At 46.6% G+C, this 243,793-nt stretch overlaps 1 protein-coding gene across 2 annotated transcripts; it reads left to right on the top strand.

Moving 5' to 3' along the window:
- Positions 1–3,004: 3,004 nt before the first annotated feature.
- CRACDL (CRACD like) lies at positions 3,005–224,709 on the top strand. 2 transcript variants are annotated; one of them, XM_075334243.1, is made up of 11 exons: positions 3,005–3,189; positions 123,349–123,411; positions 155,332–155,500; positions 162,878–163,013; positions 169,666–169,815; positions 171,871–171,942; positions 174,603–174,827; positions 175,544–176,885; positions 206,744–206,898; positions 209,904–210,051; positions 223,951–224,709. In XM_075334243.1, the coding sequence occupies exons 2-11, from the start codon at positions 123,363–123,365 to the stop codon at positions 224,094–224,096; spliced, it is 2,592 nt and encodes an 863-aa protein (XP_075190358.1). In that variant the 5' UTR covers positions 3,005–3,189; positions 123,349–123,362; the 3' UTR covers positions 224,097–224,709. The 2 variants fall into 2 exon arrangements, with proteins under 2 accessions (XP_075190358.1, XP_075190359.1); XM_075334244.1 differs by lacking the exon at positions 3,005–3,189 and adding an exon at positions 63,865–63,930.
- Positions 224,710–243,793: the final 19,084 nt, after the last annotated feature.

Here is a 243,793-nt window from a genome sequence, read left to right as displayed (position 1 = left end):
TACATAACATGGATAAGCGACAGAACTTCTGTCAGGGACTGTATATATGTTGTAGAGCACCAATCCAGAATTTTTTGTATTTCACCACTGGAGTGGTGTTTCTAATCTAAGTCCCCTTCCCCCGATCTTATATTGACCTTCCGGAGTCTTTATCTGCTTCCAACATCGCTTCTGTCAGTCTCAGGCAATTTGTGACTTGCCTGCTGCTCCAGTGTTTGATGGAGCATGCCGGAGAACACTTTTCAATGCAACTCTATGAGACCCTCGTTCTGGCCTCGTTCTGGCACTCATAGATTTGTATTGAGCGCTTGTGATGTAACTTCTGACTTCCAGCCAGTCAGAAGTTACAGTCACAAGATGTCATTGCGTGACCAGAATGACGGCAAAACAAGGTGAAGATGCCGGAGGGTGAGTATATTACTAGGGCAGGGACCTAAGATTTAATACATCACTCCAGTGATAGAAAAAAAATCCCTGGAATGGTACTTTAATGTATGAAAACAGATCTCACATAGATGTCACTTGGAGGAAAATTTGATGAAAATAAGTAAAAAATCTTCCAAGATTTCTGGATGAAACACGGACAATTTTTCATACTCTCATCTGCAGCGACTCTGATGCCAGGGTCCAATTTTTATACAGAAGTGTGGAATAAAAGTCATGCGTGTGCAGTCTGTAGGAAATCTGTTTTTTCCTTTACAGCAGCAGCTTCTAATACTGTACTGTACTGTATCTGATCTGATGCCATACTGTAGCATCCCACTTTTTCTCGCACAAGTAGACTTGAATGGGTGAATTTTATCTGATTTCAAGAGGAAGATTATGCATTCTTCAATTTTTTCCACACAGATTCCATCAGTGAAAAAATAGGTCATCTGCACCGCCCCATTGAATAACATTGGTCCCAGGGCTGTCCTTTGTTTTGACAGATAGAGCACTGGGACTGAAAGTATGATCGTATGTACGAGCCCAGTAAGGCTGGTTTCACACTACGTCTTTTTAACATCCGTCCTTAACGTTATTTTAGCGGAAGTACGGATCCAGTGCAAATGCGTTTTCATTTCAATGCATTTGCAATGGACTCGCGTTAACATCCGTTCACCTGCGTTTGCGTGCGTTATAGTGAGGATCCAGTGACTTGCAGTTTTTTAACATGTTTCAAAAACGCTACTTGTAGCGTTTTTGAGCTCCGTCCAAATACTGCAAATTGCTGGATACTGACTATAACGCACGCAAACGCAGGTGAACGCTGGCGTGCTGATAGACAGGATCCTGCTTTTGTACTGAGCATGCCCAGAAAGTACTGAGCATGCCCAGAACCAGTCTCGCGTGATCTGTCTATCTCTCTACTCCCTCCCTCACCCTCTCTCTCTATCTCTGTCTTTCCCCCTTCCTCTCTCTCCCACCTGAGAGCTGCGGACACTCGTAACCAAGGTAAATATCGCGTAACCACTTCTCTTAGTTACCCGATGTTTACGTTGGTTACGCGTGCAGGCAGCCCTGCTCCTAGCAGCTGCAGACACTCGTAACCAAGATAAATATCGGGTATCCAAGGCCGATGTTTACCTTGGTTACCAGCGTCTGCAGCTGTCAGAAGCCTCCTCCCAGTCTAGTTCCCCTCACTCCCGATCACATGACTCCAATGCCCGCCCCTAAATATCCAGTGCAGGATCCTGCAAAATAACAGATGCGTTTGCATACGTTATTATTTGCTGTAAAAGCAGGATCCGTACTTCCGCTAAAAAAACGTTTTCAGCGGATGTTAAAAAGACGTAGTGTGAAACTAGCCTAACAAATCTATTACGTCATTATGGGATCACCACATCCAGGGCTTTGGTCACCAGCGTTATTTGACGGAGTTTCCAACTTTTTACACACAACGATATCGCTAGTGATCTCGTTAGCGATGTGACATGCCCAGATCGTTGTTACGATTTGCCGAGATCGCTCATAGGTCGTTTTGTATCGGTCACACGTACACATCTCACAAACGACGCTACATCGTTCAGCAATATATTGTTTGACCAAGGCGGTCGTGTGGATGTTGTTCGTCGTTGGCAGGGTGTCAAACGTAGCAATATGTCTGCTGAGTTCCAAACGCCGAACAATATTTTGAAACTGAACGACGTGTCAACGATCTTCACCCTAATTGCGATCGTTCAGAGTCGCACGTAGGTGTCACACGCAATGACATCGCTAACGATGACGGAAATGAGTCACGAAAACCGTGACCCCGACGACATATCGTCAGATAAATCGTAGCGTGTAAAGGGGCCTTTAGGCCTTATTCACACATCAGTATTTTTCATCAATGTTTGTATGCCAAAGTCAGATGTGGGACTTACAGAGGAAAACCATCATTGAAAGATTGGCACCTGTCCTGTTTTTGTATAAGCAAGGATAGTTGACCTTAGGGAGATCAACATCCAACACCGCCGAGACACCATCACGTGTTTCTCAACGCAGTGATTCTAGAGCAATGCCCCCTGGGAAATATTCAAAACAATAAACAGCTGTCTGTGGATGCATACCATGTTGGCATAGGTGGTCTCCTTGACTGGAGACTGCCCTTCCCGTGGTTGTTCTTTCCCGGTGAAAGACCTGGCTAGTTTCCTGCCAGCGTTGAGAAACATGTGATGGTGTCTCCGCAGGCTTTCTTGTTATGAATTTTGTAACACTCCTGGTTTTGGCAAATACTGATGAAATACTGATCAAAAATACTGATGTGATTGGGCTTCTGTCATGGAGATCCTCATTTTACCAGACCTAAAATCTAACTATGCTTGGCTTGTTTGTCACATTTTTGGCCAGATCCGTGATGGTGATTGTACCCTAGGCTTACACTTGGGAAGCGGTGAATATAAACGATCTACAGTATATATACACTATAATGGGACGCTGGCAGGTGCTTGCAGTTCCGCTGTTTCCCCAGCAGGGGTCACTTTCCATACTTTCCATGTATGTGTCATAAGGAGAAGCTGGCCCCGCCTGCGGCCGGACTCTGAGCTCTGTGGATCCTGCTGCGCTGCACTCAGATCCTGCTGGACAGGGACCGTCTCCAGTGGGCACAGTGCCCACTCCCCTAGTACCTGCCATCCTCGGTGTGATCGTCCTGCACTGTGAGCCTGGACTTATCTCCCCCAGTATTTCACAGCTTGTGCCCCAGAACTGACACCTGTAGCAGATAAGGTAAGGAGCATATTACCTGTGTAGGCAAAGCTATCTAATGCATATATGAAGGCTATATGGAGGTAGTTGTTATATTGGATGATTATAAGAAGGCTGGATACAAACCTAACCTGGAAGATATTAATCAGCTTATACTTTGTGCCCCATGTGTGCCAGCTCTGCCCAGCTACCTTACACTAGATCTCACCTGCTGCAGGTAGGGTGTAATGCCAGTCTGGAAGGTAACCATCAGCTTATACTTTGTGCCCCTTGTGTGCCAGCTCTGCCCAGCTACCTGTACACTAGATCTCACCTGCTGCAGGTAGAATACAATGCCAGTCTGGAAGTTAATCATCAGCTTTTACTTTGTGCCTCTTGTGTGCCAACTCTGCACAGCTAAATGTACACTAGATCTCACCTGCTGCAGGTAGGGTGTAATGCCAGTCTGGAAGGTAACCATCAGCTTATACTTTGTGCCCCTTGTGTGCCAGCTCTGCCCAGCTACCTGTACACTAGATCTCACCTGGTGCAGGGAGGGTGCAATACCAGTCTGGAAGGTAATCATCAGCTTTTACTGTTTGCCCTTTGTGTACCCACTCTGCCCAGCTACCTGTACATTAGAGCTCACCTGGTGCAGGGAGGGTGCAATACCAGTCTGGAAGGTAATCATCAGCTTTTACTGTTTGCCCTTTGTGTACCCACTCTGCCCAGCTACCTGTACATTAGAGCTCACCTGGGTTCAGGTAGAATACAATGCCAGCCTGGAAGGTAATCATCAGATTTTACTTTGTGCATCTTATGTGCCAGCTCTGCCCAGCTACCTGTACAGTAGATCTCACCTGATGCAGGTAGAATACAATGCCAGCCTGGAAGGTAACCATCAGCTTTTACTCTGTGCCCTTTCTCTGCCAGCTCTGCCCAGCTACCTGTACACTAGGTCTCACCTGGTGCAGGATGGGTGTAATGCCAGCCTGGAAAGTAATCATCAGATGTTACTTGGTGCCCCTTGTGTGCCAGTGCCACCCAGCTACCTGTACACTAGAGCTCACCTGTGTACAGGAAGGATACAATGCAATCATCAGCTTGTACTTTGTGCCCTTTATGTCTCTATTCAGCTACCTATTCACTAGATCTCACCTGGGTGCAGGAAATCAATGCCAGCTCTTACTCTAGGGATCTTGTGTGCTGTTCAGCTACCTGTACACTAGACCTCATCCCAGCGTCACTATGCCCAGTACATGTATCTATGCCCAGTACATGTATCTATGCCCAGTACATGTATCTATGCCCAGTACCTGTCCTTCCTGCCTCCACAGAACATCTGCTCCTCTGCTACAGTATGTAAATCCTGTCACTGATACACTGATCTGTTCCACCTGTCTGCACAGCAGCATATGATGTACCATGTTAACACTGTTCAGATAACATCCGACATATTGGAAATAGTTTCCTAAGATAGTTCATGGTAGCATATATACACTGATGATATATATATATATATATATATATATATATATATATATATATATATATAAAAATATATATATATATACTGTATATATAATATATATATATATACATATATATATATATATATATATATATATCATATATATATATAAAAATATATATATATATATACTGTATATATAATATATATATATATATATATATATATATATATATATATATATATATATATATATATATATAAAATTCACAGTGGTGAACATGTGGAAGAAAAGTACATGGGCCCTTCTGAAATTCAAATGGTCATCATGAGCACAGTCCCACCTACTTTGGAGGTACTGGTGGCCCCTTCCTCCTGGTCCCCTGTGCGGCTGCGCAGGTTGCACCAATGATGTGGCCGCCCGCCCCTGAGTATTCAGCAAAATCATCATGTATTCTTCAGAGAATTTGCACTGTGAAAGGAGTGAAACCGAGTCAGTAAACAAAAATAAGATTGTCAAACTTTTGTTTTCAAGTGAAGATCTCCGAGAAACCGATGATGCAACTCAATGGTTTATTTTTATATAATAATAATTATTACGATTCCTTCATTCTTATAATTGTATATGATATATTATGGCAATCCTTTGACAGGGAGACATAGCTGTAGAGAGCTCTAATGCTGGAGGACACAAGGCCTAGATTCATCCTAAAGAATTGGGTAGATTATGCTAATGATACTCGGATCAAACTCTGAGTGATCTGAGTGTCTTGGATGACAGAATCAGGCAAACTGTGAGGAGAAGGTGGAGAACAAAGGTTCACCATATTTTGCCGTTCTATGATTTCATCCGAGTGCAGTTCGATCGTATCCATGCACTCATAGGCTTAAATAGGTGCACCGCCAAATTTGCTTGAGAAAATCTGCTGATCAGCACTACCCATAAAATTGGCACTAGTGAACACAGACAGAAGAGGGCCCCTGTTCAGGAACAATATACAGTTAGGTCCAGAAATATTTGGACAGTGACACAATTTTCGCGAGTTGGGCTCTGCATGCCACCACATTGGATTTGAAATGAAACCTCTACAACAGAATTCAAGTGCAGATTGTAACGTTTAATTTGAAGGTTTGAACAAAAATATCTGATAGAAATTGTAGGAATTGTACACATTTCTTTACAAACACTCCACATTTTAGGAGGTCAAAAGTAATTGGACAAATAAACCAAACCCAAACAAAATATTTTTATTTTCAATATTTTGTTGCGAATCCTTTGGAGGCAATCACTGCCTTAAGTCTGGAACCCATGGATATCACCAAACGCTGGGTTTCCTCCTTCTTAATGCTTTGCCAGGCCTTTACAGCCGCAGCCTTCAGGTCTTGCTTGTTTGTGGGTCTTTCCGTCTTAAGTCTGGATTTGAGCAAGTGAAATGCATGCTCAATTGGGTTAAGATCTGGTGATTGACTTGGCCATTGCAGAATGTTCCACTTTTTTGCACTCATGAACTCCTGGGTAGCTTTGGCTGTATGCTTGGGGTCATTGTCCATCTGTACTATGAAGCGCCGTCCGATCAACTTTGCTGCATTTGGCTGAATCTGGGCTGAAAGTATATCCCTGTACACTTCAGAATTCATCCGGCTACTCTTGTCTGCTGTTATGTCATCAATAAACACAAGTGACCCAGTGCCATTGAAAGCCATGCATGCCCATGCCATCACGTTGCCTCCACCATGTTTTATAGAGGATGTGGTGTGCCTTGGATCATGTGCCATTCCCTTTCTTCTCCAAACTTTTTTCTTCCCATCATTCTGGTACAGGTTGATCTTTGTCTCATCTGTCCATAGAATACTTTTCCAGAACTGAGCTGGCTTCATGAGGTGTTTTTCAGCAAATTTAACTCTGGCCTGTCTATTTTTGGAATTGATGAATGGTTTGCATCTAGATGTGAACCCTTTGTATTTACTTTCATGGAGTCTTCTCTTTACTGTTGACTTAGAGACAGATACACCTACTTCACTGAGAGTGTTCTGGACTTCAGTTGATGTTGTGAACGGGTTCTTCTTCACCAAAGAAAGTATGCGGCGATCATCCACCACTGTTGTCATCCGTGGACGCCCAGGCCTTTTTGAGTTCCCAAGCTCACCAGTCAATTCCTTTTTTCTCAGAATGTACCCGACTGTTGATTTTGCTACTCCAAGCATGTCTGCTATCTCTCTGATGGATTTTTTCTTTTTTTTCAGCCTCAGGATGTTCTGCTTCACCTCAATTGAGAGTTCCTTAGACCGCATGTTGTCTGGTCACAGAAACAGCTTCCAAATGCAAAACCACACACCTGTAATCAACCCCAGCCCTTTTAACTACTTCATTGATTACAGGTTAACGAGGGAGACGCCTTCAGAGTTAATTGCAGCCCTTAGAGTCCCTTGTCCAATTACTTTTGGTCCCTTTAAAAAGAGGAGGCTATGCATTACAGAGCTATGATTCCTAAACCCTTTCTCCGATTTGGATGTGAAAACTCTCATATTGCAGCTGGGAGTGTGCACTTTTAGCCCATATTATATATATAATTGTATTTCTGAACATGTTTTTGTAAACAGCTAAAATAACAAAACTTGTGTCACTGTCCAAATATTTCTGGCCCTGACTGTATGGGCCCAATGCAACCCAAACGTTCATCATAATACACAATTCCTCCTGCTTTGGAGGTAGTAATGGGACCCCTTATCTCTTGGGCTCCTGGGCGGCTGCACAGGTTGCACCAATGAACATTGGGCCAAGTGCCACCTTACAAAACCCCGGATAAAACTCGCCCGAGTTATATTCTCATATGACCGCACGCTAACACTAAATTCTCTGACGAGCTTTTCTGGGCAGAAGTCTGAACTGATTCTATCTCCAGCACCAAGAGGTTACGTGCACATAGAGAGAATTTGCCCCATGGCAAATCCAACATGGATCTCACCAGAAAATGGTGACTAATCCTTGGCAAACTATGCTTGTGTTATTTCTGAATTTATTTTGTATTCTGAATTTGCAGCAGTTTTCACTCTTAGCAATGATTCTCAGGGAAATAATGACATGCTGCAGATTCCAAAACCTGCATTTCTTTTGTCTTCACCTGCGTTTTTTCCATGTGCACATCAATGAGGAAAATCTGCAGCAAATATGCTACATGTGTATTTATCTGAAAGGTATGTTCACGTCACAGCAGATTTTCCATCCGATCCTGCGAAATCCATAAGCTGCACAGAAAACCTGTGGCATATATTGATTGGCGCTGCTTGTCAATTTATGCTGCAGATTTTCACAGCGGATTTCACACTTTGCATTTAAAGCCAAGGACACACGACAAGTAAAACGGAGGAATGCGTTAAAAAAAAATCACATTCCAAAAAATCACATTCCATTCGGACCAGTGTAAAGGGTGCTTTACACGCTGCAACATCGCTAACGATATATCGTCAGGGTCACGTTGTTAGTGACGCACATCCGGCGTCATTTGCGACATCGCAGCATGTGACACCAAGGAGCGACGATCAATGATCGCAAAAACATCAAAAATCGTTGATCGTTGACACGTCGCTCCTTTTCATAATATTGTTGGTGGTGCATGCCGCTGGTTGTTCGTAGTTCCTGCGGCATCACACATCGCTATGTGTGACACTGCAGGAGAGACGAACATCTCCTTACCTGCGTCCACCGGCAATGAGGAAGGAAGGAGGTGGGCGGCATGTTCCCGCCGCTCATCTCCGCCCCTCCTCTGCTATTGGGCGGCCGCTTAGTGGCGCTGCTGTGACGCCGAACTAACCGCCCCCCTTAGAAAGGAGGCGGTTCGCCGGTCACAGCAACGTCGCTAGGCAGGTAAGTACGTGTGACGGGGGTTATCGATGTTGTGCGCCACGGGCAGCGATTTGCCCGTGACGCACAACCGACGGAGGCGGGTACGCTCGCTAGCGATATCAATAGCAATATTGCAGCGTGTAAAGTGCCCTTTACTCTATGGGGCCAAACAATCGCAGCATGCTGCGGGTGGAATCTGATTCGTTTTCTCTCGCACCCATAAGGGTGCGAGATAAACATCGCACTGCAATCACATGACACCGAAGTGCAGTGCGATAATCGCATCAGCTGATAATAGAGGAGATGGGGAGATTAGTCCCTCCCTCTCCTTCGCAGCTGTGATCCGAGCGCAGGATCGCATCACAGTATAATGACACTCGGCTTACACTTGCACCAGACCGGAAGCCGGGGGTCATTAGCATAACGCATCCGATACCCTCATATCGGATGCTAAATGCCCGTGTGTCCTTAGCCTGAAGGGTGAAGTCTTCAGTAAATCAGCTGCATTTATACAGTTAAATCCATAGTGAAACACACTATTGTACATCGTGGACATACACTAATAACAAATTGGTGCAAACAATGCTGTATCTAATAGGGTTCCAGCACAGACTGATCTGCCATTGTAGGCCCCAACATACTAATTTCAATTTTCATTGCTGAACACCTTTGTTGAACCTGAAATCAAAGTGTCACTCAAATTGACGAAACCTGCCATTTCTAGTCAACAGTATATAGTATAGTATATTCATTATATTACTATGAACTTCATCATGGTGCATCATTTCTCCATAGTTGTCTATGCTCACGAGGTGCAATTACACTAAAGGTCCAGTCACACTAAACAACTTACCAGCGATCCCAACAACGATAGGGATCGCTGGTAAGTTGCTAGGAGGTTGCTGGTGAGATGTCACACTGCGACGCTCCAGCGATCCCACCAGCAACCTGACCTGGCAGGGATCGCTGGAGCGTCGCTACACGAGTTGCTGAGCTCACCAGCAACCAGTGACCAGCCCCCAGCGCCGTGTGGAAGATGCTGCGCTTGGTAGCTAAGGTAAATATCGGGTAACCAACCCGATATTTACCTTGGTTACCAGCGCACGCAGCTACACGTGCAGAGAGCAGGGAGCAGCGCACACTGAGCGCTGGCTCCCTGCTCTCCTAGTTACAGGACACATCGGGTTAATTACCGATGTGTGCTGCAGCTAAATGTGCACAGAGCAGGGAGCAGCGCACACCGGGTGCAGCTGCACAGGGTACATATATAGGGTATAGAGTACAGGGTGCAGCTGCACAGAGCAGGGAGCAGCGCACACCACTTAGCGCTGGATCCTTGCTCTCCTAGTTACAGCACACATTGGGTTAATTACCCGATGTGTACTGCAGCTAAATGTGCACAGAGCAGGGAGCAGCGCACACTGCTTAGCGCTGGCTCCCTGCTCTCCTAGCTACAGCACACATCGGGTTAATTAACCCGATGTGTCCTGCAGCTACATGTGCACAGAGGAGGAGCCGGCACTGACAGTGAGAGCGGCGGAGGCTGGTAACAAAGGTAAATATCGGGTAACCAAGGACAGGGCTTCTTGGTTACCCGATGTTTACCGTGGTTACCAGCCTCTGCAGAAGCTGGCTCCTGCTGCCTGCACATTTAGTTGTTGCTGTCTCGCTGTCACACACAGCGATCTGTGCTTCACAGCGGGAGAGCAACAACTAAAAAATGGCCTAGGACATTCAGCAACAACCAACGACCTCACAGCAGGGGCCAGGTTGTTGCTGGATGTCACACACAGCGACATCACTAGCAACATCGCTGCTACGTCACAAAAGTTGTTCGTTAGCAGCGATGTTGCTAGCGATGTTGCTTAGTGTGACGGGCCTTAAAGCTACATGTCGTTCTTCAGACGTTTTTCTTCTTGTAGACAGGTTTATTATCATTATTGATTTAAGGTTAAGCTATTCCAGCTACTAAAATAATGTATTATGGGATGAGGGACTTGGGCCAAGCAGTAAACAATAACCATTTGACGTTCTCCCATAGTGTCTGGGTTCCACTGGAGACTTTGGCCTTTGTTTGTAAATCTTTAGATCTTGACGCAAGCCTTGCATTTCCAAGTAAGCTAAGGTTACACAATGATGCAGGTTTATGGTAATGGTAATGACTAGAGTAGTTAAGGCCGGCACCTGTAAACCAGGTATACTGATTGTGGGATTGCCTGGAGCAATATTCAACCTCTAGTTGTGTAAAGTTTTAGATTACTCTCCGCCTGTCTAGCCTGATTGACAGCTGCTGTGCCTCTCCTCCCTGCCGCTGCACCTGACTCTAACTGGTCAGTACAAGTTGCAGCTGTCAGTCAGAATACACTGTATAGGTGAACTTATAACATGTTCATCTTAAAGGGAATCTGTCAGTAGGATCAACTCTCCTCTGCTGTCTATGTGTGCATATAGGACATAGAAAGTTGAATAAAATGATACCTTGATATCTGCAATCCAATGTCTTAAGGCCCCGTTACACGCAACGACATCACTAATGAGATGTCATTGGGGTCACGGAATTTGTGACGCACATCCGGCCTAGTTAGCGACCTCGTTGCGTGTGACACATACGAGCGATCGCTAACGATTAAAAATACTCACCTAATCGTTGATTGTTGACACGTCATTCAAATCCCAAATATCAAACAACAACAACACCGTACCTGCGTCCTCCAGCAACGAGGTGGGTGTGACTTTCCTGCTGCTGCTCTCCGCCCCTCTGCGTTAATTGGACGCCTGCCGTGTGACATCGCTGTGACACCGCACGAACCGCCCCCTTAGAAAGGAGGCTGTTTGCCGTCCACAGCGACGTCGCTAGGAAGGTAAGTATAGTGTGACGGGTACTAGCGATATTGTGCGCCACGGGCAGCGATTTGCCCGTGACGCACAAACGTCGGGGGCGGGTGCTTTCACGAGCGGCATCGCTAGCGATGTCGCTGCGTGTAAAGCCCCCTTAAGTCCAGAGAAATCCATGTTTTTCTCAATATATAAATAAATGGATGATTTACCATTGTGAGACATGTAGCTTAGAAGAACACACTGTCAGTCATTATATGTCTCATATTGGAAATGCCTCCTCTCATTTACATATTTAGAAAACATGGATTTATTCCTACGATCTTCATCATACCCATATACAACCGCTGGCAAAAAATATGGACTCACCTAGCTCTGAGGATGTTCATTCAGTTGTTTACCGTTGTTTAAAAAAAAGCAGATCACACACACGGCACAAAACTAAAGTCATTTCAAATGGCAACTTTCTGACTTTAAGAAACACTAAAAAAAAAAATCATGAAAACATAATGTGCTAGCGGGTAACGGTTACTTTTCAAGAGTGGGTTCATAATTTTTGCCAGGGGTTGTATATGGGTATGATGAAGATCATAGGAATAAATCCATGTTTTCTAAATATGTAAATGAGATGAAGCACCTTAGGGAGGCCGATTCTACTGCCAGATTTCCTTTAATATAAGGATTATAAAGCCATTCATACATTTTGAGAGTAAATAAATCAAGCGCATCAAGTCTAAAACATCTCTTTAATAATCTATATAGTTTGTATTGTTAAACAAGAGATAATGACAGCTCTACTTTTAAGGGAACCTGTCAGGTGCAATATGCACCCAGAGCCACGAGCAGTTCTGGGTGCATATTTCTAATCCCTGCCTAACTGTCCCTGTATCTAGTAGAATACATAAAGAGATCTTTAGAAAAAGTATTTCTAAATATCCTTTATGATATGCTAATGAGGACAGCGACTAGTCGCAAGGGTGAGGCCCTCATTCTGCCCTCTTAGCATGTTAGTGACTCGCCCACCCCAGGGCTGTGGGACACCTGGTGCCGGGCCGGACTAGTCCGGTGGTAGTCAGTGGTGGCTGGGCCCGGCTCCGTGGCCCTGGTGGGTGTCAGTAGACTATGTGGCTTGGTGAATAAAGTTGTGTTCGTGACGCCACCTGTGGTATGCGGCTATTAGGCCGCCGCTGCTGTGTGAGGCCTCCGGGATGATGTTATGGCAGCAATGGTGGTACTGCTCCCCACAGGTGGAGCAATGCCCGGGGCACAGTTGGTGCTTGTGAATGTCTATGCAGCTGAAATAACAGAGACCACTTCAAGGGTGCAGTTCAAGTTCTTTACTCACACTTCTTGTCACAGCGCTGTAGGGACCCTTGGACTGCTGGGACCACTGTCAGGGACCTCCGCCGTTTCTGGGTGATTCTGAGAGTGAAAGCCGGTACCCTTCTCTTAGTGTCTCTTTCTTCTGCTGTCTTCCTTAGCCTTGCCTTTGATAGGATAAACCTGGCTTGGCCTCCACTACAGCCTCCAGGCTGGGGGGTCACCTGTCGGCTGATTACCCCTTTTCTGGAAGTTCTGCTATGGGTTCTGGCCCTGGGAGTCTACAACGTTCCCTGGGCCTCGGTTTTTACTGTTTGGAGATGATCTTTGCACTCCTCCAGTCTCTAGGGACCGTCCCCTGTCGCAGCTTGATCCCTACACCGATGTTATTGTGGAACAGGCCACCGTAGCTCTAAACTGCCCCAACAGCTATACAGACTACCCGTGGCCCTGCGACTCCTTCTGTCTCCTACGTGGTGTCACCTGGACCTCTGGGTCCCAGGATCTTCACCAGGAAGCGTCTCCTTCTGTTTCTCTGCTCCTGTCTGACTTGGAGCTTTCTTTCCTTCTTTCTTTCTTTCTTTCTTTCTTTCTTTCCTCCTCCTTGCCTGCCTCCAGCAGGCCTCCTCCTCCCTCCTTTCTCTCGTTCTTCTTCCCCAACTACATGCTGGCTCCTCACACTCTCCCTCCCTGAGGTAGACTAGCTAAACTTGACCTTCCTTTCTGTGTCTGCTCTCGGATGGCTCCTCCCACCTCCCCAGTTGCTAAGCTGTACCCTATAGGAGCAGGGATGGGTCTTACGGCCCCTCCCAGCATGCAGCATGGGGGGGTAACTGCCACTTTCCCTGGTCCCAGTATGTACCTAACAATGGGTGTAGTGTGGATTTACCAGGGGACCGGAGTTCACTCTCTTCCTCTCCCAGAATGGGGCATCACACCGCTGGATGGGGTGCAATGACCTGTGGCGATGGAAGCCTCAGGGGCGCCACACTCCCCCACAGCAAATCCCAGCACGTCCTCAGGCTGAAAAGACAACAAAACATGTGGGAGAAACTGCAGAAACATTTTTGTTATGCATAACATAAAACAATAAAACATTTCTTCCCTTTATGGGAGGCATAGGTACTTAAACGTTGCAAACTTTTTATAAAGAAACTATGTGTGCACTTCCAGTTCATTGCACGGTTTGGGCACATCCCCCATAATTCTGGTAGGGGGCACAACGGGTGCAACTATATACATTTCTGGCTACAACAAGTCCAGTAGCCTGGCAGTTCGTTTCTTTTCAATCAACAAAGTGGAAAACAAAACCAGCCACTAAGTCCAGTGGCCTGGTTACACAGGACACTTTACACATCACATTTACCAGGGACCACATTCCAGTCTAGTGGCCCGGTACACAAACATGGGGGTGACATCTTCGAAAAGCATGAGGGGCAGTACAGCAGGAAAGGGTGTCATCTTCGAAAAGAACATTGGGGCAGAACACAAGGGACTTCTTCAAAAAGAATGAGGGGCAGACAGGGGCTATATACAGTTCAGCATCTCTTCATCCTTACTCACGAGGGTAGATGCGGGGGTCCCACTCCGGCATTGCTTCTGGCAGCAGGTACGCCGACGATATCATCGTCTGGGTCCCCTGGGCGCTGGTCCCTGACCTTCTGCGCTGTTCTGCAGCCTGGATTGGAGTGGGGCTGCTTGCAGGTGCTATACGGCGTTTCTGCAGAGGGCTGCTCGTCTGCAGGGGGCTGTTACTGTGGTCTTTGGGGCCCTGTTTTGGCCGGGCTCCCTGCATCACACACGCTATGGAGATTCGGGTCTGTGTTTCTTGCGTGGCTGTCGCAGGACCTCTGCTCAGTTCTGTGGCCTGGGTCTGCCTTGAGGTAGTGCTGCTGCTAGGGGAGATGCTGCGCGCTTGCATTGTGCGGCGCCACTCTGGTTCTTCTGGGGCCGCTTCTTCCCTTAGGATACGCACATGCAGCGCATACCAGCCACGGTTCCCCATCAGCCGTGTGTACTCCACCACATCACCCAGCTTCGCATCTCTCCCTGGGTGGCCTCTGGGCAGGTGCTCCTCGATGTCTTGTCGGGCCACAAACACGTCCTTGCCCAGACCGGGCTCCCTGATGAAGCCCCAGCCGCCAGCTTGTCGGAAGTCGACCACTAGGCCCCGTCTCACTGGGCCCTCGGATCCCTTCAGGGCCTTCCTGACCTCTTCTTTGGAGGCCAGATTAGCGGCTTCTCTGGCCCTCCGCTTCTCCTCCCGGAGTTCCCGCTCCCTCTGGTACTCTACCACCAGCCTCCGGCACGTTAGCTCGTTGGCCAGGGGAGTTTCCTTGGGGAGCAGCGGCCGCTGCAGTCCCCCGCTTTCAATGGGCGCTGCGTCCCAGTTCACTCCCGGGGATGCCATTCCCAGGAGGCTCACAGGGGGACTCGGCAGGGGGCCCGCTAGCTGTTCGGGGTCCACCCCTCCCCAAGCTCCGTCTGTGGGGGTCTCATGCAGGCCTCCGGTGCCCCACCGGGCGTCAGCGGGGCTGGCGGGGAAGGCCAGGGGGTCGGTGAAGGGGCTAGTCGGTGGCGCGTGGCGGGGCCATGGGTCCGGACGGGTCGGGGGTTCATGTTGCTCACCCTGCTGCTGCTCCGCGGCATCCATCCACTGACCCAGGCCCTCCGGTACCAGCGGTGTTTCTCTCTGCCGGTCCGCTTCCACTTCCACGCTGCTCAGCCTCCGGGCCAGGACTCGCATCTCCTCCCGGAGCAAGTTCAGCTCAGGATCCATTCTTCCGGTCCCTGGTGCACCTTGCTGCAGCTCCTCCGCCATGCTGCCGACCTGGGGAATGCTGACTGGAACACTGCTCGGGTGCTCGACCACGCCACTCGGCTGCTCCCTTTCCCTTCTCGGAGGCGGGGCCGGAGGCTGCACTAGCATCTGGCGCCAGACTGGCGCCCAGCCCATCACGACCGGCATCACTCCGTTTGCGATAAGGTACATTTTCTTTATCTGCTGGTCTGGCATTTAGACTCTTTCTGCCAGCCGGCCAGCTTTTCTAGTCGCCATTTCTTCTTCCTCCGCCTTCCATGGCGGGCACTGCTTTGCGCTCTTTTCTTGGAGAAGGGGGCGGGGCTTCTCTTCGCGCCCTTTCTTCTTTCACGCCCCCCTTCTTCCCGCGCTCAGTGTCTTCAATGGCGGCAGTTTCTCACAGTAAACACAGGCTATTTCACGATTCTTCAGGCGCACAGTACCCGGTGAAACCGGGCACGAAATCCTGTTCGTGACGCCAAAGTTGACTCGCCCACCCCAGGGCTGTGGGACACCCGGTGCCGGGCCGGACTAGTCCGGTGGTAGTCAGTGGTGGCTGGGCCCGGCTCCGTGGCCCTGGTGCGTGTCAGTAGACTATGTAGCTTGGTGAATAAAGTTGTGTTCGTGACGCCACCTGTGGTATGCGGCTATTAGGCCGCCGCTGCTGTGTGAGGCCTCCGGGATGATGTTATGGCAGCAATGGTGGTACTGCTCCCCACAGGTGGAGCAATGCCCGGGGCACAGTTGGTGCTTGTGAATGTCTATGCAGCTGAAATAACAGAGACCACTTCAAGGGTGCAGTTCAAGTTCTTTACTCACACTTCTTGTCACAGCGCTGTAGGGACCCTTGGACTGCTGGGACCACTGTCAGGGACCTCCGTCGTTTCTGGGTGATTCTGAGAGTGAAAGCCGGTACCCTTCTCTTAGTGTCTCTTTCTTCTGCTGTCTTCCTTAGCCTTGCCTTTGATAGGATAAACCTGGCTTGGCCTCCACTACAGCCTCCAGGCTGGGGGGTCACCTGTCGGCTGATTACCCCTTTTCTGGAAGTTCTGCTATGGGTTCTGGCCCTGGGAGTCTACAACGTTCCCTGGGCCTCGGTTTTTACTGTTTGGAGATGATCTTTGCACTCCTCCAGTCTCTAGGGACCGTCCCCTGTCGCAGCTTGATCCCTACACCGATGTTATTGTGGAACAGGCCACCGTAGCTCTAAACTGCCCCGACAGCTATACAGACTACCCGTGGCCCTGCGACTCCTTCTGTCTCCTACGTGGTGTCACCTGGACCTCTGGGTCCCAGGATCTTCACCAGGAAGCGTCTCCTTCTGTTTCTCTGCTCCTGTCTGACTTGGAGCTTTATTTCCTTCTTTCTTTCTTTCTTTCTTTCTTTCTTTCTTTCCTCCTCCTTGCCTGCCTCCAGCAGGCCTCCTCCTCCCTCCTTTCTCTCGTTCTTCTTCCCCAACTACATGCTGGCTCCTCACACTCTCCCTCCCTGAGGTAGACTAGCTAAACTTGACCTTCCTTTCTGTGTCTGCTCTCGGATGGCTCCTCCCACCTCCCCAGTTGCTAAGCTGTACCCTATAGGAGCAGGGATGGGTCTTACGGCCCCTCCCAGCATGTAGCATGGGGGGGTAACTGCCACTTTCCCTGGTCCCAGTATGTACCTAACAATGGGTGTAGTGTGGATTTACCAGGGGACCGGAGTTCACTCTCTTCCTCTCCCAGAATGGGGCATCACACCGCTGGATGGGGTGCAATGACCTGTGGCGACGGAAGCCTCAGGGGCGCCACATTAGCATGCCCACAGGGGCGTGCTGACCTGCTATTCAATGCCCATTGCCCAGCGTCTTCACCGGTGTTTCTTGTACCTGTGTCTGTTGTCACCGCTTCAGAACGTCAGGCTTAGGGTCAGTTCGAATGATCAGAATGCCCCACACTTCCGGTCATGCGCACTATGACGCCAGGTGTACACGTTCCGGCTTCAGAGAGGTCTAGTGCCAGGCATTCTAATCATGCACACTGACCCTGAAGCAGTGACAACGGACACAGGTATGTGGGTCACCGCTGAAGACACTGGGCAATGGGCATTGAATAACAGGTTATCACGCCCCTCTGGACGTGCTAACATGCTAAGAGGACGGAATGAGCGCAGTAACTAACACCCTCGCGACTAGTCCCTGCGCTCATTAGCATATCATAAAGGATACTTAGAAATACCTTTTCTAAAGATCTCTTTATGTATGTTACTAGATACAGGGACAGTTAGGCAGGGATTAGCAATATGCACCCAGAACTGCTCGTGGGTCTGGGTGCATATTGCACCTGACAGATTCCCTTTAAAGTGAACATCCACCCTGGCCCTGAATATTGACTCTACATTTTTTTTGTATAGTCATCATACCTGGTCACTTGTCTCCTGCTGCTTCCTCCACACAAAACAATGTTTGGCTCATCCTGTGTAAAACCTGCCTGGATCCACAGACTCAGATGGGCTGTAATGGACAGGCTAGAGGGAAGCGACTCACCAAGCAGGACCCCCAGAACCCTGAAACCCTTTAACCCCTATACAGGGATTTGGAATTACACAGGGCCCTGGAGATCACTACCTGTGGAAGGCTGCAATCTGAGAGAGAATTCGTCAGGCTAGGTCAAAGCAGGAAATGCGGAATAGGGACAGAATCGGCAGGCAAGGACATAATCAGAAACAAGCAGAGGTCAAAACTGGATCGGACACCGAGGTACAAAAACAGCAGGCAGGAGATGTAGTCAGGAAACAAGCGGTAATCAGCACACGAAATCACAGAACAGGACGAAACAGGAGCCAGAATTTTCAGAACTATCTCTGGCAGAGGTCAGCAGACAGGAGGGGCATTTAAAAGGGTGTGATGTCTTCCCATAGGCTGTAGTTGAATGATGGTACTTCAGCTGGGAGACACCCGCCACCTACAGTCAGCCAGTGGCACTGCAGATCCCCAGGAAACCCAGACCAGTGGATGAGCAGAGCCTGCGCCCACCGGCGCCGCTGGCATCGACTGCTCTCGCATCACCAGCACTATCCACGGCAGGAACACGGCGTCGCCTGGCGATCGGAGTAGAAGTTGATGGAGCGGACTCCGGTGGTGACGTAACATCCTGTTTCCAAGATGGCCACTGCAGTGACATAGGTAGTGCAGTGGTAAGACTGAACCTTGCACCTCTCCTGCCTTTCCTATGCTGTTGGATAGGAAACATATGTGAGGGCCGTGGTCTAGACTTACCACTGTACTCCTCATTCCACTTTGGCAGCCATCTTGGCTAACTGCAATGTAAGTATCACATAATTTAAAGAGGTTACCAAGGAATTTTTTTTTTACTATATGACTAAAAACTAAGGTCACGTGCACGTGTTGAGTATTCTGTATTTTTTCCCTCTCTTGGTTTTGTTGAACAAAAACAAATGGAAAAACTCACTGAAGTGGTGGATTTTTTTTCATTTTTCTAGCCACTCCTGCTTTTGGCTTACAAATACTGAGGTAAAAACTCATCAAATACTCAACGTGTGCACGTGGCCTTACAGGCAGGTAGTTGCTAACAGAAACAACTATTGTACCCAGAGTTGTCACAGAGTGGTCACTGACCGCTCCTGCTGGCGAATTAGCTGCCTCATGACAATAGAGCAGCTCGTCTTTTAGGCTGCTCTGTCGAAGGAGCGAGACTTCGGGCATCATGCTAATTGACACCTGTCTTCTCACAGTCAGACAGCGGGGAGCTGGCTGACAATCAGAATGATTGTCATGACAGACTGTGACCACTCTGAGCCGGCAGAAATTGACGCTGTCACGCAACAAGCATGGCAAGCATGTTCAGACCAACTGAGATTTGGCGCACAACAAAAAGCACACCTAAAACATCACAGACAAGGGGGGGACAACGGGGGCCACAATAACAACGGTGGGCCATGGGACTAGTGAGAGGATAGATGGGCACCTCCTAACCTCACCTGTAGCTGTCTCTACTCTCCTAGCCAGTCCCTATACAGTCTCCACAACTATTGACAAGCAGCACCGAGTCCTTGCGAAAACCCTATAGAGGCCCTGACTAGTGAGAGGCGGGTGAGGTACACTAGACCCACACTGCACTAAAGAGACAAGAGGGTAGGAGAAACAAACAGGGGACAAGTAACCAAAATGGATAGGATATGACTCCAGGAGAATCCTTCCACCAAGGCGGCTTTCAAACAAATGGCTTTGTATAGACAGCAAAGGTTGCTGAGAGACTTAGCTATTTCAACCCAATGGGGTGTGTCTACTAAACAGGTGCACCTGACCTTAACTGCTGGAGAGCTGCTGGCAGAAAAACTGACATTAACTACTTCAGTGCCAAAGGAAAAGAAACCACATTTAAATGCAGAGTCCCAAATAGAGATAAGGGGCTCCAGTCCTCAAGCTGCCACTAGTCTCTAAAAACAGGGAGACGACTGTGACAGACACTAACTGATCGTGGCTAACCACCTGCCTATTAGTGCTTCAGCACATTGTAAAAATAAAAAAGAAGTCCGGGATAACACTTTAAATTGAAATCTCTAATGTCAAAGTCACCTGTGCTTTGTGACCTGATTCCAAATACCATTTATATTTGGATTATTGGCGACAGACATGTTTTGCATGTTGTAATGCAGCCTCATCAAGAACTATTAGATGAGATGTCGCAATGTGATCTCCATGTTTGACTAAAGTCGCCACACAGTCTTTGCCTAGTTGGTTCAGAAATTATGATTCAGGCCAGTGTTTACCGGTATATACTAAAGCGTTCTATCTGCCAGCGGTGGCGCACCACAGCCGTGTAATCATCGCAGTGCCAGAACTCATCTCCAATATGAAGTGGCTCTGTTACTACAAAATATCAGAGGAAGCATTTTACACTTTATTAACATTAAATGATTCAGGGAAAGAACAACCAATATGAAGAAAACATGGCAGCACAATACACCTTCCATCATGGTTATCAACCCATTCCTTGTCCCTTGGTAATGGGCTGGTGCTTTCTGAGTGCGGCCAATTGCGCTCACAGACATGTTCATCTGGACAAGCCCTTAGGGGTACTTTGCACACTACGACATCGCAAGCCGATGCTGCGATGCCGAGTGCGATAGTCCCCGCCCCTGTCGCAGCTACGATATGTGGTGATAGCTAGCGTAGCGAAAATTATCGCTACGCCAGCTTCACATGCACTCACCTTGCCCTGCGACGTCGCTCTGGCCGCCGACCGCCTCCTTATTAAGGGGGAGGGCCGTGCGGCGTCATAGCGACGTCACACGGCAGGCGGCCAATAGAGGAGGAGGGGCGGAGATGAACGGAACGTAAACATCCCACCCACCTCCTTCCTTCCGCATAGCTGGCGTGAGCCACAGGACGCAGGTAGGAGATGTTCCTCACTCCTGCGACTTCACACACAGCGACGTGTGCTGCCGCAGGAACGAGGAACAACATCGGACCGTCACAGCAAGGTAATTATGGTTTTCGCCGACGCTACACCGATTATACGATTATGACGCTTTTGCGCTCGTTAATCGTATCATCTAAGCTTTACACACTACGATGTCGAGAGCGACGCCGGAAGTGCGTCACTTTCGACATGACCCCACCGACATCGCACCTGCGATGTCGTAGTGTGCAAAGTACCCCTAAGGGTAAGTTTAGATACAGACGATAATTTCTAGCTATGGCAGATATGCAACATAATAGGCATATTGTAGGTTTTAAAATGTCCTAATGGACTAATCTGCAGTTATGTAAATGTTTCAAAAATTCATTTCCATACATTGCCCTATATTCATACATTATATTGTTATTTTTGCAGCAGGATCTTCATAGCACATCCACAACTTGTTGAAACTTTTTTTGCAATAAATAATGGAGCGTCACTCTGTAAAGAGGATTTTTCCCCTGAATTATTTCTCACAAAACTCAGAGCTATAGCATAATAGTGAAGTGTAGTACTGCAGAGCCATTTTACTGTATCAGTAATCGGAGACAGGGACTGATTGATAGGATTAAAGTGAGAAAAAAATTCCAGCATGCTGCGATTGGCTGCATATATTATACAGCGCATACATTCAAATCAATGGGTACATGCAAAATACCGAACTGCACTTGGGCGACATCCGAGTGTAGTCCAATATACGCTGTGACAGGCAATGGAGAAGTGAAGTTTTCCATCTTCTCCGCACCTGTGCTCCAAGAGAATAAGATCACTGAATGACACTCGGTAACGCTCGCAGTTGAGTGTCAGCCGAGTGTCATTAGCATGTCACATCAGATTCTATTGCATGAGAGAGTCATCACATGCTATAGACCACTGTGAGCGAACGCTTACACTCACTCTAGTTGCACTGACACTGTGTACCAGCCATATATCCCCAGCAACCAGACTGATTGACATGACATGGCTGATTGATACAGTGTTGACTGCAAAAAATGTGAAATGCTGCTAGTCAGCAGTCACACCTTTACATTACTAATCAGATTGTTCTAAAATTACAGAATTTCCACAAATTGTCACAGCAGTTCATGGTGTTCAGAAATTCTATTATGGACGTTAATAGTTACTGTTTACTTCTCTAAAATCGAATCATTCTACATTCCTATCTAAAGTATAATCAGTATTAACCTGATATCTTATTTCCGAGTAATCCACTTTTTTCTTAATATATAAATTTGCTGTTAAGCGCTGTGAGCTGGACCTAGACCTCCCTGAGAATTTGCCTCTAGGGCTTATCTGAAATGAAAGGGGACATTACCATTGTGAGACATGTAATGACTGACAGTCTGCTCTCCTGGTCTAAACGTCTCACACTGGAAACCCACACTTTCATTTACAATATGCTCTCGAGGCAAATTCTTCAGGAGAGCTGTGTCCAATCTATAGATCTTAAATCCTCATGTACATATTAATAGAAAAGTGGATTCCTCTGAAATAAGACATCATATCGCAGATATCAAGGCATCAGTTTATTCAACGTTTTTTGATCTTCATGTCCATATAGATGGCTTAGGAGAGTTGACCTAATCATAGATTACTTTTAAAATGTTGGCATATCAATAGAATATTCCTTCGTTTTATAATCTGACTGGCTCCAACTAAGGCGGGCTTTACACGTTGCGACATCGCTACCGATATATCGTCGGGGTCACGTCCTTAGTGATGCACATTCGGCGCCAGTAGCGACATCGCAACGTGTAAATCCTAAGTGCGACGATGAACGAGCACAGAAGCGTAAAATATCGCTGATCTGTGTAACGTCGTTCATTTCCATAATGTCGGTTCAACCGCAGGTACGATGTTGTTTGTCGTTCCTGCAGCTCTACACATCGCTGTGTGTAAACCTGCAGGAGCGACAAACATCTCCTTACCTGTGTCCCGACGGCAATGCGGAAGTGAGAAGGTGGGTGGGATGTTATGTCCCGCTCATCTCCCCCCCTCCGCTTCTATTGGCCGGCCGATTGGTGACGTCGCGGTGACGTCGCTGTGACGCCGAACGCACCTCCCCCTTGAAGGAGGGATTGTTCGGCAGTCACAGCGACATCGCCGAGCAGGTATGTGCGTGTGAAGCTGCCGTAGCGATAATGTTCGCTACGGCAGCAATCACCACATAACGCATGTGCGACGGGGGCGGGTGCTATAGCGCTGGACATCGTTAGCAATTGCTAGCATTGTCGCAACGTGTAAAGCCCGCCTAAGAATCCGTAGACTAATAGGTCAGGTAGCACTGTCTCCCATGTTTTCTCTAAGCTGTTGCTCTCCATGCTGAGGAAGTAACTTTTGCTATTCAGTTTATGAACTTTGCTGTGGATAAACTAGTTCTGCAACCCCTTCATTTTTACGATTGATGGAGGACATACCCAAATTATTATTATTATTATTATTATTATTATTATTAATAATAATTCATGGCATACTGTAGCAATATATCATTCTTATTTCAATATAGGAATAGCCTTTGGCCCCCAAAGTCCACCTTTACATGATATGCCGGTTACTTTATATTGTTTACATTCATATACAGGATCACTTCCAGTACCTGCTGAACATGTGACTTTTTATTATCAAGAAAGCAAATTGGCAGAGTTACATAGAAAGACTATAATGACAATATTTTATTTAGCCAAATAAAAGATGTTCTCAGAAATATTCATAATAATAAACTTAGACTGAACTTGGAACTGTGCTTCAAAGTTCAGGAACTTAATAACCCTCTGTTTCCTCACTTTCCACAAGACTCCACAAGGGTGCAGTCTCTGTAGAACGCTGCCACTACCATGCCATTCATAAAACAGTTATTTTTACTCTGTATGTAGCAGGTTGCAATTGGGTATGACCATACATACATACCAGTCATTGGGCGATCAAAATGTTGTCACTATACATTCAAAACTGCAGCATCATGTGGTTTTCAAACTAAAAGGATTGTCAATGACTTTAATACTGATGGCCTATCCTTAGAATAGATCATCAATGTCTGATTGGTGGGCGTGCGATACCCGGAACGCCGGCCGTTTAGCTGTTTCCGGTGTCTGCAGTGGAAGCTGCACCGGTCCGTCAACGGATATTACACATCTGCCCTCTATTGATTTGAGTGGCAAATATACCATATCTAACCACGGCAACTATACAATTGACGGAGTTGTGTTGTGCAGTTCTGTAATTAAGCAGTTGATACCGGTAATAGCTATTCGGCAGGGGTGGCTGGTGTTTCACTTCCACCGATCAGACATTGATGACCTATAAGGATAGACCATCAATGTTAAAGTTCCATACAACCCCTTTTATGGATTTTTACTTTAAAGGACGCTTTACATACTGAGACATCGCTAGCGATCGCACCCGCCCCCGTCGTTTGTGCGTCACGGGCAAATCACTACACGTGTCGAACAATATCGGAGGTACACGTCACACATACTTACCTTCCTAGCAACGTCATTGTGGGCGGCGAACAACCTCTTTATTAAGGGGGCGGTTCGTGTGGCGTCACAGTGACGTCACACAGCGGCCCGCCAATAGAAGCGGAGGGGCGGAGACCAGCCGCATTATTGACACGCCCACCTTGTTGCTGGAGAACGCAGGAACGCTGTTGTTCTTCATTCCTGGGATGTCACACATAGCGATGTGTGCTGCCTCAGGAACAACGAACAACCTGCGTCCAGCACCAGCAACGATATTTTGGAAATGAACGACATGTCATCGATGAACGATTAGGTGAGTATTTTTTGATCGTTAGCGGATGCTCGTAGGTGTCACACGCAAAGACGTCGCTAACGAGGCTGGATGTGCGTCACGAATTCCGTGACCCCAACGATATCTTGTTAGCGATGTCGTTGCATGTGAAGCGGCCTTTAGGCTTAGTTCCCATGATGAGATTTTGGTGTGTCTTTGACGCTCAGTATTTTCATCAATCAAAAACGCAGTCTATGCATTTGCATCAAAGTGAATGGGAGTTATATAAATCTAATGCCCCCTGTGATTTTTTTACATAGCATAAAATGACCTATGGCGGGTTTCTGAAATTCACAGCACGTCAGGTTTTTTTTGCAATAAATGTGTGTTTCATTTGCGGTTTTTCAGCATAGACTTGAAAGAGTTTTAGAAAATCTGCAGGTAGCAAACACATGTTATTCGGAAATGAGTTTAGCAAAAAAGTTATAATAAAGCTAAGTAACAGGAAGTCTCCAAAACTAAAAAGCTTTATTTAAAACATAACATACCAAAAGAAGGCAAAAACACCAGCTGAAAAAGTGATACTAGCACAGGTAAAAAAACGCACTGAAAATATCAATGAAGAACACAAGTAACCTAAATGAGCTAATTGGTGCAGAAACACTATCGAAAATCTGCAATATGTGCAACCCTCGCGGCCACATGAAACGGGCACCAGGAAGTTTGAGGGACCGAAGATGACGCATGCGCACCACCGATTCACAGCGAATGTGGAAAAGCAGTAGGAATAAAGAGATGGAGGACATAAGGTCTCAGTACTAGGAACATAACAACAAATGATTATTAGAAAGGGGAGTACATTTTGTATTGTATATGATTATAAGAAGAATGGAAAGACATACTGCAACATATTGATAATAAAAAACAAAAGGTAATAGGTGTTGAATGTCATAATAAAATATAGCACAATTGAAATGAAAAAAAAACCCCAAAAAAGTGAAAATAATAATTTAGGAATACCTTACTAATTAGTGTAAAGGCCCTGTCACACACACAGATAAATCTGCGGCAGATCTGTGGTTGCAGTGAAATCATGGACATATTGTTCCATTTGTACACAGCCACAAACCTGGCACTGATTGTCCACAATTTCACTGCAACCACAGATCTGCCGCAGATTTATCTCTGTGTGTGACAGGGCCTTTACAGTGAAGTGAAACATAAAAAACAACATAAAACGAAATACGGCAAATAGTGATGAATAAAAAAAAATTAATTGATGGATTGAAAAATAATGCAAAATCAAATTAAAGAAATATAATGAGATGTGTTAGTGAAAAGAAGTAATATCAAATTGAAAATAATACAAAAGTGAATGAAAAATGGATATATACACTACAGTTCAAAAGTTTGGGGTCATCCAGACAATTTTGTCTTTTCCATGAAAAATCATACTTTATTTATCAAATGAGTTGCATAATGAATAGAAAATATAGTCTAGACATTGACGAGGTTAGAAATTATGATTTTTACTTGAAATAATAATTTTCTCCTTCACACTTTCCTTTCATCAGAGAATGCTCCCTTTGCAGCAATTCCAGCTTTGCAGACCTTTGGCATTCTAGCTGTTAATTTGCGGAGGTAATCTGGAGATATTTCACCCCATGCTTCCAGAAGCCCCTCCCACAAGTTGGATTGGCTTGATTGGCATTTTTTTGTCTACCATACGGTCAAGCTGCTCCCACAACAGCTCAATAGGGTTGATCTGATGACTGGGCTGGCCACTCCATCACAGATAGAATACCAGCTGCCTGCTTCTTCTCTAAATAGTTCATGCATAATTTGGAGGTATGCTTTGGGTCATTGTCCTGTTGTAGGATGAAATTGGCTCCAATCAAGCGGTGTCCTCAGGGTATGGCGTTGCAAAAAGGAGTGATAGCCTTCCTTATTCAAAATCCCTTTTATTTTGTACAAATGTCCCACTTTACCAGCACGAAAGCAACCACAGACCATCACATTACCTCCACCATGCTTGACAGATGGTGTCAGGCACTCTTCCAGCATCTTTTCAGTAGTTCTGCATCTCACAAATGTTCTTCTGTCTGATCCAAACACCTCAAACTTTGATTTGTCTATCCATAACACTTTTTTCCAATCTTCCTCTGGCCAATGTCTGTTTTCTTTTGCCCATATTAATCTTTTCTTTTTATTAGCCAGTCTCAGATATGGCTTTATCTGACTCTAATGTACTTGTCTTGTTGCTCAGTTGTGCAGCGGGGCCTCCCACTTCTCTTTCTACTCTGGTTAGAGCCTGTTTGTGCTCTCTTCTGAAGGGAGTAGTACACACCGTTGTAGAAAATCTTCAGTTTCTTGGCAATTTCTCGCATGGAATATCCTTCATTTCTAAGAACAAGAGTAGACTGTCGAGTTTCACAAGAAAGTTCTCTTTTTTCTGGCTATTTTGAGAGTTTAATGGAACCAACAAATGTAATGCTCCAGATTTTCAACTAGCTCAAAGAGAGGTCAGTTGTATAGCTTCTGTAATCAGCAAAACTGTTTTCAGCTGTGCTGACATAGTTACACAGGGGTTTTCAAGGGATTTCTAAACATCCGTTAGCCGTCTAACACAGTTAGCAAAACACAATGTACCATTAGAACACTGGAGTGGTGGTTGTTGGAAATGGGCCTCTATACATCTATGTAGATATTGCACTAAAACCAGACGTTTGAGGCTAGAATAGTCATTTACCACATTAACAATATATAGAGTGTATTTCTGTTTAATTTAATGTTAGCTTCAATGAAAAAAAATGTGCTTTTATTTAAAAAATAAGGAAATATCTAAGTGACCCTAACCTTTTGAACTGTAGTGTATATGTTGTGAAAAGTGTGTAATACATGTGTGAGGTGTGTAAACTAGGAAAGAATGTGATACAAAGGAGAGTGTATAGGGAAACATCTCATGTTAATTAAAAAAGTGAACTGTCTCAAGACCTTTGCATTCTTATTGTTGTGAAACATACTGATGACATTGGTTACAAAAGAATTTCTAAACCTCTGACGGTTCAAGTGAGCACTGTTGGGGCCATAATCTGGAAGTAGATAGAACATCATTTCACCATAAACCAGCCACGACCAGGTGCGCCCCACAAGATTTTAGACAGAGGCAGGGCTGCCACTAGGAATTTCAGAGCCCCATATTGGCAACATTTTCGCGCCCCTCTCCATAATACACCTTCTACACCGCCCCTCTCCATAATATGCACTCAACACAAAACACCCTCTACACCGCCCCTCTCCATAATATCTCTCCCACACTGCCCCTATGTATAATATCCCAACACACTACAACTCTGTATAATATTTCTGACATTCACTGCCCCTCTGTACAATTTCTCTCCCACACACTGCCCCTCTGTACAATATCTCTGCCACACACACTGCCTCTTTGTATAATATCCCATAATATATATATATATATATGTCCCATCCTGGGTCACTCCTGGTATATATATCCATCTCCTTGACACATTCTGGTATATATGTCCTTTTTCTGATATATATGTTCTCCTCCTGGTACATGTGGGCTCTCTGAAGCGTATCCAGCTGAAGCAAGGCAGGACCCCAACACCCCCTGCTATCTCCTGCTCCTACCGTCTTTAGCTCACGGAGCGCTTACCTGTCCTCACCGGCTCCCATGTCCTCGCTACTTCCATGGCTCTGTTACCTGCAGCAGTGTGATGAGGTTACAGAATGATTACCTCATCACGCTGCTGTATGCTGGGCCGTGGGATGATGCGCCGGCACTCTGCTCTGTCCCACTGATTCTCCTGCTTCCAGCATATGGCTAATTTGAATTGCATGCAAATTGCCATGTATAGTGGCGTAAGTTACACTGCCGGGTCCCTCTGCTGCAGCTGTGAATAGGGCCCGGTGAAGAGAGAGGCCTGGCTCAGGCCCGGGGCGTACTAAAGCTAAGTAATTACCCTGGGCCCTGGCCGGGCCTCCCTCTTCACCGTGCTCCATAAACCAGTCATGGTTGTCATACCCTGATGGCCCTGGACAGAGGAATGAAAATAATTATCATAAGAATTGTCCAAGAGCCAAAGGCCATCCGTGGAGATCTACAGAAAGACCTAGAATGAGCAAGTACCATTGTTTCAAAGAAAACAATAAGTAATTCACTCAACCTCCATGAACAATAAGCATGTTGAAGCGTGTTTAAAGTTTTATTCCATCCTGGTGGGGGATGTAAGTATATAAAGATTCCACATCTGTGGTTTCTATGATTCAATGATAGTTTCTGCTGATATAGAACCTATTGCTAATAGTATATTCAGTAAGTCAGTTTTGTATTGAATATACGGTAGTTGGGTGTATCCATTACCAAGAACTTAAAAACACCTTTCACGAATCCAGAAATTGGTTCAGTAAACGTGCCCACTCATGAACTGAGTAAAGTATATTTAGACTAAGGGGTGCTTCACACACAGCGAGATCGCTACTGAGATCGCTGATGACTCACAGTTTTTGTGACCTCATTAGCGATCTCGCTGTGTGTGACACTGAGCAGCGATCTGGCCCCTGCTGTGAGATCGCTGCTCGTTACACACAGCCCTGGTTCATTTTTTTATTGTTGCTCTCCCGCTGATAAGCACACATCGCTGTGTGTGACAGCGAGAGAGCAACAATCCTGAATGTGCAGGGAGCAGGAGCCGGCGTCTGACAGCCTGCGGTAAGCTGTAACCAAGGTAAACATCGGGTAACCAAGGTGGTTACCCGATATTTACCTTCGTTACCAGCCTCCGCAGCTCTCACGCTGCCAGTGCCGGCTCCCGCTCCCTGCACACACTAAGCTAAGCGGTGTGCGCTGGTAACTAATGTAAACATCGGGTAACCATACCCGATGTTTACCTTAGTTACCAGTGTCCGCAGCTTCGAGACGCCGGCTCCGTGCAAGCGCAGCGTCGCTTGCACGTCGCTGCTGGCTGGGGGATGGTCACTGGTCGCTGGTGAGATCTGCCTGTTTGACAGCTCACCAGCGACCATGTAGCGATGCAGCAGCGATCCTGACCAGGTCAGATCGCTGGTCGGATTGCTGCTGCATCGCTAAAGTGTGAAGGTACCCTTAGAGGGGGCATCACAACCATGGTCCAGATCTCAATCAGTGGAAAATAAAACTTTTATACTGCTTATCTATACTGCTTCAATATTTACTGTTACCACTATTTGCTTCTGTACCCTAAAAGGCCAGTCACACACAACGACTTACCAGTGATCCCAAAAATGATGCTACCTGATAGGGATCGCTGGTAAGTTGCTGGGAGGTCACAGGTGAGATGTCACACAGTCAGATCTTACCAGAGATGCAGGAACAATACAGGTCGCAGTAGCAACCTGTATAACAATCTCAGCAGTCACTGTGACCCTGTCACACAGTGTCAAACACAGCGATGTGTCCTGCCCAGCAGGACATCGCCTTTGAAGAAAATGGCCTGGACCATTCTGCAACGACTAGAGATCTCACAGCAGGGGCCTGATCGCTGGTAGGTGTCACACATAACAAGATCGTTAACGGGATCGCAACTGCGTCACAGAAACCGTGACTCAGCTGCGATCTCGCTAGCGATCTCGTTATGTGTGACGGTACCTTAACTGGTACACCTGCTTCAGCTCAGTTGTCTTATTTACTCCACCATACCTATGTTCTTATGCGTATAAATATACGTGACTCTTCAGATGTTGTGTTCATCCATGCCTTATCAAGAGACATGAAGTTAGATCCAAAAATATTTAGGCAGTGACATAAGTTTTGGCATTTTAGCTGTTTTTTCCCTTGTCATATCTTTAAACTTGTCAAAGAGTTGGATATTGACTAAAAGGGCCACTTAATATGGTGGTTATGGTGGTTTCCTAAAAAGAGCCACTCCTTGGCTAGGTCCTTCCCGGAGGGATATCTGGCTAGTTTCTGTGTCGAGACTCCTAACAGAGGCTCCACGGACTTTTTTGATTTGCATGCCTTATCAAGAGACATAAAATTAGATCCAAAAATATTTGGACAGTGACATAAGTTTTGGCATTTTAGCTGTTTACCAAAACATATTTAAGATACAGTTATGGAATCAATATGGGTTTAAAGTGCAGATTGTTAGCTTTAATTCAAGGGTATTCACATTCCAAATGGATTGGAATAGTATCATACTATGATTTAGAACAAGTCCACTGTTCGAAATGCTTAATATGGAGGATGCAATCTTTCCTGTGTACTGTCTTCATCCATGCTTTTAATAAGAATGAAATAAATGCACTTATAATTCAATATTTCCATGGACGTGTTGTTGGATCCTCCTTCTCTGTTCCAAGTCTGCCTCGCACCTTGTCCGTGCACCGTCTTGGAATAGCTTATCTCCATTGAATAACGGTGAGCTGAAATAATTCTCTTTATCAGCTGTATTCCTTACCAGTCTACTGGCATCAACATAAGGTTGGGCCATCATATGACCACTGAAGGCAATCAGCAGCCCATACATTCTGTACGAGTCACCTTCTTGTGATGTTCCCTGCTCAATATTGATGCCTGAGGACCGGTGGACACACAAAAGAGTGAGGAGAAGTGGAGTTTGTCTGAGAGGTAAGTATAATTTTTTTTTGCCCTACTACCCTGAGCCCTTACCAATAATTTTTATATATGTGGACAACCCCTTTAAAATATGTTTTGGCATTATCTTTAAATAAAATGGCAGTGGTAGACAGCTGGGGAAAAAAACCTTTACATTTGCATGGACATATATTTGCATGAAAAAATCTATCCTAATGCAAGGATATCTTTAAAGTTTTTTAATAAAAAAACACAAAACATGCAATCTTTTTATAATATGAAAAGGTGTAGTAGAATTAGAATTGAAAACTATGCAAATTTACTTACTATGCTGCGTGTTCAACTTTACATCACTTTGATCTATGTACAAACACATCTGAAAATATGAGACATTGACAATAAAGTCTTGGTACCACTGATCAATCCCAGACAACCTAATCTTTCCACAATTGCCCAATCATTCATTGCAGATGCTGTCTGCTGATTCACTCCATGGACTTGAAATGACTCTGCATCCTCATAAGGAGGATATTGTTAGCTATCATGGAAAAGTGACAGAATCTAATATTAAATATTCATCCATCTCCATTGTGTCCGTATCATCTGAAACCATGGTTTGCTGTATCTTTTTCTCTTGGTCTAAGAACAAATTCGTACAGAGTTTTTGTGGCAAGTGCAGGGTTGTACAGAAGTAAACTCTCTAATGTCTGTGTATATCTGTATTTCCACCGAAAACTATAAAACTGGAAATATTCTAAGAAATCAGAGATTTGAGCCATGGCTAGAGTTAACTGTTTTCTTTACTTACAAAAATACTGGTATTTTTATATAAAGTTACTACAGTTAATAAGTTGCCATTTTTACTGTCACTTTTAAATGTTATCAGCCAATATGGTATTTGTTCCAATATTTTATAGTCAGAATTAACACCTTTATTTTACATGTGTATAGTTTAGCTATTTTGTTACAGTTTAGTTATCGTAGTTTAGTTGTGTGGTCAGCAAATAAAGGTGTCGTTCGATCATGTATTGTTGGCTGACTTTTACCTTTTGATAAGCCATTGTCTATAAACTGACAAGTAATGTCTTCTATACACAAGAATAGTTTAAGCATTAATTCTAACTGTGGTTCATGGTGATATTCCATCATAGTGACAGTGTGTCTGAATTTTACTGTCTTTATATGAGTAGATGGCCGGGTTCCTACCCCTGATGCCACAAACATAACTGTATGCATAGAGTAATGTAAGAATGTAAACTATTGTCACGATGACTTTGGGATAGCGGGAAACCGGGGCTCTTAAGCTGTTCCTCAAGCTAAGGGACCCTATGCTATCCTGAGTTTCCTTTTTGGCTTTGCTCCTGACCAGTCCTAATCTAATTCCCGCCCGCCCCCACTACCCCAGGGAGGGACAGGACAGGAGTGTGTTTTAACCACAGGAAAAGACAGACAAGGGAAAAACCAAACACAGCACGCACACACACAGGATGAGAAAATAAGAGATACAGGAGAAAAAAAAGATCAGAAAAAAGTACAAAACAAAAGGGGTACACTACACAACCACACCAAGCAAAAAGCACCACTAAACACAACTTTCACACAAGAGAGTCTGGGACACCACACCTCAAAGACCAACACAGAATAAACTATAGCTGGCATGGGTAGAAGGATTCCAACAGTATAAATCGGAGGGGAGCAGATGTGATAGGTCTCCCTACAGCATGTGATTAAAGGAGCAAGCAGACTAGCAGAGATTAACACACAGCAGGGTGACACTTGAGTCTGCCTATGTCGATCCCAGGCACCAGAGTAACTATCAGGTGGAGTGTCAGAATCTGTATTCTGAACAGTGTCCAATGCCTCCATGACAGTCGGAGAAGTTTGTGCAAAGCTCTGTGTGACAATTATATTATAAAAGGAATGATGTTCCGATCTAGTTGCCAGTTTAGATAGGGTTTGTAGAAACAGATGGCAGACGGGTAGGAAAGGGTGAAGTTATATGAGTAGCCCACAGGGAAGGAGTTAGTTCCTGTGTGTAGAGGCGAGACTCCATCTTAGAGTTAGTTAGACCTAGGAACAGAGAGCCAAGTTTGGCCAGGTGAGCCCAGTGCCAATCAGGCAGGGATCCCAAACTCCCAGGCGTAAGGACTTCTGAACGTCTGGCGCATAAGGCTCAGGGCTGATTTTAAGGAGACACCTGCAAGCCCCCTTCCGTATAGTGGTAGGAGACAAGGAGTTGCTAACAGAAAGCGTTAGGGAGCCCAAGACTGAGAGTTTGAAGGCTGAGTAATGCCAGTTGAGGACACTACGTTCCATGCCAGACAGAGTTGGCCCAGTTCTCTAGCGCAGAAACTCCTGTCACGTTTGGGACAAGAGGTTCGAGTAGGATGTCTAGTGAGGTACCTGAAGTCACTCCCAGTGGAGTACAGGACGTGGAGCTGCGGGTGTATGTGAGAAGGGACTCTGAAGGTGGTGTGAAGCCAGTGAGGGAAATGGAACAGCCTTGAAATGTATTGTGGAAAATGGAACCATTGATGTGCATTGTAACGGGATCGGAAGCATTGAAATGTATAGTAACGGAAACTAAACGATTGAAGTGTATTGTAATGGGAAACGTAACCAGTGAAGTGTATGTACCCATTGTGACGTGTTTCCAGAGAACAATATCATTATTGCCAAGTATAGGTTCTTTTATATAAAGCAAAAGCAAGTGTCGCCTGATTTGTGTGTGGTGGGCAATCTCAGACAGAGAAAACAGAATGCAGTAGTGAACAAGTAGGTGTGCCGCACCCCACACAGTTAACCAGGAACACGTATTTTCTGTAGCGTGCCAGGGTATGGTACTGCAGTGAAAGCTCGCTCACGACTACCACTCTCAGCCACGTTACATTATATGTATTGTCATTGTATAAATGTGCTTATTTGATATCTAAGAAATAACTGAGTGGTGTTCAGTGGTGCAGATATCTATATATTTTTGAAAGAATGGCATCATATCCAAAAGTAATTTATTTAGTGTGGTGCACGCAAACATACTTTAATCCTGCTTTGTGTAAATACTTAAAAATATCCAAAATATAAATTTAGTATACTTTGCTCACTCAAAATTGAAGGGCCTGACGAAGTGTTCATTGATGCAAAACATCCATTGTCCTATGTGTGTATGCATTACTCTCCCCATTTATGATGTAATGCACTAGACTAAATTTATAACCAAGTACCACTAGTTTTCTTTCTCTTTTTTATTGGCTATTCTTGAAGATAAAGTTTAAGTCTAGAAGTTTCTCTTATCTCAAAATCTTACATAAATGATTCGCCCCTGTAGAAAACCAAGCTGTTGTCTTGGGATGCTTACTTCTGACCATGTCTACTTCACATTAGTATGGATCCCCCAAAAATCATTACTCTTAAAGGTAGGGTGTTGCGTTTTTTATTTTTGTACTAATAATAGTGATTATGAAATCAAGTTTTTAACACAAAATTAAACTCACTGTTTATTTAGTTTTTATTTAATTCTAGTTTTACTGAATCACTGGGGGCTGCCATCTTGGATTTACTATATGTAAAGACAGTTACTCACCTCCTTTATGGCAGCCCCCAGTGCATTCACTCTGATAGTTGGGCTCCGACCCCTATACTTATTACAGGAGCGTTCCCTGCTGTGACATGGACGCGCCTCCTGGGCTGTCCAGATCACAGCAGAGGGAGGAGAGCAGCACCATGTTTGTGCAGCTCACAGCAGTCATGCTGTGTGCTGCACTTTTCCCCCTCTCCCCCCCTGGCTTGTCACCTGTCGGCCTGTGTGAGTAGTGTACCGGTGCCCCTCCCCCGCCGTCGATGTTACCATCTCCAATGACACCCCCACGCTCTCCCCCCCCTGGCCTGTCACCTGTCCGCCTGTGTGAGTAGTGTACCGGCGCCCCTCCACCTGCCGCCAATGCTACCATCTCCAATGACACCCCCACGCTCCCCCCCACACCGCCGCTTCTCCCCCCCTCCTTGTCGCAGCGGGGATGCATGCAGAGCATTGTGTGCGTGTGTGTGGCAGAGCATTGTGTGTGCGTGTGGCAGAGCATTGTGTGTTGTGAGTGCGTGCGTGTGGCAGAGCATTGTGTGTGCGTGTGGCAGAGCATTGTGTGTTGTGTGTCCATGTGGCAGAGCATTGTGTGTGCGTTTGGCATTGTGTGTGCGTGCATGGCAGAGCATTGTGTGTGCGTGCGTGGCAGAGCATTTTGTGTGTGTGTGGATGAACATTGCGGGCGTGTGTGCATGCAGAGCATTGCGTGCATGCTGAGCATTGTGTACGTGCATGCAGAGCATTTGACCCCTCATAATGCTTGGTCACACACACAGTATATACACAGTGTACACACGGTATATAGTATATACACACAGTATATAGTATATACACACAGTACACGGTATATAGTATATACACACGCTGGCTTCGCCTCCCTCATACTGCTCGGTCACACACACAGTATATACAGTCATGGCCAAAAGTTTTGAGAATGACACCAAAATTATATTTTCACATGATCTGTTGCCCTCTGGTTTTTAATTGTGTTTGTCTGATGTTTACATCACATACAGAAATATAATTGCAATCATATTATAAGTACCAAAAGGTTATATTGACAGTTAGAATGAGTTAATGCAGCAAGTCAATATTTGCAGTGTTGACCCTTCTTCTTCAGGACCTCTGCAATTCTCCCTGGCATGCTCTCAATCAACTTCTGGATCAAATCCTGACTGATAGCTGTCCATTCTTGCATAAGCAATGCTTGCATTTTGCCAGAATTTGTTGGTTTTTGTTTGTCCACTCGTCTCTTGATGATTGCCCACAAGTTCTCAATGGGATTAAGATCTGGAGAGTTTCCAGGCCATGGACCCAAAATCTCTATGTTTTGTTCCATGAGCCATTTAGTGATCACCTTTGCTTTATGGCAAGGTGCTCCATCATGCCGGAAAAGGCATTGTTGGGCGCCAAACTGCTCTTGGACAGTTGGGAGAAGTTGCTCTTGGAGGACATTCTGGTACCATTCTTTATTCATGGCTGTGTTTTTAGGCAAGACTGTGAGTGAGCCGATTCCCTTGGCTGAGAAGCAACCCCACACATGAATCGTTTCAGGATGCTTAACAGTTGGCATGAGACAAGACTGGTGGTAGCGCTCACCTCTTCTTCTCCTAATAAGCTGTTTTCCAGATGTCCCAAACAATCGAAAAGGGGATTCATCTGAGAAAATGACTTTACCCCAGTCCTCAGCAGTCCACTCCCTGTACCTTTTGCAGAATATCAGTCAGTCCCTGATGCTTTTTCTGGAGAGAAGTGGCTTCTTTGCTGCCCTCATTGAAACCAGGCCTTGCTCAAGTAGTCTCCGCCTTACAGTGCGTGCAGAAGAACTCACACCAGCCTGCTTCCATTGCTGAGCTAGCTCGGCACTGCTGGTAGTCCGATCCCGCAGCTGAAACAGTTTTAAGATACGGTCCTGGTGTTTGCTGGTCCTTCTTGTGTGCCCAGGAGCCTTTTTGGCAAAAATGGAAGCACTCTCCTTGAAGTTCTTGATGATGCGATAGATTGTTGACTGAGGTGCAATCTTTGTAGCTGCGATACTCTTCCCTGTTAGGCCATTTTTGTGCAGAGCAATGATGGCTGCACGTGTTTCTTTAGAGATAACCATGGTTAACTGAAGAGAAACATTGATACCAAGCACCAGCCTCCTTTTAAAGTGTCCAGTGGTGTCATTCTTACTTAATCATGACTGATTGATCGCCAGCCCTGTCCTCATCAACACCCACACCTGTGTTAATGGAACAATCACTAAAACAATGTTAGCTGCTCCTTTTAAGGCAGGAATGCAATGATGTTGAAATGTGTTTTGGGGGTTAAAGTTCATTTTCTTAGCCAATATTGACTTTGCAAGTAATTGCTGTTAAGCTGATAACTCTTTATGACATTCTGGAGTATATGCAAATTGCCATTAGAAAAACTTAAGCAGTAGACTATGTAAAAATTAATATTTGTAGCATTCTCAAAACTTTTGGCCATGACTGTACACAGTGTACACACGGTATATAGTATATACACACAGTATACAGTATATACACACAGTACATGGTATATAGTATATACACACGCTGGCTCCGCGCTCCCTCATGCTGCTCGGTCACACACACAGTATATACATAGTGTACACACAGTATATACACAATGTACACACAGTATATAGTATATACACACAGTATATATACACAGAATATAGTATATACACACCCTGGCTCCGCCGCCCTCATGCTGGGTGCTCGGTCACACACACACAGTATATACACAGTGTACACATGGTATAGTATATACACACAGTATATAGTATATACACACAGTACATGGTATATAGTATATACACACCCTGGCTCCGCCGCCCTCATGCTGGGTGCTCGGTCACACACACAGTATATACACAGTGTACACACGGTATATAGTATATGTGAAGCACACTATGAAGAAAAAGACATGGACATTTTTTTTTCTTCATAGTGTGTAGTATATATGAAGCCCCGCAGGTGTTATGTTGGTGCATTACCTTCAGGGACTCCACGTGGAGGAACAGTCTGGTCACAGGTAGGGAACCTTTTTTAGGATTTTCGTGATGCCACTCTCGGTATTGCGGTCAGGGTGACAGCCACTGCAGATTAAGGGGTGCCTGGGGCTGATGCTGGGTGCAGTCAGTTGTAGTGGCCTCCCGAGAGTGAGGCAAGCCCCAGGGCCCTGTGCAAGTGTGTGGAACCACAAGGCGCAGAGTGACTCAAACACAGTCCAGGCAGTCTTTCAGGGTTTTTACTCACAGTAGATGGCAGGGTGAGTAACCTGGGCGTAGCTGGGATGAACCAGGCTGGAACCAGGAATCCTTCCATCTGGCTGATGAGGGTGACTACCAACTCGCCTTCCGTAGCCCTTTGTGTTTTTTGTGGTGACCCCGACTTGAAGTCCCTATGGGGGTCACCCAGGGAAGTTGCTGCTGCTTGTTCTCCCCTCGTTTCGGCCCGTTTGCTTGTAGCCTGGACCAGGTCACTCCGGCTGCTTGCCTCCTTTGAACTATGGGCCCTCTCTTTGCTACACCAGGTCAGGGGTCAATAGTTATCACCAGCACGTCCTCGGGCTGCAAGACAACATTTTAAAATGCATAAAACAGTAAAAGATATAAAACATTTTAAAACCACCAGATACCATACATCACCACCCTCCACCCACAAGTCCGTTAACCCACCCAAAAACCCTCTCAGGAGGCAGGTCACCGGTCCTTTTAGCAACCAGGTCTGGGCCATCTGCTTCCCTAGACCTTTCCTCCAATCTTCCTCTCCCGTCGGCCGCGCCTTCAGCCACTTCTGGCAGGATGTAGAGGCGGCTTTCGTGGTCTGGTGGTTCCAGGGTATACCTGGCCTGGTGGAGCCGCGCCTTCAGCCTCTTCTGGCAGGATGTAGAGGCGGCCTCCACAGTTGGTGCTGACCAGGTACCCTCTTTGTGGTGGAGAGACAGGCCCAATAAACAGGCGTGCTCCCTGGTCACAGGCGAGCCAGGCCCCTAAACAGGCTGGCTCTGGTGGTGGTACCATTCAAGGTAACTATACACACTGCGAGAGTTTGTGGCTATAGCCAGTTCATAGCCTATGGTCCATGTTTCAAAGTGCAAAAAGGGTTTCTCACATAAGTTCATGTGGGCACATGCTTGAACTTGAACATTGCAGAACTTTACTTTAACTTGCTGTACTTTACTTTATTTCTTCACTTTACATGGACTTCTTGGTGACTGCAGGCTCCCAGACTACGTACATGCTTGGGGCCAGTACTGTCAGCTCTTCATCAGCAGAGGGTGTTGGGCTCTCTTCCCAGCGAGAATACGGCAGCATTTCTGGCTCTGGGCCTCTCCTCCCCCTTAATGCTCTTGAGCACTCCTCCCGTTGAAGCGCCGGAGATGGGTCCTCATCAGCAGGCCAGTGCGGTGGACGTTTATCGTGGATGTTACTGGAGTCTTCTTGTGGGAATGCGGAGGGAGCAGATACCGGTCCACCATCTCCTTTGGGAAATGAGCCTCCAGATCAACCTTGAGCCTCAGGTATTCGGGGTCCTCTCCCAGTGGGGACGGGAGGTCCAAATCCTTGGGCTGGGGAGCGGTGTCTGCTCTGGCCTTACAGGCTGGGGTAGATAACTGTACGGTCGGAGTCGCTGCTGCGACCGGTTCTTGGCGGGCCGGGCCTAGCATGGCGGCGGCCTGGGTCAGCGTCACTCCTGCGGTGTGGATTAGCGTCGCTGCTGCGGTGGGATCTTGTCTGGCCGAGCAGGGCATCACTGCGGTGGCCTGAGCTGGACGGGCCGGGCTGGGCGTCGCTGCTGCGGTGTGGATGGGCGTCGCTGCTGCGGCGGGATCATGGCGGGCTGGGCCTGGCGTGGCGGCGGCCTGGTTCAGCGTCGCTCCTGCGGTGGGGATGGGCGTCGCGGCTGCGGCGGGATCTTGGCGTGCCGGGCCTGGCGTGGCTGCGGCCTAGTCTTGGCGGGCCGCACCTGGCGTGGCTGCGTCCTGGGTCGGCTTCGCCACGTCGGGCGTCTCTCCAGGGACCGCGGGCATGGCAGCGGGGGTTGGGGCACTCGCGCCGGCAGGGGCATTAGATGACTCACCCCTCAGCAGCATCTCCGGTGTTCGGGCGGTCGCTGCTCCGCGCGTCGCTTGCCTCGCCGTCCACTTCTCATGGGCCCAGGCGACTCCAGCCATCTTACTGAGCTCTGCACGTGCTTCCCGGATCTGCTGCATCACCTTCGCCTCCAGCCTCTCACACCACTGGTCCAGCTCCCAGTTCCACCAGGCAGCGGAGCCCAGCTCTGGATCGCTGCGTGTAAACGCCATTTTCTCTGCGTCGTCGCTGCTCTCCAGATCTTCTTTCTGCAGCAGGCTTGTGACTTCTTCTTGCAGCTTAAATGTCAGTTTCTTCACTTCTCCAGAGCATTCCCAGCGTTCAGCATCAGAACCTTCCTCCTTCCCTCTCACAAGGTCAGGACGCTGCAGGGGATCTCTTTCTGTAACTAGCCACACCTCTTCGTGGTCGGTAACTTTGGTTTTCGCGCGCTGCTGTTGTTTCTTGGCGCTCTTTTCATGGTGGCAATATGGCGGCTCTTCCAATTTTTCAAGCGGACCGCCCAGGCACATGGTCACCTGTCTGTACAGGTCTAGTCCTTATCCTGTTCGTGACGCCAGATGTGAAGCCCCGCAGGTGTTATGTCGGTGCATTACCTTCAGGGACTCCACGTGGATAAACAGTCTGGTCACAGGTAGGGAACCTTTTTTTAGGATTTTGAAGTCACTACGGGGGTCACCCAGGGAAGTTGCTGCTGCTTGTTCTCCCCTCGTTTCAGCCCGTTTGCTTGTAGCCTGGACCAGGTCACTCCGGCTGCTTGCCTCCTGTGAAATATGGGCCCTCTCTTTGCTACGTGGCTGCGGACTCTGACGTGTTGTCTTGGGGGTTTGAAGTGCCCCCTCAGGCAAGTTTGGCAGAAGAAAGATGAATCTATCTCTGCAATGGGACCTGTTACCCTTGCGGGCCTAGTACCTCCCTGGCAGTCCCCTTACTCTGCCACCTCTTTGCTCTCTCTAGCCTTAGGTGGATTTTGGGCGCCACTACCAGGTGACCGATCTCCCCCGTCGGTAGTCACTACGCGGACGCTGTTCAAGTGCTCCAACTCCAGGGTCTGCTGCCTGCGACTCCTCTCCCTGGGCTGCACACTCTAAACTGGCTCACTAGTGGGTTCTGCACGTCTGCTCCTTCTGAGCTCCACTTCCAGACTCCTCACTCCTCTCTCCTTCCTCTCTCCACTGTGCCTGCCTACGCCACCTAGCAACCAGGCTCTCTACCACACCCCTTGAGTGGACATGGAGGCTACGCCCCCTCCTGGAATCTCTCAGGAGTCCTCCCAAAGGTAGATGTGTGAGACCTGATTACTATGCGCCTGTGTAGTCACACCTCGGTCAGCCTTCTGGATTACCTGTATTGTACTGCCCCCAGCATGGGTGCAGTACTCAGTGGTGCCTGACCAGGTTAGGGACGCTACATATATACACACAGTATAGAGTATATACACACAGTACATGGTATATAGCAGAGGTTCCCAACTCCAGTCCTCAAGGCACACCAACAGTGCATGTTTTCAGGATTTCCTCAGTATTGGACAGGTGATAATTTAACCACCTGCAAAGGTGCTGAATCCAACACCCATGCAATGCTAAAGAAATCCTGAAAACATGCACTGTTGGTGTGCCTTGAGGACTGGAGTTAGGAACCTCTGGTATATAGTATACACACGCTAGCTCCGCCGCCCTCATGCTGGGTGCTCGGTCACACACACAGTATATACACAGTGTACACACACACACACACACTGTGTACGTCCTTGTGGCAGAGCATTGCGGGCGTGCGTGTGGCAGAACATTGCGAGTGGGCATGCATGCAGCAGAGCATTGCTGGATCGGGGCGTGCAGAGCATTATGTGGGGAGCACTATGCAGCTGTTCTTGGTGACACTTTAGACATTTGTGGTCACCAACAAAATGGCTCCGCATTGTGTCCCTAAACTTCATTCTTTCTTATCCTTTTTTAAACAACCAGATTGGGAGGGGGAGCTGTGACATCACACACAGGAGAGCAGATTCTGCCCACTTTTACTGCAGCTGTAATGTGAGATATTTCTACAGTAGGATTTCAGTAGGATTTCAGCAGCTGCTCCCCCTAGTGTTTAAGAATGGAAAATATGAAACTTTTTAATTTCTTTTATATATTTTGCTCAATTAAAAACAAATAATATTTAAACAAAACATTAAAACATTAATACTTTACATTTTTTCTCAGTTATTGAATTTTTTTTTTGGGCACAACACCTTCCCTTTACGGTTTCATATGACAGGATGTAGGATTCTATCCCTGGCTTCATCTACACTTTCATAGGGGTGGCTATGTTATGGACCACTATAACTGTGTCAGGTATTGATGGCATTGTGGATGGATGATGACCAGGGTGTGTGGCCAATTATTTTTTTTGTTGGCACTTTTGCATGGATGTATATTTAGTGATAGTGATGGGATTACATCCTTTTTGTGAGATCAAAAGATTTGTAGTTTTCGGATAGTCTTTTTACATTAGTTTGTGACAAGCAAAGCTTTAACAGACATCATGTAATGGTATACAGTACAGACCAAAAGTTTGGACACACCTTCTCATTCAAAGAGTTTTCTTTATTTTCAGGACTCTGAAAATTGTAGATTCACATTGAAGGCATCAAAACTGTGAATTAAAACATGTGGAATGAAATACTTAAAAAAAGTGTGAAACAACTGAAAATATGTCTTATATTCTAGGTTCTTCAAAGTAGCCACCTTTTGCTTTCATTGCTACTTTGCACACACTTGACATTCTCTTGATGAGCTTCAAGAGGTAGTCACCGGAAATGGTTTTCCAACAGTCTTGAAGGAGTTCCCAGAGATGCTTAGCATTTGTTGGCCCTTTTGCCTTCACTCTGCGGTCCAGCTCACCCCAAACCATCTTGATTGGGTTCAGGTCTGGTGACTTTGGAGGCCAGATCATCTGGCGTAGCACCCCATCACTCTCCTTCTTAGTCATATAGCCCTTACACAGCCTGGAGGTGTGTTTTGGGTCATTGTCCTGTTGAAAAATAAATTATGGTCCAACTAAACACAAACCGGATGGAATAGCATGCTGCTGCAAGATGCTGTGGTAACCATGCTGGTTCAGTATGCCTTCAATTTTGAATAAATCCCCAACAGTGTCACCAGCAAAGCACCCCCACACTATCACACCTCCTCCTCCATGCTTCACGGTGGGAACCAGCCATGTAGAGTCCATCCGTTCACCTTTTCTACAAAGACACGGTGGTTGGATCCAAAGTTCTGAAATTTGGACTCATCAGACCAAAGCACAGATTTCCACTGGTCTAATGTCCATTCCTTGTGTTCTTTAGCCCAAAAATGTCTCTTCTGCTTGTTGCCCGTACTTAGCAGTGGTTTCCTAACAGCTATTTTACCATGAAGGCCTGCTACACAAAGTCTCCCCTTAACAGTTGTTCCAGAGATGAGGTGTGTCCAAACTTTTGGTCTGTACTGTAGGTGAGGGATAAAGCTTAACATACAAAGGTTGAAGGGTGCTTTACACGCTGCGACATCGCTAACGATATATCGTCGGGGTCACGGTGTTTGTGACGCACATCCGGCGTCGTTAGCAACATCGCAGCATGTAACACCTCTGAGCGACCTAAAACGATCACAAAAGAGGTAAAAATCGTTGGTATTGGAGCGGTCGCTCCAACACCAAAAATCGTTGACAGGTGAGTAGTGAGGTTGTTTGTCGTTCCTGCGGCAGCACACATTGCTGTGTGTGACACCGCAGGAACGAGGAAACTCATCGTGCCGCTGCCAATGAGGAAGGAAGGAGGTGGGCGGGATGTTTGCCTGCTCATCTCCGCCCCTCCTCTGCTATTGGGCGGCCACTTAGTGACGTCGCTATGACGCCGAACGAACCGCCCCCTTAGAAAGGAGACGGTTCGCCGGTCACAGCGACGTCGCTAGGCAGGTAAGTAGTGTGATGAGTGTAAGCGATGTTGTGCACCACGGGCAGCGATTTGACCGTGACGCACAACCGATGGAGGCGGGTACGCACGCTAGTGATCTTGCTAGCGAGATCGCAGCGTGTAAAGCAGCCATAATGGTCATGCTACTTGCATGATCAAGAAAAGTTATAATCCCGTAAATGCTGAGATTGCAAGTGCCCTGTAGGTTATCCTTTCATATGCAGTGTCTTAGACTTTGTGCACTTAAAGGGAACCTGTCACCAGATTTGGCAACTATAAGCTGCAGCCATCACCAGTGGGCTCTTATATACAGCACTCTAACATGCTTTATATAAGAGCCCAGGCCACTGTGTAGAATGTAAAAATCCTACGTCATGCTCACAGGCCAGCATTGAGGTCCAGCGCAAAGCACTTTGATCTGCCCTGAGTAGGGCAGATCAAAGTATTGTAGTGTGCCTGCGTGGGACCTCAATGCTAGCGCGTGTGTATGACGTAGGACCCGTCATGCACCCAGGCTTCAGAGGAAGGAGGACAAAGATGGCCGAAAGAAGAGGCGCTGGTACCAGAGAACGGAGACACCCATCCGACCAGTCTGCACCGCACTGCCCCTTAGGTGAGTATTATAAAGTGTTTTTACATTCTACACAGCAGCCTGGGCTCTTATATACAGTATTCTGGAATGCTGTATATAAGAGCCCACAGTTGGTGGCCGCAGCTTATAGTCACCAAATCTGATGACAAGTTAACTTTAAGCTTTCCCCTCTCCTATTTAAGAACTGCTGATACACATCCTTTAAATCTATGCCATAATTTGTTATTGAAATCACAACTTAGACTGTCTAACAAAGGCCACTTGGCAATAGCTATGTAAACATGGATGCAAATCATTCCCAGTACATCATCAGTCATCCACATAAGGCTTCACATAGAAATCAAATGTAGCACATCGGGTTCTCACATTGTTTTCTATGCATTTTGAAAATTAGTTCACGTTGCGTGTTCCTTAGGGTTCTCATTACTAATTGTCCCTCGTAGTGTGTTTAGTGTAATGTAAGCAAATTACACTGTGTCAGATTATCCTCTGGAAATTGAATCTGTTGTCAATTTGTGACAGATGTGTTTCTGTTAAGTTAAAGCATCTAGTATCACATCAGCCAATAAGAAGCCTCAGCCATGAACGTAATATGTTTCCTATGAGGTAAGAATGACTTGGCATATTTAAGAAAATTGTCTTGGCTTTTAAATAATATTATTTAGTTTCTCATATGCTACTAAGAAATTCTGAGTTTCCCTTCCTTGGTATTCTTATCACTTAGTGCATAGGTTACAAAAATATATATTTCAGTCAGAAGCACTAGTCCTGTTCTGCCTTATATGAACAATACATTGATTTACGCTTGAAGGGAATGTCAGCTTGAAACCAACTGTATACATTGTGATTACAATTAGGCAAGTGAGTATTTTGACCATGGGCTTTTTAGTTAGCTCTCTGCCTCCAATTACTGCACGTTGTAGCTTTAGCTATGTGGTGCTTGCCTTGGGTTCCTGTGCTCAGTCACAGATCTATTCTTACCTGACCTTTGACCTTGCTTCTCATGATCCCATTGCATAGCCCCTTTGTCTTGATCCGCTACCTTCCTGGAATTTTGACCTCAGATCTTGACGTGACTACTCTTTTGTCTTATCCCTTTGTTTATGATGAGCCCTTTTGGTATCTGACTCTGGACTTCTTGACTACCCTGCCTCACGGCTAGCCCGTGAGTAGTGACTAGTGTCACAATAACAATTTTTATACAGATTTTCCATCTCCATGCTGTATAATCTTGAATAGTTATTGGATGAAGCAGATCAGGTGATATGTATTTGTGTAATGAGGGAGGGTGCGGCCTAAGAATATCCAGACCCTTTCTTAATGTGTACAGAATTATTAGGCAGCTTATTTTCCTCAAGCAAAATGGGCCAAAAAAGAATTTGACTCTGAAAAGTCAAAAAATTATTATAAGTCTCACACAGAGATGCAACACTATTAACATTGCTAAGATATTGGGGTGTAATCATAGAACCATCAAAAAGTCTTATTGCAACTAATCGACAGGGTCCAGAAAAACGTATTGAGAAAAATAAGCACCAGTTACTGCAAAAAAAATTGAAAAGATTCAAATGTAAAGAGACCAGGAAACCATTATCCTCCAGTGCTATCATATTCCAGAACAACCTCTCTGGGGTGCCTAGCATTACTACAGCGACGTCACACGGCAGCCGTCCAATAGAAGCGGAGGGGCGAAGAAGAGCGGGCGAAAGATCCCGCCCACCTCCTTCCTTCCGCCTTGCTGGTGGCCGCAGGTAAGGAGATGTTCGTCATTCCTGCGGTGTCACATACAGCGATGTGTGATGCCGCAGGAACGACGAACAACATTGTACCTGCAGCAGCAACGATATTAAGGAAAGGAGCGACGTGTCACCGATCAACGATTTTTGGCGTTTTTGCGATCGGTGATCGTCGCTCCTTGGTATCACACGCTGCAATGTCGCTAACGGCGCCGGATGTGCGTCACTAACGACGTGACCCCGACGATATATATCGTTAGCGATGTCGCAGCGTGTAAAGAACCCTATATCCTCCTAAGAAAGACCAATCTTCACTTTTACTTTCTCAAATATTCAGCCTGTGTATCCTTCATGTATGTACACCAGTTACACCGTCTCCAAGGTTAGAGAGACTGCTGTATATACAGTTAGATCCATAAATATTTGGACAGTGACCGACTCTTTGTGATTTGGGCTCTATATGCTGCTATTTTTTATTTAAAATAAAACAATTGAGATGTAATTGAAGTGAAGGCTTTCAGGTTTAATTAAACAAAAATATCCTGTTTTAGGAATTGCAAACATTTTTCTACAAAGCCTCCTCATTTCAGGGGCACAAAAGTAATTGGACAAATTTACTTTACCATAAATAAATTGTTCATTTTTAATACTTTATAGGGACAATGACTCCCTGAAGTTGGTAAGTCATGGAAATCACCAAACGCTGGGTTTCAGCCTTTGTGATGCTTTGCCAGGCCTTTACTGCAACTGACTTCAGTTGTTGTTTGTGAGCCTTTCTACCTTAAGTTTTATTTTCAGCATGTGAAACGCATGTGGCTGGTCCAAATATGTGTCTTCTATGTGGTGTATATACACCATCCACAGTGTCTCATTTGTACTGTATGTATACCAGCCTCAGTGTCTCCTATGTGATGTATATCCACCATCCACAGTGTCTCATTTGTACTGTATGTATACTAGCCTCAGTGTCTCCTGTTACGAGGGGGACCCGGGGAAGCGTGCCAAGATGGGAAATGGACTGCTTCCGCCGGTCAAGGTCCACTGTGCGGTGTAAGGGACCGCCGCTATGGTGGGTGAAGAGTGAGCGGGTTGCTGCTAGCGATCGTCTGGAATGTCACAGACGATCTATGTACACCGATCTGCCCTAACCCCTGAGGGTTGTATGGCACAGATCTCACGGCTCGGTGTACCTGTTGCACGGGGAAGCACAGAGGTGCCCACGCACGTGTGCCAGTGGAAGTCACGAGAATATGGCACGAGGGTAGCACAGAGGTGCCCACGCACGTGTGCTTTCAATAACCAGGTGAGTCCAATGGAGACTTGAGGAGCTCACCTGGGACAGGAACACGGCCTGTTGACGGGGGTACTGCCGGAGCAGCAAGGCAGGAACACGGCCTGCAAACGAGGTACTGCCGGAGCAGCAAGGGCCAAGCCCACAAGAGACAGTAATGCCTGAGCAGTGGCGTGGCAGCACGCTGCCAGACATCCAAACATAGAAGGACGGTCGCGCGCCGCCATGATGGCAGGGGGAGCTTTTAAGGAGGTGCAGCTCCACCCGAGGGCGGGCGCGAGGCGAAGATGACGGACTTGACCCAATCAGGGTCCACGACGTCCCAGCCTGGCCAGTCAGGATTCACCACGTCACCAGCCTTGTCATCAAACCGTGTGACGTCAGTGAGCGAATCAGGACCCACCACGCATTGCACATGCTCACCCTCCTGCCTCTGGGAAATAGAGGCGGGATCCTCGGTCTCACAATGTGCAGAGATAACGGGAATCTCACTGCTTCCCTGAGCAGTAAACCTCTGCACATTGCGCAGCCTCGCAGACCTTCGGGGCCGCTGAGCAGGAGAGTCTGCGGCAGGCCAGGAATGGGAGACCGCTTCACTCCTTGCAACAGGAGAACCACCAGGTGTCACCCTTCTGCTGCCTCTCCGAGAAGGCATCTCCTGCACACTGCGCAGTCTGGCAGACCTTCGGCGCTGCTGAGCAGGAGTGCTCGTGGCAGGCAAGGAATGGGAGACTGCCTCAGTCCTTGCCTCAGGAGAGCCACGAGATGTAACATTACCCCCCCGTCTAGGCCCCCCCCCTGTCCGTGCTCGAAGGCCGCTATCAAACCCGGGGCGCGGATATGATCCTCCAACTCCCAGGATCTATGCTCCGGACCACGGCCGGCCCACTCCACGAGGTAATACCTCTTGCCCTGTATGACTTTTGTCTCCACAAGTTTTGCCACCTCAGGGTCGTCGGACGGGGAGTCGGTTTGAGCCGGCAGGGACCCCGAGAATTTATTAAGTTGTACGGGTTTCAGGAGGGACACGTGAAAGGTGTTGGCTATAGCCCAGCGTGGAGGGAGCTGGAGTCGATATGCCACTGGGTTTACCTGCTGTAGTACTTTAAACGGACCCAGATACCTAGGGGCGAATTTGGCTGCCTGTACCCGTAGGTTAACATTCTTAGAGGACAGCCATACTAGGTCACCAGGGGCGAAGGATGGTGCAGGGCGGCGGCGAACATCAGCCGTTGTCACCATCCGGTCTTTGGCCCTTTTAAGAGCCTCTTGGGTGTCATCCCAGATCTCCCGGGCCTTGGTCGCCCAATCCTCCACTCTAGTATCGGGTGACGTAATGGGCATCGGAACCGGGATTCTGGGATGTTGTCCGTTATTGAGTAGGAACGGAGTCTGGCCAGAGGAGTCATGGACTGAATTGTTAATGGCAAATTCGGCCCAAGGAAGGAGGTTAGCCCAGTTGTCGTGGTGCGCGGATATAAAATGGCGGAGGTAAGTTACCAAGGTCTGATTAGTCCTCTCCACTAGTCCATTGGTCTCGGGATGGTATGCGGAGGAGATGTTCAGGTCTATCTGCAGGAGCTTACAGAGCTCCCTCCAGAAGCGAGACGCGAACTGGGGACCCCGGTCGCTCACCACCTTGTCAGGCATGCCATGCAACCTAAATACATGCCGAATGAACAAGGTGGCGAGAGCACGTGACGTCGGGAGTCGTGGGAGAGGCACCAAGTGGACCATTTTAGAGAAGTGGTCCGTGATGACCCATACGACCCTGTGCCCTGCTGACTTGGGCAGATCTCCCAGGAAGTCCATCCCTACCACTTCCCAGGGACGATCCGGCACTGGCAGTGGGTGAAGAAGACCTGCCGGTCTCTGCCGGGACGGCTTATTCCGAGCACACGACATACAGGCTCCCACATATTCCTGTATGTCCTGGGGTAGTCTCGGCCACCAATAATGCCTGGTCACCAGGTCTCTGGTCCTTTTGACCCCGAAGTGACCCCCGACCTTGGAGGCATGGGCCCACGATAGCACCTCGTTCCGTAGTTCAGGGGGAACGAGGGTTTTGCCAGGTGGCACCTGGTCCAAAGAAGTGGGAGTGACCATCCTCAAGCTGTCCGGGGGTAGTATAAGACGAGGCTCCTCCTCGTCCTCCTCCAACACAACCATACAACGTGACAAGGCATCGGCCCGTACGTTCTTCTCACCGGCCAGGTGGCGGATAATAAAGCGGAACCGGGAGAAGAATAAAGACCAACGGGCCTGCCTTGGGTTCAGGCGTTGTGCTGTCTGGAGGTATGTGAGGTTTTTGTGGTCAGAAAAAACCTCAAATGGATGCTTCGCACCCTCCAGGAGATGCCGCCATTCCTGGAATGCTAGTTTCATCGCCAGTAACTCCCTATCCCCTATGGAGTAGTTCCTCTCGGCCGGAGAAAAGGTCTTGGAGAAAAAGAAACACGGATGTTTCCTTCCTCGTTCGTTTTTCTGGTACAGGACTGCACCTGCACCGACCGAAGAGGCGTCTACCTCCAGTAGGAAGGGTTTGGAGATGTCGGGACGATGAAGGATGGGAGCTCTGGAGAAGTGAGTTTTGAGAGTGTGAAATGCCTCTACCGTTTCCCGTGTCCATGCTTTGGGATTAGCGCCCTTGCGGGTAAGGGCAATGATGGGTGCTGCCACCGTCGAGAAGTTGGGAATGAACTGGCGATAATAATTGATAAACCCCAAGAATCGCTGGATCGCCTTCAGCAAGCGGGGCTCAGGCCAGTTCATCACTGTCTTTAACTTCCCCGGATCCATTGCTAACCCCTGACTGGACACTATGTACCCCAGGAACGGCAAGGATTCCTGTTCAAAAACGCACTTTTCCAGCTTAGCATATAACGAATGGGTGCGGAGCCTCTTAAGTACTCGGATGACATCCCTCCGATGGGTGGTAAGATCGGGGGAGAAGATAAGAATGTCATCCAGGTATGCAACCACGGAAAGATACAAATCCCGGAAAATGTCATTCACAAAGTCTTGAAATACGGCGGGGGCATTGCAGAGTCCGAAGGTCATTACTAGATACTCGTAGTGACCGTCCCTGGTGTTAAAGGCGGTCTTCCACTCATCGCCCTTTCGGACTCGCACTAGATTATACGCCCCGCGTAGATCCAGCTTTGTGAAGACCTTTGCCCCGCGGAATCGATCAAATAGCTCAGTAATGAGGGGCAAAGGGTATTTGTTCTTGATTGTGATTGCATTTAATCCCCTGTAATCGATACAGGGGCGCAGATCCCCTTCCTTCTTCTGCACAAAAAAGAACCCTGCACCAGCCGGTGAAATAGACTTGCGAATGAACCCCTTCGCCAGGCTGTCCTGAATATATTTGGACATAGCCTCCGTCTCTGGAGCAGAGAGTGGATACACTCTGCCCCTAGGGGGCTCGGAGCCTGGCTTCAGGTCTATTCGGCAATCATATGGCCGGTGGGGAGGAAGAGTATCTGCGGCCCTTTTGGAAAAGACATCCCTGTAGGCCTCATAAGGTGTCGGTAAACCCGGCCCCTCAGTATTCCCTGAGGACCCAACCGACCTAATGGTAGCAGGTGGTTCGGTAGTCACGAGGTGCTCTCTACAGGATCCTGCCCAGGATGAGATCTCCCCTGTTGCCCAGTTGAGTATAGGAGCATGCTGTCTCAACCAGGGAAGACCCAGTAGGATCTCATCCGTCCCCCCTGGAAGCACCAGGAAGGACACCTGCTCATGGTGTCCCGGTGGTACATCCATCCTGAGAGGGATGGTGATCTGGGTGATAGGATCGAGTAGTATGGACCCGTCGACTACCCGGACCCTGAGTGGCTTGGGCAACAGAACCAGGGGAACTGAGTATCGGGTTGCCAGGGAGGTCGAGATGAAATTGCCTTCAGCGCCTGAGTCCAAGCAAGCCAGGGCAGAGAAGAGAGTAGTGCCGAACTGCAACTGGGCGCTGATAGTCAACCTAGAGGGAGAAGTAGCGTCTAGAGTCCCCCCTCTGATAGAAACTAGACGCTGTCTTTTCCCGACGGTTTGGGACATAGGGTAGCTATGTGTCCCCTCTGCCCACAGGAAAAGCAGATGACACAAGACCGAGAACCTGCGGCAGAGGAGACCACCTTGGACACTTCCATTGACTCCACGGAGTCGCCTACAGGACTGGCTGGGGGACCTGTCTGATGGAAGACGGGAGTCAGACGCTTTTTAGGCCGAGAAGACGTGGGTGCTGAAGAGACCTCGAGCCTTCGCTCCGCCTGGCGGATGTCTATGCGAGAGGCAACCTGAATCAAGGACTCTAAAGTGGCAGGCACCTCACGTGTGGCCAGTGCGTCTTTGACAAACCCTGCCAGGCCCTCCCAAAACACAGGGACAAGGACCTTATCCGGCCAGTCCAGCTCTGCGGCCAGTGTCCTAAAGTGTACAGCAAAGTCCCCGACTGAAGCAGACCCTTGCCGAAGTCGTAGGAGGCGCAGCGCGGAATCGTGGGTGACTTGAGGCCCGAGGAACACCATTCTCATGGCCCCAAGATAAGCTGCTAAGTTATTCACCACACGATCTCTGCGCTCCCACAACGGCGTGGACCACTTCAGCGCTCTCCCTGTGAGCAGGGACTGGACGAAGGCTACCTTCGCCTTCTCGGTAGCGTAAAGAGTCGCGGACAGCTCTAAGTAGGTGGTAACCTGGTTTATAAACCCACGGCACTCAGAGCTGTTGCCGCTAAAGCGCTCTGGAAGCGCAAGGCGAGGAGACCTTCCGCCCAATAGCACAGCCTGGGTAGCCGCCTGGGTGGCGACTGTCGTCAGAGTAGTCTTATCGGAGGAAGACTGCTCCACTGCTGCCAATCGTGACTCCAACTGCTGCACATAACGCAGCAACTGCTGCTGCTCTTCAGCCATAGCCAGACCTTTGGCGCGACCGTAATGTTACGAGGGGGACCCGGGGAAGCGTGCCAAGATGGGAAATGGACTGCTTCCGCCGGTCAAGGTCCACTGTGCGGTGTAAGGGACCGCCGCTATGGTGGGTGAAGAGTGAGCGGGTTGCTGCTAGCGATCGTCTGGAATGTCACAGACGATCTATGTACACCGATCTGCCCTAACCCCTGAGGGTTGTATGGCACAGATCTCACGGCTCGGTGTACCTGTTGCACGGGGAAGCACAGAGGTGCCCACGCACGTGTGCCAGTGGAAGTCACGAGAATATGGCACGAGGGTAGCACAGAGGTGCCCACGCACGTGTGCTTTCAATAACCAGGTGAGTCCAATGGAGACTTGAGGAGCTCACCTGGGACAGGAACACGGCCTGTTGACGGGGGTACTGCCGGAGCAGCAAGGCAGGAACACGGCCTGCAAACGAGGTACTGCCGGAGCAGCAAGGGCCAAGCCCACAAGAGACAGTAATGCCTGAGCAGTGGCGTGGCAGCACGCTGCCAGACATCCAAACATAGAAGGACGGTCGCGCGCCGCCATGATGGCAGGGGGAGCTTTTAAGGAGGTGCAGCTCCACCCGAGGGCGGGCGCGAGGCGGAGATGACGGACTTGACCCAATCAGGGTCCACGACGTCCCAGCCTGGCCAGTCAGGATTCACCACGTCACCAGCCTTGTCATCAAGCCGTGTGACGTCAGTGAGCGAATCAGGACCCACCACGCATTGCACATGCTCACCCTCCTGCCTCTGGGAAATAGAGGCGGGATCCTCGGTCTCACAATGTGCAGAGATAACGGGAATCTCACTGCTTCCCTGAGCAGTAAACCTCTGCACATTGCGCAGCCTCGCAGACCTTCGGGGCCGCTGAGCAGGAGAGTCTGCGGCAGGCCAGGAATGGGAGACCGCTTCACTCCTTGCAACAGGAGAACCACCAGGTGTCACCCTTCTGCTGCCTCTCCGAGAAGGCATCTCCTGCACACTGCGCAGTCTGTCAGACCTTCGGCGCTGCTGAGCAGGAGTGCTCGTGGCAGGCAAGGAATGGGAGACTGCCTCAGTCCTTGCCTCAGGAGAGCCACGAGATGTAACAGTCTCCTATGTGATGTATATCCACCATCCACAGTGTCTCATTTGTACTGTATGTATACTAGCCTCAGTGTCTCCTATGTGATGTATATCCACCATCCACAGTGTCTCATTTGTACTGTATGTATACTAGCCTCAGTGTCTCCTATGTGATGTATATCCACCATCCACAGTGTCTCATTTGTACTGTATGTATACTAGCCTCAGTGTCTCCTATGTGATGTATATACACAATCAACAGTGTCTCATTTGTACTGTATGTATACTAGCCTCAGTGTCTCCTATGTGATGTATATACACCATCCACAGTGTCTCATTTGTACTGTATGTATACCAGCCTCAGTGTCTCCTATGTGATGAATATCCACCATCTACAATGTCTCATTTGTACTGCATGTATACTAGCATCAGTCTCTCCTATGTGATGTATACACAACTGTTACATCAGCAGTTAAGAATTTCCCACTGTGAGAAGACTTTCAGTGTAAATACATCTATATTTGCAACAACTTACTGTTGCGATTGGTTCTTTACAAAATGTATAATCCCAAAGAGTTGACTGCGCTCCAGACCAACGCAAACCTGAAAAAGCAGTTGCGAATAGCAACATCATTATTACCACCTAACACCACACATCTTACCAAAGAGAAGCAGTTCCAGCTATCATATTAGGGGTGAGTTATTAAATCTTTGACCAAATATAGCAGGATATCTTTTAGGTTTATAATTTTGCATGGAGCACAAATAATAATATAAATATCCCAATGGCCCTTGACACAAAAACTGTTCCATAACCCTGTTTTAAACTCTTCAGGCTTTAAAAAATGTCTGGTTGGAGGAAAAAAAAGTGGATGTGTAACTTTTTTGAAAGTGCTATACATATGTCACTTTCCAATTAAAAGCCTGTAAAATAGACTCCAGGAAAAAACATGCTTGAAAAACTCTTTGAATCAGTTTAAAAACATCTGAAAAAATGTAGAGTGAAAATACACTACCATGTGCACATGTTGATTATTTGGTGAGTTTTTTTACCTCCAGCATTTGTAACCCAAAACCAGGAGTGGACCAATCAGAGTTAACATAAAATAGTAACACAAGCACCACTTCTCTATTTATCACCCACTCGTGGTTTTGGCTACAAATACTGAGATAAAAACTCACCAAATACTCAACGTGTGCACATGCCCTTATGGACTAATTTATCAAGCAATTTTTGACAATATTCTGGTATCAAATTGCTTGAAATGTCACAAAATGTTTGCATAACTGAAAACTGATTTTGCAGTTCTAGACAACTTATTGAAATGTGGGTGAAGCTTGAATGGGAAAGGGTGCGAGTACATTTTTTTGTAGTAGTGCATGGCAGAAGATATGCCAAATTCATTAAAAGGCGCACACCACTTAATGAATTTGGCGCATCTTACTCCAGTGCAGACCTAAAGGCCACTTCACACATAACGAGATCGCTAATGAAATCGTTGCTACATCACAGTTTCTGTGACAAAACAACGACTTCACCAGCGATCTTGTTATGTTTGACACGTACTAACGATCCGCCCCTGCTGTGATATCGTTGGTCATTACTGAATGTCCTGGGCCATTTTTGGTTCGTTGGAGTCCTGCTGGGCAGGATGGATCTGTATGTTTGACACCTGCCAACGATCTCGTTAACGACCTAGATCAGAACTTAAAATTGTGACACGTAGGCGTGTAGTTGCGTCACCTTTTCCGCGCCCCCTCTGCACCGATTGGTTGGCGCTGAGAACAGTACTGCGTTCTGATTGGGTATCGCTTCATGCTTTGTTCCTTTTTGATATGCTAAAATTGCAATATGCTATGATATAAAAGTGCAGATGCAGTTCGATCCGAAAAGCAAGCAAGCAACCGGGAACAAAGTACGAATGAATCCGGGTGGAGCCGCAGGTTCTATCCTCAAAGCAAGGCTCAAAAAGGGACAAAGGATGAAGCGATACAAAGTTGCCTTCTAGGCCGCCCGCCTAATCAGAATGCAGTATTGGCCACTAATCGGAGCGGAGGGGTGTGGAAAAGGCAACGCATATGAACGCCTACGTGGCTAACAGCGTCAAACACTACGCCCCTATTCGAGGTCGGAATCGTTACATAGCTGCTGTGTGACAGGGTCCCAACGACCAACGAGATCGTTATACAGGTCGCTGCATCGTTACTAAATTTGTTGGGAAAATGACTGTGTTACATCTCACCAATGATCTCACCAACGATTTAACAATGATCCAGAAACTGTGATGTAGTAACGATCTCGTTAACGATATCGGTATGTGTGACTGGACCATAATCAAAACTGGTGTACAAAATCCTAGTCTTGTTGAATCGTGCCTTTAACTATTTTAATTCTGTGTTCTTAAGGTGGCTTTACACGCTACAATATCGTTAATGTTTTATTGTCGGGGTCACGTTGTTAGTGACGCATATCCGGCATCATTAATGATATCGCAGCGTGTGACACTTTTGAGCGACCTAAAACGATCGCAAAAGTGGCCAAAATCGTTTGCCGCGGAGAGGTCGTCCTAAAACAAAAAAACATTTACCTCTCATTAGCGATGTTGTTCATCGTTCCTGCGGCAGCACACATCGCTGTGTGTGACACCACAGGAGCGAGGAACATCTCCTTACCTGCCTCCACCGGCTATGCGGAAGGAAGGAGGTGGGCGGGATGTCCCACTCATCTCCGCCCATCCGCGTCTATTGGACGTCTGCCGTGTGACGTCGCTGGGACGCCGCACGACCCGCCCCCTTAGAAAGGAGGCGGATCGCCGGCAAGAGCGACGTCACAGGGCAGGTAAGTCCGTGTGACAGGGGTGTGCGATTTTGTGTGCGACGGGCAGCGATATGCCCGTGTCGCACAAATGATGGGGGCGGGTACGCACACTAGTGATATCGGCACTGAAATCGTAGAGTGTAAAGCACTCTTTAGTTTTGGTTCAAAACATGCTCTGAGAAAGCTCCCTACATAGCCTATGACAATCACATATGATTATATATTTTTTAATATATACAGCTCGGTGTAGTTTTTCACTGAATACCACTTTATTGAATAGCTCAATCTGCTGTATCGTTCCATTTAGCTAAAAGGATGAAAAATGTCTGAATATACTACCTAAATGGATTCGACATTTCTTTACATTGTCCCCTAAAGTTATTTTTAGTAATTTCCTCGTATATTCCCTCCTATAGAAGGTACGCCATATCACGAAGCCATAACAAAACTTATTGACAGATGAAGTCTGACTATATTGATTTTTTGTAAATCCAGTACAACCAAGTCCAGTTTCACACATCTGACTTTCAACTATAATGTCCAGACTAGCTACAGGTTTCCGGACCTGAAGTCAATAACCTCTTCTATGCTTGTGAGTCTGTCGAGTTCAGGTGAGGCGACTAGCAGGCATTCTGGACCTTGTAGTCTGTACTCAAACCACGGAAGTCAAGATGTATGACACTGGCCTTAGGGATTCTATGACTGGTAAAACACAGTGCACCTTTGTGTTCCCGTCTTTGGTTGATTTTTAGGCTGGCTTCACGTACAGCCACTTTATATGCCTTTCTTGTGAAACCACTTTTTATGCCTTTCATGTGATACTTTTGTGTATTTTTTAGCCAAAAACACAGCAGCAGATGTCACTTTAAACTCAGGCTGGATGGGGTGGGGTGGTAACAGTTTAGTGCTAGAGAGGGCTTTACTTTATATGGAGAAAGCGATATTATAAATGACATATATTTGTATTTCCCAGTTAGGCGAAATTCATACATCTGTATATCATGGTCAGAGTTGTGGACCAGAACTTCAAGTCTCTTGACCCAAGTGGAACAACCATATATGCCATGGGGACTGACTGTTGATTTTAGATCAGGAAATCTACTGTCAGTACAGAATTTACGGTCCATAGTCTGACCTTAATTCATGTACATCTGAATTCGGCCTTAGAATGGACTGCAGTGCATCGACTGCCCGTGGGTGTCAGACCCAAACTCAACAACCACATAGTCTACGGTAACCTGCAGCCGGTCAATGAATCCTAGTCCAAGCATGGACTGCAAAACAAGGATATTTGAATCCTACCTTAAAGAGACACTTTGGCACCACTAACTGTCTCCATGACTGGCAGGTAATGTGCATCGGTCGTTTTCATTCACATGCATGATGCCTGCTGGCTCACATCGGTAGTGCTGATCACCTTCTTATGTAGAAGCAAGTAGCACTGGAGCCACTCTTTTATTTGCTTTGGGTCCAATAACTAAAAGTGTTGTCTGTTGAAAGGGTATGATAAAATATATATTGCACTTACATTGCATTTTGGTGATGGTTTTTTTGCTCAGTCGCTTTAGTTTCCAAAGTGCAACCTGCTCTGTGGATGGCATATTTTTCCCTAGGGGTTTTAACATAAAAAAAGATGTAATGTTACCAAAAACACATGGAAACAATGCTGAAAATTCATGATGTTTTATACTGATGTTCAAAAACAATGTGCAGAGATCATATGGTATGGCCTATGGCACCTACAGCAGGTGAAATAAGTATTGAATATTGAAGGTCACCAATTTTCTAAGTAAACATATTTCTAAAGGTGCTATTGACATGAATTTCTCACCAGATGTCGGTAGCAACCCATCCAATCCACACAGGCAAATAAATCAAACCATAGATGTCCATAAATTATATTATGTGCAATAATGAGAAATTACAGTGACAAATATTGAATACAAGAAGAAAGAAAGATGCAAAATACCATGGAACATCATGACACCAGATGAAAGCTATCAGTAATTAGAAAGCAATCCTTACACTTAGTGAAAAATATCAGCTGGTTCACTTGATGGCCAATAAAAAAGTGTATCATTATCAAGGTGCCACTCAAGAAAAATTTCATAATGTGTAAAACCAGTGAGCTGTCTCAAAGCCTTCACAACCTTATTGTTGCAAAATATAATGATGGCATTGGTTACGGAAGAATTTCTGAACTACTGAAGTGAGCACTGTTGGGGCCATAATCCAGAAGTAGAAGGAACATCATTTCACCATAAACCGGCCATGACCAGGTGCTCCATGCAAGATCTCAGACAGAGGAATGAAAATAATCATAGGACGAGTTCAATACCAATTACACCTGCTGTACAGTGCCTTGTGAAAGTATTCGGCCCCCTTGATTTTTTTTTCATCCTTTTCCCACATTTCAGGATTCAAACATAAAGATAAAAATTTAAATTTTATGGTGAAGAATCAACAAGTGGGACACAATTGTGAAGTTGAACGAAATTTATTGCTTATTTCAATCTTTTTTAAAAAATAAAAGACTGAAAATTGGGGCATGCAATATTATTCATCCCTTTTACTTTCAGTGCAGGAAACTCACTCCAGAAGTTCATTGAGGATCTCTGAATGATCCAATGTTATCCTAAATGACTGATGATGATAAATATAAGCCACCTGTGTGTAATCAAGTCTCTGTATATATGCACCTGCTCTGTTATAGTCTCAGTGTTCTGTTTAAAGCGCAGATAGCATCATGAAGACCAAGGAACACAACAGGCAGGTCCGTGATACTGTTGTGGAGAAGTTTAAAGCTGGTTTGGTTGCAAAAAGATTTCCAAAACTTTAAAACATCCCAAAAAGCACTGTGTGAATGATCAGATTGAAATGGAAGGAGTATCATACCACTGCAAATCTACAAAGACACAGCCGTCCATCCAAGCTTTTATCTCAAACAAGGAGAAGATTGATCAGAGATGCAGCCAAGAAGCCCATGATCACTCTGGATGAACTGCAGAGATCTACAGCTGAGGTGGGAGAGTCTGTCCATAGGACAACAATCAGTCGTACACTGCACAAATCTGGCCTTTATGGAAGAGTGGCAAGAAGAAAGACATTTTTCAAAGATATCCATAAAAAGTGTTGTTTAAAGTTTGCCACAAGCCACCTGGGAGACACACCAAACATGTTGAAAAGGGTGCTTTGGTCAGATAAAACCAAAATCGAACTTTTTGGGCACAATGCCAAACGATATGTTTGGCATAAAAGCAACACAGCTCATCACCCTGAACACACTATCCCCACTGTCAAACATGGTGGTAGTAGCATCATGGTTTGGGCCTGCTTTTCTTCAGCAAGGACAGGAAAGATGGTTAAAATTGGTGGGAAGATGGATGGAACCAAATACAGGACCATTCTTGAAGAAAACCTGTTGGAGTCCGCAAAAGACCTGAGACTGGGACGGAGATTTGTCTTCCAACAAGACAATGATCCAAAACATAAAGCAAAATCTACAATGGAATGGTTCACAAATAAATGTATCCAGGTGTTAGAATGGCCAAGTCAAAGTCCAGACCTGAATCCAATCGAGAATCTGTGGAAAGAGCTGAAAACTGTGTCAAGGTCAAAATGACGATGATGATGAGACTCAAAGGATCTCTCGATATCCGGCTGCTGTTTCTAATTAAAAATGTCATGTGTGCACACGAGAATAAATAACTGCACAGCAAGTCAGTTATATCTATCTCCATGACTGGCTCTTGACCAAGTGTGTTTTTTATTGTTTGAAAGAAACTCTAGACCAAGCAGTAAGGGGTGTAAACAAAAGTTTTAGTCCAATCAAGTATCGCAGGGCAGGGCTTCATGACGTAGAGAGATCTACACATCCTCCTTAGATTGGTCAGTCCAGACTCCAGGAATGTCTTTTGTCCATCTGTCTTGGGTGTAGAACAGGAAATAGCAGCCATCTTTACAATTACATGTGCTGGTATATACTGTGTCTAAGGAAAATACACTGAATATGCAATATACATATATACATGTTAGTAAGAAACAAAAGCATTCACAAATATGTGTGTTAGTTCACATCTACTGAACTATATAACTGAGTCTATGAAATGGCTGAATTAAGTATTTTTGGATACTCAATTCTTTATCCTCAACAACTGCTGTTCACAAACGCTCTCCATCCAACCTCACTCAGCTCCAGCTGTTTGCAAAGGAAGAATTGGCAAGAATTTGAGTCTCTCGATGTGCAAAACTGATAGAGACATACCCCAAGCGACTTGCAGCTGTAATCGCAGCAAAAGGTGGCACTGCAAAGTATTAACTTAAAGGGGACAAATAATATTGCATGCCTCACTTTTCAGTTTTTTATTTTTTAAAAAAGCCTAAGATAAGCAATACATTTTGTTTAACTTCACAATTGTGTCCCACTTGTTGATTCTTCACCATAAAATTAAAATTTTTATCTTTATGTTTGAAGCAAGAAATGTGTGAAAAGGTTGAAAAAAATCAAGGGGGCCGTATACTTTCGCAAGGCACTGGAAATTATTGTGACTGAGGGGGCCCAAACCAAAATAGTTTTAAGCCTTAACTTACATTGAGTGGTAAAATCCCACTCAAGTTGCTGGCAAAGCTTGAATGCATTAGGTGGCATAAACTGTCACGTTGCATAATGTAATATCTCACTTAATTCCCTTTATTTCCCTTGATTCAATAAAGGATTGGTAAGAGCAGGTTACAGATTTATAGCATACAAGTGTTGAGGCCATATTACGCTTGGTTTTGTGTGCTTTAATTACATATTGGGTGTGGATCTTGTTGCCTCTGTGTCATGTTTCCTCTGTCCTGTTAACACGTCATTACCATTGAATAAGAAAGCTACAAAACCTGCATTTTTAACAATGCAATTACTATGAGGGATTCAACACTATTATCAAATTGAGGAACACTTGAACAGATATTTCATTGCAGTGTTTTTTGTGTTGGGTAAAAATACCACGAATTTCATGTGTTTCGGAAACATTTTGTTACATTTTTTTCACTTTTGTTTAAAGTACAATTGGAAAACACATGAAAAAATAGCATATGTTGCATTTGGAAATATATGCCACAAAAATGCAGTATTTTATCTAAAAACACTGTGCATATTTATCATGCTCCAAAAAACTTTCATTCATGACTTTTACCATATTTATGATGTGTTTTAGGTACTTTTTTTGTCCCCCTAATTCTCTAGGGGGATATTTCCTCACTGAATAGGGGCATAACTTAACAATGTGCCAAAATGTGCACCAAAATAATTGTGGCTCACAATTCTGCCACAAAGGAAGCCAGGTAATGATAATATAAACTTAGACTAGTCTTAAAGTATACAGACTTATCAAACATCATGTACCACTAAGATAAATTTGGCAAGTCTAATAAGTAGGATATGTTCACACATTAAGTATTTGCTACACACATTTCTGTTTCAAATACTAAATTGTTGGCAGGGAAAACGGAGCATAAAATACGTTTTTTTTGTTGCAATTTTGATGCATTTTTTTTCCATTCATTGGAAGCCTAGAATTTCCGTAAGAATTGACATGTTACCTCTCTGAAACAGCATCAAATCTGCAAGGAAAAAAATAAGCAAAATGTGCAGGAGACTTCAGGAATCCTATTGATTTTGCTGGTAACTAGGAAATCCTAAGAGCTGACCCTACACTGCCACGAAGGTTGGCACCCTTAAAATCACATATGGCGCCCCCACTCAACATAGACTCACCCTCAGAGACCCTGTATGAATCCCTAAGATAAGGTCTGCTGGTACCAAATTATCCACAACCTCTAGTTTGACCGCAAATGGTTAAATAACCAAACTATGAGCAATAATGGTCAAATGTATCTGTGCCTGCCCAGCAGCGGATCGAACCGCTCGGATGCGGGGGTGGTGTCCGTTCGTGGCTCGAGGGTCTCCGGACCCGGGGGCTTAGGGGCCACACTCTAAAGTGAAAGGGGATATTTACTGGGGAGTTATAGTTCGTGACACCACCCGTGGTGTGCGGTAACTGGGAGTACCGCTGCTGCCGTTGGGAGTACCCGGGGTGATGAAATGGGGCAGCAAGGTGTCATTGCCCTCCGCTGGTAGGGGCAGTCCTCGGGACTCTGGGTGATGCTACAGAGTGCCATGCAAAGGGGGGGGTCACTCAGGTACTCACTCAGCAAATAAGCAGATGCTGAAAACCGGGTAAACCAAGTCTCTGGGTGCCGCTGCCTCTCAAAGGGGAGCTCGTCTGGGTCCCGTCCCCTGCAGTACTGCCTGGTGATCCGTGACCTGCCTCCTGGCACAAAGTTTAGATTCTCTGTAGTGGCCCGGTAGCTTGAAACTTGCCGGGCCCCGCTCCCCACTGTGGCTAAGTGAGGGAGCCTGCTCTCAGGGCTCACGATTGGGATTTCAGTGGGCTGCTTGTTTGGAAAGCCCTATCCTCCTCATTGCACTAGTATCCCGATTCTGGAGCTAGTGGGAACAGTCCATAAAGGCTCCGTTCTCCTCAGGTTAATTGCCGGGTTGCCCGAAGCTTCTCCCCGACCTAGGGTCCGTGTACCCTGCTGTGCCTTCGGTCCTGGACCGGTGATAGGACCTGGCTGCTGACCGTCCTCTTTGACAGGTCCCAGGCACCTAGCCTAAATCCCCTGCGACCGGGGGTCCGACTCCTCTAGGTCCAGACCACCATCTGTAACCTAGTCAGCTTGCCCTGGGAGCCACTACTCCCAGCTTTCTCTGAGCTCCTCTCAGCTCGAGGGCTGCCACGATTCTCCTTCCACACTTCTCTTCTACACTTCTCACCTCCCCTACCTGACCCCTAGATGGGCGACCCTATTCTGCTTAATTTGTCCACTGGTGTGCCTGGTGAGTGTGGTGCAGGGTGTATCTAGGATTTGATTTGCTGTTGGAGGCAGCACTGCAAGATGGGGACCCAGAACCATGAGGGATTTGAATACTGCACGGGAAGGGCAGTTTGTGTAGTACCCTGTGACGACCTGAATAGTCCAGGGGCGTCACATATCCACTAGCACATACCATACTGAGTCATAGTGCTCCAATATGTAAGGTCCATTCAAATAGCTAGGACTACCGGTGTGCACCACAGCACCCAGCAAAGGGATGATAAATGGAGTCCCTAGTATAGAGTCAAAAAAACATAAACAGCAGGTCAAACATGTGAAGAAAAAAAAAAGAGGAAGAAAAACGTATATCAGGCTTCCCTTGGAGATGTTGTTATCAAGAAGACGACAAAAAAAACCAGCACAAACAAACAGCAAATGCAGTGTTGATAAATATGCCCCACTGTGTGATGCCACCCTTCATTCTCAGATTTGATTTCTGAACTGGAGTGGGAATATATTTTATGTTTGAGCCCAACGTATATCATATGCTGTTCTTGCAAAGGCATGCAACCCTTCTCAGAACCCGGTAGCCATGAGTGGTGAAGAACACAGTTTTTTGCTTCTGGATGTTTGTTTCCTGATCCAGCCTCCAGTGTGACAAGGAAAACAATACAATCAGACATTCCATTCTGCTTCACAGAATCTGGAGATCAAATCCCACAGACTTTAGACCCAGCAGCTGAGCTGGCTTCAGTCTATCGTCACTTCGCCTCGGCTGAACCAAACAGGTTTATACCAAGTCAGGTAATATACGCTAACATTTATAATAACTTTTACGGCAGTGTCAAGTTCAGCTTACCGGAAGGTGTTTCTTTGTCTCTTTTGAGAGTATAGTTGTCAGAAACGCCAGGTGATTCCACCATATTAATTTTTAGGATGCATATACAGTAGATGCACCAAGAACCAGAACAATAATCTGCACTGATTAATCTTAATATAAAAAACACCTGTCTAATATTCTCTAGGTCTCCTTGTGCCACCAAACAGCTCTAACCTGTTCTAAGGCATAAACTTCCCCAAACGTCTGAAGATATCCTATGATATCTAACACCAAGAAAGTCTGTTGCAGTATTAGGTCTCCATAGACTATCTTAACTTTCTAGCACATCGCACAGATGCTCGATTGGGGAAAAAGTAGGCCAAGTCAACACCTTGAACTTTTTATCATGTCCAGCAAGTCATTAATGAATAAATTAACAAAATCTGCGGCATAGCACAGTGCATTGTACTTATTAGGCCAGCGTCACACTTGTGTTTGAAAAATCGGTCCCATTCTCATACCTGAGAGTAGGATGAGCTCTGTCCGAGGGTTGATCCGTGTGCAATGCAATTGCAATGCGAGTCTGTGATTTTTCTCATGATAGTAGTCCGTGAGCAATCCGTATTCAATCCGTATGTGATCCATTTTTTTCTCAGCAGCTATTACTCATTACAGTCATGTACAGGAGCATTTACAGTGTTCTCTGCTACATGATAGAATTGTATTTAGAAAAACGGATGTCACTAGGATGGTCCGTGTGACATCCGTTTTTTTCTCGCACCCATAGACTTGCATTAGAAAGACTCGCATGACAAACTCTAGAAATCGCAGCATGGTAAGATTTTTTCTTCAGTCCGATTTAGACTGAGAAAAAAAAAACAGATCGGAGCTGCCTCATTGATTAACATTGGTTCGAGTGCAATGCGAGATTTTCTCACATTGCACTCGTGCGAGTCAATAGCAAGTGTGATGCTGGCCTTAGAAAGGACCCCACAATAGCAGGTTAATAGCTTTTTTTCACATGTCAGGTTCCCATTAACTGTTTCAGAAATTTGTGTTATTGTTGTTCCTGTTTGGGATTTGACCAGAGAACCAGCCTTTCCTCCCCATGTATAGCAATACGCAGGGGTGGACGTATCATCGGTGGCAAAGAGATAAGGGTTCCCATTTCTACCTACAAGCCAGGTGTAATTGTGCGTTTTGATGAGCCATTGGATTGTAAAGGGCCCATATATTTTTACACAGGTGCCATTTTCTGCCTGTGTCCGCGAGTGTCAATACAACTAAAGCAGCCTTTACACGCAGCGACATCGCTAGTGATGTCGCTAGCGATCGCACCTGCCCCTGTCGTTTGTTCGTCACGGACAAATCGCTGCCCGTGGCGCACAATATCGCTAACACCCGTCACACGTACTTACCTTCCTAACGACTTCTTCGTTAAGGGGGAGGTTCGTGCGCCATCACAGTGACGTCACACAGCGGCCGACCAATAGAAGCGGAGGGGCGGTGACCAGCCGCATTAACGACACGCCCACCTCATTGCCGGAGGACGCAGATAAGCTGTTGTTCGTCGTTCCCGGGGTGTCACACGTTGCAATGTATGCTGCCTTAGGAACGACGAACAACCTACATCCACAACAACCAATGAGATTTTGAAAATGAACGACGTGTCAACGATTAGGTATGTTTGATCGTTAACACTCGCTCGGAGCTGTTACATGCAACGACGCCGGATGTGCGTCACAAATTCCGTGACCCGACGACATATCGTTAGATATGTCGTTGCGTGTAAAACCCCCTTTAGATCCTTACGTATGCCTACCTTTCCTGCATCCAATACATACAGTTAGGTCCAGAAATATTTGGACAGTGACACAATTTTCGCGAGTTGGGCTCTGCATGCCACCACATTGGATTTGAAATGAAACCTCTACAACAGAATTCAAGTGCAGATTGTAACGTTTAATTTGAAGGTTTGAACAAAAATATCTGATAGAAATTGTAGGAATTGTACACATTTCTTTACAAACACTCCACATTTTAGGAGGTCAAAAGTAATTGGACAAATAAACCAAACCCAAACAAAATATTTTTATTTTCAATATTTTGTTGCGAATCCTTTGGAGGCAATCACTGCCTTAAGTCTGGAACCTATGGACATCACCAAACGCTGGGTTTCCTCCTTCTTAATGCTTTGCCAGGCCTTTACAGCTGCAGCCTTCAGGTCTTGCTTGTTTGTGGGTCTTTCCGTCTTAAGTCTGGATTTGAGCAAGTGAAATGCATGCTCAATTGGGTTAAGATCTGGTGATTGACTTGGCCATTGCAGAATGTTCCACTTTTTTGCACTCATAAACTCCTGGGTAGCTTTGGCTGTATGCTTGGGGTCATTGTCCATCTGTACTATGAAGCGCCGTCCGATCAACTTTGCGGCATTTGGCTGAATCTGGGCTGAAAGTCTATCCCGGTACACTTCAGAATTCATCCGGCTACTCTTGTCTGCTGTTATGTAATCAATAAACACAAGTGACCCAGTGCCATTGAAAGCCATGCATGCCCATGCCATCACGTTGCCTCCACCATGTTTTACAGAGGATGTGGTGTGCCTTGGATCATGTGCCGTTCCCATTCTTCTCCAAACTTTTTTCTTCCCATCATTCTGGTACAGGTTGATCTTTGTCTCATCTGTCCATAGAATACTTTTCCAGAACTGAGCTGGCTTCATGAGGTGTTTTTCAGCAAATTTAACTCTGGCCTGTCTATTTTTGGAATTGATGAATGGTTTGCATCTAGATGTGAACCCTTTGTATTTACTTTCATGGAGTCTTCTATTTACTGTTGACTTAGAGACAGATACACCTACTTCACTGAGAGTGTTCTGGACTTCAGTTGATGTTGTGAACGGGTTCTTCTTCACCAAAGAAAGTATGCAGCGATCATTCACCACTGTTGTCATCCGTGGATGCCCAGGCCTTTTTGAGTTCCCAAGCTCACCAGTCAATTCCTTTTTTCTCAGAATGTACCCGACTGTTGATTTTGCTACTCCAAGCATGTCTGCTATCTCTCTGATGGATTTTTTCTTTTTTTTCAGCCTCAGGATGTTCTGCTTCACCTCAATTGAGAGTTCCTTAGACCGCATGTTGTCTGGTCACAGCAACAGCTTCCAAATGCAAAACCACACACCTGTAATCAACCCCAGACCTTTTAACTACTTCATTGATTACAGGTTAACGAGGGAGATGCCTTCAGAGTTAATTGCAGCCCTTAGAGTCCCTTGTCCAATTACTTTTGGTCCCTTGAAAAAGAGGAGGCTATGCATTACAGAGATATGATTCCTAAACCCTTTCTCCGATTTGGATGTGAAAACTCTCATATTGCAGCTGGGAGTGTGCACTTTCAGCCCATATTATATATATAATTGTATTTCTGAACATGTTTTTGTAAACAGCTAAAATAACAAAACTTGTGTCACTGTCCAAATATTTCTGGCCCTGACTGTACATCACATAGGAGACACTGAGGCTGGTATACATACAGTACAAATGAGACACTGTGGATGGTGTATATACACCACATAGAAGACACATATTTGGACCAGCCACATGCGTTTCACATGCTGAAAATAAAACTGACTGTAGACTACAATTGAACTATATTATATAAGAATCAACTGTTCACTTGCTGCCTGACGTATCCCAAACCTTGGCAGGTGCCGTTATGACAGGATAATCAATGTTATCTACTTCATGTCAGTGGCTTTAATGTAATGGCTGATCAGTGTATATCTCTTTCATCATCAATAACATGGAAGACTGGTGATAAACATGATATAAAGCTTACATTGTTTCAGACATCCCCTTTCTAAGTGCTATTGTGGAAATACAGAGGTAATAGAACATCTAAAAGGCTACAGCGTAAATATCAGTTGGAAAGACATTATTTCTGTATATTAAACAGATGCCCACACTTTAAAGGGGTTCTCCAAAAATGTGATAAAATGGTTCCATCATATAATTATAGCCCATCATACATGTAAGGACACCTTGCAGACTGAAGAAACACAGCTCCCAAGACCTGTGTTTCAACTGACAGAACAGCTTTATTGTCAGCACATACTGTATACTGGTGAAGTGCAGGAAAAGGTCTGTGACTTGTGAAGATATAAATCTTCTTGGCTTACAGCACATTGAGTATTGAGGCTGGAGAAAAAAAGAAATCATTTGTGCTCAGTCAGCTGAAAAATTGTATTTCTTCACAGCCCTTTTCCTTGGCTCACGGAGGTATGTGTGCTTACGATACTGCTCTTCTATTAGTTGAGACACAAGTTTCAGGAGCTGTGTTTCTTCAGACTACATCCCTTCTAGACATTTGACTATGACAGGCTATTGTTTGGATTACGTGATGAGGCAATTTTTCTACATTCTTAGAGAACCCTTGGGGCTACATAGCAACTCAACTTTGGCCTTGACACATATTGCGTGGCCAAAGATAGCTATGTTTAGCTGCCATATTGCAGCACAGTTCAAGGGAATTGCGATTCCTGGGGTACCGTGACAACCAAGTCTTAAAAAATTCAACCATGACTTGTCTCACTCATGATACTCTAGGAGTCGCAATGCAACCCCATTTGCTTGTATTGTGCTATTGTGCTGCGAATTAGCAGTTATACATAGTGATCATTGGCCATATGACCTGTATCGTGGTTTAACCTTTGTCAGGCTGCATAATTTTGCCAAAATTTCTCGACCCCTTATCTTGGAAGATAGGAGATAGGAGATATTTTATTGAAATTTGGCCAATATATTCTGGACCAAAACTGCTGAGATGTCCCGAAATTTCAGCCCTCTACGGCTTTTCGAAAAAAAAAAATTATTGCAATTTAAAAAGGGAATAGTTACAATTGTACCTATTCAGCCGAACAAAGGTTAAGTCGCTCTGTAGTCCCAGTCGAAATGTTATTAAAATGAACTTTATGAGTATTTATGTGGTTTTTTTTATAGTAATGAAAAATGTCCATAATCACTATATAGTGTTTGGTGTTGGGTGAATATGGTTTGCCTCAGTTTAATATAATTAATAAGCCCTATTGTAATAAAAAAAAACCCTCTATCATTTGTCTCCTATTGAATTATAGATTTTAATTTTGTTGTTATCCAATCTTTTTGGGCAGTAAATTGAGCCAAACATTGGACTACAGGTATTACCGTACTTTTTGTTTCATAAGACATACCGGATTATAAGACACACCCCAAATTTACAGAAAAAAGGGAAAAAAATATGGGGTCCATCTTATAATCCGGTATTGTCTTAACAGAGGGGGGCAGCAGTGGTGGAGCAGGGTTACAGGAGCCAGGGGCAGTGGTGGAGTAAGGCGATGCTGCGTGCGGTGCAGTGGGTGTCCCAGATGCTTTCTGTGGGCACTGTGAGGCAGGAGGAGTATCCAGAAGCTGTCGGCAGTGTGTGCTTCAAAGAAATAGCACCTAGAGGCAGCACATGCGCAGAAGCAGCTCTCGGCTCAATGACAGACATCTCATCTGCGCACGCACCACCTCTGGGCGCCATTTTCCTTAAGTCTGCTGCAGGGAATTAATGGGCCGCAGGCGGCGCATGCACAGATGAGTTCTTGAGCTGAGAGCTCCATCTGCGCATGTGCCAACTCCAGGCGCCATTTCTTGAAGCTTGCACCGCCGACAGTGGCCCCTGCCTCACCTCCCACAGCACAGCGCCCAGCACCAAGCCTGCACCCCAGCCCGCCGCCCGCAGTAAGCCGCAGCACAGCCCGCCGCCCGCAGAAAGCCACAGCACAGAACACCGCCTGCATAAAGTCGCAGCACAGCCTGCTGCCCGCAGTAAGCCACAGCACAGCCCACCGCCTGCAGAAAGCCCACAGCACAGAACACCGCCTGCATAAAGTCGCAGCACAGCCTGCTGCCCGCAGTAAGCCACAGCACAGCCCACCATCTGCAGTAAGCCCACAGCATCTCCCCTGAATCCTGTGAACCCTCTCCACAACCTCTGGTAAGCTACATTCGGATTATAAGGCGCACACCTCATTTTACTCCCGAATTTTTGGGAGTAAAAGTGTGTCATATAATAAAAAAATACGGTACTTAAAGAAATATTTAGTGTATGCTCTGAACATTAATATGCCAGGTGCATAGAATATAATTGTATGGGCTTACATCAGTGGGAAAAAATACATGCATCAGAAGAATCTATATGATGGTTCAGATATTTAATGTTCTTACAAATTTTGATCAACCAGATCTTGACAATCACATGTGCAGTCTATATATATAGCTTAATTCTCTCATTTTCCATTTCTTACATGTTCAATCTAGTGATACCAAGGAATATTGCAGATGTGCTATATCACAACATGGTTAGCGAGCATTGTCACCAAGTTAATGAGGTAAAAGACTCGTAAAGTAAAAAAGCAGTATCATTATAAGGCTAGCCTGACTACATAGCAGTGTCTTACTGCATCTTTGTCTTCATGTGACATTTCCATGAGGTCTTGTCACATTACAAATTAGGAAATAAAAAATGGTTTACAAGTAATAAAACTGCCATTACTAATATTTAACTATAGATGTAGGTACCAATTGCCCTCATTCTCCAAGGACAGTCCTAGGCTTAGTACCTAAGGCCTAAAACACACTTCCGCAAAAAAAACGTCCGTGTGACACGGTCCGTTTTTCGGGTCCGTGCTCCGTTTTTTTGGGGCATTTCTCCGGTACGTATGGCATCCGTGTGATGGCGTATGCGAGCCGTGTGTACGTGTAAAATGTCCGTGTTTGTGTCTAAAATGTCCGTGTATGTGTACGTGGAATGTCCGTGTGGAATGTCCGTTTGTGTGTTGCACAATGTCATTGATACATGTCGGCTGACAGGAGACAGAGTTGCCCGATGAGAATGAACTCGGGTGAACTTCACCCGACTTCATTGTCATGCCGCGGCTCTGTCTGTGTGCCGCGTACTGATTAGCGGTCACCTGTGAAGGATTCACCAGTGACCGCTAATCCCCCGAGTGACTGAAGTGAGCAGCCCTCTCTCATACTTACCGCTCCCCGATCACCAGTGCGGCGAGGAACAGCTGTGCAGAGAATACGCGGCAACAATTACTTTGAATATGTCGGCCGCTCATTAATCAATCTCGTATTCCCTGCTTCCCCCACCCACAGACGCCTGTGATTGGTTGCAGTCAGACACGCCCCCCACGCTGAGTGACAGCTGTCTCACTGCACCCAATCACAGCAGCCGGTGGGCGTGTCTATACTGTGCAGTAAAATAAATAAATAAATAATTAAAAAAAACGGCGTGCGGTCCCCCCTAATTTTAATACCAGCCAGATAAAGCCATACGGCTGAAGGCTGGTATTCTCAGGATGGGGAGCCCCACGTTATGGGGAGCCCCCCAGCCTAACAATATCAGTCAGCAGCCGCCCAGAATTGCCGCATACATTATATGCGACAGTTCTGGGACTGTACCCGGCTCTTCCCGATTTGCCCTGGTGCGTTGGCAAATCGGGGTAATAAGGAGTTATTGGAAGCCCATAGCTGCCAATAAGTCCTAGATTAATCATGTCAGGCATCTCCCCGAAATACCTTCCATGATTAATCTGTAAATTACAGTAAATAAACTCACACACCCGAACAATCCTTTATTAGAAAAAAACCCCACAAACATATACCCTGGTTCACCACTTTAATAAGCCCGAAAAAGCCCTCCATGTCCGGCGTACTCCAGGATGGTCCAGCGTCGCTTCCAGCTCTGCTGCATGAAGGTGACCGGAACTGCAGAAGACACAGCCGGTCCTGTCACCTCCACGCAGCTAATGAAGGGAATAGCGCGATTGTATTTAGAAAAACGGATGTCACTAGGATGGTCCGTGTGACATCTGTTTTTTTTCTCGCACCCATAGACTTGCATTGGAGAGTCTCACACGACAAACTCTAGATATCGCAGCATGCTACGATTATTTTCTCAGTCCGATGTGAGCTGAGTAAAAAAAAGCAGATCGTAGCTGCCTCATTGATTAACATTGGTTCGAATGAAAGATTTTCTCACATTGCACTCGTGCGAGTCAATCGCAAGTGTGACGCCGGCCTTACACCCACAAACTTGAATGTATCTTATTGACATTTTATGTGATATACAAACACTAAGTAGCAAGTACAGTATTTGTGAAGTGTAAAGGAAATGATACATGGTTTTCTAAAAAAAAATTAAAAATTTATTCGAAAATTTTGAAGTGCATTTGTATTCAGTCCCCCTGAATCAATGTTTTGTAGGACTACCTTCTTTCACATGCAAGCTGTGTCCCCCATAGCTTTTTGCAAGCAGCACTTCTTATGGCTTGCTTTCTAAGGCCTCTTTCACACACCGTTAAAAACCACGCACGTTTTTCACGGACGTGTAAAAGGTGCGTTTTTCCCTCCGTGACCCGTGTTTATGGGCTACGTGTGTTCTCCGTTTGTTATCCGTGATAACACATGGAGAACGGGAACTTTCTGCTCACCTGTCCCTGGCTTCACTGTCCGTGGTGCTGATCTTCGGTCTCCAGCCCTGCCGACTCCCCGCTGCTGCTGCTTCCGGCCGCAGTGAAGTGAATATTCAATGAGCATAATGAGCATGGCGGCGGAAGCAAGTGACAGCTGCGGCAGAGACAGGAGGGCAGGAGAAGGTGAGTAATGTTTTGTTTTTTTTTACTCACAGACATATGTCTTCCCTCCGGTGCGTGTCACACGGAACACATCCGTGTGGTCCGTGTGTGTTACGTGTGACACGTTTGCGTTCCGTGTGGCACCCATGATACCGAAGAGAAAACGGACATGTCGACGTGTGGAGCGCACGGACACACGTAAGTACGGAACGGACACACGTTCCGTGCCAAAATACTTACGTGTGTCCAAATCCATAGGAATCCATATGTCTACGTGTGTGCGTGTCTACGGTACGTGAGAAAACTGCCAAACGTACCGGAGGCACGTATGTGGGAAAGAGGCCTAAAATGGTTTTCTTCTTGCCACTCTTCCATAAAGGCCAGATTTGTGAAGTATGTGACTAATAGCTGTGGATTTCCATGGGCCCCTTGGCTGCAGCTCTAAGTAGTGTTCTCCTTGGTTGGGATGTCAGTTTAGGTGGACGGCCATGTCTTGGTAAGTTTGCAGTTGTGCCATTCTCCTTCCATTTCTGGATGATGGATTAAACAGTGCTCCTTGAGATATTCAGAGCTTAAGCTACTTTTTTATAACCTAACTCTGCTTTTCTCTTCTCCACTTTATCCCTGACTTGTCGGGTATGTTCCTTGGTTGTCAAGGTGCTGTTAGATCCCTAATTTTCTCTAACAAACGTGAGAGCCCTTCACAGAACAGATGTAGTTATACTGAGAATAAATTCTACACAGATGGACTCAATTTACTATTTAGGTGACTTCACTCAGGAATTTATTTAGCCGTATCAGACTATAAGGGGTTGAAGGCAAATGCACATCATAATTTTCAGACTTATATTTTGAAATATTTTTATTTCTTTTACATTTCACAAATATTTGGTACTTAGTGTTGGTACACTAATAAGCAAAGGCTAACAATGTTTAGAGCTTTTTACTTTCAAGCTCCATATCGCACCATCCACTACAGCTTTGAACGTGAGACTACCTCCATTTTATAGACAATCATCTTGGCCATCTCATACATAAATTTGACTTGCAGCTATTTTGCATATGATCAGTTATGCAGTACTGGATGGGGAACGGGGATGCTTCGCAGCACCACCTGTGGTATGCAGACCAGGAATTAGCCGCCGCTGCACAGTCTCTCTCTGGGGCAGGTGTGATGCAGCCGGGATGGTATCGCTCCCCACAGGTGGAGCGGGGGGCCCTGGGAGGTTGGTGAGAATGGGGGCGGCAGTCCACGGGAACACCAGATTGCAGGGCGGCGGCAGTTACTCACAGAGTCATCAGGTGCGGGTTCCAGTTACTTTATTTACTGGCTCAGGTGGTATCGCACCCAGGGTGCTGGTCCTCGCCGTCAGAGACTCCGGTCGATCCTGGGCAGGTCAGAGGCTGGATCTGGTTTGGTAATCTGTGGCCTTTCTCCTCCATGCACAACTCTGTACTCTCCCCCAGTCCTGGCCTGTACAGGCCAGCAGCCTGGGCCTCTCGTGGGTCGGACCTCTGTCCCATCTCCCAGGCTCCCTCTCTGCTGCCGCGCTGTGGCCACCCGAACTGGGGCTCTGCACCTCTCTTGTGCTCAGTCCCATGCTCTGGCAACTATTCTCTTCTTAGTCCACGATTACAGGTGGCAGGTCCACGAATACAAAACGGCACAGAAAATCCCAAGTGTGAGCCTTGAGAGCATGCTCCCACACTTAGCCACAATGGGGAGCGGGGCCCGGCAAGTTCCATACTACTAGGCCACCACGTTGAAGTTAAACTTAGTGCCAGGAGGCAGGTCTTGGATGACCAGGCAACACCATAGGGGACGGGACCCGGACGAGCTCCCCTCAGCGTCAGCGGTACTCAGAGAATTGGTTTACCCGGTTGTCAGCGTCTGCTTATGAACTGAGTGAGTACGAGAGTGACCCCTGCATCCCACGGCCTTATCCCCCACACCGAGTCCCGGGGCATCCCCCCTACCCGTGGAGGGCTACAACACCTTGCTGCTTCACTTCATCACCCCAGGTACTCCGAACGGCAGCGGCGGTACTCCCAAATTACCGTACACCACGAATTATACATCAACTGCCCTGTAAATACCCCCTTTCATTTGAGTGGCCGCACGACCCCAGGACCGGAGACCCTCGAGCCACAGCAAACCCGATCCGTGCAGCTCGGCTGCTTCCACGGGGTCGACACAAAAGTATTGAGTGAAAAGTGCCAGAAGAATGTATGTTGCTTCTTTTAACTGCTTGACGTCTTTGAGCTAGAAATGTTTAAAATCTGTTCAAAAGCCTAAAAACATGAACAAGTTATTTTACCACAGAAATGAAAAAGACAATTCTGCGGAACCAAGCTAAAAAATGACATAGTGTTTATGAGTCCCTAGGCACATAGATGTATATATAATACTATCCAATTAATTCCACCATAGTGCAGACATTTATTTGCAATGGACTCAGCTACACTTTATAGAGATTACTCGTCAGTAATATATTTGGCCTCTTTCACACTATGGTTTCATTGTTCGTAAACACTTATAATGGACTAGAAGGTGGCCCGATTCTAACGCATCGGGTATTCTAGAATTTATTGTGTAGTTAATGTGTGTTTTTTGTTATATATATATATATATATATATATAGATGTTGTTGTGTGTAGTTACCAAGTGTTTGTGTAGGGCGCTGTACATGTTCTGGGTGTTGTCTGGGTGTGATGGGGGGTGAGAGCGGTGTTGTTTGTGTGTTGCGTTGTTTGTGGAGCGCTGTGTGTCTGTAGCGTTGTGTGTGTGTTGCGCGGTTTGTGTGTCTGTGGTGTGTTTTGGGGGGAGGTATGTTTTGTCCAATGTGTGTGTTGTGCGGTATGTGCGTATATTTGTGTGTGCAGCGTTGTCTGTGTGTGGGTGTCTGTGTAGGGCAGTTGTTTGTGGTTCCCAGTGTGTGTGTGTGGTGTGTTGTGCAGTGCGCGCGTGTGTGTGTGTTGGGGGGAGGTGTGCACTTCCCATCGTGCTCCATCCCCCATGCAGCGCACTCCCCATCGTGCTCCATCCCCTATGCTGCGCACCCCCCATCGTGCTCCATCTCCCATCCTGCGCACTCCGAAACGTGCTCCATCCGCCATGCAGCGCACTCCCCATTGTGCTCCATCCCCTATGCTGCGCACCCCCCATCATGCTCCATCTCCCATGCTGCGCACTCCCAAACGTGCTCCATCCGCCATGCTGCGCCAGCATCAGCCTCTCTACCCGCAGCATCAGCCTCTCTGCCCGCAGCATCAGCCTCTCTCCCCGCAGCATCAGCCTCTCTGTCCCCAGCATCAGCCTCTCTGTCCCCAGCATCAGCCTCTCTGTCCCCAGCATCAGCCTCTCTGTCCCAAGCATCAGCCTCTCTGTCCCCAGCATCAGCCTCTCTGTCCCCAGCATCAGCCTCTCTCCCCGCAGCATCAGCCTCTCTGTCCCCAGCATCAGCCTCTCTGTCCCCAGCATCAGCCTCTCTGTCCCCAGCATCAGCCTCTCTGTCCCCAGCATCAGCCTCTCTGTCCCCAGCATCAGCCTCTCTGTCCCCAGCATCAGCCTCTGTCCCCAGCATCAGCCTCTCTGTCCCCAGCATCAGCCTCTCTCATCCCAGCATCAGCCTCTCTGTCCCCAGCATCAGCCTCCCCATCCCAGCCTTCCCCAGGATCAGCCTCTCTCCTCCCAGCCTCCTCCAGCACGCCATGCTCCTCTGCCGACACTCACAGATCCGATCGCATACACTCACACACACCGACACACACATCCGATCGCATACACTCACACACACCCGATCGCATACACTCACGTACACACACATTGACGATATTGCACATACGCGCTCATACTCGCAACATCCGGAGATACCACATGCTTCTGGCCATGTGATCCTCCGGCAGGTCCTGGAAGGTCACAACAGCACAGTATCGAGGCCGAGAAGCAAGCGATATCGCCGGATGCTGAGATTGTGTGGATGCGATGTGTGTGTGAGGTGTGTGTGAGGTGTTTGTGAGAGTGAGTGTGATCTGATGTGTGTGTATGTGTGTGTGTGTGCTGTTATGTGTGTGCGTGTGGATCTTCCGCCGCTGCAGGACCTTGATGTGCTGGTAACTATGCTAGCATGGTTACCAGCTGGTAACTATGCTAGCATGGTTACCAACGTATCCCGTCCCCCGCTCGCACGGGAGCCCACACCAGCATACGGCGGCAAGGCCAGCAATGCGAGGGTAAGTGTCGGCTGGGTTGGCGGCGTACGCTGATGTGGGCTCCCGTTGGGGGGGGGGAGTACAGTACTCACCGTGTCAGTTCGGGGAATGCGCGGGGGGGGGCGGGGCCAGAGCTAGCGTGCATTGCGTGAGGGGGGCGGGGCGGGGCGTGGCCGAGTAGCCAATGCCTGCAGGGTGCCGGGGCGAGAGGCCAATCTGTGGGGGGGCGGAGCCTGGGCGAGCGGCTGGCCAATCCGTGTGGGGGCGCAGCCTGGGCGAGCAGCCAATCCGTGTGGGGGGGCGGGGCCATGGCGAGCACAGCGGCCAATCAGCTTTGTGTCACCGTAAGGACACAATGTCACCGTAAGGACACAATTTTGGAGCATGACAGACAGACAGACAGACAGACAGAATAAGGCAATTATATATATAGATACTGTAAATTTCAAGCATTTTATAGCATGTTTACAAGCATGGTTTATGGAGCTTTTATTTTTTAAAAATGTAAACACATGTTTCTGGCATTATTTTAGTTTTATGGAAAAGCCTATGGGAAAGTGCCAGAGGAATGCCATACCGTAGCATTCTGCAATTTGAAAGGAATGCTGACACAAGACATACCACAAATCAAAATGTGGTGCAGCCAGTCCCTGACTTACAAACTTCTGACTTATGTACGACTCAGTTATGAATGTAAAACAACAACAAAAATAACAATAATAAGCTAATCATACATAATCCCTCATTTTGCCAGCCACCTGTGTCATGAGTGTTTTACACTCGAGGTCACAGCGCATGGCAGGTTTACTACTTAAGCACCCTTGCCTGCATGGCTGCTGACTGTAGCTTCCAATCTCAGGTGCGGCTCTTTGGGATCACTCCCCATCACTATTTAAGCCATGTGATTTGATCACATGATGCCTGTGATAGAAACTGAATCCTTCATTTCTATTTGGTGCACTTTGGAAGGAGCCTTCCCTGGAATAAGTCTGTTGTGTGGTGTGCAGCAGTGGTGTCAGCTGCACTGGAGCTGCCTGCAGTATTTGTCCTTTTCATGTCTATTTCCCCTGTCTGTTTTCCAACCCTTGTGTTTCCGTATTGTAGTGGCGAGACTAGTGATCTCATCGGCCTGCTCACTAGCCAGGGTGTTTGTAGGGCTAGCTAAGGGCCTAAGATATCCGGCTCGATGACAGGGTGAAAGAACCTGTATAGGGGTGCCAGGGAGCTCAGGCATCAGCTTGAAGTGAGTTCAGGAGGTGTTCCCTCACCCCTCTCCCATAATACAAGGGTCTTCCATTGTATTATGACCTCTGTGCTACCTAGGTGTTTTTACAATATTTGATACCAGGCAAATCCTGTGTGTCAGCCTGGTCTTCTAATTTACTAATTTGCGTTTCTGGCCTCTTCAAGATTTCAGCTACCTAATTTCATTTTCCACAGAGTCACCACTATGCCACTCTCATAAAACTTAGTACCAGCAGAGACAAGCCACTGTTTTACACTTGTGATGATAGCATCATTTGTCTGAAAAATGTTGCTTACGTAGTCCATCGATCATTGGCCCAAAGAGATAAAAGCCTGAAGGTGACTATACGGTAGATGCTGTAGGACAGTCCAGCCAAATTTTGCGATGTGTTTGTGTTACGGATGTGTCTGGACCTTCAGGTGCTGCTGCTGGGACCAGGTGCAGAAGAGCCCAGCGATCGTGCTGACGTTAATGTACGCTGTCCCTTTAAGGGCTTGATTTAGGGGTTTTTTTCTGTTTCCTTGCCAGATTGGAGGAGCCTTTCCTCCAGCTGGTAATAAAGGGCCTTTAAAACGTGCGGCTTCTCACTACTCCAGTGCAGGTTATACTCACTTCAGGTTATATTCACTTGGAGAAGTTGGTTGCTCAGGAGTATATGTGGCTTCAGACTACTGTTGCTGTATATTCTGATGATTCCCTCTCAAGATAAGTTGTTGTTTTTCCTTTTTTTCCCCTTTTGCTGTTTATTTTTGTGTTTGTTTTTCCCTCCGTGGTTTGGTGGGATTTAGAACTAGGGTCTGGCTAGGAGACAGGGGCACGTTGGCGGGCCACGCCTCCTAAAGCTTATAGGTACCTGTGGTTTGAGGGCAACCGCAGGGCCCCCTAGTGTCAGGGGCAGTGCAGGAGCCCCTGGTTTCCCCCTCCTCTTTGTGTTTGAGCCTCCCTTATTCCCAGGAATCCACTTGCTGGGTGTCTCTCCCCACACCCAGCGTGACAGTTTGGTGGTCTTGACCCTGATATGGAGCTTGGTGTTATAATGTTACAGGTGAAAAGTTGGCTTCTTCTCTGTCCTTACTCTGGAAATTTGAGCCTTCAGCTTAGTCAATATCTTCATGTAGCGTCATAATAATTACCAGTTCTGCAAGACTCCAGGAAATTATCTTGCAGATGCCGCTGTGTTAAGTTTCTTTATGCCTGGGATGTAATTTTATGTAATTTTAAACACTGTTGAAACACACCATCCACCACCTCACTGTACAAACACCTACTGTGTTGTCTCTGTAAACCTTCAATAAGCGTCGATGGATGCCAATGGGTGCAATTTTTTCAGCATCTAAGAATTAAATGACACACTTCTGTTTCATAATGCACATCTCTGTCATACACCAATTTGATAGATTGCCCTTGACATATTACGGTAGGGTTCAGCCTTTACGAAAACACAAGTAATATCCAATACTTTTGTAGCCTTTTTTGGATGATTTTGACAGATTGATATTATTGCTGAACAAGGAAATGTCTCTTCATCTGCAACTTTTTCAAGCTTAAGAAAAACGCCAGTGAAAACCCCATGAACAACTTGATGTCCAAAACGCAACGTTTTAAGCCTTTCCCATTATAGCAACAACAAACTCTATATACACTTGCACATAAATATAAAGTCTGATAGTTTTCCCTGGACACTCTACACCAGGCTGTTTGGATTTATGCGTCAGCTGAGATTTTGCTTTTCTAAGCCTCTTTTGTAATGTTTTGGGAAAACTGGCCCAGGATTAGGGATGAATTGGGTCCCGGCTCATTTTAAATCTTTGAATGTCTAGATTTTGGCTGACATCCCAAAACCTACTGTACATTGCAATTTTTTTTTAGCCAACTGAGTTACTACAATATCCTAGAAAGTTGTGAGGGGTGTCAAATTATACTGTATATACAGATCAAAATGGAAATTGCAATTCTTGAAGGCATATCTAATATACTGGATAAGGCTGCATTTCAGAAATGTTGATTAAAATGTAACTGTACCCCATTTAAAACAGTTGTCTTTTAAAAATAGGGTTTCAGAGGTCAATAACAAAATGCTACTCAAGTCACCCATCACAGGTCAAGGTCTTGTCTTCATCATTTCTCTGATATTTGTTAATTGTCTGTAGCGTTGAAGTCACAATTGCTCAAAACCGCTGACACCAATCACAGTACTTAGGGGCTCTGCCAATGTAGATGCTACAAGCAGGTAAAACCGAAATGGGAGCAGATGTGCAGTTCTCAGCAGTGGAGCTAATAACAGCTGATCGGTGTGAATGCCGGGTGTTAGAACCTGACTGATCTGATAGTGATGGTGTATCCTAAGAATAGGCCAGCAACATTAGAAACCCAGAGAACCTCTTTAACATCAAGGCACTTTTCAGATGGATGCCTATTAGTAAGTTTCTGTACTGGGGTTTTGTCAGTGATCTCCTAGCAACTCTAAAAATGGCTGCAACGAAAATGCTAGCCACTCCATTTACCAGATCCCTTGAGTTGTCTTGGCCATCACCCTTTAGACCTCAAAGAGCAGAGCCACTTGGTTGGGACCTGGGATTCAACGGCAGTGCAAGCTATCAAGAGTGGTCAGGTCGCCGGTCAGAAAAAGGATGGCAGACTGAAGACAGGACAATAGTCAGTAAATGGGCCAAGGTCAAAATAAAAAAACAAGGAGGGCAGACAAGTTACAAAATCAGAATACAGAAGGATAGTCAATAAATTGGCTGAAGTAAGAAGACAAAACTTATAGACAAAACAAAATCTTAGAAGCAGCACCAAACCAAATGAAGAACTAACTATATCTGGCAGCTTCCAGCATTAGGCAAGGGTCAGGCGACTGTATCTTTTTTCATCTGAGAAAATTGAATCAATTTTGCTAATCACGCTCTGATCAGACTCTGTTCAGCGTGGTCTAATTTTCTCAGATGTGGAGAAGATAGAAAAAAAAAATTCTATCTGCTTCATTTTGTAATCCAAGTTGGGACAGACGAATTAACGTGCATGCTGGAGTTCGATCTGATAATCGGATACAACTGAGACATGCTGCAATTTTTCTGACTTGTGCACTTCCACATAGAATAACGATAGTCAGAGTGCATTTTCTGCTAGATGCAAATTTGGTGATGATATGTCTGGACCAGATTTCTGCACCATATTTGCATCTCCTGGCAGAAATCCTCACCATAACGGCATCAAACCGTATTTGTGCGGGGTTTTTTTGCCAAGAGATGCAGATTTGGTGCTGAACTTTATACACCAAATTCCTGTCATGATCACTGCCAGGCTCAGGCACTGCTGAGCCATTGCATGTATCTCTCCCCTGGATTACAGGTCATGGGAGGGGCTTATTCCAATCTGCCTCATCTCGGTGGTCAGGCCGCTATATCTGTGTGTTGCTGTTACTGGAACGCCACCAGTAATAGTTCCTGCTCTGCAGCGTGAGTATCTGGCTCCCATGAGTGTTTCCTGATCTGTCCTACATTCCAGCTACCATCATCACCTGAGCCCTCCCCGTACTGTCTGTCTGCCCAGCACCTCCTGACTTCTCGGTCCCGTCCCGTGTCTCTCCTGTTTCTCAATCTCCCTGTACCGTCTGTTTGCTCAGATCCTATTGACTTTGACTCTCTTGTCCTTGTTTGCAGCTGTGATTTCCTGTATCTGACCCTGCTTTATTGTACCTGACTTTGGCTCTGCTTCTCTCTTCTGACATTGGCGTTACTTCCTCTGGTGGGTAGTCAGCTAACTGCATCTAGAAACAGCTTCTCCAGTGTTTCTCAGTGCCCCCACTAGTTCATCGTGACAATTCCTGCACCAAATCTGCATCTCCAGGCAAAAAAAAAATGCATCAAAACGCGATCCGGTTTTGATATGTAGCGCCCCTGAACCCCTCAGAGCACTACTAGGTACTACATCCTGTCATAGATGCAGGGCCTACCCCCAGGGACCTGGAAGCCCAGTGCCAGTACCATCAAAACACATAACATCCCCAGTTTCCCTCTCCCAAACGTGGGTGACTAACTAGTCTGGGACCCAATGGATGGCCACCCAGGGGTGGAGCCAATCCAGTCAGCTAGCCAACAACCCGGGGGAATGAGAGAGACAGTAAGTCAATCTGTAGTGACAGTTGTAAGAGATGGACGTGTCTCCAGACTGGGTCGTGTAGCAGTGACCTAGTGGTGAAAGAGTGGTTGCCAGGCTGGGTAGGACAAGGTACCCCTGGAACCATAGCACCGACGGGGCACAGAGCCCTAGGTCAGGCGAAAGCTTCAGGCTACCTGACAAATACTTGCACAGTGAGGGACCATCCAGGACCTCACTGACCCAAAAATCCGGGGGCACCAGCAGTAACGAGAGAGCGAGGGACCGGAACAGAACACCGACCCTACATGGTTCACACTGCCGGCCGTATGATCAGAGACTGACGACAAATAGTAGGGGACCCCCAGACAATCCAAGCCATGGGGTTCCACCAAACGAATGAGAGGTGCAGGGGAAAGAAGCCACCAGGTTACCACACCGGCACTGGGACAAAAGGGACCAGGGGTCGAAATCAGCCATCTTCAGTGAATCAGCATTACCACCGCTATGAGTAAACACCAGTTGCACTGCATTCCCACCGTGTGGTCTCCGTTCTTTCCACGCTGCACTCCATCATCAACCCCCTGGGGCTCAGCCCTACTTGCGGAGGGCCTAACATCCAAGCTGCCATCACCACCAGCCCCAGTGGCCATAGACTGTGCAGCGGCAGCTCCTCCTACCTGGCCGCAACCTGCAAGTGGCGTCACGATATAAACTCTTTCATATCCCGTGTATATAACCCTTTTCAAGGGTCACGGAATCGGCATCGTCCATCATACACCCGTGACACAGTATCCCTGTACATATACGGCCTGGGACAGAGTACCCCATAGCTCTGGGGCGGCTCAGATAAAAAAATTTTACCAGGAGATGCAGATTTGGTGCTGTAATTTACACACCAAATTCCTTCACCAAATTTGTATCTTCTGAATAAAATTGCATATATTAATATTGCATCAAAACCGCATCGCATTTAGATACATTTTTTGGCCAAACGATGCAGATTTAGTGCACAAATTTGGTTTATAAATTTCAGCACCAAACCTGTATATCCTGGCAAAATATTGCATCAAAGCTGCATTGCGTTTTGATACTTTTTTGCCTGGAGATGCAGTATTAGTGCAGGAACTTGGTGTATAAATTTCAGTACCATATCTGAATCTCTTGGCAAAAAACCCCACGGTTTTCTGCCAGGAGATGCAGTTCTCATTGAACTGAGTGAGTTTACCTGAGGTGGGATCACTGAGTTCAATGAGGCAATGAGGTCACCTGAGGTCAGTTTAACTGCAGTCACACTTGGGTTAGCATTGGAACCACCAGCTGTGACCACAGATAAATTGAGTGATGTCAGTGCTCATAGCTGTGGTTCAATCAGTTTCTGCTTTAAGACACAGCAAGCGGTCATGTTTTCTAATGTGCCTGCGCGCTGTGACTTCAGTATTGCCATGCTTAACTAGTGGGGGCACTGAAACTGGCAGGAGAAACTGCTCCAAGATGCAGTGAGCAGACAAACCCACTAGAGGGCGCAAAAGCAATAGAGTAGTCAGCAGGCAAAGTCAGTACCAGGATGTCTCGTAAATACCAAGGGAGAAGCAAATCGTGGTCAGGTGCAAGCCAGAGGTCGGGAACCAGGAAGTAACACCAATGTCAAAAGGGAGATGCGGAGCTGAAGTCAGGTACAATAAAGCAAGTTCAGAAGCCAGGAGGTCAAAAACTACATGCAGTGGCAGGAGAGTCACAGGGCGGGACCGAGGAGTCGGGAAGCAAGACAGACAAGCGGTAAGGGGAAAACACAGGTCAGGATAAGGTAGCTGGGAGGTAGTACGAATGAGAGAACACTCACGGGAGCCACATGTACGCTGCAGAGCAGGAACTATTACTGGCACCGTTCCAGAGGTAGCAGCACAAAGATCTAGCAGCCTAACCTCTGGAAAGATTCAAAACAGAATAAGCCCCTCCCATGACCTGTAACCCTGGAAAGAGGATACATGCAATGGCTCAGCGGTGCCTGAGCCAGGCATAGATCACGACAAGTATGTAGAAGAACTGGGATCATCATGGGACCTCGTGTGGATTACTTTGGAACTGGGTATTTGGGGTTAATAAATTGGAGAAAGAGGGTGCTTTTTGGATTTTATTTCAAATAAAGAATTTTTTTCAGTGTTTGAGTTTATTTATTTTCACTTATAGTATCAGTAATGAGGGGGTCTCATAGACATCTTCCATTACTAATCTAAGGCTTTGTGGCAGCTGTGAGCTGTCATTAACCCCTTATATTTCCCTGATTGCCACCGTACTAAGGCAATCGGGACGAGACGAGTAAATTGCCAAAATTGTCACATCTAATGGATGCGACAATTCTGGGCAGCTGCAGACTGCTATTTTTAGGCTGGGAGGGGGACAATAACCATGGGCCTCCCCAGCCTGAGGATACCAGTCTCCAGTTGTCAGCTTGATCATGGCTGGGTATCAAAATTGAGGAGGGCTCATGCCATTTTTTAAAAATTATTTATTTAAATAATTTAAAAAAAAAGCCGCATGAGATCCCTCTTATTTTGATACACAGCCAAGATAAGCACAATGCTAGGGGACTGCAGCCTGTAGTTGTATGCTTTATCTACTCTGGGTATCACAATATGTGGGAACCCTATGCCAATTTATTTATTTATTTTTACACCACTATAGGGACGCAGACTGTGTGTGATTCCAAACAATCACAGACGCTGTCACACAGGGTGGGGTTGCTGTCTGACTGCAACCAATCAGAGACACTGGGACTACCAGTAGGTGGGTGAAGCAGCGAATATGACGGTTAATGAGTGTATCCGGAAGTAGTCTTACAGCCATTGCGGAGACTTGCTAAGTATGACTGTCCTGCTCTAATGCGGGCGTCACACGGTACGATCTATTGTGCGATTGCACGAGCGATCGTACCCGCCCCCGTCGTTTGTGCGTCACGGGCAATTAGTTGCCCATGGAGCACAAAGTTGTTAAACCCCCGTCACACGTACTTACCTCCCGGACAACCTCGCTGTGGGCGGCGAACGTCCACTTCCTGAAGGGGGAGGGACGTTTGGCGTCACAGCAACGTCACACAGCGGCCGGCCAATAGAAGCGGAGGGGCGGAGATGAGCGGGACGTAAACATCCCGCCCACCTCCTTCCTTCCGCATTGCTGCCGGGACGCAGGCAAGCTGTGTTCATCGTTCCCGGGGTGTCAACCGCAGCGATGTGTGCTACCCCGGGTACGATGAACAACCAGTGCAAAGTAGAATAAACGATTTTTTAAAATGAGCGACTTGTAAACGATTCACAATTTGTAACCAATTTGTGATCGTTTACAGACGCTCGTAGGTGTCACACAGGACGACGTCGCAAACGATGCCGGATGTGCGTCACGAAAACCGTGACCCCCTACGACATATCGCACGACAGATTGTCCCGTGTGACGCCCGCATAATTCCCTATCTCTTTATTCCGCCATTTTACAGCACAATGTTCTGGTCGTTATAGATTTACATTATATGGGATTCGGTATCCGGGCACATGTTCGGCTTCAAGTCCAGTCCCGAACCGGATTTTCTTTTTAAATCTGGCTGGACCGCAGAACCCAAATATGTGCGGGTTTGCCAAACTCTAATCCTTAACAAGCAGAAGGCACATGATTGATTCCACACTCTACCCTCATTCTTTTGGATCATGTAAGGCAAAGAACTGTCAAACAATTTTACAGCTTGAAAGCTTTGGGGAGAGAAGACACATGGCAGAATAGTTGCTGTTATGCATCAATAGGCAACTTAGAATTTGTTTTGAGGGACAATGCCTGGAATATTCTGGATGCCTTCATTTATTAATGCAAGAGTTCTTTACAAATCTACATGCTTGAAAAAAGTAGTGGCTATGGTCACAAAACGTCAGCACATTTCAATAGGTTTTAATTGGAGAAGCATGCCTTCTTGATTTTGATGCTGTATATGTTGCAGTGTTTGTACAAACAACATAAAGCGGTGATTGGCTAGATCATGCAGTAGTCAAATTGGAGTTTTAGTTAATTTGAGATCTGAACTTGCACCTAATGAGAGATGTGTGTCAGCTATGTAACGCCACTATTTATCCTGGGAAAAAACAGAGGAAGAACACCAATTTGTTGGTGATCCTCAAGGTCCATGTTACATGCTACAGGATTTGGAGGAGGATGAGAAAGAGGAGAAGCAACAGGTGGAAGTGAAGGACCACATAGACTTGACGAAGGCAGGAGACAGGGCAGACTATCAGAATGATGATGACTGATGATGACCTTGATTCTGGCCATGATAACGAACCATTGCAGTGGAATTATAATGAACCAAGGGGGACATTGGTTGTGCTGGTGAGGATGGCAAACTGTATGCTGGAATGCTTTTGGGAAGACAGGTGTAATGCTAAAATGAACCAAAGTAAGGATTATTAAATAGCCATGCGTCTAGTCTGTCACTATAAAGGCAAAATGGCAGGTTTTTTTTTTTAGTTTCCAAAAGGGAGTTGGCTTACTTACAGGATAAGCTTTGTTACCTGCTCTTTCAAGCTTTCGCGAAGCAAATGCCTGCTACCCTCAACCATCCAGAAACTCCACGACAGTCCTTAAAGTATGCCTCTTTTTGCCTTGTCGGTAAAAGAAAATTTGATGGCGTCTGTGATTTTTTTTTTTAATGCTGAAGAAACTTATACAGATTATTATGATAGTAATTATTATCATTTTACAGTTTACAGTGAATGCAGCTGAGGTCTTCACATATCACAACTATGGACTGTAGACATGGATCACTTATAATGATTTCTTATGGATTTCCAATCTGTTCATAAAAATGATTGTCCATACTTGATTTTATGATAAGCTGTCCAGAAAAATTTAAAAATAAAGCTGCCAACCATGCCCTCTGCTTTCCACACAGACACAACATTCCCTCGCCTGTGCCAGCGTTCGGGCTACAACAAGTACCCAAGCCAGCAGCAGTAACGCCTATAATATATATCACATGATAGACCAGATATTTTTTCTGCCATTGCGTACAAGCTGGCATACTTTAGCAAACACAGAAGCACTGTCTGAAATTCTCAGTTCAGTTGTACTAAGACTGCTTCCTTTCTCAGATCTGAGCCCCAATCTCATGGCTTTCTCAGCCAACAAATTTGACCGGTAGCGAGAACTGTCCCAGTTTCCTATGAGAGCTCTGTCATGTCCAACCTCCAGTGTCATGTCAGAGAAAGTAATCAGAAAGAATGGTGAATTAGTCACACCAAAGCTAACTAGATTATCTGCCACAGCCATAGAAAACCTAACAAAAGAAATAATTTTTAGACTGTTTATACAATTTAGGCAGGTGTAAAACTCTGATACTACAGTGTGTTGTTAAATATTCTGTCAGTTACCTCTGGTAACCATCAATTTTACCCAAGCCAGATATATTTAAGCAATATGGATATTAAACTGTGGCTGTGTTTGCATTACAGGGCTCAAAATATGTTTAAAGTGAAATATAAACCCAGAACCACGAGCAGTTCTGGGTATGTTTTATGATCGTGACGCCACCTATGGTCCACGGCCAGGGATGGGCCGCCGCTGTGGGTGCTGCTCTCCGGGGCTGATGGTGAGGGTCGCAGCCGGGATGGTGTTGCTCCCCACAGGCAGAGCGGGATTACCCCGGGGAGGATGATGGAGGACGACGGGGATAGTGGGAGTCCCCGTTGGCACCGCAAAGGTGGGCGAGGGTGCTGGTAAAGGAGAGACAGAGACAGGGGCTGCAGTTCCAGGTCTTTTACTCACAGGTAGTCCAGGCACTGATTCAGAGTACCGATCTACGCCACGATGGGCTCCAGACTAGCCCGAATCCGTGGAAAGTCAGATCCGGTGTGTCTCAGCCTATGGGCCCTTCCTCCTTTGATGCGCTAAGTTTCGGATCCCTGTGGCATGAAGCACTTGGGGATCCCAGTGTCAGGAAAGTGTCCTGTTCTGTATGCTGATAGTGCAGTTCCGATGTGGGGCTGGTCGTGGACCTCAGCTCTGGATCCTATATGCTATTTGGCTGCAGACTCAGTGAGACAGGTCCGGTGACATTTCTAGCCATTCCTGCGACCCTTGCAGAGTTGGTAGACAATGTAAAGTATTCTTGCCCTAGAATTCTGTACCCCGACAGCGCTGGTCCTGTGGAAGCAGCCGCATGCTTCTCCCCAGCGACCGTGTTGAACGCCTTGGCCCACAGAGCTGCTCGCGGCACGTCCGCTCTACCCTGTGTCTGAAGCTGTTCTCCTCCTTTTGTTGTAGTTGTGTTGTGTGTTCCAAGCTGTTGGAAAAATGGGTCAGAAGAGAGATTTGATGGGCTCTGAAAAGTCCAAAATTGTGAGATGTCTTGCAGAGTGATGCAGCAGTCTTGAAATTGCAAAACTTTTGAAGCGTGATCACCGAACAATTAAGCGCTTCATGGCAAATAGCCAACAGAGTCACAAGAAGCGTGTTGGGCAAAAAATGCGCAAAATAACTGCCCATGAAAATCAAGTGTGAAGCTGCCAAGATGCCATATGCCACAAGTTTGGCCATATTTTAGAGCTGCAACATTACTGGAGTATCAAAAAGCACAAGGTGTGCCATACTCAGGGACATGGCCAAGGTAAGGAAGGCTGAAAAACGACCACCTTTGAACAAGAAACCTAAGATAAAACGTCAATGCTGGGCCAAGAAATATCTTAAGATTGATTTTTCAAAGGTTTTATAGACTGATGAAATGAGAGTGACTCTTAATGGGCCAGATGGATGGGCCAGAGGCTGGATCAGTAAAGGGCAGAGAACTCCCCTCCGACTCAGACACCAGCAAGTTAGAGGTGGGGTACTGGTATGGGCTGGTATCATCAAAGATGAACTTGTGGGACCTTTTCGGGTTGAGGAGGGAGTAAAGCTCAACTCCCAGACCTACTGCCAGTTTCTGGAAGACAACTTCTTCAAGCAGTAGTACAGGAAGAAGTCAGTATCGTTCAAGAAAAACATGATTTTCATGCAGGACAATGCTCCATCACATGCATCCAACTACTCCACAGCGTGGCTGGCCAGTAAAGGTCTAAAAGATGAAAAAATAATGAAATGGCCCCATTTGTTCACCTGATCTGAACCCCATAGAGAACCTGTGGTCCTTTATAAAATATGAGCTCTACAGGGAGGGAAAACAGTACACTTCTCGGAACAGTGTCTGGGAGGCTGTGGTAGCTGCTGAATGCAATGTTGATCGTAAACAGATCAAACAACTGACAGAATCTATGGATGGTAGGCTGTTGAGTGTCATCATAAAGAAAGGTGGCTATATTAGTCACTCCTTTTTTGGGGTTTTGTTTTTGCATGTCAGAAATGTTTATTTCTAAATTTTGTGCAGTTATATTGGTTTACCTGGTGAAAATAAACAAGTGAGATGGGAATATATTTGGTTTTTATTAAGTTGCCTAATAATTCTGCACAGTAATAGTTACCTGCACAAACAGATATCCTCCTAAGATAGCTAAAAATAAAAAAAACCACTACAACTTCCAAAAATATTACGCTTTGATATTTGAGTCTTTTGGGTTGGTTGAGAACATGGTTGTTGATCAATAATAAAAAAATCCTCTAAAATACAACTTGCCTAATAATTCTGCAGAGGGTGTATGTTTGCTACCAAATACAGAGACAGTTAAGGCTGCTTTACACACAGCGATATCGATAGCGATGTCACTGCTTATCGCACCCGCCCCTGTCGTTTGTGCGTCACGGGCAAATCGCTGCCTGTGGCGCACAATATCGTTAGTCCCCGTCACACATACTTACCTGCCTAGTGAAGTCGCTGTGGCCGGCGAACTGCCTCTTTTCTCAGGGGGGCGGTTTGTGCGGCATCACAGCGACGTCACACAGCAGGCGGCCAATAGAAGTGGAGAGGCGGAGAGCAGCCGAAGGAAAGACTCGCCCACCTCGTGGCCGGAGGACGCAGGAACGGTGTTGTTCGTTGTTCCTGGGGTGTCACACGTAGCGATGTGTGCTGCCTCAGGAACGACGGACAACCTGCGTCCACAACGAGCAACGATATTATGAAAATGAACGACGTGTCAACGATCAATGATAAGGTGAGTATTTTTGATCGTTAACACTCGCTCAGAGCTGTTACACGCAACGACATCGCTAACGACGCTGGATGTGCGTCACGAATTCCGTGATCTTGACGACACATCATTAGCGATATCGTTGTGTGTAAATGGGCCTTTAGGCAGGGATTAGCAATATGCACCCAGAACTGCTCGTGGTTCTGGGTGCATATTGCACCTGACAGGTTCCCTTTGGCTCTAAGAGGAACTCACATTGTTCTACGTATACTTATTTTCCAGGCAATTAATGGCATTTAAATTACACAAAATTGTGCAAATTTATTCACCACAAATTTAATTTTTTGAGAAAATTCAGCGAATTTGAATTTCAAAGATCAATTCATCTCTGTATGTCACTTATTTGAAGTGTCTCCTGAAGGAAAACACTACAAACTCACCGCTGTCCAAAAAAACTGTAAAAAAAGTCAGACAATCTTTAATACTAATAAAAAAACCATCACCCCAAGAAGGAGTTTCCACTAGAAAACGTGTCTTTTTTGAATGTCGTAAAAAAAAATATTTTAGTACAAACCTTCCCAAAGGTGGTTTCACTTTTTGCAGTAATATTAAACGCTGAGTTTTGACATAATTTCATAAAACTGTAATATTTACACACTGTGCAATTGTATCCCAAGTTATGTAATATGTATGTGTCATGATATGGTTTAGGTGACCATATGGCAGCTAATGGCAATAAAACAGTACAACATAATCTCCAAACTGGAAATTGTGCTCTGAGACTAGTCCTTTGTTCCATAGTGTTTGTCTTTTTTATCTTTCTTCTTTTCTCCTCTGTCAGGCTGGCAGGGCATATCTATTACCTTCCCATGGCTTATGTTCCTTGGCAGTATTCTTCATGTTTACCTGTGTGTTTCAGGGTGTGGATATGGTACTGGATTCGTTGGTTTTACTTATAGTATTTCTCTAGAAATTAATGTTAACTTGTTGACCTTTGATGACAATTCACGGGCTTGTGCTTGATATTCTAAAGTATTATCGTGTACACACCCATAGAGGTTGTAGTTATTGTCAAGTATAGCTTAACCCGTTAGCGACCGAGCAAATTTCGACCTTAATGACCCATGTTTTAAATCTGACCGATGTCACTTTTTGTGATAATAATGATTTTAAGAATGGTTTTTGACACATTATACTTTATGTTAGTAGTAACTTTAGGTTGACATATTTTACATTTATTTGTGAAAATAACAGAATTTTGGCAAAAATTTTGAAGACTTGGCAATTTTAATTTTTTCATTCTTCAAACCAACTAGTCATGCTGTACAAAATAAGTAATAAATAACATTTCCCTTAGATCTAATTTACATCTACATCATTTTTCCAACATTTTATGTGACAATTTATGTTTAAAATTTAGGAGCAATTTCTCATTCTTTTTAAGAAACTTACAACATCTGTTTACCCTGTAATAGAGAATTACAACACATTTTAATATGATGAAAAAGAATATCAATATATTTTTTTTATATGTGGCAGTTAGGCCATCTGGGCCTGGGGCTTTTCCTTTCTTGAGGTGTTTTACTATAAAAGTTATCTCCTCAGTTATTCCATATCGGAGTTGCTGGGCTAAGGAGTTAGAAATTTGATTCAAATGTAGATTCTGAAAAAAGGATTGCATTAAGGTGACGAAGCAGGCTTGGAGGTATGGAGTAGAGTGAATGAAAAGTGTTGTATGCTTTCTAAAGGGGGCTTTACACGCTGCGACATCGCTAACAATATATCGTCGGGGTCACGTCATTAATGACGCACATCCGTTAGCGACATTGCAGCGTGTGACACCAATGAGCGACGATCAACGAGCGCAAAACGCCTTAGAAAGGAGGCAGATCGCCGGCCAGAGCGACGTCGCAGGGAAGGTAAGTCCGTGTCACGGGTGATAGCGATGTTGTGCGCCGATTTGCCCATGTCGCATAACCGACGGGGGCGGGTACGCTCACTAGCAATATTGGTACTGATATCGCAGCGTGTAAAATACCCTTTAGAGTAGCAAGTTATGATACCAACTGGATCTTTAATTGCAAAAAACTGTATTTAAAGACTCCCGTCGTCTTAATTTTCTAGCTAACATTTTGATGGGTTTGTTGCTTGTGTCTAAAGTGGCTTGTGACCATTTTTGAGCGTTCTCTGTTGTCAGTATAGTGACACGCCCTGCCCCAGGGACGGGGGTACTCGGAACCGGTGGCGGGGTCCAACTCCGTGACCCTGGCGGTATCTTTTCAATAATAAAGGGGATGATGATGGGAGTTGTATTTTAAAGTTCATGACGCCACCTGTGGTTTTGCGGCTATGTGGGCCGCCGCTGCACTGCGTGTTCCCCGGGGCGACCGTTGGAAATATGAAAATTCTATGAGGGCAGGCTGTGATGCAGGAGGAATGGAGACGACACACGTGGTTTTGCAATAACAGTCTTTTACTCACTGTACTGGTTCTCAGTTAACAGCCAGATTAGTCCACACTGGTATGCTGGGATCCTCAGTTATGGGCATCCGCCGATCCCGAGTAAGTCTGAGGCCAGTACCGGTTCTCCTTTGTTTGCCTTTCCTGGTTGTCTCTTCTGCGCTGACTCTCTCCCACCAGTCCTGCACCTCCACACACAGTGCCCTGGGGTGTGGACCCTCGAAGGAAATTTTGCCTGCTTGGCTCCCTGATCCTCTGTGACCCACTTCCAGCGGATTCGTGTGCTGCTTGTGGCCCAAAGGTGCATATAGCCACCCTGGCCTCCGATGTTACTAGAAAGTCCTGAAGTCTCTTCCTAGCCTTGGGATCAGGACCCCGTTTGCGACCAAATCCCTCCACCGGGAGATGTTGCTTGTGGAACAAGATTTTTGGGAGTCTGACACTCCTCCCCTCATTCTCCAGGATTCTCTCTTCAACGTCACCAGGGTTGAGGGAGTCCCCCAGAGTCCGGACCTCTAGTCGGTCTCCTCCTGGCTCCTGACTGACTCTGTCAACGGTCAACTGTCAACTTTTTAAACTTGGCTCCACCCATTTTACCTCAGACAGCTCACCCACCAAGCTCCACCCCAGTGCAGACCAGGACGCTCGGATCCGGGGTGGTCGTGGCTCGAGGGGGTCTGGACCCGCGCTCGGCTAACAATCCGATCCTTGAAAGGGGATATTTACAGGGGAGAAGATTGTGGCGCCACCTGCGGATTGCGGTAATGGGAGTACCGCCGCTGCTGGAGGGAGTACCTGGGCAGATGGTGTGGGGGCAGCAAGGTGTCAATCACTCCGCAGGTAGAGAAGGCCCCGGACTCTGGGGATTTTTGGTGTTTAGTTGGGAGGACAGGGTGCAGGGATCAGGGTACTGTGGACGCACACACTGTGGTAAACCAAAATCTCTGTGTACCGCTGCCACTGCGGGGAGCCCGTCCAGGTGTCCGCTCCCACCGGTGTCACTTGCCAATCCAGACCCTGACTCCGTGCACAATTTTAGTTGTCTATTGTGGCCCCTTGGCTTGAAGCTGTTGGGGCCCAGCTACCTATGTGTAGTGTAGCTGTGCTCTTGATGGCTGGCACTTGGGATTTCAGTGGGTTGCTTGATATGGAGAACCCTATCCCCCGCATTGTGCTGATGCCTTCAATCTCTGAGTTCTTAGGGAAGTTCGTGAAGATACTCTCCCTGCCAGGTTAATTATCAGAACGTTGAATTGGTTCCTGACCTAGGGTTCTGTACCCCGTTGTGCTCGGTACCGGTCCTCTTATTGGGCATGCTGATGCCAACAGTCCTCCAAGACTATGTCCGTCACACCCTTTTTCAATGTCACTATCGGTACCCAACTCCTGTAGTCCCCGACCACCGTCTGCAACCCAACCTTGGTCTCGCTCCCCGGAAGCTACTACTCCCAGCTCCTCACTCTTTGAGGGCTCTCACTAAACTCCTTTTCCTCCCTCCCACCAGTCTGCCTGACCCCTAGGTGGGTGGCCCTACTCCAGCTTGACCATCCCACTGGTGTGTCTGACAGGTTTGATGTGAGGTGTGGTTGTGATTTGTGGTGCTGATGGAGGTGACACCGGTTATTGGGAACCTGGAACCATGGGGGTTGGGTCCTGCACCCTGGGGGACAGGATGTAGTTCCCTGTAGCCCCTTGATATAGGCAGGGGCGCTTCACCTTAACCATATTTCTGGTCGCTAAGCATTAATGGGACCTGCCCTGGCCCTAATCTAATGTGTGAACTAACAATTGGGTGTCTGCAGGTTTTTGGTACGTGAACTGGCAGATGGCATCTTTCTTACCACACCTTTGGCTGAGGTGCAGTATTCCTGTGGCGACGTTAGCCTCAGGGGTGCCACAATAGCATCTAGTTGCAACTTAACCTCCTATATACGTTTTTTTAAGTATCTGGAAGGAGATTGTTGGTTGGCCATCTCAAGCTTAGAAAGTTTCATTTCCAGACTAGTTTGTAATTCCGATCTTTCTTTTTTTTCTCTGCTTACATAATTAAAGTACAGTTATGCATTTTTTTGTGCCAACAACACTGTCCCTGAGGACACATCGTCAGTATTATTAGCCAGAAAATAGTTTTGGAGAGACTCTTTAATTTGGCAGTTGAGAACAGGGTCTACTAAAAGTGTTTAATTCAATCTCCCTTTATAAAGTCGAGATGAAGTAACGTTACATTGGAATACTGTAAGGACAGACTCATGATCAGACCAGGATGATGGTATATGGCGCGAGTATAAAACTGACGTACGAGAGCTAGATTTCATTAGTGTAGATCTATTCTATTCTTTTGCATTGGTGAGAAATAGGTATAGCACTGTTCTCATTGGCGCTCCCGTGACCTGATCGCGGGACGCTGATGAGTTGTCATGGCAGCCAAGGGTCAGCTGATGACACCAGTGTTTGTCATCACAGTACTCCTATAAAATCTAGCCCGTGACCGGTGTTCATAGGAGACGGTGCTGTATATACACTGTGTGCAGAATTATTAGGCAAGTTGTATTTTAGAGGATTTTTTTTATTATTGATCAATAACTATGTTCTCCATCAACCCAAAAGACTCATAAATATCAAAGGTTAATATTTTTGGAAGTTGGTGTGTTTTTTTTTTTACATTTGGCTACCTTAGGAGGATATCTGTTCAGGTAACTATTAGTGTGCAGAATTATTAGGCAACTTAATAAAAAACAAATATATTCCCATCTTACTTGTTTATTTTCACCAGGTAAACCAATATAACTGCATAAAATTTAGAAATAAACATTTCTGACATGCAAAAACAAAACCCCAAAAAACTTAGTGACCAATATAGCCACCTTTCTTTATGATGGAACTCAACAGCCTACCATCCATAGATTCTGTCAGTTGCTTCATCTGTTTATGATCAACTAGAAGGTGGCCCGATTCTACGCATCGGGTATTCTAGAATTTACGTATTGTGTAGTTCATGTATGATTTTTGTTATATATATATATATATAGAGAGAGATGTTGTTGTCTGTAGTTACCAAGTGTTTGTGTAGGGGCTGTACATGTTCTGGGTGTTGTCTGGGTGTGACGGGGGGTGAGAGCGGTGTTGTATGTGTGTTGCGTGTGTTGCGTTGTTTGTGGAGCGCTGTGTGTCTGTAGCGTTGTGTGTGTGTTGCGCGGTTTGTGTGTGTGTGGTGTGTTTTGGGGGGAGGTATGTTTTGTGCAATGTGTGTGTTGTGCGGTATGTGCGTATATTTGTGTGTGCAGCGTTGTCTGTGTGTGTGGGTGTCTGTGTAGGGCAGTTGTTTGTGGTTCCCAGTGTGTGTGTGTGTGTGTGTGTGGTGTGTTGTGCAGTGCGCGCGCGTGTGTGTGTGTGCATCAGCCTCTCTTCTCTCAGCCTACCTCTCCCAGCCTCCCTCCTCCCAGCCTCCCTCAGCATCAGCCTCCCTCTCCCAGCCTCCCCAGCATCAGCCTCCGCCAGCATCAGCCTCTCTCCTTCCAGCCTCCTCCAGCATCAGCCTCCCTCTCCCAGCCTTCCCCAGGATCAGCCTCTCTCCTCCCAGCCTCCGTCCTCCCAGCCTTCCCCAGCATCAGCTTTCCCCTCCCAGCCTCCCTCAGCATCAGCCTTCCCCAGCATCAGCCTCTCTCCTTCCAGCTTCCCTCAGCATCAGCCTCCCCTTCCCAGCCTTCCCCAGGATCAGCCTCTCTCCTCCCAGCCTCCTTCCTCCCAGCCTCCTTCCTCCCAGCCTCCCTCAGCATCAGCCTTCTGCTCCCAGTCTCCCCCAGCATCAGCCTCCCCATGCATCAGCCTCCACCAGCATCAGCCTCTCTCCTTCCAGCCTCTCTCCTTCCAGCCTCCCCCAGCATCAGCCTCCCCTTCCCAGCCTTCCCCAGGATCAGCCTCTCTCCTCCCAGCCTCCTTCCTCCCAGCCTCCCTCTCCCAGCCTCCCTCAGCATCAGCCTTCCGCTCCCAGTCTCCCCCAGCATCAGCCTCCCCAAGCATCAGCCTCCACCAGCATCAGCCTCTCTCCTTCCAGCCTCCCCCAGCATCAGCCTCTCTCCTTCCAGCCTCCCTCAGCATCAGCCTCCCGTTCCCAGCCTTCCCCAGGATCAGCCTCTCTCCTCCCAGCCTCCTTCCTCCCAGCCTCCCTCAGCATCAGCCTTCCCCTCCCAGTCTCCCCCAGCATCAGCCTCCCCAAGCATCAGCCTCCACCAGCATTAGCCTCTCTCCTTCCAGCCTCCCCCAGCATCAGCCTCCCCAAGCATCAGCCTCCACCAGCATCAGCCTCCCTCGTCCCAGCCTCCCCCTCCCAGCCTCCCCCAGCATCAGCCTCTCTCCTCCCAGCCTTCCCCATGATCAGCCTCTCTGCTCCCAGCCTCCTCCAGCACGCCGTGCTCCTCTGCCGACACTCACACACCCGATCGCATCCACTCACACACACCCGATCGCATCCACTCACACACACCCGATCGCATCCACTCACACACACCCGATCGCATCCACTCACACACACCCGATCGCATCCACTCACACACACCCGATTGCATCCACTCACACACACCCGATCGCATCCACTCACACACACCCGATCGCATCCACTCACACACACCCGATCGCATCCACTCACACACACCCGATCGCATCCACTCACACACACAGACACTGACGATATCGCACATACGCGCTTATACTCACAACATCCGGGGATATCACATGCTTCTGGCCATGTGATCCTCCGGCAGGTCCTGGAAGATCACAACAGCACAGTACCGCCGCCGAGAAGCAAGCGATATCCCAGGATGTTGTGAGTATGTGGATGCGATCTGATGTGTGTGTGAGTGAGTGTGATCTGATTTGTGTGTATGTGTGTGCTGTTATGTGTGTGCTGTTATGTGTGTGCTGTTATATGTGTGCTGTTATGTGTCTGTATTTTCCGCCGCTGCAGGACCTTGATGTGTGGATGCGATGTGATGTGTGTGTGATGTGTGTGTGAGTGTGAGCCGGTGTACACTGGTAACTATGATACATATCGGGTAACCAAGGGACCTTAGTTACCCGATGTTTATAATGGTTACCAGCTTTCACGGCCTCCGTGAAGATCCCAGCATCGCAAGGTTATGTCTGGCGCTGCCGGGATCCTGACGGAGCCGGTGTAGAAGCAAGCGATATCCCAGCATGTTGTGATGTGTGAGGTGTGATGTGTGAGAGTGAGTGTGAGAGTGAGTGTGATCTGATGTGTGTGTGTGTACTCACCTGGGAATCGGAGCTACGTGTCAGTTGGGCCAGAGCGAGCGTGCATTGCGTGAGGGGGCGGGGCCTGCAGAGAGCCGGGGCGAGAGGCCAATCCGTGTGGGGGGGCGGGGCCATGGCGAGCCCAGCGGCCAATCAGCTTTGTGTCACCGTAAGGACACAATTTCGGAGCATGACAGACAGACAGATAGACAGACAGATAGACAGACAGATAGACAGACAGACAGACAGACAGAATAAGGCAATTATATATATAGATATTGCATGCAGCAGCCACCACAGCCTCCCAGACACTGTTCCGAGAGGTGTACTGTATTCCCTCCCTGTAGATATTACATTTTATGAGGGACCACAGGTTCTCTATGGGGTTCAGATCAGGTGAACCAGGGGGCCATGTCATTATTTTTTCATCTTTTAGACCTTTACTGGCCAGCCATGCTGTGGAGTAGTTGGATGCATGTGATGGAACATTGTCCTGCATGAAAATCAGGTTTTTCTTGAACGATACCGACGTCTTCCTGTACCACTGATGAAGAAGTTGTCTTCCAGAAACTGGCAGTAGGTCTGGGAGCTGAGCTTCACTCCATCCTAAACCCAAAAAGGTCCCACAAGTTCATCTTTGATGATAGCAGTCCATACCAGTAGCCCACCTCCACCTTGCTGGCGTCTGAGTCGGAGTGGAGCTCTCTGCCGTTTACTGAACCAGCCTCTAGCCCCTCCATCTGGCCCATCAAGAGTCACTCTCATTTCATCAGTCCATTAAACCTTTGAAAAATCAGTCTTATTAAGATATTTCTTGGCCCAGTCTTGTCGTTTTATCTTATGTTTCTTGTTCAAAGACTTCCTTACCTTGGCCATGTCCCTGAGTATGGCACACCTTGTGCTTTTTGATACTCTAGTAATGTTGCAGCTCTGAAATATGGCCAAACTGATGGCAAATGGCATCTTGGCAGCTTCACGCTTGATTTTCCTCAATTCATGGGCAGTTATTTTGCGCCTTTTTGGCACAACACGCTTCTTGCGACCCTGTTGGCTATTTGCCATGAAACGCTTGATTGTTCGATGATCACACTTCAAAAGTTTGGCAATTTCAAGATTGCTGCATCCCTCTGCAAGTCATCTCACAATTTTGGACTTTTCAGAGCCCGTCTTCTGACCCATTTTTCCAAAGGAAAGGAAGTTGCCTAATAATTAAGCACACCTTATATAGGGTGTTGATGTCATTACAGAGATGAACATCACCTGATTTACTTAATTGGTAGTTGGCTCTCAAGCCTATACAGCTTGCAGTAGGACACCATGTATAAAAATTATCATGTGATCAAAATACTCATTTGCCTAATAATTCTGCACACAGTGTAGAAAAAGTGACCAGACTATTGCAGGTTCAAGTCCCTTTAGGGGACTATTTAATACAGTACAAAGTAGAAAAAAAAAATGTTTTAAAAAATATATCAGTTTAAATCACCCCTGGGACATAATGTCCTTTGTCTAAAGAGAGTAGCTGAAGAAATATCTGTATATAGATGGACAGTAGATCGTAGTCCCGGAAGTGTCAAATTTTCCCATGCCACAGATAAGATTAAGCTCTTGAGTCTTCGTGATGAAGCTTTAGCACTACGTCTTTAGGGAGTTCCTCAGAAGGAGGTCTCCCTACTGCCCTGTGGATCCTTGTTATACGTAAAAGTAAAGGATCTGTTTGAGGGAGAAGTGCTATAGATAAAGACCGCTGTATCTTTCAGAGTGCTAATATCCTTAGGGAGACCTTTTATACAAATATTCCCCCTGCGTGAACTGTTTTCAATATCCTCATATTTAAGCTCAAGGGATTTAATACATTCAGAGTGCTGCACAAGCAGCTAATGCATCTGCTCTGTCATCCATTTTCTTTCCTAAATTACATTTGTTTTGAGCGATATCTTGGAGCTGAATTGTAAAAGACTCCATAATTGAGGCTTGCTCAGACCTAAAAGTCTCTTGTACATTTTTAAGTAAAATTGTTGCTATAGCTGAGTCTGACTGACCTTGCTCCAGAAAAGAGACGCTACTGTTGTCGGCATGTGGCTCTCGAGGTGGGGTGTAAGCTGCTGCCGCCATTACTGAAGTCCCGTTCATGTGTGGTGCCATGAGGAGATCTGGTATAGGACGGCTTGTAGTCATCTTTGGTTCTCCCCGTTTCAGCATTATAACCTCTGTAAAATGTCCTCGTAGATGGCAGAGACAGAAATAAGTTAGGCATAGATAGGAGCTTAGAAAATCTGTTTTAGCCATCCAGCGTGCAGAGCTCAGCTAGACATGTCTTCTGCCACTCGTGTGCCCGGGTACTGAGCATTTTTAACCTTCAGATGATTCACAAAACTATAACATTTGGATGTGAAAACAAAAAATGTAATTGTTTGCGCTAAAATACTGTTTTTGCACCATTTATCATTTACAGAAGGGATAATAGAAAATGGATCCCATAATTTGTCAAGCAATTTTTTCCAAACACATTTACCCAATACAGTATGTGGTCAAAAACTAATGTTTGGTCACATGGCCAGACTTAGAAAGCGAAGAGCACTATTTAGTTTTTGGAAAAACAAATTTGAACACTGTGTTACATTTGCAGAGCCCCTGAGGTGCCAAAATAGCAGGAACACGTACAAGTGACCCCCATTGGGCAAACTAAGCCCCATAATGAATTCATCTATGGGTGTGGTGAGCATTTTTAACCCACAAACTAAATCACAGAATACCATAAAATTGGGCCTTGAAATCGAAAACTTCAGGTTTTTCCAATAAAATTTTACTCTAGCCTCAAAATTTTAATACACACCAAGGGTAATAGGAGAAAATGGACAGGACAATTTGTTATGCACTTTTTACTGAACGTGGCAGTAATCAATATGGGGCTGTACACTATTATTTGAGCACACGGTGGGGATCACGAGAAGGAGCACGACTTGGTATTTAGAATGCAGACTCCGCTTTGAATACATTGTAGCCTCTATTAGCCAAACCCTTGAGGTGCTAGATCAGCCGAAACCCCACAAGTGACGACATAGTGGACACTTCACAGCTTAAGGGAATAATCCAAGGTTGTAGTGAGTATTTTGAACCTCCAGGTGCCTCCACAGAATTTTATAACATTCGAATGTGGAAATATAATATTTTAGAGGTAAAAAATTTTTTTTTTTTTAATTAGCTGCAAGTTTGTTAGTTACACAAAGGTTACAAGGCAAGACTGGATCCCACAATTTATTGCGCAATGTCTCCCGAACAAGGTTGCCAGAAACTGCTATTTGGCCATGTGGCGCCCTGGACAAGCCAGGTCGTCACAGAACAACACCAACACACCCCACACTCCCGGTCAGGGACACCTAAGTCAGACAAAACCCCTTGTTGCCTTCCTCCAGGGGCTGATGTCCACACCAGGGGGTGGGCCAGGCGGTTGGTCCCGCCCACCGAGGAGTTCACAGTCCTGTAGGCGGGAAAAGCAGGCAGATAGAGTTTAGAAGTGAAAGTGAGTTGGAGTTTGGAAGTAGCAGTTGAGCAGATAGAAAGTGGTCCGGGTGTGTGGCCCGGACGGAACAGCAAGGTTGGCAGACGGTGGTGACCGTCTGCAGGAGAGGCCTATTGGAGCTAGCCGTAAGGACCGTGGACGAGCGGTGGCCCGGCGGTACCGGACCGGTACGCAAGGAGAAGCCAGCACCATCCGGCAGGGGCTTACGGACCCCGACAAGGCTAGGAGTCGCCGTGAATTTGTCAAATCCGTTAGCGAAGGGAACCTCCTGGGTTTCCCAGCAGCCAAGTCCCGACAGAAGGCAACAGTCCAACCGAGAGAGGGAAACACAGTCACCGCCAAGGCTAAAGTTCCCAGGGCCAGAGCCTGCGGGCAAAAGGGGCTCCTTCAGTAACCTTCAAGCTGGAGGAGCGTCAGAGCTGAGCAAGAAGGAGCGCTGTTTGGTTTTTGGAGCAAAAATTTTGCTAGAATAGTTTTCAGGCTATAGTTACAAAGCCCTTAAGGTGCCAGAATAGCAGAAAAACCTCAAACGTGACCTAATTGTAAAAATTACACCTCTCAATGATTTCTTCTATGGCTATAGTGACTATCTTGTTACATCCTTGCCATGTTTTTTTTTTTCTGGAAAATTGCAAACATGCTTGTTTAGTGTCCATACATTGTGACCAACTTGTGCTTCTGGTGACAATTGTTAATTAGGCTCTCCCCTCTACAGTTATGTAAAAAATGTGGCTGCTTACTGTTGTTCAGGAACAGTGGGGCTCGCAAGAAGGGGAGCATTTGGAATTGAGAGTGCAGATTTCACTGGATATTACTTGGGGGGGGTCTTTCCAGAGTCTTTGTTTTATCAGTAATGTGGGAACCATATTCTGAGAGCTATAACTTTTTGGAGAACAGGGCTATATGGGACCGATCATTTTTTGATCAGAAATTCACTTCTTGTGTTTTTTTTATATTTTTCTCGCGTGGCTCACCATGCAGTATAAGTGATAAGATAAGCCAATTTATTTTTTGAGTAAGTATGATTATTTCAATACCAGATTTATATCTTTTTGTATGTTTTGATATTTTTGCACACTATAAGCAATATTTTGCAGAAATTAATTTGTTTTTGCATCACCATATTCTAAGAGCTTTAACTTTTTATTTTTGCCAAATCACCCATATTAGGACTTGTTTTTTGCAGGACAGTTTGGCATTTTTATAATTTTTTTTTACATATGACTTTTTGATCGCTTTTTTAAAAAAAAAATGTGTGTGTGAGTATGTGAAAAATTGCCATTTTTGGCGTATTTTATAATACTTTTTTTTAGCGTTAGCCATATGGAATAAATAACATGACCGTGTTATAGATTGGGTCATTATAGACACAACAATACCAATTATTTTTTTATTTTTTTTTTGTTTTAATACAGGATTATTAGTGGTGAAACAGGATTTCATGATTTGTGTGCTCTTTTTGTTTATTTTTTATTTTTACTTTTTTATCTCCTGCAATGCCATTTTGTGACAGTAACATCTGATAGTTTTATAGATTGGGTCATTTCAGACATGCCGATACCAATTATTTTTTATTTTTGTTTTAATACAGGGTTTTTTGTGTTTGTTTGTTTTCGTTTTTTACTTTTTTATCTCCCACGGTGCTATCTTGTAACAGTAACTTCTGACTGGAAGGAAGTTAGAAGTTACGTCACAATGCATCTGTATGAGAGCCAGAACGAGGCTCACATAGAGAAGCATTGAAGAGTGCACTCCATAAAACACTGTCAGAAATATCTGCTGCAAATGCTGAATGAGTGTATATACCTTAATAAAGGCTAGGATCATATGTTCATAAGATGTTTTTGCTCCAATTTTTGAGTCAAAAACTGTTGTAAAGTAATAAAAAAAAGTTAACCTGTTTCTTGTCCTCTCTTTTGTGTCTACTCATTTGTTTATTAAGTTCCCACTATGAGTAGTCCATCAGTTCATCACTCCAGTCTTGTAGCGCCATCTTGTGACCACAACTTCTGACCGATTGGAAGTCAGAAGTTATGTCAGAAGTAGAGATGAGCGAACCGGTCCCGGTTCGGCTCGAGGCGGTTCGCCGAACGGGGGGTCTGGCTCGAGTTCGGCTCGTCGAACGTTCGACGAACCGAACTCGAGCCCATAGGAAACAATGGCAGGCAATCACAAACACAGTAAAACACCTAGAAAACACCCTGAAAGGTGTCCAAAAGGTGACAAACAACTCACAACATAACACAAACACATGGGAAAGTGACAAGGACATATACTCATGTGAAAACAAAACAGCTGGACAAGGAAAAAGAGGGAGACACACAGATATATGAGTATATGCAAAGAAACATCGATTCCATTATTGTGCAACTTGAGCCCTGCTCATTTTAGGCTTCCAATCTGGATAAATTGCCTGAGCTCGCCACGTACGCCTTGAGGATCTTGTCGTGTCCTGCAGCCAGCGTTCTCTCGGAACCTGTCTTCAGTGCTGCTGGGGGTCTGCTGGCAGATAAGCACACGTGTCTGTCCACTGACAATGTGGACCTGGCTCTCAGAGGACTTTTCTTCCCCTGGGTCAGCCAGGGGAGGCGAAAGGCACGCGTATTTTTGAGAGTGCTTCATGCAAAGCATCTTTTTCTTTGTCAAAAGGGGGGCTCAACCGATGCCAGTCAAGTGGGGTGTGTGTGGCCCAGTTAGTGGCAACGAGGGAGACTGTGGTTGGAGTCCCCTCGCTGTGTCTCTAAAAGAACCAAGATGAACAAGTCATGGCTCTCAGAGGACTTTTCTTCCCCTGGGTCAGCCAGGGGACGGGAAAGGCACGCGTATTTTTGAGAGTGCTTCATGCAAAGCATCTTTTTCTTTTTCAAAAGGGGGCTCAACCGATGCCAGTCAAGTGGGGTGTGTGTGGCCCAGTTAGTGGCAACGAGGGAGACTGTGGTTGGAGTCCCCTCGCTGTGTCTCTAAAAGAACCAAGATGAACAAGTCATGGCTCTCAGAGGACTTTTCTTCCCCTGGGTCAGCCAGGGGACGGGAAAGGCACGCGTATTTTTGAGAGTGCTTCATGCAAAGCATCTTTTTCTTTTTCAAAAGGGGGCTCAACCGATGCCAGTCAAGTGGGGTGTGTGTGGCCCAGTTAGTGGCAACGAGGGAGACTGTGGTTGGAGTCCCCTCGCTGTGTCTCTAAAAGAACCAAGATGAACAAGTCATGGCTCTCAGAGGACTTTTCTTCCCCTGGGTCAGCCAGGGGACGGGAAAGGCACGCGTATTTTTGAGAGTGCTTCATGCAAAGCATCTTTTTCTTTTTCAAAAGGGGGCTCAACCGATGCCAGTCAAGTGGGGTGTGTGTGGCCCAGTTAGTGGCAACGAGGGAGACTGTGGTTGGAGTCCCCTCGCTGTGTCTCTAAAAGAACCAAGATGAACAAGTCATGGCTCTCAGAGGACTTTTCTTCCCCTGGGTCAGCCAGGGGACGGGAAAGGCACGCGTATTTTTGAGAGTGCTTCATGAAAAGCATCTTTTTCTTTGTCAAAAGGGGGGGTCAACCGATGCCAGTCAAGTGGGGTGTGTGTGGCCCAGTTAGTGGCAACGAGGGAGACTGTGGTTGGAGTCCCCTCGCTGTGTCTCTAAAAGAACCAAGATGAACAAGTCATGGCTCTCAGAGGACTTTTCTTCCCCTGGGTCAGCCAGGGGACGGGAAAGGCACGCGTATTTTTGAGAGTGCTTCATGCAAAGCATCTTTTTCTTTGTCAAAAGGGGGGGTCAACCGATGCCAGTCAAGTGGGGTGTGTGTGGCCCAGTTAGTGGCAACGAGGGAGACTGTGGTTGGAGTCCCCTCGCTGTGTCTCTAAAAGAACCAAGATGAACAAGTCATGGCTCTCAGAGGACTTTTCTTCCCCTGGGTCAGCCAGGGGACGGGAAAGGCACGCGTATTTTTGAGAGTGCTTCATGCAAAGCATCTTTTTCTTTTTCAAAAGGGGGCTCAACCGATGCCAGTCAAGTGGGGTGTGTGTGGCCCAGTTAGTGGCAACGAGGGAGACTGTGGTTGGAGTCCCCTCGCTGTGTCTCTAAAAGAACCAAGATGAACAAGTCATGGCTCTCAGAGGACTTTTCTTCCCCTGGGTCAGCCAGGGGACGGGAAAGGCACGCGTATTTTTGAGAGTGCTTCATGAAAAGCATCTTTTTCTTTGTCAAAAGGGGGGGTCAACCGATGCCAGTCAAGTGGGGTGTGTGTGGCCCAGTTAGTGGCAACGAGGGAGACTGTGGTTGGAGTCCCCTCGCTGTGTCTCTAAAAGAACCAAGATGAACAAGTCATGGCTCTCAGAGGACTTTTCTTCCCCTGGGTCAGCCAGGGGACGGGAAAGGCACGCGTATTTTTGAGAGTGCTTCATGCAAAGCATCTTTTTCTTTGTCAAAAGGGGGGGTCAACCGATGCCAGTCAAGTGGGGTGTGTGTGGCCCAGTTAGTGGCAACGAGGGAGACTGTGGTTGGAGTCCCCTCGCTGTGTCTCTAAAAGAACCAAGATGAACAAGTCATGGCTCTCAGAGGACTTTTCTTCCCCTGGGTCAGCCAGGGGACGGGAAAGGCACGCGTATTTTTGAGAGTGCTTCATGCAAAGCATCTTTTTCTTTTTCAAAAGGGGGCTCAACCGATGCCAGTCAAGTGGGGTGTGTGTGGCCCAGTTAGTGGCAACGAGGGAGACTGTGGTTGGAGTCCCCTCGCTGTGTCTCTAAAAGAACCAAGATGAACAAGTCATGGCTCTCAGAGGACTTTTCTTCCCCTGGGTCAGCCAGGGGACGGGAAAGGCACGCGTATTTTTGAGAGTGCTTCATGCAAAGCATCTTTTTCTTTTTCAAAAGGGGGCTCAACCGATGCCAGTCAAGTGGGGTGTGTGTGGCCCAGTTAGTGGCAACGAGGGAGACTGTGGTTGGAGTCCCCTCGCTGTGTCTCTAAAAGAACCAAGATGAACAAGTCATGGCTCTCAGAGGACTTTTCTTCCCCTGGGTCAGCCAGGGGACGGGAAAGGCACGCGTATTTTTGAGAGTGCTTCATGAAAAGCATCTTTTTCTTTGTCAAAAGGGGGGGTCAACCGATGCCAGTCAAGTGGGGTGTGTGTGGCCCAGTTAGTGGCAACGAGGGAGACTGTGGTTGGAGTCCCCTCGCTGTGTCTCTAAAAGAACCAAGATGAACAAGTCATGGCTCTCAGAGGACTTTTCTTCCCCTGGGTCAGCCAGGGGACGGGAAAGGCACGCGTATTTTTGAGAGTGCTTCATGCAAAGCATCTTTTTCTTTGTCAAAAGGGGGGGTCAACCGATGCCAGTCAAGTGGGGTGTGTGTGGCCCAGTTAGTGGCAACGAGGGAGACTGTGGTTGGAGTCCCCTCGCTGTGTCTCTAAAAGAACCAAGATGAACAAGTCATGGCTCTCAGAGGACTTTTCTTCCCCTGGGTCAGCCAGGGGACGGGAAAGGCACGCGTATTTTTGAGAGTGCTTCATGCAAAGCATCTTTTTCTTTTTCAAAAGGGGGCTCAACCGATGCCAGTCAAGTGGGGTGTGTGTGGCCCAGTTAGTGGCAACGAGGGAGACTGTGGTTGGAGTCCCCTCGCTGTGTTTTACATGCTTTTAGAAGGGCATGAAATGGCTTGGAGGTTGACTTTCATCATATGCAAACTGTTGGCTACCAAAATGCTGCCTTTCCAACAACTGTGGTTATAGGCAATGAGGAACATACTGATGAAGATGAGACGCAGATACCCGATTGGGATGACAACTTAAATATTCGGTCAGGGCAAGAAGAAACTCGGTCTGAGGGGTAGGGGAGTGCAAACACAACAATTGATGATTAAGTTCTAGATCACACCTACTGTCAACCCACAGTCAGACACTCGAGGAGGTCAACAGAGGCGGTGGAGGAGGATGCAACCGACGTCGAAGTAACCTGGCGCCTTCCTGGACACAGTCGGAGCACTGGTAGCACGTCTACAACTGCATCCTCAGCCACCACTCTGCCTCTGAGCATTATTCGGGGTGGATCAACAGGTCGCATGGCCTCTAAGCCTTGCCTAGCCAGGTCCTTTTTTGACATAGAAAAAGATCGCCCAAATTATGTGATCTGTAAAATTTGTCATGGTTCTCTTAGTAGAGGTCAAAACCTCAGCAGTTTGACAACTTCTTCCATGAATCGTCACATGAATAAATATCATATGGCCCGATGGGAAGCTCACCGTGCTGCAATGCGGCCTAGCGGAGCGAACCATCCACCGCCTGCCCCTTCCAGTGCATCCGCGCGCTCGTCATCTTCTAGGACTGTGGGGACAGCTGTCACACCTGTTTTTCCACCCACAACTTCCACCACTGTAACCGCAACAGGCAGTTTGCTTGGTAGGTCGTCAGTTGGTTTGGAAGGGGAAACAAGTGAGTGTGTACAGCTCTCTCAGACATCGATAGCACCAACTTTGGATGAAGGCAACATCATGTCTCCGCCTGCACTTTCCTCACAAAGCTGCATTTTTCCAGGGACACCCGACTCAACACCGTCTACACACAGCAGCCAGATCTCTGTCCCTCAGATGTGGTCAAATAAAAGGCCACTTCCTGCGACCCATGACAAAGCGAAGAGGTTGACTCTATCCCTCTGTAAGCTGTTGACTACAGAAATGCTGCCTTTCCGCCTAGTGGACACACAGGATTTTAGAGACCTTATGTCTGTCGCTGTGCCCCAGTACCAGATGCCTAGTCGCCACTACTTCTCTAAGAAAGGTGTGCCCGCGCTACACCAGCATGTCGCACACAACATCACCGCTTCCTTGAGAAACTCTGTGTGTGAACGGGTGCATTTCACCACCGATACTTGGACCAGTAAGCATGGACAGGGACGTTACATGTCGCTGACTGGCCACTGGGTAACTATGGTGATAGATGGTGAAGGGTCTGCTGCACAAGTCTTGCCGTCCCCACGACTTGTGTGTCAATCCTCTGTCTGTCCAAGTTCCGCCACTGCTTCTGCATCCTCCACCTCATCTGGGTCCTCCACCTCCGCCCCAAGCCTGCCTGGTCAGGCCACCAGCGTTCTCACTGCGCAGAAGGAATCACGCACCCCTCATTACTATGCTGGTAGCAGAGCGCAACGGCATCAGGCGGTCTTTAGCTTGACATGTCTTTGAAATAGGAGTCACACAGCGACTGAGTTGTGGGCAGCTCTGGAGACTGATTTTGATAAATGGTTGTCTCCACTCAACCTGCAGCCTGGTAAGGCCGTGTGCGACAATGCTGCAAACCTGGGTGCGGCCCTTCGCCTGGGCAAGGTGACACACGTGCCTTGTATGGCTCACGTGTTTAACCTTGTTGTCCAGCAATTTTTAACACACTATCCCGGCCTAGATGGCCTTCTGACCAGGGCACGGAAACTGTCTGCAGTGCTCACTTCCGCCGTTCAACCGCCGCACCTGAGCGACTTGCATCGCTCCAGAAGTCTTTCGGCCTGCCGGTTCATCGCCTGAAATGCGATGTGGCGACACGCTGGAATTCAACTCTCCACATGTTACAGCGACTGTGGCAGCACCGGCGAGCCCTGGTGCAATACGTCATGATGTATAGCCTGGGCCAACGAGATGCAGAAGTGGGGCAGATCACCCTGATGGAGTGATCTCAGATCAAGGACCTATGCACCCTTCTGCACAGTTTCGACATGGCGACGAATATGTTTAGCGCTGACAATGCCATTATCAGCATGACGATTACAGTCATTTACATGCTGGAGCACACGCTAAACACTATTCGTAGTCAGGGGGTGGGACAACAGGAAGGGGAGGAACTACAGGAGGATTCATATGCGCAAGACACAACAACATCACCAAGGTCCAGACGTTCATCATCACCAACGCGGCAGGCATGGGACCATGGGGGACAGGGATCAACAAGGGCGCATGGTAGCAGGTGAGATGTTGAGGAAGGTGCAGGAGGACATGAAGATATGGAGGACGAACTGTCCATGGACATGGAAGACTCAGCAGATGAGGGGGACCTTGGTCAAATTTCAGTTGAAAGAGGTTGGGGGGAGATGACAGAGGAAGAAAGAACGGTTAGCACCTCTATGCCACAAACACAGCGTGGACTTGGTGCGCATGGCTGCGCAAGACACATGAGTGCCTTCTTGTTGCACTACCTCCAACATGACCCTCGTATTGTCAAAATTAGAAGTGATGATGACTACTGGCTTGCCACACTATTAGATCCCCGGGACAAGTCCAAATTTTGTGACATAATTCCACCCATAGAAAGGGACGCACGTATGCAGGAGTATCAGCAGAAGCTGTTACTCGATCTTAGCTCGGCTTTTCCACCAAACAACCGTGCAGGTGAAGGGAGTGATTCTCCCAGTTGTAACTTGACAAACATGGGACGGCCTCGTCATCTTCAACAGTCTACCCGTACCAGTAGGACCGTATCTGGTGCTGGTAACAGCAATTTTATGGAATCTTTTCATAATTTTTTTAGACCCTCCTTTGCAAGGCCACCAGAGACAACAAGTCTGACACATAGTCAACGGATGGAGAGGATGATACAGGAGTATCTCCAAATGAACATCGATGCAATGACTTTGCAAATGGAGCCTTGCTCCTTTTGTGCTTCAAATCTAGAAAAATGTCAAGAGCTCTCCAGTTACGCCTCGAAGATTTTGTCGTGTCCAGCTGCCAGCGTTGTCTCTGAACGTGTCTTCTTCAGTGCTGCTGGGTGTGTGCTGACAGATAAGCGCACGCGTCTGTCCAGTGACAATGTGGACACACTGACGTTCATCAAAATGAACAAGTCATGGATCCAGAAGGAATTTACTACCCCTGTGTCATCCTGGGGAGAGTAAATGCTTGTGGATTTGGAATGTGCTTGATGCAAATCAAAACATCCTGTTTGCAACTAGGGCACAAGTGCTGCCACTGATAAGGTGTCTGTGTGGGGCCCAATTTTTGGAAAAAAAGGGAGACTCCGCTTGGAGTAACCCTTGCTTGCTGTGTTTTTTAAAAATGATACAAGATGAACAGATCTGAAGGCAAGATGAAGCCAACATCATGTCTCCGCCTGCACTTTTCTCACAAACCTGCATTTTTCCAGGGACACCCTACTCAACACCGTCTACAGACAGCAGCCAGATCTCTGTCCCTCAGATGTGGTCAAATAAAAGGCCACTTACTGCGACCCATGACAAAGCTAAGTGGTTGACTCTATCCCTCTGTAAGCTGTTGGCTACCGAAATGCTGCCTTTACGCGTAGTGGACACACAGGATTTTACAGACCTTATGTCTGTCGCTGTGCCCCAGTACCAGATGCCCAATCACCACTGCTTCTCCAAGAAAAGCATGCCCGCGCTACACCGGCATGTCGCACACAACATCACCACTTCCTTGAGAAAATCTGTGTGCGACAGGGTGCATTTCAACACAGATACTTGGACCAGTAAGCATAGACAGGGTCATTACATGTCACTGACTGGGCACTGGCAAACTATGGTGAGAGATGGAGAAGGGTCTGCTGTACAAGTCTTGCCGTCCCCACGAGTTGTTTCAATCCTTGTTCTGTATGTAGAAGTTAATACACTGCTTCTGCCTCTTCAACCTCGTGTGGGTCCTCTACCTTTGCGCAAACCCTGTGTGGTCAGGCCACCCTTCCTTGCAACTGCGCACAAGGACTACCACACACCTCCTTACTATGCTGGCAGCAGAGCTCAATGCCATCAGGCGGTCAAAGTTTTACTTTGAAATGTATGGGAAATGTGAGTCACACCGCTATTACAGAGAATAGTAGTCAGGCAGGGTCAAAACATTAATTGAGGAACAGGAACAGAATGGGACGGCCAGGACTTAATCAGAAAACAAGCAGAGGTGAAATGCGTATCGGCCAACAAGGTACATAAACAGCAAGCAGGAAAAGTAGTCAGGTAACAAGCACACAAAATCATAAAACTGAACTGGGGGTAAAATTAACCAGAGGTTCATAGCTATGTCTGGCAGTGGTCTGCAGACAGGATGGGCATAAAAAAGGGTGTGGTGTCTTCCCATTGGTTGTAGCTGAATGATGGTATTTCATCTGTGAGATACCCACCAGCTACATTCAGCCAGAGATTCTGCATCTGTCAAGGTAATGCAGCCCAGTGGGTGAGCATAACCTGCGTCCACCTGCGCCGCTGGCATCGACTACTCTCCCATCATCAGCACTATTCATGAAAGGAACACGTTGTCACCTGGCGACCGGAGTACAAATTGACGGAGCGGACTCCGTTGGTGACTTAACAGCCGTGTGCGGCAATGATGCAAACCTGGCTGCGGGCCATCCTCAGGGCAATGTGACACACGTGCCTTTTATGGCTCACGTGTTGATCCGAATTCTCCAGCAATTTTTAAAACACCATCACGGCCTACATGGCCTTGTGCAGCGGGCACGCTCGCTATGTGCTCACTTCCATCGTGCGCACACAGCAGCTCAACAACTTTCATCACTCCGGAAGTCTTAGGGTCTGGCAGTTAAACGCCGGAAATGCGATGTTCCGACACGCAGGAATTGGAATCTGCACATGTTGCAGCGTGTGTGGCAGCACCGCAGAGCCCTGCTGAAATACGGTAAGACATATAGCCTGGGATAAGTTGATCCAGAGGTGGTGCAGATCACGCTGCTGGAGTGGTGTCAGATCAAGGACCTATGCACCCTGCTACACAGTTTTGAAATGTCGACGAAGATGTTTAGCACTGGCAATGTCATTCTCAGCGTGACAATTCTGGTCATCTACATGATGGAGCACACTGTAATTATTATTCGGAGTCAGGTGTTGGGACAAGAGGAAGGGGAGGAAGTACAGGAGGAGTCATATGCGGAAGGGATAACAAGATCTACGAGGTCCAGATGGTCAGCGGCACCTATGCGGCAGTCATGGTGAGGGAGAGGGATTAACAAGGGCGCATAGTATCAGCAAAAAGTGTTGATGAAAGTGCAGGAGCCCATGAAGAAATGGAGGACGAACTGGCGATGGGCATGGAAGACTCAGCAGATGAGTGAGAGCTTGCTCACATTTCGGTTGTGCGAGGTTGTGGGTAGAGGGCAGAGGAAGGATGCACGATTCTCACCTCTCTGCCACCAACACACCAAGGACTTGGTCCTCCTGGATGCACAAGACACATGAGCGCCTTCTTGCTGCACTACCTACATGACCCTCGGATTGTATGAATTTGAAGTAATCCTGAATACTGGGTTGCCACACTGTTAGATCCCCGGTACAAGACAAAATTTGGCGAACTAATTCCTGCCATAGAAATAGACGCACGTATACAGGAGTATCTGCAGAATGTGGTACGCAATCTTAGATCTACTTTTCCACTAAACACCAGTGCTGCACAGAGTGAATCTCAACACTTTGTCATGGATAGGAGGAAATGGTCTTTTACTTGTCCACATCGGAGGGACCGAGGGATGGCTGCTGTGCTGAGATGGCGTTGAGTACGGTGTCCCTGCACAGTTGCACTTTTGGTCATATCCCAAAATGAGTTGAAAAAGGACAGATGCTGTTGGAAAGGGGAACAGGTGTGTTGGAAAGGGGAAAAAAATTTTGGTCCGTGGATTTGGTGGTTAAACAACTGTAACATTTGCTGAAGAAACAACATCTGTTACAGTGGGACTGGCAGATTTGGATAAAGTGGTATATAATCTGTGACCGCTATATAACAAAAATTAATAAGAAAAGAAAGAGAAAGGTATATATCACCTTCAGCAGTCAGTGTCCACCGTGCTCCCAGTTGGAAAAGGAGAGGTTGGCAACTTGAAGGTTTGGTGGAGGATACAGAGCTGTGTGGCTATGAAACTAATAGTAGCCTGAACCGAGTTAGACGCCATTCGGATCTGGAGACTGTGAGCCCTGTTAGCGTCACAGGGTCCACATGCCCACCCAGCCCAGGAACTCCCTGTTAACAACACAGGGGCCATTGAGTACGCTGACCGTGTGCGTAGGGGCCACACCTGTGGACAGCAGGCGCATCAGCAGCAGCAGGCCTGTTAATGCCACTGGGCTGCACAAGCAGGACTGTTAGGACAGGAGCTGGTCTTAACCGTTCTGCGTTACCAACTGTGGTGGTGGCCTGCATCCACCACCCTATCCCTGCCTACCTCTGGCCTAAAGCCGCAATGGGTTCAACACATGGAGGTGTGCTCTTTCGGAGCATAATAGAAGACTGCGCACCTCCTTGTTGGCTCCAGCCCCTTTTATAACCTGGGTCCGCCCCAAACCAGGGTGAACCACAATGCACCTCCTGGAGACAAAAGCAGAGTGACACGTCATGAGTGGCATAACTAGCGTCCTATTTGGAAACGCAACTTCAATGATGACCTCATGGCTGCCATGACCCAAACACCTCACCAGTCATCGTCTGACCATCAATAATGCGGTGACAAGTCATAGGTGTGGGCCTCTGCAAGCCATTTGGGAGGACACCTGATGCCCTGTGGTCTATATGGGACCCCCACATCAGGGCCAGGGCCAAAGAGTTCATTACCGGACCTAGTCTCTGATGCAGGAAGTGCCTGAGCATGCTCAGTAGCATGAAATACAGTCTCTGAAAAAAGACTATCAGCTTTAGCATGGTGTCTAGGCACAAAACAGGACTTAGACCCGGCACAGAATGCAAGCACCTGTGCAAAGAGGCTTTTCACACTTAGTGTGGGAGCATGCGCTGTATCCCGAAATGAAGACTTAGCGTCAGGAATGGCACAGTCAGGCTGAGCATACTCACTAGGCGAAACACTGTAATTATGCTGCAGCTGGGGTACATCGGCACACGCATGCGCACTAGCTGCCTCTCCACACTTAGACGTGGAGGGGAAATTTGTCTTGGAGATGCTGTCTATGAACAGAAGGAAAAGCTAAAGGAAGCCTGACTTTCTATCCCTCCGAATTATGAAATGCAGCAATGAATTCCATGAGTTTGCTATAACATTAGCGTAGCTAAATGTGCATGAGGGTGTGATGTAGAGGTGCTAGAAATAGCTTGTCACCAGTGGGGCACTAATGGAATACAACAGCCAGTTCTATGATGCCACAAAATGGCAGTATTTTGTGCTATCATTATAGCTTATTAAAAACAGAGCACGAGGTTGTCATGCAGAGGTGCTGCACATAGATTTGCAGTAGTGTGAATAGACAAAAGTACAATAGCCACGTTTAGGATACAACTAGGTACAGTGAGTGTTTGCTAGTATAATGGCTGAGTTTAAAAAAGTTTGAGTGTGCAATGCAGGCAGATGTCCTGCAAATATCGTTCCAATACTGTGAATTGACAAAAGTACAATAGCCACGTTTAGGATACAACTAGGTACAGTGAGTGTTTGCTAGTATAATGGCTGAGTTTAAAAAAGTTTGAGTGTGCAATGCAGGCAGACGTGCTGCAAATAACGTTCCAATACTGTGAATAGACAAAAGTACAATAGCCACGTTTAGGATACAACTAGGTACACTGAGTGTTTGCTACTATAAATGGCTGAGTTTAAAAAAGTTTGAGTGTGCAATGCAGGCAGACGTGCTGCAAATAACGTTCCAATACTGTGAATTGACAAAAGTACAATAGCCACGTTTAGGATACAACTAGGTACAGTGAGTGTTTGCTAGTATAATGGCTGAGTTTAAAAAAGTTTGAGTGTGCAATGCAGGCAGACGTGCTGCAAATAACGTTCCAATACTGTGAATTGACAAAAGTACAATAGCCACGTTTAGGATACAACTAGGTACAGTGAGTGTTTGCTAGTATAATGGCTGAGTTTAAAAAAGTTTGAGTGTGCAATGCAGGCAGACGTGCTGCAAATAACGTTCCAATACTGTGAATTGACAAAAGTACAATAGCCACGTTTAGGATACAACTAGGTACAGTGAGTGTTTGCTAGTATAATGGCTGAGTTTAAAAAAGTTTGAGTGTGCAATGCAGGCAGACGTGCTGCAAATAACGTTCCAATACTGTGAATTGACAAAAGTACAATAGCCACGTTTAGGATACAACTAGGTACAGTGAGTGTTTGCTAGTATAATGGCTGAGTTTAAAAAAGTTAGAGTGTGCAATGCAGGCAGACGTGCTGCAAATAACGTTCCAATACTGTGAATAGACAAAAGTACAATAGCCACGTTTAGGATACAACTAGGTACACTGAGTGTTTGCTACTATAAATGGCTGAGTTTAAAAAAGTTTGAGTGTGCAATGCAGGCAGACGTGCTGCAAATAACGTTCCAATACTGTGAATTGACAAAAGTACAATAGCCACGTTTAGGATACAACTAGGTACACTGAGTGTTTGCTACTATAAATGGCTGAGTTTAAAAAAGTTTGAGTGTGCAATGCAGGCAGACGTGCTGCAAATAACGTTCCAATACTGTGAATTGACAAAAGTACAATAGCCACGTTTAGGATACAACTAGGTACACTGAGTGTTTGCTAGTATAATGGCTGAGTTTAAAAAAGTTAGAGTGTGCAATGCAGGCAGACGTGCTGCAAATATCGTTCCAATACTGTGAATAGACAAAAGTACAATAGCCACGTTTAGGATACAACTAGGTACACTGAGTGTTTGCTACTATAAATGGCTGAGTTTAAAAAAGTTTGAGTGTGCAATGCAGGCAGACGTGCTGCAAATAACGTTCCAATACTGTGAATTGACAAAAGTACAATAGCCACGTTTAGGATACAACTAGGTACACTGAGTGTTTGCTACTATAAATGGCTGAGTTTAAAAAAGTTAGAGTGTGCAATGCAGGCAGACGTGCTGCAAATATCGTTCCAATACTGTGAATAGACAAAAGTACAATAGCCACGTTTAGGATACAACTAGGTACACTGAGTGTTTGCTAGTATAATGGCTTAGTAACAATGAGTTGTAGTGTGCAATGCAGGCAGACGTGCTCTGCAAATGTCTTTGCACTAGTGGGACTATAGCAAAGTCCAATAGCCACGTTTAGGATGCCACTAGGTACACTGAGTGTTTGCTAGTAAAATTGCTTAGTTTAAAAAAGTTGGAGTGTGCAATGCAGGCAGATGTGCTCTGCTAATATCTTTGCACTAGTGGGACTATAGCAAAGTCCAATAGCCACGTATAGGATGCCACTAGGTACACTGAGTGTTTGCTAGTATAATGGCTTAGTTAAAATGAGTTTGAGTGTGCAATGCAGGCAGACGCGCTATGCAAATGTCTTTGCACTAGTGGGACTATAGCAAAGTCCAATAGCCACGTATAGGATGCCACTAGGTACACTGAGTGTTTGCTAGTATAATGGCTTGGTTTTAATGAGTTGGAGTGTGCAATGCAGGCAGACGCGCTCTGCAAATGTCTTTGCACTAGTGGGACTATAGCAAAGTCCAATAGCCACGTATAGGATGCCACTAGGTACACTGAGTGTTTGCTAGTATAATGGCTTGGTTAGAATGAGTTGTAGTGTGCAATGCAGGCAGATGTGCTCTGCTAATGTCTTTGCACTAGTGGGACTATAGCAAAGTCCAATAGCCACGTATAGGATGCCACTAGGTACACTGAGTGTTTGCTAGTATAATGGCTTAGTTAAAATGAGTTTGAGTGTGCAATGCAGGCAGACGCGCTATGCAAATGTCTTTGCACTAGTGGGACTATAGCAAAGTCCAATAGCCACGTATAGGATGCCACTAGGTACACTGAGTGTTTGCTAGTATAATGGCTTGGTTAGAATGAGTTGTAGTGTGCAATGCAGGCAGATGTGCTCTGCTAATGTCTTTGCACTAGTGGGACTATAGCAAAGTCCAATAGCCACGTATAGGATGCCACTAGGTACACTGAGTGTTTGCTAGTATAATGGCTTAGTTAAAATGAGTTTGAGTGTGCAATGCCGGCAGACGCGCTATGCAAATGTCTTTGCACTAGTGGGACTATAGCAAAGTCCAATAGCCACGTATAGGATGCCACTAGGTACACTGAGTGTTTGCTAGTATAATGGCTTGGTTTTAATGAGTTGGAGTGTGCAATGCAGGCAGACGCGCTCTGCAAATGTCTTTGCACTAGTGGGACTATAGCAAAGTCCAATAGCCACGTATAGGATGCCACTAGGTACACTGAGTGTTTGCTAGTATAATGGCTTGGTTAGAATGAGTTGTAGTGTGCAATGCAGGCAGACGCGCTCTGCAAATGTCTTTGCACTAGTGGGACTATAGCAAAGTCCAATAGCCACGTATAGGATGCCACTAGGTACACTGAGTGTTTGCTAGTATAATGGCTTGGTTAGAATGAGTTGTAGTGTGCAATGCAGGCAGACGCGCTCTGCAAATGTCTTTGCACTAGTGGGACTATAGCAAAGTCCAATAGCCACGTATAGGATGCCACTAGGTACACTGAGTGTTTGCTAGTATAATGGCTTAGTTATCAGTTGGAGTGTGCAGAGGACAAGAGGGTACAGTGGCAGGATTGTGGTGCTCTGGGTAGAGGAATGGAAGCCTGCCTTTCTATTCCCTCCTAATGGTGAAATGCAGGTAGGAAATCCCTGACCTGGGCTACACAGACGCTGTTGCTGTTTGCAGGACCTGTCACCTATGGCTCTCTGACCCTGCCGGTTGGAGCCCTTAAAAGGACTGCTATAAAGTGCTCTCCCTAAGCTGTCTAACGCTGTGTATGCAGCGCATACAGCTGTATCGGCTATAGGACTCAGGAAGACGGAGCTGCGACAGTGATGTCTGACACCAAAGACGCAGAAGGCAGATAATGGCGTCCGTGAAGAAAATGTCCGGTTTTATAATGCAGGGACATGTGACATGCAGATCCTATCACACATGCCGTTGCTTCTCTGGCTCAAAGTCCACTTAGCTGTGTGTGTGTCTGGGATTGGCTGACATGCTGGCCCGCCCCACAAGACGCGCGCGCTTAGGGAAGGAAGACAAGAAAAAAAAAAAAAAAAAATGGCGATCGCCATTATAGAAACAGCAGTGATCTGAAGGCGCTGTTCACGCACACTATACACTGAAATGTGATAATAGTTTGATTCACAGAGTGACTTACACTATTACAGCAGAAACCAAGCTATGATTTAGCTGTTTTTTGGCTGCTAGAACCGTTCTCGAACGTTTCTAGAACTACCGAGCTTTTGCAAAAAGCTCGAGTTCTAGTTCGATCTAGAACATGCCCCAAAATCACTCGAGCCGCGAACTGGAGAACCACGAACCACGAACCGCGCTCAACTCTAGTCAGAAGCTCTCAATGCAAGTGATATCACGCTGGTTTCTCAACACTGGGGATTCTGTCAATGAGCATCATTAGTACGCTCTGCTTGGTGTTGCCGGCTCATTACTACTAACCTGAGGCGGCAACAAAGAGTGTGCTGTCATTGTGCGCATCGCAGAATGACAGTACGCAGTGGCAGAGTAAGGATGAAGCCAACCTATGAAACGAGAGTGACTCATGACTAGTAATGAGGGAATAGTTCAGGATATTCGTACCGAATACCTAGTACTAGTAATTGGACCAGATTGCTGGATATCTACCCTATTCTAGTACAATTCCAGTATTCGTCACGAATAATGAACCTAAATGGGAAATGTTCAAGAACAATCCTCGGGGTCCCCATTGACATGCATTATATTTGTTATTCGTGATGAATAATAGAATAGTACTAGGTATTTGGTACGAATATCCCGAACCCGAATAATTTAGTATTCACTCTTGACGCTTTATTTCAGGGAGGGGGCAGAGGCTGCAGAGCATGCACTGGGATTCTCAAACAAATCGTTATGAGACAGGAAGTAGGGGGGAAATAACAACAGTTAGGTAGTGTAGTTAGAGAAGGATAGGGAATTTTTCAGCCATATTACAAATCAGTTTAGATTACGGAAATAATTTGGATTTGGAAAATTTCTTCAGCCTTCTGACCATCCCTTTAACACTAGAAGTCCCAGAAATGTCGAGCTCCATAGGGTTTCAATGGTAGAAATGTTAAATGACCCCTCTCTGGGACTTCTAGTGTTAAGACTATGTGTACATGGAATCTTTTTGCTGAGTTTTCGAAACAGTAACAGAGTAGAAAGCTTTTGATTGGTTTTGAAATTTAAAGAGTTTTCATTCAGTTTCTGCTCCAAAAACTATTTTCAAAAAATATTGTGTTAGAATATCCTTACTCTGTATATTATGCCTCTTATTGATATGTTTTTTATGCTTAAGGTAATTAAAACTTGTCTTTTGCCTGTTTACGTCAGTGACCTGTGGAAAATAGGCAAAGGTCTGATGAAGGATTGCTGCAATGACGTACATTATCACTCCCGCCTCGACTACTGCAACCTCCTGCTCTCTGGCCTCCCTTCCAACACTCTTGCACCCCTCCAATCTATCCTAAACTCTGCAGCCCGCTTAATCCACCTCTCCCCTCGCTACTCCCCAGCCTCGCCACTCTGCCAATCCCTTCACTGGCTTCCCATCGCCCAACGACTCCAGTTCAAAACATTAACCATGACATACAAAGCCATGCACAACCTGTCTCCTCCCTACATCTGTGACCTAGTCTCCCAGTACCTACCTGCACGCAACCTTAGATCCTCACAAGATCTCCTTCTCTGCTCCTCTCTTATTTCCTCTTCCCACAATCGTGTACAAGATTTCTCCCGTGCATCCCCCATACTCTGGAACGCTCTACCTCAGCACATCAGACTCTCCACTACCGTGGAAAGCTTCAAGAGGAACCTCAAGACCCACCTCTTCCAACAAGCCTACAACCTACAATAGCCCTCAGCCCAGTAGACCACTGCGCAACCAGCTCTGTCCTCACCTATTGTACCATCACCCATTCCCTGTAGACTGTGAGCCCTCGCGGGCAGGGTCCTCTCTCCTCCTATACCAGTCTGTCTTGTACTGTTAATGATTGTTGTACGTATACCCTCTTTCACTTGTAAAGCGCCATGGAATAAATGGCGCTATAATAATAAATAATAATAATAATAATAATTAAATAATTGCTGGCACTGTTATGGATATAAGGGCATTTTGTGTGTGTTCAAAATACACAGCGCATCTTTCACCTCGGTTACCCAGCACTTGGGTTTATCCTGGTTGTAGTCATGGCTGCCAGTCACAAGGATATTATAATCCCTGTGGATCTGATCCAGGTGTTACTTGGCAGCAGTCCCCTACCTATCTATAAATAACCTGAGAGGCTCCTCGTAGAATACATGTCATGGCACTACTTGTGTTGCAGGTGCAGGGCTGGCACAAAGCAATAATTGAAAGCTAAATCCGTAAAAAATGATGCAACATCCTTAGAAAAGATTTCATAAGAACTAGGATATACAGTTAGGCCCAGAAATATTTGGTCAGTGACCAAATCTTCGCGATTTGCAATCCACTACTTTTTATTTAAATTGAAACAAATGAGATGCAACTAAAATGTAAAATTTTAGATTTAATTAAAGGATTTGAACAAATATATACTGTGAAATGTTTAAGAATGTCAACCATTTTTCTAACAAGCAGAATATTCTTCTTCTTTGCCTCCAGGGTTACTTTTGCAGTATATTTTGGGTCATCTGTACTGTGAAGCACCGTCCATTAACCTTGCTGCATTTGGTTGAATCTGAGCAAAAAATACTGTATAGCCCTGTACACTTCAGAATTCATCAGCTTGTGTCTCCAGTCACATCATCAATAAACACTAGTGACCCAGTGCAATTGGAAGCCATGCATGTACATGCCATGCACTGCCTCCACCATGTTTTAGTGGGTCATGATCTTGAGTTGTGATGGGCTGACCTGGACTGTAAAAGTTATTCTTACACCACTATACAGCGTGTGTGATTACAACCAATCACAGACACTGCCACAATGGGTGGGGGTGAGGTCTGACTACACCCAGTCACAGACACCAGAACTGACGGTGGGCGGGGAAGCAGTGAGTATGTATAAGAGTTCATGAGCAGACCCAAAAACAATATGGCAGCCACACGGGAGACTCTGTAAGTATTCTCCTGCTTTGCAGCCCCCTAGCCATTTCTACCAACATTTCACAGCACAATGTTAGGGTCCCCATTGACTTATAACTTATAACTAACTCTTACTCATAAAGCGCTACACAGTTCTTCACCACTCTACATCTCCTCCCTCATCTCTTTCTACCACCTTACTCCTAGTCTCTGTTCTGCTATTGATCTAAGATCCTTCAAAATGCTAATGATCCTCCAAAATCTCTCGTGATGCACCAGTTCTCTGAAATGCACTACGATGGACAATCAGGTTAATTGTCAGTGTGCCCCCCCCACGTCAGTAGCAGCCGGGCTGCTCGGATCCGGATCCGCAGTGGATCGAGGGGTCTCCGGATCCGGGGGTCGCGTGGACACTGAAATAAAAAGGGCATATATGTACGGGGATTGCTGTGGATACTTCGTGATGCCACCCACAGTGTGTGGTAAGATGTAGTACCACCACTGCTGTTGGAGAGCACCCGGGGGCGATGGGATGGCAGCTGGATGTTAACCCCTTCGTGGGTAGGGGTGGATGCCCCGAGGCTCAGTGTCCAGAACACGGGGGAATGATGTAGGCCGGAGGTGGCCCGCCAGGCCAGATCGGGAAATGTTGGTGTACTCACTGTTGAATAATTGCACACGAGTCTGTTGATAAACCAAGGTGTCAGTGGCCGGCTGCTGCATCGGGGTTTACTCGGGTCCAACACCCGGCTGGTGTACCGATGTCCCTTCCTCCAGCACTCTGTAACTTTCTCAATTCTGGACAACCCTGTATAGAACGGGGAAGTCCGCTCCCGGTATGTTCTGGTTGGGAGAGGTGCCCGCGAAAGCTGACCCTTGGGATCTCAGTGGGTGTTTGCGGATACCCTATCCCCCGTGGTGGGCTGCCGTTTCGCTCTATCTGGGCTAACACTTTGGAACAACGTCTGGAACTTTTCTCCTCGCCTGGTCAATTAGAGAAGGGGCTTGCAACCATCTTCTAACTAGGGTCCAGGTACCCCGCCTGTGCACGGTTTCTGGACCGGTCCTCCGCTGTCGGTACCGGTGGGCTCCAACCCTGTCCCGGTCCACTCTGGATTTCCCGCGACCGGACTCCCGTCGCCTTTGGGCACGGTCCACTGCTTGCCACCTAGCCAGCAGACCAGTGCCAATACCCTGGCTACCCTCCAGTAGGCACAGCCTTGACCTCCAACTTTGAACTCCAACTATAAACTGACTGGTTCCCTCCCCCGGATCCTCAAGACCCCTAGGTGGGCGCTCCCAATCCGCCTAGTCCTGCCCACTGGTGTGTCCTTCCTACCCTGAGGGGGGTGGCTAGGATTTTGTGACAGATGGTACCTGATGTGGGATGGTGTTGTGGGGTGAATTGTTCCTCTGTGACCACCTGGCAGCGCCAGGGCGTCACATCAGTGACACTCCTACCCCACACAATTGATGCACTCAATAGCACTTTGTATCTGTACATATACAGATACTAACTGCTAATGATCTTGTTTGTACAAGTATCCACTGATTTTTAGGACTCGAGCATATAAATCAGACGTGTGCTAACTGATTTTAATCGAATAACACACTGACCCATCTTGTTCAATAGAAGTGTTCAGATGATTTTTTTTCTATTACTTGTACAGTAATTATTATCATCATCATTATAGAAAGTAGCAGAGTTATTTATTTTTCAATGATACTTCTTTATTTACATAAAACATAAAAAAAATGTTCAGTCATGGGCCGTTTGTCAGTTTTGTAGGGGTTTTCTAATATGTAACACATGACGGATCTATTTGGAAATTTTTTGCATTGTGTTTTATTTTGTGTTTTACCCTATGCTAGTCAAAATTCTCCCTGAAGAAAAAAGAAATGTAGTTTTTCACTTTTTTTCTCATTTCTAGATCACCTATTTGGGATGGAGCCAAAAGTGAGAGAAGCAGAGGGCTTTGTAGATGATAATTCAGGTACGTTGAGCCAGTGTAATACATTGTAAATTATTAAAGTTCTTTAAGGGTAAGTTCGAATATTACATACTTGGTGGGGATTTTTCTGCAGTGTATCCTTGCTGTATTTTTTGCCGCTGATTTGCCTTTGATTTCACTCTTTCCATTGCAAAATGTGATATCCGTTCTGGATTTCATGCAGGCAACATCAGGTCAATTTCTGCTCACAACTTTGCAGCAAAATGTCGATGAGATTTGTTGCCATTTATTTAGCTGGTACTGTCATTCATACATTGATCCACACTAAATACGCATGTGGTTCTGTGCTCAACCTCATACAAAGCTGAATAAAGTATTACCCTTATATGAACACCAGGTGGCAGTATGCCACTACATCATGGATCATGGGATGCCGCCAGCTGATAAGTGCTTGGATGTTAGAAAGTTATTAAATATTTAAATAAATTACACTATTTTTCAGGATCATTGTTTTTTTTGTTTTTTTTAATGAAAAAATACAGATCATAGGAATTTCTAGTATCAGACATCCTCTACTTTGTCTACTTTTCCTATCTACAGCTACTTTTCACACATCCGGTTTTCGCATGTGAGTAGTATCTGTGGTTTTCATGGATAGCAGTCGTACCTGAGATAGTCTATGGGGTAATTCACATATTTTGTTTTTTTTTCTTTCTTTCTTTCTTTCAGGGACCGGTCTTTTTTTTTGAGTATTACAATGACAGGGGCCAATACAAGTCTTTGGGTCTATGAAAAACATGTACAGCACACGGACGGCATCAGTGTACAGTCTGCGTGCTGTACGTGTTTAACATTGTAAAGCATAGGAGAAGCTTTGCCATTTTACTTATCCATCTGTGAATATCATTGATGGGAAATACAAATACACAGACCCATGCGGACGGCAGAGACGTCTAATTTTATCCAAGTGTTGTATCAAAATGGGCAATGCAAGAATATGGGTCAGTGAGAAAAAATCAGACCTCACTGACCTAGGGTTAGGGTTAGGTTAGGGTTAGTGTTAAGTTAATGTTACGGCTCTGTTCCACTTGCGTTTTGCACAGACGAATGCAATCCGATAAAACATCAGATTGCTTTCACTCTAGTGCAAAACTATGGAGCAGTGTCCATCTGTGATTGATTTCTCATTCCATAGCGGCATGAGAAATTAATCCCAGCATGCTGTGTTTTGCAGCGAGTCTCGGCTCACACACTCCCATACAAGTCTATGGATGCGTGTGAAACATCGCACTGCACTCGCATGTCATCCGACTGCAATGCAATATATATACGTAGATGCAGGCAGCAGAGGAGATGGGGAGAAAGTGTTCCCTTCTTCTTCTCTGCAGCTGTGATCCGATCGCAAGATTGCATCACAGTCACATGACCCTCGGCTGACGCTCGCAGCAGAAGGTCCCTAGCATATCGCTTCCAATGCTATCGCATCGGAAGCTATACACAAGTGGAACCGTACCCTTATGCCGGCGTCACACGGTACGATATATCATGCGATATGTCGTCGGGGTCACGTTGCTAGTGACGCACATCCGGCATCGTTAGACATATCGTACCGTGTGACACCTAGGAACGACTGTGAACGAGCAAAAATACTCACCTTATCGTTGCTCGTTGACACGTCGTTCATTTTCAAAAAGTCGGTCCTTCTTCTGTGCTCCGGTTGTTCATCGTTCCCGTGGCAGCACACATCACTCCGTGTGACACCACGAGAACGATGAACACAGCTTACCTGCGTCCCGCCGGCAATGCGGAAGGAAGGAGGTGGGTGGGATGTTACGTCCCGCTCATCTCCGCCCCTCCGCTTTTATTGGGTGGCCGCTGTGTGACGTCGCTGTGACGCCGAACGTCCCTTCCCCTTCAGGAAGAGGATGTTCGCCGCCCACAGCGCCGTCATCTGGGAGGTAAGTACGTGTGACGGGGGGTAAACTACTTTGTGCGCCACGGGCAACGAATTGCCCGTGACACACAAACGACGGGGGCGGGTACAATCGCTCGTGCGATCGCACGATAGATCGTACCCTGTGACGCCGGAATTAGGGTTAGGATTGGACTGCCATAATGGAGAAGGTGGAGAAGCTTTGTTTTTTATTGTTCCAAGTACGAGAAACACTCGGACAACACTCAGATCAAAGATTGATAAAATCTGATCGGAATAATCAGTCCATTTTTCTTGTATTGTAGCGCCCCTGAGACACTCAGGGCACTACAGGGAACTGCATCCTCATGGGGATGCAGGACCTACCCCCAGGAACCTAAAACACCAGTGCCAGCAACACCAACACACACCAAAATCCTAGTTACCACTCCACACCAGGGGTAATTGGTTAGTCAGATACAAGGGGTTAGGCCGGTTTCACACATCCGGCTTTTCGCCGGTTTACCGGATCCGGCGCTCTCCCGTACAGACAATACAGTACAGTGACAGCGCTGTAACTTCCAGGTCACATGCGCCGGTCACATGACAGCATGTGACCGGCGCTTGTTGCGCTGTCACTGTACTGTAGTCACTGTATGGGAGAGCGCCGGATCCGGTAAACCGGCGAAAAGCCGGATGTGTGAAACCGGCCTTAGCCACCTAGAGGGCAGAGCCAGACCAGAGGGACTAGACAACCTGGTGAGAGGGGACAGCAGACAGTCTAGAGAAGTAGTGAAAGTGGAAAGACGTGCCTAGAGCTGGGTCGTGTAATGGTGGACTGGGGGCGCAGGAGAGTGGTCGCCAGGGCAGGTACACCCGAGTACCGCTGGGACCAGAGCACGCACGGGGCACAGGGCCCTAGGTCAGGTGACAGTTTCAGACGGCCTGGAAAATACCTGCACAGTGAGGGGACCTTCACGGACCTCACTGACCCACAAATCCGGGGGCACCAGCAGTAAAGCAAGGATCAGGGTTCGGGACACAGACCAGCCCTACAGGGTCCATACTGCCCACTGTACGGCGAAGGAGACTGCCACCGCAAAGGGACAGTCAGGCCCCAAACGCACCATGCTACGGGGACCCAACCATACTGAGAGTCGCGTTGACAGAGCAACCGAGTCATCAACTGGCACTGGAAATACAGGGACCTGAACAAGCCGTCCAAGGGTCCAGAGCGAGTAGAGACTGTTAACTACAACCCACGGTGAGGTCTCCCTTATTACTCGATCATAAATCTCCCAAGCTCAGGACTACCTGCGGAGGGCCTACCACCACAGCTGCCATTACCACCAGCCCTGGGGATAATCAACTCAGCAGCTGCGGTTCCACAATCTTAACCGCAACCTGCAGATGGCGTCACACAAATGACTTTGACCCTGTAAATACTCCCCATTAAAAAGCACTCAGGGCACGGGACCGGGCAACGGCCACCAAAGTGACATTCCCCAGTTATACACTGCCCGGGACCGAGTACCCTCTTCCCTGGGTGACACATATGCAGAAAAAAAGGACGTCTGAAGTAGGCCTAACGTTGGGAATTTCATTATACCGTAGTCCTCTACTATTTTATTGTTAGAAACATTCCCTTTATATTATATTTGGATGAGTTATAACATTACTGCACACTTTGTTATTTAGTTGCTGAATAATTAGCTCCTTATTATTTCTTTTAGAGATATTAAAATTTTTATTCTCTACTGAAAAGTACTAGTGCCATAAAAAAAGAAAAATATGTGTCTGGATTTCGATCCTTTGTTTTATTGAGCTAAAACTGAGCGTGTTTCAAAATCCACAACATGGTCATTTCTCTTCCGGGTACACTGGGTTTTCTGTGCATATTTTCCCAAAAAATGTAGGTAATAAATGCATATGTGTGTTAAGTGCATTTGCGTTTCTGCACATTGTTAAAGTGATCCTGTCAGGTGCAATATGCACCCAGAACCACGAGCAGTTCTAGGTGCATATTAGTGATTCCTGCCTGTCCCTGTATCTAGTAGCATAGCTAAAGAGAGCTTTAGAAAAAGTATTTCTAAAGATCTGTTATCGTATGTTAATGAGCGAGGGGACTAGTCCCCTGGGCATCAGTTCCCCAGCCAGTCGCCCCCATTAGCATTTTAGTACACCCCTGAGAGTGTGCTATCATGCTAATGAATACGCAGTGTCAGAGGATGATCTCACTCACCTCTCCGCCACCATCGCGTCCGACGGGATTTCGGCTCAGTGCACATGACCCCGGAGTTTGGGTCATGTGCACTACTTCAGTTTGAAGCCAGGACGCGTACTGAACCAAAATCCCCCATCGGACACGATGGTGGCGGAGAGGTGAGTCAGATCATCCAGTGACGTTGCATATTCATTAGCATGTTAGCACACTCACAGGGGCGTACTATCATGCTAATGGGGTGGACTGGCCGGGGAACAAACGCCCAGGGGTCTCGTCCCCTCGCTCATTAGCATACGATAAAAGATCTTTAGAAATACTTTTTCTAAAGATCCCTTTATCTATGCTAGTGTATACAGGGACGGTTAGGCAGTGATTAGCAATATGTACCCAGAACTGCTCGTTAACTGGTGCATATTGGACCTGACAGTGTTAAAAACAAAGCAGCTTTATGTAAAAAAAGCCAACAAATGTGATGTCACAAAAAACGATAAAAATACATGTAAAAAAACAAACTAAAAAATGCAATGCAAAACACAACTAACCTGACTAGGCGCACATATTACATTTTTTAAGCATTTTTTATGCAAAGTATAAGCTGCTTTTACAGTACCAGCAAAAGCTATGACATTTCAGAAATCTCTGATTTAATTGGAAAACTGCAGCATTGTTTTTTTGTTTTTTTTTTTTAAATCTGCATTATGTCAATAGTTTTAGCGTTTTTGCAGTGTGTTTGCACCAATTGAAAGCAATAAAAAAGTGAAAAAATGCTAAAAAAAATACCTAACGGTCTTTTCCTGCATTATGCCATGTTTTTGCTGCAATTTTGGTAAATTAAACTAACTTTGTTAAACATATTATAGATAAAGAAGTCGTGTAATCTGCACCCAAAAAACGCTGTAAAAACACCGCAAAAAAATGCAACAAAAACACAGAAAAATTGGTGTTTTCAATACAGCGTTTCTACTGCCAAGAAGCAGGTTTTGGCTGCAGAACAAAAAGCAGGAAAATGCTGTTTAATAGGTGCAGAAAATCTGCAACATCAGAATGTCACCAAATACTCAGCGTGGGAACATAGTATGAAATGTAATACTAAGGCAGATTTTTTTAAAAAAAAAGTTCATTTTTTTTTTTCTCAATGTACACTCTAAGACCCGCAACACACATCCGTTTAATTTGTACGTGTGCGGTACGTATTTGCACGTACCGGAGACACGTACACACGGAGACCCATGTTATTCAATGGTAGATGGCACACACACGTAAAATCACACGGAACGTGTGACCGTGTGGTAAGTACGTGTGTGCGCTTTTCTACATGGACGACATGTCCGTTTTTGGCCGGCAGCACGCAGGCACGGACCCGCTTTAGTCTATGGGTCCAGGCCTGCACGTACCGCACACGGAGTATGTCTGTGTTCAGCACGTTTCGTGCGTGTGCGTTTTTACACTAGCGATCTTTTCTTTTGTTTTTTTTTAAATTAAATTCAGTATACTTACCTTTTTTTCTGCTGTTCTCAGTCATACTTACATTGGCGCTCGTTTTTTTTCTTCCCCCGGCTCATACCGCTCCCCGATCACCAGCGCGGCGAGGAACAGCTGTGCAGAGAATACGCGGCAACAATTACTTTGAATATGCCGGCCGCTCATTAATCAATCTCGTATTCCCTGCTTTCCCCACCCACAGACGCCTGTGATTGGTTGCAGTCAGACACGCCCCCCACGTTGAGTGACAGGTGTCTCACTGCACCCAATCACAGCAGCCGGTGGGCGTGTCTATACTGTGCAGTAAAATAAATAAATAAATAATTAAAAAAAATGGTGTGCAGTCCCCCCCAATTTTAATACCAGCCAGATAAAGCCATACGGCTGAAGGCTGGTATTCTCAAGATGGGGAGCCCCACGTTATGGGGAGCCCCCCAGCCTAACAATATCAGTAAGCAGCCGCCCAGAATTGCCGCATACATTATATGCGATAGTTCTGGGACTGTACCCGGCTCTTCCCGATTTGCCCTGGTTCGTTGGCAAATCGGGATAATAAGGAGTTTTTGGCAGCCCATAGCTGCCAATAAGTCCTAGATTAATCATGTCAGGCGTCTCCCCGAGATACCTTCCATGATTAATCTGTAAATTACAGTAAATAAACACACACACCCGAACAATCCTTTATTAGAAAAAAAAAACACTAACAAATTGCCTTGTTCACCAATTTAATAAGCCCGAAAAAGCCCTCCATGTCCGGCGTACTCCAGGATGGTCCAGCGTCGCATCCACCTCTGCTGCATGAAGGTGACACCACTGCTCCTGTCAGCTCCACGCAGCTAATGAAGGGAATAGCGCGATCAACTGTATTCAGCGTTGGCCGCGAGTAACCTCAGTGACAGCTCAGCTGATCGCGCTACTCACCTCAGTTGCTGCGTGGAGCTGACAGGAGCGGCGGTGTCTTCTGCAGCTCCGGTCACCTTCATGCAGCAGAGCTGGATGCGACGCTGGACCAGGGCAAATCGGGAAGAGCCGGGTACAGTCCCAGAACTGTCGCATATAATGTATGCGGCAATTATGGGCGGCTGCTGACTGATATTGTTAGGCTGGGGGGCTCCCCATAACGTGGGGCTCCCTATCCTGAGAATACCAGCCTTCAGCCGTATGGCTTTATCTGGCTTGTATTAAATTTGGGGGGGACCGCACGCCGGTTTTTTTAATTATTTATTTATTTATTTTACTGCACAGTATAGACACGCCCACCAGCTGCTGTGATTGGGTGCAGTGAGACACCTGTCACTCAGCGTTGGGGGCGTGTCTGACTGCAACCAATCACAGGCGTCTGTGGGTGGGGAAAGCAGGGAATACGAGATTGATTAATGAGCGGCCGGCATATTCAAAGTAATTGTTGCCGTGCATTCTCTGCACAGCTGTTCCTCGCCACGCTGGTGATCGGGGAGCGGTAAGTATGAGAGAGGGCTGCTCACTTCAGTCACTCGGGGGATTAGCGGTCACCGGTGAATCCTTCACAGGTGACTGCTAATCAGTACGCGGCACACAGACAGAGCCGCGGCGTGACAATGAAGTCGGGTGAAGTTCACCCAGTTCATTCTCATCGCGCAACTCTGTCTGCTGTCAGCCGACATGTATCAACAACATTGTGCAACACACAAACGGACATTCCACACGGACATTCCACGTACACATACACGGGCATTTTACACACAAACACGGACATTTTACACGTACACACGGCTCGCATACGCCATCACACGGATGCCATACGTACCGGAGAAACGCCCCAAAAAAACGGAACATGGACCCGAAAACGGACCGTGTCACACGGACCCGAAAACGGACCGTGTCACACGGACGTTTTTTTGCGGAAGTGTGTTTTAGGCTTGAACCCCATCTTGAGACGAAAAAAACCCCAGAAATGTAGAATTTTTTTTCAAATTTGTTAAACAAGAAAAACTGAAATATCACAAGGTATAAGTATTCAGACCCTTTGCTCAGTATTGAGTAGAAGCTCCTTTTGACCTAGTACTGCCATGAGTCTTCATGGTCATGATGCAACAAGTTTTTTACACCTGGATTTGGGGATCCTCTGTCATTTTTCCTAGCACATTCTCTCCAGTTCCATCAGGTTGGATGTGGACCTAGGTGGTGTGAGGTAGCGCGGTCGGCTGCGCAGCAGAAGACACGGGATCCAGGCATATAGGTTCACAGCACACGGTGTTTAATGTCCAAACAAAAATCCACAGCAATATACATGTCTCTCCAGCAGAGACTCAGGGAGTTGTGATCACTCCCTCACACCCGGCACACCTGCCCCTCGTTCCAGTTTCCATTTAACCCTTCCTTCAGCCTGTAGGGAAACAGCATTAACCCTAGAGTGGATTTACTTTCTATCATGGAGTGAGCACAACCGGGGCGAGACATACCGGCCGTCATAGATAACCCCGGTCACAGTCTCACAGTGGACAGACATTTTCAGGTCTCTCCAGAGATGCTCAATTGGGTTTAGGTCAGGGCTCTGGCTGGGCCAGTCAAGAATGGTCACAGAGTTGTTCTGAAGCCACTCCTTTGTTATTTTAGCCGTGTGCTTATGGTCATTGTCTTGTTGGAAGGTGAACCTTCGGCCAAGTCTGAGGTCCAGAGCACTCTGGAAGAGGTTTTCTTCCAGGATCTTTCTGTACTTGACCGCATTCATCTTTCTTTCAATTGTACGCAGTTGTCCTGTCCCTGCAGCTGAAAAATACCTCCATAGCATGATGCTGCCACCACCATGTTTCACTGTTGGGATTGTATTGGGCAGGTGATGAGCAGTACCTGGTTTTCTCCACACATACCGCTTAGAATTATCACCAAAAGGTTCTATCTTCATCTCATCAGACCAGAGAATCTTATTTCTCATAGTCGGGGAGTCCTTCATGTGTTTTTTTTGCAAACTCTATGCGGGCTTTCATATGTCTTGCACTGAGGAGAGGCTTCCGTCGGGCCACTCTGCCATAAAGGCCCAACTGGTGGAGTGCTGCAGTGATTCTCCCATAAAACTACTGCATCTCTGGAGCTCAGCCACAGTGATCTTGGGGTTCTTCTTGACCTCTCTCACCAAGGCTCTTCTCCCACGATTTCTCAGTTTGGCTGTACGGCCAGGTCTAGGAAAAGTTCTGGTGGTCCTAAACTTCTTCAATTTAAGGATTATGGAGGCCACGGTGCTCTTAGAAACCTTGAGTACTGCAGAAATTCTTTTGTAACCTTGGCCAGATCTGTGACTTGCTGCAATTCTGTCTCTGAGCTCCTTGGGCAATTCCTTTGACCTCATGATTCTCATTTGGTCTGACATACACTGTGAGCTGTGAGGTCTTATATAGACAGGTGTGTGCCTTTCCAAATCAAGTCATATCAGTTTAATTAAACAAAGCTAGACTCCAATGAAGGAGTAGAACCATCTCAAGGAGGATCACAAGGAAATGGACAGCATGTGACTTAAATATGAGTGTTTGAGCAAATTGTCTGAATACTTATGACTATGTGATATTTCAGTTTTTCTTGTTTAATAAATTTTGCAAACATTTCTACAGTTCTGTTTTTTTTTCTGTCAAGATGAGGTGCAGAATGTACATTAACCCTAGAACGCACACCTGGGGCCTCGGAGGCCTGCTAGGTTACTTGTTTTCTATGGTAGATTTCTATGGTTGCGTGTTCCTCGGGTTAATGAGAAAAAAATGAACTTTTTTGAATTTACCAAATGGCTGCAATGAAACAGAGTGAAAAATTTAAAGGGGTCTGAATACTTTCCGGACCCACTGTATAACATATGTTACCAATATAGAAAAATAGAGAAATCCTGCACTGCAGAAAAGGAGAGAATAGGACAATTGTATCTGAAAGTGTAGTAGTTGGGATTTTCTTTTAAAAAAATATCATCCAGTTGTTTATATACCAGTATACTATAAATATGATCTCTGTTTTATAGCATAATTACTGTAGATATTATATTCTGTGTGAAATCCTCAAACATTTCTCTAATCTGAGAAGTGGATACAAGTGAATTCAATCTTGTTGTCCTGAGCGTGCTACTATTGTGTATACTGTTACCTTCATATATTGCTATTATTAAAATGGTGATGTTTCCCCACGTTGCAATTTATACAGTGTGTCCACCCATATCCTGTCCACCACCATTAACTTGAGAACGGCAGCAGCTATAGGCATAGAAATGGTGTCTAGGTATAGTAAAGTAGCCATTCATTACTCAATGAAACCACCTATAGCGCCACCTGGTGGAAAACAATGGAGTTAGCTTTTCTTATCTAGAAAACGGAACGAGATAGAGAAAAAATTTGAATTACAAAGTTGTAGGGCATCATCAATTCAATATGAATCGACACCTTGCATACAGAAATGCTATGATATGAAACCCATGAACCCCCCCCCCAAAAACATTGAATGTTGGTCACGCATATGGCGCTCATTTAACTTTGATGCTGAAATTGGCCACCGTCAGCTGCAATGCACATCTGGACTCTGCACAGTATACTGTATCTTGCTGCACATTGTGCAATATGGTAGATGACACGTTTGCACAAGCATCTGTGATACGTCATCGTAGGTCCTGCAATGTTGGTGGAGGGGGTCGCATACACCTACTGTTTGATCTGACCTCACAGAAAGAAGTCCAATGGGGTCAGGTCAGGTGAGCGTGGAGGCCACTCCGCAGCCACCATACCCAATGACTTGTAGGAAGGTCTCCATGAGGTATCGCTTCACGTCCGCAGACTTGTGAGTTTTACACGTTCTAATCATAGCATTTCTGTATGCAAGGTATCGATTCGTATTGAATTGATGATGCCCTACAACTGTGTATTTCCCTTTTTTTCTTTATCTTGTTCCGTTTTCGAAATAAAAATGCTAATTCCGTTGTTTTCCACCAGGTGGCACTATAGGTGGTTTCATTGCGTAGCGCATGGCTACTTTGCTATACCTAGACACCACTTCTATGCCTATAGCTACCACCGTTCTCAAGTTAATGGTGGAGGACAGGATATGGGTGGACACTGTTTAAATTTCTATGCACTTATGCAACTATAAGGCTATGTGTGCACGTTGAGTATTTGGTTGCAGAAATTTCTGCATGAAATCTTCATCTCTAAGCAGAAGAAAATGTGCGGTTTTGCCACGTTTTTTGCATGGTTTTTTTTTTTCATGCGTTTTCTCTGCATTCTGGGGTGGAAAAATGCTGCAAAAAGGCTTAAAGAATTAACAACCTCCACCAAGTCTGTAAGGCTTCTGCCACACTCACGTGAAATTCACGCACGTGCCGAGAGACACGTATTTTCCCTGCGTGTTGCGTGCAGGTAAGTACGTGTCTCTGGTACGTGCGTGACACGTGTGTTCTACGTGTGCTATCCGCGATAGCACACGTAGAACCGGTAATTAACATACTCACCTGGTCCTTCCTGATGTCCGCGCTGCTGTCCGTGGTGCTGATCCTCGGTCTCCAGCCCTCCCGTCTCCCCGCTGCTGCTGCTGCCAGGCAGTGAAGTGAATATTCAATGAGAATAATGAGCGGCGGTCGGCAGCAAGAGGCAGCAGCGGCAGAGACAGGAGGGCTGGAGAAGGTGAGTTAATGTTTTTTTTTTTTTTCACTGACATGTGTGTTTTCTCCGGCGCGTGTCACACGGGACCGCATCCACACTACACCCGTGTGGTACGGGTGCGGGCCGTGTGACACCCGTGCTGCGGGAGAAATCACTGACATGTCAGCGCTTTGAAAAACGCACACACGTACAAACGCACACGGACACACGTTCCGTGTGGTTTTACGTGTGTGTGCCTGCTACAATAGGGTAGCATTGGTTAACGTGCCGCCGGTACGTGTAAAAAATGACAAACACGTGCCGGCAGCACGGATGTGTGTCGCAAGCCTAAGGGAAAAACAAGCAACATGTGTACAAAGCTTCAGGATTCTCATTGACTTTGCTGGTATAAGGATTTGCATGCAGTTTTGTGACAAAACTGCACTAAAAAAAAGTGATAAAGATGCCTTAGGCTGCTTTCACACATCCGGTTTGTGCTGAATGGCACAATCCGGCTCAAAAACCTATGCAACGGATGTGGCGAAAAAAACGGATCCATTGCATACGTTTTTCCATGCGGTCCGTCCATTTTTTGACGGATGCGGCTTGATACTGAGCATGCTCAGTACAGAAAACCGCATCCGGCGGCCGGACGCGGTTTTTGCCGCAGGACGCCGCATCCGGCGTCCATAGGCTTGCATTGTGAATCGCACCGCATTGCGCTGGATCCGGCACGATGCATTTTTTTTGCCGCACAAAAAAACGTGCCAGGCAACGTTCCATCCGGCCGCCGCATGGGCTAAATATGCAGCATCCGGTAAAAAACGGACGCAACGCAAGGCCATGCGGCACAATATGGCGCTAATGCAAGTCTATGTGGGAAAAAACGCAACCGGCGGCAAAAAAAAACGGTTGCGTTTTTTCTGCAGAGCGCCGTATTGTGCCGCACGGCAAAAACCGGATTTGTGAAAGCAGCCTTAGGCTACGTTCACTCGTTGCGATTTTGCTGTATGTTTTTTAATGCAAATTAAAAGCTTTTAAAGTATCAGAAAAAGTTTTCAGATTCCAGAAATCTCATGTACACGATTGTTTTTTTTTTTACTGACTGAATTGGAAAACTGCTGCTTTTTTTCTAAATCTGCAGCATGTCAATTCTCTCAAGGTTTTTGCAACATTTTTTCATCATAAGTCTATGTTCGCACGTTGCGTTTTTTTCTGCGTTTCTGCAGCGTTTTTTATCAGCAGCGTTTCTGCGCTAAAACGCATGCGTTTTTGATTGCCAGCAAAGTCTATGGGAAAAGCAGAAATCCTGTCTGCACTTTGCTTTTTTTTCTGCAGCGTTTAATTTGCATATTTGTGGTCAAAAACCATGCTGAAAAAGAAGCAGCATGTCAGTTGTTTTTGCCATTTCTGCAGCGTTTCCTTAACATTGGAGTCAATGAGAAATGGCAAAACGCAACTAAAATCACAATTCCTGCGTTTTTCATGCTTTTTACCTGCTTTTCCACTGCGTTTTTGGCTCCAAAAACGCATGCTTTTCTGGACAAAATTTAATGGGTTCTAATGTTCCTTTACACACACACAATAACCGAAAATTTAAATGTTAAAAAATTAGAAACTTCACCTATTATTCTGATAAAATGTGCATAACCACTATTTTCTCATTAAAAATGATAATTTCCCATATAGTTTTATTAAAAGTTAATTTTATACTTTTTTTCATTCTTTTTGACTAATTCAACTTTATTTCTCAGTGTCTTGATCTCAAAAACGCATCTGCAGAAACGCAGGTGAAAACGCAGGTAAAAAGCGCTAAAAACGCACTAAAAACGCGGTAAAAACGCATGCGTTTTTAGCGCTAAAAAATGGTCAAAAGCCATTTGGTCAAAAACCAAGGGAAGGAAAACGTGCAGAATAAACTGCAGGTACTCCGACGCAACGTGCGCACATAGCCTAAAAAGCAATGGTAGTGCAAAAACGCAACCATGTATTTTTGGTGCATTTTTGCTGTGTTTTTTTTTTTTGGTGAATAAAAGTAATTGTATTAAAGAGAATCTGTCTGCAGGTTTTTGTTCCCTCATCTGAGACAGAGACCCTGATTCCAGTGATGTGTCACTTACTGAGCTGTTTGCTGTCATTTTGATAAAATCAATGTTTTCTCTGCTGCAGATCTAGCAGTTATACAGGGCTAATAAAAGTGGTGAACGAGGGTATATGTTTGTGTTTTTCATTTCTAATAAAGGATTTTTTCGGGTGTGTGTGTTTATTTACTGTATCTTACAGATTAATCATGGAAGGTATCTCGGGGAGACGCCTGACATGATTAATCTAGGAGTTATTGGCAGCTATGGGCTGCCATCAACTCCTTATTACCCCGATTGCCAACGCACCAGGGCAAATCGGGAAGAGCCGGGTACAGTTCCAGAACTGTTGCATCTAATGTATGCGGCAATTCTGGGTGGCTGCTGACTGATATTGTTAGGCTGGGGGACTCCCCATAACGTGGAGCTCCCCATCCTGAGAATACCAGCCTTCAGCCGTATGGCTTTATCTGGCTGGTATTAAAATTGGGGGGGACCGCACGCCGTTTTTTAAATTATTTAATTATTTATTTCACTGCACAGTATAGACACGCCCACCGGCTGCTGTGATTGGGTGCAGTGAGACACCTGTCACTCAGCGTGGGGGCGTGTCTCACTGCAACCAATCATAGGCACCGGTGGGCGGGGAAAGCAGGGAATACGAGATTGTTTAATGAGCGGCCGGCTTTTTCAAATCGGTGAGTATATGAGAGAGGGCTGCTCAATTCAGTTACTCAGGAGTTTAGCGGTCAACGGTGAGTCCTTCACTGGTGACCGCTAATCAGGACGCGACACAGACAGAGCCGCGGCATGACAATGAAGTTGGGTGAAGTTAACCCGAGTTCATTCTGATCGTTCGGCTCTTTCTGTGTCTGCTGTCATCTGCCATTCATCTCTGCTACATGGCTGTCTGTGTCTGCTGTCAGCGGCCATGTAGCAGAGCTGAATGGCAGATGACATAGTAAAAACGCATCCCTACACATTACACACGCTTGGCAAGTCAATAAATAAAAAAAAAAAGGTGCCCAATGCATATGTCACAGAACACATGATCTAAAGGATCGCACACAAAATTGATCAATTTAACATAGACTACTAACGCACGTGTGACAGCAAATGAACGAGCTACGTGCAATCTCATTAGATCACATATGCGATCTGGACGTGTCACATCGCAAACGTGATTGCACAACAAATTGCAACGTGTAAAGCTGGCTTTAGAATGTGAAATTATACTTTACAGCTCTAGGTTGTGCTATAGGCTAAGCTGAGATATTGCTAGAGAGAAAAACATTCTTTTTCTGGCCTTTTAGATGAATATATAGGATTTTTGCTTGTTTTTTTAGTATACCACATTTTTTGTAGTCTAGATTTATTGCATTATCTCTTTTAAAAGAATGGTAAATCTAGAAATGAATGTATAAATTAACCAACTATAACTGTCCTCACTGTTAGGCAAGGTTCACATGACCATATAAAAAATGATCCGCGTTTCATCTAGGGAACTCGGACAATTTTTTTTCACTTATCATCCGTTTGCAATCCATGTGCACACCTTTTTTTTACAGTAGCAGCTATTAATCATTTACAAGAGCATGTACAGTCTATTATGTTAAAGAATTGCAATATACCCATAAAAATCGGATGCCATACGTATGGAGCTCAGTTATTTTGCGCACTAATAAACTTGAATGGGGGACTCTCATCCGATGTACAGAAAAAATAGTCCATGCTGAGATTTTTTTCAGACACATTGAGTCTGTGAAATAAATCACTCGTCTGCACTGCAGTCACAAATGTGTCACAGCCTGTCACAGAGGTGTCACAGCCAGCTGACAATCCAGTGGCAGCGAGTGCTAGAAGATCACAGAGATTGGCAGCACGTGTTGTTATATGACAGTTCCCTGTTTCTGCAGCCTGAACACTCTATGTCCCTGGGGAACTGTTAGTTTTTCCTCTCAGTTGCTATCCTCTGACTTCCTTTATTAACCTCACATTGGGGTGTTTTTTGTGCAGTTTATAGTTGCTCCTTACTGTGGTCTGCAGTGATTGTCTCCTGTTGCTTCAGAGCTTTCTGTAGTTGCTGCTCCTCAGATAAGTGTTTGTCTTTTGCAGTCTACCTGGGCTCAGGTGATAGCATTCAGGTTTGCCCTGTATTGTTTCCTTGTGTCTTCCTTTAGCGTTAGTGGTGTTGACTAGCGCTCTTACCTGCCATTCTTACTTAGGGCCCTTTTGCCAGGGTAAGACAGGGCCCCAGGTATCCAGCTCAGAGACAGGTGCGGAATCTGTATAGGGTCAATGAGGGCTGTGAAGGTGAGCTGTAGGTTGTTGTCAGGGGTCACCACTTCCGCCTTTCCCTATCAATAACACATTCCATCCCCCTTCCTTTGTGTTGTACTATACGGCTGGTATATCCCCTGTCCTATGCCGTGACAACTGCCCCATTGATTAAATTGGTCCGTGTGTGGTCCCTTTTTTTACTGACAGCACTTGGACAGAAAATATGGTCATATGAACGAGCCCACTGTTCTCAGCCTTTTCTGCACGATCGTCAGTCTTGTAGGAATTCCGTAGACATAATGGGTGTTCCTGCTGATCTATTCCATTTTAGCTAGATGGCCAACTGAAAGTCGCTTTTACTTATTAAGAGGGAGAATGGGTTAACAATCAGTTTGAAACGTAATATGAAACAGGATAGAAATAGGAGAACTAAGAAAGGAATTAATTTGATATTTTTATTTTATATTTTTTATGCATTTTCTGTGTTCCTTTAAAAACATCCTTAGGTAAAATCTTGTAAGGTTTAACTCTTCTTGCAGTACGGAGAGACTCTCGGGTTAGCTCAGGTTTACTAATCTCTCTGCAGCAAACAATCCTTCGCTTTTGCTAATAGAACACATAATAAGAACTTGTAATCTACTTCTGCATTTTTCTGCTACAGTAACGGGAACATTGGTCTATTGGGTCTGATTATTTCCAAGGATCTCGTTTTTATAGTTTTCTAATTGCCGATTAAAATATCATATTATTTTATTAAAATATAGGTTTTACTTGGTTCATAGTTCTACGGCAGAATTTACTGATGTATCAGTCTTTAATATAATATATTCAATACTTTTCTAGTCCTATGTAACTTCTGTCATACATTATAGTAACGATCTGGTCATATTTATGTTGGGGGGCTTTTTAGCAAATGTTCCACAGAGGTTTCCGTTATTGTTTGTTTCACACATTCGTAAAACACAGATCAAAAAGAATCACAAATTAGCAGAAAAAGCTATTTCATATATTCCCATAAACCAGTTAGCTCAGGATGGCAGACCCAAGGGTTGGAGTGGGTCTTCTGATCGAAGCATCATCATCTGTGTTTTACGAATATGTGATATTGGCATAATCTTTTTCTTGCTATTTAATGAAAACTTCCAAGGAAATCCCAAAGGGACTTAAGGGCACTTTACACGCTGCGATATCACTAGCGAGCGTACCTGCCCCCGTCAGTTGTGCATCACGGGCAAATCGCGTGGCGCACAACATCGCTACACATACTTACCTGCCTAGCGAAGTCGCTGTGGCTTACGAACCGCCTCCTTTCTAAGGGGGTGGTTCGTTCGGCGTCACAGCGATGTCACTAAGCGGCTGCCCAATAGAAGCGGAGGAGCGGAGATGAGCGGGACAAACGTCCCGCCCAACTCCTTCCTTCCTCATTGTGGGCGGCCGCAGGTATGAGGTTGTTCCTCATCCTGCGCTGTCACACGTAGCGATGTGTGCTGCCGCAGGAATGACGAACAACCTGCAGCAACAATATTTGGGAATGGAACGACGCGTCAACGATAAGGTAAGTAATTTTGATAGTTAACGGTGGTTCGTGCGTTTCACACGCAACGACGTCACTAACAAGGCCGGATGTGCGTCACAAATTCCGTGACCCCAACGAAATCTCGTTAGCGATGTCGTTGCGTGTAAAGCGGCCTTTACAGTTGGGTCCAGAAATATTTGGACAGTGACCAACTGTTTGTGATTTCAGCTCTGCATGACACTATATTTTATTTAAAATGAAACAAGCAGAATGCAGGACAGTCAGGGTGAGCAGAGCACAGCAGAAAGGACCTGTGACCTGTTCTGTAATATTACAAAATCAGCATTACTTACCTATTGCTACCCTAGTGCATGGAAAACATATGCAGAATATGAGTGATAACAGCATTTGTGCCGCCCCTGCAGTGGTCGAACCACTTGGATCCGGGGGATGATTACTCGTGGCTCGAGGGCATCCGGATCCGGGTGCTAGGGGCCATACTCGAATAAAGATGGGGCTATTTACCGGGGAGATATAGTTCGTGATGCCATCCGTTGTGTACCGCCGCTGCCATTGGGAGTACCCGGGATGATGGATTGGGGCAGCTAGATGTCGTTGCCCTCCATGGGTAGGGGAAGGCCCCGGGACTCGGTGGGATGCCGTGGGATGCAGGGGTCACTTAGGTACTCGCTCAGTCAATAAGCAGACCCTGACAACCGGGTAAACTAAATCTCCGGGTACGCTGCCGCTTGAAGGGAGCCCGTACGGGTCCCATCCACTATGGTGTTGTCTGGTGATCTGTGACCTGCCTCCTGGCACTTATTTTAACTTCAACGTGGTGGTCCAGTAGTCTGAAACTTGCCAGGCCCCACTCCCCACTGTGGCTAAGTGTGGGAGCCTGCTCTCAGGGCTCACACTTGGGATTTTCTGGACCATTTGGTTGTAAGGCGCTATCCCTCTCATTGTGCTAATGCCCCGATTCTGGAGCAGGTGGGAACAGATCATAAAGGCTCCGTTCTTTTCAGGTGAATTGCCGGGTTGCCTGAAGCTTCTCCCCGACCTAGGGTCCATGTACCCCGCCGTGCCTTCAGTCCCGGACTCGTGACAGTGTCAGGCTGGTGATTGTCCTCCTTGACAGGTCCAGGCACCTAGCCGCAATCCCCTGTGACCGAGGGTCCGACTCCTCTAGGTCCAGACCACCATCTGCAATCTAGACAGCTTCTCTTGGGAGCCACCACTCCCTCCTCTGAGCTCCTCACAGCTCGAGGGCTACTAACTGACTCTCTACACTCCTCACCTCCCCTTCCTGACCCCCCCAGGTGGTCGACTCTTTTCGACTCAAGCCGTCCACTGGTGTGCCTGGTGGGTGTGGTGCAGTGTGTATCTAAGATTTGATTTGCTGTTGTAGGCAACACCAATAAGATGGGGACCCAGAACCATGAGGGACTTGGAACACTGCACGGAAGGGCAGTTTGTGCAGTACACTGTGATGACCTGATAGTCCAGGGGCGTCACACATTATTCCAAACAATATTTAATAATTGCAGTTACTACCTTAGTAAGGTTCTGTCACGCCAGGATGTGATTGGATGGGGGAATGACTGGACGGGGCCCTGCTCTTTACCTTCAAGCTAAGGAGGTGCCCTAGGCTGACCCTCAACCCAGAATTACAGTTAAGGGTAGTGACGTCTGTGCCTCTCCCTATCTCCTGTACTGGCCCTGATGGTAATGTCCCCTCCACACCCATCATCCAAGGGGACAGACCAGGATGGAGATCCTCAAAACCCCCACCAACAAAAAAGAACAGACGGGGGGCCAACAAAGACACCCTCAAACAAGCAGCAGGGGAACACATACGGAGGTGAACAGGAACCAACAACAGAAGAGGGAAAGTAACTACATCAGGGAACTTTTACACAACTCATCACCAGACACCAGCAGCTGAAGTAGCAGCAAAAGGAATACATCCAGCCAAGCACCAGAATGATCTGAATAACCAGCACCTCCTGCTGGAGGCAGAGGGTATTTATCCAGGCCAAAAGTGGCCATCAGCAGGAACGGCTGAGCTGCAATGAAAAGTCTGCTGCCGCAACAGAGACTGACATTAACCCCTAGAGAACTAAAGAAAGAAACACATTTAAATAAAATAGTAACAGAAGGCAAACAGACAACGGGCCTAAGCCAGTCACAAGTCATAATGCACATAGTGACTAACAGTTTCTTTCTTAATTGACAATTATTTGGCTAACGTATTATACTCTGCCAGTAAAGTCAGTTTTGTCATTGACAGAAAGTAAATGCACACTATTTATACAAAGGAAGAACTAATGTATGGCTCCTTTTTCCATTAATGTAATTTGTATCTTCAGGGGCTAGAGCACCGATTTTCACTACCAGCCTAGAATGTCGGCTTTTACAGTCTGTTTAGCAAGATCACTTGACGAAGATATGCTTAGCAAAACAATGAGTACTGTATATCAGGAAAAATAAAGCCTGCTTAGATTTGCCACATTTAGATCACTGTTTCCTATAAACAGCACAAACCCACAAATCCAGCATTTTCACATATTCTAGCATATCTGTAGAAGATTTATTGGACCTATCTACTACCACAATAAAATGTGCAATGTCTACTAACATAGTCAGGATGTTTACAGCTATTGATTCATTGCTTCTGCTCTTATTACCATCAACATTACATTATCATCACTGGATGGCACCTTTTCGTTTGTTTTTTTTACTTTGTATGGCCTTACTAAATATTTTGACGTTTCAGGTTAAATGGGATATCTAGGTCTTTTGTGTTTTATTCTCTATGGAGCTGAGAACTTACCAGCCGGTAGTTGCTAACTGCCTGGCTGTGCTGGACTGCGACAATCTATTTCAGCTTAGAGCAGTTATGAACCACTCCTCCACAATTCTCCTGCACCCTGTGACGTAACATCAACAGTTCCTTCTCTTCTGCTCTGTTCCATCAAACGGCTATCACTGCTGACATCATGTTGGTTGACAGCTGGATACCCACCTTCTATTGTGAGGAGCTGGCTGATATCAGGGAAAATATAAATATACTACGAAATGTGTGTCTATTATTCACATTTTTGTTTTTATTTTTTTTTTTTATACCACTAAAGTTTTTAAAATGTGTTGCCCCAACTACATGGTGTTGCCTACATCAGCTAATCAAATCCTAGGTACACTCTGCATGACACCCACTAGACACACCAGTGGCCGGCCTGAGTGGAATAGGGTCGCCCACCTGGGGGGTTGGTTAGGGGAGGTCAGGAGTGTCAGGAGTAGAGAGAAGTGTGTTGGAAGTGAAGGAGAGAAGAGGTCAGGAGCAGGGCTCTTAGGAAGCTGTCTAGGTGGCAGACGGTGGTCTAGGCCTAGAGGAGCCGGACCCCCGTTCGCAGGGGATCGTGGCAAGGGGCACGGAACTGTCGAGGAGGACAGCCGACGGCCTTGCACCATCACCGGGCTGGGACCAGGGCACGACGGGGTACGTGGACCCTAGGTCAGGGAGTAGCTTCAGGCAACCTGACAATTTACCCGACGATAACGGAGCCTTCAAGATCCGCTCTCCAACCGCTCCAAAATCGGGGTACTAGTGCAACGAGGGGGATAGGACTTTCCACTCAAACGACCCAGGAAATCCCAAGCGTGAACCCTGAGAGTAAACTCCCACACTTAGCCATAGTGGGGAGCGGGACCCAGCAAGTTCCATACTACCGGGACCAACAGAGAAGTAAACTTAGTGCCAGGAAGAAGGTCACGGATCACCAGGCAGCACCATTGGGGATGGGACCCGAACTAGCTCCCCTCAGCGGCAGCAGTATCCAGAACTTTGGTTTATCCAGTTGTCGGTGTCAGCTTAATGGACTGAGTGTGCGAGTGACCCCTTTGCTCCCCACGGCACTCCCCAAGCACCAATACTGAGTCCCGGGGCATTCTTCCCTACCCGTGGAGGGTTCTAACAACTGGCTGCCCCATTCCATCAACCCCGGGTACTCCTGACTGCAGCAGTGGTGCTCCAATTACCACATACCACGGGTGGCGTCACGAACTCTAACACAATCCCCTGTAAATACCCCCTTCATTTGAGTGGCCGCACGACCCCCGGGTCCGGAGACCCCTCAAGCCACCGCGGATCCGGATCCAAGCAGCCCAGCTGCTGACACGGGGGCGGAACACCTCCACCCAAACTGCCCGGGGGGATGGGGGGGTGCCAAACTGAATTCTTGCACCGGGTGCTGGAAAGCCTAGATACACCTCTGTCCAAAGTAAAAATAATTCTACTGCAGTATAAGACTCTGTAGTTCCATTCAAAATGTACTTTGTATTTGTGAGAATGTAGATATGTTCAAGAGATGTCACACAGCAGATGTGCCTTTGTCATGCCTAATGCATGTGTACAAACTATTGACATGAAGCACGAGAAGTAGATTGTTTGTCAGGACAGAATCTAATGTTTTAATTGTATTAAGAAAGTCTGATGTATCAAATATAAAAGCTCTACTGTTCTTAATCATAAGTAGAGCTGCTCGGACTCGCAAAAAAACGGGACCGGCAGGTCGCTGCTCAATTTTAAAAAAAAAAACCAATCCGCTCCGGAATCCGGTACCCATATAAGTCTATGGGAACCAGAATCCGGAGATTAAAAATGTTGGTGGAAGGGATAGGGGGGTAGGAGCTCGCGCGGTATACTCACCTAGGCTGTGTCATGGCGTCATACTCTTTCCGGGTTACTCTTTCCCTTACGGAGGCGACAATTGACTATTCACTGTTTTGCCCACCCACCAGCGCGTGTAATTGGTTGCGGTTAGAAGCGCCCCCACCCTGAGTGGCAGCATGTCAGGTGACTGCAACCAGTCAGAGGTGCCAGAACGGTCGGTGGGCGGGGAAAGAAGTGCACATGTCTGCAGGTCAGTATGGTGGTATAAAAAATAAATAAATAAAACAACCGTGCACGGTCCCCATATTCTGATGCCAGCAGAGATAAAGCTCGAGGCTGCAGCCCCTAGCTGTCGGGCTTTATCTGTGCTGTGTATCCAAAGACCAGAGTCACACGTGCGAGGGACTCGCATCACATCACCCGGCAGGCGCACACTCTCCTGACAGGAGCGTGCAGGTATATAGAAATACATGCTGTCGACCCGCTCTTGTCAGAAGAGTGTGCGGCTGTGCCGGGTGATGCGACGCGAGACTCGCACGAGCCCCTTGCAAGTGTGATTCCGGCCTAAGAGAAACCGCATGCTGCTTTTTTGTTATTATTATTATTATCATTTCAATAAATAATTTTTAAAAAAACGACGTGTGGTCCCCCTAATTTTGATACCCAGCCAAGATATAGCCAGCTGGGGGCTGGTATTCTCACAAATTAGATGTGACAATCCCGGTGCTTTACCGGCTCTGCCCGTTGCCCTGGAGTGGTGGCAATCGGGGTAAGAGCAGGGGTTAATAACAGCACAGGGCTGCTACTAAGTCCTAGGTTGTGATGCCTCAGGCGTCTACCAGATACCTGCATCACTAACCTGTAAATAAACACAAACACAGAGAAAATATCCTTTATTTGGAATAAAATACAAAAACACACCCCCTTTCACCACTATATCAACCCCAAACACACCCCTCCAGGTCTGGCATAATCCACACGAGATCCCACGCCGCTTTCAGCTCTGCTACATCTCACAGCCAGCGGCCATAGAACATGACCACCAGCTGTAAGTGTAGACTATAACTGAGCTGCGCTGAGCGATGACTGCAGGCAGACGCTGTCACAGACTGGGGGCGTGTTTGACTGCAACCAATCACAGATGACAGGACGGCCGGTGGACGGGGAAAGCTGCGTGTATGCGATGAGCCTAATGTGCAGTACAGGAAGCGAATGTGCGATCCGGAAGCAGTTTGCCGCCATGACACCCAGTCACCGTAAGTATGAAACTCTCGCTTTATTCTTGTTTTTTTTTATTTTCCCTTTAATTTCCCCAGTGCCGGATCGTGCAGCCAGAATCCTGGGCCCGAGTCTGGCACCCGGGCATCTTTGAAACCACGCGGATCCAGACATTTACAGTCCGGATCCGCTCAGCCTTAATCATAAGAGTTAGATCTATGTAGATCTAGTTAGGATAATTGGAAATCAGTGGAGTCCATGATTGACTTCCACAGTGGTCTGCTGAAGTCTTTATACCTCTTTGGCAAGTACAATATGGTATGTTGTGATCTTGTTTGTGCAAACAGACGTCTTGTTTTCAGTAATATTTAGGTTGTAATAATGTTACATTATTTTATTGGTTTTAGTAGTAACGGCTATAATTAGGACTTAAAGATACAAACATGTAATTATCAGTATCAGATAATTAAGATTATTTCAGACCCCTAATAGATTTTGAAGAAAAAACAAAAAGCCAGCACCAAATGTGCACTTCAGCACTAAACATTCCAAACTGTACTTATAAAAATTTTGAGATTTTTGGCAAAAAATTGCAATTTCTTGAGCTGCCTCGCCACGTCACGGCAAATCTCATTTGAGGCAGTCCTACACTAAAATATTTTTATAAAATGTGCCATACGGCCTCACATATGAATAGTAGAACTGCTCTTAGCAGCACTCACCTGGTCTATTTCAATCCCGTACCCATGACTGAGTCATGGCTGTGGGCGGGACAGGTCCAAGCAAATGCTCCATTAAGTAAATAGCCTGTGGACAAAGCCTGATGACTTAATGTGAACAGTCACCAACCGCCAAAACCTAGACAGATGGAATACATCCCAAATTGGGGTGCATAGCAAAGTGGAGGTCAACCACCGACCAATTCAATGAAGAAAAAACAAAAAGCCAGCACTAAATGTGCACTTCAGCACTAAACATTCCAAACTGTACTTATAAAAATTTTGAGATTTTTGGCAAAAAATTGCAATTTCTTGAGCTGCCTCGCCACGTCACGGCAAATCTCATTTGAGGCAGTCCTACACTAAAATATTTTTATAAAATGTGCCTAATAGATTTTGTATTTTAATACAATAATGCCACCTTTATCAGTTAGCTTAATTATTAATGACTCATCTGACCTTAAGGTCTTTTAGAGCTATTGTGTACTCATTGCTCATGCGGCGGAGGGGTTGGGAACGCCGCTCTCCTGGGGGTTCGCTGGCGCTCGGGTCTGGTGCTGCTGCTCCTCGGTGGCTCGAGCACAGGGCCGGACCCCGGGGCTCGAGCAGCGCCCCCTCACCCACGAGTGAAAAGGGGAGGTTTGTGGTGGGTTGTCGGTCGTGACGCCACCCACGGGGTTGTGATGGTTGGGCACCACCGCTGCTGGTGACTTGGGTTCCCGGGAGCGATGGCGGAGAGCAGCTGAGGTGTTAGCCCCTCCGTGGGTAGGAGTTGTTGGTCCCGTGCCCAAGGGAAGGTATAGGTGCAGGTGCAGGGGCCGGATGCGGGGAGGCAGCGTGGGCGCGGGTGCAACGTTGCAGTGCAGCGCGGTGCCGGATGGCACTGTTGTACTCACTCAGACACAGAAAGACAGAGTCTCTGGTAAACCAAACGGCTGGATGGACGGGGCCCGCAGCCGGCTGCGGTGTTCTCACTCTCCCCGGACGGGTTAATGATGGCTGTCGTTTCCTGCACCTGTATGTGTGTTTGACTCCTATGGCTTCCCACGGGTAGTCCTCTCCCCGGCGTGTACGTGTCGGGAGAGCCCATTTTGCCCGCAGGCGCTGGCCCTTGGATCTCTGGCCCTTGGCGGTGGCTCTTATCTGGACGGGTTGGGCTGTTGCCTTCTCACGGGACTTGGTTGGGAATGAACCCCTGAGGTCCAGACCGCAATCAGAGAATTTGACCTTTACGGCGGCTCCTAGCCTAGTCGGGGTCTGAGTACCCTGCCTTGGTGCTTGGCTTCAATCTGCTCCCCGGTTCGGTACCGGCGAGCCACCGCCCGACTCCAGTCCTACGGTTCCGCTGACCTCCACCAACTCCTGCAGACGGCCACCACCATCTGCCGACCTTGCTGATCGTGCCTGGGCTCCAACCTAGACACGTACAGTCTTTGCTCCTCTCACTTCCACCTCTCAACTTCAACTCTCCCCTCAACCAACTCCTCAACTAACTGACTTTTTCCCGCCTCCAGGCCTGTGTACTCCTCGGTGTGTGGGGCCAACCGCCTGGCTCCGCCCACCTGGTGTGGACATCAGACCCTGGAGGGAGGCAACAAGGATTTTGTTTGACTGGTGTACCTGGCCGGGGGAGGGGGGGGTGTATGTTGTTAGTGTACTGTGACCCCTGGGGTCCAGGGCATCACACTCATATTACAGTAAAACTAAAAATAAAGTAAAATGGAAATGTCCCAAGTTCAGAAACTTAAATGGAATCAGTCACAGGTTTTTGCTACCTCATGTGAGAGCAATATAATGTTGGAAAAGAGACCTTGATTCCAATAATGTGTCACTTGGTTTACAGCAGTTGTGGCACAATCAGAATTTTTATATATAGATGTAGCAGAACTCAGAAAATTAACCAGCCCACAACCCTGGTCAGCAGCTTACAGTGAACATACAATTTACAGATCAAGCTGCCTATCAGTCCTGGTGGCAGGATTGGACCAGGATGCCATGGGGACCAAGTCTAGCAGTGTTCATTTCCTACTGAGGAAACACTCATTGTATTGAAACAACAGCACGCAGCCTAATAATTGACACATGCCTGAAATCAGTGTCTTAGCCCCTACCTCATGCTGCCCTCAGATTACATAGATAAAACCTGCTGACAGTTTTTATGGGGTCTTGACCTCTAATCCAGAGGGAGAAAAACTAGATTGGGTCAGACACAGATTCCTGGTGAGTAGATGGTATTTGAGACAGAGAATAAACTATGATAAAAGTGTTTCAATTCTCCCTCTAAAAGTGAGGCAGTGAGTTACCCTCTTGAGCAAAATGATAAACCCTTCTGGAGGAGTATATATTCAAGCTGATTAGTATTTTAAAGAAATGTTCATTATAACGTTAGTGTCCCTAACTTGGAATGTGTCAGTGTCACCTGTATTAGTGGATCTGCAGTGTCTGGCCTATTGGAATGTGTGTTTAGTTGCAGTAGATCACGTTGTCTGATCTACAGTATCATTTAAAAATTCCAATTGTACTTATTATAAATATGAGATTTTTGGCAAAAAATTGCAATTTCTTGAGCCACCCCGCCACTCCACGGCAAATCTCTGTTGGGGCAGTCCTAACACTAAAATTTTTTATAAAATGTGCCAAACGGCCTCACATATGAATAGTAGAACTGCTCTTAGCAGCACTCACCTGGTCTATTTCAATCCCGTACCCATGACTGAATCATGACTGTGGGCGGGACAGGTCCAAGCAAATGCTGCATGAAGTAAATAGCCTGTGGACAGGGCCTGATGACTGAATGTGAACAGTCACCAATCGCCAAAATCAAGACAGGTGGAATACATCCCAAATTGGGGTGCAAAGCAAGGTGGGGGTCAACCACCGACCAATTCAATGAAGAAAAAACAAAAAAGCTAGCACTAAATGTGCATTACAGCACTAAAAATTCCAACTGTACTTATTATAAATATGAGATTTTTGGCAAAAAATTGCAATTTCTTGAGCCACCCCGCCACTTCACGGCAAATCTCTGTTGGGACAGTAACAACACTAAAATATTTTTATAAAATGTGCCAAACGGCCTCACATATAAATAGTAGAACTGCTCTTAGCAGCACTCACCTGGTCTATTTCAATCCCGTACCCATGACTGAGTCATGGCTGTGGGCGGGACAGGTCCAAGCAAATGCTGCATGAAGTAAATAGCCTGTGGACAGGGCCTGATGACTGAATGTGAACAGTCACCAATCGCCAAAATCTAGACAGGTGGAATACATCCCAAATTGGGGTGCATAGCAAGGTGGGGGTCAACCACCGACCAATTCAATGAAGAAAACAACAAAAAAGCCAGCACTAAATGTGCACTACAGCACTAAAAATTCCAACTGTACTTATTATAGATTTTGGCAATTGGTGACTGGTGACTGGCTCAAGAAATTGCAATTTTTTGCCAAAAATCTCATATTTATAAGTACAGTTGGAATTTTTAGTGCTGTAGTGCACATTTAGTGCTAGCTTTTTTGTTTTTTCTTCATTCTCAGTTGAGCCTACTTTTTCTCTCATCACCGGATGGAGAAATTTGATATTAAACAGAATGAGATAAAATTAGGGTTTTGTGATAATACTTTCAACATTTCTGCAAAACTCCTTGTTTTATGAGAAAATGGTAGGTGATAAATTCATTCGGAAGACCCATTGTGTCCTTCGTAATTTCTGATAATCACCAAGAGTGGAATATTGTAATTCATATGAAATAAGTAATCTATGCTCAGGTTCTCAGTCCTGAGATTTCAATTATCTTTTGAAATATGGTGGAAATTTGTGGCGTTAGCTTGCGACAGTATAGAGCTAGTTATTATATCATCATATGAGAAGGTAGATGTAGACATCTGGTCAGGTGCTCACAACCCAACATTTAAATCAGTAAAGGCTGCTTTACACGTTGCAATTTCTCGTGCGATCGCATTTACGATCGCACCTGCCCCTATCGTTTGTGCGGCAAGGGCAATTTCTTGCCCGTGTCGCACAATGCTGTAACCCCCCGTCACACGTACTTACCTTCCAAACGACCTCGCTGTGGGTGGCGAACATCCACTTGCTGAAGGGAGAGGTACGTTCGGCGTCACAGCGATGTCACATAGCGGCCGGCCAATAGAACCGGAGGGGCGGAGATGAGCGGGACGTAACATCCCACCCACCTCCTTCCTTCAGCATTGGCGGCGGGATGCAGGTAAGCTGCAGGTCATCGTTCCCAGGGTGTCACACGGAGCGATGTGTGCTGCCCCGGGTACGATGAACAACAGGACGTGCGATTTTTAGAAAATGAGCGACGTGTTAGCGATGAACGAGAAGGTGAGTATTTCTGCTCGTTCATAGCTGTCACACGCTACGATATCACTAACGAGGCCGGATATGCGTCACTTACGACGTGACCCCGCCGACATCTCGTTAGATATATCGTAGCGTGTAAATCCCGCTTTAGATAATATGGGAAGGCTTATGGTGGGTGATCCAGTGGTAGAGTTGGTTGTCCCAATCAGTCTCAAGGAAAGTCTTTCTGACATGGCTTTTCAAAGTAAGTACATCTTGGTCTGAGAATTTCAAATGGAACCTCTCTTGAATCTGTCTTTGTGCTGCCCATTCCAAACCCATTTCTCACCCTAAACTATTTCTATGCACATGTAGCTCTTTCAAAGGCAAGGCCAGCAATACCTTTCCATGACAAGTCTGTTCCTCTGTTCTTGAGAAATCAGCGTTTGAATTGATATGCAAAAGAGGCTGAAATGCTATTGCACATATGAAGCCTCTGTCACTTCAGCTCTATTACCCACTCAGCAGCACTTCCACCTGCTAGACTGATGGCTTCTTTACTGTGTGTTTTCAGGGATAGGAGCAATTAAACAGGATGAGGCAGCACTGGAAATAGAGCTGGAGTGACAGAGATCTACAACCTCATTTGCATTCAAACACTTATTTCTCAGTAATGGAGGAGTGAACTTGACATGTAAAGATTTTGTTGGTTTATTTGAAAGAGATGCATAGGCATCCTTACATAAATAATTTGGGGTGTGAAATCCTCCTGATAGATTCCCTCAAAGAATGTATACAGTTTGTGTTGTGAAACCTTATGACAACTCTGCTTTAGGCTGTGTGCACACGTTGCGTTTTTTACCGCGGAAACGCTGCGTTTAGAACCGCAGCATTTCAGTGGCAAATTGCATGCGTTCAGCTTTCCCAGCAAAGTGTATGAGAAAGCCGAAAAATCAGTGCACACGCTGCATTTCTAAACGCAGTGTTTTGGATGCCAAAAATCGGTGCGGAAAGAAAAGCAGCATGTCACTTTTGTGTGGTGTGGCTGCATTCTCTCCCTCATTGAATCAATGATGTGGGTCAGAACGCAGCTACACCGCAGTGAGCTGCTTTTTTGTTGCGGTCCGCGGGCTTTGTCGGCATGCCAGAACGCAGGCATTTACCTGGAAGTGAGGTCAAGAGGTTTCCTGTTGACCTCACTTCCTGGCAAAGTCCTGGAAAGCCCCCGGTGTCGCCAAAGTGCCCGCCCCGACCCCCGACCACCCTCCCGAAAATCCAACATGGCTGCGCGCACAGCAGCGCACCGGCCGCAACCTACTCCTATGATTTCTGTCGCATGTGCCTTGAGACATGCGACAGAAAAATGCCCCCCAGGCCCTGCCAGGTCACCCCCTATTCCCCCCGGTATTCCCCCTTACCTGTCCGGTCGCAGCGCTGATCCCCCGCGGCCCCCTCCTCCTTCACAGCAGACGCCGGTCAGTGCGGTCACATGAGCAGAGCAGCTGACAGCCAGCACTGTGTTCAGAGACGCTGGCTGCTGCTCGGCACTCTGCAGACCCGGGGAGAGTGGGTGCAGATTTTTGGCACCCACTCTCCTCAAATGGAGGGTCTGCCCTCCTAGAAAATGGGGGATATGTTCCCTGAACGTGCCCCCATATTCTAGAAGGTCCAGAGCCGACGTGGGACGTCCAAATGGATTTCTGCGGACCCATTTTTTTTTCAAATTTTTTTATTAAATTGGTGAACGAGGGAATGATTTGGGGAGTGTTTTTTCTAATAAAAATTTTTTTGTCATTTTTTTTTGCTTTTGTTTACTGTCAATTAGTTATGTCTGGTATCTGATAGACGCCGTGACATCACTAATTGCTGGGCTTGATGCCAGGTGACATTACACATCTGGTATCAACCCCATTTATTACCCCGTTTGCCAACGCACCAGGGCGCGGGATGAGTTGGGGCGAAGCGCCAGGATTGGCGCATCTACTGGATGCGCCACTTCTGGGGCGGCTGTGGCCTGCTATGTTTATGCTGGGAAGAGTCCAATAACCATGGCTCTTCCCACCCTGAGAATACCAGACCCCAGCTGTTAGCTTCACCTTGGTTGGTGATCTAATTTGGGGGGACCCCACGTTATTTTTTTTTTTAATTCTTTATTTATAAATTAAAAAAAAGCCTGGGGAGCCCTCCAAATTGATCACCAGACAAGATGAAGCTGCCAGCTGTGGTTTGCAGGCTACAACTGTCTGCTTTACCCTGACTGGCTATCAAAAATAGGGGGGACCCCACGCCATTTTTTTTTTGGGATAAGTACTAAGCTAGGCACCCTTTAGTGCCACATGAAAGGTACTAAAGGTGCCAGCTTAGAATATGCAGGCGGGGGTGGGACGTTATATATATTTGACATCCATTCATCCATTGACGCTTTTTTGGCTGTGTGCCCACAATCAGGTTTTGCAGTGGTTTGGACGCTGAGTGTTTTCCCTGCGTCCATAACGCTGCGTTGTGCAGTAGAAGCACAGTGGAAGGATTTTTGGAGATCCCATGCCCACTGTGCTTCTTTTCTCCGCAGCATAAACTGACCGGTGGCGCAGCTTCCCGAGCCTCAGCATGTCAATTTATGCTGCGGAGACAAGAGTGTTCTCTGCAGGTAGAATAGAGCTAAAGTCCACAGCAGCCTGAACCCAAATCGTGGGCATGGGCAGCTGCGTTCTCCCGTGGACAACACTCACATCTCTGCAGGAAGGCTGACACTGTGTACTAGACGCCGTGTCGCTGGATCACGGCCACATAGCCTAAAAGTGAGAATATTGTTGCTACAGCAACATTTTGGGTGAAGTAGCTGTGGATTCAAAATGCTTAATATACTCCTGAATATAATCCTTGAGGGGTGCAGATTCCAAAATGGGGTCACTTGTGGGGGTTTTCTGACGTATAGGTACCCAAGGGGCCCTGCTAATGTGACATGGTGCGCGAAGTTTATTTCAACTTTTCCAAAATTCAAATGGTGCTCCTTCCATTCCAAGCCCTCCCATTTATCCAAACAGAATGTGGAGAAGGAAATTACATCACAGGTTTTTTTTTTCCAAAGGTCTGTGTTCAACCAACTTTATTAACACTGACAAGTCTTAAAAAACGCACCTAAAAAAACGCATGAAAAACGCATGAAAAACGCATGCGTTTTCGATGCGTTTTTCTCAAAAAGCATTGTTTACAATTCTCCCCTCTGCCAGAGGGTGCGTTTTTTTCCGTGCTGAAAAAAAAGCAACGTGTGCACATAGCCTTAAAGCTGTTATTAAATACCTACATGTATTCAATAAAGCGCCCCCTGAGGAAAACAAAGCTTGAAACGCGCGTCGAGGTACAGCGGTATTCAGGACTTGTGACCATCCTAAGGTATTGAACCCCTGTAATGATTTATATAATTTGGGCTTATTCATATATTTTTGGCACTTGTTAAGTTTGGGGACGACCTTTAATCACATCTATATCTAGGATATATATAAACCTTTACCATCTGGTCACTGCACTCGGCACTTTAAAAAACCTTTTAATCTGCGGCTAATAATTGGGAATTTGATCCGGTCCAGTACTTATGTTTTTTATTATTTTTTCTGCACTCGATATTTTTAATGTTAAAAATAAATAAAAACTTATATTTTATATCATTAATCTGTCACTATCCCTTTCATTTGAATCTCTGGAGGTTCTTATTGGTTTTTTTTTGACTTGCATGTTATTACTCATGGTGACATCTACGGAATATTTTGATTATTTGTTTTTACGTATTCAATAAAGACTGGCTCTAGGGAAAGTGCAAGATAGAACACAATCTATTATTTAATAATTGTGCTAGTCCCTTAATATACAAAGATGGCATATAATTTTGTTTTTAGTATGTGACCTTGCGCATTAAAAAAAAAATTTGATTTACCTAAGGAGATTCAGAATTTATATTTGTATTTTTCTTTTAGCTAAAAAGAAATTTAAATTCAAATCTTTCAAGAAATTATTTGGAAAAAAGAAAAGGAAAGAACCTTTACCATCAATAAGCTCAAGTGGTCTCAAGCAGAGTCAGTCAGCCAGCGATGTCACAGTCCCAGACCCTTTACGTGCCGATTATGACTCTGAGGAAGAGTTGGAGTAAGTTATACTACAGTATGTTATAAATGCATATATGTCAAGTGTTTCTGTTTGTATACCTTGTTTACATTTTAGCATAATCTGCCACTTCTATTTATCACATTATTTAATTTGAAGTTTAGTTTTAAATTCCTGTGTGAAAAATGTAATATTTGAATACTGAAGAAACGCTGCAGTATTCTGTTTACGTCACAAGCATTCAATTCAACTCTATGGGAGCCAGAACAAGGCTCTCATAGACTTGTGTTGAGTTGTGACCTCCATGAAACACTGTGTGCTCCATGAAACACTGGAAGAAATTAGTTATTTTTTGTATTGATCACACATGTATTTATGCATATAAATGATATCTCCCATGAGACGTCTTTTTTTTCTAAGTAACACAAGTCTGACTTTTCCAACCTGTCATGATATGAGAGGCCTTCTATCCCTTGTAATAATTTAGTTGCCCTCCTTTGAACTGACTCTAAAGCCCGCTTTGCACACTACAATATATCTTACGATGTGTCGGCGGGGTCACGTCGTAAGTGACGCACATCCGGCATCGTAAGGTACATTGCAGTGTGTAACAGCTACGTGTGATTGCGAATGAACGGTAAAACGTTCATCGCACGCACGTCGTTCATTCCTCATGAATTGAACTTCAGGTGGTTCATCGTACCCGGGGTAGCACACATCGCAGTGTGTGACACCCCGGGAATGATGAATAGATCTTACCTGCGTCCTGCGGCTCCCGGCCAGCAACGCGGAAGGAAGGAGGTGGGCGGGATACTTATGTCCCGCTCATCTCCGCCCCCCGCTTCTATTGGCCGGCTGCCGCGTGACGTCGATGTGACGCCGAACGTCCCTCCCACTCCAGGAAGTGGACATTTGCCGCCCACATTGAGGTCGTATGGACGGGTAAGTACGTGTGACGGGGGTTAATCGTTTGTGCGGCACATTCAACAAAATTGAACGTGCCGCACATACGATGGGGGCGGTTACGATCGCATACGATATCGTATGCAGAATCGTAACATGTAAAGCAGGCTTTACTTTCAAGTATCCCGTTTAAAGTGTACACTGCAAAACTGGATCCCTTATTCTTCAGTAAATGTGGCCTTACAAGTGATTTATAGAGGCAATATGTCAGGATCACAGATTTTTATCGCTTTTTATAAACCCTAAAATCTTGTTTGCTTTTGCAGCTGCTGTGTGACATACTTAGCCCATTCAGACCTCTTATTCACATCAGGTTATAATATTGTGCTATCAATGTTAGTTTTGAAAATTCCACATAGTTTGGTGTCATCAGCAATGACTGACACTTTACTCTTAATCCCAACCACAAGTTCATTAATAAAGAGTAGGGATGAGCGAACCCGAACTGTAAAGTTCAGAGTTCGTACTGGACATCTATGTCCGGTGCTTAAACTCGTACACGGACTTTTCACGGAAGTCTGTGTTCAGAGTTCGAGTGCTGGTCAGAGGCTGAATAAAGTTTGTTGAAAGGCAGCAGCGCAGCCAATCAACAAGATTTTTGGCATGAGGAAGGTACCTGTACTCTGCTGTGAACAAGTAAATAAAAGAAAATGTCATGGGTGGCCCTATTTTTGATAAGCAGCACAGATAAACCAGCCAGTTGTGGACTGCAGTTCTCAGCTGTCTGCTTTGCCTTGTAGGTTATCAAAAATAGTGGGGAGGGACCCCACGCCATTTTTTTAAATTATTTTATTAATTAAAAAAACAGCTTGGGGTCCTCCCTATTTTTGATAATTAGCCAAGGTAAAGCAGATAGCTGGGAGCATATATTATCTGGCTGGGAAGGCCCATAGTTATTTGTCCCTTCCCAGCCTACAATTACAGTCCGCGGCTTCCCCAGAAGTGGTGCATCCATTAGTAGATATGTGTCGCCCACCTGCAGTGGTCACCCCAGGGACACCACTCCACCTTCAGGGACGCCGCAGGGTCTCCACTTGGTATCTCTGGCCACAGGTATGTCAGGTTTATTTACATGGGAGTCATGACGCCACTCACGGTTTGCAGTAAGGGTTATGGGTGACCGCCACTGCAGGTTTAACGAGCGTCTGGGGCTGATGGAGTCTGCAGTCGGATGGTGTGGCCTCACGTGAGTGAGGCTGGCCCAAGGGGCTCGGGTGCGTGGAACAACAGGTCCCACAATAACTCAGTCTCAGTCCAAGATATCTTTCAACTGTTCTTTACTCACTTTCAGATGTTCTGTGAGGGACCCGGGCGATGCTGAGATAAACCGGGAGGAACCAGGTATCCTTTAGGCCAGTCTAAGGGTAACCGTTAGTTCGCCAACCTAGTACTTCTTGTTTCGGATAACCCCTGACTTGAAGTACTGTGGGATTCATCCAGGGAAGTCGCTACTGCCTTTTCTCCCCTTTTCGGCCCGTTTGCCGGCAGCGTGGACCAAGGGAGATGGCTCTAGGCTTGATCCCCCTTATGAGCCCCCTCGTTGCTGCTGAGGCTCGGACTCTAGTTGGTTGGTGTGGGACTTGTGGTTCCCCCCACCGGCAGGTTTAGCAGATCAATAAATGGACGTCTACTCTAGGGACCTGTTCCCCGTGCGTGCCTAGTCACCAGGATTCTCCGTACTCGACCAGCTGACTTCCTCAGCGTCTTTCTGACCGACTTGCTGGTAACCGTTCTCCCCCGCTAACGGCTACTACACGTGCAGGGTCTGACTAGCGTGTCAGCGCACGTCTTTCCTTCAGCAACCCTCTTTTTGCACCTTCTGCTACCAGACTGGCTAGCTCCTCCTACTTTCCTTACAGTCGCTGCCACCTTAGCTTCCAGCCCCTCCCCTACACCCCTAAGTGAGATGTGAAGGAAAGCCCCCTCTTGGGTCTGCCCAAGTGTCCCCTCTAAGGTGTGGGAGACCTGGTTGCTATGTGTCTGTGAGTACACACCCTATTCCGGCCTTTGGAATTACCTGAAAGCACTGTGCCAGCATGGGTGTAGTACTCTGTGATGCCTGACCAGGTCAGGGGCGCCACAGATGTACAAATTCTGGCACTTTGCTTGGCTCTTCCCAATTGCCCTGCTGTGGTGGCAATCGGGGTAATGCCTTTGGAGTTTATGTCAGTTGTGAGTTGACAGCTAGCATCAATCCCAGAGGTTAGTAATGGAGAGGCGTCTATCAAACACCCCTATTACTAACCTGGTAAGTGTACAGGTAAAACACACACATAATAGTTTATTTGAATAAAGACTCCCCTACACTCCCTTGTTCACCAATTTATTAAGTCAAATTAAATCCTCAACGTTTCGATGTAATCCAATGGTGAATAAAGACTCTCTTACACTACCTCGTTCACCAATTTAATGATTAATAATAACGTAATCCAGTGGTGTAATGTCCCACGATGCTCATCAATCAAAAAGAAGAAAAATGGGGGTAAAAGCAGGACAATTGCCCCACTAACAAATGTGGATAGGGATAAATAAATAACAAAAATGTTGTGGATTCCCCACATCATTTTTTAAAAATGTATTCCCTACCCACACTTGTTTGCAGGGGAAATGTCCTGCTCTTAGCTCCATTTTGGTTTCTTTTGCAGACCCTTAGCTTTTACTACGGCCATTTTATAACCATTTTACAACACCAAAGTTTTTGTCCGCATTAACCTATATGAGGTTTGGGGTCAGGGATAAAGTCCAGGTCCCCAACCAAACTTTTAACTAAAGTCTGTCCAAACCTGGTGAATCCGAACATCAACAGGTTTGCTCACTCTTAATAGAGATATTAAAAAGAATCAGTCCTAGCACAGTCACTTCATGCCCACTGCTAACTATAGCCCATTTAGAGAATATACAGTGCTGGCCAAAAGTATTGGCACCCCTGCAATTCGGTCAGATATTAAGCAGTTTCTTCTTGAAAATGATTGCAATCACAAATTCTTTGGTATTATTAACTTAATTTATTTTGCTTGCAATGGAAAAAACACAAAAGAGAATGAAACAAAAATCAAATCATTGATCATTTCACATAAAACTCCAAAAATAGGCCAGACAAAAGTATTGGCACCCTTAGGCGGGCTTTGCACGCTGCGACATCAGTAACAATGTGTTACCGATGCTGCAGCGATAGTCCCGCCACCGTCGCACGTGCAATATCTAGTGAAAGCTGCCGTAGCGATTATTATCGCTACGGCAGCTTTACACGCACATACCTGCCGTGCGACGTCCCTCTGGCCGGCGACCCGCCTCCTTCCTAAGGGGGCGGGTCGTGCGGCGTCACAGCGACGTCACACGGCAGGCGGCCAATTGAAGTGGAGGGGCGGAGATGAGTAGGATGTAAACATCCCGCCCACCTCCGTCCTTCTCATTGCAGCCGGCGGCAGGTAAGGTGAAGTTCCTCGCTCCTGCGGCTTCACACACAGCGATGTGTGCTGCCGCAGGAGCGAGGAACAACATCGCACCTGTCGCTGCACCGGTATTATGGAAATGTCGGAGGCTGCAGCGATGATACGATAACGATGCTTTTGCGCTCGTTCATCGTATCAAAAAGGTTTTACATGTTGCGATATCGACTGCGACGCCGGATGTGCGTCACTTTCGATTTGACCCCATCGACATCGCACGTGCAATGTCGCAACGTGCAAAGCCGCCCTTAGACTAATACTTGGTTGCACAACCTTTAGCCAAAATAACAGCGAACAACCGCTTCCGGTAACCTTGAATGAGTTTCTTACAATGCTCTCCTGGATTTTTAGACCATTCTTCTTTGGCAAACTGCTCCAGGTCCCTGAGATTTGAAGGGTGCCTTCTCCAAACTGCCATTTTGAGATCTCTCCACAGGTGTTCTATGGGATTCAGGTCTGGACTCATTGCTGGCCACTTTAGTGGTCTCCAGTGCTTTCTCTCAAACCATTTTCTAGTGCTTTTTGAAGTGTGTTTTGGGTCATTGTCCTGCTGGAAGACCCATGACCTGTGAGGGAGACCCAGCTTTCTCACACTGGGCCCTACATTCTGCTGCAAAATTTGTTGGTAGTCTTCAGACTTCATAATGCCATGCACACGGTCAAGCAGTCCAGTGCCAGTGGCAGCAAAGCAACCCCAAAACATCAGGGAACCTCTGCCATGTTTTACTGTAGGGACCGTGTTCTTTTATTTGAATGCCTCTTTTTTTTTTCCTGTAAACTCTATGTTGATGGCTTTTCCCAAAAAGCTCTACTTTTTTCTCATCTGACCAGAGAACATTCTTCCAAAACGTTTTAGGCTTTCTTAGGTAAGTTTTGGCAAACTCCAGCCTGGCTTTTTTTATGTCTCGGGGTAAGAAGTGGGGTCTTCCTAGGTATCCTACCATACAGTTCCTTTTCATTCAGACGCCGACGAATAGTACGGGTTAACACTGTTGTACCCTCGGACTGCAGGGCAGCTTGAACTTGTTTGGATATTAGTCGAGGTTCTTTATCCACCATCCGCACAATCTTGCGTTGAAATCTCTCGTCAATTTTTCTTTTCCTTCCACAGCTACGGAGGTTAGCCACAGTGCCATGGGCTTTAAACTTCTTGATGACACTGAGCACCGTAGACACAGGAACTTTCAGGTCTTTGGAGATGGACTTGTAGCCTTGAGATTGCTCATGCTTCCTCACAATTAGGATTCTCAAGTCCTCAGACAATTCTTTGGTCTTCTTTCTTTTCTCCATGCTCAATGTTGTACACACAAGGACACAGGACAGAGGTTGAGTCAACTTTAATCCATGTCAACTGGCTGCAAGTGTGATTTAGTTATTGCCAACACCTGTTAGGTGCCACAGGTAAGTTACAGGTGCTGTTCATTACACAAATTAGAGAAGCATCACATGATTTTTCAAACAGTGCCAATACTTTTGTCCACCCCCTTTTTTATGTTTGGTGTGGAATTATATCCAATTTGGCTTTATGACAATTTTTTTTAATTTTTTTTCATTGAAGACAAATTAAATGAAGTTAATAATGCCAAAGAATTTGTGATTGCAACCATTTTCAAGAAGAAACTGAGTATTATCTGACAGAATTGCAGGGGTGCCAATACTTTTGGCCAGCACTGTATCATTTATGACTATGTATCCTGTGTTTTAGCCAATTCCTTACCCAGTTGCATATAGTTTTCCCTAGTCCTTGCTTCTGGAGCTTTAGGAGTACTTCTCACATAGCGAGATCGCTAGCAAGATCGCTGCTGAGTCACAGGTTTTGTGACGTACCAGTGACCTCATCAGCAATCTCGCTGTGTGTGACACTAAGCAGCGACCTGGCCCCTGCTGTGAAATCGCTGATCGTTACACACGGTTCTGGTTCATTTTTTGGTCGTCGGGCTCCCGCAGGGCAGCACGCATCGGTGTGTTTGACACCTTACGCAACGACCTCGTTCGCGACTCACGTAAGCGAGCATCTTCGTTGTTTTACGTGCCCTCTCTGTTCCGATTATCCTCTGCTCTGGCTTGTAGAATGCAGTACATTTCAGAGGGCTGAATTCACTTGTCCCAGACCGTGTGTAGCAGCAGATCGTAATACAGTCCATTCTGCATCGGGACTGTAGGATGGACAAGGATGGAGAAGAATGGAAGCACTATCATGTTGCCTTCTCTAAAGGCAAGGACGCACAGTCACAACGCAGTTACGACCACCAAATCGGAGCAGAGGGGGCACGGAAAAGGTTATGTAGATGCACGCCTATGTTAGTAATCAACATTTGAATCGTGCTATGTGACAGGGTTCCAGCGACCGCCATATCGTTGCTACGTCGTTGGGAAGATCTGACTGTTAAACAGCTCACTAGTGACCCTGTAGCGACGTACCAGCGATCCTGACCAGGTCGTATCATGGTCGGAATCGCTGCTACTTCGTTTAGTGTGACAGTACCCTTTCTATAAGGCTATAATTTGGTACAGTGTGAAATGCCATTGCAAAGTCTAAATAAATCATATCAGCTGCATTACCAATATCCAGATTTACACTTACCTCCTCACAGAAACACATGTTGGTTAGACACAACTTATCTTTCTTGATCAAACTAGTTGCCAGTATGAACTGTCCCTTAAATTGGGTTGTGTGTGGTGGAGACCTCCCAAGTGTCTTCTCATTTGCTTCTCCTGATTTATGGCCATTTTACGCTTTCACTGAGTGTTGTCATAGATATTCTCATCATATGCATAGAGAAACAGTCCCTCATCAGAATCCTGTCATGCCTATCACCAGGGTATTTTTGTTAGTAGTTGGGTTGCGTCATTACATCAATGACTGAAGCGAGCAAGAAATGTTTTAGAGATTGGGGAATTACATTGTGGATTTTTCCACATTAAATGCTATACAGATCTTTGCAGCATCCTCTGCTGCGCATTTCCATGGTGAACTCTGTGTTTGTAATGTGACTTGTCATTTTAGGGCCACAGCTGGCGTGCTGGGAAGCAGAGCCGTGTCACATGATAGCATCTTCATCCCAGAGATTGCACAAGAGACGGCCCGACCAATGCGCGTCTTCTCTCAAGAGAGTGTGTCCGACCACATCAAAGCCCTGCAGGTATTGCATGGAAGATATCACCATCTGGGCATCAGGATGAATAACTTTATATAACTAGTTCATGGAGAGGTTTTCTAAAGCCTGCCAATCAATGGTAAACTGGAAGAAATTCATTTTCGTAATATCACAAATTTAAGAAGTTCTATCTCCTTAGAGCAGAAACATTTACATCACATTAAGGATTAAAGCAGGGGGGTTGGTTTCCTCGTGTAATGTATATAAAGTAACAAAACAATCCTGTTGACCTCTTTAATCTTAAGTGCTTTGCACTGCCACCTCTGAGCTGTCAGAGGGAACTTATCTAAGTACATGCTACAAAGTACTTAGCTCCCTAAATTAGATTTGCCATTGATTCCTACCGGAACGCGAGTGATTTACTGCTTTTACTTTTCCATTTCTGTAACTCTCCTTATTTAGAATTCCTACTTTATGGAGCCTATTATTTATGTCACGTTCCTATATATATTTTATTTAGCTGGTAATTTTCTTAGTACCTTTCATTTCTACACCGTGTGAAGAATTATTAGGCAAGTTGTATTTTAGAGGATTTTTTTTATTATTGATCAACAACTATGTTCTCAATCAACCCAAAAGACTCATAAATATCAAACCTTAATATTTTTTCAAGTTGGAGTGTTTTTTTTTTAGATTTGGCTATCTTAGGAGGATATCTGTTTGTGCAGGTAACTATTACTGTGCAGAATTATTAGGCAACTTATTAACAAGCAAATATATTTCCATCTCACTTGTTTATTTTTCACCAGGTAAACCAATATAACTGCACAAAATTTAGAAATAAACATTTCTGACATGCAAAAACAAAACCCAAAAAATTAGTGACCAATATAGCCACCTTTCTTTATGATGACACTCAACAGCCTACCATCCATAGATTCTGTCAGTTGCTTGATCTGTTTACGATCAACATTCCATGCAGCAGCCACCACAGCCTCCCAGATACTGTTCCGAGAGGTGTACTGTTTTCCCTCCCTGTAGATCTCACATTTTATGAGGGACCACAGGTTCTCTATGGGGTTCAGATTAGATGAACAAGGGGACCATGTCATTATTTTTTCATCTTTTAGGCCCTGTGCGCACTTACCATTTTTTCCCGCGGATTTCCTGCGGTTTTGCTGCATGTTTCACTGCAGAAAATGTTCATAACATCTCTGCAGTGATTCACCAGCAAAACCTATGGGAAAAAAAAATGCTGGACGCACTATGCGGAATTTGACAGCTGCATGTTTTGCTGCGGGATTCCCGCAGCAAAAACAATTGCATGTATTTCTTTTCCGCAGGTCCCTGCGGGATTTCACTCCATTGACTGCAATGTTATCGTGAAATCCCACAGGGAAGTGATGTCATTACAGGAAGAGGAAGCGGAGCAGACACACACACATCACAGACACAGACATAGAACACAGATACATCACTCACACACAGACATATAGAATACACATACAAATCAAACGGAAATATAGAAAAAAAAACACGTGGGCCCCTCCGTATTTTTACCTTCCAGCCGAGGTAAACACACAGCGGCGGCCCGGTATTCTCAGGCTGGGGAGGACGGGGGGTAGGGTTAATGTCCCCCTTCCTCCTGCAGCCGAGAATATCAGCCGCAGCTGCCCCGGGACTGTCGCATGCATTATGTGACAGTCCCGGAGTGTCCCCGGCTCTTCAAGATGCTGTGATGCGGTGGCTATCCAGGTAATAACGAGTTAATGGCAGCGCATCACCACCATTAACTCCAGGCTTGATCATGGCAGCGTCTATGTGACAGCTGACATGATCAACCCGTAAGTAAAGTGAATAAACACACACACACCGAAAAATCCTTTATTTTAAATAAAACACAAAAAGCCTCCTCTTTCACCCGTTTATTAACCCCCCCCGAAACACACAGCTCTGGCGTAATCCACAGCTCCAGCGCAATCCACGTCTTGCGCTGCTTGCATCCAGAAGTGAGTGAAGCTATGTGCGCACGTGTGCGTAATTCATGCAGTTACGCTGCGCTTTGTAGCGCAGCGTAACTGCATGCATCCTGCGTCCCCTGCATAATCTATGGAGATTGTGCAGGGGCCGTGCGCACGTGGCATCTTAGAGCGCAGCGCTTCGGCTGCTGCCCGAAGCGCTGCGTTCAAGAAGTGACATGTCACTTCTTCCATGCGCTTTGCCGGCAGCTCCTGCTCTGTCTATGGCAGGAGCTGCAGGCAGAGCGCATGGAATCGGCTTTTATTTTTTTTTTCAACGGACATTTTCTGCAGCGATTTGAAGCGCACGTGTGCTCTTCAGATCGCTGCAGAAATTTCTGCAGGGCTAGTACGCAACGTGCGCACATAGCCTTACACGCTGCTGAATGCAGCCTCGCAACGAGCCTGCAGAGGTAACCACAGGACATTTCCCACGGCCGGTAATGTGAACTCACATTACCGCTCAGGAGAAATACAGCGTGTGCTCACAGGGACTCTATCTATCTATCCCTCTATCTATCCTTCTATCTGTCTATCTATCTATTCCTCTATCTGTCTATTTATCTATCTACTCTCTATCTCAGAAGGAAATTACCTTTTTTTTTTTTCTCAATGTGCTTTATTGCATGGAATGCATTAAAGCACATGTGCCAACCCGCACGCGGAAAAACCGTTGCAATACCGCGAACAATACCGCAGTAAAACCGCGGCAAACCGCATGCAGTTTTCGGGTGCGGTTTGCCGCGTTTTTTTTTACCGCGGGTGCAGTAATCTTTCAGACCCTGCGGAATTTTCTTAAGAAAATTCCGTTTTCCAGTGCGCACGGGGCCTCAGACCTTTACTGGTCAACCACGCTGTGGAGTAGTTGGATGCATGTGATGGAGCATTATCCTGCATGAAAATCATGTTTTTCTTGAATGATCCCAACTTCTTCCTGTACCACTGCTTGAAGACGTTGTCTTCCAGAAACTGGCAGTAGGTCTGGGAGTTAAGTTTCACTCCATCCTCAACCCGAAAAGGTCCCACAAGTTCATCTTTGATGATACCAGCCCATACCAGTACCCCACTTCCACCTTGCTGGAGTCTGAGTCGGAGTGGAGCTCTTTGCCCTTTACTGATCCAGCCTCTTTCCCATCCATCTGACCCATCAAGAGTCACTCTTATTTTATCAGTCCATAAAACCTTTGAAAAATCAGTCTTAAGCTATTTCTTTGCCCAGTCTTGGCATTTTAGCTTATGTTTTTTGTCTAAAGGTGGTTGTTTTTCAGCCTTCCTTACCTTGGCCATGTCCCTCAGTATGGCACACCTTCTGCTTTTTGATAATCCAGTAACGTTGCAGCTCTGAAATATGGCCAAACTGGTGGCAAATGGCATCTTGGCAGCTTCAAAATTATTTTCCTCAATTCACGGGCAATTATTTTGCGCATTTTTTGCCCAACACGCTTCTTGCGACCCTGTTGGCTATTTGCCATGAAACGCTTGATTGTTTGGTGATCACGCTTCAAAAGTTTGGCAATTTCAAGACTACTGCATCCCTCTGCAAGACATCTCACAATTTTGGACTTTTCAGAGCCCGTCAAATCTCTCTTCTGACCCATTTTGCCAAAGGAAAGGAAGTTGCCTAATAATTCAGCACATCTTATATAGGGTGTTGTCATTACACCACACCCCTCCTCATTACAGAGATGCACATCACCTGATTTGCTTAATTGGTAGATGGCTCTCAAGCCTATACAGCTTGGAGTAGGACAACATGTATAAAAAGTGTCATGTGATCAAAATACTCATTTGCCTAATAATTCTGCACACAGTGTACATACTTATATCTTTATTAACGATGCAGCTACGTTATTCAGAGGTGGAGAATTGTACCTATAGTTGCACCCAGGCCCTGGAGCCTAGAGGCACCAAAAGCCCCTTTGGCCTATATGAGAAAATCAAAACTATTAACCCTTCACGACATATGACGTAAAATTACGTCTTATGTCGGGTCCCTGATTTTGATGCAGGCTGACAACCCAAGCCCGAATCTTTCCCAGCAGATGATGGCTGAATTATTCAACCATCAGCCGCCTCTAACAGCTGAGCTCTGCCCACAGCTGTAAACTTGATAAATGAAATTATGCCATTATCGATCTTTCAGAGCGGGATTTAACACAATCCATTATGGGATTGCATCATTCCATGATCCCATCAGCGTGCCTGGGATGTGATTGCGAGTCGCTGGTGGCTTGCCATGACAGCTGGGGATCTGCCAGCCCATGGCTAGAGTTCATAAGAGACAGTGATTTTCTCAGTGCATAGCACAAGCGATCCGATGAGCTTAGTTTCAAATACCCTGAGGGCACTAACAAATACAGTAAAAAAAATGTAAAAGTTGTAAAAAATATGGAAAAAATACAAAAGTTAAAATAACCCCTTTTTTCCCTATTAAAAAAAAGTAAAATCAATTAAAAAATTCACATATTTGGTATCGCTGTGTTTGTAAAAGTTTTATTTTATCATAATAGAAAATCAATTAATCAATCAGTTAATTGCTTAATGAGACAGAAAATCAAAACACCAGAATTACAGTTTTTTTAAGCATTGCAGCATTGCAATAAAATGCAATAAGACTCAAATAAAAAATTATATCTAGCCCAAAATGGTATCCTTAAAAACGTCACCAGGACATCACCAGGAGCTCCAGTTACCTACTAGTTTTTTACATCAACGCCTCCTCCTGCATCCATGTTGATAGACAACGTGGGAGATTTGCACCACTGGTACTCTGCTTCTATCTCCACCGCCACCATTCCAAGGTGTACTTTTTATTATGGATGGTCCCTAGACTACAGGGACCATCCATATTAAAAGGTACACCTGAACGTGGTTGGAATGCTTTTGCATTCTTTGATCAAAAATCACTAAGCACCTTGCGTTTTTAACAATTATAGCAATATTTCATATATTCATTAATCGTAGTGTGTTCCACACTATGATGGACATACTATGTTGGGGTCATCATATTTTGCTGGTGTAGTTGATGGGGGTACAGTAAGGTCATCATACTGCATGTGGAGGGTACTGTAGAGGAATTCACTGAGGGGATAGCATACAATGTAGGTGGGGCACTTTTGTTGCCATCACATTTTATGGGTGCATTAAAAGGTCAATCTACAGGCTTTAATAAGAGAAAAATAAGTTCTTATGTGACCCAGCCAAATATTTATTTATGTGAGTGAGGGGGGCAAGTAGAAGTTCTGCTATGGGACCCCATGATTCCTACGTATACCCGTTTGAAAAATACATTTTAGATGCCGTACCCCTGCTTTAATGGCCATTTGTGTATTGCAGTTGTGGCACCCAAGTGGTCATGGGAGCCACAATGGTGTTGTTATCCTCACCGGGGGAGCAATGCTATGCCTTGAAGCAGTGGGGAAATCTCCATGTCAGGTATAAACACACACAACACTTCCTAACTCAAGCCAGAAGGGGGAGCTCAAGTCCTGGTTGGGATGAACTTCCCTGTGCATTCAGGGCTGGGGAGGGGTTAAACAGGGAAACATGAACAGGAACCTCAGAACACGAGAGGCAAGCAAAGAGAACGGTTGCTGTAAGAGAGCTGAGTGCAAGCTTTCCAGGACCGAGCGCAAGAATCAGGACACTGGGGTCCTTGACTGTTGGGTGCTAACAGCCCAGCAGTGAAACCCGGACAGCAGGAGATTTTACATCTCCTGCTTCACTAGAGACTCTCAAAGCGAAGTAGCACCATAGAGCCCGGGGACGCAGAAATACAAGCGGGCCCTGCATCTGGCTTGCGCTGCCCGCCACAAGGGGCAAGGCAAATTGCATCTAAGAAGAGTGACGCTGTGCTGCTTCAGGCCACAGCGACCTATACACAGTGCGCACTCAAGAAGGCCTCCAACTCACCTGGCAAGGAGAGATCCCCCACTGCTACTAGGCTGACCGGACCACTGTAACTTGGGACTGTAATCACAGACCAGTAAAAGGTAAAAGAAACTACCAGCCTGTGTTGTCCAGTTACTGTTGGCGTCCTCAGGCCTGCCCCCCCAGCACACCACCATAGACTGCCATCCCCATCATCCTCGCTGAGGCCCGCTCCACCTCTGGGGAGCAGAACCATCTTTGATGCTACAACCATCCACCCCGGAGGACAGCGAGAGCAGCGGCGGCTAATTTCTGGCCATGTACCGCAGGTGGCGTCACAAGACAATCCTCCTCACCTTCATCCACTACTACCCTCATCCACTCCATCCCATCACCCGCATCCCCTTTTTATTGTACACCTCTGGGCCACGAAGCCGGGCAGGGCCACCTGTGACATCCCCAGACCCGACATCACCGGCCAGTGTATTGGGTTTGCAAGCGTTGAGGCAGGGCTCTTAAAGGGCCGTCATTTAGGGTTTATGTGGGAAAGAACTCCTATAAGTGATATGCTACACTGCTTGCCTTTATGCCCATATTCACACATGGTTTTCTAGGACAACCTGTCTCTCCTGCTTCAAAGATAGATTACAGGCTACCACAGCTGACACGTACCATTACACAGTATTATACATAATATCTATAATAAGGAAGTGTTAGGAAGTTGCTATGTGTTTTGAACCTACACTGCGTATTGCGTATTTCTATATTGTCGCTTAAGTAACAAAAACACCTAAATTCCTCAATTTCAGTTGAAAGTCCAAGGCAATATCAAAGTTGGACCACCTCCTATTGGGTTCCTCAGCAAACGATCTGATGATGCTGGAACTAGTTCTGAAGATGATGGTCTACCACGCAGCCCCCCCGAAATGTCACTTATGCATGAGGCTGTTAAAACAAGGGCAAGTATATTATTATTATTATTATTATTATTATTATTATTATATAAATGGTACAGGATACACACATTGGCAGCAGTATCTATGACCTCCAGTGTACACTTGAGAACCATTTAGTTCCAGTCCCTTTCTGCATGATCTGGACTGTCTCATGCTGGCAATGCTGCAGACACCGAGAATAAAGCAGGACATTGTGTGGACATTACACAGTATAGCATCACGAGGGATTGGGTAGTTAATGTCCACACAATAAGAGTTCATACTGAGCAAATCTATGCATGTGTGTGCAAGAATAATGTGATGCACTCTGATGTATATATTTCTCATCATCTGTATTAGAAATGATTCCACTGTTTTCCATAGTAATGGAATAGCTGAGCCTTGCGGTTATCTACTACAGTGCGTAGCATAACAGCAATGCATTATCCATTATGCTGAATCACACGTGCCTTTCTTCCCCAGCCTGGTTACTTAAGGGCCTTTGTAATCCACAGACACTAGATAATAGATAATGTATCTATGTGATGTAATGTAGTACCCTGACAGATGAACTCTACAGAAAATAAAAATGCTGTTATTTTCTTCCGCACCCAATGACAGTTTTTTCTCTGTCATCTGTTCATTTGTTAATAAAAAAAATAGACTAGTTTGAAACTTTCTTAAAATTTCATTCCCTCTGGTCGAATTACCCTAAATAATTTTTTAGTTATCTAATATTTGGTATAATTCATGCCCATGATGAAGCAATGGATGCAGAAAGCCATAGGACTTATTGATAGAATGACATAGGGCGCCATTCATCATTGCATTTTTGTCAGTTAGTTTGCTTGAATATCATTCATAGTGACTTAGCTTTGCACCAAATTCTTCGACAATTTTCTCCTTTTTTAAGTTGTCTGTTTAGTTAGTTTTCTGATTTCTACATCTTTTCAAGATGTTTTAGACTAATCAAATGTGAATTTTAAAACTTAAAAAACAAAGTGAATTTTTGCTTAATTTTCCCCCAGAATGTTTTCATATATGACAGTTAAGGTGGCTTTACACGCTACGAGATCGCTAAAGCTTTAGCATTGTCGTTGTGTGTGACACCTATGAGCGATTTTGAATCGTCGCAAAAACAATCAAAATTGCTCATCGGTGACATGCCCCCCTCTTCCCAATTATCGTTGCTGCTGCAGTAACGATGTTGTTTGTCGTTCCTGCGGCAGCACACATCGCTATGTGTGACACCGCAGGAACGACAAACAGCTCCTTACCTGCGTCCACCGGAAAAGGAGGAAGGAAGGAGGTGGGCGGCATGTTCCGGCCGCTCATCTCCTCCCCTCCTTTTCTATTGGGCGGCCGCTTAGTGACGCCGCTGTGACGTCACTGTGACACTGAACGAACCGCCCCCTCAGAAAGGAAAGTGTCGGTTTGGCACTGTTTTTGTTCCATATTGCAAAACTTGCAACTTTTTTTCACAAAAAAGTGGCAAAATGGGTCACAGGCAAAAAAAAAGAGCTTTTTTTTTTTTAAATAATTAAATAAATAAGTAAAAATAAAAAAAGAAGAGGTAAAGCAGGACGGTGCAGTGTCCAATAGTCAGGTGTTAACATTTACAGGGAATAATTTGTGAATTTTAGTAGGTCACAGATAACACCGCGCCAGAATCTTGGAATTTTGATTCCTGGGCATACCTTGCCTCCGACATTTTGTGAGTGAAGAGGAAGGCTTTTTGTTTATCCTCCTTTGAGTTAGTGATTCCCAGCTCCTTTTCCCAAGCCTGGACAAAATCAGGATCTGGGAGGTTAAGTTGCTGATTAAGATAACTATATATCAGTGAGATCAGATGGGAGGGTGGTGAATCCTGAAGAAATAATCTTTTAAACGGAGTGGGTAGTATCGGGAAGGAGTGACGACCCCTCCTTCCTCCTCCCTTCCAGAAAGGACCGCAACTGATGTTTATAGTCAGTGATATTGAAATTGTAATATTTTTTATCACACTTATGAAGTTATCTAAAATTACTAACTGCTGGTTAAGTATTTTACTAATATTTTTCCATGTTTATATTATTCCAGTTTTCTGACATCCATAGACATCATCACAGCGCACTGAGTTTAGCAGGAACAGGCAGCGAGGAAGACGAGCAGGTAGTGTATCTCCCAAGAAGAGACTAAACTCTGACACCAGAGCAACAGATCAGCCATTTGTTTACATTGCTCCATCTCCATTAAAAAGGAGCAACTTGTCCAAAAGATAACTGCTGGTTGAAGATTATGTATTTGGATTTACTTTTGTCTAGAGCAGATGTAATATATACATCTAAAACATTAGCTATTCACATAAAACAGAAGAAGCAAAATACAATTCTTCATTGTTCTTCTACCCACCACCATTAAGATAAAGCAGGTCCCACTTTTCTCATTTGTATCTGGTCAATGCACCAAGAAGATGCACAAAATCTTCTCTCTCTAGAACAGGGGCGCTCAACATTTTTGGTTCAAAGACCATATGCTTAGGTTGGACAAACCCCATGTGCAACAATAAAACATAATAATCATCACAACATATATATCTAATAGGTGCTAATTCGACTTTAGGACACACACGTATTAGGAGGTTTTGTGACGCCCTGGCCTATCAGGTCGTCACAGGGTATTGTGCAATCTGCCATTCTGCACAGTATCCACCCTCCTTGGTTACGGATCCTGGTCCTTTGGTGTTGCTAACAGCTTAGCCAATCAAAATCCTAGGAACACTTCCCACTTTAACCTACCTGACACACCATTGGGGCCTGAAGGGAATAGGGCCGCCCACTTGGGTGGTTGGTGAGGGAAAAGTGAGGAAAGTGACAGTTGAGCTAGTGGAGTTGAGCAAGTGGAGTTGAGCAGTGGAGAGTGGAAGGAGAGGAGGTGTTGAGGTGGCTCTCGTGAGGAGAGGCCACGGAGGAGAGCTCCTGTATACTAGGTGGCAAATGTTGGTTTGGACCTGGTAGAAGCTGGAACCCCGGTCGCAGGGGACAGTGTCAAGGGGCACAGACTGCCGAGGAGGGCGGCCGGCAGCCTTGAGCTATCACCGGGCAGGGGCCAGGGCACAACGGGGTACGTGGACCCCAAGCCGGAAAGTAGCTTCACGCGTCTCCGGTAATTTACCCGACGGGGGTGAAGACTTCAAGTGTTATCCCCAACCCGCTCCAAAATTGGGGTACTAGCGCACCGATGGGATAGGACTTTCCCACTACAGTCCAAAGAAATCCTACACGTGAACCCTGAGAGCAAGCTCACTCCGTTAGCCATACGGGTGAGCGGGACCCGGAGAGTTTCATACCAATGGGTCCAACAAAGACTAAGTGGCAAGGACAGGGCCACAGGCTAACAGCAACAACAAGGGCACGGATCCAGGCGTGCTCCCCACAGACTGCAGTGGCGCTCAGAATTCTGGTTTAGAAGTCGTGGATGTAGTTATTCCGGGACTGAGTGAGTACATTGGAAACCCCTGTTCTTATCCCCAACGGCATCCAAACACCATCCTATCGTCAACGGGCCCCGGGACACAAACCCCCTACCCACGGAGGGGTTAAACATCAGGCTGCCACATCATCGTCACCAGGCTTCTCAACAGCAGCGGTGGTCCCTCACATTACCACGCACCATGGGTTGCGTCACGAACTTTCCAAAAAAAACCCTGTACATTGTCCCTTTTTAATTCGAGTGTCCGCGCGGACCCCACGGATCCGGAGACCCCTCGAGCCACCGCGGCTCCGGATCCGAGCGGTTCGGCTGCTGCTACGGGAGTGGTACAGTTATACGTCCTCTACTCTTCTATTCACTGTCCACAAGGGAAGAGACCTTGGATTCATCATTCTCCATGGGAGTTCTTCTAAAAACTACATTGATTATGGCAGCACTCATGCATGGCCACTTCTTCCATCCCATCTTCTCCTTACCTAGATGATGACATTGATCGCTAATTGTTACCCATCCCTACGGTTCTACCTGACACTGCTCTACTCCTTATCATGGAAAATACAGCTTTATCTTCTAGGCATGGTTGTCAGAAAGGAGAGGGCTGCACAGAAAGCCATCGAGGGCCCAGTACTAAGGGGCTGTTGTGCTCCTACGCGTACAAGCATTATCAGTTTAGGTTGTTTTATTTTGGTAAAATGCTTTCAAGTCATTGATTATACTAGCTCAACAAAGTTATTCTCAACAATAGCTGGCAAGAGCAGTCAAGAGATGCAAATGGTCATTACCGTGTAGAGCAGTCTAGCACCTTTTTTGAAGAGCTTGATGAGGGAGCTAGGCACCATGTTTTTGTAGCGTAGCACTTTTCACCACCAGGACTACTTACCATCCGCTGTGCACACATTTCTATCACGGTGCAGTCATTAACAATATGGTGTTACACTGTGATTCCAAACGTTATTCCACCCACCTCCTTTCCTAAACAAAGGTGGAGGAGTGACATCCATAGCTACTGCCCACTTTTACAGCTCTCGTAATGCTACTTACCATTTGTTAGCATTTTTAGGCAAAGCTGCTAAAATTGGAAAATATGGAAACGTTACTTTTAATTGTCCATATTCTCTAACTTGAAAAAAAAAAGAACTGTTTTCATTTTTATAAAAAAAATGGGGGTAGGGATGAAACATTCCCTTTAAAGAAGCAGTCAGGGGACGTCTGGCACTGAACTATAAGAGGCACACCCTTTTTAGCAAGATGTTAACTTGCTAAAAAGTATGTCTTATAGTCTAAAAATGTAATGTGATAATTATCCAAGTTCTAAATAAATTCTCCTGGTACCATTTTAGATCTCATCAGAAACATCTTCAAGACCTCTATCTCCAGATGAAAATGAGCTTAGAGAATCTCAGAAAAAGTATCATGAGAAAAGAGACAGCACCAACCTCTCACCGTCAGCGGATTTCAATACTCCTGCTCAATATTCTACTTTCCTGGACAATTCTGCTGCTAGACATAGGCTTTCAGTGAAGCCTAGAAATCAAAGGTTAAGCAAGACTAGAAGACCATCTGTGGTAATGTTGTAATCTTCTATGTTGTACAATGCTCATGTGTTGTTAATCATTGATGTAGTGTCATAGAATGGTAGAGTTGGAAGGGACCTCAAGGGCCATCAGGTCCAACCCCCTGCAAGTGCAGGTTTTCCTAAATCATTGTATGATTCCCTTTACAAATTATAGTTCAACTTTATCTTCTGGCAGCTCTAACTGTGCTCTCTGCTCAATGATAATTGGCATGGTTATTAAGGAAAAAGACTATAGATTTTGATTGATCTTAATTGATCAATTTGCCATCAAAGTTGGCATGTTACTCATCCAGCGAAAGGAGATTTCTTCTTACCAGCAGAGAGGACAAGCCTCATGAAAATGTCCATTCAGATCCAAAAAATTGTTTAAAAGAACTGAAGTTCTCAGTGGTTGATACCTTCTATTGGCTAACTGAAAAGATGGTAATAATAGCAAGCTTTTGAGACTACTCAGGTCTCTTCTTCAGGCTCAATATATTTTACCATTCAGATCTAAGCTTTTAAAGCTCTTAAAAATATCCAAGGGGTTTTTCTTAGGTTCTTATTAGTCCGATTGCTGAGATCTAGCTGTATGATCCCTTCCCAATTAGAAAAAAGGTTAACTGATGGTTCCACCATCAATAGAGAAGAGGTCTCTTTTATGCAGTGACTTACAAAGTTGTCTTCCTCTTACGTTAATATTACAGGGGTTTTTTTATTTTTCAGACTCTACAGGAGGAATCTTATGAAAATTTTACTTCTGTGGATGAGGAAGATGTTATAACATCCAGCTCAAAACTGCTTGACAGCTCATTTTCAGAACTAGGAGAGGTTAATGACTCACATAATCTTCCAGAAGTGCTGCAAGACAGATCTCTTGAATTTGATACAGTTATAACTTCACAATCTGAAAATGTCTTAAGTAGTTCAGGTCCTGCAGACATAGAATTGGATACAAGGAAAGAGAATCATAGTGAATTGATTAGTGGAAGGTCAAGTAATATTTCGACTAGCTTGCCTACTGTAGAAAAAGAGATCTATGCTGCAGTTTCAAGTAAGAATCAAAAATACACAGTTAAAGAAAGCAGTGCCTCAGCCGATGTAAAGGTTTCAACTGTAGAGAAGACAGTTGTCCATTCCTTAAGGACTACTTCTGGACTTTCCCAGGAATCCTTGCATAGTGGGAGAAGCCACTTTCAGAATTCATTGTCTGAAAAGCCCATTAATTATCAAGATCAACCTCTGTCTGATAAAGGAAATACCAAACAGCTTGGAAATGAAGATACAAAAGTAGAAAAGTCTCATACAGAAGCTACACAAAGAAAATTTTCTGTATCATCAGCCTGGGAGAGACCAAGGACTGGCAGCTTTTCACTGAAAGCAAATGTTGAGAATGAGGCTCATAAAACCACAAAATTGTCTCTCCTGAAGCCAGGTATGTCCAAATCTGAGAGCATGAAAGAAGAGCCCAAAGTAGCTGCAACCAACTCTGAAAATAAGTCAATTAGTAGGAAGCCTGAGTCCTTAACTGACCCTGAGGGTACGCCTGCAGACAAGGCGGTCTTTAGTAACATTACCCCAAACCAGCGTACTGTGCAAGCTGCCAATGAATTACCTGTTGTTACAGAATCGCAACCAGGTTCTGAAGACAAGAACCAATTTATTGTAAAGTTAAGATTAACTTCCCTATCCTTAAAATACGGGGATGGCATAAACACAGTATCAAGCATGGTAAAAAGACACAGCTCAGAGTTTAAACAGGCAAAAAACGCTGATTTGTCATTCTCTAAGGAGGAATTAAACCCGGAGAAAGCAGAAAATAAAGATGATGATGTTTTCAGCTCAAAAAGTGAAAATGAAAAATGTGTATCGGAGTCAACAGATGAAACACAGGCTAAGCCACCGCTGCCTAAGAAGCCTGTCCTGCAAAATATTACAGCTGTTGACAATAACACAAATAAAGAAGCCTCCGAACATGACTCCAATCAAGAAAAGAAGATAAAACTTACAGAGACAAAGATAGAGAAGAAAGTTCCTAACAGAAGACTAAGCCTCAACAAAGCAACTGGTAAGACCTTCTCCATATTTTACACTTGTGAGCCTGATTGTCTTCGATGCATCTGTAATGCTAAATCAAAATAGCAAGAACAAGGAAAAACAAATTTGTAGTGGTTATAGTCCTCAAGGTATGTTCACATGTTCTGGTGAGAGTTCATCAGGAAGATGAATGACAACATGGGTAAAACAACCGAATGGCTATCTGCATTGGTTGGACATGTTACTTTGGCAGACTAGATACATAAGGAATATAACGTACAGAACATGAAAGAAATGTGCCCCTTATCTTAAGGAAATGCAGGTTCACCCTACGTTCATCCCAGATGACTGCTTTGATTGCCTACCCATCTCGGATAGCTGTAAAAATTATTTCAACTTCTAATTATCTAATTATTTCTAATTATGAGAGTGATGTCATACTCCATGACTCATAACTTAAGAAACTTTCTCACTATAAGAAAAAATAAAGAAAGTAATAGAGAGAAATGGAGAAAGAATGGAGATGGAGAGGTAGTTACAAATTTTGTTGTATAAGAACATGTGCTTTGCTAGTTCCATTGCTCCTACAGCACCAAATAATTTATTCTGGCTTGAAACAGCACATGATGACCACCTCATTATGTGACGCCCTGACAAAATCAGGTTGTCACAGAAGACTGCATCCATCTTCTAGATGCAGGATTCCCTCCTCCTTGGCTGTCCATCACAACCTACCCACAGGTACATACACCAGCCACAAAAGCCTAGTCACCCTCCCAAGGACAATAGGGACACACCAGTGGACGAGGCCAGGCAGATGGTGACGCCCACCTAGGGGTTCTGAGGTGTCAGAGGAGGGAACAAGATAGTTGAGTGCTGACAGAGGAAGTGAGAGGAGTGAAGTGGTGGTCGGGGGTTGTAGCTCCCGGACTACCGGACTAGTTGACTGACTAGGTGGCAGACGGCGGAGCAGGGCCACAGGCGACGGAGATCCAGTCGCGAGAGACCTTATGTGGACCAGGGTAGGGTTGTAGCCTGCCGGTGCCAACAGCGGGAATCCGGTCCGGAGGCCGTGCACAGTCGGAGTACCTGGACCCTAGGGTGAGGACCGCTTTACGCACCTTTCCAATTGACCAGCTAAGGACAAGATTCCAAGTCTGGTCCCACTAGCAGTCCAGATAGAGCGAGACGGAAGCCCAACGCGGGGGATAGGGTGTCTGAAAGTGCCTGCAAAGATCCCAAGGGTCAGATCTCGCAGGCCACAGCTCCCACAGCAAAGACACCGGGAGTGAACTTTTCCCGTTTTAGGCGGACTAGTCAACACACAAGACAACACAGAAGTGCAGGAGGAAGGGCCCCTGTTCTGTTCACCGGTGTGTGGGACCCGAGCACACCCATCTGGAGGCTACCGGTATCCGGCACTTGGTTTACTATCTGGACTCTGTGTGACTTTATTCAAACAGTGAGTACACCGGTACCATCCGGTCCAGCACTTCAGACTGCGTCCCAGCACCCCAGCGCCCCACCGACACCTGGGCCCTGGGACTACACCTCCTCTACCTGTGGAGGGGATACCATCCTGCTGCCCTGCTCCATCAGCCCCGGGCACCCCATACCAAGGCAGCGGCGATGTCACAAACCATCACTGAAACCCACGGGTGGCGTCACTGACACAAACTCTCCCTTGTAAATAACCCCCCTTTTCACTTGCGGGCGACAGACAGGTGCTCAGGCCCCGGATCCGGTTAACCCCTCGAGCCACCGCAATGACCCCCGGATCCGAGCGTCCCAAGCAGCCCACCCCCTTGCTGCGGTCTGTCCTCTGCCCGCAAAAACTACGTGAAGCATATGTTGGAGGATTGCCATTCTCAATATAGGTGTGGATAAAGCATTAAAAATGTCTGTGATGGCACTGATCTTCAAATATCAAATGCCAAATATGAAATCTACCTAATTATACAGATTTGTATTTCTGATTTCTATTTCAATTTGTAATCTCTATATATACAGGCAATTTAATGTCAGACGTCTGATACGCTATGTGAAAAAAACTAAAAGAAAGCCATATTGTTTGTTCATCAATTTTTTCAAAAGCAGAAAAAACTTAGAAAAGGTAGAGTAGAGAAATGATATCTGAAATTTTTGATAGAGTTAATCTTTTTTTTCCTGGGTATTTAAGAAAAATACATGAGCTTGATTAAAGAAGTAAGTAGAGTTGATCGATGCAATTCAGTTTTGACTTGAAAATTTTTTAATTTTGCTGTTTCCAGCGAAATCGCTGGAAATCACAAATCACAACAAAAAGCACACCACTTTTTTTTTATAGCTTTCTGCTCGATTCCAAGCCATGGCAACTTGGTGGATGAACAATCTGTAGGAAGATCGATCTTGTGAAAGTCTGAATAGGTCCTCCAGTGTCTTCTCTGCCATTGTTTTGATTATGCCAAGCCACCAAGTTGCTGGTCTTCCTTTTCTCTTTGTTCCTTCTATTCTTCTGACCATGATGTCCTTCTCCAGTGATTGCTCTCTTTATATGATGTGTCCAAAGTGGGCAAGTCGTAGCTTGGTGAACCTTGCTTCTATCCTTCCGACCATGATGTCCTTCTCCAGTGATTGCTTTCTTCGTATGATGTGTCCAAAGTAGGCAAGTTGTAGTTTGGTGAACCTTGCATTGAGTGACATGTCTGGCTTAAAGGGAAGGTGCTGCAGTTTTTATTTTTGTATTAATAATAGTGATTATGAAATCAGGTATTTTTATTACAAAATTAAACTCACTGTTTATTAAGTTTTTATTTAATTCTAGTTTTACTGAAGCACTGGGGGCTGCCATCTTGAATTTACTGTGTGTAATGACAGTTACTCACCTCCTTTATGGCAGCCCCCTGTGCATTCACTTTGGTGGTCGGACTCCGACTCTATACTTAATACAGGACAGCTCCTTGCTGTGACCTGGACATGCCCCCTGGGCTGTCCAGATCACAGCAGAGGGAGGAGATCGGCGCCATGTTTGTGCAGCTCACAGCGTATGCTGTGTGCTGCACTTTCCCCCTGTCACCAGCTCGGCCTGTGAGAGTACCGGCGCCCTTCCCCCCCACCGCTGCTGCTACACCCCCCGCTCTCCCCCATCGCACCGCCACCGCCGCCGCTGCTGCTACCCCCCACTTGCCACAGCCACTGTGGGTGTGTATGCATGCAGAGCATTGCGTGCGGGAATACAGAGCATTGTGGGCATACATGCTGACCATTGTGTGTGTGCATCTGTGTGGCAGAGCATTTTGTGTGTTGTGCGTGTGGCAGAGCATTGCGTGCGGGCATGCATGCATGTAGAACATGGCATCCGTGCATGCAGAGCATTGTGTGTGGGCATGCATGCATGCAGGATATGGCGTACATGCAGAGCATTGCATGCATGCATGCAGAGCATTGCTTGCGGGCATGCATGCATGCATGCAGAACATTGCTGCGTGATACAATCTGCTGAGCGTGTATCCACTCCACTCCTATGTGATACTGTCTGCTGAGCCTTGTTTCTGATCCTGTCCTATGTGATACTGTCTGCTGAGCTGTGTATGTAATACTCTCCTGTGTGATACTGCCTGCTGAGCTGTATCTATTCCTATCCTGTGTGATACTGTCTCCTGAGCCCGGTATCTAATCCTGTCCTGTGTGATACTGTCTGCTGAGCCATATATGTAATCATTTCCTATGTGATACTGCCTGCTGAGCTGTATCTAATCCTATCCTGTGTGATACTCTCTGCTGAGCTGTGTATTAATCCTATCCTGTGTGATACTGACTGCTGAGCTGTGTATCTAATCTTCTCCTGTATGATACTGACTGCTGAACTGTGTATCTAATCTTCTCCTTTGTGATACTATCTCCTGAGCTGTGTATCCAATCCTCTCCTATGTGATACTGTCTGCTGAGCTGTGTATCTAATCCTCTCCTGTGTGATACTGTCTACTTATCTAATCCTTTCCTGTGTGATACTGTCTGCTGAGCTGGGTATCTAATCCTATCCTGAGTGATAATGTCTGCTGAGCCTTGTATCTAATCCTGTCCTATGTGATACTGTCTGCTGAGCCATGTATCTAATCCTCTCCTGTGTGATACTGCCTGCTGAGCTGCATCTAATCCTATCCTGTGTGATACTCTTTGTTGAGCTGTGCATTAATCCTATCCTGTGTGATACTGACTGCTGAGCTGTGTATCTAATCTTCTCCTGTATGATACTTACTGCTGAGCCATGTATCCAATCCTCTCCTATGTGACACTGTCTGCTGAGCTGTGTATCTAATCCTCTCCTGTGTGATACTGTCTATTTATCTAATCTTTTCCTGTGTGATACTGTCTGCTGAACTGGGTATCTAATCCTGTCCCTATGTGATACTGTCTGCTGAGCAGTGTATTTAATCCTCTCCTGTATGATACTGCCTGCTGAGCTGTATCTAATCCTATCCTGTGTGATACTGTCTCCTGAGCTGGGTATCTAATCCTATCCTGTGTGATACTGCCTGCTGTCCTTGGTGACACTTTAGACATTTGTGCTCACCAACAAAATGTCTCCGCACTGGGTCCCTACACTTCATCGTCCCTTCTCCTTTTGGAAACCCCCAGATTGGGAGGGGGAAGTGACATCACACACAGAAGAGCAGATTCCACCCACTTTTACTGCAGCTGTAATGTGAGCTAATTCTACAGTAGCCCTGCAGCAGGATTTCAGCAGCTGCTCCCCTTAGTGCTTGAGTGGAATATATCAATTTTTTTTTTAAAAAAAAATATATTTTACTCAATTAAAACAAATCATAATATTTAAACAAAACATTAAAACAATAATACTTTACATTTTTTCAGTTATTGAAATTGGGTTTTTTTTGCACGACCCCTTCCCTTTAATTTGTTCCAAAATTGACATGTTTGTTCTTCTTGCTATCCATAGTATTGATAACATCCTTCTCCAGTACCACATTTTGAAGGCGTTGATTTTTGTCCTCCTCTTTATTGTACAGGCTTCGCATCCACATGTTGCCAGAGAAAAGACCAAACTATTTACATGCAATGACTTTGTTTCTAGTAAAATGTTCCTTGATTTGAAGACGTTATCCAGTGACTTTATTATTGATTTGCCCATAGCTATTCTCCTGTTGACTTTTGGTGTTGTCACTGCATATTGAATGATCATCAATCTGAGGTTGAAATCCTTTACAACTTCCAATTTGTCACTATCCATCACAAATGTGTCCCAGTCGTAGCTTTGTCTTTGTTTTTAGAAGATGATTTGTTCAGCAAATTTTGCTTCCTTTTTCTTTTTCGGCAAGTCCAGTCTTCCTGAAAATGGCTTCTGCAAATAAATTGAAGAGAAATGGTTACTGGATGCAGCCTTCTCTGACTCTGCGCTCTATTTTGAACCATGCCATGTTTCTTTCGGACTGTTGCTTCTTAGTTGATGTAAAGGTTGCTAATGAGGCTGATCAGATGGTTTGGCCCAGCCATATCCTTCATGATATTCCAAACTTTCTGGTGATTCACACAATTGAAGGTTTTTCTGTAGTCGATGAAGCAAAAATAGAGCCCCTTGTTATATTCTTTCACCCTTTCCATTTTCCATCTAATGTTAGCAAGTACATCTTTTGTTCTTCTGCCTTTTCTAAATTCAACTTGTTCCTCTGGCAGCTGTTTATCAAAGTAGCCTGTAACTGTCTTTATAGAATCGACAGTTCATTATGCTGGCATGAGGTATGATCACAATAGAACAATAGTTTGCAGTAGTTAGCATCTCCTTTCTTCAAAACACCAGTCTTGTCCATTTCTTGGGCCATCTGTTGACACAGGCATGTGATGACATCAACTGCTGCTTCAAAAGACTGTTTTAGTGCTATTGGAATATTGATACATCCAGGTGCTTTGTTGTTTGAAGGCAGCAGCTACAACTTCATCTTTCAGGATGTTTGGCACTTTATCAATTCCAGTCTTAGTTTTATCTCATCGTCGTTCTTGTAGATGTGTTAGGTGTACTCTTTGCATCTTTCCTTGATCTGTTCTGGCTCAGTTTGTTCCTTTTGACTTCTTTCAAGATTTCCATTCTTAGTTGAAACTTTTGTCTTATCTTTTTGATCTTTAGGTATGCCTTCCTAGTCTTGCTCCTGAAATGTTCTCTTTCTAAAGGTCCAGTCACACTAAGCAACTTACTAGCGATCCCAACAACGATAGGGATCGCTGGTAAGTTGCTAGGAGGTTGCTGGTGAGATGTCACACTGCGACGCTCCAGCGATCCCACCAGCAACCTGACCTGGCAGGGATCGCTGGAGCGTCGCTACACGAGTTGCTGGTGAGCTCACCAGCAACCAGTGACCAGCCCCCAGCGCCGCGTGGAAGATGCTGCGCTTGGTAACTAAGGTAAATATCGGGTAACCAACCCGATATTTACCTTGGTTACCAGCGCACGGAGCTACACGTGCAGAGATCAGGGAGCAGCGCACACTGAGCGCTGGCTCCCTGCTCTCCTAGTTACAGCACACATCGGGTTCATTACCCGATGTGTACTGCAGCTAAATGTGCACAGAGCAGGGAGCCGCACACACTGCTTAGCGCTGGCTCCCTGCTCTCCTAGCTACAGCACACATCGGGTTAATTAACCCGATGTGTCCTGCAGCTACATGTGCACAGAGCAGGAGCCGGCACTGACAGTGAGAGCGGCGGAGGCTGGTAACAAAGGTAAATATCGGGTAACCAAGGACAGGGCTTCTTGGTTACCCGATGTTTACTGTGGTTACCAGCCTCCGCAGAAGCCGGCTCCTGCTGCCTGCACATTTAGTTGTTGCTGTCTCGCTGTCACACACAGCGATCTGTGCTTCACAGCGGGACAGCAACAACTAAAAAATGGCCCAGGACATTCAGCAACAACCAACGACCTCACAGCAGGGGCCAGGTTGTTGCTGGATGTCACACACAGCAACATCGCTAGCAACGTCACAAAAGTTGTTCGTTAGCAGCGATGTTGCTAGCGATGTTGCTTAGTGTGACGGGGCCTTTAGCTCTGTACATATCTTTTAGTAATAAAGTTTTTGTTTGTTTGAATGGCTCTCCTTAGTCTTTTATTGATGTTGTCTGCTGTCTGATTGTTACCTTTTCTATTCAACTTTATTCAATGGTCTTTAGAGTCAATGTTGTTAACCACGGCTGCAGGGGTTTCCTCTGCCTCTTGTTTAATGTCTTACTCGCTTCCTCAATAATACTAGTCTTTACATATATACTGTTGTGAATATCATCAGAGATGGTGCTGTTCCTGGGAGTGTTTCCGAGCTCCCTCTGGTGGCTAGTGCTGGTAGTGAGTCTGATTCTGCATCTGCCGCTTAGACAGGTGTTGGAAATGATTGCTGTTTCAGGAAGCCTATGGAGTCCAGCCTGGGGGGATATAGGAAGGCAGTCTCTGTCTAACCTTTGTGGGTGATAATTGTTTCTGCTCCATGTTAAGATGTCCTGAATTTGTCCTCCAGCCTTTAGGCTTTTGCCTTTCACTGTAGGTTTTGGTTTGCCTTTTTGGATATTCCTGGAATAATTTCCACAGCGGTTTTTCATTCCTTTGCATTGGTTTTTGTTTCCATGTCATCCTGAGTCTGCAGCTATGCCTGATAAATATTTTGTTCTCTTAGTCTGGGCTTGGTTAAAGGCTGAATTTGCACTGAAGGGCGTTTCTGCTTAATCTATGTCTTTTTCTAAATTTGTGTTTGAGAATATTCCCTTTTTGTTTCTTTCTGGTGAATAAGTGCTCTTCCTGTACTATTTTTGGAGGACTATTTATTCCCAGCAAGAAAGGGAGTTTTTACTCCCTGTTTGATCAGGAGTTTTGTATTTTTGTATCTCATGTATTTTTGTAGTTAAGATCTTTTCTATTATATTTACATTTTCTATTTAAATGTATTTGCACAAGAGTTCCTGATATAGTGGGATCCTTTAAGGGAATTTTTGATTATCAGGTGTTGGTATTATTCTAGGTTTTTACTGGTTGCAACCAGCAATCTACTGTACCTATACTTTTGTATCTAGCTAGCAGGGCCTCGCTTTGCTTAATTCTATATCTACCATCTGAGTATTGTTTTTTTTACATCATCGTCATTATATGTTGGGGGCTTTGACTTTTCTTTGGGGCTGCTTTGAGGTAAGCCAGGATTCCTCATTCCATCTTTGAGATTAGTTAGTTCTACGGCGGTTATGAAGCAACTAGGTTTGTTAGGAACGCTCCATCGCTACTTCTAATTGTGTTTGTGTAGTCAGTGGATTGCAGTTAGCTAAGTTTCCAACTACTTTTGTGTATTATCTTCTACCATTTTTTATGGGAATTTTGCAAGATCTTTTATGGTCTCCTGACCATAACAGTATACTGTACATAATTTGTCAGGCTTTATTTCATCCATTAGAAAAAAGGTATGGCAAGAGAGATATGTAAGTTGCAAAGGTAAAAACTTTTTTATTTCTGTAGTCCAATATAAATTTTGTGTAGTAATTGTTGTGACATTTCTGAATGCATCAACCCTTGTCAAACTTTACCATACAACACTAAAAGAATATATATATATAAAGTACCTATGCAAAAGATGAAAAATACTGAAATAAACAAAGATTCGTAAGTGAAATTATTTGGCAAAAAGGGGTAGTACATGAGCGCAGACAGAGTGAAAAGAATCAGTCCACAGTGTATATTGTCAAGATAGTGTAATAGTGTATATAAAGGAAATATCACAACAATTACATCACAAAATTTATGTTAGACTATAGAAATAAAAATGTTTTCACCCTTGCAACTTAGCTATCTCTGAGTGCCGGATCTTTACTCTAGTGATTGTTAAGGACTGGGACCCTATCCGGACACCTACACTCCTGAGAGTGATGAATTTGCTTTATTCATTTCTTTCATGTGTGTCACTCCAGGGATGTAAATCGATGGTGCAGAACGATCCAAAAAACCTCAGGTATGTTGGTCAAATTACAGTTGGAAACGGCCCGTTGTCTAGTCCGTTTGTGCAGCTTGACTTTATTCTTTGTTATAAAAAGGACATGATCAGTTCCACAGTCAACTACTGGCCTTGTTTTCTCAGTAATGATAGATGACCTCCATCTTTGGCGAACACATATATCTGGCTAACATATATATATATATATATATATATATATATATATATATATATATAGCGAACACATAATCTGATTCTATAAGCCCCATTCAGTGATGTTCATATGTAAAGTCTCTGTTTGTGATTTTAGAAGAAGATGTTCATGATGGGCAGTTAATTTGTAATACAAAAGTCAATGAATCTTCCTCCAGCCTCATTAGTTCAAGTCCAAATTTCCAACAACAGTTCCTCCTCAGCATCTATTACTGGTGTGTAGACTTGTATAACTGTGAAATGGATCAGTGCTCCTTGTAGTTGTTTCAAGACGAATCTATCAATGACTGCATTGTACTTTAGGACAGTGCTGGCCAGTCCTCGGTTGAGAATAAAAGCTACACCATTTTGATTTTGGTTGTTGTTGCCAAAATAGTGGACCCAATGTTCGTTTGATTGGAAATGTCTAGATTCAGTCCATGTTAACTCCGAGTAAGTCAAGTTATCGTCTGTCCATTTCACCTTTGACAATGTTGATTTTGTTTTGGTTCATGGTTCATACATTCCAAATTCTGAATCTGATGATATCTCTACAACTTTTGACCTTCCTTTTTGACCAAGCGACATCAGCACCAAGACGACCTTACGGCTTTGATCCTGGTGCGTCATGAGCATTGATCATACTCAGATTGACCATCGGTTCTTCCCCAGTAGCTTGTTGAGTTCTTTCTGACCTGGAGACGCATCCTCCAGCACTATATTGAATTCCTCTAGTTGTACTCACCATTAACTTTTCTTGAAATAATATGGAAGCAGATCGCCAGGCCTTTCTTTAGCACAATAATGTGATACCTGTGAAGGAACCACACTGGAACAGTACTGTATTCTGTCAATGCCACCTCATTGTGCAACAGTCTCATAACAAAGATTGGCAGTGCTCTTAGTTTGGCACCTCAGTTGAATCCTGTCCGTCTTCTTTATCCCTGCTGGCATAGATGGAATCATGGTCAGTTTTACCTATATGCGAGTGGTGCAGTCGCACAGGGCGCCGGCCGGCAGACAGCAGAGGGGGTGCCGCAGGGAGCAGGAATGCACTATAGCGTTCTGTCCAGGAGTGGATCCACGGGACCATGCACCGGACTCCCCCAGGGAAGCCACCAGGAGCGAACCCCTGTACAGGGACTGTCTGGCGACCACCCCAGAGGGCCTAGAAGCACTGCAGCCGGAATACAGGCGGGATACGTGGAGCGTCCTTGGAAAGTCCGGGCAGAATACGTGAGCCGCTCCCGCGGTGACTTCGGACCGGAAGAAATGTGAACAGGTGACCAGAGCCAGGCGAAGACAGCAGGCGAAGTCCGGAACCAGTGATGAATGCAGGCTGAAGACATCGGATGTAATCCAGAGCCGGTGGCGGAGCAGAGGGAAGATGGTGGGGTCCACTGCTAACAGATACCGGTAAATCTCCAGGGAGCTGGAAGAGCTGGAGCACACGCCGGGCGTCAGGATCTGAGGGCAGAGACAGGATTAATCCAGGAACAAAACACAGAGGGCTTGAACACTAGCACAAGAGACTAAGCTGCAAGAACTCGTTGAACAAGCACCGCCCATGCAAAAGGAAGTCTTTTATACCCTATACCTGTAATCGGCGATATCCTGTTCCAGGGACGCTGGCCCTTTAAGAAGAGGTGAATAAGCGTGCCCGCGCCCTAATGCGCATGCGCGAAGACCGGGAGCCGGAGACTAGCACAGGAGACTGGGGACAGGACGCAGGGGAGCCGGGGGCAGAGTCCCGAGCCGCAGCAAGCCGGCGGGACCGCCAAGCAGGGAGCATGGGAGATGCAGGGGAGCAGGAGCGGGAGCAGCGGCCGCGGTCAGTACGCACGTGGATCGGATCAGTGGCTAAGGAGCGGCGCCGAGATCCAGAGACCAGATCAGTGGGTAAGGAGCGGCGCCGGGACCCCGGGAGCGTGACAGTACCCCCCGTCACGCCTCCCTCCCCGCAACCAGGCCAGGAAACTGTGCACAAGAGGAGCAGCAATGTTCTCCCGAGGTTCCCAATGTCGTTCCTCAGGACTGAAACCCTCCCTCAATGAGAAAGTACGACTTACCTCTCACCCTCTTCATGGCCAAGATGTCTCTTACCTCGTACACATCATCATCAGAAGCAAGAGGAGGAGGAGAACTACCGGTATCAGGGAAGTAGGGCGAGAGGACCACCGGTTTGAGCAGGGATACGTGGAAGGAATTTGGGATGCGCATCGTGGCTGGAAGCTGCAGGTTGTACGAAACTTCATTGATCCTTTTGAGAATCTTAAAAGGACTGATGCATCGAGGACCCAACTTGTACGATGGGATCTTCAGCCGGATGTATTTGGAGGACAGCCACACCTTATCTCCCAGGGAGAAGTGAGGAGTATCGAGGCATCGTTTGTCGGCATGTTTCTTCATCCGAAGGGAAGCACGTTCCAGGGATGTCTTGACGGCACTCCATATATTGGAGAAGTCTGTGGAGAGTGCATCCGCAGCTGGAACACCAGAACTAGAGGGCACCGGCAGCTGCACGGAAAGCTGAAGACCATAGACAATAAGGAAGGGAGAACTGGAGGAGGATTCACTGACATGATGATTGTAGGAGAACTCAGCCCACGGGAGCAGCTTGGACCAGTCGTCATGATGGGAATTGACGAAGTGTCGGAGAAAGGATGTCAGGATTTGGTTGACTCGTTTGACTTGGCCGTTTGACTGAGGATGATATGCAGACTAGAAGTCCAGAGACACTCCTAGTTGTTTGCAGAGCGCCCTCCAGAAGCACGAGGTGAATTGAGTTCCCGTCGGACACTATGTGCAGAGGAAAGCCGTGAAGTCGGAAAATGTGTTGAATGAAGGTGTCTGTGAGTTACGGAGCAGAGGGCAGTCCAGGCAAGGGGACAAAATGAGCCATTTTGGAGAAACGGTCCACCACAACCCAGATGGCTGAATAGCCAGAAGATAAGGGCAAGTCCGTGATAAAATCCATGGCGATATGCTGCCATGGTATGGAAGGAATAGGCAGAGTCAAGAGACGACCAGAGGGCAGCTGCCTGGGAGTCTTGTTGCGGGCACAGGAAGGACATGCCGACACAAAAGAGATGACATCCTTGCGGAGAGACGGCCACCAGTAGTGACAGGCGATCAGGCACCAAGTCTTCTTCTGGCCCGCATGTCCAGCCACCTTCGAGGAATGGCCCCATAGAAGAACTTTCCGTCTGTCAGTCTCTGCAACGAAGGTCTTCCCTGGGGGAAGTTGTGACAAGGTGATCGGAGACACCGAGATGACCTTACTAGGACAGATGATGGACTGGTCCTTCTCGTCCTCTTGCTCTGCAGGTACAAAGGACTGGGACAGTGCATCCGCCCGCACGTTCTTGTCAGCGGGCCGGAAACGGAGTTGAAAATCGAACTGGGCAAAAAACAAGGACCACCGGGCTTGTCGCGGATTGAGTCTACGGGCCGAGTGCAGGTACGCCAGCTTTTTATGGTCGGTGTAAATTATACAGCCCCCTCCAGCAGGTATCGCCACTCCTCCAAGGCCAGCTTTATAGCCAGGAGTTCCCAATCGCCGATGGTATAGTTGCGTTCCGGGACGGAGAAGGTCTTGGAGAAGAAGCCGCAGGTAACCGTTTTTCCGGAGGACGATTTCTGCATGAGTACGGCACCGGCGCCCGAAGAGGAGGCATCCACTTCCAACGTGAATTGTCTATTCAGCTAGAGTCTATGGAAAACTGGAGCGGAGGCAAACGCCTGTTTCAAGGAACGGAAGGCGTCTTCGGCCTCAGGAGACCATTCCTGTGGATTCGCTCCTTTCCTAGTCATGGCGGAGAGGAGGGCTGTCCAGGCTGAGAAGTGGGGGATGAATTGACGATAATAGTTTGCGAATCCGAGGAAGCGTTGAATGGCTTTCAGTCCGGAGGGAAGAGACCATTTAAGGATGGATGACACTTTCTCCGGATCCACCTGTAGACCTGTATCGGAAATAACGTATCCAAGAAAAGGAAGGGACGTCTGTTCAAACACGCACTTCTCATACTTGGCGTACAGGCGATTCTCTCTAAGCCTTTGCAGGACGAGACGCATATGCCTTCTGTGGGTCGATATGTCCAAAGAGAAAACCAGGATGTCGTCCAGATAGACGACCACACAGACATATAGCAGGTCCTGAAAGACGTCATTCACCAACTCCTGAAAGACAGCCGGGGCGTTACAGAGACCGAACGGCATCACACGGTATTCATAGTGCCCGTCCCGGGTGTTAAAGGCGGTCTTCCATTCATCTATCGGGCGAATACGGACCAAGTTGTACGCTCCACGGAGATCAAGCTTGGTGAAGATGTGGGCTCCTCTAAGCCGATCGAAGAGCTCTGGGATGAGAGGAAGAGGGTATTTGTTTTTCACGGTTATCTGGTTTAGACCCCTGTAGTCAATGCATGGCCGAAGGGATCCATTCTTCTTTTTCACGAAGAAAAACCCGGCCCCTGCAGGGGGTGCAGATCTTCAGATAAACCCCCTCGCCAGGTTCTCAGCAATGTATTCCGACATGGCCTGTGTCTCAGCTGATAACAAGGGATACACGTGACCTCGGGTAGGAGTAGACCCTGGCTGCAGGTCTATGGCACAGTCATAGGGTCTATGCGGTGGCAATACCTCGGCTTCTTTTTTGTCAAAGTCGTCTGCAAAGGACCAATAGGCGGACGGCAGTCTTGGTAGGGAGTCCGGTGCCGGAGGCTGATGGAGTGGACAAACTAGTTACAGACAAGTCTCGTGGCAGGCCTGGCCCCATCTAGTGATCTCCCCAGAACGCCAACTGACGACAGGGTCATGTGCTCGCAACCAGGGTAGCCCCAGCAGGATTGGGTGAGCCAGCTTCGGCAGAACGTAGAAGGCGATCTGTTCAGTGTGCAATGCGCCTATGCGGAGTTCCATGGGTGTTGTGACGAAGAGCACGGCCTCGGAGAGGGGTTTCCCATCCATGGAAGCGATCACCAGGGGTTCCGAGAGTGGCGTGACAGGAATGTGATATTTGTCCACCGTGGCCTGTTGTATAAAGCTGCCCGCTGAGCCGGAGTCCAGATACACCTCCGCAGTGAACTGGGACTTCTCCGCTGTCAGTGTGACCGGGGACGAGAGGGCCTTGGCGCCTAGGGTGGCCTCTCCTACCAACCTTAGGCCTTGGAGTTTCCCGACCTTTCAGGACAAGAACGGATCAGGTGTGTGTTGTCTCCACAATAGAGGCATAGGCCCTTGGCGAGCCGCTCCGCCCGGCATAGTGCCGCTTGACCCAGACGGTCCACTTGCATAGGTTCGGAGGTAGAAGAACCGGATGACAGCAACTGTGGGGGAACGGACGTCTTCGGAGTAGGAACATGGCGCATTGGTCTCCTCTCACGGACTGCTTCCTTGGTCCATTCTTCCATCCTGGAAGTGGAGGTCGATCCGGGAGGCTAGAGAGATTAGACCATCCAAGGTAGTTGGTACTTCACAGCCAGCCAACTCGTCCTTGATGCGACCGGAAAGACCCTCCCAGAAGGCGGCGGACAACGCTTCGTTGTTCAATCCTAATTCAGAGGCAATCGTGCGAAAACAGATGGCGTACTGGCCAAGGGTTAGAGATCCTTGGCGTAACCGAAGGAGTGAAGAAGCCGCTGAGGTGGTGCGTCCGGGCTCATCAAAGGTTCTGCAAAAGGTCCCCAGAAAGTCCCCAATGTTGTGGGTCATCGGATCTTCTCTCTCCCACAGGGGATTCATCCAGGCCAACGCCTCTCCCTCTAGATGAGACATCAGGAAGGCCACCTTTGCTTGATCCGAGACAAAAAGATGTGGGAGTAACTTGAAATGCAAGGAGCATTGGTTCAGGAAGCCTCTACAGGTCTTGGGATCCCCAGCATAGCGAGGCGGAGCAGCGAGGCGGAGTTGCGAAGCTAAGGAGGAAACAGGTGCGGACGCTGCCGCTGTTTGTTGTGCCGACAGAGCTGTGGCTGTTGCCTGTAGAGTGTTCAGACGGTTGTCCCCTGACGACATGAAAGTCAGCATGTGGGTTTGGGTCTCACGCTGTCGCACCAGTTCCTGCTGCAAACCAGCCAGCTGGGACGCCTGTATCTCAGCGGGATCCATGGCTTGTTCAAACTGTAGCGTTCTGTCCAGGAGTGGATCCACAGGACCATGCACCAGACTCCCCCAAGGAAGCCACCAGGTGCGAACCCCTATACAGGGACTGTCTGGCGACCACCCCAGAGGGCCTAGATGCACAGCAGCTGGAACACAAGCGGGATACGGGGAGCGTCCTTGGAAAGTTCGGGCAGAATACGGGGGCCGCTCCCGCGGTGACTTCGGACCGGAAGAAATGTGGACGGATGACCAGAGCCAGGCGAAGACAGCGGGTGAAGTCCGGAACTAGTGATGAATGCAGGCTGAAGACATCGGATGTAATCCAGAGCCGGTGGCGGAGCAGAGGGAAGATGGTGGCATCCACTGCTAACGGATACCGGTAAATCTCAGGGAGCTGGAAGAGCTGGAGCACACACCGGGCGTCAGGATCTGAGGGCAGAGACAGGGTTAATCCAGGAACAAAACACAGAGGGCTTGAACACTAGCACAGGAGACCAAGCTGCAAGAACTCGTTGAACAAGCACCGTCCATATGCAAAAGGAAGCCACCCTAGGCGCCAAGGCCCTCTCGTCCCCGGTCACACTGACAGCGGAGAAGTCCCAGTTCACTGCGGAGGCGTATCTGGACTCCGGCTCAGCGGGCAGCTTTATACAACAGGCCACGGTGGACAAATATCACATTCCTGTCACGCCACTCTCGGAACCCCTGGTGATCGCTTCCATGGACGGGAAACCCCTCTCCCAGGCCGTGCTCTTCGTCACAACACCCATGGAACTCCGCATAGGCGCATTGCACACCTCCATTATACCCTGCACCTGTAATCAGCCATATCCTGTTCCAGGGACACTGGTCCTTTAAGAAGAGGTGAATGAGCGTGCCCGCGCCGTAATGCGCATACGCGAAGCCCAGGAGCCGGAGACAAGCACAGGAGGCTGGGGACAGGACGCAGGGGAGCCAGGGGCAGAGTCCCAAGCCACAGCAAGCCTGCGGGACCGCCAAGCAGGGAGCACGTGAGACGCAGGGGAGCAGGAGCGGAAGCAGCGGCCACGGTCAGTATGCACGTGGATCGAATCAGTGGCTAAGGAGCAGTGCCGATATCCCGTGACCGGATCAGTGGGTAAGGAGCGGCGCCGGGACCCCGGGAGCGTGACATGCTCTTTCACTTTGCTGCTCCTTCGGTGCACAGCCTCCAGCAGAGGGCAGCCTCCCCTCCTCTCGGCTCTGCGTACTGTCTGCTCCCGCTCTGCACAGCTTCCAGCAGTCGGCATCCTCCCCTCCTCTGTGCCCTGTGTGTCTGGTCTCCTCCCGCTCTGCACAGTCTACAGCAGAGGGCTCCCTCCCCTCCTCTGGGCTCGGTGTCCTTTCTTCTCCCGCCTTTACCAGAGAGAGAGGGGTGCCTGCACTACCAGAGATGCTGCTAAAGCCCTGCTGAACTCCTGGAGCCCAGGAAGTAACTGTATGTGAGTATAACATGCTGTGTGCCATATCTGTAATGTATTATGTGCTGTCTGTATGTGTTATGTATAACATGTGTGTGTCCTGTATACTCTGCAATATCCACCTGCCTGTCTGTACATCCATTCTGGTTGTCTGTCTATGTATATCTATCTATTATCTATCCCTCTATCTGTCATTTATCTAGCTACCTATTATCTAGCTATCTATCTATTATCTATCTATCTGTCTGTCTAGCTATCTCTCTATTATACATCTGTCTATATCTATGTATCTCTCTTTTATATATCTGTCTGTATCTATCTATTTATATAATCTTTCTGTCTTATCGATCTATTTCTCAATTATATATGTCTATCCATCTATGTCTCTATTACGGTATATATCGATCTTTCTATCTGTCTGTCTATCTCGCTATTATATATCTATCTATCAACAGTATATGTCATAGTTCTTCCATATACAGTGCTCCTCCCTCATGGTGTGTAAGTGGTACTGCAGCTTAGTCTGTTCAGGTCATTGGAGCTGAGAGGCAGGGACACATACAAAGCGCTCCTCATCCTTATGGTGTGTATGTGGTACTGCACCTCAGTCTGTTCAGGTCAATGGAGCTGAGAGGCAGTGACACATATAACTTGAGGACTCTTTATTATGTAGAAAGCAGAATTTTTTTTTCTACTTTCTTACATCCGCCTTTAACATCTGTATTTTGGACTTGTTGGTCCGGAGTACACGCAGCATCGGCTGCTGGCTCCATGGTGCCTTGTCTGGTATCATCTGGTACATTTGTCCACAGGAATTGTATAGTAGATGTTGATCCCACCAACGGGGCCATGACGTGCGCCGCTCTCAGTCCAGAGATGATAGAACTCTCATCCAAGTGTAGAGGAATTTATACCATCTCTCCACGAAGAGCGGCAGCGCCTCATTCTCTAGATACATGTGGGCCCCATTAGTGAGATATGCATGTACCATCCATAATGTAATATTCAGGAATACTGAAAAGGTTGAAATCATAAGACCCCTATAATAACGAGGTCAGATATGGTGACATTAATGTGGATTTGAGATGCAGATTCTCCAGCACAAATCTGGAGGAGTTTTTTGTACATTTGAATAGATCACTTTTCTTAGGATATAAAAAAATGGCCTCCTGTCCTCGTTTGTGTCCTGGGAAACTGGGTTAAAAAATTAGTAGGTTGGGGGGCGGCACCAAAGGGCAGTTCTGCACAGGGCACCATTTGGGCTAAGGCCGGCCCTGGATGGAACAGAAAGCAAAAGCAAGGCAGCAGAATAGTTTTTTATAGAAAATAAACTTGAAAAAATCAGTGTCACATATTGTACAGGTTTGTCACAAGAGCAGCTGTAATGAGTTTTTGCATTCATTGTCCATTCATTTTTGTGAAAGGGGGAATAATTGTTTTCTAAAATAACACAAAAATCCAAACCTATAACTGCAACTCCATCTTTCTTATAGTATGTCAGGGCATGATATACCAGCACTTCACCCACAACTACCACTCTGTGCCACACTACACATCTCGCAAACAATTTTTTTTTGTACATTTGTCTTACTAGTCATGTTTAACATCCATACACACCCCACCAATACATTGCCCTATTGCAGATGCTGGCTTTTTGAATACCATTTCTTATTACATCATTTTTGAAAAATGAGGTTGAATTTTGGTGAAAAAAAAAAGGAAAACTGTTTAAACCTTTTACGTTCTTGTCCATGTAGCTACCTACCTACCATTTCTTATTAAGTTTATTTGTCAAGAGTTGAATAATTGAGGTTAAAAAGATTAAGGTTAAGTCTAGCATTGTACAAAATGTACGGTAAAAGAAAAAGTGGTAATTACAGGTGTAGTATAAAAAAATAACAAAAAGACAAAACTATACCATAGCTAAAAGTGTGGTAGCCGGTAGTAGCAAACCTCACTGCCGAGACAGTTGTAAAAAGAAACCATGTCTAAATACATTGCGAATGACAGTGAAATTGTATCCAGCTCTTTGCAGATAAGTTTTTATGTGTCTCCATCTAACTATGAGGTGCTGTTGCCATATCAACAAGCAATAAGTACATTTTCTAGCTTACTTAGTTGCAGGGATAAATAAGTAAAAAAAAAAATACTGGCAGGTATATTGATGTCCCTGTGATTGTACAGAAAAGAAATACATAAACCACTTTTCTCCAGTTTTCCTACTGTTAAGTTCGTACAGCAACTCACAAAGGAGTAAAGGTAATACACTAAAATAAAAAACTGCAACAGACCCTGCTGGTTCCCATACACTCAGACTAGAGATTCCAACCCTGCGGTCCCTAGTGGTTCCTGCGGCATGAACTGGAATAGCCCTGACCACAGAGACCACAGATTAATCAATGTCAAATTGGGCCTATGCTGACTGATCAGCTATCCTGCACTTCACGTTCCTACTAAGGAACCGGAGGACAGAGCAGAGTGTAAATTACCTACAGAAGGGAAGGTGTGGGGAAGTAGAAAGTGATCCCATAATGAGTAAGAAAAACACCAAAATACCAGAGAAGGTGAATATCGCTAAAGAATATGCCATCTACGTACTAATGAAAAATGTAAGATAGGTGCAGAGTTGAGAACATAAACAGCAGAGAAAGATATCCTAGCTGGTCTTCTACTGACTGGTAGAAACTAACAGCAATATGGCTGGACGTCAAAATGAGAATACCACCAGCAGGAAATACCAGCAGGAGAAAGGTAATAAAGTTGCACCTGAAAGGTGATTGGGCAGACAAACAAGTAAATTAATGCACCTGTTACCCTAATACAGTGTTTCTCAACTCCAGTCTTCAAGACCCACCAACAGATCATGTTTTCAGGTTTTTCTCAATTAGGTTTTCAGGATTTCCTTAATGTTGCACGGGTGATGGAATTATTCCCTGTCTAATATTGAGGAAAACCTCAAAACATGATCTGTTGGTGGGTCTTGAGGACTGGAGTTGAGAAACACTGCCCTAATAGATCTAAAGCAAGGATAACAGAAACTAAACACGTGAAAAAAAGGTGTATCTGCTGTGGTCCATCGGATAGAGAAGCTGACCACAGAGGATAGACTCAAAAGTTTGAATCTACACACTACTCTTCAGTTTTTCACTATTGTTCTTTGTCATACAAAAAGAGCTGCCAGAGACACTGTAAAGCGGGCTTTACACGCTACGATATTTCTAGCAATTGCTAGCAATATCGTACGCAAAAGCACCCGCCCCTGTCGTGCATGCGATATCGAGTGAGCACTGCCACAGCAAACATTATTGCTACGGCAGCGTCACACGCACTTACCTGGTCGGCGGCGTCGCTGTGACTGCCGAACAATCCCTCCCTCAAGGGGGAGGTGCATTCGGCGTCACGGCGACGTCACCGCGACGTCACTAAGCGGCCGGCCAATCAAAGCGGAGGGGCGGAGATGAGCGGGACAAACATCCCGCCCATCTCCTTCCTTCCTCATTGCGGGCGGGACGCAGGTAAGGTGAGGTTCCTCGCTCCTGCGGTGCCACACACAGCGTTGTGTGCTGCCGTAGGAATGAGGATCAACATCTATAAACAACCATTAATAATTTTTGGTTTTAGGACGAGCTCTCCATGGTGAACGATTTTCACCACTTTGGAGAACGTTTAAGGTCGCTGGTAAGTGTTACATGCTGCAATACCGTTAATGACGCCGGATGTGCGTCACTAACGACGTGACCCCGACGATAAAACATTAACGATATTGTAGCTTGTAAAGCCCCCTTAAGTCTCATAGATACTGTACTGGCAAACTCTCAGGCAATTATCATTTTCATATTGATATGAACATTGCATTTTTTTCTAATAGAATGGGACTCAGGCGCATTTAGTACAAACTTAACAAATTCCAAACAAGGTAGAACCAAAAAGAAAAAAAAACTAAAACCAGATAGTTTATTAATCAATTTTAAAATCTATTTAAAATTGTCAACACAGTGAATCTATAGAAAAAAGTTAAATAGATAGGGATATGAGAAATAGTTGTCCCAGCAGTGCTGTTAGGCCTAAGCCACACGGCGAGATAATCGGTGCGAATGAGTGCGATAAAACATCACATTCCACTCAGACCAATTCTAGCCTGTGTGTCAGCACCCATGAGCGATTATTTTCTCAAACCTAATCGGACGATGCTGCGATTGTAATGCGAGACTCTTTTCTCTCGCACCCATTCAAGTGAAGAGAAAAATCGCACTGCACTTGCGGTATACCGGTGTACCACGCGTGCAGAGCGAGAATCGCAATAGCCGGCTACGGAGGAGAGAGGGAGAGAAATCCCTCCCTCCTCTCCTCCGTGCCGGCCGCCCCTCCTCAGACCCAGCCCGCCCCTCCTCAGATCCAGCCCGCCCCCCGCAGCTGAGGTCCGCTCGCACAGTTGGACCTCAGATGCAGGGATGCTAGCATGACACTCGGCTCCTGCTGTACTGTCAGCGTGAGCCGAGTGTCATGCGAGCATCGCACTAGTGCCCCGTGTGGCCCCGGCCTTAATGTGATGTACTTACAGAGAGGGAAGTAATTGTATCACTTAGTAATCCTGTCTTACAGCAAAGGTTAACACCCTATTAGATGTGGTGTTCCCTCTCCACGTAGGCTGGCCCTATATACCATCACCAACACCCTGAAAGTGCTTGGTGCAAGTCAGTCCATTTGATTACAGATTAAACAAATCTAAGTAACTGTGGTTATTCCATCCAAGGTTGGTGTCCCATGTAATTATTTATTGTTTTTTAATGATAATAAAGTTTGGAAATATTATAGACGTTCATTCAGGTTTTTTCTTTTAGTTTTTTTTAGCTTTTTCCGAATGGTCCTACTGGTCTTGCCAGCCCCCGCACACCAGGCATCATTACATAGTTACAATTAATTAAACTATTTATCTTTTAATCTTGGTGTGTGGTATGAGCCTTTCTTGAACAATATTTATGATGTAACCGTGGGTATATGACTCGCCCCAGTTCTATGGGGTACTCGGTACCGGGCCTGGTTACGTTGGGACAGTTCACTGGGTGGCCATTGCCCGGTTCCGTGACCCTGGGGGTTGCTTTAAAAAAGGGTTATTTACAGGGGAAATATAATATAAGTTTTGTCGTGATGCCACTTGCGGGTTGCGGCTATTTTAGTGGAGCCGCCGCTGCACTGTTTCTCACTACTGGGGCTGGTGTTAATGGTGGCCTGGATGTTAGACCCTCCACAAGTAAGGCTAGGCCCCAGGGGATAGATAATGTTGTTGGGCGCGGAAAGGAGGCCACACAAGGGATTGCAGTGCAACTGTTTTTTTTTTTTTACTCACAGCGTTGTTATGGCTGGCAACCCGATGATGGCTGCTCATCACCACTGGTCCCCTTAGTTCCAGTGCCGGTGTGAGGACCTGGTGGCTGTATTCCCCTGCACCTGTCTCTGGTTGGTGGGGCCCTGTGGCTTGGAGCGTCTAGTGGTCCCCTCCTGGTTGTTTTTCAGTCTTAGTCCGTTCTGGTCCTGTTCCCCGATTCTCACGTTGCTACGAACTTTACGGTCGGTGAGGTCCTGGATGGTCCCCTTACCGTGCAGATTTTATCAGGTCTGCCTGGAGCATTTGCCTGACCTAGGGCTCTGTACCCCGTTGGTGCTATGGTTCCGGGAGCACTCCACCGGCAACGACACGCTTTGGCCCTCAGGTCACCTTTACACTCTCCTGTCAGTGCGGTTCCGTCCGTCTCCTCTCACTTCCACATACTAACTGTCTGTTAGCATATTTGGGGCAGATTTTTCAATACTGTCTATATCTTAGATAGTGCAAACTTAAACTAGACAGTCTTGAAATTCTCCAAATATATCAAAGGGAGTCATAGTGTTTGATAAAACTGTCTACTTGTAAGACCATCTAGTCTAAGTTTACAAGTTGACTTACTTTGTGCCAGAAATGTTTACCACAATTTTAATGATTGATATCACATGCTAGACCACATCCTTTCCCAGTAGGTCATGAAAACATTTTTGGGGTGGAAATTACATCAAACTTCTTGTGCATTTACAGTGGATGTATAAAAGAAAAGTTAACATACCCCCTTTACAATGCCAGGTTTTTGTCTTTTTCAGTAACATCTACTGTGTAAAGCGCTCTTCAAATCACAAACAATTTTCAGTTGCATTCAGGTTGGGCTCTGTCTGGGCCACTTTATAAAACTTTGATCTTCTTCTGGTTTAGCCAAATACTTTTTTTATTTTTTTTTATTTGAGTTGTACTTAGTCATAGTCATGCTGAAAGGTGAAATTCATCTTCACCATTTTTGCAGAAAACGGAAAGTTTTGATGCAAAATAGAATATTTTGAACTTTTCATAATTCCCTCAACTTAGACTAAAGGCCGCTTTACACGCTGCGATCTCGCTAGCCAGATCGCTAGTGAGCGTACCCGCCCCCGTCGTTTATGCGTCACGGGCAAATCGCTGCCCGTGGCGCACAATATCGTTAGGCCCTGTCACACTACTTACCTTCCCTGCGACGTCGCTGTTGCCGGCGAACCTCCTCCTTTCTAAGGGGGTGGTTCGTGTGACATCACAGCGACGTCATACGGCAGGCGGCCAATAAAAGCGGAGGGGCAGAGAGCAGCCGAAGGAAAGACACGCCCACCTCGTTGCCGGAAGACACAGGTAAGCTGTTGTTCGTCGTTCCTGGGATGTCACACGTAGCGATGTGCGCTGCCTCAGGAATGACGAACAACCTGCGTGCAAAAGCAGCAACGATAATCGGGATTAGAACGACGTGTCAACGATCAACGATAAGGTGAGTGATTTTGATCGTTAGCGGTCGTTCGTACGTTTCACACGCAACAACGTCGCTAACGAGGCCGGATGTGCGTCACTAATTCCGTGACCCCAACGACATCTCATTAGCGATGTCGCAGCGTGTAAAGCGGCCTTATGCCCGACTTCTAGCTACCGCAAAAACAGTCCCAAAACATAATACTGCCTCCACTATGCTTCCCTTGTGGGTATAGTATTCTTTTGGTCATGCCCAGTGTTGGCTTTGCACCAAACATTTTGGAATTATGATCGAAAAGTTCAACCTTGGTCTCCTCAGACCATAACACATTTTCACATATGCTTTTAGCAGACTTGATGTAAGTTTTCGCAAAACATTGTCAGGCTTGGATCTTTTTCTTTGTAAGGAAGGGCTTCCATTTTTTTCACCCTACCCCACAGACCAGACGACAAACATATAAAGAATATGGGAGATTGTTTTCACACAATCTTTACTTGCCATAAATTCCTGCATCTCTTTAAAGGGAACCTGTCACCATGGGGCGACGAGCGCTGCTATTTCTATAGGAAATATGTAAGTAATAAAACATTTTTTATTACTTTCATATTACACAATTTTACAACACAAGGATGGGTAGGGAGAGTAATTAGGGCACATATGCGTCTGCTGATAGGTCAGAACGCATATTGTACATTACACGTTCCCTTTAAATGAGATTGGATAATTTTGAACACAATCACATCCTGAGATTCCTGAATTATAAGAGAGTGTTCACACATTGAACCACATTGTTTTCATTTTTTTCCCCTCAAAATTATTTGCTTCTTTCTCAATGGATTTATACACATTACGGATGACATTAAGGTCATGTGCGCACTAGAAAATGACTTTTTCTCAAGGAAAATCCAGACCCTCTTAAAGAATCCCGCACCTGCGGTAAAAAACACACCAAAACCGCAACAAAATATGCATGCGGTTTTGCCGTGATTTGCCGCGGATTTGCCACGGGTTTTCCGTAGGTTGGTCCCTGCGGATTTTTACCATTATCTATGGCAAAAACCGCAGGTACCTTCAGAAAAGAAGTGACATGCACATTAATTCCGCAGCGGAAAATCCGCAGGTATAAAAAAAACGAGTGTGCGCACAGCATTTTTTTATACCCATAGGTTTTGCTGGGGATTGACTGCAGAAATGTTAGACACATTTTCTGCAAGAAATCCGTGGTAAAATCCGCGGTAAATCTGCAGAGTGTGCACATAGCCTAAGGGCATGTGCGCACGTGAGTGTATTGCATGCATTTACACTGCGTCTAGCACTGCAGCGTAAATGCATGCGTCCTGCATCCTCAGCACAATCTATGAAGATTGTGCATAATCCATCTGCACGTTGCATTTGAGAGCGCAGCGATTTGGATGCTGAAATTTTGATTCAAATCGCTGTGTTCAAAAATGCAGCATGTCACTTCTTTCATGCGCTTCGGATGCTGCTCCCACTCGTTTTAGACGTCAGTGATTCTGGTACGTTTGTGCTTTTTTTTCTACGTAGCAGAATCACTGACATACGCAGACACATTATAATCAATGGGTCTGCTCACACATCAGTGATTTTTCACTGACCGTGTCTCCGTGCGGCGTACACCCGTGGCCGTGATTCTGCACGGAGACAAGTCCGTTTTTTTCTGGCATCACTGATGTCCCACGGACCACGCAGTGGTGTGATCCGTGTGTCATGCGTGAAACACGTGCCAGAAAAAAACGTGCTTATAAAATAAAAAACATTTTTACTCACCCAGCTCAAGCGACGCTCTCTGCAGCCTGTTCTGCCTGCTGCTTCTGAGCCGGCTCATTACTGTCGTGCATATTCATGAATGCTCGACCCGGCCGACCTGGAAGCAGCTGCTGCGGGGGTCAGCGCCGGCCGGATACTGCACCGAGGGAACATTCAGCACCAAGGAGAGCGGGAGCGGGCACAGGTGAGTTTATCTCTGTGTGCAATCACGGACTATGGAGAACGGAGGCCGGATTGCACAAAGACAACCCACGGCAATCACGGCACAAGGCGGGACATGTGCGTGTTTTACACGTCAGTGAAGAACGTCTGTGTTTTTCACTGACATGTGAAACGGGCCTATGGGAGAGGCAGCATCCTGAGCGCATGAAATCGGCATTTTGTCTGCAGAAACACTGCATCCATTACGCAGTGTTTCTGCAGCGATTTGAAGCGCACACGAGCTGTCAAATCGCTGCAGAATTTTCTGCAGTGACACGAGGCAACGTGCGCACATGCCCTAAAGGTGGAAAAAGTTCTGAAATTATTTTTCTTGGTTTGATTTTTATATGACAAAAACCTTGCATTTTATTAGTTGTGTGTAGACTTTCTATATCCACTATAGCTTGATAATTCCCCCCATTCTTCATGAACTTCAGAAACTTTTAAACTCTAGAGATTAAAAAAAAAAAAAAAAATCATCAACAGTTCCTGATCTGTTCAAAGCACGTAATCTACTACCAATATCACATTTGTGCCCAATTTTATTGTTTTGGAAATGTATTTACCATGTCTATATACATTTAAGACCTCCCATTGAGATTGTCTGCTTGGATATTTGCACTGAAAAAAAACAGGTGTACTTAATAAAGTTGTCACTAAATGAACATTAGAGAATGGTAACGTCTTTCAGCAGCTTTTCAAGCATTGCTAAGTGCCTTTTAGAGAAGGAATTATTAATACAGTTTCTAGTGCCAATTTTAAAGCTCTCCGGTATTCTTAACACTTGGTATTTAGTGATCATAGATACAAATCCTCCACTGTCAGGTACTTAAATGGAAACATTAGTCACACTTAGCAGAAGGTGCACTAAAGGTTTTCCACAATGTGAATGTATTTTTAGAAAACCAGGAACAATATGCAGCCTGCTGGCTATCTTATATCCATTAAATCATGGCAGTAAAAGTTGTCAAGCAAAGGTTCTATAAATCTAAAATTGATGTAGTTAATTGGCATCTTCAGGATGTATATTGTATGTAAGAACAACACATGCACAGAGCTTGTCAGTTGTGACTACCGGGTTTATGGAAGACATTCAGTTTACCACTTCCCAACAAAATTAAAACAGAAGTGTAGGATAATTCGTTGATTACATAATACAGGAAGAAAGCTTGGAAGGCTGCTATTTGTTGGCTAGGGCTGCCCAATAACCATGGGCATCCCCAGCCTGAGAATACCAGCCCCCAGCTGTCGGCTTTATCATGGCTAGGTATCAAAATTGGGTTTGATGCCCAGCCTGAGAATACCATCCCCCAGGTGTCAGCTTTATCATGGCTGAGTATCAAAACAGGTTTTTTTAAAAAATGTATATTTAAATAATTTTTAAAAAAGCCGCATGGAGTCTGTATTTTTTTTGATACACAGCCAAAATAAGCACACGGCTGGGGGATGCAGCCTGTAGCCGTATGCTTTATTTGTGCTGGGTATCATAATTTGGGGAATCCCATGCCAATTTTTAAAATTATTTATTTTTACACCACTATACATACACAGACAACGTGTGCGGTTGCAAGTAGTCAGACATGCTGTCACACAAGGTGTGGGCGCGGTCTGACTGCAACCAATCAGAGACTGCCGGTGGGTGGGGGAAGCAATGCATATGCATGAGGGTAATGAGTACCCTGGAAGTACTGTTACTGCCTTGCGGAGACTGGTAAGTATAACGCACCTGCTTTATACATGTTTCTTTCTTTTTTTTTTTAAATTACTCGCAGTAACTTGCAGTTCCATGGGTGCACGGGTACAAGGTAACCCGCACGGATCCGGACTTTTAGGCTATGTGCCCACGCTAGAATGTCCCTGCGGATTTTTTTGCCTGAAAATCCGCGACTTTCGCGGCAAATCCGCACCCGCGGATTTGCCGCGGATTTGCCGCGGATTTTGATGCGGATTTTTTTTTTTTTTTTTTCCCCATTCAAAGCCAAAAATCCGCACCAAATCTGCACCAAACAATTGACATGCTGCAGATTTTTCCGGATCAAAATCCGCGGCAAATCCGCCGCGGAAAAATCCGCAGCATGGGCACAGCATTTCCAAAATGCCATTGAAATGGCTTGGAAGTGCTGCTGCTGCAGATTTTCGGCAAATCCGCGGTAAATCCGCGGCAAAATCCGCGGTAAATCCGCGGTAAATCCTGTAGCGTGGGCACATAGCCTTACAGTCCGAGTCCGCCCATCACTAGTTATCACTAATAAAAATATTTTTTTATGAAAGGTAAAACATTCTGTAATATATAATTTATAAAAACTTTACCAATTGTCTGCAACCTGTGACTTGTAGATAGCGAGATGTAACAAGACACTACTTATTGCAGTATTTGGCCCCATTAACCTCTGCAGCAATGCTGGCAGCACTCAAACCTCTATTGTAAAAGATAACCTCTGGATATGACACTGAGTATGTATACTTAACGTCTTTGACCATGGTGAGGCATTGTATTAATGTGTCATATCTTCAATGTTTTCCCATGAAAAGATAAAATAAAAAAATGACAAAAATGTGAGGGGTGTGCTCACTTTGGCAATATACTGCATAAGACCCGCAACACACATCCGTTTAATTTGTACGTATGCGGTACGTATTTGCACGTACCGGAGACACGTACACACGGAGACCCATGTTGTTCTATGGTAGATGGCACACACACGTAAAATCACACGGAACGTGTGTCCATGTGATAAGTACGTGTGTGTGCTTTTCTACATGGACAACATGTCCGTTTTTGGCCGGCATCATGCAGGCACGGACCCGCTAAAGTCTATGGGTCCGTGTATGCACGTTTCGTGCGTGTGCGTTTTTACACTAGCGATCTTATTTTTTTTTTTTTTTAAATTAAATTCAGTATACTTACCTTTTTTTCTGCTGTTCTCAGTCATACTTACGGTACATTGGCGCTTGGTTTTTTCTTTCCCCCGGCTGCAGAAGACTCCTGTCACCTCCACACAGCTAATGAAGGCAATAGCGCGATCAGCTGAGCTGTCACTGAGGTTACTCGCGGCCAACGCTGAATACAGCTGATCACGCTATTGCCTTCATTAGCTGCGTGGAGGTGAAAGGAGCGGCGGTGTCTTCTGCAGCTCCGGTCACCTCCATGCAGCAGAGCTGGATGCGACGCTGGAGCATCCTGGATTACGCCGGACATTGAGGGCTTTTTCGGGCTTATTAAAGTGGTGAACCAGGGTATATGTTTGTGTTTTTTATTTCTAATAAAGGATTTTTTCGTGTGTGTGTGTGTTTATTTACTGTCACTTACAGATTAATCATGGAAGGCATCTCGGGGAGACGCCTGACATGATTAATCTAGGACTTATTGGCAGCTATGGGCTGTCCTTATTACCCCGATTTGCCAACGCACCAGGGCAAATCGGGAAGAGCCGGGTACAGTCCCAGAACTGTCGCATATAATGTATGCGGCAATTCTGGGCGGCTGCTGATATTGTTAGGCGGGGGGCTCCCCATAACGTGGGGCTCCCCATCCTGAGAATACCAGCCTTCAGCCGTATGGCTTTATCTGGCTGGTATTAAAATGGGGGGGGGACCGCACGGCGTTTTTTTTAATTATTTATTTATTTTACTGCACAGTATAGACACGCCCACCGGCTGCTGTGATTGGGTGCAGTGAGACAGCTGTCACTCAGCGTGGGGGGCGTGTCTGACTGCAACCAACCACCATGCCGGTGGGTGGGTAAAGCAGGGGAATACGAGATTGATTAATGAGCGGCCCGGCATTTTCAAAGTAATTGTTGCCGCGTATTCTCTGCACAGCTGTTCCTCGCCGCGCTGGTGATCGGGGAGCGGTAAGTATGAGAGAGGGCTGCTCACTTCAGTCACTCGGGGGATTAGCGGTCACTGGTGAATCCTTCACAGGTGACCACTAATCAGTACGCGGCACACAGACAGAGCCGCGGCATAACAATGAAGTCGGGTGAAGTTCACCCGAGTTCATTCTCATCGCGCAACTCTGTCTGCTGTCAGCCGACATGTATCAACGACATTGTGCAACACACAAACGGACATTCCACACGGACATTCCATGTACACATACACGGGCATTTTACACACAAACACGGACATTTTACACGTACACACGGCTCGCACGCCATCACACGGATGCCATACGTACCGGAGAAACGGAACATGGACCCGAAAAACGTACCGTGTCACATGCACTTTTTTTTGCAGAAGTGTGTTTTAGGCCTAATACAATTAATTAATTGTTATACTTGATAAAGAAATGTATGGCTTACAGGAAGGTTTAACATAATATAATTCTAATGCTGTAATCAGAATTCAATAATGTGAAAAATACCAACCGGAATGTACATACGGGACAATACTTTCTTTTATGTGTTACATCTACAGATAAATACACTCCTGCAGGGATAGCAGAACTTGTTAAGGCAGCTGAAAGCAAAGTAGAACCTTCATGGATGTCCATGGCTCTAAAAAAACAAAGGAGTCTTAAAGAAGATCCTCCCTTCTCTGAGAACAACATTGTAAACCAAGACAAAGCAGAGGTAATTTACAAATACCGTGTACAAGATTTTTTTTTTTACTTTAATTTGCTTGAATTATGGGAAAATATTATCTAGTCCTGACAAAATATACTCTGAAAAAAGTAGCAAGTACACCCTAGATGTTTACTGGATGTCATTCAGGTTTTGGTGGTCCAGTGGGAAAATGTCTTTTCTACAGTTCGCACAAGAGCCATTATTATTGCCTCACTTGGTGATGTGGATTCTGTAAGCTGGAGGTCTAGGTAAGGCTGCTTTCACACATCCGTTTTTTGCTGTGCGGCACAATATGGCGCTTTGCAGTAAAACAGTATCTGGGTTTTTTTTGCCGCCGGGTGCGGTTTTTCCACATAGACTTTTATTAGCGCCGGATTGTGCCGCACGGCCTTGCGTTGTGTCCGGTTTTTACCGGATGCGGCATATTTAGCCGATGCGGCAGCCGGATGAAACATTCAAGTGAACGTTTTTGTCTGCCGCGAAAAAACCGCATCACGCCGGATCCGGTGCGATGTGGCACGATTTACAATGCAAGCCTATGGACGCCAGATGTGGCGTCCTGCGGCAAAAAACGCATCCGGCCGCTGGATGCGGTTTTTTGAACTGCGCATGCTCAGTATCAAGCCGCATCCGTCAAAAAACGGACGGGCCGCAAGGAAAAACTTATGCAACAGATCCTTTTTTTTCGCCGCATCCGTTGCATAGGTTTTTGAGTTGGATTGTGCCACACTGCAAAAACCGGATGTGTGAAAGCAGCATAGACCAAAGGTAGTGATGTAGTAGAGCAGGTCTTGATGCTGCCCATATGTTTATTAGTGAGGAAAAGGACAGCAGGGTATACAGTATTGCAGACTAAGAAGCAGCGCAGGTAGCACATTTGAAGCAGAGGCAGGTGTGCAGATACACAAAGGAACAGTAGCTGATTGGTATTTTCCAGCAGGGAAGCAGTTAATAACAGGAGTACACGCTGGTATCTTCCAACAGGGCAATTATTAAACGAAAGTGTAACCGAAAAATTAAGGCCCTCTAGAATCTTCCAGCATGGCATTGGTCATTGGTTAATAGCAGAGATGTGGGGAGAGACCTCTCACTCTAGGAATGTAGGTGTGTAGAAACTGCCAGGGTCCCGCCTGATAGACTAATCTCTCATGAATAGTGATGGGCGGATCCAGACTGTAAAAGTCCAAATCCACATGGTTTCAAAAAGTATTTGGGTGCTGGGCCCAGACCCGGAGTTCTCGGGGGAACTTTGGCTAATGATTCAGATCCAGCAACTCAGGAAATAAAAAAAATAAATAAAGGACAAATGAAAATAAAGCAAGCACACTATACTTACCAAGTGTCCTGCATGGCTGTAACTGCTTCCGGACCGCTCACTCTACTTCTGGGGCTGCTCATTAGCCTCATTCATATTCACTGCTTCCCCTGCCCACCAGCAGTCCAGGCATCTGTGATTGGTTGCAGTCCGACAGTGCCCCAAGCATGTGTGACAGCATGTTGCACTGCTTGCAATCACAGACCCTGTCTACCAGTCACTGTTGATTGGACTAAAAATAGATAAAGAAAAAAATTAGTGTAGGCTCCCTTGTATTTTGATACAATAAAAACAACGTGCTGTTCCCCTCTCCAATTTTGATACCCAGCCAAGATAAAGCCTGACACCTGGGGGCTGAAATTCTCAGGCTGTGAAGACCCATGCTTATGGGGTCCTCCCAGCATAAAAATAGCAGCCTGCAGCTGTCCAGGATTGTCACATCCATTTGATGTATAAAACCTGGAACTTTACCCAGCTCTTCCCGATCTTACTGGTGCAGTGGCAATTGGGGTAATAAGGGGTTAATAACAGCTCACGGCTGAAACTAAGCCCTAGCTAGTAATGGGAGCTGTGTATGACACCCCCCCCATTACTAATCCGTAAGTGAAAAAAAAATAAAAACAAACACTCAAAAAATACTTTATTTGTAATAAAATACAAATAAACCCACTCTCTTTCACCAATTTATTAACCTCCAAAACACCCAGGTCCGACATAATCCACACGAGGTCCCATGACGATTACAGCTGTGCTGCATCTGAAGTGACAGTGAGTGGCCATCGAACGAGACCATCTACTGTGAGCTTCATGCAGAGAATGAGCCACAGCAATGAGCGGTGATGTCGCTCAGGTTATTTGCAGTCATAGCTGGAGGTTCCCATGGTCCTTCACCTGTGATCGCAGCTAACCTGACCTCAGGTGATCTCAGTAAACTCAATGACATGCATCTCCTGGAAGAAAACTGCAGATTTTTTTGCCAAGAGATGCAGATTTGGTGCTGAAATTTGAACAGCATATTTCTGCACCCAATCTACACCTCCTGGCAAAAAAAAAAATCACATCACTACCACTTGGGGGTGCTGTCTGACTGCAACCAATCATAGATTCCAGGACTACCTATGGGCAGGGAAAGCAGAGAATATGTATGAGGCTAATGAGCGGCCCTAGAAGTAGAGTGATCGGCCCGGATCCAGTTATTGCCACGCTGGAGACTCAATAAGTATAGCGCACTTGCTCTAATCGTCTTATCCCTTCTACCACCATTTCTACCAGTCCCCATAGACGTATTGGGGGACCATCATCCAGCCAGATATCCGGATATCTGCGAGTCTGCCTATCACTACTCATGAAGCTTAGGACCTGGTGGCTATTAAACTATGTTCTCTGAAACATGTGCTATTTCAGAGATAAACATACATGGCTGAAATCATGCACCTATAATCTGTGAATCGGGAAGTATGTATAAACTATCAAGTTTCTTGTAGGAAAAATAAATAGCAATTAAACATAACAGAGAAATACATCCAATTATAACCAATAGAAAAATAGAAAATGAACCCCAATAAAATAGTATTATTGCCCAATTAATAGCATATGCAGCATAACTAAATAAAGGTTGTAACTGAATTCAGATTTGCTAAGTTGTGTGAAAAAAATAAAAATTAAAAATTTATGAAATTTTTTTTTTTTCTTTAAGGTCCATTCTAAGCAACAAGTTGATGCAATTCATAACAAAACAACAAGCATATCAGTTTCAGTTCTTCCTGAAACTTGTGGACAAGACACCAAACCAGAAAAGAACGAGCAGAGGCAAAGAGCAAACACATTGCCGCATCCTGTCCATGGTAAGAAAAGAGCTTTTCACCAGATGAGGCTGTCTATTGTGCAGCTGCAGCACAAAGCTTTTGAAGAACACATTAATATTCTAGACATTGATGTCCTCCATGTACACATGCATCTCAAATGATGTGTGAAGACTCAGTAACCTCATTGTTCACAAAGTCCTCACGATTATTTCATTTTCAGAAAGGTTTAAAATACAGTATATATATATACAGTCCCTGACAGAAGTTCTGTCGCTTATCCGTGTTATGTAAATAAAAGCTTATAACCTGACTTTAAATTCATCCATTGGTTTTATAAATTACTCTTTTGAAAGCTGAAACCCTCCCAGATTTGTTTTAGGTTAGGAAAATAAAGTTGCTGCAAAGCTGAAATATTGATCATTTAATGAACACAGAAAGATCAGATTTTGGCAAGACAAAAGTTTTGTCGTCCACAGAAAGTAATGTGAAATTCAAACAAATAATTAACTTCTAATACAAAGATATGTTGTATAACATTGGTGAATGAAGTTGTGGTGCTATTAGAGCCATATTTAATATTTTGTGTGACTTCAATGAGCTTGAAGGACTGCATCCATGCGGTTCAACAATGATTCTTACAATTTATTCATGAAGTCATCAGGAATAGCAAAGAAAGCAGTCTTGCAGAGTTCATCTAGATCAGGGGTGGGGAACCTTTTTACTGCCGGGGGCCATTTGGAATTTTCTACCAACCTTCGGGGGCCGCACCAAATTATCAACTTGAAAATGACCAGGCTATATTTGGTCAAACAATTAATTAACTCACCCCTAATGTTGTGGCCGGAGCGGCTGTGATGTTCGGTGATATTGATCATTTTGTTTCTCACAACTGCTTTTCCAGGTTTGTCTTGGTCTGGAGAGGCTGGGGGCATACACATCCCAGGAGAAGCTGGGGCATATACATCACAGAAGACACTGGGGCGCATATACATCACAGGAGACACTGAGGCATATACATCACAGGAAACATTGAGGCATATACATCCCAGGACAGGCTGGGGCGTATACATCACAGGAGGAGCGTATACATCACAGGAGATGCTAAGCATGGACAGCACTAGTGGCGGGCACAACGGACAGCACTAGGCGGCACAACGGACAGCGCTAGGCGGCACAACGGACAGCGCTAGGCGGCACAACGGACAGCGCTAGGCGGCACAACGGACAGCGCTAGGCGGCACAACGGACAGCGCTAGGCGGCACAACGGGCAGCGCTAGGCGGCAGCACAGAAAGCGCTAGGCGGCAGCACAGAGCACTAGGTGGCAGCACAGAGAGCATTAGGTGGCAGCACGGACAGAACTAGGTGGCAGCACGAACAGCACTAGGCGGCGGCACAACGGACAGCACTAGGCGGCACAACGGACAGTACTAGGCGGCACAACGGACAGCACTAGGCGGCACAACGGACAGCACTAGGCGGCAACACAGGGAGCACTAGGTGGCAGCACAGGGAGCGCTAGGTGGCAGCACAGGGAGCGCTAGGTGGCAGCACAGGGAGCGCTAGGTGGCAGCACAGGGAGCACTAGGTGGCAGCACAGAGAGCACTAGGTGGCAGCACAGAGAGCACTAGGTGGCAGCACAAAGAACACTAGGTGGCAGCACAAAGAGCACTGACAGTGACAGCACTAAAAGGCAGCATGGAGAGCATTAGGTGACAGCACTAGGAGGCAGCAGGGAGAGCACGATGTGGCAGCACTGACAGCACTAGGAGGCTGCACAGATTACACAGCACTGAGGTGTTACACACAGTACTGGGGGGTACACAGCACTTGGGGCAACACACAGTACTAGGGGGTACACAGCACTGGATGGGGGGGCAGCGATGGGTTGCATACTCACAGTACAAGGGGAGGAGGAGGAGTCACATAGCACAGGTCCGGGAGGCATGTACAGCAGGAAGGCATCTGCTGTACCTCTTCTGCTGTGACTGGAGCACAGCGCGCTGTTTACCCCGCCCTCAAGGTAAACCATCAGCATGCGAGCACAGTCCCGGGTTCAGTCTAGAATGTATGGGCTGTAGTCAGGTCCCGAAAAGAGCCCGTACATTCTAGTACGGGCTGCAATCAGGATCTGTAAATAGCCCGTACATTCTAGCATCTACCCATAACGCACAGGGATTTTAAAGGGCCGGCGGCTGGCAAAAGCGCAAGTGCCGCTCGAGCACTGGGGTAGCCTGGAATGTGCCCGGGGGCCGCATTAAATGTCATCGCGGCCCGCGGGCCGGAGGTTCCCCACCCCTGATCTAGATTCTTTTGTTTTGTCTTCCAAGCTTCCTCTATCATCCTACCTCAAACATGTTCAATGATGTTCATGTCTGGTGACTGGGTGTAATGCCTGCCTGCAGGGCTGTATTTTGCCTTCGTGCTGCCCTAGGCACTTTAAGTGGTCGTGCCCCTTAGTGACAACGTAACACTGAGTTTTCGCACACGACATCTGTTTAAGGCAGATCTACTCTGTAAAACACTTGAAAAAGTATCAATGAGAAACGAAGGGCACTAACCCCCCCCCCCCAATGGGGATCACCACGGGCACATCAAAACATAGCATGAGTATAAAATATTCCCACCACACCGTCCCCACTTATATACTGTGACTGTCACACTGCCGCTAATAAACTACACACTGCCCTCCCTTATAAATTATACCCACCACACCTTCCTCAATTATGAAATATGATCTGCACATTGACCTCACATCATGCTGCCCCCTCCTCACAATGTCCCATGCATGCTGCCCCCTCCTCACAATGTCCCATGCTTGCTGCCCCCTCCTCACAATGTCCCATGCATGCTGCCCCCTCCTCACAATGTCCCATGCATGCTGCCCCCTCCTCACAATGTCCCATGCATGCTGCCCCCTCCTCACAATGTCCCATGCATGCTGCCCCCTCCTCACAGTTTCCCATGCATGCTGCCCCCTCTTCACAATGTCCCATACATGCTGCTCCCTCCTCACAGTTTCCCATGCATGCTGTTCTCTCCTCACAATGTCCCATGCATGCTGCTCCCTCCTCACAGTTTCCCATGCATGCTGTTCTCTCCTCACAATGTCCCATGCATGCTGCCCCTCTCCATGAGCTCCTAATGCTGCCTTCCTCTTTTTCATAATGACACCTCCATGCTGCCCCATTCATCATACTAAGACCACCACACTAACGCTTATGCTGAGACACCCCTCCCACACACACACACACACACTACCCCACTCTTGATATTGACTCCCCTACATTGCTCCACTCCATACTGAGCCCACACATGCTGCCCCTTCTCCATAATGAGCTCCCAATGCTGCCACCCTCTCATTCTGAGTCCTTACACTCCCACGCCATCGATTTTGTCATTTCACTATCCCTCAACCCTTGTCCTCTGTCTCTAGGATTGGCCCCTCTCTCCCATTCCCCCAGCAGCAGCCGCTCTCCCCCGCCTTCACCAGCAGCCTCTCCCCCAGCATCAGCCTCTCTCCCCCCAGCCCCCCCAGCATCAACCTCTCTCCCCCCAGCGTCCCCTAGCTTCAGCCTCTCTCCCCCCAGCCTCCCCCAGCTTCAGCCTCTCTCCCCCAGCTTCCCCCAGCATCAGCCTCTCTCCCCCAGCTTCCCCCAGCATCAGCCTCTCTCCTCCCAGCCTCCCCCAGCATCAGCCTCCCCCTCCCAGCCTCCCCCAGCATCAGCCTCCCCCAGCATCAGCCTCTCTCCTCCCAGCCTCCCCCAGCATCAGCCTCCCTCGGCATCAGCCTCCCTCCTCCCAGCCTCCCCCAGCATCAGCCTCCCCCCTCCCAGCCTTCCCCAGCAAAAGCCTCCCCCCTCCTAGCCTCCCCCAGCATCAGCCTCTCTCCTTTCAGCCTCCCCCAGCATCAGCCTCCCTCAGCATCAGCCTCTCTCCTCCGAGCCTCCCGCAGCATCAGCCTCTCCCAGCATCAGCCTCCCTCAACATCAGCCTCTTTCCTCCCAGCCTCCCCCAGCATCAGCCTCTCTCCTCCCAGCCTCCCCCAGCATCAGCCTCCCTCAGCATCAGCCTCCCTCCTCCCAGCCTCCCCCAGCATCAGCCTCTCTCTTCCCAGCCTCCCCCCTCCCAGCCTCCCTCAGCATCAGCCTCCCTCCTCCCAGCCTCCCCCAGCATCAGCCTCCCTCCTCCCAGCCTCCCCCAGCATCATCCTACCCCAGCACCAGCCTCCCCCAGCATCAGCCTCTCTCCTCCCAGCCTCCCCCAGCATCAGCCTCCCCCAGCATCAGCCTCCCTCAGCATCAGCCTCCCTCCTCCCAGCTTCCCCCAGCATCAGCCTCCCCCCTCCTAGCCTCCCCCAGCATCAGCCTCTCTCCTCCCAGCCTCCCCCAGCATCAGCCTCCCTCAGCATCAGCCTCTCTCCTCCGAGCCTCCCGCAGCATCAGCCTCTCCCAGCATCAGCCTCCCTCAGCATCAGCCTCTTTCCTCCCAGCCTCCCCCAGCATCAGCCTCCCTCAGCATCAGCCTCCCTCCTCCCAGCCTCCCCCAGCATCAGCCTCTCTCCTCCCAGCCTCCCCCCTCCCAGCCTCCCTCAGCATCAGCCTCCCTCCTCCCAGCCTCCCACAGCATCAGCCTCCCTCCTCCCAGCCTCCCCCAGCATCAGCCTCCCCCAGCACCAGCCTCTCTCCTCCCAGCCTCCCCCAGCATCACCCTCTCTCCTCCCAAACTCTCCCAGCATCAGCCTCCCCCAGTATCAGCCTCTCTCCTCCCAGCCTCCCCCTCTCTCCTCCCAGACTCCCCCAGCATCAGCCTCCCTCAGCGTCAGCCTCTCTCCTCCGAGCCTCCCGCAGCATCAGCCCCTCCCAGCATCAGCCTCCCTCAGCATCAGCCTCTTTCCTCCCAGCCTCCCCCAGCATCAGCCTCCCTCAGCATCAGCCTCCCTCCTCCCAGCCTCCCCCAGCATCAGCCTCTCTCCTCCCAGCCTCCCCCCTCCCAGCCTCCCTCAGCATCAGCCTCCCTCCTCCCAGCCTCCCACAGCATCAGCCTCCCTCCTCCCAGCCTCCCACAGCATCAGCCTCCCCCAGCACCAGCCTCTCTCCTCCCAGCCTCCCCCAGCATCAGCCTCTCTCCTCCCAAACTCTCCCAGCATCAGCCTCCCCCAGTATCAGCCTCTCTCCTCCCAGCCTCTCCCTCTCTCCTCCCAGCCTCCCCCAGTATAAGCCTCTCTCCTCCCAGCCTCCCCCTCTCTTCTCCCAGCCTCCCCCAGCATCAGCCTCCCTCAGCATCAGCCTCTCTCCTCCGAGCCCCCCGAAGCATCAGCCTCTCCCAGCATCAGCCTCCCCCAGCATCAGCCTCTTTCCTCCCAGCCTCCCCAGCATCAGCCTCTCTCCTCCCAGCCTCCCCCCTCCCAGACTCCCTCAGCATCAGCCTCCCTCCTCCCAGCCTCCCACAGCATCAGCCTCCCTCCTCCCAGCCTCCCACAGCATCAGCCTCCCCCAGCACCAGCCTCTCTCCTCCCAGCCTCCCCCAGCATCAGCCTCTCTCCTCCCAAACTCTCCCAGCATCAGCCTCCCCCAGCATCAGCCTCCCTCCTCCCAGCCTCCCCCAGCATCAGCCTCCCCCAGCCCCAGCCTCCCCCAGCATCAGCCTCTCTCCTCCCAGCCTCCCCCAGCATCAGCCTCCCTCAGCATCAGCCTCCCTCCTCCCAGCCTCCCCCAGCATCAGCCTCCCCCCTCCCAGCCTCTCTCAGCATCAGCCTCCCTCCTCCCAGCCTCCCCCAGCATCAGCCTCTCTCCTCCCAGCCTCCCCCAGCATCAGCCTCCCCCAGCACCAGCCTCTCTCCTCCCAGCCTCCCCAGCATCAGCCTCTCTCCTCCCAAACTCTCCCAGCATCAGCCTCCCCCAGCATCAGCCTCTCTCCTCCCAGCCTCCCCCTCTCTCCTCCCAGCCTACCCCAGCATCAGCCTCCCTCAGCATCAGCCTCTCTCCTCCCAGCCTCCCCCAGCATCAGCCTCCCTCAGCATCAGCCTCCCTCCTCCCAGCCTCCCCCAGCATCAGCCTCCCCCAGCATCAGCCTCTCTCCTCCCAGCCTCCCCCAGCATCAGCCTCTCTCCTCCCAGCCTCCCCCAGCATCAGCCTCCCTCAGCATCAGCCTCCCTCCTCCCAGCCTCCCCCAGCGTCAGCCTCCCCCCATCCCAGCCTTCCGCAACATCAGCCTCCTCCCTCCCAGCCTCCCCCAGCATCATACTCTCTCCTCCCAGCCTCCCCCAGTATCAGCTTCTCTTCCCCCAAGTCTCCCCCAGTATCAGCCTCTCTCCTCCCACCCCATACGCAGATCTCCAGTCTGCATTAGAGACACCCCCACACTCCTTATGAATCTTCAGCTCTGCGAGCACTTACCTGCTCCAGGGCCCGCCGTCATCTTCCTGGCTCACGTGAGTATCCTCTTCTGACACCGGCTTCCATCGCGGCGTCCTCTGCGGCGTCTTGCTATGAGCTCTGCATGTGAAATCCACACAGCATTGGACGCAGCACAGAGGAAGGAGCTGATTGGCGCGCCTGTGACCCCGGCAGTTCCGGGGTCAATCAGCTCTCTGTGCCCGGCCGCCGCAGTTTGTCTGCATTCGCGTCTTAATTGACGCGGATACAAATAAATAAAGGTACGCCTCTCCCCCCTCCCCCCTCCGAAAATACAGCGGATTTAATGAATGTGTAAAAAAAACTTTTTTTACTGCTAGAAGGTGCCGCCCCCTGCATCCTGCCGCCCTAGGCACGGGACCACGGGTGCCTAATGGTAAATACGGCCCTGCCTGCCTGGATCCACAGACTCAGATGGGCTGCAAAGGGGAGGCTAGAGGGAATCCACTCACCAAGTAGGACCCCCAGAACCCTGAAACCCTTTAACCCCTATACAGGGATTTGGAATTACATCGGGAACTGGAGATCACTACCTGTGGAAGGCTGCAGTCCGATGAGAGTAGTAGTCAGGCAGGGTCAAACCAGGAATTGCGGAACAGGGACAGAATCGGCAGGCAGTGACGTAGTCAGTAAATGTAGCAGAGGTGAGATCCGGGTCGGGCAGCAAGGTACAAAAACAGTAGGCAGAAGGGTAGTCAAAACACGCAGAAGTCAACACACAGGAATCACCAACAGACTAGGACGTAACAGGAGCCAGGAAAATCAGGACTGTATCTGGCAGTAATCATGTGACAGGAGGGGAAATAAGAAGGGTATGGTGTCTTCCCATTGTCTGTAGCTGAACGCTGGCAACTTCAGCTGGAAGACACATGCCACCCACAGTCAGCCAGTGGTACTGCAGATCCCAAGCTAACCCAGCCCAGTGGATGATCGGAGCCTGCGCCCACTGGTGCCGCTGGCATCGACTTCTCTCCCATCACCAGCACCATCCACGGCAGGAACACGGCGTCGCCTGCCGATCGGAGCAGAAGTCGCTGGAGCAGACTCCGGCGGTGACGTAACACTGGGCTGGCCAGTCCTTGAGCACCTTGATCTTCTTGGCCAAGAGGAACTTTGTTGTAGAGATGGATGTATGAGATGGAGCACCATCCTGCTGCAGAATTTGATCCCTTTTATGATTGGGAATGTAAGAGTTGGCTAATACTTTTTGATATTTTAGACTATTGATATTGCCTTCCACCTTGCAAATGTTTCGCACACCCCCATAGTGAATGTAACCCCAGACCATGATCTTTCCACCACCAAACTTAACTGTTTTCTGGGTGTATTTTGGATCTATACAGCCTCCAGTAGGTCTCCTGCGGTATTTGCAGCGGCTGTGGTGTAATTCAACTGAAGATTCATCAGAGAAAACCACCTTCTGCCACTTTTCCAGCGTCCATCTGTTTAGCAGGTTGTGGGACTTTTAAAGGGAACCTGTCACCTGAAATTTCGCTATTAAACTTAAAGAATCCCCTTCTGCAGCTCCTGGGCTGCATTCTAGAAAGGTTCATCTTCCTACTGGCCCCCCTTTCATACCTAAATAAACACTTTATAAAATCTTACCTTTTGGTATGCTAATGTGGTTTTATGGTCACGGGGGCGGGCTGTATTGCGTCCGTTATTCCCCCCTCTTGCCGCTGTTCGCCATCCCCCAGTGTTGATTAACAGATGACGCCGCCGATCTTATGTTACTCAGTGCTCCTGAAGTCTCGCGCATGCCCAGTGGCAGAATCGCGGGACTGAGCACAGTTCAAATTTTGAGCGCCGGTGATCGTATTGCGCAGGCGCGAGATTATGAGCGGATACTTGAATGACGCTGGTGATGACGAAATAGTTTAGTGCTGGCTTCTGTGCACTGATTCGACCATGGAGGACATTTTGAGACAGAATCTTACAAACTGTTCTAGTTGACACAGGGACTTGAGGTGACCAGGCCTGTTGGAGATCTGCTGCAGTGGAAGAGGGGCTGGCTTTCAATATTGTAACCAACACACGATCCTCCTGAGCACTTATCTTGCAGGGTCTGCCGGACCTGGGTTTGTCAAAAACATCTCCTGTCTCTTCAAATTTTTTTTAATTCTTTGAACTTGACGCTGAGACACATTAAAGGTGCCAGACACCTCTGCAGTGGATCTGGTCTTCAGCCTCTTGATAATCAAGGCTTTGGTCGCAGGGTGGATTTTTGGCATGTTGTCAGAGGTCAAGTTGCAGTTCAAGTGAAGGTCTGGGGTGTTGGGTTTCTTTTTATACACACCCACTAATTCAGCGATCATTTAGTGAGCACAGATGAGGATGTAAACTAGGATTGGGTGCATTATATGACAAGACTACAAAACTTTTGTCTTGCCAAAATCTGACCTTTCTGTGTTCATTAAATGATCAATATTTCAGCTTTGCAGCAACTTTATTTTCAATACCTAAACCAAATTTGGGAGGGCTTCAGCTTTCAAAAGAGTAATTTATAAAACCAATGGATGAATTTAAAGTCAGGTTATAAGCCTTTATTTATAAAACATGGATAAGCGACAGAACTTCTGTCAGGGAGTGTACATTTCATGTTTTTTGGGGTATGTAATTTAGATAATATCCCTGATTTTTCTGCTGATCCAGTTCTCTGAATGCTGAACTCTGCCCACACCACTGATTGACAGCTTTCCGTGTACACAGTACATTGGCTTCAAACAGCCAATCAGTGGTGGTGCAGAGTTATACAGAGCTAATGAATATGGAGGACTACATATCAGCATGCCATATAATGTAAAGTAGTCAGTGTACAGCTGGCATAACAGTGTAAATGTGCTCCCTAAATAACTCAACACATCGCTGGCAATAAAAGTGAATACACCTGTAAGTGAATATGGTCAAAATATGCCCAATTAGCAATCCCCGGTGTCAATTGACTCATTAGTTTTACAAAGTCTCAGGTGTGAATGGGGAGCATGTGTTGTATATTTGGTGTTATCGTTCTCACGTTCTTTCATACTGGTCACTGGAAGTTCAACTGGAATCTCATGGCCAAGACCATACAGCAGTTTAAGAAATCAAGATCTACTCAGAAAAGGCCTCACAATTTTTGACCAAAGAAGTTGAGTGCACGTTTTCTATTCAGAACAAACATATGAGTGCTGCCAGCATTGCTGCAGAGATTAAAGGGGTGGTCAGCATGTCAGTGCTCAGACTATACTCCACACACTGCATCAAATTGGTCTGCATGGCTATCATCCCAGAAGGAAGCCTAATCTAAAGATGATACACAAAAAAAGCCCACAAACAGTTTGCTGTAATCAAGTAGCCTAAGGACATGGATTACTGAAACCATGTCCTGTGGTCTGACGAGACCAAGATAAACTTATTTGGTAGTTCACATTGTGTCAAGTGTATGGGGCAGTAACCAGGTGAGGAGTACAAAGAAAGTTTGCCTTGCTTACAGTCAAGCATGGTGGTGAGAGTGTCATGGTTTAGAGCTCCATGAGTGCTGCCGGCGGTGTGAGGGGCTACAGTTCATTGTAGTAACCATGAACTCCAACTTGTACTGTAACATACTGAAGCAGAGCATAATACCCTCCCGTCATATTGTAACATGATAATGACCCCAAACACACCTTCAAGACATCCACTGTCTTACTAAGAAACATCATCAAATGGAAGGTGGAGGAGAACAAGGTATCTAACATCCACCAGCTCCGTGATGTCGTCATGGAGGGTGGAAGAGGATCCAGTGGCTCCTGTGAAGCTCTAGTGAACTCCATGCCCAAGAGAGTTAATGCAGTGCTTGAAAATAATGATGGCCACACAAAATTTTGTCACGTTGAACACAATTTGACCATTTTCTCTTAGGGGTGTGTAGTGGGTGAGCCTATCCCCTACTAGTACCAGCATAGTTTACCCGGAATTGTAATTATTAAAAATGTTGATTTTTTTATTATTGTATGTTGTGTTAGGGCACCCCCTAGTGGCCGGGTGGGACGGCTGTTGCCACCGGGGAAGGAGGAGTCGGCTGGATGTCTAGGGAAGGGCTGTGTGTGTGGAAGGTAGTCGGATCCGGGACAGCAGTGTGTGACCATCGGTGGCAGTGTGTTTGAGCGGAACATCAGGGGACACCGGAGTAACGGAGGAGTACGCAACCTCAAGGTCTGATTCCGCTGGTGTGGGTCCGGTGTGTGCTTGACCTAGGAGTGGGAGCCCGGAGAAGCGGAGTACCCAGGGCATATCCCCACTAGAGGGCGCGTTTGGGCAGGTTGTCCCCAGCTCCACAGAAATTGCCGAATTCTGCTGACCGGATTGTATCTGTGCAAAATAAATGTTATCTTTTATTGGCATCAACTTCTGCCTGAGGACTGTTTGTGCACCTTCCGACGAAGATATTGACCCACATTGTCTCACCAAGTCAGTCCCCAACATTGAAGGAGTGGTGGAGCCAGGGTTGTGCCTTGAAATCACTGAGGTCACGACTACACAGCCAGAGGCCTCCCTGGCTCATCACTTCATGTGGCGTAGTCGGCAGGATGCGAGTCCCCTGCCAGGGACCCAAGAAACTGGAGATCAGGTCGTGCCTGGGACACAGGATCCCGACTACGAGGGAAGATTTCCAGTCCCCTGGTGGGAAGAGAACACAGTGCCCGTAGCGTTGGACCGGGTACAAGATGGCGGCAAGAGGGCCGTTATCTGTGAAGTGGAAGAAAAGGCGCGAAAAGTTGGCGCCGAAAGAAGAGCCTGGGGCTGGCCGGTACCAAGGAAGAGGTACAGAGTACTCCGCCCAAAGAGGGGAGGCGCCAGTTCCAGGGCATTGAAGAAAAGATACGAAGTGGGCGGTGTTCGGAAGAAAAAGAAGTACCGCCGCGGAGGAGTCAAGAGGATGTATGAGGCTGGGGGAGGATTCTGTTTAAGAGCGGGAAACGAAGGTCCGCCTCCTCTTCCCTCAGTCTCAACTTTGACACAGTCGCCATTGGTCATACAGCCAACAGAGACAGATATGGAGATGTCGGGACAACCGGAAGAGCTTGCTACCACCATGGCTCTGGTCAGTCTAGGCCGAGGGCGGCCTAAGTTTGCGGCTGCAAGTGAAGCCTCCCTTGTGGACCTGCCGATTGGACCGGGAGGTTCCACGCGGCCCGAAAAGGTGTCATGGAAGACTACGTGGGATGCAAAGACCGGAGGCACGATCACGGAGGTCCGGGCAACGTATGCCACGCGCCCCCCTTGGGAGACCCTACAGCCGGGCGCCGTCGCTGCCGCACCAACTGCCTCATATGGAGTGCCGGCCGAAGAGCAAGCTGAGCAGCCGGAGGAGGAACACCTGGGTTTTGTGTGGGATCCGGTCATCGTCCCTTCCCCTGTGCAGCACCCCAGAGCTCCATCCCCGGTACCCGACCCTGTCAGAGAACGCCTGATGGCTGAAACCGTCGTCCGGGAAATGCTGTCCGGTCCCGGCGGCGAGGAGCTGGCCCTGCAGTTCACCACCGGAGTGGTGGTGAAATTTAACCAGCAGGAGGGATACGGGTTCATCCGAGAAGTAGAGACCGGGGACGACTACTTCTATAATAGAGTCCATCTGGATGTGGAGGGGCTGCCCAAGCGACTCCATACACTTTGGCCGGGCGAGAAAGTCCAATTCTTGCCGGACGCAGGAAGTCGCGGCCTGTTTGCCGTTGCCGTTAATCGGATGCCGACCGCCCGGGAAGCGGCCCAGTGGCAGGAGGAGCTGGAGTGGGAGGAGCAACAGGAGCGGCGCCGGAGCCATCCAAGACCGGTCCCGTCCGCGCCCTCTCATTCCCGGCGCACCTTGTCTGCTGCCCCGGAAGCATCATCTGGCCCGACCGCTGACCCGGAGAAGGTTCCCCCAGTGGTAACAGTGAGTCAGCATGTGACCAATAAACCGGTCATCGTTCTGGACGCGCCGCCACCCGCGCCACCACCATCCCGGGTAGCGACACCATCACCCCCACCAGGAGTTGAAGCAGCTGCGTCAGCGGAGCCACCCTTTGCCCCCGTGTCCTTCCGAAGGATACGCCGCCAGCCGGGGCAGTCTCTGGGAGCCTATATACAGGCACAGGCGGAGGAGTGGAAACGGTCCTGGCCTCCAGAGTAAATCTTCTCAGTCAACCTGTTTGAAGTCCGGTAGTGTTGTTTAACCAGCAGGAGTTTTTGTTGCAAGTTCTTATACCTGTTGCGTCTCCGGGCGCCATCGAAAGACCGGGAGCGCTGCTGAGCCTCCGGGCGCCACCTAAGACCGGGAGCGCTGTTGAGCCTCCGGGCACCACCCAAGACCGGGAGCGCTGTTGAGCCTCCGGGCGCCATTCAAAGACCGGGAGCGCTACTGCGTCTCTGAGCGCCACCTAAGGACCGGGAGCGCTACTGCGTCTCTGAGCGCTACCTAAAGACCGGGAGCGCCGCTAAAGCCGCCGGACGCGGGACTGGTGCCCTTGCGGGTGCTGCGCCTATTGTGGACTGGGCTGAAGGTTTTTATGTACGTTATGTGTGTTTTAAAGAAGAGCCGTGCCGGGAGGCTCGGATTTTAAGAGGGGAGGCATGTAGTGGGTGAGCCTATCCCCTACTAGTACCAGCATAGTTTACCCGGAATTGTAATTATTAAAAATGTTGATTTTTTTATTATTGTATGTTGTGTTAGGGCACCCCCTAGTGGCCGGGTGGGACGGCTGTTGCCACCGGGGAAGGAGGAGTCGGCTGGATGTCTAGGGAAGGGCTGTGTGTGTGGAAGGTAGTCGGATCCGGGACAGCAGTGTGTGACCATCGGTGGCAGTGTGTTTGAGCGGAACATCAGGGGACACCGGAGTAACGGAGGAGTACGCAACCTCAAGGTCTGATTCCGCTGGTGTGGGTCCGGTGTGTGCTTGACCTAGGAGTGGAAGCCCGGAGAAGCGGAGTACCCAGGGCATATCCCCACTAGAGGGCGCGTTTGGGCAGGTTGTCCCCAGCTCCACAGAAATTGCCGAATTCTGCTGACCGGATTGTATCTGTGCAAAATAAATGTTATCTTTTATTGGCATCAACTTCTGCCTGAGGACTGTTTGTGCACCTTCCGACGAAGATATTGACCCACATTGTCTCACCAAGTCAGTCCCCAAAATTGAAGGAGTGGTGGAGCCAGGGTTGTGCCTTGAAATCACTGAGGTCACGACTACACAGCCAGAGGCCTCCCTGGCTCATCACTTCAGGTGTACTCACTTTTGTTGCCAGTGGTTTATACACTAATGGCTGTATGTTGAGTTATTTAGAGAGCACACCAAATTGACACTGTTATACAAGCTGTACACTGACTTCTTTATATAGTATTAAAGTGTCATATTTTCAGTGTTATTCCATGAAAAAATCTTTACAAAAATGTAATGGGGTGTACTCACTGAATGGCAATACTTAGATACAGCAATATTGCAAATGTAATGATTTATCAGAAGATATGCGATATGAGGTTTATTAATTATTACGTACTTGTCTTCTAATGGCTTCATTTTCTTTGTAGCTGCACAATTGTCTTTGCTGACAGAGAAAGAGGAGAAAACTTTACACAAGCGACAAACATTTTCGGTCTCACAGGAACCTTCTTGGATGGAACTAGCTAAGAAGAAATCCCAGGCCTGGAGTGACAAGCCTCACATCATTAAATAAGGGGAGGACATGCCTGTTGTGTGTTTCTGTCATACTTGTCCGGCTCAGCGTCTTCTTACAAGCACAAGATACAACTGACCTTGTAGAAATAGAGGAACTTCCAGCAGTTTTATATAATCTGTTACTATGTCAGTGATTTCTACCGTCCTCGCCTGTGGAGGTCCATTTTGTTTTGGAGGTGTATATGATGTATCATGTTATCAAGTAAAGCTGTTCATACTTCAGACTGGTGATCTTAGTTTCTTATGTATTGAGTTAAATCGGCCTTTTTGAGGTGGCAAAAAATGTCCCCACTGATCATCGACAGAAATGTGGAGGAAAACTGGCAAGAGAGCAACCATTCAGAATTAATACACAAAGTTTCCAAGCCTTAGTTATGGACCGTACAACCACCGCTGAATATATCCAAAGATACTTTCAGATGTACGGAATCTGACAAATGTATGAAGTATGGACAAGGTCCTATGTACTTCTGATCCGGGCCTACTGCTGCTCTGTACGTATTGGAGCCATAATATGGCTGTGTGGCGGGACTATCTGCTATGTAATATGTATGTTTCATTATGAAAAGCACCTTTCAGACACAATAAATGAAGCTATTTCATGTGAAGAACACTATGAGGCCCAACATACACTTTTTAAGTTAAGTTTTTAAGTTTTAAGTTAAATTTTGATGGGAACTGAAATAATGTCGAAAACAGATCCCTTGCATATTGGATGTAAATGGAAGCAGAAGGGCCTCTTTGATTAATATGGGGTCCAAAGGGTTTGCGTTATATGTCAGTTTTTAAAATAGAATAAAAAGCACATAATGCAGAACATTTTTATTACATTCTAAAAAATGACAACAGTACATACAAGGAACTTATATTCATCAATGGGACTCCGATACTTACGTTTATCTCTGTTTTGCAGTGGATCCATTTTGGAAATTAATTATTTTCTGATGCTAAAAATCAAACAGAGAACAGAATGTGCAAACACCGGTGTGCGTGAAGCTAAAGAATAACCAGACACTGTGGGAAACTGCTCTGAAACTCTGTGTCTATTCTAATTATCAGGGCAACATGGTCCCTTGTCACCAATGTAGATCCATATTGTTGTCACTTGGATCAACTTTGAGTTTTCCCAGAACCAAGAGTAGATAGCTTGATAGGCCTTGATATATAGAGATTTATCACTATATATGTAACTGGACTAGTTTGGAATTCAGTAGTTGTGAAAGCTGGCTAGGAACCTATGAAGAGATCTAATGAGATCTAATGAGGGCCATATTTAGTACATACTGTCTGTAAATACCAGGGGCAGACATACCACTGGTGCTACATGCACCTAGTGCCGCTATATGTGCACTGCTGCTCGTACTATTGGTACTACAGTTGGTAATGTTGACAGTAATGTGTTGACATAAAAAATGTAACCTAAACTTAAGGCCACGTCTCACTAAGCAACATCGCTAGCAACATCGCTGCTAAGGAACAACTTTTGTGACGTAGCAGCGGTGTTGCTAGCGATGTTGCTGTGTGTGACATCCAGCAACAACCTGGCCCCTGCTGTGAGGTCGTTGGTTGTTGCTGAATGTCCTGGACCATTTTTTAGTTGTTGCTCTCCCGCTGTGAAGCACACATCGCTGTGTGTGACAGCGACAGAGCAACACCTAAATGTGCAGTGAGCAGGGAGCCGGCTTCTACGGACGCTGGTAACCACGGTAAACTTTGGGTAACCAAGAAGTTCTTACCTTGGTTACCCAATATTTACCTTCGTTACCAGCGTCCGCCGCTCTCACACTGTCAGTGCCGGCTCCCTTCTCTCTGCACACGTAGCCGGAGTACACATCGGGTAATTAACTCAATGTGTACTGTGGCTAGGAGTGCAGGGAACAGGGAGGCGGCACTGGCAGTGTGTTACGGTTGCTGTGGCACTGGAGACTATGTTCGGATTTATTGCTACTGCACATGTGCGACCACTGGAGACTATGTTCGGATTTCTTGCTACTGCACATGTGCAAGCGCTGGAGACTAAGTCCTATCTTGGAGCCATTGCACATGTGCGGGTGACATCATCGCTGACACGAGGTCACATGTCTCTGACACCTTCTAAGCTGATTGGCCACTGGTCATGTGCTTATGACACGTGGTCACATGTCTCTGACACCTTCTATGCCGATTGGTCGCAGGTCATGTGCTTGTGACGCTTTGCTCGGTGATAGGCCAGCGTGACGTCATTGCTGTCATTCTGGCAGCGGATTGGCTCTGGTGTCCTCCATCTTGGATGAGGCACAGAGTCTATATAAGACCCTGACACACGCCGCCCGGCGCTCAGTCCTCTTGGTTCCTGCATAGGAGTAGACGCTCTGTGCATGTCCCTTGCGGCACCTATTCTGTCTAGGTGAGCGTTATCGGTAGGGTAACGCTCTTGTACCTTGCAGCTTATGCTGTGGTCCGTACCCTCGCACCTTAGTGGAGCGGACATAGGCAGGTGCTTGCTGCACATGGTCTGACTGGGCCTTGTGGTTCTACTCTGAGGTGAGCGCTATCGGTAGGGTAGCGCTCCTGTACCTTTCAGCCGTACTGTTGTCCGTGTCCTCGCACCTTAGTGGAGCGGACATAGGTAGGTTAGGTGGTCGTTGCCTTCTTGGGTAATGCTCCACTACGCTGCCTCCTGCAGCAGTCCGTATCCTCGCACACTAGGGGAGCGGTCATAGGCAGCAGTTTCAAGCTAGCAGCCTTGCTGCTGTCCGTATCCTTGCACCACAAGTGGAGCGGACATAGGTAGGTGCCATATTGCACACACTACACCTAGTCTCTGTGACTGTTAACTGAGACAGGTGCTTTCACGCTCACAGACTGTGAGACTTCTATGCCCTTTTATGTTGTATTACTCACTCTTTTGCATTTCCCCTCCTATGTTGTTCTAATAAGGTAGTCGCTGTGACTTAAACAGTATACGCCGCAATTGGTCTTGGTGACACTGTGACGCAACAGTGTCAGTACCGCTTTGGTGGTACAGGTTTCCCCTATCCTCTGCCATACTCTGCAGCAGAGCTCTGCACGGTGGACCCTGACTGTCGGATAGCCTTCCATTCCCTTATTATCCGACAGCCCCCGTAACATTTGGACTGAGCCAAGGGTCTGGCAGAGATGGCAGAGTATCAACAATTACATCAGTATATACAGGTTCTTCAAGCAAGGCTCAAGACTGTAGAGGATAAACCTCAAACTTTGGTGTCTTCGCTATATGACCCACGACTTGCTCTACCCAACAGATACTCTGGCGATGCCAGGTCTTGTCGTGGGTTCATAAGCCAGTGTCAGATTCACCTTGAGGTTAATTCCTCTCACTTCTCTATGGAGAGGTCCAAAGTAGGCTTTATTATATCCCTGCTTCAGGATAAAGCCTTAGAGTGGGCTACTCCCTGATGGGAGCGCTCTGATTTGGTTACTCAGAGACATCAAGACTTCCTTGATGCTCTTAAAGCGGTGTTCATGGGACCGCAGGTTACCCATGATGCTGCTTTGAGACTGCTAGATCTGTCTCAAGGTTCGTTATCTACCAGCTCTTATGCCATTGCTTTTTGTACCTTGGTAGCAGAGTTAGACTGGCCTGAGAAGGTGTTAATACCTATCTTCTGGAGGGGTCTTGCAGGCTATGTCAAAGATGCTCTTGCTATTCGGGAAGTTCCTCCTTCTCTGGAGGACTTAATTACAGTAGCAACTAGGATCGATGTACGCCATAAGGAACGTAGACTCGAGGTTACCTTGTCACGTCCCAAGCGTTGAGTTGGTTCAGATGCTGTGGTTCCTTCTCCATCTTCCTCAGCATCTGAGACATCTCCTACTCCTATGGAGTTGGGTTATACTACTTCCCGACCTCGTAAGGCGGGCTCTCCTATCTGTTACATATGTTGTCAGGCTGGGCACTATGCCAACAAGTGTCCTAGCCATCATGGAAACTCCCAGGCCTAGTAACCATTAGAGGGGGGCTACTAGAGACGCCTTCTGCACCCTCTAAGTGTAGTGTCCGAGGTCAGCTCTCATTCTCTGAGAATACATGGCCTATTATGGCTTTTGTGGATTCCGGAGCTGACGGGACTTTTGTGTCCTCAGGATTTGTAAAGAGACACAATATTCCCTCTATCATGTTAGAGGCGCCTATTCCTGTCCGGATTGTTAATGGGACTATGTTGTCTGACTCCATTACATTGAGGACAGTTCCCTTGCGCCTTTCCCTGTCTCATGGTCACATAGAGGAGATTTCTTTTCTTGTTTTGCCTGAGGGTATAGACGACGTACTTCTGGGTCTCCCATGGCTTCGGACTCATGCTCCTCTAATTGACTGGGAGTCCGACAGCATTATTAGTTGGGGTTCGAAATGTCAGTCCCGATGTCTTCCCTTACCACCTAAGGTCGTTGCGGTTGCATCAACTGATCTCTGTCCCTTACCTACACCCTATGTGGATTTCGCTGATGTGTTTTCCAAGCAGGGTGCTGAGACTCTTCCACCTCATAGGCCTTATGACTATGCTGTAGACCTCTTGCCGGGTTCTGTTCCACCAAAGGGCAGGGTCTATCCCTTGTCTATCCCAGAATCCGAGGCTATGTCGGCCTATATCAAGGATAGTCTGGAGAGGGGCTTCATTCGCAAGTCTGTCTCACCTGCAGGGGCTGTTTTTTTCTTTGTGCGGAAAAAAGAGGGTGATCTGCGTCCCTGCATAGACTACAGGGGTCTTAACGCCATTACTGTAAAGAATAGATACCCCTTGCCCCTAATTTCTGAACTGTTTGACAGACTACGGGGAGCTAAGGTATTTACGAAGTTGGATCTGCGAGGTGCTTATAACTAAGTGCGAATTCGAGAGGGTGACGAATGGAAGACCGCTTTTAACACCAGAGACGGTCACTATGAATAACTAGTCATGCCTTTCGGTCTGTATAATGCACCTGCAGTGTTCCAGGACTTCGTAAATGACGTGCTTAGGGATTTACTGTTATCATCGGTGGTGGTATACCTGGATGATATACTAATTTTTTCTCCCGACCTGGAGACACATCGGTTGGATGTGATCAGGGTTCTGTCACGTCTAAGGGAGCACTCTCTGTTTGCCAAACTCGAGAAATGTATATTTGAGCAAGCCTCTCTACCCTTCTTAGGCTATATCATTTCTCATGAGGGATTGGCAATGGATCCTGCGAAGCTTTCTGCAGTTATGGAATGGGGTGAACCTCATTCCTTGAAAGCAGTACAACGCTTCCTGGGATTCATAAATTATTACCGGCAATTTATACCACACTTTTCTACCTTGGTAGCTCCGTTAGTGGCTTTGACTAAAAAGGGCGCCAATCCTAAGGTCTGGTCTACTGAGACATCCCAGGCTTTCAAGGCAGTTAAAGAACACTTTTCATCTGCTCCTGTCCTCCAAAGACCTGACGAGAATAAGCCCTTTCTCATGGAGGTGGACGCGTCCTCTGTAGGAGCTGGAGCAGTTCTATATCAAAAGAACAGCTCAAGTAGAAAAAGACCGTGTTTTTTCTTTGCAAAGACGTTCTCTCCTGCTGAGAGGAACTACACTATTGGTGACAGGGAACTACTTGCCCTAAAATTAGCATTGGAAGAGTGGCGTCACTTGCTCGAGGGAGCCAGGCAGCCCTTCCAGGTCTTTACAGACCATAAGAACCTGACATATTTGCAAACTGCACAACGTTTGAATCCTCGGCAAGCTCGCTGGTCCTTGTTTTTCTCTCGGTTTAACTTCTCCATTAATTATCTGACCGGGAGTAAGAATAATAAGGCCGACGCACTCTCTCGCTCTATGGAATCATCTCATGAAGAGAATGAGGACCCTCGTCTCATTCTTCCATCTAGGGTTTTTCACTCACTCTCTTCTGTAACGTTAGACCAAATCCCACCGGGCAAGACCTTTGTTCCGCCTAATCGACAAAATGATATATTGTCGTGGGCCCACACCTCAAAGGTGGGTGGGCATTTTGGTATTAGACGGACACGAGAGTTACTCGAGAGGTGGTATTGGTGGCCACACTTAGCCAGCCACGTCAAAAGATATGTCGGTTCCTGCTACTCATGTGCTCGCAACCGTCCATTAAGGCAGAGACCGGCTGGGCTCTTGCATCCTTTGCCAGTGCCAGATAGACCATGGGAGGTGGTAGGCATGGACTTTGTGGGTGATCTTCCGTGTTCACAGGGACATCGATTTGTGTGGGTCATTACGGACCATTTCTCCCGGATGGTTCATCTCGTACCGTTAGCAAGAATCCCATCTTCCAGGGTACTAGCCAAACTATTCCTCAAGCATGTCTTTAGGCTTCACGGGATGCCAGATCGTATCATTTGTGATAGAGGTCCGCAATTTGCTTCCCGTTTCTGGCGAGATCTTTGTAGCCTTCTGCAAATTGAGTTGAATCTCTCTTCGGCATACCATCCGGAGACCAATGGTTTGGTTGAGCGTACCAATCAATCCACGATTATATACCTTCGACACTTTGTTGCTGAGAACCACGATAACTGGTCCTCCCTCCTACCCTGGGCAGAGTTTGCCCTTAACAATTCTCTGGCTGAGGCCACTGGGCAGACACCGTTCGTACTCAACAATGGGCAACACCCTAGGGTACCGGTACCGTTTCCCGCTGCTGCACCTCCTCCTCTTGTGGCTGACTGGGCGACTAATGCCAGAGAGGTCTGGGATCGGACTCAAGAGTCGATCCAAGAAGCTAAGGACTGTATGAAGACGGTGTCCAATCGGTTTCGTCGCCCGGCCCCTGTCTTTTCTCCTGGGGACTTTCTGTGGCTCTCTGCAAAAAACGTGAAACTTAGAGTGAGCTCTGTCAAATTTGCTCCTCGCTTTCTGGGTCCTTATGAGGTTCTTCGACAAGTAAATCCTGTAGTCTACCAATTGAAGATACCCATCCATCTTAGGATCCATGACAAATTCCATGTTTCACTGTTAAAGCCGGCTATTTTACCTCATGCTCGTGAAGTGCACTCTCCTGCCTCTGATTCCTCTCGCTCTAGCTATGAGGTACGACCCATAGTTGGTTCTAAGATGGTTCGAGGCCGCAGGTTCTTCTTGATAGATTGGGAGGGCTACGGTCCGGAACATCGCTCTTGGGAGCCTGAGGAGGCTGTCCATGCTCCCGACTTAGTTGCCGATTACCTGCGTCGCCGGGAGGGGGGCCCTTGAGGGGGATGTACTGTTACGGTTGCTGTGGCACTGGAGACTATGTTCAGATTTCTTGCTACTGCACATGTGCAAGCGCTGAAGACTAAGTCCTATCTTGGAGCCATTGCACATGTGTGGGTGACATCATCGCTGACACGAGGTCACATGTCTCTGACACCTTCTAAGCTGATTGGCCGCTGGTCATGTGCTTGTGAGACGTGGTCACATGTCTCTGACACCGTCTATGCCAATTGGTCGCAGGTCATGTGCTTGTGACGCTTTGCTTGGTGATAGGCCAGCGTGAAGTCAATGCTGTCAATCTGGCAGCGGATTGGCTCTGGTGTCCTCCATCTTGGATGAGGCACAGAGTCTATATAAGACCCTGACGCACGCCGCCCGGCGCTCAGTCCTCTTGGTTCCTGCATAGGAGTAGACGCTCTGTGCATGTCCCTTGCGGTACCTATTCTATCTAGGTGAGCGTTACCGGTAGGGTAACGCTCTTGTACCTTGTAGCTTATGCTGTGGTCCGTATCCTCGCACCTTAGTGGAGCGGACATAGGCTGGTGCTTGCTGCACATGGTCTGACTGGGCCTTGTGGTTCTACTCTGAGGTGAGCGCTATCGGTAGGGTAGCGCTCCTGTACCTTTCAGCCGTACTGTTGTCCGTGTCCTCGCACCTTAGTGGAGCGGACATAGGTAGGTTAGGTGGTCGTTGCCTTCTAGGGTAACGCTCCACTACGCTGCCTCCTGCAGCAGTCCGTATCCTCGCACACTAGGGGAGCGGTCATAGGCAGGAGTTTCAAGCTAGCAGCCTTGCTGCTGTCCGTATCCTTGCACCACAAGTGGAGCGGACATAGGTAGGTGCCATATTGCACACACTACACCTAGTCTCTGTGACTGTTAACTGAGACAGGTGCTTTCACGCTCACAGACTGTGAGACTTCTATGCACTTTAATGTTGTATTACTCACTCTTTTGCATTTCCACTCCTATGTTATTCTAATAAGGTAGTCGCTGTGACTTAAACAGTATACGCCGCTATTGGTCTTGGTGACACTGTGACGCAACAGTGTCAGTACCGCTTTGGTGGTACAGGTTTCCCCTATCCTCTGCCATACTCTGCAGCAGAGCTCTGCACGGTGGACCCTGACTGTCGGATAGCCTTCCATTCCCTTATTATCCGACAGCCCCCGTAACACAGTGTGAGAGCGGCGGACGCTGGTAATGAAGGTAAATATCGGGTAACCAAGGTAAGGGCTTCTTGGTTACCCGATGTTTACCGTGGTTACCAGCATCCGCAGAAGCCGGCTCCTGCTGCCTGCACACGTAGCAGAGTACACATCGGGTAATTAACCCGATGTGTACTGTGGCTAGGTGTGCAGGGAGCCAGCGCTAAGCGGTGTGCGCTGGTAACCAAGGTAAATATCGGGTTGGCTCCAGCGATCCCTGCCAGGTCAGGTTGCTGGTGGTATCGCTGGAGCGTCGCTAGTGTGACATCTCACCAGCAACCCCCTAGCAACTTACCAGCGATCCCTATCAGGTTGTATCATTGTTGGGATCACTGGTAAGTTGATTAGTGTGACTGGGCCTTTAGCCTCGTCACCTAAACTTCCTGGTTCACATACACTAGCATCTAAGCGAATCTGTCACCACTTTGACCTATTTAACTATTAATACAGTATGTGCATACAGGTTATAGTCTGCTGAAAATAATCATATCTGTATTTACATGGTCACATGTATATATACACTACAATTCAAAAGTTTGGGGTCACCCAGACAATTTTGTCTTTTCCATGAAAAATCATACCTTTATTTAACAAATGAGTTGCATAATGAATAGAAAATATAGTCCAGACATTGACGAGGTTAGAAATATTGATTTTTACTTGAAATAATAATTTTCTCCTTTACACTTTGCTTTCGTCACAGAATGTTCCTTTGCAGCAATTCCAGCTTTGCAGACCTTTGGCATTCTAGCTGTTAATTTGGTAATCTGGAGAAAATTCACCCCATGCTTCCAAAAGCCCCTCCCACAAGTTGGATTCACTTGATGGGCACTTTTTGCTTACCATACGGTCAAGCTGCTCCCACAACAGCTCAATAGGGTTGAGATCTGGTGACTGGGCTGGCCACTCAATTACAGATAGAATACCAGCTGCCTGCTTCCTCCCTAAATAGTTCATGCATAATTTGGAGGTGTGCTTTGGGTTATTTTCCTGTTGTAGGATGAAATTGGCTCCAATCAAGCGCTGTCTACAGGGTATGGCATGGCATTACAATATGGAGTGATAGCCTTTCTTATTCAAAATCCCTTTTACCTTGTACAAATCTTCCACTTTACCAGCACCAAAGCAACCCCAGACCATCACATGACCTCCACCATGCTTGACAGATGGTGTCAGGCACTCTAGCAGCATCTTTTCAGTTGTTCTGCATCTCACAAATGTTGTTCTACGTGATCCAAACACCTCAAACTTCGATTCGTCTGTCCATAACACTTTTTTCCAATCTTCCTCTGTCCAATGTGTGTGTTCTTTTGCCCATATTAATCTTTTATTAGCCAGTCTCAGATATGGCTTTTTCTTTGCCACTCTGCCATGAAGGCCAGCATCCCAGAGTCGCCTCTTCACTGTAGACTTTGACACTGGCATTTTGCGGGTACTATTTAATGAAGCTGTCAGTCAGTTGAGGACCTATAAGGCGTCGATTTCTCAAACTAGAGACTCTAATGTACTTGTCTTGTTGCTCAGTTCTGCAGCGGAGCCTCCCACTTCTCTTTCTACTCTGGTTAGAGCCTGTTTGTGCTCTCCTCTGAAGGGAGTAGTAGACACCGTTGTAGGAAATTCTTGCATGAAATATCCTTCATTCTAAGAACAAGAATAGACTGTTGAGTTTAACATGAAAGTTCTCTTTTTCTGGGCATTTTGAGATTTTAATAAAACCAACAAATGTAATGCTCCAGCTTCTCAACTAGCTCAAAGGAAGGTCAGTTTTATAGCTTCTCTAATCAGCAAAACTGTTTTCAGCTGTGCTAACATACTTGTGTCGCACCCCAGGGCTATGGGGTACTCGGTCCCGGGCCTGGTTTCACTGGGAAGTGTCACGGGTGTAATGGTCTGTGCCCGATTCCGTGACCCTGGGGGTCGCTTTTAAAGAGGGTATTTACAGAGATTATAATAAAGTTTGTGTCGTGACGCCACTTGCGGGTTGAGGCTATTTGGATAGAGCTGCCGCTGCACAGTCTCTCACTGCTGGGGCTGATGTCAATGGCAGCCTGGATATTGTGGCCCTCCACAAGTAGAGCTATGCCCTAGGGGATAAATGATGGTGATTGATTTTTAAGTCTGTTAACAGTACCGGGGCGTGGAAAGAAGGTAGACCACACAAGGGATTGCAGTGTAACTGGTTCTTTACTCACGATGGTGATGCTTTCAACCCAATGGAGGCTTGTCCTCACCACTGGTCCCCTTAGTTCCAGTGCCGGTGTGGTGACCTGGTGGCTTACTTCCCCTGCCCCCGTCTCTGGTTGGTGGGTCCCCGTGGCTTGGAGCATCTGGGGTCCCCTCCTGGTTGTCTTTCGGTTCTGGTCAGTATGGTAGGCAGTTTGAACCCTGTCGGGTCGGTATTCAGTTCCCAGTCCCTTGGTTCTCCCGTCACTGCTGTGCCTCAAACTCTAAGGCCGGTGAGGTCATGGATGGTTCCCTCACCGTGCAGATTTTATCAGGTCTGCCTGGAGTGTTTTCCTGACCTAGGGCTATGCACCCCGTTGGTGCTATGGTTCTGAGAGTACTCCACCACAGGTCACTGTTACCCGTCAGTGTCTCCTTTCACTTGCACTTACTGACTGTCTGACCCCTCCTCCCTGTTTGTCATCTAGTGGACTGAATCGGTTCCACCCCTAGGATAGCCATCCATTGGGTCCAACCCTAGCCTGTCACCAGTTCTTGGGGAAGGGAAAAACAGAGATTATATACGTGTTTTGCTGTTACCGGCACTGGTCTTCTGGGCCCCTGGGGTAGGCCCTGCATCTTTGACAGGATGCAGTTCCCTCTAGCTCCTGATAGCTTCATGGACACTACATTTGCACAAGGGTTTTCAAGGGATTTCTAAACATCCATTAGCCGTCTAACACAATTAGCAAACACAATGTACCATTAGAACACTGGAGTGGTGGTTGTTGGAAATGGGCCTCTATACACCTATGTAGATGTAGGCTGTGAAACAACTCCATATCATCAGGCTTCCTCCACCAAACTTGACAGCTCCTTAAATTTCTCAATCCACTAACCTCTTTTCCCTGGTTTCTTCCAAGCCCATTTGCACCCATCAGAGCCTACTCTATTGACTTTCATCTCATTGTTCCAAATCACCCGTTTCCATTCTTCTAATATCCACTTTTCGGAGCCGACACTTCTTATGATAATATTGCAGTTGAGGCTTCTTCATTTTTTTTTTGGGCCATCATTCCAGACTTTTGTAACATGCTTGCATGGACGTCTGTGATCTCACTGTTAAGCATATGAGCCACTGCCGTGTTTTGAATAGATGGACAGACTTCATTTCGTATTCTTCCAACTGTCATGGCACTCACATGAGCTGGATGATGCTGTTTCTCTTTTCTTGGGAAATCTTCTTCATGGTTGCTCCTTCAAACCACTGACCCTTTGCTTGGGAATCAACCTAATAACACACTGAGCTATTAGGGAATGTGAGAACAGTTTGTAATTTGTAGTCTATAGAAAGAAACAAAAATGAAACACCAGGAGCAAAACACTAACAATTCAGTGACATGACAAGAATCTGCATAACTAATCATTTGCTAAATAGTTGCAAGTCAAATTTATGCATGAGACAGCCTAGATTGTCTATAAAACGAAGGTAGTATGATGCTCAAAGCTGTAGTGGATGATGAGAAATGGAGCCTGAAAGTCAAAAGTTCAAAACATTGTTACCCTTTTGCTCATCATTGTGTGTGTGTGTGTGTATATATATATATATACACATATATACACACACACACATATATATATATATATATATATATATATATATATATATATATATATATATATACATATATATATATATATATATATATATATACTAGCTGTAGTGCCCAGGCATTGCCCGGGATAGTAACTGTCACTGTCTCTCTCATTCTGTCTGTTTCTATCTCTCTGTCTGTCTCTGTATCAGTCTGTCTCTATCTGTGTGTCTATCTCTGTGTCTGTCTCTGTCTTTCCCCATCTGTCTCTTGCCCCGTCTGTCTCTTGCCCCGTCTGTCTCTTGCACCGTCTGTCTCTTTCCCCGTCTGTCTCTTTCCCCGTCTGTCTCTTTCCCAGTCTGTCTCTTTCCCCATCTGTCTCTTTCCCCATCTGTCTGTCTCTTTCCCCATCTGTCTGTCTCTTTCCCCGTCTGTCTGTCTCTTTCCCAGTCTGTCTCTATCTGTTTCTTTCCCCATCTGTCTCTTTCCCAGGTTTGTCTCTTTCCCCGTCTGTCTGTCTGTCTTTGTCTCTTTCTTTCCCCATCTGTCTCTGTCTGTCTCTTTCCCCGTCTGTCTCTGTCTGTCTCTTTCCCCGTCTGTCTCTGTCTGTCTGTCTCTTTTCCTGTCTGTCTCTGTTTGTCTCTTTCCCCGTCTGTCTGTCTCTTTCCCCGTCTGTTTCTGTCTGTCTTTTTCTTCCCCATCTGTCTCTGTCTGTCTCTTTCCCCGTCTGTCTCTGTCTGTCTGTCTCTTTTCCTGTCTGTCTCTGTTTGTCTCTTTCCCCGTCTGTCTGTCTCTTTCCCCGTCTGTCTCTGTCTGTCTCTTTCCCCGTCTGTCTCTTTCCCCATCTGTCTCTTTCCCCATCTGTCTCTTTCCCCGTCTGTCTCTTTCCCCGTCTGTCTCTTTCCCCGTCTGTCTGTTTCTGTCTGTCTGTCTCTTTCCCCATCTGTCTCTATCTCTCTGTTTCTTTCCCCATGTGTCTCTTTCCAAATCTGTCTCCCCATCTCTTTTCCTGTCTCTTTCCCTGTCTGTCTTTGTCCATCTCTTTGTCTGTGTCTTTTGCTGTCTGTCTCTTTCCCCGTCTGTCTATCTTTATCTGTTTCTTTCCCCATCTGTCGCTGTCTGTCTCTTTCCCAGTCTGTCTCTGTCTGTTTCTGTCTGTCTCTTTCCTCGTCTGCTTCTTTCCCCATCTGTCTTTTTCTCCATCTGTCTCTGTCTGTCTCTTTCCCCATCTGTCTCTGTCTGTCTCTTTCCCCGCCTGTCTGTCTCTGTCTCTTTCCCCGTCTGTCTGTCTGTCTCTTTTACGGTCTGTCTCTGTCTGTCTCTTTCCCCGTCTGTCTTTTTCTCCATCTGTCTCTGTCTGTCTCTTTCCCCGTCTGTCTCTGTCTGTCTCTTTCCCCGTCTGTCTGTCTGTCTCTTTTACCGTCTGTCTGTCTCTCTCTGTCTGTCTCTTTCCCTGTCTGTCTCCTTTCCTGTCTCCCTGTCTCTGTCTCTCTCTCTGTCTGTCTGTCTCTCTCTGTCTCTCTCTCTATTCATCTCCCCACCTACATCATATTACCTCACACGTAAGCTTCTTATACTGTGACTGTCTTTTGTTCCTATAGCAACTGTGAGATAGTGGGGCCATTGATATGTGACGGACGGTACGTATCTCCCAGAATGCGTACAGAAACATATTAGAGCCCTACATAGAGGTCAGTCCAGTAACCTCCAGGCCGGGTTATGCAGGTGGCTCATGGCCACAGTTCTTGTTTAAAAGCTCTTTGTGGACCCACCTGGAACAGCCGAACGGGGTATCGTAAGACCGTCTCCTACGGCAAGGGGTGCCTGTGTGACGGGGACCCGTATGGACTGTGAGTAACCCGGCTGTGTTCCGGATGACTTTACCTGTAGAGCGAGGACAATAAAGCTGTTTGGATCGGACTATTTTGGGTCACTGCCTCTTTGTCGACTTGGGGGACCCCCACCCCGCTACACAACCGATCATAGCTCCTATTAATAACCAGTAGTTTTAGGCTCCTATTCACTTTAATGTAGGCAGGTTTTTTGGAGAGTAAATGTAAAGCGCGGGGTTAAATTTTCCCGGCAAATCATAGTCTATGACGTTCCCTGGGTCACATGGAGTGTCTGTGCAAAATTTCGTGATTGTAAATGCGACAGTGTGGATTCCTTTAGCGGACATACACACACACACATACACACACATATACACTCAGCTTTATATATTAGATATACAAGCATGCACACGCACAAACACACGCGCATATATATGGCAGGATTTTATTAAACAATATAATTGTGGCTCTGTTGGCAGGGAGAAATTAAGTGGGAAGAGCACCTTTTCACTGCGCGCCAGGGACCACTGGACTGGAAATATCAGTGACTCTACTGCGCCTGTGCAGAAGAAACATGAATCCAATGCCCATAGAACAGCGAAACGCTCCAGTTGAAGTGTGCAAAAACTAGACATCCCAGGCATACTGTGACTGTGATGGAGGTGAAACCAATGCTAATGAAGCAAGGAGGCAGCACCATCTTCCGGGCAGCATCCACCCCATAGCCTGGAAGAATTAATTAACATGATGCAATAAAAGATAATTTTTCAACCAGAAGTCATCTATTATGAGGCATGCAGGTAAAACTATTTTCAGCATCCTATTATCTGTGTGCCAATATTAATAGTTTATATAGTTCTGGTGACACATTCCCCTTAAAGTGGAATAAGAAAACATGGCTTCCTTCTAACAAACACTTAGGGGTACTTTGCACGTTGCGACATCGCTACTGCTATATCGTCGAGGTCAAATCGAAAGTGACGCACATCCGGCGCCTGTAACGATGTCGCAACGTGTAATGCCTAGGAGAGAAGATGAACGAGCGTGAAACAGCCAAAAATCTGTGTCACGTCGTTCATTTTCATAATGTCGGTGCGTCCGCAGGTACGATGTTGTTTGTCGTTCCTGCAGCTCCGCACATTGTTGTATGTGAAGCCGCAGGACCGAAAAACATCTCCTTACCTGCGCCCGCCGTCCACCGGCAATGCAGAAGGGAGAAGGTGGGCGGGATGTTTACATCCTGCTCATCTCCGCCCCTCCGTTTCTATTGGCCGCCTGCCGTGTGACGTCGCTGTGAGGCCGCACAACCTGCCCCCTTAGGAAGGAGGCGGGTCTCCGGCCAGAGCGACGTCACAGGGCAGGTAACTGCGTGTGAAGCTGCCATAGCGATAATGTTTGCTACGGCAGCTATCACAAGATATCGCATGTGCGACGGGGGCGAGGACTATCGCGCTGGGCATCGCTATCATCGGCTTGTGATGTCGCAGCGTGCAAAGTACCCTTTTACTCTACTTTTTAATTTTCTTTTTCATGTTTTGGAATATCAGAATAAAATGGAAGCAAAAAAAAAGAAATGTATTACTGTATGTCATGTACATCTATTTTAAGTATCATAAATCCCCTACTCCTTCATACGCACGACATACCCCCAAGGTTATACTTCTGTACTCACAGAGAAGTATTATTTACAGACAGTGCACTGTGCATAGTAACACAGGGGGGGCAGCACTGGAGAAGATTTGCAGACATTTATCTGGACAGAATGATAGGCGTACATTATTAGCTGATTCGAGGGCACAGATATCACGATTAAGGTATAAAACATAGCAAGGGGCAGTACTGTGGAGGGGTTTATAAATGGATGCTGCATTTTAATCTGGGATAACCTAGCAATCAAAAATTAAATTTCAAAGAGCTGGGGGATTAGTATAACAGGGCCGCTGCATTCAGGACGGGCTGAAACGGAGTGACATAATTATAAGAATGTCAATTACAATTATGGAGAGTAATATGGAAAGGAGCGGTACACGTCTACTTAGCATGTGAGTTAACTCTCACGCTACCTGTTTGGACAACACTACTTGTCGCAGAACAACCAAAACTACTGCAGTGCTGCTGAACAGCGCCAACAACAAGGATGGGTTGCTGTCTAGCAACAGAAGCAGAAATAGAGGCAAGGAATATAGAATAATAATATTTATTCATTTATATAGCGCTATTAATTCCACAGCACTTTACATACATTGGAAACACTGTCCTCATTGGGGCTCACAATCTAAGGCCCCTATCAGTATGTTTTAGGAGTGTGGGAACCAACAGAAACCCACACAAACATGGGGAGAACATACAAACTTTTTGCAGATGTTGTGTGTGGTGGGATTTGAACCCAGGGCCCCAGCACTGCAAGATTACAATGCTAACCACTGAGCCACCGTGCCGCCCAGTGTCTAGAACAGTACCCACCCCATCTTATGAGGGGCTCCAGAAATCATTGGAACAGGCTTAGCAGGAAAGGATAGGTCAGAATCTCTTGATAAGGTTGTTGGCATTGATGTTAATATCCATTATTCACAATCTTTCCTTTGGTCCACCATAAAGCTTTCAGTGTATGTAATATTGCAGGGACTTTGTACTGAAAATTGCCCCTAACCAGGAATGAAGGAGAAGGATTACTAAAGGGATGTACTGGCAAAGGGTGTTTTTTAAGAAGGCATTTAAGGAACACATTAGGTATCCTGCAGGACCCCAACCTCCAAACAAAAGGATACAGGATTAATGATCTCAGTGATCTTGAATGGACCAATGAATTTGGTTTCTAACTCACCGGAAGAGATCTTTAGCTTGATATTCTTAGTGGAAAACCATAACTTGTCCACAATACCAAAGCTCGTTTCACCAGTGCGTCTATAATAAGCAGAATAGGTCAATCTGTTCTTTGCACTTCTTAAGTTTTCTCTGAACTCAACTTTTGTACAGATTTACTGTCCTTTGGTGCATCCAATTTAGAGGGTGTAAAACAACCGATATGAGGCTGATACTTTAGGTTACAGAAGAAAGGAGAGGTCCTAATAGACTCTTGATATGGATTATTCAAAGCAATCTCAACTAAATGCAGATATTCCACCCAATCAGACTGATGATCAGAGACATTCCCTGAAAAAATTGCTCAAATGTCTGGTCAGCCGAAGCAAAGGAAAGGATTAAGGCTGCGCTGCTGTGCATGAAGAATGAATTCTGGATTCTTTGATATGGTATTCAAAGAAGAAGAAAAAAGCCACGGTATAAAGGGCGCTGCTCACAAGGGAGATAGGAGATAAAATAGTGAAGATTTATTTGAGCTAGAACGCGTTTCAGGGATACAATAATACAATAATTTCCCCCTTTCTCAGGTAGCATCCTTCTTTGATATGTTACTTTACGCGTTTTGGAGTAAATTTTCTTCATCGGGATCATCATAAATGTCTGGTAAACACGTTCAATCTGACCATTATGCGGGCGTCATGCGGTACGATCTATCGTGCGATCGCACGAGCGATCGTACCCGCCCCCGTCGTATCACACGGAGCGATGTGTGCTGCCCCGGGAACGATGAACAACCAGCGCAAAGAAAAATAAATGACTTTTAAAAATAAACGATGTGCCAACGATACACAGTTTGCGAACGTTCTGTGTCGCTCGTAGGTGTCACACGGGACGACGTCGTAAATGATGCCGGATGTGCGTCACGAAAACCGTGACCCCGATGACATATAGCACGATAGATCGTCTTGTGTGACGCCTGCATTAGTCTCTGGATGGCAAGCAGATGAAAAGGACCATTCATTATTGATCTTATCACAAAATGTCTTTTGAAATTTGGAAACAAACCAAATTCCTCAGATCAAAATCAATATATTCTGGAATCCCATGTAAATGCACGATGTGTTTAATGATCAGCTTACTTAAGTTTTAAGAGTTAAGCTGGTGTCACACACAGTGACAACGACAACGACGTCGCTGCTACGTCACCATTTTCTGTGACGTTGCAGCGACGTCCCGTCACTGTGTGTGACATCCAGCAACGACCTGGCCCCTGCTGTGAGGTCGCCGGTCGTTGCTGAATGTCCAGCTTCATTTTTTGGTCGTCACTCTCCCGCTGTGACACACACATCGCTGTGTGTGACAGCGAGAGAGCGACGAAATGAAGCGAGCAGGGAGCAGGAGGCGGCGTCTGGCAGCTGCGGTAAGCTGTAACCAGCGTAAACATCGGGTAACCAAGGGAAGGCCTTTCCCTGGTTACCCGATATTTACCTTCGTTACCAGCCTCCGCCCTTGCTGCCAGTGCCGGCTCCTGCTCTGTGCACATGTGGCTGCAGTACACATTGGGTAATTAACCCGATGTGTACTGTAGCAAGGAGAGCAAGGAGCCAGCGCTAAGCAGTGTGCGCGGCTCCCTGCTCTCTGCACTGTGACATGTAGCTGCAGTACACATCGGGTTAATTAACCCGATGTGTACTGTACCTAGGAGAGCAAGGAGCCAGCGCTAAGCGCGGCTCCCTGCTCTCTGCACATGTAGCACAGCGACGTTATGATCGCTGCTTCTGCTGTGTTTGACAGCTAAGCAGCGATCATAACAGCGACTTACAAGGTCGCTGTTACGTCACAGAAAATAGTGACGTAACAGCGACGTCGTTGTCGCTGTCGCTTAGTGTGAACCCAGCTTTAGGCAACATAGATGAAGAATGACACTGTTTACTAAATCTGTCCTCACCAAGCAAATAACAGTCTTTGTTTCAGAGGATGGCAGGTTAGTAATGAAGCACAAGATGACTCTAAGGACCCTTAGGCTATATGCCCACGCTGCGGAAAATGCACATATTTTGCCTCGGATTTCTCATGGAAAAGCCGCGGATTTTCCAGAAATCTGCAGCACAGCTACTCCCCAGCCATTTCTATGGCATTTGGGAAATGCTGTGCCCACGCTGCGGATGTTTCCGCAGCGGAAATCATCCGGATTTTCGTGCGGAAAAATCTGCAGCATGTCAATTATTGTTGCAGATTTCTCCGCAGGGTCCCATATACTTACCTGCCTTGATAGAGACCCGAGTCACTTTCTCCGTCCGGTGTAGCGGCAGCGGCAGCAGTGCGGTGGATCCAGCCAGGTACAGGAAGGAAGAGGTGGGCGGGGCCTGCACGAGTTCCGGTCATGTGACAGCCGGAGCTAGTTCAGGCCCGCCCACCTCCAGCACAGTGAACCAGACGCTGCCTGACAGTGACCCGGCCGCCGGAAAGCGAGGTGCTGCATGATGGAGGTAAGTATGAGCACCCCGATCACTGCAGTACTTTTTCTGCATTGAGGATGCAGTGCCAAAGCCATGGTACTGTATCCTCAATGCAGAATGCCCGCACCATATCCGCACGACATTCCGCTGTATATCCGCAGCATTGAAACAGAGAAAGTTCTGTTGCGGATTTCTGGGAGCACCTGCGGAATGTCTTGCGGATATATCCGCAGGACAATGTCCCCATGGGCACATAGCCTTAGATGTGGGTTAGAACTGATGAAGTCCGGCAGGATAGGTTCAGGTCGTTCTGACTGGAATACAAATTTCACATGCCATAACATATTCCTTTCAATCCCAAACAATGAAAAAATCCCGTTCGGAAGGTATTTTTAATTCCCGGATTACCTGAAATACAGAATTATGGGATTCTTGGAGGACTCG

Source organism: Anomaloglossus baeobatrachus, chromosome 2, assembly GCF_048569485.1.
Source record: "Anomaloglossus baeobatrachus isolate aAnoBae1 chromosome 2, aAnoBae1.hap1, whole genome shotgun sequence".
In the NCBI taxonomy this organism is placed as follows: Eukaryota; Metazoa; Chordata; class Amphibia; order Anura; family Aromobatidae; genus Anomaloglossus; species Anomaloglossus baeobatrachus.
Note: the sequence above shows the minus strand (reverse complement) of the source record. Positions and strands in the feature narration are given on the sequence as shown.

Bases quoted from the DNA above. Each gene is read 5' to 3' on its own strand.
- CRACDL (XM_075334243.1), top strand. From the start codon at position 123,363: ATGGAGCCAAAAGTGAGAGAAGCAGAGGGCTTTGTAGATGATAATTCA. The intron at 123,412-155,331 runs GTACGTTGAGCC...TTTTTCTTTTAG, and splicing joins CTTTGTAGATGATAATTCAG to CTAAAAAGAAATTTAAATTC. The intron at 206,899-209,903 runs GTAATTTACAAA...TTTTTCTTTAAG, and splicing joins TAAACCAAGACAAAGCAGAG to GTCCATTCTAAGCAACAAGT.